Below are 275,632 nucleotides of genomic sequence, written 5' to 3'. Positions count from 1 at the left end.
AAGTCCTGCCTCTGCCGGTGACTTGCTATGTAGCTTTTCAAGTTTCCCCATTCTGTAAAAGAGGAATTGCAATGGATTGGATATGGATATGCAATTCCTGCCTCATGGAAGAAAATTTCTGCAAATGATTTCAGGGTTTTTTTTTCATAATTATAGATATATTCATGTTTCCTGCTGTTGTGGTAATTTATACTTTTCCCAAAATCATTCATATCTTGTAATTTATTTTTTAAAGTAATAATAAGTATTCTCCTACTTGTTGATTTCATCTGTACATCTGGTTATAGCCCATTCCTAATTTGTATATATGTGTGTTTTCCTGCCTTTCTCTTTTCCTCTTTCTAAAGAGAAATATGTCAAAATATTAATAATGGTTTTCTGTGAGTGATAAGATTATAGATTACTTTTACTTTAATGTTTGTCTGTATTTTCCAAATATTCAGAAATCAGTCTATATTACTTATGTGTTCACAAAACGATACTTTATGCTTAATTTTCAAATAAGGAAACTGAAGCCAGGAACATTTCATAGGTGGATCATGGCCTTACATTAGAACCAGAAAACCTGCCCTGACCCAGCCACTCTTTAGCCAACAGGGTAAGAGTCAACCACCACGACTCTTCCAGTTCTCACTGATCTGCAGAAACTGAGCCATTAAACCACTTCACCGTCTCTTGTTCTCGTCTTACATAAAGGGTTGTTAGTGGAAGGTAAACGATCACTGTGAATTGATTGTCGGGGTTTCATCCACCTTATGTGGTAAGTTGAATTTTTTGGCATGTCAGCATATAGTTGGTAATAAAAGACAATTATAATAGTGATAAAAGATAACAGTTAATATGTGATAACACATATGGCAATGAGTGAAAACATCTGAATGTGTAATTGGAAGGTAGATGCTATATATTTGATATTTTAAAATTTCCTGTGATTCTGTAGTAGGATTGTTAAAGGAAAACTATTTTTTATTTTATCTTACTTTACTTTTTTTTTTTTGAGACAGAGTTTGTCTCTGTTGCCCAGGCTGGAGTGCAGTGGTACAGTCTCAGTTCAATGCAACCTCCAACTCCTGGGCTCAAGCGATCCTCCCACCTCAGCCTCCAGAGTAGCTGAGACTACAGACATACACCACCACGCCCAGCTGATTTTTGTATTTTTTTTAGAGACAAGTCTCACCATGTTGTCCAGACTGGTCTCAAACTCCTAAGTTCAAGTGATCCACCTGCCTCGGCGTCCCAACGTGCTGGGATTACAGCCATGAACCACTGCGCCCAGCACAAAACTTTTTTAAAATAGCTGTTTGGAAAAGGCTTCTTGTGGTTCCTAACTCATAGCAAATTAGAAAGGAAAGGCATGCAGTACAATTTGATTCAACAAATCATTTTGGATTACCTACTTTAAATCTTTTTCTAGACCACATATAGAAATGCTTTATCTTATAAAAATGTAAGCTACTTTCAAAGAGATTTTCTTTAATAAGATTTTAACCATTAGATAAGGCATCTTATTTGTCTTCAAACTCTTAAGTGACTTGCCTGGTGATCACCACATGAACACAATAAAAATTGTGTCTTTTTCTATGAGGATATAAGTTTATGAGGGCAAAATTATATCCTTATTTCATTGCTCTAAGGTCGTTAACAAACCTTAGAACACTGTAACAAAATGGGGATATTTAACAGGTTTTTAAATAACGATACTAATAGATGGCATTTTTAATATGCCAAACAGGTATTATCCCTTAAATGAATTATTGCATTAAATCATCACAATAAACCTATATAAGACAGTGAGCATTTTCATTTTGTTGAGGTTTAGAGAGATTACAGATTTTCTTCAAGGTTGCATAGCTTGAAAATGGTGTGGCCAGGATTCCACCCAGGTCTGTCTGACTCTTCAGAGTTGAGACTCTACTACTTTGATCTCCAAACTCAAAAAATATTTGGTGGCCAAATAAATGAGTGAACTTCCATTTGCAGAAATTTGTAATTAATTCATCACTTTTCCTAGAAAAGAAAAGGGTTTCTGAGTTCACAAACATTTCCCTAAGAGAAAGAACAAGTACAAGTGCCTATGAGATTTATTTTACTCTGTTTCAAAGATGCACCATTGTTTTATATACCAATTGTGTGTTGATTATAATAATTGATATCATGTCTGTATAAACATATGTATCAACTAAAATTATAGACACCATTGATTACTAGTAATATCCTAAATTTTTAGAATGCGTAATAAATGTAATGTGTAAATATATAGGTTTTCTGTATTGCAATGTGAATTATTTTTCTGTAAGTTATGAGGCAGTACCATGCAGTGGTTAAGCACACAGACTATGGACCCAATCAGTGTGTCTGGTTTCAAATCCCAGTTGGCTACTTATTAGCTTGTAGTCTAGGGAAAATCAGTCAGTTTCTTTGATTTTAGATACTTCATCTGTTAAATGGGGATGACAATAATATCTTCCTCTGGATCATTCAAGATATACTTCATTAGACCTAGTGAAACGTTTCTGGTTTAATTTCTAGAGCCTTTTGCAAAATACAGATCAGATCCATTGCTTAAAATACCTATCTGCTGTCAGAGGACATATTTCTGCTTGTATTTTGTTTTCAAAATTGTCTTCTGGTTCAAAGATTTTTAACTGTTGTCAGGAAGTCATCTTCAGTCCTATGATGCCCTAAAAACAGCCATCCTGTCAGGTTATTGACCCTCACTGAGCTTATGGTAAGTTCGAACATGATGTTAATGAGACACGTTTCCATCCACTCACTTCCCACTATAAGCTAGTTAATTTTGCATAAAGAAAACCTCCCATCCATAACTATAGCCTATAGTTCTCATTCCTTCCATCTAGGCAGGTACTTGCTCCATATCTCTTTGCAATTGGAAGATATATATTCACTAATATTTTCTTGCTGTCTTGCTCTCTCTTCTTCCACCTCATCAGTTAGTCTTTGCACAAATAAGCCTCTTAGCTCTATTCACAGAGCAAATGAACGGAATTCATCTTTGTTAGATGAGGTCCATGGCCCAGTGGATCTATTTGGAATATGCCAGACTATTTGTTAACTAGGGTGAGCTATAAAGCATTTTTGGAGATTGAAAAAATGATGTCTTTTGCTCTCCTAGGAAATGTTTTCTAAAGTTAAGTTTAGGAACTATATGGTGTGGGTTTTGTATGATTTTGTTGTTTGCAATTCTGATGGCTAAGGAAGAATAAAGATGTTAACAAAGTTTAACTTTGGACAGAGGATGTAAGAATGACCATTGTCTTTTTTGTGCTTTTCTACATTTGAAACATTCTCCCTGGGAAAAGAATTCTAAATTCCTCCACCTGCTTGAAAAGGTCAGAAACCTCTTTCCAAAAATACTTTTTTATCCTCTTAATGCAAGTCTCAACCCTGGCCACTCATTAGAATCACCTGAAAACATGCTTTTAAAATCTCATGCCTGGAAGGATATGGAAAAGACACTTCTCAAAAGAAGACGTTTATGCAGCCAACAGACATATGAAAAAATGCTCATCATCACTGGCCATCAGAGAAATGCAAATCAAAACCACAATGAGATACCATCTCACACCAGTCAGAATGGCGATCATTAAAAAGTCAGGAAACAACAGGTGCTGGAGAGGATGTGGAGAAATAGGAACACTTTTTTTTTTTTTTTTTTTTTTTTTTTTTGAGACGGAGTCTCGCTCTGTCGCCCAGGCTGGAGTGCAGTGGCCGGATCTCGGCTCACTGCAAGCTCCGCCTCCCGGGTTTACGCCATTCTCCTGCCTCAGCCTCCCGAGTAGCTGGGACTACAGGCGCCCGCCATCTCGCCCGGCTAGTTTTTTGTATTTTTTAGTAGAGACGGGGTTTCACCGTGTAGACCAGGATGGTCTCGATCTCCTGACCTCGTGATCCACCCGTCTCGGCCTCCCAAAGTGCTGGGATTACAGGCTTGAGCCACCGCGCCCGGCCCCAATAGGAACACTTTTACACTGTTGGTGGGAGTGTAAACTAGTTCAACCACTGTGGAAGACAGTGTGGTGATTCCTCAAGGATATAGAACTAGAAATACGATTTGACCCAGCGATCCCATTACTGGATATATATATCCAAAGGATTATAAATCATGCTGCTATAAAGACACATGCACACATATGTTCATTACAGCACTATTCACAATGTCAAAGACTTGGAACCAACCCAAATGTCCATCAATGACAGACTGGATTAAGAAAATGTGGCACATATACACCATGGAATACTATGCAGCCATAAAAAAGGATGAGTTCATGTCCTTTGTAGGGACATGGATGAAGCTGGAAACCATCATTCTGAGCAAACTGTCACAAGGACAGAAAACCAAACACCGCATGTTCTCACTCATAGATGGGAATTGAACAATGAGATCACTTGGACACAGGAAAGGGAACATCACACACCGGAGTCTGTTGGGAGGTGGGGGATTGGGGGAGGGATAGCATTAGGAGAAATACCTAATGTAAATGATGAGTTAATGGGTGCAACAAACCAACATGGCACATGTATACATGTACCCTAGAACTTAAAGTATAATTTAAAAAAAGTAGTCTCATGCCTGGAACCAAACACAAAGATTCAAATTTAACGTTCTTGGGTGAGTTTTGAGCATTATTATTATTTAAAAGTGCCCCCCAGTGATTCTGATTTGCAGTCAATGAAATTCAATGAATTAATGTGTTGCCTTATCTAATTATCTCTCTGATCTCTTAGTAAGTTCCTTGAGAAATGAACTAATGGTAATAGTTCATCTTATTCCTTATGGAGCACTCAGCTGATATTTGTTGTTTGATTGAGGCTAAGAGGAAAAATAGAAGACATGATCTAGACTTTACAATACAATGTATGCCATTGTAATCCGTCAGAGACATGATTAGATTTTTTTGTATTATATCTCAGTGCCAATAATTTATTTTATTATCAGCCTTGAGCTAAATTTTAATGCCTGTCTCTGTTACAGAAACTAGAAATTTTATATCCCTGACTGGAATAATAATATAACATGCTCCAGGTCCCTCATCAATCTGTTCAATGAATAGATGATTGGCCATATGCCAAGGGAATCTGCTGCCCTCTGGAGGGTATTGTGCTGTTACAGATGAAAACACCATTTCCCAGGGGATGTTCCAAGGCACATGGGAAATTATGAAACAAAACCAATGCAACAAAATAAAAAGGTGTCATGGTCATTTGAAAAATTCATAGCATTTGAAAAATGCCACACACTGTATCTCTCTGTAGGAAAGTCACACTACAAATTAGCAAAATAGAGACTGAGAAGTTCTATAATAAAGATATTAGTTTCCCAAACTAATTGGCCCACCTCCCATCCCACATACATACCTTATTTCTGTTAATATTTGGGAAACTAATATTCCACAAATAATATTTTATATTCATAATCTACAAATTAATTAAATTAGGTATTTGGAGAAATTGAAGGAGAATAACGTAATGAAGGATTTCTTAAATAAACTACCAAAAAGGAAATATTGATGAAATGAATACATTAAAATGCAAAGATTCCACATCGCATGTCATGACCTGTTAACTGGAGGGATGCAATCTGATGTGGCAGTGTGATGTGCCGTACTACTATATCCATGCTTATCTTTCTTCTTAGTGCTTATCCTACTGAAACATTGGAGATATTTATACCATTGCATAACAAATGGCTTGTCATTTGTGCTTTACAATAGAAGATGCTGACTTCAAGTACTATCGTATTAGGTTAAAGATGTGTGAAGGATAGGCTGGGTGTGGTGGCTCACACCTATAATCTCAGCACTTTGGGAGGCTGAGGGGTGGATCACTTGAGCCTAGGAGTTTGAGACCAGCCTGGGCAATATGGCAAAACACCATCTCTACAAAAAACACAAAAATTAGCTAGACATTGTGGCTTATGCCTATGGTTCCAGCAACTTGGGATGTTGAGGCGGGAGGATAGCTTGAGCCTCGTAGATAGAGGGGTACAGAGGTTGCAGTGAGCTGAGATTGTGCCGTTGCACTCCAGCCTGAGCGATAGATAGAACCAGACCTTGTCTCAAAAAAAAAATAAAAAATAAAAAAAGATATATGAAGGACAGCAAGAGGCTAGGCAAGGCATAATGGAGTTCACCCAGAAGTTCAGTTAGTACAGAGTGGAGGCTCCAAGTATGCAACTCAGGCCAGGAAGATGACAAGTTTGGTGGAAATAAAAAAATGTGTAGTCAGGAAGCTTGGGTTTCATTCTTTTTTTTTTTTTTCTTTTTCTTTTGAGACTGAGTCTTGCTCTGTCACCCAGGCTAGAGTGCAGTGGCACCATCTTGGTTCACTGCAAGCTCCCCCTCTCGGGTTCACGCTATTCTCCTGCCTCAGCCTCCCGAGTAGCTGGGAATACAGGCACCTGCCACCATGCCCAGCTAATTTTTTGTATTTTTAGTAGAGACGGGGTTTCACTGTGTTAGCCGGGATGGTCTCGATCTCCTGACCTCGTGATCCACCCACCTCGGTCTCCCAAAGTGCTGGGATTATAGGCATGAGCCACTGTGCTTGGCCGGGTTTCATTCTTTTGTGTCACTAATTTTGTGATCCTGGCCAACTACATGAAAACCTCCTCATCTGTAAAAGGAAATCATGCAGAGCTGTCTAACTGTTGAATGAGATATGACATGAAAATGCTTCATACAGCCTCTGACATCATAGGCATTCAATGAATACAAGTTCAAGGTAAATATGATTTGTGAGCACAGAGATAGCACTAAACTGGACAGTCAAGAGGTCAACATGGGAGGAAGTGAAAACCGCGGGATACATCTAAAGTGACCAACCATCCAGGCCAAGTTTGCCAGGGACAGTCACAGTTTTAGCACATAAAGTCTTGCATTTGGGGAAACCAGGTAGTTCAGAGCTAGGATGGTTGGCCATCCTAGCTCAGAACCTAGAATAGGAGTGCAAACAACAACGATTGGACCCCAAGAAAAAACAAATGGCCAGAAAGCAGGAATAGAGTCTGGAAACACTAGGAAGAATGGTCCTGATGTTGACCAATATTTCTCAGGCACCAGACAGCAAAACAGGCTCAGCATGTGGGTAGGAATAAACCCATAGGTGGAAGTCAGTATACACACCTGACTTAACTGAGAACCTCAGGAGCCGGGTAGTGCTATGCAAGACAAATTTTACAAAATTATTATTTTTTTCTTTTTAAAAGATCTGTCACTCAGGCTTGAGTGCAGGGTGCCATCAAAGCTAACTGTGGCCTAAAATCCTGGGCTCAAGCGATCCTTCTGCCCCAGCCTCCCAAATAACTGAATGGCAGACACACCACTGTGCTGGGCTAATTTTAGAAATTTTTTTGTAGAGATGTGGTCTCACTTTGTTTTCAAGGCTAGTCTCAAACTCCTGGCCTCAAGCAATCCTCCTCCTCGGCCTCGAAAAGTATTGGAATTACAGGTGTGAGCCACTGTGCCTGGCCCAAAATTAATTTTGTAAGTGACTTTGGTGATGAGCTAAAATGAACAATTAGGAAAGGATGGTTTTTTCATTAAATAATGCTAGGACAATAATTATCCACTATACAAAAGGAATCGGATTTTCTACCTCACACAATACAGAAAAGTTTATAATTTAGAAACCTAAATAAGCGGGAAGAAAACTTTAAACATTTTAATAGAAAATAAAAGAGAAAAGCTTAATAAAGTTTTCAAGGCCAGCTGTAGTATCTCACACCTGTAATCCCAGCACTTTGGGTGGCCTAAATAGGCAGATCACTTGAGGTCAGGAGTTCGAGACCAACCTGGCCAACATTGTGAAACACCATATCTACTAAAAATACAAAAATTAGCTGGGCGTCGTGATAGATGCCTATAATTTCAGCTACTCGGGAGGTTGAGGTAGGAGAATCGCTTGAACCCTGGAGGCAGAGGTTGCAGTGAGCCAAGATTGCACCACTGCACTCTAGCCTGGGCAACAGAGTGAATGAGACTCTGTCTCAAAAAAAAAGAAAAAAAAAAAGATTTTAAAACAAGCAATAAAAATGGAAAGATTCATAAAGTTGATTATTTATTTTTTATTTTTATTTATTTATTTTTTTGAGACAAAGTCTTGCTCTGTCGCCCAGGCTAGAGTGCAGTGGCGCAATCTTGGCTCACTGCAGCTTCTGCCTCCCGGGTTCCAGCAATCCTCCTGCCTGAGCCTCCTGGGTAGCTGGGATTACAGGCACACACCACCACACCCGGTAATTTTTGTATTTTTAGTAGGGACGGGGTTTCACCACTTTGGCCAGTCTGGTCTCAAACTCCTGACCTCAGGTGATCCACCCGCCTTGGCTTTCCAAATTGCTGGGATTACAGGCATGAGCCACCGCACCCGGCCAAAGTTGATTGCTTTGGAATGAAAAGATTCCATGAACACAGTGAACAGCCAAGCCATAAACTGAGAAACAATATTTACAATATATCAAGCCCATAAAGTACTTATATCAGCAAGTACTTTAAGGAAAATGCCAGCAATCTAGTAGGCATAGGACAGGAATAGGCAATTCATGGAAGAAACTTCAGTAGCAAAAACACATTTTTTTAAAAACCTCAGTTTTACTACTTGTCAGAGAAATGCAAATTGAAACCACAATGAGATAACATTTTATATCAAGCAGATTGTCAGAAATTAAAAAGCCTGCCAATACCAAGCACTGGCGAGAATGTGAAGCCACAGAAATTTTCTCACACTTCTACTGAGGGTGTAAAATACAACCATCTTGGAGAGCAAATGCTCAATAGCTATGGATGTTTTGAAAGTATACACTTGTGCAATACCTCCTCGTGCAGCCTGGAGAAACTCGCAAATGTGTGCACAATGGGTCAGGTATAAGAGTGTTCACTGTAGCGTGGTTTATAAGAGCAAAAGACTGAAAACACTCTGAATGTCCATCAGCTGTAAATTAAATAAATTGTTGTATAATTCATTTGATGGAATGCTAACATACAGCAGTTACAGTAAATGACTAGATGACCAGTATCATGACATCTCAAAAGCATAATAGTAAACTAGAAAAAGTAAGTTGCACAAATATTTATACCATATGGTATCCCTTATATCAGCTGTAAAATATGTGCAATATTATACATTTTATGTGTACACAAATATGTAATAAAAATTCAAAAACAGTCACAGAGATAATAAACCAAATATTGACTACTTCTAAAGAGAAAAAGATGGACATGAAATCAGAAATAGTTAATAAGGCATCAAACGTGTCTACTACATTTTATGTTTAAAATATCTGATGTAAGTAAAGCAAAACGTTAAGATTTGACAGAGTTGGGTGGTAGATACACAACTTATTTCATTCTCTAGACTTTTCTGTATGCGTTAAGTATTTTATTTTGACAAAATAAAAACAATGTTATTAACATTTAAATTCAGATTATTTCAGAACTACTCTAAAATATTTTTAAAAGCAAAACGATGCTTTCTGGAGTTGGTAACTTGACAAAGCCAAGTTTAACAGTCTGTTCAAATAAAGTTAAAGTATACCTTGTCCTGACACAGATTTCACTGTCACTTAACCAACACTAGATGTCACTTTACTTCATGCATTTAATTTGAGAGTTTCTGGTTGAAATTAAGTAAACTTGGGTATGTTTTATCATTTTCTTTCTCCAGTAGATACAGAGAATTAGGAAAAATGAAAATGTTCTCTGCTATATATCCATCCAGGAAGACAAAGGACATGTATATTTGGGTTTATCCTTTTATCCTTGGCACCTACGGCATATAACAGGGTTGCAAAAGTATTGTTAATCAAATAGACAAAGGATACAAGAGAGTTTCAGAGAAGAAATGTTTAATATCCCCAACATGTATATAATTACATTTGGAACAGTTTTGCCTTCAAACAGCAGCGAGCGGTTGAAAGCAGACCTCACAGGGATTTGCAAGGGAAAGGTTATAACTCTAATTTCAAAGCCCAGCTTGTGGTCAGTGGAGAGAAGACACCATTTCAGATCTTCCAACCCAAAGTTGTATCACAGTTCATTGGATCATTGCATCTCCAATAAGGACTGACAAATAAGAACTCCTTAAATCAATAATTGAACCTTTTTAGAAGGAGAGGCACCTTTGATAATCATGAAAATCATGAACTCTCTGGAAATTTTCATCTAAACATATAAAAATCAGCCAGGCGCAGTGGCTCACACCTGTAATCCCAGCCCTTTGGGGGCCACAGTTGGTGGATCACTTGAGGACACGAGTTTGAGACCAGACAGGCCAACACAGTGATACCTTGTCATTACCAAAAAAGTACAAAAATCAGCTGGGCTTGGTGGCACATGCTTGTAGTCCCATCTACTCAGGAGGCTGAGGCAGGAGAATTGCTTGAACCTGGGAGGTAGAGGTTGCAGTGAGCCGAGATCACACCACTGCACCCCAGCCTGGGTGACAGAGTGAGACCCTGTCTCAAAAAAAAGATTTTTGTTAAACATATAAAAACATATAAAATTGTTATGTGCAATTTTTGCAGATTTGCAGACCTCCTAAAAGCTCATGCATGAACTCCAGGTCAGGACCCCTTGACCAGAATGGATAAAAGCACTTGCCTAGGTGCCTTTCCCAAGCTTTCTTAAACTCTGCCAATAATCAGAATTTCAGCTAAGGCTGGCACATATCACGTGAACTATATGACATGACCATACAAATGAATGGAATGGAAACTAACCCTGTAAATTCAGGTAATTAACCAAATGTGGGCAATGTCTACTTTGGAAATATTTGGCTTATGGATAATAATCAAAGTGCTTTTATATACATTTTTTTCTAAGAATAATTAAGAAGGCCGGGCACGGTGGCTCAAGCCTGTAATCTTAGCACTTTGGGAGGCCGAGACGGGCGGATCACGAGGTCAGGAGATCGAGACCATCCTGGCTAACACGGTGAAATCCCGTCTCTACTAAAAAATACAAAAAACTAGCCAGGCGAGGTGGCGGGCACCTGTAGTCCCAGCTACTTGGGAGGCTGAGGCAGGAGAATGGCGTGAACCCGGGAGGCGGAGCTTGCAGTGAGCTGAGATCTGGCCACTGCACTCCAGCCCGGGAGACAGAGCGAGACTCTGTCTCAAAAAAAAAAAAAAAAAAAAAAAAAAAAAAAAAATAATAATAATAATAATAATAATAATTAAGAAAAAAAGTAATAGATTTGTTTGCTAAAATATTTATTTGGAAGCTTGTTTTTCCTTGGGGAGCAAACCAAATCCTAGGAGTTGCTCCACATAATAATATTTTCTAGTGCCTGAATGATTGTTCAACTGTTTTCATTTTACACCTTCTAACTGGAAAGAACTAGTTTATAATTTTGTTACTGATTTTCTTGCATCATAAATATTACAGAATAGCCCAAACTAGGTGAGGTTAGTTCATTGTATGAATACAAATTAATGAAATTTCACTACATTGTGTAAAGATACTCTAAATAAAATAAGCTTGAAACTCCTTTACCTTCTTTGCTCCAGAGCCTTTCCCTCTAAATCAAATAAGCTTGAAACTCCTTTATCTTCTTTGTTCCAGAGTCTTTCCTTATTAAAAAGACTTCTTAGGCTGGGCACGATGGCTCACACCTATAATCCCAGCACTTTGGGAGGCCAAGGCAGGAGGATCTGTTGAGCCCAGGAGTTTGAGACCAGCCTGGGCAACATAGTGAGACCCTGCCTCTACAAAAACGTTTTAGAAAATTAGCCAGGCATGGTGGCACTGCCTATGGTCCCAGCTACTTGGGAGGCTGAGGTGGGAGGATTGCTTGAGCCTGGGAGGTTGAGGCTGCAGTGAGCTATGATTGCACCACTGCACTCCAGCCTGGGCAACAGAGTCAGACTGTCTCAAAAGAAAAAAGAGACCTCTTTTCAGGGACCCCCCTCTTTCCAGGGACACTCAGGTCTGTTAACCACATATCAAGATTTCAAAAACAGGTGTTGAATGACAAAGAGAGTTCTTCTTTATTTTTTATTTTTTTAATGAAACTCCGTTTCATTACAGAGGGTAGTGGTGTGATCATGGCTACTGCAACCTTGACCTCCTGGGCTCAGTGATCCTCTTACTTCAGGCTCTGAAGTAGGAAGGACTATAGGAATGTGTCGGCCGGGCGCGGTGGCTCAAGCCTGTAATCCCAGCACTTTGGGAGGCCGAGACGGGCGGATCACGAGGTCAGGAGATCGAAACCATCCTGGCTAACATGGTGAAACCCCGTCTCTACTAAAAATACAAAAAAAAAAAACTAGCCGGGCGAGGTGGCGGCGCCTGTAGTCCCAGCTACTCGGGAGGCTGAGGCAGGAGAATGGCGTAAACCCGGGAGGCGGAGCTTGCAGTGAGCTGAGATCTGGCCACTGCGCTCCAGTCTGGGTGACAGAGCGAGACTCCGTCTCAAAAAAAAAAAAAAAAAAAAAAAAAAAAAAAGGAATGTGTCACCATGCTCAGCTATTTTTTTCTTTCTTTTTGAGACAGAGTCTCACTCTGTTGCCCAAGCTGGAGTACAGTGGCATGATCTCAGCTCACTGCAACTTCCGCCTCCTGGGTTCAAGCAATTCTCCTGCCTCAGCCTCCCGAATAGCTGGGACTAGAGATGCTGCCACCACACCCAGCTAATTTTTGTATTTTTAGTAGAGACAGGGTTTCACCATGTTGGCCAGGCTGGTCTCGAACTCCTGACCTCAGGTGATCTGCCTGCCTTGGCCTCCAAAAGTGCTGGGATTACAGGTGTGAGCCACCACGCCCAGCCGCTCAACTAATTTTTGAAATTTTTTGTATTGATGGTGTCTTGCTATGTTGCCAAGGCTGTTCTCAAACTCCTGGGTTTAAGCAATCCTCCTGCCTCAGTCCCCCAAAGTGTTGGGATTACAGGTGTGAGCCACCACACCTGGCCAGCATTCTTCTTTATCATGATCACCCTGTTACTGAAAGTATGTTATAGGCTATAGTTACAGTAGATAAATTGTGCCAATTTTTAAGAAGTATCATTTTACTCACTGGAGATTATGTTAATGCCATGAGAATGGTAAAACCAGGGTTTGTTTTTCTTCTATTATGCAACTTTGCTATATGTACTAGGCCGTGGTAAAGTAAAGCAGTAGTATAGCAGAGTCCTGATTTGGTGCAGTGATCATTTATAGGCTTAGCTGGTCATAGCACCCATTGTGAAATTACATGCAGAAAATGGATCCTGCTTTAAGAGAACAGAATCTAACTTGGATTCTAATTCTTCAACCAACCACAAAAAACTTCCACACCTCTTTCTAGGAGATGCAGAAAAACACCCTTTATCAGAGTCATAAAGAATTTTACATTCAGAGTTGTTTCCTTAAGGCGAAGAGCCTGAGTGCTAACCCTTCTTTGTAACTGACAAAAACCCTAGCATGTTTTCTTAAAGAAAATTATTATTATATATACATTTTTCTCCAGAGTTAAAATGTTGATACTAATAATTTTCTCAAGAAAACATCCTAGGGATATTGTCAATTACAAACAAAGGAGGGTCAGTACTCGGGCGTTTTAACTCTCTGGAGAAAAATTTATATTTTCACAACTAAATACTTTACCATTTATTCAATAAAATCTGTAAATTTTCAGTTATTGATTTAACAATTTCTCTCTGACTTTAGAACTTGATATCATTTGACTATTATAACAAGTACTTGATTTAATGACCATCTTTTTCTCTGGAAGATATCATCCTACATGAGTAGGCTTAGTCAATAGACTTCATTTTTTTGTTTGTTTTTTTGTTTTTGTTTTTGTTTTTTGAGACGGAGTCTCACTCTGTCACCAGGCTGGAGTGCAGTGGCGCGATCTCAGCTCACTGCAAGCTCCGCCTCCCAGGTTCAAGCGATTCTCCTGCCTCAACCTCCCGAGTAGCTGGGACTACAGGCGCGTGCCACCACGCCCAGCTAATTTTTGTATTTTTAGTACAGATGGTGTTTCACCATGTTGGCCAGGATGGTCTTGATCTCTTGAACTCGTGATTTGCCCACCATGGCCTCCCAAAGTGCTGCGATTACAGACATGAGCCACTGCTCCTGACTTTGTATTTCTATTTCTGCAGTCATGATTCTATAATCTCATTTGATCATTCCATCAATTTATGGTTCTATAGTAAAATACTTTGTTTGTATATGTTCATGTCATATACCAAATGTAAGTGTTCATTTTACCATCATTTCTTGACACTTTAAAAATTGTTAGCATTTTCTAAACTTTAGAATTACTCAGCTTGGGGGTAAGTTCAGTGAGGACTGCTGGTGGTAGATAGCATGAGACCTGGGTAATACTGAATACAGCTCTGTATCTAAGCTGCTCTTTGGATCAATAGACTTTCTTTCTGGGCCAAATTATATCTCCTTTTCATTGACAGGTGAACATCTCAACATCTTGTAGCCTTTTCTCCTTCTTAGAAAACACAATAGAAATAAATGGGTGAATCCAAAGCAGTATAATTTTAGCAAACAGAAAAGATATTACACTCCTTCTGGAGTGTAATGGCATGATCATAGTTCATTGTAGCCTCAGTCTCCTGGGCTCGTGATCCTCCCACCTCAGCCTCCTGAGTAGCTGGAACTATAGGTTTGTGCCACCATGCCTGGCTAATTTTTGTTATCTTTAGTAGAGACGAGGTCTCAGTATGTCACCCAGGTGAGTCTCCAACTCCTGAGCTTAAGCGATCCTCCCTCTCTGTCTCCCAAAGTGCTGAGATTACAGGTGTGAGCCATCATGCCCAGCTCCTTATTCATTTTAAACCTTAATGTATGCCTTTAGAGAATGTCTTTCTTGCCCCTTTTTAGCATATCCAAACCTTATCATAGTCGCCATCCAGCCTTTTTTTCTTTTTCTGGGTCTCCCAGTCTCTAGCATGTTTTATCGCCTTGTAGTAGTCTCTCATTGCTTTATGTGCAAATTATTACATCCCAGATCAGATTGTATATCTCTTGAGAACAATCTTGTGCTTTGTTTACCAAGCTTGGTAAACACTGGATATATAATCTACTTTCCTTGCATTTAATTATTGCTAAAGAGTTGATTCCCAATTTACTTTTTCCCCTACCATTTTTACATTTTGTTGGAGAACTTTTACTTATGTGCTGGGAAACATAAATAAAGCCCAAGATTGTTCTCAAGAGGCTTACAATCGGATACAAATTCATAAACTTTCTTAAAACATTATGAGATTTTTTTTTTTTAGCTCATCAGCTTTCGTTAGTGTTGGTGTATCCCCAAGACAACTCTTCTTCCAATGTGGCCCAGGAAAGCCAAAAGATTGGACACCCCTGGTTTAGACTATTAATAAGCAGTTCTTATTTCTAAAGAAGTTTTGCGTCATATTCTTCCCCCCTTTTTTTGTCTTGATCTACTGTAGGTGAAACATTTGTAGATTAGCTGGTTCCCCTTCATTCCTTCTCTTCTGAAATGTGTGGTAAAGTAAAAATGCCTAAAGCAATAATTTGTGGATAAAAACAGCTGCACATGAAAAATAATTGATGTGGTTTAAAAATTACTCCGAGATGGAAAATAAGATGCCTTTTCAACCTATACTCTAAAAAGAGTACTAAAGCTAATTCTTTATAAATCATGGAATGGAAGCAAAGAAAGACACGTTTTTGGGTAGTCAATCAATTTTAAATAAGGAGAGTTTTAAAATTTTGTATAAAAAATTAGAAAATGTTCAGTTCCCTAAAAGGACATAGCTGAAGATGAAGAAAGTCTTAACTACACCCTTAGCAATGTGGGTTTAATGTTTTCTATAATTACAAATATGAAAGCTGATTGCTTTGGTTCCTTTATAAGTTAATCATTTTAAACATCACACACCAGGGCCTATCGGGCAAGGGGAGGGAGAGCATTAGGATAAATACCCAATGCATGCAGGGCTTAAAACCTAGATGACAGGTTGATGGGTGCAGCAAACCACAATGGCACATACATACCTATGTAACAAACCTGCACATTCCACACATGTATCGCAGAACTTAAAGTAAAATTTAAAAATAATAATAGTAAGCTAACCTTTTTAAAAAAAATGCCTTTGTAGTTTTAGCTTTTTTCTATTATGTCTCTGCAACTTTCCTGGGAGTGACCCAAGCACAAACATTCTGTGCTTATGGTACTTGCCAAGGTGCTGTTGTCACTGCAGTGCTGCCCTAATGCCACCTACACCTGGCCTGCATGTGTGTTTATGATGCTAAACACTGGGATGGGACTAGAAGATTCAACAAGATACAGCAACGTGACACAGATACTATTTGATTGATTTTTTTTCTTCTTGTGTAGATCTATATAGAGCCATCCTTTCTAAACTTATAACAGTGCTTTCGTTTTAGTCATTTATTTCTTCATCTGAAATTCTTTGTTCTAGACAGGAGTCCCCAACTCCTGGTCCATGGCCTGTTAGGAACCAGCCTGCATAGCAGGAGGTGAGTGGCAGGCCAGCATTACCACAAGAGCTCCGCCTCCTGTCAGATCAGCGGCAGCAATAGATTCTCATAGGAGTTCGAACCTTGTCGTGAACTGCACATGCAAGGGAGCTAGGCTGCAGGCTCTTTATGAGAATCTAATGCCTGATGATCTGAGGTGAAACAGTTTTATCCCAAAACCATCCCCACACCGACCTCGTCCATGGAAAAATTGTCTTCCATGAAACCAGTCCCTGCTGCTAAAAAGATTGGGGACTGCTGCTCTAGAAGATGCACTTGTTAAGAGAATTCTAATTCCCTGGTTTTCTTCATTTAAAGAAAGTCTGAGTAATAATTTTTTTAAGTCCAATACTTTTCTTTAAAAGGAAATTAAGCAGGAAATAGGAAAGAGTTGAGTCATTATCCTTTAAATTGCTGTATCTCGCAGCTAATTCACACCAGAAGCCTAAAAATTAAGCAGCAATAAAATGTGATGATTCACTAGCAGTTTTCACTGCTTGATTTGAGGCTGTTGTTAATTTCAGTACTTCATAGTGGTAGCTAAGCATAAAAATTAAAAATATATCCATGTATTCAAAAAAATCTTTAAGCTCTATGATTTATGATGTTTAGCAGTGTCTGTATATAAAGATAAAAATAGTCTAAGTATGTATCATATTTGTTATAGCCTAATAGTTTACTTTGGTAGTGAAGGAATTTACGAGTAAATTATATAAACATTATCATTTAAGCCTATGTATGGATTTTGAGAAAAGAAGTCGGCTGGGACAATGAAAGGCAGTGACCTTAACTAAACATCTAAAGATTAAAATAAAATTAAAGCAATAACTACAGTATATTACAATTAGCAATAACTACAATATATTACAATTACAACATACTACAATATATTACAATTAAAGCAATAACTACAATATATTAAAATTAGGCTGACATAAAGCCTTTAATTTCAACCATGTTAAATATTATATGTTAAATAATATTAGACCATGTTAAATAAAGTTAAATAAGTATTAAACATATTTTGGACATTTAGAGTAAGGAAATGTGAATGTTTCTCTATGAACATTTTACTAATAAACTTGTAAAAATCAACTGGCAAAATATATTTTCTTAACTATATGAAAAAATGTAAAAGAAACAACTCATATAAGTACATATTATGTGTAAGACACTATTCCTAGAACTTTATGTGCAATGATGACTCATTTAGTCCTTGATATGGTTTGACTCTGTGTCCCCACCCAAATCTCATCTCAAATGGTGATCCCCATGTGTCTAGGGAGGGACCTGGTGTGGGAGGTGAATGGATCATGGGGGCGGACTCTCCCATGCTGTTCTTATGATAGTGGGTGAGTTCTCATGAGATCTGATGGTTTAAAAGTGTGTGGTGGTTCTCCCCACTCTCTCTCTCCCCTGCCGCCCTGAGAAGAAGGTTGGTGTTCCCATTTGCCTTCCACCATGATTGTGAGATTTCTGAGGCCCCCCAGTCATGCTTCCTGTTATGTCCATGGAACTCTGAGTCAATTAAACCTCTTTTCTTCATAAATTACCTAGTCTCAGGTAGTTCTTTATAGCAGTGTGAGAACAGACTAATATAGTCCTCTTAACAAATCTCTAAGAGAAATACTCGTAGTATCCCAATTTACAGATGAGGAAACTGAGACATAAAGAAGGTAGATAATTTGCCCAAAGTCACTCTGCTAGTGAGTGGGATTCTAACCTAGAGTTAGAACATGAGCATCTAGGCTCCTAATCATTTCACCATTCTGCTTTTACAGCATGATCAGTAATCTTTTAATTCACTTTGGTTAGAGCAATTAAAAATGTCTGGTTAAGATAACAAGTTATGGTGGGTTAGTATTATTACCTTATTAATCTCACAACATGGAATTACCCAAATAAGTTGTATAGAATTTTTAAAAATATGAGTACATTGCTGGACATCACGTCCTTAGGCTTCAGGAACTAAAGACACATTGCAATTTACTATAGGCTAATTAGCAAAAAAGAAAAAAAGCTCCACTGCACCTGGTAGGAAAAAGATAAATAATAATTAACTTTTATTAAATGCTTATGATATGTCAAGCATTATTCTGAGTGCTTTCATTAATGTATTTAATCCTACCACAATCTTCTAAGATATGTGTCATTATTACTCCCATTTTATGAATGAGGCTAAGTGGGAGTAACATGTTCACCCTGCCCTCTCCCTCCTCTATTCTTCATTGCTGGAGATTTCGGAATCTTGGTTGTTTTCTTGTTTTTTATTTGTGGCTGATTTAAAAACTTTTAGGTGGCTTTTTCTGGTAAGGAAAGTTGCAACCTTTGGTTTAAGACTGAGTTGAGGCTGGGCGCGGTGGCTCATGCCTGTAATCCCAGCACTTTGGGAGGCCAAGGCAGGAGGATCACGAGGTCAGGAGTTCAAGACCAGCCTGGTCAATGCGGTGAAACCCCATCTCTACTAAAAATACGAAAATTAGCCAGGTGTGGTGGCCTGTGCCTGTAGTCCCAGCTACTCAGGAGGCTGAGGCAGAAGAATCGCTTGAACCCAGGAGGCAGAGTTTGCAGTAAGCCGAGATTGTGCCACTGCACTCCAGCTTGAGCAAGACTCTGTCTCAAAAAGAAAAAAAAAAGAAAGAAAAAACTGAGTTGAAGGATACTTGCTGCTTCATGACATAATTTTAAGAAAATGGCTTTGAAGGCATTTTGCTCTCTGCCTGCAATGTTTCTACTGCATGATCTGGTTTAGTATAATAATAATGACCAGGAGCTCTGTCATCTAACTTTTCAAATCCTGGCTCTGCCTCTGTCTTAGAAGCAGAGGTTCCTGTTCCTGCTGCTGTACTAAAATACCTTAGACTAGGTAATTTATAAACAACAGAAATTTATTCCTCATAGTTCTGGAGACTGGAAAGTCCACCATCAAGGCAGCAGCAGATTAGAGGTCTGGTGAGTGTCCCCTCTCTGCTTCAAAAATCGCACCTTCTCAAGGAATCCTCCCATGGCAGAAGGCTGTGAACAGGGCAAACAGGCTTTCTTCAGCACTAAGGGCACTAATCCCATTCATGAGGTGACTTAATCACCTTCCACCTCCTAATGTCATCACCTTGGGGGTTAGGTTTCAACACATGAATTTTGGAGGAACACAAGCATTCAGACTATAGCAGCTTCTTCTTAGGTGATCTTGTGCAGTTTCTTGAATGGGTTACACAGAAACATCCCTGCTTTGTTAGTGTTCCTGGGGTAAGGGAAGGAGAGGGTCATGGGGTGGGATAGGAAGAGAGCTGATTGAGAAAGGGAATGAAAGAGGCAGGAGGCTATAAAAGTATTTAAAATGTTTCCTCCTAACCTCATTCGACATTTTCCCTTACTTGCTTGATGTTTTCTGTTTGCTTAATGATGAAATCTGTCTGATTCCTGTCAACTTTTTCTTAGTCATATGAGAACTTTCTAGAACTAATGGGCTTGCATGAGAACTGACTCCCAGGCCCACCCATGCTGTTACAGTGAGATCACTTTTTGTAGCACTAGTTCTCATTCTGCTTGCCATCTTTCCTGATGTGTCACCAAAGTTGTCTGTGAACCACACCCACAAAAACAACTCAGAAACAGATTTTCTTGAACCACATGTGAGGTTGGCGAAGTGTGGTATTTTTAAGTAGGCCACATAGTATCTAACTGATCGCTCTTCCTCCATTGTGGACAAATATTTATTGAAAACTTACCCTGTGCCTGGCACCAGTGATAGAAAGACAAATGTCCCTGGATACTTTGTATTAGCAGCAAGCCTAGTATGCCTTATATACTGCCAGGGTAGATGGTTTTTATTTTTTTTTAAGTTAAGTTGCTTTCCAACTCTTGACTGTGCATAACTTTTTTCTTATAGCCTGTGGTCTCTATTTTTGCCTTCTGTGTAGCTCTTTCACTAGCATCATTACTTGCAAATATGGCAGAGCATCTCAACTTTATTCTACCAGGATCACGATTGATTTATATTCCTCTTTTGGCTCCATGCAGTGCTTTTTTCTGCTAGTGCAAGCTATTTACATGCACTTACTCTGCACTTTGCACACATTATTCCCCTTGTGGTATTACCCGCTGTGAGGTCTGGACCTGTGTTATCCAATACTGAATGAATAAGATATTCCAAAAATACATACACTATATATAGGTATATGTCTGTCTATCTATCTATCTATCTATCTATCTATCTATCTATCTATCTATCTATCTATCGTCTCTCCATATTTCCTACAATGTATATTATATATATGTAACTTAAAACTCTAGATATGCAGCTAAAAAATGAACTGGCTATAGCCTTTGCCCTTTTTAGTATATAACTAAAGACCTGCCTTTCTAAAGAAAGCTTCTGGTTTCAATCATATAAAATTAATTTTTGATCTTGCTTGTACATGGGATGAAAGCTTAAAAAGTTATAATTGATAATCTCGTGTCACTGTAAGTTCAGCATGTATCATTTCTTAGTGAGAAAGCAGAAGCTATGTTATGAAATCCTCTCCCTCTCTGCTTTGAAGAAATTTTTATGGCAGAAACTAAACTATAAATGCAACTTAAACTTGTAACTAAGCCAAACAACTAGGATTCATGGGCATATCAGCATCATTATGATGGTGATGATCATGATGATCATTACTACCTTGCCATTATCGTCTCACCACAAGTATTATTATTACTACTAATGAGAGTTGTAATTATATTACTTTTAAGTTGATTCTTTCTCCAAAATGAATTCCTCCCCTCTTTTCCCATTTTTTTAACCTCATCTTAACTGTGTTTATAGCAAGAGAAGTGACAATTTACTTAATTACATAATACTAAACAAACAAATATTGTATCAACACTGATTTGGCATAGAATGAGGTTGCCTATTAAAGCTGTATTATCATAACGTATCTCCCTGACATGATATTTTTTCCACTTGCAGTCAAAAGTAGAATTTTTTTTGAAACATATTTAGAGTTGTTTCTGGAGTTAGGCATTAGTAGATTATCATTAATTGCTTGAGAGAGACCCCAGTCCTAATTAGACAGAAAAGTGAAATGCATAGGCAAGGCTACCACAGTCAGCCTTGAAGGTTGCACACTGCAGAATCCCAGGGCATGCTACTCACACAGTGATATGAATGGCATTCCTAACGTTGTGCAGCAGAGCAGCCTGCATATTTGGAAGTACTGAGAATATTGTAGGAAAAAATAAAGAACATTTCATGGAAGCATTTGGTAGATCCATGGTCGTCTCATTGTCTTTGAAGGTAAATTTTATTTTTAAATTTAATTCTTTCTGGAAGCCATAAATATTAAGAAGTATAATAATTTGAATGGAAAGAGAAAAATATTTTCAGTAGGAGATTCTACAATCAATATTCAGTTTCACAAAAGTACACCATTAGAAATGAGAACAAATGTAAAACTTGGACTTAGAGTGTGTAAAGGGCAAATCAACTAGTAGAGAAGGTAAACATAGGAGAAAATATTTAAGAAAATAAATGACTCTAGCAATAGTGCAGATTACATAGCTTGAATTCTCTCGGTGCAAAACATCTAGTGCCAGCTGAAAAACAAACATTTTTAAGCACATTGTTTGCCTCACAAAGATAATAAAGGAAATCACCAGTCCTCCAATATTGTGACTATTCAAAATGTACTACATATTCTAGCCAGTGTAATTAGAAAAGAAAAACAAATAAAAATTATAAAGATTGGAAAGAAGAAATAATTGGTCCATAAATGTACACGATATGGTTGTTTATATGGAAACATGGAGTTAGGCATAAGAGACTACAGATTATTAGAATTAGGAATTTAGTAAGGTTGCTGGATATAAGATCAATATACAAAAAGCAATTACATACCCATACAGCAAAGATTAAGAAATATTACATTTAAAAATATATCATCTATAAAAATAATCAAAAATATGTATAGGAATAAATCTAATAAATGATTGGCAAGATTTTTATGAAGAAAATTAGGCAACTTTGTTGAAATGTCTTAAAGAGGACCTAAATACATGGAGAATATAACATGTTCATAAAAATGTAAACTGAACTCCCTAAAGATGTAAATACTCCTTAAATTAACTATAAGTGTAATACAATTCTGATTCAACCCAACCCAACAGATCTGAATAGTGGAATAGAATTGAGTTGCTGGTATTTGAGGTGATTCTGGAATTCTTTGGAGAGCCTAGTATAATTAATGGTGCCTTTGATAGAAAAAATATTCCCTGTAAATTTTGTTTTCAAAAGGATGAATACTCAGATATTTGTTGCAAATAGAAAATCTATCTTAATTATCAAGAACTTGAATATTTACATCAACATACGAAACTAAGGATGTGATGATTTCTTGGCAAAGGAATTGCTGTGTCAGTTGCAAGATGGCATTTTTCATCCATGACTCAGAAGAGAAGTCTGGAATACCTGCCCAGTGCCTAATACGGATATAGACTCTAGGCTTCCAGACCCAGAGAGGAGAATGTTTTAGCAAGTGCATACTGCCACACATGAGAGCATCCAAAGCATCCAAAGGTATCTGAACTACTATACCTCACCCAGAGGCTACCTGTTAAACTATAACAGGCATGCCACCTGTTCCTTCAGAGGCCAATAAGTGATCTTTGAACAGGGTTGGAGTTAAAAAGTAAACCTATCCTTCACGTTTTTGCATTGTTAAAACTAAAGCACTTATAACAACAGACTTGATATGACTCTGTGGTCAATGTTTGCTTCTAAGATTGGCTCATTGTTTACATTTTAAAGGAAGAACACATTTGTTATGAAAAAGTTTTTCCGAATAGTCTGATTGCTTTGGAAGCAGCTCTTAAAACTGTAACACTATGTAATTGGCCAAACTTTCTGTACTACAGTTACCCTTCCAACTCTATAACCATGAGTTTTTGGTATTTTTCAGTGAAAAGAGAGCCAGTTCAAAACATAAGATTATTTAGATGCCTTTTAAAAGAGTTATACTATAACTTTTGTGTTAAAAACCAAGAATTCCAAAGAACGCTGATAAAGATTAAGATCTTCATCAACAAGCATTTATTTTCTCAATAGGCGTGAAAGCATTATATAAAATATGGAAAAAATCTCAGACTAGTGATGTGTTTGGTGTGTCCTTTAAACAATTTCTTTTGTGTTTCTGGCCCACCCTCTTACCTTGCTTTTCCTCTCTTACATCCTCTTCATTGTGGAAAGAGGTAATAGATACAAACCAAAAACTTCATGGAAAGCATGCATGGCACTCTGTTTCCTAAAATATACACTAAAACTGTGATTAGTTTTCTATTTACTTTTCTCTTCTGTTGTTTACTAGTTGCTAACAGTGGCTATCATTTGAAAAGTGGGAAAATAGTAAAGCTATAGATGATCTGAACAGATCAGTCAATTTGACCTAGTGGACATTTATCAAATACTTCAATAACAGCTGAATTACACATTCTTTTCAAATTCACATGAAATATACACCACAATAGGCCATATGCTAGGCCATTAAACATACTTTAATAAATTTAAAAGAATAGAAATTATACAAAATATGATCTCAGAAAAGATAACTGGAGAATCCCCAAATATCTGCAAATAAACAACATATTTCTAAATAACCCATGAGCCAAAGAAGAAATCTCAGGAGAAAATTTTAAATATTTTGAATTAAATGTAAATAAAAGTACAACTTATCAAAATTCATAGGACACAGCAAAAGCAGTGCTTAGAGGGAAATTTGTAGCATTAAACACATATATTAGAAATGGAGAAAGGTCTAACTTCCTTAGGAAAGTGGAAATTCCATCTTAGAAAATTAGTAAAAAGGGTGAAATAAAACTTATTGGCAAGCATATAAAAAATTCAATTTTACATATAATCCAATAAAAGAAATACTAATACAAATATTATTTTTCACATTGAATTGAGAAATTTATACTTTTAAAGTATAATATTCAATGCTGGTATGGGTGAGGTGAAATAGGCACTATACGTTAGTGATAGTTGTACAGATGGATGCAGCCTTTTTGGAGAGAAATTTGACAATGTGGCCTAAATGTAACTTTTCTTTGACCTGGTATTTCTATTTTAATGATTCTAAGAAAATAAAAATTAAAAAAAGAAAAAATCTCAAATTAACAAAATGTTTAATTAAAAGACAGCTATAAAAGTATTATGAATAATAGCAAAAATCTGAAAATAATACAAGTGTCCAAATAAATGTGGCATTAAGTGTAATGAGGTAGATCCACTCACTGCACCAGTATATGGCCATGAAAACTGATGTTTGTGCAGAATTTCTAATAACTTAATAGGAAGTGAAGAAAGGCCAGGTGCAGTGGCTTACATCTGTAATCCTAGCACTTTGGCAGGCCAAGGCAGGTGAATCACCTGAGGTCAGGAGTTTGAGACCAACCTGACCAACATGGTGAAACCCCATCTCTACTAAAAATACAAAAAATTAGTGGGGTGTGATGGCGAGGAGTCTGAGGTAGGAGAATCACTTGAACCCAGGAGGCAGAGGTTGCAGCGAGCCAAGATCATGTCACTGCACTCCAGCCTGGGCAATAAGAGTGAAACTCCGTCTAAAAAAATTAAAAAGTGAAGAAAACATGGAACAAAAATTGTATGGATAGATAGGCTAGATACAAGACTAGAAGGAGACATACCAAAATGAAAGCTGGTTTTGTTAACGGTGGAGGGTGTCTAGGTTCTTGGCGTCTTGAACAAAGAATTGGACAAAATGCACAAACAAAGCAAGGAAGGAATGAAGGGTTTTATTGAAAAATGAAAGTACACTCCACAGTGTGAGAGCGACCCTGAGCATAGAGGCTCAAAGGCCCAGTTACAGAATTTTTGGGAGTTTAAATACCTAGAGGATTTCATTGGTTACTTCAGGTACACCCTATGGAAATGGAGAGGATGAAGTAAAGTTACAAAGTCATTTACAGTCTAGGCCCTATGGAGACGATATTTCCTGTTATAGCTGAAGTCTGAATTTGCCTTATATTCCCTGCCTCCAGACCCTATTTTCCTGCCTTAGTTTCTTTGGAAGATGGGTTTGCCCTACTAACTGCTTTTCTATTATTTCCCAAAGACCCATGATGAACACAGTGGTTTCACTCATGGGCTTTGGAGTCCAGTGGTTGGGTTATAGTCTCAGCTCTATTATTAACTAGTTGGGTGAGTCTCAGTTCTCATTTGTAAAGCAAGGATGACAATTGATGGTCTCTCCCTAGGGTGACTGAGAGGTCTGAAGATGATCTTGTATGTAGAGTGTTTAGCACAGGGCCTGCTCTACATTAAGTCCCTAATAAATGCTAGCTATTTGTTATTGGTTATAATGAGGAAAAAAATTCTATCAAAAGTAGGCATATTAGGGCCAGGCGTGGTAGCATAGCTGGTATTCCCAACATTTTGGGAGGCCAAGACGGGCAGATCGCCTGAGGTCAGGAGTTCAAGACCAGCCTGGTCAACATGGTGAAACCCCGTGTCTACTAAAAATACAAAAAAAAATTAGCCAGGTATGGTGGTGCATGCCTGTAATCCCAGCTACTTGGGAGGCTGAGGCAGGAGAATCACTTGAACCTGGAAGGCAGAGGCTGCAGTGAGCCAAGATGGCACCACCACACTACAGCCTGGGTGACAGAGCAAGACTCCATCTCAAAAGAAAAAAGAAAAGATAAGTAAGCACCTTAGGACAGGCTCACCCAGATTTGCACAGGGAAGTTTTCCTTTCTCTGTTGGACTCTACTGATGTATTTCTTTGAATGATATGCATTTTCAAGATATTTATTTACTGATTGCAGGATATCTGGAGTTCACAAATGGGGCACTTAAATGTCCTTTTATATACCAAAAAACAGTACACACTGAGAAGCAATAAGTATATTTGATTCCCTTTGTCTATTTAAAAGTGCTATATCCAAGACCATACCAGTGAGACTGAGAAAGGAATTCAAAGCTACTGATTTTAGCTACTTATTACCTCAAGTCTTCAGGCTGTGATTTTTTAAATTTCAGAGTAAGTGATAGTAATCTGTACTTCCTTCACCCTTCCTATAGGGTCATTAATAGACTGGGAACACCCTTGCCACTTCAGAATTCTTTTCAATGTAAAATTTAATATTATTTTGAAAGTGTTACTATAGCTTTAAAGGATTTCATTACCAAAGAAAGAATTCTGTTCATGATAGAAATATCATACATTCTAATAAGAATTCATCTTTTTTTTTTAAAAAAAAGACTCCTTTTTCTCTGTTTGCAATAAATATTGTATTCATTCAAACATTTCTGAAGGAGGACAGATAGTGGGGAAATGATGTACTTTTTCTTTATGATGAAGGACTTTTTAATAGTTATGTTAGAGAGACTTACTATATGCATGAAAAAGCGCTTGGGCTTCAGTGCAATTAATATTTTTGTATTAATTTGGCTTTAAAATTTTAATTACTCAAATTTAATGAGGAATATGTCTGTGAGTAAATAGCATTTATAAGTAGAGAAAGTCTAAGGTAGAACATTTGAGGTGTTATTTTGTAGAGTGCAGAAATCTAAATGGACTTACTTTTATTGTAACCTTGAGTGGCTATTGATAATTGGCTTAAAATTTTTCTTCTTCTTCGGTTTTTTTGTGTGTGTGTGTTTGAGATGGAGTTTCACTCTTGTTGCCCAGGCTGGAGTACGATGGCATGATCTTGGCTAACTGCAATCTCTGCCTCCTGGGTTCAAGCAATTCTCCTGCCTCAGCCTCCAGAGTAGCTGGGACTACAGGCACCCACCACCATGCCCGGCTAATTTTTTGTAGTTTTGGTAGAGACGGGATTTCACCATGTTGGCCAGGCAGGTCTCAAACTCCTGACATCATGTAATCCACCCACCTTGGCCTCCCAAACCAATTTGCTTAAAATTCATTTACAGGTTTTCAAAATGTATTAACACCCTAAAACCATTAATTTGAGCTCTGAGGTAGTACAGTTTTAATATTGCTTAATGAAGTTTTTCTAATGTTTCTGATGACTGAATGCCTCTTCTGTGATGAGGTCGATTATACTGAATTTAGGGTTGAAGCAAATTGTGTCATAGATTTACCCTCTAAATTGCATTGTAATCTTGTAAGGTTTGTGGTAAAAATATTCTGAAAGGCACTTGTGTTTGAAATTGCAGCACAGTTTAGGATTGGAAAGTGTCCAGGGTAATTAGGACCTATAGGTAAAACCAAACCAGAAGCATATCTAGCTTAATTAACAGCTTGAACATATTCTACTATATTATATGTCTTGAAATCCCACCTATGGACAAATGATTTTTTAATCAAATTGCTGCTTCAGTAGATTGTGAGATTTTTTTAAGCTTGATTTTCTAATACTTGGACAATAGTACTTTCTTTGAGCTAGACAAATTAAGTAGAATCTTTGTACTCTCAATTGTTTACATAAGAGTGCTAGGCAAAGAAAAGGCTGAATTTGCAAACCAACTTAGTCACCAAACCTAACTAGCTGTATAACCTTGACTAGACTGGGGCCTGTGAAATAAAAAGTTTTAAATGGACCTCAGTTTTCTTGTGTCAGAAAAGGTTAGACTAATAACCTCCAAGGTCTTTTCCTAGGCTAATGTTTTATCAGGATAATTATGTCTTAGGCAAAATTATAAATTTTATTGTCTGACTGCTCTGCTAAGCTTCAAAGCCAGTTTAACCATCTGCTGGACGTGACTGGTCTGCCATCCTCACTAAGTCAACCTGTTCCAAATAGAAATCAGTCACCTCTCAAACCAACTACATTTCCTGATTTTCCTATTTCTGCAAAAGAGATTATTTTTTCAACTAACCAGATTCAGAATCCCCAATCCAAGTCACTTTTTTTGTCCCCACCTCCCGGCCCCCCGCGCCTCCTCCCTGCCATGGGGTTCAAGTGATTCTCCTGCCTTAGCCTCCCAAGTAGCTGGAATTACAGGCATGCACCACCAGGCCTGCCTAATTCTTGTACTTTTAGTAGAAATGGGGTTTTGCCATGTTGGCCAAGCTGGTTTCGAACTCCTGTCCTCAAGTGATCTACCTGCCTCAGCTTCCCAAAGTGCAGGAATTACAAGCATGAGCCACTGCACTGGTCCCCCAAGTCATTTTTAATTTCTTCCCAGTCTTCTGCCAATCCCATGGTCAGTTACGATGTTCAACCAATTTCTTTTTGGTTCTTCTTCAATTCCCCCCAACCCCTGTCCATTATCCTTATCTTCATTTTGGTGTAGACCTAGGTATTCTCATAAAGTAGCCATTAGCTCACCTTCCAAGTCTTCTTTTCCTAATCTATTATATGTCATTTCTAGATTTTTCTCATGAAGTAGCCGTTAGCTCACCTTCCAAGTCTTCTTTTTCTAATCTATTATATGTCATTTCTAGATTTTCTCATAAAGTAGCCCTTAGCTCACCTTCCAAGTCTTCTTTTTCTAATCTATGATGTGTCATTTCTAAATTGTAACTCGGAGAACCTCCCAACACAAAGCAGCTCGACTTGCCAAAGCCTTTATCTGTTTGTCCCTCCTCTACTTTTTCTTCCACGTTCCACAGATCCCTATGAATCCCTTTCTCCTAATAGACTTCACTCATTCTCTCAGAGGCACTCTGTTTATTCACACTGGAGCACTTAGGTGACCACCACCGGCATGGCTGGCCCTCACGCACCACCGTATTAATCCACACTTACACAATTGTTAGGGCCCAGGTTCAGTCCACATCCTCCATGTGGTTCTTTTAACTTCCTGAGCCCACAAAGTTTCACCTGTATCAATTAGCCTACTTTATATGCCACTCTTGAGGCACTGCCAGACACCACTTTATCATATCCTGCCTTAAGTTGTTATATTTTATAGAATAAAAATGTAATTATTAACAATCCTATGGTATTGCTGAAAGTTTAGAGGCCAGAGAAACAGTCATCTCCAATATTTTGATGTATTTCTTTCCAGGCCTTTTTCATATGTATGTTTCCTGTTGTTATAATGAAAGTGGCCAGACACTGTGACTCATGCCTGTAATCCCAGCACTTTAGGAGGCCAAGGCGGGTGGATTGCTTGAGCCCAGGAGTTCAAGACCAGCCTGTGCAACATGGCAAAACCCCATCTCTAAAAAAAAAAAAAAAAAAAAAAAAATTAGCTGGGCATGGTGGTGTGCACCCATAGACCTGCCACTTGGAAGGCTGAGGCAGGAGGATCATCTGAGCCCAGAGGTCAAGGTTGCGGTGAGCTGAGATTGCACCACTGCATTCCAGCCTGGGCAATAGAGTGAGACCCTGTTTGAAAACAAAACAAAAACCAAAAACAATAATGAAAGTGTATCTACAATTTTGCTTCTTCGTTTTCTTTCACCCAATATATGAGAAAAAAAGTATAACTGAGAGTAATAAAAGTGATACAGGGGGTACCATGAGAGGACAGAGGGGAAACTAACACTGTTGGAAGAGGAGCCTAAGAAAGAAAGGTGTCACAGCAGTTATTGTCAGAACTGAATTTCCAAGGACCTGCCAGAGGTAGCCAGAAGGAGGAGAGGGTGTGCAGAAGAGAGAAGCATGAAGCAGTGTTGTCCATCTTGAAGACTGAGATTATTCACTGTGGGTGACAAGGAACTGGGACATTATAGGTTTGGGTGCCAAGCCAAGCAACATGCATTCTATGTGCCAATGATGAGAAGCCACTGAATATGTTAATAGGTGCTTGGGCCAAACACACCAGTGAAATTGCTAACTTTTGATGACGTATATATACTGCTCCTGTAGTTGTCTACTTGATATCCAACCTCCCCTTCTTTCCAGTAGAATCCTGATTTTGTTAAGGGTGTCAGTGTGCCCAGTTAAAATGCTTAGCTCTCCAGACTTCCTCGTGGTCTAGAGAGGCCATGTAACCCAGTTCTGGACAATTAGATATAAGCAGATGGGTGAGGTTACTGGGAAAGTGTTTTAAGGCTCAGGTGGCATGTATCTTTTACTCTTCTCTCTTTTCTAGAATAAAACCACATCCTGGAGGCAGAATAACCATCTTGTGCCCATGAGGGAGAACACCAAACAAATCTGTATGACTTCCTTGAGTAGCTGCATTTATATTGGACTGTCTACCTCCTGACTTCTTGTCCTGTAAGAAAAATCAATCTCAATTTGATTAAGCTACTGAGTTGGATTTCTGTTCATGCAACTGAATGTCATATCTAATATAATATTGGATCCATTTCTTAGAGATTGACAATGAACATTGCATATTAAAGATTTTAAGAAGCCCTATTTATATTTGTTTAACCTAATATTAAAATTATTTGACTACCTAATTCTTTTCCCTCAGAACACTCAGTATATTTCACTGAACACGAGTGTTTGGCAGATGTTTAGAAAATGATATTCTCTTTGTGTTGATCCGGCAGGAAACAGTTGTGACATTCTACCAAGATATAGAATACAGGAGGAGTAACATGTTAAGGAAGAAAGATAATGAGTTTAGTTTTGGATGTGTTCAGAATCCTTCCTCTTAACTGCTTTGCTATATATACCACCTCTCTCAAAAAAGGAAATGGAAAGTTTATTGTGCTTACAATCAGACACACAGAAGTTCAAATTCTGGCTTGTCCGTGTACTCAGCTTTGGGACTTTGGTTCAGTTTTTCAACCTTTCTGAGCTTTAGTTTCCTCACCATAGGTGTGACAACCCAACCTTAGAGAGCTGTTGTGAGGATTGTATTCAACATTGTACCTGGTAAACTCTAGGTGCTCATTCAAAGGTAATTCCTTTCTCCTTCCAGCTAGAGAAGATTTCCTGCTTCACACTTTCATTTTCTGTGGATTACCTTTGTAGATATTAAGCTGCATTTAAAATTAAGCCAAGGCAACAGAATAGGAGAAAATATTTGCAAATTACCTACCTGACAAGAGATTAATAACGAGGATATATAAGGTCCTCAAACAACTCTATAGGGGAAAAAATCTAATAATTTAATTTAAAAAATGGGCAAAAGATTTGGATAGACATTTCTCAAAAGAAGACATACAAAATGGCAAACAGGTATATGAAAAGGTGCTCAACATCATTGATCACCAGAGAAATGCAAATCAAGACTACAGTGAGACATAATCTCACCCCAGCTAAAATGGCCTCTATCCAAAAGACAGGCAATAACGAATGCTGGTGAGGATGTGGAGAAAAGGGAACCCTCGCACACTGTTCATGGAAATGTAAATTAGTACAACCACTATGGAGAATGGTTTGGAGGTTCCTCAAAACACTAAAATTAGAGCTACCGTACAATCCAGCCATCCCACTGCTGTGTATATACCCAAAAGAAAGGAAATCAGTATATTGAAAAGATGTCTGCGCTCATATGTTTGTTTCAGCGTTTGTTTCAGCGCTGTTCACAATAGCCAAGATTTGAAAGCAACCTAAGTGTCCATCAACAGGCAGAGGGATGAAGAAAATGAAGCATATACACACAATGGAGTACTAGTCAGCCATAAAAAGAATGAGATTCGGCCGGGCGCGGTGGCTCAAGCCTGTAATCCCAGCACTTTGGGAGGCCGAGACGGGCGGATCACGAGGTCAGGAGATCGAGACCATCCTGGCTAACACGGCGAAACCCCGTCTCTACTAAAAATACAAAAAATTAGCCAGGCGAGGTGGCGGGCGCCTGTGGTCCCAGCTACTCAGGAGGCTGAGGCGGGAGAATGGCGTGAACCCGGGAGGCGGAGGTTGCAGTGAGCTGAGATCCGGCCACTGCACTCCAGCCTGGGTGACAGAGCAAGACTCCATCTCAAAAAAAAAAAAAAAAAAAATGAGATTCAGTCATTTGCAACAGCATGGGTGGAACTGGAGGTCATTATGCTAAGTAAAACAAGCCAGGCACAGGTCTCACTTATTCGTAGGATTTCATGTTCTCATTTAGGATCTAAAGATCAAAAACAATTGCATCCATGGAGAGAGTAGAAGGATGGTGACCAGAGGCTGGGAAGGGTTGGCAAGGGGGTAGGGAGGGACAGGTGGTGAGGGGAGGTGGGGGTGGTTAATGGGTACAAAAAAAAAAAAAATAGTTAAAATGAATAAGACTGACCGGGCACGGTGGCTCAAGCCTGTAATCCCAGCACTTTGGGAGGCCGAGACGGGCGGATCACGAGGTCAGGAGATCGAGACCATCCTGGCTAACACGGTGAAACCCCATCTCTACTAAAAATACAAAAAACTAGCCGGGCGAGGTGGCGGGCGCCTGTAGTCCCAGCTACTCCGGAGGCTGAGGCAGGAGAATGGCGTGAACCCGGGAGGCGGAGCTTGCAGTGAGCTGAGATTGGCCACTGCACTCCAGCCTGGGCAACAGAGCGAGACTCTGTCTCAAAAAAAAAAAAAAAAAAAAAGAATAAGACCTAGTATTTGATAGCACAACAGGGTGACTATAGTCAATAAAAATTTAATTGTACATTTAAAAATAGTGAAAAGAGTATAATTGGATTGTTTGTAACACAAAGGATAAATGCTTGAGGGCACAGATACTCCATTTTCCAGGATGCGATGTTCATACACTGCATGCCTGTATCAAATCATCTCATGTACCCCATACATATCTACACCTAGTATGTACCCATAAAAATTAAAAATTAAAAATTATTTTAAAAAATTAAGCCAGGGCAATTATTTAGCTTCTACCTATTTAAAATCTATGTATAGGCCGGACGCGGTGGCTCACGCCTGTAATCCCAGCACTTTGGGAGGCCGAGGCGGGCGGATCACAAGGTCAGGAGATCGAGACCGCGGTGAAACCCCGTCTCTACTAAAAATACAAAAAATTAGCCGGGCGCGGTGGCGGGCGTCTGTAGTCCCAGCTACTCAGGAGGCTGAGGCAGGAGAATGGCGTGAACCCGGGAGGCGGAGCTTGCAGTGAGCCGAGGTGGCGCCACTGCACTCCAGTCTGGGCGACAGAGCGAGACTCCATCTCAAAAAAAAAAAAAAAAAAAAAAAAAAAAAAAAAAAAAAACTATATATAATTTAAAGATGGAATTTCAGGGCAGGCCGGAAGAGATTGTATCTAGATTGTATCTACATGATGAATTTACATTTTACTATTTCATATATTTAACAAAATAATACTGCTTCTTGTGTGTTTTGCACTTTTCTAAGCACTTCATAAGTATGAACTCATTTAATATTCAAAATAATCTTATGAATTAGACATTATTATTCTCATATGGCAGATGTATAAACAATGCATAGAGAGGTTAAGTAACTTGCCCACAGTCACACAACTAGTAAGCTGTGGAGCCAGGATTCAAACCTGGGGAGTCAGACCCCACAGTTCATGCTCTTAACCATTACACTGCTATGTAAAAGGAAAAAGTAAGAGGAAAAAACCCATAGTGTTTACTGTTCTTTCCTCCTCATGAGGACTTTGCTAATTGTTTCTTCTCCCCTCCTTATCCCCCTCCCCCTCATCCCCCTCCCCCTCATCCTCCTTCTCCTCTTCCTCTTTCTTCCTCCTCCTCCTCTTTCCTCCTCCTCCTCTCTCCTCCTCCTCTCTCCTCCTCCTCCTCCTCTTCTCCTCCTCCTTCTTCTTCTTCCTCTTCTTCTTCCTCCTCCTCCTCCTCCTCCTCCTCCTCCTCCTCCTCCTCCTCCTCCTCCTCCTCCTCCTCTTCTTCTTCTTCTTCTTCTTCTTCTTCTTCTTCTTCTTCTTCTTCTTCTTCTTCTTCTTCTTCTTCTTCTTCTTCCTTCTCCTTCTTCTTATTTCCATAGGTTTTTGGGGAACAGGTGGTATTTGGTTACATGAGTAAGTTCTTTCATGGTTATTTGTGAGATTTTGATGCACCCATCTCCTGACTAGTAAACACTAATCCCAATTTGTAGTCTTTTAATCTATTTCTCTAGTTTTTAAAAAAAGTAGGCCAGGCACAGTGGCTCACACCTGTAATCTCAGTACTTTGGGAGGCCGAGGTGGGCAGATCCCTTGAGTTTAGGAGTTCAAGGCCTGGGCAATATGGCAAATCTCCATCACTACAATAATAATAATAATAATAATAATAAGCTGGGCATGGTAATGCACACCTGTAATCCCAGCTATTCCGGAGACTGAGGCAGGAGGATCACCTGAGGCCAGGTAGGTTGAGGCTGCAGTGAGCCATGATGGCATCACTGCACTATAGCCTGCGTGACAGAGTGAGACCCTGTGTTTTTTTTTTTTACGTAGTAATTTGTCTCAGAGCATCTTTTCATCAATTTCAGAAATAGCAATAGGTACAGAAAGTTTTAGCTAAGAGTCATTTAAAGGGAAAAATATTTAAAATCTGTGTCAATATAATGCTGTCAATGGTAGGTATATCTGTAATAACAACAGAACTGTTCTTGGTTTTTTTTTTGTTTTTTTTTTTTTTTTTTTTTTTTTTTTTTTTTTTTTTAATTTCTTGGCCTCACATAATTAATTTCAATGTGAGAGAGCATGCCTGCTTTTTTTTTTTTTTTTTTTTTTTTTTTTTTTTTTTTTTTAAGAAAAGTATGGTTACCTTTCTGGAAGAGCACGTGTATTTTCAAATGCTCTCACTCCCTTCCTAGGAATGAGCAACTGAAGCCAGGAAGCACATGAAATAAGACAGAGTGCCCGTGGCAGGAGGCTTAGGTTAAAGCTTAAGGAAATTCCCAAGATGATGTTTTTAAAGGGCATTCAAAGGGCAGAGTCCAGGTAGAAAACAATATCTAGGATTAGTTTAATGAAAACAATTCTCCATTTTATCTTCTCCCAATAGTCTTCCAGTTCAAAGAGAGATAAGATTGTACTCATGGAAAATTGGTGGATAAGCAATGATTTTTTAAATTGGAAACCCAGGTCCTATCTTCAGTGTGTATTTATTGTATGATCTAAGTTTGGCACTTACATCTTTCATCTCACTTTCTGTTTGTATAAATGGGTACAACTATTCCTGTTCCCTCCCACACATTGATGCTGTGAGGATAAATGAGATCATGTTTATACTTCCATGGAGAAAAAATACTAGGTATACTAAAAATATCACTATTTTCAGAGTCTTTCTTTTTCTTGGAAATGTATAATAATGCCAGTTGTATATAGTATTGTTGAAGAGTCAAATTTTCCATAAAAGTGATCACCTTTTCAGAAAATAGGTAGTTAGTCCATTGAAAACTAGAAGTTTCTTTTAAAATTTGTGATGATTTTTCAATTTAGCAGCTTAAATTTGTTGATTTATCCTTCAAATTCATGTTTTATTGAATGCTTACTACATGCAATGTATTTTAGTGAAAATATTTCCCTCTGGTTAAACAAAATATATTTTACCTTTTATTGATGACTCGGTAAGATACCAATATATGAAAAAAGGATTTTAGTTGACTTCAAATATACCAGCCAACATCACGTTAGGTTTCAGAACTATAAGCCATAGAGCTAAGTTAAGGAAACTGTTAGTTCTATTCTATGTTGATCAGACAAACCTGGAGTTGAGTTCTAGGAGTACAGTGTAAGACAAGCTGGAGTATATCTGAAAAGAGGTGATTAAGATGGTGAAAAGTATGGGAATCCTGTCACATGGGTGTTTAAATTAAAAGGATAGTTAAGGTGAAAATTATTAAAACTTGACTTTAAATCATTGAATACCTACCAGAAGGGAAATTGGACTTATTCTGTATGGTTGCAGATGATTAAACTATAAACACAGAATTTTAAGAAGAGAAACATCCCACTTAAATAGAACAGTGCCAAAAATGAGCAGAATTGCCTTTGAGGCTTTTGTTTATGGAGATTTTTAGAACAGAAACTGGATGACCTTTGGACACAGGCTTTGTGGAAAGGGGTTTTGATGGAGTGAGAAGTTGGGCTCAAGGGTCCCTCCTGATTCTGAAGGTCCTACACTCCACTAGGAACCTCACTTACTCTACTAAGTTACAGGAGAGTGATGCCTTTATAGCTTTTTGGTGTTTTGTTTCTGCACTAGAAGGCCTCAGTTGCTGTGGGTGTTTTGTCTTTGTTTTTGCACTTCTGGCTACTTTTTAGAGTTTTCCCTTCCTTCTCATTACTAGATCGCCTCAGCTTATCCCCTGTCTTTAACAGCATCCTGCTCCATTCTAATCTGTTACTTCTAATAGGCTGTGATCTAGAAAGATGTCATAACCAACTTCATAAAAATGCATGAATAATTTAAGTGAGGTGCACAGAGTTTTGCCATTTATTTTATTTTATTTTATTTATTTTGAGACAGGGTCTCACTCTGTTGCCCAGGCTGGAGTACAGTGGTGCCAACACAGCTCACTGCAGCTCAACCTCCCAGGCTCAAGCTATCCTCCCACCTCAGCTTCCCAAGTAACTAGGACCAGAGGCGTATGCCACCACGCCTGGCTATCCCATTTATTTTACTTTTTAAAGACCCTTTTAACTTCCTTTCAAGTTCTCAGGAATATTCTAGATTTATGAATTTTGTGGTTTCTGGGAACTTGTTGTTGAAATTCTGTAAGTTTGCTAAGCTTCCTACTAATTCATAAAATTACAAAATATTCTGAATCCATTACTGATGTTTTCAAAAACAAAATCATAGGCAATAATATACTTATCCAAGATGTTTCTTATGTAGGTAACCTTTCCTTGGATAGTTTCTTCAAAATGAAAATATCCTTTGTAACTAAACTGGACTACATAAGCAAATGATGTTTATTGGAATGCTGACTACTTTTCTCTCCTGAGCTTTTCATATAGATAGTATTGGTGTCGAATGTGCAGTTTCCTTTTGAATATGGGAAATCATTCTGATACAACTGGTTTTCTCCTTAGTCCTTAGTCTCCTTAGCCCCTTAGTATATAACAATAGTTTTAACATAACTCAGTCAAAATCAGGTAATGAATACTTATTGTAGGTGTTCTTGGCTGAGAATAAGGAAGAATATCAGAAAAACATAGTAATGTTTTTTATAAACTGAATATTAAAGACTGTTCTACCATTAGAGAGCTTTCTGTCTTGTTAAAGGAAATAAGAGCCAGTTATTCAGCAATCAAGGAAATATATTATCAATGCAGGATTCGTGCAGACAGTAAATAGCTTTGAAATTTGTAATGAGATATGGAGTAGTTCTGTGATTGCTTTGGCAGCACATATGCTAAAATTGGAACAATACAGAGAAGATTAGCATGGCCTCTGTATGAGAATGGCATACAAATTTGTGAAGCATTCTATGTTTTTAGCAATATATTGTATTCTTGAAAAATGCTAAGACAGTGGATGTAAAGTGTTCTTGAATGCATATGTTAATTGGCTAGATTTAGTCATTCCACACCATATACATATTTCAGAACATCATGTTGTACATGATAAATACATACAATTTTGTTAATTAAAAAACAGAAATGGATTAGTTCTGCCTAAATATACTAGCCTCAGAAGTTAATAATAAATGTGCATCCACCCCTTTGTTTAATTTGCCTTGGCTATTAAATTAATATTTATGCTAAGAACCTTCGGCTGTTATAGTTTCCTATCATTTATTTGGTAAAAAGATTAATTGGAGAGGTATTTCAATGGCTCCATTAAGAGATATGAAGAAAGCCCCAACATTGACAGTATTTGAAAACTCAAAGAGTTTATTTTCTAAAGCAGGTGATGCTACATGAATTGCTGTCCACACCTTCTGCTACTTTCCTATGTTGGCCGGAAGAATAATGTTAATGTCTCCCAAATGGATTATGCTGACCTCAACCCAGATCCCCCTGGGAGATATAAACTTCTTATATGTTCCTGGCCGGATCATTGTAAATAATATCTACATGTATCCCAAAGCTCTGAATTATCCTCATCTGTAACAGACACAACAACTAAATGGTATCTGGAACATAGTTAATTTTCTGGAAAATATTCAAAGGAACAAAATGAACAGTGCAATACAAAATTGCTGTCGACTTAACTTTTGCCAGTTTCCCTGGATGTGAAAGTAGAATTATATTTTCACAGAACTTGCAAAAATCTCAGATTCGGCTGCTATTTTATCTCTTTCCAGAAGCACCAGCCCTGAGCAATCCTGTCTGCAATTAGCTGCGTGTGGTTGCTACTAAATTGCTCCCCATAAGTTAGTTCCTAACACTGTTTCACAGCACAGCATACTCTATAAAGGGAGAACGCTTGGAAGGACCAAAGAGTTCCCTTTGTCATGCCCCTGCCCTGCCTCTGGACAAGGACGTTCTTACACTGCCCACTAACTAATCATGTGACCCTTTTCTTTCAGCACCTTGAGTTTGAGTTAGGCAACACCTCTTACACCAAAGTGGGCACACCTTTGGATCATGTAGGCAGCGATTGTTTAGACGAGACATCCCCCTACCCCCGCAAAAGGCAGCACAGAAGCGGCGAACGCCGCTTAGCAGTTGGCGCGCTCTCAGTGCGGGTGACCCGGGGCTGGGTTGGGGTGTCCGTCCCCGGGTCATGGGACTCCCCGAAAGGGGGTGGCTGGAGGAAGAGGGAGGGCTTGTTTCGCCGGGGGATGTGGGAAGTAGGCGCTAGCCTGTTTCGCGGTTTTTTAAGCCCCTTGGCATGCCCTGACCTGATCTAGAGGGAGTCAACTGCTCTTAGGAATGTTCCGGGAGAAGGTGGGAGACTGCTTCCCAGGGGAGGCCTGTGGGTGCTGCAGGGCACCAGGGGGGTCACCAGGGAGATGCAGGGCGCGCGCCAGGAGGGGGGCCAGGGCAGCCGAGGGCCGGGCTGAGGGGACCCGGACGAGCGGTCAGCGGGGCAGCGGGGGCGCAGGTCGGAGCGCGGGGAACCCCTCCTCGGGCGGCAGCGGCGGCGGCGATCTGGCCTCGCGGGCTGCACCGCCAGGGCTGTCAAGCGTGGGGGGCGGGCGGGAGGAAGGGGTGGAGGTGCGAGGGGAGGAGGGCTGGCACCGGAGCGCCGCGGCGTCGGTGCAATAAAAATGCATCGCATGGAACTGCCGGTGGAGAAGGACGGGACAGAGCCGGGGCAGCCAGAGGAGGTGGGAAAAGCGGAGGAGGACGCCCAGGAGGAGGCGGCAGCGGCGGCGGCCGGGAAGTGAAAGGTCTCGCAAAGTTCAGCGGCAGCTGCGGGCGCCGAGCCCCGGGCTAGCGGCGGACGAGCCCGCAGGGCCGCTCCGCGGGGCAGCGCGGCCAGGCCGGCTATGGTCTGGGGGCTCCCGCCGCCCCCCAGGTGCCCGGGACCCGCCAGGCCGGTGCGCGAGGGTCACCCCACCTCCCCGCGCGGTCCCGGCCCCTGGCTTCCCGCTGCCGGCGCCCTCTGACTGAGCCCGGCGCCCCAGGAGGAGGAAGAAACCAGGGCCCCGGTCCTTCCCGAGGACGGCGGCGCTTCATCCCGCAGCGCAGAGGTCTCGGCTCCCTCCCGCACCCGCCCGGCCCGGCTGCTCCCGGCTCCTCCCGGCCATGGGGAGCTGCGCGCGGCTGCTGCTGCTCTGGGGCTGCACGGTGGTGGCCGCAGGTGGGTGGTGACGCGGCGGGGCCCCCACCCCTTTCCTCGCTGCTTCTCTAACCCATCTCGGGACTCGGGGGTGCAGGGGAGCCGGGGCTGCGAGCGCAGAGCGCGGCTCCCGAGGGTGAAATGAGTGGCCATGTTCCACCTCCTTTCCCCTGGGCTCCGCACTTTCAAATACTATTGATTTATTTTTACAACTGGGATACACACGCGCTTGGATAACCAGATATCCTGAGTGCGCCGTGCCGGGGATACTGCGACCGGGGTTTCTTTCTCAGTTTGGCTTGTTAAAAAACTGCTTTTCCACTTGGTGAGGGAACAAAGGACCCAGCTCGCCATCCCCCGGCACTTCATGGCCTAAGGAATGATGAGGAGGGGTGGCCCAGCGACCCTGGGCGCGCGTGGGCCGGGGCCAGTCTCTGGTGGAGGCCGGTCGCTGGCGTCCCTGACCTGGTGCTGGGTACTAGAGAACCAGGTAAGGACACCTGGGGCAGAGCTGAGCGCCCTCTCCCCGGAGCAGTGACTGGAACGCAGTGAGACTCCTGGCTTGGACGATAGGTAGTGATCACCCTGGACTTGCACTGAGCTGGCTGGCCGCCCCTGGGGAATTGGTACCCTGGCCGAAACTCTGCGGGAGGTCGAAGGCGGGTCTGCTCCCTGGCTCGGTAACTGGACAACCGGCGGAGGCGTCGGCAGATGCCCTCTCCCTCCCACTCCCATCCTGGCTTTCTTGGGCTGCCCTAGGCCACCGGCTCCTGGCTCGTCGTTTCTGTATTCGGGAGCCCCTTCTGCTCCTCTCCCTCCCTCTTGCGGGTCACCTGGTTTCCAGTCAGGCGTAAGCGCAGCCCTGTAGGTGAGGAGGAGAGATGTGAGGGAGTCTGCAGACATCCAGTCTCTCGTGCGAATCTCACCTGCTTCAGAAAGGGTAGCCTGGGCTAGAGAGACGCGCAGGTGGCTAAAGAACATTGTCGCACGCATCTCCTCCCTTGGGCTTCCACTCTTCCCTGAGGGCCGCTGGCACCCAGCAAAATCCAGGCTTTCCAGTCTGCATTCCAAACCAGTCCAAGTCACAGGAGCATCCTTAGTGTCATTGAATAGTCACTCGAGAGACTCCAAGTATTTTGCCCCACGGATTCTTTATCTGGCTCAAATCTTTTCTGGACTTAGGAGTTTAGGGGCATTTAAAATTATTGGATATTTTTCCCAGGGACATATTAAAGGCCTAAGATTTTACTTTAATTCTTGCACTCTTAAAAGATGAGCTTTAAAAAATCTTTTCCGTCTCAAACCATATTATGGCAAAAACATGCAAGCCATTGAAAGGTTGTAAATAAACATCACAAGGCAAGTGTTTCAAGTCAAAAATACTTGTACAGGCAGTATATGATTTTCCCCGAAATTTTTTACAGGTGAGTCATAGCACACTGTGTGTTTGTGTGATTCTGGCCACAAGCAACTGTTGCCCCAGCTAATGAGAAAAGTGGCAAACAGAACCCAAGCATAATGCTCACTTTAATTTGACATTTAAAAAATAACGCCTAAGGAAGCCCTTTAGTTGCAAGGCTATGTGGGGTTGGCCATTGTCAGTGTGTGAAATGTCTCTGTTGCAGCCTAAGCTGTCATTTGGCCTCCTCCAATCCTTACTGTGATAACAGTTCAGAGATACTGCTTCTTAAGAAGCAGAAACATTCAATTAGCTGGAATTTAGGGCTTGATTTCCTTTTCCCTCTTTTCCCCTCTGTTTTAACCTTTAAAATAGATGATTTTTGCTTAAGGTATTCATAATTAAAACGCCAAACCCAAATCAAAGATTATAGTATGTAGTCAGAATGTTAATAAGTGGATAATGTTTATCATTTTAAGTCATTTTAAAACATTGAAGTCTGTTGGACCTTTGTTTGGGAGGAAGAGTGTGTTTTTTAAAGAAGGTGTTTTAGTTCACAGATAATATTTAAAGGTGCTGTTAGTGGCTGCCAGACTGTAGACACTCTCCTGTTAAGCAAACAGTTGACTACTATATAACCTGTCACAGGTAGAAACCCTGAAGAGACAGCATGTAAAATAAGCTTTTCTGCCTTTTGGCAGTTCAGAGTTTTTTTCTTAGTTATGTTTACGTAATGTTAGAAATTGATAGTGCACATCTGAACTCCAAAGGTCTCTAGCTTTGCCTCCCCCTAAATGAGGACCCATCGTATATTTATTAAATATCTCATATTGCTTTTCCTAGGGAATTTATCCCTTCACTGGCTTAAAAATGTAAAGAAAATAGAGTTCCACATTTCCTTCTAAATGCATTCTCATAATAAACATGTTAAATCATGTGAAGGACTCACATTAAATTTGAAAGACTAACTTACGTGGTCTTAAAAACATTATAGTTTTTCTATAGTCATGACTTCAAAAACACATCAATGTATTTGAAATACAGAAAACATTTATAAGACAAAGTACTTGAAAAGTTTTAGGCCAATAATCTTCACCCTGGTGGTTCTATTTTCCCTCCTCTTGTCCTCTGCCTAAAGTATTTGTTTCTCTGATGTGAATTTTACATCTGAACATAAAAAGCAAACACACACACACGCATACACACACTCATACATGAATGCATTGTGAATGCAGAACAGTGTTCCTACTCAGACATGAACATGGTAGAGCACGGTAGAATTTTCCATTTATTGAAAGTCTCAAGCGTTTTTGGGGAGATCCTTGATTGTTGTCGATGGACTAGGTGGACAAAAGAGCTTTCCAGATGGGTTTGTCTTGCATCACGCATGCTTTTCCTTTCTTAGGACTGAGTGGAGTAGCTGGAGCGAGTTCCCGCTGTGAAAAAGCCTGCAACCCTCGGATGGGAAATTTGGCTTTGGGGCGAAAACTCTGGGCAGACACCACCTGCGGTCAGAATGCTACCGAACTGTACTGCTTCTACAGTGAGAACACGGATCTGACTTGTCGGCAGCCCAAATGTGACAAGTGCAATGCTGCCCATCCTCACCTGGCTCACCTGCCATCTGCCATGGCAGACTCGTCCTTCCGGTTTCCTCGCACGTGGTGGCAGTCTGCGGAGGATGTGCACAGAGAAAAGATCCAGTTAGACCTGGAAGCTGAATTCTACTTCACTCACCTAATTATGGTGTTCAAGTCCCCCAGGCCGGCTGCCATGGTGCTGGACCGCTCCCAGGACTTTGGGAAAACATGGAAGCCTTATAAGTACTTTGCAACTAACTGCTCTGCTACATTTGGCCTGGAAGATGACGTTGTCAAGAAGGGAGCTATTTGTACTTCTAAATACTCCAGTCCTTTTCCATGCACTGGAGGAGAGGTAAGGGCACCTGTTTAACTCTACACTGTAAGTAAGATAGAAAAATGTTACCAGCCCACATTTTTTTTAAAGCATGAAGCTATACTTGTAGCAACATGAATGAAATTAGAATTTTTCATGAGCTTTATTTGTCATAAATTATTTCTCACCCTTACGTATGAATGTGTAGTCATTTTCAAGCAGATCACCCACTGGCTGGGTTTAAGTCAGTATTCTAAGATTCAAATTTTTCACATTATAAAAAAAGAGCAGACTCAAATCATCACTCTAGAGGCTCCTCATTGCTTTAGTTCTCGGGACTACTTACCGTGCTTCTGAAGGGGGAAGAGTTACTGAGACAGTCTGTTCCTGGAGCCCACAGGGGTATCTTCCTGATACTGTTAATATAAATAGGAAGTCAATAAAAACAAAGCCAAGAAAGAAAAAAAAATCTGTTTGTCAGAAGGATACTTTTGTATGACAGTAGCAAACAAATGAAAGTAGTTTCTTTTAACATACAAAGGTTCTTCTGGCCTCACAGACACATGAATTTCAGCTTAGGCCATCTTAAACTCATTCTGCAAAACAGTCTCCTTAGCTACTGATCCAATTTCTATGTGGAATGTTTTCTCTTTAATATTCCCTTCTCCTAAGGGAGAAACGGGTCTTTCTTTTAGCTCTTCTTAACTTACGTGGCAATACCTTGAAAGGCTCCTCCCAGCTCTCAGGTGTTTGAGAACAGAGAAAACTGAATAAAAGCAGATTAAGAGAATATAATACTTCAATAAGTAGATGAAGAAACACTGATTCAGGAAAAAGAGAAGAGAGTATAATCATTCTAATTCTGGTCCATGTCATGAATATACAGACTAGATAAGTGGCTTTCAACTGGGGTGATTTTTGGTCCCTCTTCCCTGGGGACATTGGGACATTTGGCAATATCGGGAGACATTTTTGCTAGGGGGAGGAACACCACTGGCATCTAGTGGGGGGATGCCAGGGATGATGCTAAACCTCAGACGATGCACAAAATAGCATTTCCCACCCCATCCCCAACCAAAAATTATCTAGCTCAAAATGTCAATGTACCAAGGTTGAGACAGCCTGGGCTAGGCATACATCCACTACATGGATCACAATGGCTACAGAAACTAGGATAAGCACTCTTCTAGCATCCTTTATATAACTATTCTCAGACTTCTCAGGTAGTTGTGTATAATCAGCATGTATTGACCCCCTCAGGCACTATATTCAATGCTACTAATACTGCTTTTGGTGTGGTATGGGGAGGTGCTTGCCAGGGGCCTGATGAAAAATTTGGTTTGGGACCTTCTTTCCCCACTTCCATAGATACATGAAGACTTTTGCCATTTTATTCAGCTGCTTCTTCTGTGTGCACCTTGAGGAGACCAGCAAGAATAGTGCTGCTGGCACCAGAACCAGTGCAAGCAGCATACCAACTGTTTTCCATTCTTCTTCATGGTCCTCAAAGTTGGCTGAATATTGTAAGCCCATTTGCAACCTGTCATGATGGACATTTTTAAAGATAACAGGACAGGAAAGAGACAGATAAGTTAGACTCATTGTTTTGTTATGTGGAGAACACTTTGTGCTGAAAACAAATGAATGGCTTGAACTCTCAAATTGCTTTGGAATTGATCCTCAGGCTCATATCGGCTCCTTACGTCTCAGTGCTACTGGGCCTTGTGTACCTATGAAGTTGCAAAAATACAGTTTTAGTAACCAGATGGCAGGCATGTTCATTTAGCAAATATCACACTGAATTTATTGCAAATTTATTGCCACAGTCCAGCAATTATTTAAAGATGACTACAGTAATCTCTACTGGGCCCTGTGTATCTATGAAGTTGCAAAAATACAGTTTGAGTAACCAGATGGCAGGCATGTTCACTTAGCAAATATCACATTGAATTTATTGCAAATTTATTGCAACAGTCCAGCAATTATTTAGAGATGACTACAGTAACTTTGAACTGACCTATATGGAAATACAATCTTGCCTTTTTTAAAACCAAACTATTTATTGTCATCAATGTTTATATCAAATTCCAAGCAGATAGAGACTAACATTTATGTAAGTTATTCCAATGTATAGATACCTTCTAAACTTAGTTCTTAAGTGTTTTTAATTGTAGTTGTTATTTTAGCAGACTTTTTTTTTCTTTTTTGAGACTGAGTCTTGCTCTGTCACCCAGGCTGGAGTGCAGTGGCATAATCTCGGCTCACTGCAGCCTCCGCCTCCCGTGTTCAAGCGATTCTCCTGCCTCAACCTCCTGAGTAGCTGGGATTACAGGTGCAGACTGCCACGCTCAGCTAATTTTTGTATTTTTAGTAGACATGGGGTTTCACCATATTGGCCAGGCTGGTCTTGAACTCCTGACCTAGTGATCCGCCCTTCTCAGCCTGCCAAAGTGCTGGGATTACAGATGTGAGCCACTGCGCCCGGCCTCAGCAGACATATTTTAATGGTAAGAAAAGCATCAAATGTGACCTAGTTCCCTCTAGAACATTATTTGCAAGTGTAAAGTGTAAAGAAGTCGTTATAGAATTTCTTCTTTACAGAGGATGGGTTTGGAAACTAATCTTTCTCTCCTGAGTTAAAGAATGGAAGAGTCTTTCTCTAACTCAAGGACCACAGGAAGCCTCCCCAGAAATGATTATTGCCTTCCTCTCCTCTGTCATGTTAGAATATAAATCAGTGCAACGCTACAAATTTATTTTGCAGTTTCAATTCCATGTCACCAATTTCCATCTTTGAAAATTGTGTGCTCAGAAAAAGAAGCTAGTCAATCTAGTTTGAAAATAAGAAGTCTCAGATTTCATTTATGGCTTATTTGTAATATTATAGGCCTATATTTTCCTCCATTCTATGTAAGACTTAAGACTTCTCTAGGTATTATCGTATTAATTAGGCTAGCATAAATATATGCCAGACTTAATTTGTTTCCAATGTTCATTCAGAAATACTGCTTTGGGTTTTGAGAGCCTGGAGCTTCAAGTCTAAAGAGTCAGAGTGGAAGGCACCAGTCATCCGAAAGAGGAATTCAAAAACATAGGCCCAAAAATTCACCCAGAAGAACACTTTTTAAATAGACATTAAACCTGCTATATAGGAACTTCCTGAACTGCCCAGCTCTTTCAAAGAATGGGGTATGGCTATCCTAAAATTTATCTCCCTCCCGGGAGATGAGATTGAGGCTTGAGTTTAAATGATTTGCCGTTAGTTATGTGACAGAGCTAGGACCAAGTCACAAGTCTTCTGACCTTAGGTCTAGTATTTGTTCCATAAAATCAAGTTCTCTCCCTCTATTAGTGACCCCCAAGAACTACTGGCGGGGAATATCTTCTATCTCCCTCCTCCCTCACTCCCTTAAAGCCATTTGCTGCTATTCATCTGGATATGAAATGAAGGTAAAATAGAATTTGCCAAACAGTTTTCTCCTGAGTAGTAATGTCCTCTGAGACGGTAGTGGTATACTGAGAATAAAATACCCCATTGTTAACTTAGGCTGGGAAACACTGACTGGGTTTAACAAATTGAAACATTTATAAATACATTAATATTCTCATTATGTACCCTGTGTCCCCAAATGGGAGATTTAGGATGTGACATTCCTGGACTTATTTGGTTATGAAACCTTGTAATGCAGAATTCGTTACTATCTTTCAGGACCCTAATGATCCACAGAGCACAGCATGGGAAATGCTAGGGTGGAGGTTTAAGTGCTCCCAAAACACTGGTGAAAGGCACAGACAGGCCTGGGGCCAGGCATCCACGCATATCAAGACTCTGTCCATTGAGAGCTTAATCTCCTACGTAGTTGGAGCAGTCAATAATAATAACCTTGAGGCTAAAAATGATGGGTTAATTAGGCTTTTTCAGGGTGGAAGAGAAGCACTCTCAGATTACCTCTGTATATAGAAAACACAAGGAAGTGGGGAGATGTAGCAAACAGTCTTAGATGCCACACAGTCAGGCCTCATGAGACTGGAATTGCGATGATCACTGTTAGGAAACAGCATCTGTTCCAGTGTGACCCAAAAGCAACTCTAAAAGGATGTAGTTATTGTCTCTTTAGAAGTGAGCATGACTTGCTCCCTGCTTTATTAACTCTCTATTAAAAGAACTCTATTCAAAATTGGATAGCAACCAATTAAAGCCCACAGATTTTTAAAATTTTTCTCCAGGGCATTATGAAAATGTACCATTCAAAGGCAGGACTGTAAAGTCAGAGACAGCAGTACAGAGAACCCAAGAACAGAGGGAGTAGCTGGGTCTCAAAGTAATCGTTGAGTAGAAAAGGATTATTGGGCTGGGCACGGTGGCTCACGCCTGTAATCCCAGTACTTTGGGAGGCAGGCAGATCACCTAAGGTCAGGAGTTCAAGACCAGCCTGGCCAACATGGTGAAACCCTGTCTCTACTAAAAATACAAAAAAAATTAGCCAGGTGTGGTGGCACACACCTGTAATCCCAGCTATTCGGGAAGCTGAGGCACGAGAATTGCTTGAACCTGGGAGGCGGAGGTTGCAGTGAGCTGAGATCACGCCCCTGCACCCCAGCCTGGGTGACAGAGTGAGACTCTGTCTCAAAAAAAAAACCAAAAAAAAAAAAAAAAAAAAAAAGTAAAGGATTAGTAAAGAGGGTAAGGCTTGTATCCATTTTATTTACCTGTATGTCCCTAGCATTTAGCACATTGCTTGGATCACAGTAGGCAGTCAATACATCTGTAACTGAATGAATAAATGAGTGATATGACAAGCAGGGAGAAATGAATAAGCCCTGGGCCAGGGATGAGGATCAGAAACCTTGGTTAACTTGGAGAAGATGAGTTGGTAGTCACATGATATTAGTTATGGTGTGGGAAGGGCAACCAATAGAGGATCTTAAATAATGTTTATTCACCCATTTCTTCAAATAATTTTCAAGCTACTATGTGTCAGATCCCATTCCAGGTGGCATAGACATGGCAGTGAACCAAACACATAAAAATCCCAGTACCCATGAACCTCAGATTCTAATGTGGGGATGGGGAGATAGAGAACAAATAGGTGAAATCTATGTTATGTTGGAGTGTGGTAAATACTAAGGAGACAAAACAAAACAGGGCAGGGGATGGGGAATGCTGGCAGGGGAAGGTCTGCTATTTTTCTATTTTTTAAAATTGATTATTACTTTTGTTCAGTTAAAGCAGAAAAAAGAGAAATGGGGAACATAAACAAATGGAGAAATAGAAGTGACATGGTAAGATGAGAGAGTCAAGCTTAACAATTTTATTTCCAACTTTTAAGTGCAGGGGTACATGTGCAGGATCTGCAGGTTTGTTATACAGGTAAACGTGTGCCATAGCGGTTTGCTGCACAGATCATCCTATTGCACAGGATTGGTACTAAGCCCAGCACCATTAGTTATTCTTCCTGATGCTCGCCCTCCTCCCACCCAGGTTTTCTATCTTTAAAACAGATGGAAGGATTTGTGTCTGATAGAAAGGACAGTGACAAGGACCATGAGTTCCTGGCAAGTTTTCATGAGTGATTAAAACCTATAATTAAGGGTCACATTTCTTTCACCTGGTAGGTATGGGAAAATGATGTTGGATATTAATTAACCCAACATTCATTGATAAAAACCCCTTTTGCTAGTGTTCCTTAGAATGAGAGCATTTGAAAAGGAATCTAAATGTTGTTAATGGAAAAGACTATTACTCATGAGTAATCTGCAGCCTAAAGATAGTTGAAGTGACTTGTCTTCAATTACTCAGCTGAAATCTGTGTTTCCTGACTTCTAGCCCAGTGCTATTTCCACTATAGTAAGTTGAAATGCCTTTGTGCCAAGTCAAGTAGCATAAAAGATAAAAAAAAAAAAAAAAAAACTATATACATTCCTTTCCTTCACACTCCTTACAACCTACTGGGTGAGAGAGTAAACATGATAATTTATCGACTGATTCATTAAATTATATGAGATAGTGCATGCTTAATCCCCCATATACGTTGTGTAGATAATATGCCTTTCAAGATCCAAGTATTCATTTGTCTCCACGCCATGGAAAGGGCTGTGTTTCAATATCTTGTGATAAAGTCAGTATGGCATAAGTGTGCAGAAAATGATAAATTACTTAATCGTGGTTTTGTGGGCATTTACATTTATGCTATGTTAAGCAATATTCGGAATTTCTTTCTTTTTTTTTTTTTTTTTTTTTTTTTGAGACGGAGTCTCCCTCTGTGGCTCAGGCTGGAGTGCAGTGGCGCGATCTCGGCTCACTGCAAGCTCCGCCTCCCAGGTTCACGCCATTCTCCTCCATTCTCCTGCCTCAGCCTTCCCAGTAGCTGGGACTACAGGTGCCCGCCACCACGCTCGGCTAATTTTTTGTATTTTTGGTAGAGACGGGGTTTCACCGTGTTAGCCAGGATGGTCTTGATCTCCTGACCTTGTGATCCGCCCGTCCCGGCCTCTCAAAGTGCTGGGATTACAGGCATGAGCCACCGCGCCCGGCCAATATTTGGAATTTCATAAAAGATAAAACAAAGTCGTATACGAGTAGGGATGCTTTCTAAGCACAACTGTTCGGTTAACTACTTGTTGTCTTCAATTGGTGAAATCTGTTCATGCCTATTTCCGCAGTAGCAGTAGTCACAAGTCATGATGGCTGCTAATAGCTATTGAAGCCTTTCCACCTGCCAGGTACTCCCAGTGCACTGCGTCCCTTATTCTCACAAGAAGCTCCTTAGTTAAGCACCAATATTAACTCTCTTTTACAGACAAAGAAACTGAAACCCAGTGAGTTCAAGTAACGCAGTCAGAGTCAAATAATAGCTATAATTATTGAGCTAACCTATGCCAGAGCTGGGATGATTAGTTTGCCTTGAAGTTATTTATATGATTAGGCTTTATAATAACTCCAAATGTTTTTTAAAAAAAGAGAAAAACTAAAACTAAATTTCTCTGGTAATCAGTAGGTATTGTATACAACATATAGTTTAACTGATAATTTGTAATATGGTGGTATGCACTTTGCATAATAAAGTTACTGCTTTTACGTTAGATAGAAGAAGTATCTATAACAAATGAAGACTCTGCACTTAGTGTTATCCAAGATCATTTAAAATAAGCTGTATGGGAATGAATATCACAGTTCTCAGTACCACTCGGCATACGTTGTTGTTTGATTGGTTTGGTTTTTGCAGGGAGGGGAAGTACTTTTTCTCTAGTTAGTACCTACTTTAAGTAGTATTTCTAATGAAGTCATCTAATGTATTAATGTTGCACCTTGCATCATATTTTAAATGTAAGGTGCTAAATAAAGTGAATAAGTAAAATATGTAGAATGTTATATAGTGATAAGTGCAAAGGAAAAAAAAAATAAAGCAGAGATGGGTGCTGGTGGGGAGAGGGGGCTTATGTTGAGATGGGGCTCCCAGAGAAAGTCTCATTGAGACTTTCGAATAAGGACCCAAAGGAAAGTAGAGGTGAGTTGTGGACATACATAGAGAAGAGCAAAGGCCTTGAGGAAGTCCGCCTGGCACCTTCCAGTCTGCGAGGAGGTTGGTACCAAAGCTCAGGGGTCCAAGTGCAGCATAGTAGATGAGATCAGAGTGATGGGGAAGTGTGGGCATGTGGGCCCTCAAAAAGAGGTGCCCAGGATGACCCAAACTTATGCCTAGATCAATTCAATCCTGTTCATTATTTTTAGCATTCCCTCAACGGAGCCTCAATTTGAACCATATGTTATTCTGGGCTTACTTATGAAGTCATTTGTTTTTAGTCTGGGTGATATTAGAAGCCACTGGAGGCCAGGCGCAGTGGCTCATGCCTATGATCCTAGCACTTTGGGAGGCCAAGGCTGGTGAATCACCTGAGGTCTGGAGTTCGAGACCAGCCTGACAAACATGGTGAAACACTGTCTCTACTACAAATACAAAAATTAGCCGGGCATGGTGGCGGGTGCCTGAAATTCCAGCCACTAGGGAGGCAGAGGCATGAGAATCACATGAACCCCAGAAAGCAGAGGTTGCAGTGAGCCGAGATCATGCCACTTCACTCCAGCCTGGGCAAACGAGTGAAACTCCATCTCAAAAAAAAAAAAAAAAAAACAATAATTAAAAAAAAAAAAAGCCACTGGTGATTTTGAGATTTTAAGTGGTGGGGTGATATTATCTATTTTTAATAGGATTACTCTGGCTTGTGTGTTAAGAAAAGACCAAAGAGGGAAGGAGGGTGAGGGAAGAGGCAGGGGGACCATTTAGAATCCTATTGCAATAATTCAGTCTAGACTCAATGGTGCATGGGACAGAGGGCAGAGGTAGAAATGGTGAAAAGTGGTTGAATTCTGGATCTATTTTGTTGATAGACCCAACAGCATTTGCTGACAGGTTGGATGTAGAGTGTAAGAGAAAGAAGTAAGTATGTTTTTAGTTTGAGCACCTGGAAGAATGCAGTGGTCATTTACTGAGATGGAGAAGACTTGCCGGGGATCAGATCTGGAGAGGAAGACCAGGAAATCATTTTCAGACATGTTAAGTATCAGTTGCCTTTTAGACATCCAAATGGAGATACTTAGGAGGCCACTGGAGTTTAGAGTTCAGAAAAGCGGGCTGGACCAAATATACGTGTGAGATTTAAAGCTATGAAGCTGGATGAGATTGCCAAGGGAGTGAGTATGGATTGAAAAAAGAGAAAGTTCTTGTATTTTTAGTAGAGACAGGGTTTCACTATGTTGGCCAGGCTGGTCTTGAACTCCTGACCTCAGGTGATCCGCCCACCTCAGCCTCCCAAAGTGCAAAGAAATTAGCTGGGCAAGGTGGTGGGCGCCTGTAATCCCAGCTACTCAGGAGGCTGAGGCAGAAGAATCACTTGAACCCAGGAGGCAGAAGTTGCAGTGAGCCAAGATCATGCCATTGCACTCAAGCCTGAGCTGCAGAGTGAGACTTCATCTCAAAAAAAAAAAAAAAAAAAAAAAGAGAAAGTTCTAAGAACTGAGCCAAAGGGAGAATTAAACTTAGTCCATTAGTGCTGCCATTATTGAAAACACTTTTGCAACTAATCTTGGGTGGGCACGGTGGCTCATGCCTATAATCCCACCAGTTTGGGAGGCTTAAGTGGGTGGATTGCTTGAGTCCAGGAGTTCGAGACAAGCCTGTGTAACATGGTGAAACCCCCTCTCCACAAAAATTAGCTGGATGTGGTGGCACACACCTGTAGTCCCAGCTACTTGGGAGGCTGAGGTGGGAGGATCACTGAGCCTAGAGAGGCTGAAGCTGCAGTGAACCATGATCACACCACTGCACTCCAGTCTGGGCAACAGAGTGAAACTCTGTCTCAAAAAAAAGAAAGAAAACAGATCTCACTAATTTATGGGTCCAACTTTTGTTCAATTAAGCAACAACATGAATTGATTTATGTTGGGTTACCATAGTCAGAATGGTGGGTGCAAACTCTAAAATGACAGGTGAGAGAGAAGTTGGGAACAGCAATTTCACATTTTCAAAACATGACCTAAAACAAGCAAGGAGAAGGCAAAGTACTAACCGGATAACAAATGATGATGGAAAAGGGAGAGGGAGCAATAGTTGGAATGCTATATTGAAGGAGGAAGAGAACTTTGAAAATACTGTGCTGAAAGAGAAATGTTGATTTTAGAGACCTTCAGATTTTGAGGGCCTCATATTCCGTTCATGTTGAAATTATCTAACTTTTCACCCTTTTTTGACTCTCAAAAATTCAGCAATTGGAGCAATTTTTTGGAATGCCCCTGGACTATCACAGTATTGGAAACAAAGTTAAAATATAGTACTGTACACATTTTTCTGCTTAATGTTATGAAGTTTGATTTACAGAATTTGATAGAGAGCGTCTACCTTGACAATCCCATTTAAGTAAAAGGGTTTATACTTTCACAATTTCAATTTGTGTGCAGAATTAAAAAAAATTAATCTTCTAATTAGTATTGAATATATTAATATTTAATTATTCTGTTAAGGAGGACAAGGGAAAACCAACGTTCAGAGATCATCGTAGAATACAACAGTTTCAGTGCTGGGCAGTTTGCATACACTCAGTTTATCTCTAAGAAACAAATTCTCTTCCTGGATGCTTCATCTTGCTAATGAGCAAACAAAAACAGAACAACACCCTTCTTTCTATGTCATATTTCTCTTCTCTTCCTCCCCTTCCTGCCACTGGCAGAGGAGCAGAAGTCTTCCCAGGCCTCCGCTATGTTTGCTGATGTTACTTTACACTTCATAATCCCAGTTCCTAAAACAAAAATAATTATGAAAAATATTCACATGCTTTCTACATGACATCATGTTCATTTGTGCTGACACTGTCTTCTGGCTGCTACTGAAAAAGGCTTCTCTGTTTTAAAGTTGAAGAGAGAAGATGTGATCACCCTCTTACACTGTTTAATCTATGTCAAGAACTTTTGTTTCTTTTTGTTTCAGCCAATCTGGCCCTTCTGAGGCCCTTGAGGTTTTCCACCAGTTTCTTTTGTAACAGATGCCTACACTTCTCCCATACTCTGTGTCCCAATAAATAGCCCCTGATCCCACCACCACCTCCACATAAAAAGTAAAGGTAAGGCCGGGCGCGGTGGCTCAAGCCTGTAATCCCAGCACTTTGGGAGGCTGAGACGGGAGGATCACGAGGTCAGGAGATCGAGACCATCCTGGCTAACACGGTGAAACCCCATCTCTACTAAAAAATACAAAAAACTAGCTGGGCGACGTGGCGGGCGCCTGTAGTCCCAGCTACTTGGGAGGCTGAGGCAGGAGAAAGGCATAAACCCAGGAGGCGGGGCTTGCAATGAGCTGAGATCCGGCCATTGCACTCCAGCCTGGGCGGCAGAGCGAGACTCCGTCTCAAAAAAAAAAAAAAAAAAAAAAGTAAAGGTAAATGGAGGTTACATCAAACTGGTGCTGCATCAGGAGAGCCTGGCACCTCACTCTCCAGGAACCCTCATCCTTGCCCTCCATCCTAACACATCCAAATGGGTGCAAAACTCTTCCTTTTGTAACCATAGCTCCCTCTCTGATGATCAGGAAAGCTCAGAAGAATGTAAGCCCACTGGAACACCCTCTCTGAGGAGGGGAGTATGCTGAGAAAGTGTAGTTTGCAGAAACCAAAACCAGGTGATTGGCAGCCCCTACATCCCACCTTTCTTACTCATTCCCGTTTGTCGCTTCTGGCCATTTTTCTTTCTGATTTTCACTTCTGTTAAAGCAAATTAAATATGGCCTGAGAAGGATTCTGTACTTCTATATCCGAGCCGTTGTGGACAAACTGTAACCTAATTTAATAGGTAAACAAGATTGAAAACTGGCTGAGAGTGGTGACTCATGCCTGTAATCCCAGCACTTTGGGAGGCTGACACAGGTGGATCACCTGAGATCAGGAGTTCAAGACCAGCCTGGCCAACGTGGTGAAACCCCGTCTCTACTAAAAAGACAAAAATTAGCCGAGTGTGGTGGTGCATGCTTATAATCCCAGCTACTCGGGAGGCTGAGGTAGGAGAATCGCTTGAACCCAGGAGACGGAGGTTGCAGTGAGTGGAGATTGCACCATTGCACTCCAGCCTGGGTGACAAGAGTGAAACTCCATCTCAAAAAAAAAAAAAAAAGATTGAAAACCTAATTTAGGAGTATGCACCTGTAACAACGGCTGAGTCTTAGCCAATCCCAGCGTCCATACTTCAACCATTCATACACTGCCGAATGTTCAAATTGTGTTCAAATAAGGCAAATGCCAACCTGTACCAATCCAGTTCTTCTGTACCTCACTTCCAATTTCTGAACATCATTTCTTTCTTTTTGTTTTGTTTTGTTTTGTTTTTGTTGTTGTTGTTGTTTGTTTGTTTTGTCTGTAAGTCTTCTTCCACCACTGGCTGTGGTGGCATCTCTTTGAATCTGCTGTGATTCTGGGGACTGCCCAATTCGCAAGTCATTCATTGCTCAATTAAACTCCTTTAAATCGAATTCAGCTGAAGTTTTTCTTTTAAGACTCCAAGTTATGTCCCAGTAGACCACTTATTTTATCTCTGCTCTGGCTCCTATTTGTCTGTAAAAATGGACGTGATACTTAGCTTGCCCCCACGATTTTCTCTCTGGAATCTTCTATCAGTTCTCTCAATTCCACTGCCCCCTCATCCTTCCATCCCATCCCAATCCTAGCTCAATCTCACCGTTCATCTTCTTGCTCCTTTGGCTAGAGAACTGAACTCTACTGGAGAAAATAACAACACAATCATACTGAGAGATGCCTTTATGTTTTCCAGTCTTAAGTTTGCCCTAAAACTTCCCTGGAAGTCCTTCTTCCCTTCTGCTCTCTTTCTTCCCTGCAGAGACTCTTTCAAAGCTTCTCTCTTCTCCCTGACCCCTCTGCAAACCCCCTGTTCACTCTCAGCTAAAGAGCTTGCCTCCTGCTTTACAGAGAAAATAGATGTATACATGGCATTGCTGTCTAACCCAGAGAAGGCTGTCAAAGCAAAAAGCTAAGATCTCAATTCCTTTCTCTCCTTCAGCCAGCTTCGATCATCCACCAGGTCCTATCCCATTCTGCCACTTGGGTCTCTCTTTAGTGGGTATGCCTCTTTCCATCCCTGTAGCTACTATCTTAGAGCAAACCACCCTTATTTTTCTTCTGCGTAATTGCAGCATTCTCCTCAACGTTCTGTTCTGTCTCACTTGCTCCCCAATTTATTCTCTATACTGCATTCTCAAGGATATTTTAAAAATACAAAATGTTACTTCCTTGCTTAAAGCTCTTCAGTGACTCCCCAGTTGCATGATCATGAAGTCCACATTCTTGAATGCAGCTGGCTAGGCCTGGTCTGAGTGCCCCCCGGCCTCCTGTCTCATCCCTGCCTCCTGAGCTGTAGCCTCTAGCTGGATCCGTTGAACTGCTTGGATCACTCTCAGGTGCCACGTTCTTTCTCCCTCCCTGACCCTCCTTGGCTTGGTTGGGGAGGGCTCTCCTTTGCTGATCCCCTCCCCCAGTCCTGCCTCTCATTTATTTAAGTTAATTAAGTCACTCAAATATTTTAGGGTAGATGGAGAAATACTAGATCATTCCCACTCATCCTTAAGGAATTTGCTTAAACTTCACCTTGCACCAAGAATCTGGGTTAGGTTCAGTGTACACATGCATCACATGTATGCACCCACAGCATCCTACATTCACCTCTGTCATAGCACTTACCACATTCTTTAGCGAGCTCCCTAAGGTAGCCCAGACCACACTTGGAGAAACACTGCCTTAGCATCTCACGTGCTGCCTGACATATTCAATAGATATTGGTCAAGTAAACCAACTCTTGCACTATTGTTGTTATTGTTACTGACAACGACTTTGTATTGCTTCATATGGTTTAAAGCACATTCATGGCAGAATAAGGGATATGCAGATACACTAAACAGTGTGTTGGAGAGATAACTTGCTAAGTGTCTCATAAGTTAGCCATTTAGGATGACAGACTCTCAGGCAGGCAGTTGGTCAGTGTGATTTTTCAACAAGGATGATGTCATAGGTTCCATCCCTCTGCAAATCCAAACCACAGGTTCTATTCCCAGTCTGCAAAGGCCTAGCACAAAGGGCTCCTGTTTAGATGGAAAGGTACAGATCTATCACCACCTCTTGGAAAACAGTGCAAGGTGCATCTGAAGGTTCACTTGGGGGGGTTGTTTAGTTTTTTCATCAATATGGGAAATGACTGGGAAGGGTGCCTCATGCTCCCAGCTGGGCTTTTTGTCACAATGCTGAGTTGGTTGCAAGGGGAGTTGTTTTGTGATTCTGAAAAACAACCGCCTTGTGACACTGTGTACAAACTTGTGCAGCTATTTGGCTCACTGGGATAAATGGCCAAGCTTGTTACTTTCTCTCCATAAGCACTGCTAAGCTACATTCAATTCACCTGCATTTTTGGAGCTGGGAGGAGAAACTAGTTGGGGGAGAAAACTTTCTTCAGTGAGAGAGGTCTAAATATTATTTTCCTTGCCAAAACAAACAAAAATAAACTTTTTTTTGTGAGAAATTTCTTAGTTGTGCCTCTTCCCTATTACCTGCACCTCATTATAGTATATTCCTGTCTTTAAGGAGTTCACAGTCTGATTGGGACTTTTAAATTGCTATCTCTTAAAGGATGGGTAATAATTGAAAGGTAGAGCAGGGAGTTCCATGGAAAAGTGCACCTGTGTAAGGAAAGCCAATCCTGAGAGTGGTTGGAGAGAGTGGTGTGGTGGGGGGTGGGGAAGAAAGGGAGATGGAGGAAGATGAGGTCTGCCCTGGGTGCTCCATGGGGAGCAGTTTGGACTCAATCATGTGGGTAGTGGAGATCCATCAACAGTTCTTCTGAGTAGAGATAACATAATCAGAACTGTTTAAGAAAGAAAACTCAGGGGACAGTGTGAAAGATTTTTGAGTAAAATGTATGAGATTAAACTTAACGGTGATAAATATAAATTCCTTTGTACAAAAATCAGCTGTACTATACCAGAGAGGTGTGACTTATCAGCCATTCATGTGAAAAAGAACTGAAGGTTTTAGTTGGCTGTGATCACCGTGAGTCAATAGTATATCATGACTGCCAAAAAAGTGAATGCAATCTTAGGCTACATTCGTGGAAGAATAATGCTCCAAACGAAAGAAGAGAAGAATCCTTCTGTCTTCCCATCTAGGCAAGCACAGCTAGAATATTACGCTTAGGTCAAGATATTCCTATTTAGAGAAAGCTGAGCAGAACTGGTGAGATCAATGAGAAACCTCGTTATATAATGAACAATTAACTTGGAATATTTCGCCTATGAGAGAGGATTTATGGATGTTCAGGAATTGCTAGCATTCTTTAAATGTTTGAAGAGGGATTAAATGGGCTCTGATGCTTTCAAAAGGCAAGAGTATGACCAAGTAACTTTCTAAAAAACTTGATGTACCCAAAGACCAAATGAATTCCCTTCAGTTTCTCATCCCATGAAATGTTTCTGCAAAGGCAGAATGATCTACAGTGAGAAACGGTAAAGAGAGGATTTATGTCCAGATTCAGAGGCTTAGGTCAAGACCTTTGAATGTCCCATTTAACTCTGAATATAGATTATGACTTAAGAAAATATTTTACATCCAACAACTCCAATAGAAGAGGGCTTGTGCTGGACACTGCTTAGCAAGATCACTGAGTCTTCCAGCTAGCTACGCAGGAACCCATAACTTTGGTGAAACTCTTTTAGGGAAATCTTATTTCTTGCTACCGTAAGAGGAGCACCCTTTTTAGCCACTGAACATAAGGATGTCACTTAACTACCACAGAAAAGTAAGGCAGAGGAAAAAGGAAAGGAGTCCCTAAGTCTTTCTGAGTCTCTGCTTTGTATTAATGGATGACATTTATCTATATTTATAATGATACTAGTCACGATATGGCAGTCTGCGTGTAGGAGTTGGGCTCTAGTTTGTCACCAGGCTCTGGTGGTGCCAGGTTTTAAGTTGGTTCTCCACTTCCACTATTATCTGTCTAGTTCCATCTCTCTCATTGCGCACTCAAATCTCAAAAGTGCCCTGAAGGGCTGTCTCTGTATTTTAGGGGCCTTGGATTCTTCCTTTGTAAGTTGGATCAATGTGAGAAAGAATAAGATAAGGCATATATAAACATGTTTTATAAATGGCTAAGTACTATATAAGTGCTATTATTAATAATCATAATTATATTACATTATTAGTGAAGTAGACTTTTGGGACCAGTTCATCCTGTCACTCGGCAAATATGTGGGTGCCTCTATGTGTCTAGCACCTTCCCAGGCTCTAAGGATATGGTAGTAAACAAAATAGACACAAAATGCCTTCTAAAGCCCAGACAACTGACCTACAAATACATCTTTAGAGTACAACCCAGTTATAAGTTAGGGACTTCCTGTACTAACTTTGGTCAACTGTCAAAGTCTCCAAGAGCATTGAGGGTCTATGTATTTACTTAGCACTTTTGGACAGACATTGAGTTAGAGGACAACATCAGTCTTGGCATTTAATAGTAGATAAAGTGAACATAAGAATTGTATCTTTTCATTAAAGCAGTAGCCCAGTCATCTACCTAGACAAGCAATAATAGAGTGGGAGTTAGGTTTAGATAAAAGTGAACAAATTAGAGGTACAAAGAACAATTCATGTCTCTTCATTCCATATTTAGTTTGACATATTTATTGAGACTTTACAAATTCTTTTTAAACTGTGTTATGAATGTCGAGTACAAGATAAGGAACTATGTTTTTAAAGATATTTTTAGACAGCAATGTTATGGTAAGATACAAGTATGAGCTTAAAGTAAAATGTCTTATCAAAACTGAAAGAAATGTATCCACCTACATCTGGTTGGTATTTCAGACTCATGAAGGAATTTCCAAGTGATTCTGTTAAGAGGTTGCTCTACAGTGAGTGAGTGAACGAGTTAGATTTCTAGCCCTCCTCTGGTTTCCCTTTCAGGACTTGCCTTTATTCTTTTATTAGGGATAGACACTCCTCATGATTTATATGACAGGTTAATATGCTTTAAAAAACCTCTCTTAAGGTCCTGTTCAAGTTAGGGAGTTATAACATGTGTAAAAGATTCTCAATTTGAAGTACTGCAATCAGAACTCACACACTGGTTTTCCAAGAACTTTATAAAACATGCACCAGGCACAGGTAGAAAGTGACAGCCAGGAGTTCGGTGATGTATTATTTCTGCTGCTCTGTCACCCAGGCTGGAGTGCAGTGGTGCAATCTCAGCTCACTGCAACCTCTGCCTCCTGGGTTCAAGTGATTCTCCTGCCTCAGCCTCCTGAGTAGCTGGGATTACAGGCACCTGATGCCACACACAGCTAATTTTTGTATTTTTAGTAGAGACGGGTTTTCGCCATGTTGGCCAGGCTGGTCTCAAACCCCTGACCTCAGGTGATCCACTGGCCTCAGCCTCCCAAAGTGCTGGCATCACAGGCATGAGCCACCATGCCCAGCCAGCTCTCCTTCTTTAAAAACCCACTTAATAAAGCAGTTAGCTACTTCTAGATGCTCTGGCAGGTGCTGTGAGTGTAGCCAAGAGTGTCTGTTACCTATAGAGCTGATTCCAATTGCTGTCATCCTCAAAGATCATTTTAATCTCCTGCTCAGTTTCCAGCCAGCCTCCGGTGTCACTTCAGCTGCTTAAGGGACAGTTACATGTTTTACTGCTGTGGCTCTCCACAACCCCACCCCTCTGTGACCTCAGCTTTGACTACTATTCGGTCTGTCAGTTTCACTGGCATGTAACCAGAAATATTATTTTCTTATGAACTAACTGATGCAATGACAGATGTTATAGAAATGTGCAGGTCACATCAAAATACTCTGATTCAGATGTGGAAGTGACTCTTTCCTCCCCTTTCTCACCTCCCAAAATAATGACATTGGAACTTCAGTCTTGCATTCTGGTTTTACCACGATTAGAAGTGGGTGCTCAAGAGGCTATGTAAATAATAAGTCTCATAAAAACATATTTTTCTCTCTCATGCTACTGTCTCCACTCAGTCAGCTTCATTTCATCCCCAAAAGCTGTGTTGCAAGTACTCTAGGTCTTTTAAAATCTGAATATTACATTATGGAAAAATCTTTGAAATTTATTTGGATCAAAAAAATTAAATTGGAAAAAGAAAGGTTCAGAAATAGAGGCTAGAATTCACCTGAGATCATGGAGGGGAAAATGTCTAGAAAACACCGTCATTAGTAACATGTGCTTAGAAGTTACAGAGAGGTCATTTGCTACTTAGCAAGAGTGGTAAACGGTGTAGAAACTATGTGATATGAGACATTATAGATAATTTACCTGGAGAATAGAAGTTAGGTCATTGACTGCCCTTAAACCTTTGAAGGACCTCCATATTGAAGATAAAATAGACTTGTTTTTTTGTTTGTTTGTTTGTTTGTTTTGTTTTGAGATGGAGTTTCACCCTTGTTGCCCAGGCTAGAGTGCAATGGCATGATCTCGGCTCACTGCAACCTCCGCCTCCTGGGTTCAAAGGATTCCTGCCTCAGCCTCCCGAGTAGCTGGGATTACAGGCGTGCACCATCATGGCCGGCTAACTTTTTTTTTTTTCTTTGTATTTTTAGTAGAGACAGGATTTCGCCATGGCCAGGCTGGTCTTGAACTCCTGACCTCAGCTGATCTGCCCAACTTGGCCTTCCAGAGTGCTGGGATTATAGGCTTAAGCCACCGCGCCTGGCCAAAATAGACATTTTGTATAGCTCCAAGGCCAGTATTAGGAGTTACAGGGAACAGACTCTAGCTTAACACAGAAGAACTTTTTGATGATTAGACTTTTCTAAAACTGAAACATGCTGCCTGATGAGGCTGTAGGAGCTAGTAGAGAATGAATGGGTATCAGCCATTATAGAGGAACTTCTTGCATTGAGAAATTTCAGTTAAATGACCTCATGTTCTCTTCTGATTATTAAAAATATTTTGAGCTGTTTCTAATACCACTTTTGATAGAGATCAGTTTTCAAGAATTAGGGGACAATTGGAATCTTATGCATTATTAATTTATCCATTTTTGTATCCAGAGTCTGAGTGCCTGATACAAAGCATTTCCTCGATAAGTAAAGTTTGAACCAATAAACAAGTATTTCTTTATGAAAAGGCGTAAGGTCACAGAAACTTAGGATTTTTATCTTATTTAATTATGGCTTTGTTATTATTTAAAAATAAAAATGACACTGATGATGAGAGACACAGTCAGAATTTATATGAGCCACATTTGCAATTGATTCATGTTAGAAATGCCTTTTCTTATCTAAATGTATAGGAAAGAAACAGTTTTAGAAGCCAAAATGAGCGTTAGATTGTTTGCCAATTTCTCTTTTGAGCCCAGAGTTTCTACTGTGAGCTTTCTTGCTCTGTAAACCCAGTGCTTATATATCCTGAAAAATTCTGTACTTTCGGCTCTCCTATATAAATCTCTACTCCATGAGCAGAATGAAACAGACAATTTCACAGCATTTACTGTTTTCTGTCTCTATATGAATCATATGAATTAGACTCACCTGTCTTTCAGTTAAACTGATCATACTTCAGTACATATAGGACAAATTAGAGAGAAAAATACCTGCTTTTTACTTTTAAAGCCAATTGCTGGTCTTTATTTCTGCAAGTCTTTTCTTCTAACTCAGCCTTTAGTTCTCTTTCTTAAATCAACTCTTGCAACTAATCCTCATACTTCAAACTGAAACTTAATGGGAAAAGATACATGAGATTCATCTAGACTGAGAAAACCTTTCATGATGGTGATCAATACTTATCCTCAAGATCTCCTACAAATGAAGGACAAAGTGGCCCTATGCTGTGTAGTACTAGAGTAACAGCAAATATTTGTCTGTGGCTAAGGGCAAGTTGGAGGTCCCTTTGAAGTCTGTTTGGTAGCCAGGATCTCTCCACCAGGGTAACAGGGTTCAAAACTTGAAATTTTTTTAAACCTTAATCAGCACATTGGGGTTGCTCCTGATAAAGGCTCTTGAATGAAAAAAATGGAAAGTACATTCTAGTCTAAGTTTGCATTTTGGAAATCCCCAGTAGGCACACACATGTTCAACAAGAAACTCAATTAGTTTTAACATCAAGTTAATTGCCAACTGTGGTGGTTTTCTGTGGCACCCAGTCAGGGAACGTGTTTAACATATATAATATGAATAATGGATATGTATATATATGCATTTTTATAAGGAAGATTAATTAAGGGGATAAACAGGAGGTAATAAAATAACTTTAATGACTTAAACGTGAAAAAATGGCTAAAAGGTTTTGCCAACATGGATAAGTTCACTAGCGTTTGGTCTCATTACAGTTGAAGAGTTGTCTTACTCTTTTTTTTTTTTTGAGAGGAGTCTCGCTCTGTCCCCCAGGTTGGAGTGCAGTGGCGCGATCTCGGCTCACTGCAAGCTCCGCCTCCCGGGTTCACGCCATTCTGCCTCAGCCTCCCGAGTAGCTGGGACTTACAGGCGCCCGCCACCGCGCCCGGCTAATTTTTTGTAGTTTTAGTAGAGATGGGGTTTCACCGTGGTCTCGATCTCCTGACCTTGTGATCCACCCGCCTCGGCCTCCCAAAGTGCTGGGATTACAGGCGTGAGCCACTGCGCCCAGCTGAAGAGTTGTCTCACTCTTGAAAAGGGGGATAAAAGAAAAAAAGCTATGTGTTAATAGAAATGTAGATGTAATTAGGTAGACTTAAAGAATTATTCTGGATGCTCACAACTAAGTGTTCATGGTTTATCGTTTTTCTAGTGTGACTACGTTTTATAGGTAAATTAGACAACATAGGTGACTCTTCCAATGTCTTTTAATGCACTTAACTTATAAGAATATCTCTTTTGGGCCGGGCGCAGTGGTTCACGCCTGTAATCCCAGCACTTTGGGAGGCCGAGGTGAGTAGATCACTTCAGATCAGGAGTTTGAGACCAGCCTGGCCAACATGGTAAAACCCCATCTCTACTAAAAATACAAAAAATTAGCCGGGCGTGGTGACAAGTGCCTATAATCCCAGCTACTCTGGAGGCTGAAGTGGGAGAATCGCTGGAACCCTGGAGGTGGAGGTTGCAGGGAGCCGAGATCGCACCACTGTACTCCATCCAGCCTGAGAGACAGAGTGAGACTCCATCTCAAAAAAAAAAAAAATATTATCTCATTTGTCCTGCCTCGGGAAAATTCACTTTTACTATGCACAGAATTTTACATTCTGCATTAAAATACCTCGATATTACAGTTAATTGACTGAAGCATGGAAGAGTATGCATAGCTTTGTTCTGATCCTATTGAATGACAACAGGACCAAAATGAAAGTCTAGGAACTTTTAACCCAAGAAGTGAAATGTCTACCCAGAGCTGTTGTAATTTTCATTTACTTCAGGGGGAAAAAAGGGATATCTGCAACACTATAGTTTCCGCTATTTAGATGCTGTGCATACCTCCTAAGACAACAAATTATATAGGAAGCAATTCTTGCAACTTTCATTTGCTTAAAGGAAAATCAATCTGAAGTAGAATCCTCTCCCCTTTAAGAAAGAAAGGGAGATGGAGTAAAGAAGGAATAAGAAAGATAGAATAACTACATTTTAGTGTTCAAACTAATCTCCATCAGATTGATTTTCCCTTTTGTCTCACTCCTGACACTCCAAAAGTCCCAACCTCTTAAAACTTATCAGTTTGAAATGAGATTTCTGCTTCTGCTCATGAGGGATTAACTGCTACAGGAATGACTGCCTGCCTCTTCTTTCCTCACTACAAACACACAGCTTAAAGGAGAAAACAAACAAACAAACAAACAAACAAAGATGATACACTTGTTTTCAGACATTGGCAACAGGCAGCACAAGACTGTGCTCTGAGAAAGAAGAAACAAACATAACAATCCCTACAATTGCCCCAATTTGCTGATGGGACATTTCCAAGCCACCACATAAGAAGGAGAACCAGAGTCCAGTGGGCCCACTAAGTTGAGGAGAGATGAGTCCTCAAGGAGGCCAGGGCAGCTGGAATTTGTTGGGTAGAATACTGGGGAGGAGCAAGTTACATAAGAGAAGTCCAGAGGTCTGTACACAAAGGTCTCCTTAAGTTTTTGGCTAAATACTAAGCTGCATATATGTGAGGTAAACTCTAAAAGAGTGAATAAAGAACTGTCAGAAAGTAGTAGTTGAACCATTCCTAGTATTCCTCTGAGGCTGCGAATAGTTCACTTTCTCACTATCTGGACTGGAAAGACCTCATAATTCACAGGCATCTGGTAGAGCCCTCAGAAAACCTTTGTAATTGGGTTAAATTAGCACTAAAATAAAGGCAAAACTGGATTCACCCTAAAAAAAATTTACAGCAATCTTCAAAAAGCTGAACGTGATCTCAAATAAATTAACTGCATGTTAAAACAAAGTCTAACCCTTTTTAGAGAAATATCAAAATCCATCCAGCAACAATATAAAATTCACAATGTCTAATGTTTAATAAAAAATTACAAGGCATGAAAGTATGACTCCTAACCAAAAGAAAAATTGATGAATAAAAACATCCAGAAATGACACAGCTGGTAGAATTAGCAAACCAGGACATTAGATCATCTACTACAAATATACTCCATGTGTTCAAGAACGTGAACATGTGGAAGAGAGAAATGCAAGATATTTTTAAAAGATGTAAGTGAAACTTCTAAAGATGAAAAATGCAATATGTGAAATAAAAAAATATACTATAAGGGGCTGGATGCAGTGACTCACATGTGTAATCCCAGAACTTTGGGAGGCTGAGGCAGGTGGGTCACTTGAGGTCAGGAGTTCTAGACCAGCCTGGCCAACATGGTGAAACCCCGTCTCTACTAAAATACACAAAAATTAGCCAGGTGTGGTGGCAGGTGCCTGTAATCCCGGCTACTCAGGAGGCTGAGGCAGGAGAATCTCTTGAACCCAGGAGGCAGAGGTTGCAGTGAGCTGAGACAGAGCAAGACCCCATCTCAAAAAAAAAAAAAAAAAAAAAAAAAAAAATTTTTTTTTACCAGGGACTGACAGTAGATTAGATAGTGCAAAGGAAAAGTTTGGTGAACTTGAAGGCATAACAATAGAAACTATAAATTAATGAATCACAGAGAGAAAAGAGGATTAAGTAAAAAGAGCATCAGTTAACTGTGGGACAATATTAAGTGGTCTAACATTCGAGTAATTGGAGTTTAAAAGAAGAAGCTAAGGACAAAAAACATCTTTGTAGGAGTAACAGGAAAAAAATTTCCAAACTTGGTGAAAGTTATAAATCCACAGATCTAGGAAGCTCAATAAACCCCAAGTAAAAAATAAAACAAACTGTAAAGAAAAGCACATCAAACAAAGTTACCACGCTGATTCAATGAAGAAAGGTTTATCTTTCTAATAAACAGTGCTGGATTAATTAGACATTCATATGTGAAGGGACAGAAAAAAGAATCTCAACGCTTAGTTCAACTGTAGCGAAAAAATAACTCAAAATGGACTACAGACCTAAATGTTTAAGAGCTGAAATCTATACAACTTCCAGGAGAAAATATTTATGACCTTGAGTTTAGGCAAAAATTTCTTAGATGGGACACAAAAAACACAAACCATAAAAGAGAAATACTGGTAAACTGAACATCACAGAAATTAAAAACTGGATAGGCACAATGGCTCACGGCTGTAATCTCAGCATTTCGGGAGACCAAGGTGGGCAGACCACGTGAGCCCAGGAGTTTGAGACCAGCCTGGGCAACATAGTGAGTTCCCATCTCTACAAAAAATTAAAAAGTTAGCCAGGTGTGGTGGTGCTTGCCTGTAGTCCCAGTTATTTGGGAGCCTGAGGTGGGAGGTACACCTGGGCCCAGGAGGTTGAGGCTGCAGTGAGCCGTGATCGTGCCACTGTTCTCCAGCCAGCCCAAGTGACAGGGCAAAACCCTGTCTCAAAAAATAAAATCAAATAAAAACCTATTGCTGTTAAGACACTGTTAAGGGGCCGGGCGCGGTGGCTCAAGCCCGTAATCCCAGCACTTTGGGAGGCCGAGACGGGCGGATCACGAGGTCAGGAGATCGAGACCATCCTGGCTAACACGGTGAAACCCCGTCTCTACTAAAAAATACAAAAAACTAGCCGGGCGAGGTGGCGGGCGCCTGTAGTTCCAGCTACTCGGGAGGCTGAGGCAGGAGAGTGGCGTAAACCCGGGGGCGGAGCTTGCAGTGAGCTGAGATCCGGCCACTGCACTCCAGCCCGGGCGACAGAGCGAGACTCCGTCTCAAAAAAAAAAAAAAAAAAAAAGACACTGTTAAGGAAAGTGTTAAAAGGAAGTCACAGATAGAAAATATTTGCAAATCATTACAAACTGAATATATATTTACATATCATAATTCATAAGGAACTCATAACTCAATAAGGAGAAAACAAGAATTAAAACTGAGCAAAAGATTTGAACAGACACTTCAGCAAAGAAGAGGATGCATGTCAAACACATGAAATGACGATCATCATCATTACTCAACAGGGAAATACAAATTAAAGCCACAGGGAGATACTGCTCACATTCACCATAAAGGCTAAAACTCAGAAGACTGATAACACTAAATGTTGGAGAGGAGGTATAGCAACTAAAATTTTCATCATACATTGCTGCTAGAAATGCAAAATAGTACAACAACTTTAGAAAAGACTTTGTCAGTTCCTTATAAATATACACTTACCATACCACCTAGCAATTCCTCTCCTAAGTACCCGTGAAAAATAACTTACATGCTCATAATGACTTCTGTGTGAATGTTCATCGCACTTTTATTCATTATAGCCAGAATGTGTAAACAACCCAAATATCCATCAACTGATGAATGAATCAACTGCCAAAATTCTTCAATCAGTTCTTTCTTGCTTCCATTTACTTGTCTCATGCTCTTTCCTGAATCCTTTATAGCTGTCCCTTATTCTATCTAAACCCTCAATAGTCTTCTGTTATCCAGCCAAACCCAGAAAGGTTTGTGTGATATCCTTTTTTCTAATGAATTGCATTTGCCATTGTTAATTACATTTTTTTTACTTCGCATTCTCACTTTCTTGGGCTTCTATGATAATGAATTTTCACTGCTTTCCCATATTGCTCACGGATCCTTTTTTTTTTTTTTTTTTGTATTATTTTTGGTTTTTCTCCTTTCTGACCTCTAACCATAGATGGCCCCCAAAGCTCAGCCTTTAGTTCTGTTTTTGTTCCAACATTCATTTCTTTGTCTCTCACATGTGACTGTTCTTCCCCTGCCTCCCACTACATCTCTTAGTCCCCAAACTGCCTTTACTGTGGTTCAGAGTCTTTTCTTTGCCTGAAGGGAAGGTCTGGTCATTTCACTCCCTGATCACTTGCTATGTATTCTATAACCAAACAAAGTCAGCTGTGATGTAATGGTAATAGCACTGAACTTGGACTCCAACAACCTGGGTTCAAGTACTGGCTCTGCCACTTACTAGCTAGGTGACCTTGGATAGGTTAATTAACATCTTCTCAGAGTTTCTGTATCTGAAAGATGGGAATGGATAATACCACATCATGGATTTACTATAAGGATGAAATGAGATAAAAATAACAGTTTATAAAACATAAGTCATTATTAAGCATGAATATGAGTTTTCAACAAATATATGTTAACTCATATATGCCAAGCATTGCCTACACACTGATGGGCAAGCAGACAAGGTCCCCTGCACTCATGTCTCACTCACAGTCTAGAGAGAAACACAAGCAATTAAGCAAATTTAAAAACAGACATGGTATATTCTAAGTCTGGAAGAAATAACAGGTGCTTGAAGTAGCACATAAAAGGAACAGGGATGATTAAGAGAGCTTCCTGAATAAAGTTACATCAAAGATGACATCTAAAAGATTGGCATGAGTTGGCCAAGTAGAGGGTGGGAGCGGAATGGGTGGCAATGACAGAGGGTGTGGCAAGTGATCCGGCTGGGGAATAGCATGGGCAACAGCTGGGAAGGCAGCAAGTTCATGGAGCTTTCTAGGAACAGAAAGGGGATCTTGGTATGGCTGGAGTGTAAAGTTGGGTACAAAGAGAGGGAGAAAGAGTGGGGAAGAATGGGCAGGGAAAAAAACAAAGAGATCATACATGTGATTTCCAGCATGGGTCAAGCAAGCAAGAGATTGATGATCCAAGATGAAGTAGCGGGGTATTCCTAACTGTGAGCCAAGCATGGTGATAGGAAATTGAGGTGATCAGTATTGAGAAGTTACCCATGTAGACAGACAGCATCCAACAGGCCTGGCCATGAATCCTAGTCACCGAGCTGTATTCCCCAGGATGACTCAGTCCCAAAGAAGGGAGACTGACAAAAACAAGGCAGATTCCCAGCAAAAAACGACACACCAATCAATTTTATTTATAAAGGGCAGTGATTTTTCAAGGCATTTCCACATCTCAGACTTTTGAAGAAAATGTTCACTACATCTTTGCGAGCCAGGTAGAAGCAGGTATCACTGCTTTTATCCAGTGTTCAGTTAATCACATCCATTAACAGAATAAATGTGGCACAGTTAGTCCTATCCATTATTTGGTTGACAAGTGCTGATGGTATCAATCATATATAATATTTTTTTAATCCTATGTTTTAAATTTAATTTTAATCCAGGAATGGCTAGCTCCAAAACAAATATAAAATGGGATATAGTGAAAAAATCATTAGATTGGAGGTTAGGATTTGGTTTCCAGTCTTAACTCTGTCACCAACCTATTGATTGACACTTGGCAAATCACATCAAGTCCTCAGAGCCTCAGTTTCCTCTAATTGGACTAGCCCATTCATTGCTAAGGACGTTTCTGACACTTAGATCCTTTGACTTCAAGTCCTGAGGGCAAAAATAAAAAAAGGCTAGAATTCCACATGTATTGAAGAATGTTTAAAATTTATTTTTACCCCCGTCTTTATTTCTAATTTGTTTTCTATCTTGTTTCTCATTCCTCACAGTTCTGTCATTTCCCTTTTCCCTGAAGATATTTACGAAGCTGCCTTTGCATCATTTTAAAACTGTAAATATGCCCTTGAAACATGCAAAGAGGCTTTTGTGTACTTACAAATCGAGGTTATTATCGTACAAGTAAGTCACTTGAGTGCACTGCATTCCTCAGCTTGTTCCATTGAGAGCTTTATTAGGTTATATTGTCCTATCTCGGAAGATAAGACTTTCCCACTTTAAAGGGTGGGCTATCTGATGAAACAGTGCCGAATGCTCCAGAGTATAAGCAAAAGGATTTTGGTGCTGCCCAAAAGACAGACACACTTCCCTAAGACAAGTAGGTGCTTCACTTAAAGGGGCACAGTCAAGAACAAATGTTCTAAAATTAAACGAGCCAGCTGCAGATGCCCACATGTCAATTATGCTATCTTCTTGTCCAGGCTTCTCTTTCCATGAAGCCAGAATTCCCACCCACTGCAACCCTGGAAACTTCACATACTTTCCAAGCAGCCACCTATCCATGGAAGCAGAAAGCCTGTTTCAGAACATACTAGGATACATGTACTCACCTGACAGAATGTTGCAGTGAGCTGAGATCACGCCTCTGCATTCCAGCCTGGGCGACAGAGCGAGACTCTGTCTCAAAAAAAAAAAAAAAAAAAAAAAAAGAAAGAAAGAAAGAAAGAAATAGGTTTTACTATGGAGGTGATTTGTCTTTTCATTAGATTATATTAGGCAAAAGTTCCAGGGATTTCTCCCTAAATGTTTGTAGACATTCCTGCAGTTGGCATAAATTTATTACTGAAAATATTCAAATATTCTATACTTTTTAAATGCTATCTTTGAATAATGTAATGAATAAATAATAAGCTGATTAATATTAAATCTATGGGTTTTTTTCTTTTCTTTTTTTGAGACAGAGTCTTGCTCCATTGCCCAGGCTGGATTGCAGTGGTGCAATCTCGGCTCACTGCAACCTCCGCCTCCCGGGTTCAAGTGATTCTCCTGCCTCAGCCTCCTCAGTGGCTGGGACTACAGGCGCAGTACCACCACACCTAGCTAATTTTTTGTATTTTTAGTAGAGATGGGATTTCACCATATTGGCCAGCCCGGTCTTGAACTCCTGACCTCGTGATCCACTCGCCTCGGCCTCTCAAAGTGCTGGGATTACAGGCATGAGCCACCATGCCCGGCATATTAAATATATTTTTTCTATAAAGTAAAATTGTGCTAGTTATGTTGGAGGGAGTATAAGATTATCATAAAAATTAAGATATTTTTAAAATGATAAAGTTTATTGTGAGGCAATATGTACCTAGAATTTTTGCTTGTTAATGAAATGTACATTATAAAAATAAATTTTTATTATAGTTATTCCATTATTTTTATATTGGAAAATCAAAATAAACCTGTATTGACATGATTCAGATTCACTCATTCAGTAACATTATTGAGAATTCATAAGATATTGTATTAGATGTTGGGGATATATAAGGATGCATCAAAACATAGCATAAACACACACACAAAAATATAAATAGTGCAAGCACAGTGGCTCATGCCTGTAATCCCAGGACTTTGAGAGACCAAGGCAGGAAGATTTCTTGAGGCCGGGAGTTTGAGACCAACCTGGGCAACATAGTGAGACTTAGTATCTACAAAAAATAAAAAAATTAGCTGGGCATGGTGGCAATCACCTGTAGTCCCAGCTACGCAGGAGGATTACTTAAACCCAGTAGTTCAAGGCTGTGGTGAGCTATGATCATGCCACTAGACTCAAGCAAGACATTGTTTCTGAAAAAAAAAGAAAAGAAAACAATACTTACATATATAGGTGATCATAATAATAGGTATCATAAATTATTTGAAAAGTTATAATGGGAGTTTACTGGTATACTCAGACACAAATTACTAAAACAGAATTATTGAATAAACATACAAAGTTTAGATGCTTATATTTTCTTTTTCAAACTTTGCAGGAACATATTTTATTGGTTTTTCAGGCCTTTCTATCTACTAAATATAACTATACTTCTAACTTTATTATAAAACATCCAATATGCCATTTCTATATATTTGAGTACAAAAATAAAGGCTTTGTTTATGTACAGTTTTAGAAACTGTTTTATAAAAGTTAAGTGGCCTTGAGTTTTTACATGTCACTTCTCATCGAGGATGGGTAATAAGGACCAGATTTACCCTCCCACCTGAAACAACTAAAAAACTGGACAAAATATGTGAAGCAATTGTTTTAAAGTATTGAACATCAAGCAGAAGAGGAAAATGATCCCTGGGAGAAGGGAAACAAATGAGGTGAGCCCTACAATTACCCCAGCTTACTGCCTAGAGAGGGTGTCCAGTCTGCAGTGCAGGGAAGAGGAACCTACATAGAGCTTGATGAATTTCCTGACTTAAGGACTCGAGAATCTGGGAAAGACCAAGAGAGCTAGAGTTTGCAAGGTAGAGTTCCAGAGAGGAGAGTACTATATTGGAAGAGACTTTCAGAGATTTGCAGATGGTCCTTCTCAAGTCTCCAGCTGAGAACTGTTCTACACATGTGCAAGAAAACTACCTGAAGCCAGAGAGAAACACCCTGAAGGATGGAGGGAACAATCCCCAGAGGTAACATGGGGCCAGCAATAGACAGACAGTGTGGGAAACCTTGTAATTGTTAGAGTAATTAGAAGAGTATCACCTCAGTAGAGGGGCAGAATTAGCCCTACGCTAGAAAATGCATTGATCCCACATAACAAAATGTAAAAACAAACCTCAAAATGATCCAGCTATTTCCAAGGAACTGAATTGCATCCCGAGAAAAAGCTCAAGAATACAAAAATATTCATCACCCAACAAGGTAAAATTCACGATACCTAGCAGCCAATCAAGACCTGCAAAAAAACAGGGAAATGGAACTCATAATAAAAAGAAAAATCAATAGAAACAGACACAGAAATGACACAAATGATAGAGTTAGTAGCTGAGGGGTTAAAAAGAGTTATTATCACTGTATTTCTTATGTTCAAATGGTGGAAGAAAGATGGAGCACATTAAGCAGAGGCATGGAAAAGATAGCAAAAAAAAAAAAAAAAAAAGAAAATTGAATGACCATTTTCGAAGATTCTGATGCCTGAGATGAAAAATACACAACAAACAGGATTAGTAGACTAGACACTGTAGAAGAAAAGATTAGTGATGTTTAATACATAGCAATAAAAATGACCCAATATGAAACACAGGGAGAAAAAAAGCCAGAAAAAGAAGTGAATATAGCATTAGTGAGCTCTGGGAGAGCTTCAGGTAATTTGGTACATGTAGTTGGAACCAACAAAGGAAAGAAGGGAGAGGAGGGGAACAGAAATTTTTAACAAATAATGTTGAAATGTTTCTAATTTTTATAATAACTGTAAATCCATGGATCCAAGAAGTGCAACAAACCTTAAACACAAGAAACAAGGAGAAATCTACTCCAAAACACATAATAATCAAATTGTTTAAAAAGCAATGGTAAAAAGAAAACCAGAAAAGCAGCCAGAGAAAAAAATAGCACGTTACATACAGAGGAACAAATCTAAGAATGACCGAAGTTTTTTGTTGGAAACAATGTAAGCCTGAAGACAGTGGGGGCAGAAACTTTTAAGTGCCGAAAAAAAAAAGAAGTCAACTTAGAATTCTATACCCAGCAAAAAATATTTTACAAAAATGAAGATGAAGTCAAGACTTTTTCAGACATAAAGAAGCCAAAAAATAAATAAATAAATAAGTTTTTCACCAGCAGACTTGCATTGAAGGAAATCCTTCAGACAGAAGAAAAACGATACCAGATGGATATCTGGACCTACACAAAGGAATGAAGATCATCAAAAAGGAAAAATAGGTGAATACATGTGAAATGCCTTTTTTAATTTCTAAAATCTCTTTAAAGGTAATTAGTTGGCTTTTTAAAGCCAAGGTATTAACAGTGTGTTGTGGAACTTATAACATACATAGAAGTAATATGCATGACAACAGTGCAAAGGTTGAAGGGAGGACTATTCCTAGTTTCTTATACTATATGTGAAGTGGTAAATATCATCAATGACATTAAATGTAAAAGATGTAAACACCCCCATTAAAGGCATAGATTATAATATTGGACAAATTTTTTAAAAAAGATTAGGTATGCTGCCTGTAAGAAGCCCCCTTTAAATATAAAGACATAGCTAAGTTAAAAGGATAAAAAAAGATATACCCTACTAACACTTTAAAAGAAAGTTTGAGTGGCTATATTACTATCAAAGGAGATTTTAGATCAAAGACTATTGCCAAGGATAAAAAGGGACATACACTGAAAAAACAGTCACTTCCTCAAGAGGATATAACAGTCCTCCATGTTGACAGGGCACGGTGGCTCACGCCTGTAATCCCAACACTTTGGGAGGCCGAGGCAGGTGGATCACCTGAGGTCAGGAGTTCAAAACCAGCCTGGCCAAGATAGTGAAACCTGCCTCTACTAAAAATACAAAAATTAGCCAGGTGTGGTGGCAGGTGCCTGTAATCCCAACTACTCAGGAGGATGAGGCATGAGAATCACTTGAACCTGGGAGGTGGAGGTTGCAGTGAGCCGAGATCGCGCCATTGCACTGCAGTCTGGGGGACAAGAGCGAGACTTCACCTAAAAAAAAAAAACCAACAATCCTCCATGTTTATGCACCCAACAACAGGACTTCAAAATACATGAAGCAAGACCTGCAGGGAGAAATAAGTTGATAATTATAGCTGGATATTTCAATACTTTTTCAAGGATACAAGGTGCATTATCAAGACAGACCATATACTGAGTCATAAAACAAGTATTGATAAATGTAAAAGGATTCATATCATACAAAATATGTTCTTTGACCACAATGAAATTAAGTTAGAAATCAATAACAGGAAGGTATCTGGGAAATCCCCAAATAACTGGAATAAACACACTTTTTATTCCAATTATTCAAAGAAGAAATCAGAAGGAAATCAACAGTATTTTGAAATTGAATGAAAATGATAATGCAGCATATCAAACTCTGGGAGGATGCAACTAAAGAAGTACTTAGGGGAAAAGAAACATCTCAAATCAATGATCTTCAAGTCCAACAGAGCTTAAAGGTAAAATAAGCAGTGAATTATTTTTAAAAAGTCAAACCAATGATCTAAGTTTTCCCTTTAAGAAACTTGTAAAAGAAGAGCACATTAAACCCAAAGTAAGCAGAAGAAAGTAAATAATAAAGATAAAAGTAGAAATCAATGAAAAAGAAAAACAGAAAAACAATGGAGAAAATCATGAAAACAAAAAGCTGTTTCTTTAAGAACGTGAAGATGTCTAGTATTTCAAGAACTATTAAAGAACAAATGCAGTTATGTTCCTGAAGTTGCTGTTTTTAGTAAATAAGAAAACTAGATCAGAAACTATGGGAAAAATTTGTATTTCTTGGAGTGTTTGCTATGCCTGCCTGATCCTTTTTCTTAAGAATATGAAAGATCTTGTGTGCTACTATACAGAAGAAACCCATAAAGCATTTTGAAATGTATTACATATTTTTATATAGTGTTTATACATAGATGTGTGTGTTCACATTGTTCTCATCGAGTGCGGAACTTGTGGTAAGAGCATCTTGCTATCTGTGTTCTTCTAAACTCTAGACCCTGTTTGGCTTCTCCTCTTAGAATGATACTTGGAGAAATAGTTCATTCATTTATTCATTCAGCAGTCGTTATGAAATGCTACAATGTCACCGCATGTTCTCACTCATAGGTGGGAACTGAACAATGACATCACTTGGACTCGGGAAGGGGAACATCACACATCCCGGCCTATCATGGGGCGGGGGGGGAGAGGGATTGCATTGGGAGTTATACCTGATATAAATGACGAATTGATGGGTGCTGACGAGTTGATGGGTGCAGCACACGAACATGGCACAAGTATACATATGTAACAAACCTGCATGTTATGCACATGTACCCTAGAACTTAAAGTATAATAAAAAAAAATTAAAAAAAAAAAAAAAAAAAAAAAAAAAAAAAGAAATGCTACAATGTGCCAGAGACTGTGGGACGTGCTGGGGAGCACAGTTGTGAACCAGACCAACAGGATCCCTGCCCTCTGAGCACTGAGTCTGACGTGAGATACAGACAAGTAAATAGGCAACAACAATAGACCAGTGTAAGCATGCCATCATGGAAGGAACGAGTTCCAAGGGAGTCCACAGGACGGCCTTGGAATATTCCTCAAGCTAGCAGCTAAAAAGGCTTTTTAAAAATATGATCACATTTATTATTACAAATTTTTATAATTCAACATAGGCAATATAATGTTAGGCATGGAGCAATATGTTAAGGTATGAGTTCGATTTTCAAAGAATTCCTTGACTATTACGTACCTAATATTTACTCCTTATTCTGTTCACACTGTATTGATGCTCTGTTTAAATTTTCATCTCAAAGTGTAATCAAGATATATAGAATGCTTTTTTTTCCCGCTACCCCACCTGGCTAATTTTTGTATTTTTAGTAGAGATGGGGTTTCACCATGTTGACCAGGCTGGTCTCAAACTCCTGACGTTGTGATCCACCCACCTTGGCCTCCCAGAGTGCTGGATGACAGGCGTGAGCCACCGCACCTAACCTAATTTTCCATCTTCTTATTGAGAATTTTTTATGAGTGTTCTAGAATAGAAAGATCGTATAGGTCATTTTCACTTGTTCAGGACTTTGTAAGGATTTCTGTGTTACACTGGGGCACAGAGAAATGGCAGAACCTGAGCCAAGAATCCCCATCCTCAGGCAAAGTTCAAGGGATTTGAGGCTTAGAGAAATAAGGCAAGACCAGGAAAATGTGAAGATTCCAAAGGTTAAGTAGGAAGGGGTCCATGATTCATTCAGAGGGTCAGATATTTTTTAAATTATGCATTTCCTTTACCCATTGATTTCAGCTTTGGAAATGTATCTTCAGGAAATTATTACAGTAGTCCTCCCTTATGTGCAGTTTCACTTACCACGGTTTCAGTAACCATCAACCATGTCCAAAAATAGGTGAGTACAATAAATATTTTGAGAGAGAGAGACAGAGAGACCACATTTACATAACTTTTATTACAGTATATTATTATAATTGTTCTATTATTTGTTATTGTTGTTAATCTCTTACTGTGCCTAATTTATAAATTAAACTTTATCATAGGTATGTATGTATAGGAGAAACATAGTCTCTATGGGTTCACTACTATCTGCAGTTTCAGGCATCCCCTGGGGTCTTGGAAGTCATTCTCCTAGGATAAGGGCTGACTACTGTCTATACATCCACATTGTAGCTACAAGGTTGTTCCCTGCAGTGGGTTACACTGAAGTTGGAAGCAATCTAGTTGCCTAACAATAGCAGCCTGGCTAAATAAATTATGTCATATCCACACACTGTAATTCTAAGCAGGTTTTTAAATTATGTAATGGTGTTTCTCAAATTTTGTTATGTATCAGAATCACCTGGAAGGCTTGTTGGAACACAGATTGCTGGGCCCCACCTGCAGAGTTTCTGATTCCGTTGATCTTGGATAGGGTCCAAGAATTTGCATCTCTAACAAGTTCCCTAGGGGTGCTGTTGGTCTGGGGAACCACTCTCTGAGAACCTCTGATGTAGAGATACATTTATTGACTTGGAAGAATACTCACAAGATATATAAAGATGTTTATGTTGTATTTTATATATATGCGTACATACGGAAGTTTAGGTAGAAAGATATCAAGTTGGCCTCCCTGGTTCTCTTTGGAGGTAGATCACATTGTAGGTACTTATTATCTTTAGTGTTTTGCATGACAGATTTTTCTGTAATGAGCATAATATTAACCACCAAAACATAATAAAATTTCTTAATTAAAAAATGAGATCATGAAGTCCGGGCAAATAGCACTAACAAGCCAGAAATACTGAAGTATGCTTGAACCTGGTCAAAAAGCTTGATCCCTGGCTTTCTAAATATTAATATATCTTGTTGGGAGCGTGTATTAAGAGGCAGTTGCAGACAGAGGATCCGTGGTGGGCCTATAGATACATTCCCTTCCTTATGGGAACAAAAAATAGAAGAGACTGATACTGTCCCGAGAGCTTCTACATGTTTTCTTACTTCATTTCAGTCATGCCATACAGACTTCTTCTGGGGAAGTTTGAAGAAAAACTGGGTGGGACCCAAAGGGCGACCTGCCAGAAGTTGGAAGCATCTGGATTGGCGCACTCTTTGTTTCCTGACGCAGGGTAGATCCATTCCCAGGGTATCAGATTAAGGCGTCTCCTTTCTGGAAAAAAGATTTCATGGTTTAAATTCCCGTTCACTTTTGTGTCTGTGGCACTCTGCTGTCTCCTTTCCAGCACACAGCCTCAGGGGTCATGATGTCCCTTCCCTGCTGATATCTGCGTGCCAACTGTGGTGTCATGCACACCAAGCACAGAGCCACCATTCAGCTCCCACTGTCTGGGCTCAGGAAGCAGAAGAGCTTCAAAGTTCCTATGGACCTTGACAGAGCTTCCTCTGGCTTTGCCTATGCAGAACAATTCTCAGGGTGAGGGGGAGATGGAATGGGGTGAGAGAGGGAACTAGGGTAAATGTCAAGGGTAAATACGTGGCAGAGATAGAGAGACCAAACAGTTGCCATCAAGGTTCAGGAAAAGGAAGAGTGGGGAGATAATGAGGAGAAGGACACCACAGACTTTTCAATGGAGCACCTACTTGGTTAGCACTGGTGTGTCCTTTTCCATGTCCTTGCATTACTGTGGTTGATAAAATAGGAGGTAGTACATTATTGATATCATTTAGAGCAAGGGTTCTTCCTGAGTGTCTAACAGAAATGCCAGTGTTTGGAGGTCATATTGAGAATAAGTACCTTATGAAAGCCCATAATGGATTCAATTTTTAAAAAATGTTTCAAAACAGAAAATCAGGTTCTAGTTCAGGCTGTTGTTAAAAGAAAAATATGTTACTTCTGTACTGACTTTTGAATATATGACATATTGTTTGTTGGACAATTTTATTTTCTGATAAGCTTCCTTCCACCACTTTGCATATGGATAAATGGGACAGAATGTGATTTGAGTTTAAGATATAACATTTTCTAAGCTTTAAATGTTCAAAAATAGCTAGAAATACAAATACCGGTTAATTATTCCGTTATTTCTTACTATTGTCATGATACTGGTGCTATAACATGACATTCAGTATGCGAATGAATTTAGGACCCGACGTAAGGAAGTCATCTGGAATTCTCACCTATTACACAAATGCCAAGAACAATGTTAAATTAATTAATTTGTTTACCAAAAATTTATCGAATGCTTACTATGTAAGCAGCCACTGTCCTAGGATACATCCGTGACCACCTACCTGAAGTTTATGGTCTGGACTGGGAAGACAGTAAATCACTAAACCACTACAAATATAATGTCAGATGGTGATAAGTACTAAGAACAAAAACCAGGCAGAGCCATTATAAGGACTTTGTATCTTGTTCTGAGGAAAATGGGAGGTCTTCGGGTCGGGGTGGTTTAAGTAAGGGAGTGACACGATCCAATCTCTGTTTATAGAGAACCACGCTGGCTACCGGCTGGACAATGGGCTGCAGAGTCCCAGTGTCTGCTGAATTATTACCCTTACCCTCTCCTCCAAAGTTATATTTCATTGAGGATAGGTCTGTACCAGTAGACCTTGGAGATGTGATCTGCACTGTCGATTCTTTCCTTTTCATACTTTTGGTGTGAAATTGATCTCTAAGGTGATACTTTTATATCCAAAAAGAGAGAGTTATATTTCTAGACAAGATAAATCAGATATCAACTCTCTGCCTACAGTGTCCCCGTGGCTTCCGCTGTAGTCAGCATAGCTCTACTGTGACTTCCACAGGGCTCCATTCATGTTGATCTCACACCTGCTCTCTGTCCACCTCTCCAGCCACTGTTCTTTGTTCACTGGTCTCCAGTCAGACTGACTTTGTTGTTCTTCCTTGAACAAGCCAAGCTTGACTCCACCTCACAGCCTTTAAGCTTGCTCTTCACTCTGCCCAGAATGCTCTTCCCAGCAAGATCTTTGTATGGCTGCCTTTATCTCAAGAATCAGGTCTCTGCTGGTCACTCAATGTATACTTCTGTATACAAACAGGCAGCACATCTGCTCCTTAGAATAACAGGGCAGCTCTTTCCCAGGTGTGCTCAAGGTCTAAAAACTTCTTGTTATCTTATCGTTCACAGGTGACATAAGGCATAAATCAAATGGGCTATATTAGGCAAACAATTCAGGGTTTGCACACAGTCCTATAAATGCATGGTATTTTCTTTCTCCTTACAGGTTATTTTCAAAGCTTTGTCACCACCATACGATACAGAGAACCCTTACAGTGCCAAAGTTCAGGAGCAGCTGAAGATCACCAACCTTCGCGTGCAGTTGCTAAAACAACAGTCTTGTCCCTGTCAGAGAAATGACCTGAACGAAGAGCCTCAACATTTTACACACTATGCAATCTATGATTTCATTGTCAAGGGCAGCTGCTTCTGCAATGGTCACGCTGATCAATGCATACCTGTTCATAGCTTCAGACCTGTCAAGGCCCCAGGAACATTCCACATGGTAGGTGAAACAAGTCCTACCCTAAGAAAAACAAATCATAAGTTACCATCAGCTTTGGGCATTGGTCGGTATATGCTTAACACAGTGCTGCTAATTTTTTCTTCTGCCCATCACAGCTCTGACTCCATACCCATCCTATAAAGTGCCCATTAACTTGTCTTTTAATCTTCGGTTTTAGTGTTAAGTCAAGCATGATAACCAGATTCCTTGGAAAACACCCATGCCAGGTTTTAGTACTGTGACCTTCAGATATAAAGTATAAAGTGAGTAGGAGCGAGAGGATGGCATAATCATATTAGTAGTGTTATCACACTGAAACCAGCTTTGACAATAAATGGGGAACATTGTGGAATAGATTTTAAAGTGGGAAAAATAAGAACCTCTATTTCATGCCTGGTATCTTTGCTGTCCAGCCAGCAGAATGAATAAAAATTCTCCTCCGTGAAGAGAACTGACCCCCCCCCCCACCCTAAGGCAGAGTTAAACTCTCTTTCCTCTAGGTTCATACATCTCCTGGACTTTCCTCTGAACTTTTACTTCTCTGCATCTCCCAGGAGACTGCGAACTCTCTGAGGAACTGTATGATCTTTGCATTCTCAGGACCAAGTGCATTACCTGGGCCAGAAGTAGGTGCTCAGTAGGTGTTTCGTTGAACGATAGAAACACAGGAATAGGGAGATGATGAAAAATTAGTGTCATTGTTTATCTGTCCTTACCTCCCCGACTTCCAGAAAAGATACAGAGTGGCTCATCTGTAAGCACCTTGTTGGGACACATCCAGAGACTATGGATGGGGATTGGGCAAGGAGAACATAAGGATGAGCACTCCAATTCTTCGATTTTATATCTTGCTCTGATAATTCTGAGCAAACCAAAGCAAAATGAATAAAATGGAAAAGGCTGCAGAATATTCTACTGCATTTCCTAAAGGGTAGACGTCCCTATTCTTTCTTCTTTCTCTCAGCCCTAGTATAAGATAGGCCACCAGCAGCCATGATCCAGTTAGCCAGCAGGACAGTGCTGGCCGGGCTGAGTCGCTGGGGCAGCATCAGGGTAACCAAAATGACTAGGACAGTGGACAGGAAGTAACCAAAACAGAAACAGTGCTATTACTTGTAGAAGTTAATCCGGGCTCCCAGAGTTGAAGAAAATGCAGCATTCATACAACAGATACCTGTTTGTTTCTAGACACTGACAGATCTTTGAAATCCTACAGTATTGCTTCAGATAAAGGGTGCTATGATTTAGTGTATCTCAGTTAACGGGGTTCAGGTAGGATTCAATCAGAAAATAACAAATATTTAGAGACATGTCAACTTACCAGACTGTGAACTAGAAAGCTTATGTAAGGTAGAGTGCTCAAAATATTTTGCCACGATATTTTAGCGAATTCATGAAAGGAGAGCATGCAGATCTTTTGTTTCCTCAACTGTCTCTTATAATCCATGTCATACAGGACCACCTCAGAGTAGAGTCCTGAGCAAAATGGCAGAGGCCCCTATAACATGGCACAGGGTGGACCCTCAATATTTGTGGACTGAAGGACCTATGAGACTACCTGAATGGCTCTGATCAACCACAACAAAGTGCCAGAGTTCTCAAGGGCCTTATAAAAACTTCAGGTGGCCAGGCACAGTGGCTCACACCTGTAGTCCCAGCACTTTGGGAGGCCAAGGCGGGTGGATCACCTGAGGTCAGGAGTTCCAGACCAGCCTGGCCAGCATGACAAAACCCTGTCTCTACTAATAATACAAAAATGAGCTGGGTGTAGTGGTGGGCGCCTGTAATCCCAGCTACTTGAGAGGCTGAGGCACAAGAATCACCTGAACCTGGGAGGCGGAGGTTGCAGTGAGCCGAGATGGTCCCACTGCACTCTAGTCTGAGTGACAAAGCAAGACTCTGTAAAAAAAAAAAAAAAAGAAAAAGAAAAAAAAAAAATTCATGTGCATGCATTTAAAAGTATTACTTTCTTTTTTTAAAGTAAGTCCTCTAAATATAAACTTTCAGAGTTAACAACACTTTCTAAGGCTGAAAATAAAAATTCTAGAAGTTTCTCTTTGTTCTGCCAAATTCAACAAGGGATAATTACTCATAGTTAACAGGCACTTTTGAAGAAGTCTTAAAATACAACTATTCTATACAATATACTGCCAGCAAGAAAATTATCAGTCTGTAAAGAGGCTCAGGAAAATCAATTAAAGGAGATTATACATTAAGTGTTTTTCCATTTCAAAAGGATGTTAGAATGAGACATCTCCATCCTAGAAGACCCTATGGAATGGAAACCTCATTTTCTTATTAATCTCAGGCTGCTTTTGAAATTGGAAGTAATTTCCTTTTAAAATAATACGAATTTCCTGACATCTTTCTATCCCATTTTCATACTGATTTCAATTTCTGCAGCAGTGTAGCAGCCCCTAGTGCCATTACTAAGCATGTGTTTGAATTGAGCTAAGCCAAGCCAAAACTGTGGATAAGGCCAGGTAGTGGATAAAAAACAGCCTAAGTGGCCAAGACTATGTTGGCTTCCAGGGATCTAGTTCCGTGACAATTCTTGCTGTCCCTACTCTCTTTAGAAAAAGAAAAAAGAAGAAAAAAGAGCCCATAAGCAGTTGGACCAATAGCGACCATGGTTGGAAATGTGAATGGTTCTGGTTTTCGATTTTTCCACCCCAAGCTTGGGTGCATTTGACTTTTATCTGTACTTTTTTCTGAATTAGAAAAGAGCTTGTATTGAATTTGTAAATGGTTGTCTCTTTTGAATGTGTTTTTTTGTTTTTGTTTTTGTTTTTTGTTTTGAGATGGAGTTTCGCTCTTGTTGTCCAGGCTGGAGTGCAATGGCATGATCTCGGCTCACCACAACCTCCCCCTCCCTGGTTCAAATGATCCTTCTGCCTCGGCCTCCGGAGTAGCTGGGCCTATAGGCATGTGCCACTACGCCCGGCCAATTTTGTATTTTTAGTAGAGACGGGGTTTCTCCATGTTGGTCAGCCTGGTCTCGAACTCCTGACCTCAGGTGATCCGCCCGCCTCAGCCTCCCAAAGTGCTGGGATTACAGGCACGAGCCACCACACCTGGACTGAATGTGATGTTTTAATTCCTATGATTGCTTCACTGAGTGTATTGCACATTGAAAGCATAGTCTTTTGCCTTATTAAGAACATAGGCATAGATTCATTGTCCCACATTTGTGTGTCTCTGGACACCATTCATTTTATGTAGACAGCTATAGAATAACTGAAATCTGATTGTGCCTGCAGAATGGAAGGTAGCTTCTTAAGAAATACTGTTCGTTTGCAGGTCAGCTTATCTGTAAATGTGTGTACAAATCTAAATTTTTAGCACAGTTTTTATTTGCAGCAGTGGAGTGTGGTCCCTGAACCAGCACCATCAGCCTTACCTGGCAACTTGTGAGAAATACACATTCTCAAACCTTACCCCAGACCTACTGAATCAGAAATTCTAGAGATGAGGCCTAAGAATCTATGTTTAACAAGTCCCTCCAGGTGTTCTAATGCTTGCTAAAGTTTGAAAACCATTGCTTTACAGACTATGCCAATTCATCTGTGGCTAATATTGTTGCTAAAATGAGTAATTAATGAAATCTGATTTTATGGGCTAGAATTTTTTATGGCTGATGATAGCAAATTAGGGAAGTTAATGGAAATGGCACCCTATTTCTTAAACTATATAAGATTTTAGGGTCATTTCCTTTCTTTGGGAGAAAAGAATAGGAAAAGAGATACAAACTAGGAGCCTCATTTACCTTAATACATTCCTCCTGTGTCTTTTTTTTTTTTTTGAAACAGAGTCTCTCGCTCTGTCACCCAGGCTAGAGTGCAGTGGCGTGATCTTGGCTCACTGCAACCCCCCTCCTGGGTTCAAACAATCCTCATGCCTCAGCCTCCCGAGTAGCTGGGACGACAGGCACGCACCACCATGCTAATTTTTGTATTTTTAGTAGAGATGGGGTTTTGCCCTGTTGGCCAGGCTGGTCTCGAACTCCTGACCTCAAGTGATCTGCCTGCCTCAGCCTCCCAAAGTGGTGGGATTACAGGCGTGAGTGCCTGGTCCCCTCCTGTGTCTTTTAACACATTATCACCTTCCCCTTGTTTCCCCTTCTCTCCGATCCATTCCACTTATTCTCACCAGTTCAGTTTTCTTTCATCTGTCCATTTTGCTGGAAGGCAGACAGTGTGATGATTAAGACCCTGGTATTGGAGCCAAACACAGCTAAATCTGACTTACCACAGCATTTACTAAGTTACCTGTTCTCACTGAACCTCAGTTCTCTAATAAAATGAGGATAATATCTACCTTTTGTAGTTATGGTGAGGATTTAAAATCTGATGCTGTGTGCCCTGGATATGGTAGACACTACTTACATTGCTGTCATGATTCTATTGTATTATCTCAGCCACCTCTACTCTTCTCCTTCATACACTTCTTTGCCAATAATGACAAAAATAAATCACAGCTTATGTGCTGTTTGACATGTTTACGAGGCTGAGGGTTTTGTGGCAAGGAAAACTGTACTTTGACTCCAGCCTGCTGGAATCCCAGAAATTATGTGAAGAGATCTTAAGCTTTTTTCTCTTTGCAGCTGTAGAAGACTGATTTAGTTCTTTTTCCTAGCAGCTGGTGATTTTACAGCTGTTGGGTGATGAATGGTAATAAGAGGGAATATGGAATGTTTCGTTATTTTATTGAAATATCATCCACTGGATAACATGGAGGCCTTAGAATACTGTGAGAAATATTTAAATGCCCTGAGCTGCACTTGTTAAGGCAGATTTTTCTCCTGTAATTTGGAACTTATTTTAAAAGATGGTCAATATTTTGACCGATGGGTCTGAGTCTGAGGGTAAGCACTGAGACCTGTGGAACCATATAATGGGGTTTGAGGAAAATGTTCCTTAGCTACCTAGCTGTGTAAGGCAGGTTTTAGAATCATTCATATAGTCTCATTATGAAAGTGTTTCCCGAGGAATCTGGATACATTCATTAATGTATTTATGTTTTCATATATCATATGCCATGTTTTATAAGTTAAGAACAGATTTAAAACTATAGTTTTCATCTTCTTTTTAAAATGTATTTACTGTTCTATGAATAAACCAAAAGTATAATTAGAAAGCTCTTCAGGCTGGGTATGGTGGCTCATGCTTGTAATCCCAGCACTTTGGGCAGCTGAGGCAGGTGGATCACCTGAAGTCAGGAGTAATCTGCCTGGCCAACAAGGTAAAACCCCATCTCTACTAAAATACAAAAATTAGCTGGGCGTGGTGGCACGCACCTGTAGTCCCATCTGCTCCAGAGACTGGGGCGGAAGAATTACTTGGACCCAGGAGGCAGAGGTTGCGGTGAGCCGAGATTGCGCCATTGCACTCCAGCCTAGGTAACAAGAGCGAAACTCTGTCTGAAAAACAAAAAAAAAGAGAGAAAAGAGAAAGGAAGAAAGAGAGAGAGAGAGAAAAGAAAGCTCTTCAATCTTTAAGGTGTTAAGGAAATGAACAGGAGATTTTTAAAACAATAAAGTTATTAAATTTGACTATAAAATCAGGATTTTAAGAGAGAGAGAAAAGAAAGAAAAGAAAGAAAGAAAGAAAAGAAAGAGAAAGAAAGAAAGAAAAGAAAAAAAGAAAGAAAGAAGAAAGGGAAAGGGAGAGAAAAAAACTCTTCAATCTTTAATGTGTTAAGGAAACAAACAAAGATTTAAAAAACAATAAAGTTATTAAATTAGACTATAAAATCAGGATTTTAAAAATACCTTTATATGGTAAAACATGCATGTATGTTTGGAAATGTATATCTGTAAATTAGTTTTCGGTTTTAGCACAGAAAAAACTATCATGGATTATAAATACTGATGACAACAGTTACCCCTTACTGAATGCCTACTATGTGCCAGGTCTTGTGCTGTCATGCTACAAGTATTATTGAATTTAATCTCCATAATAACTACAAGGAGTATCATCATCATTTTCTTTCAGAGAGGCAAAACCGAGGCTTGAAAATGTTGACTTCCCCAAAACGAATGAACAGCAGAGCTATAATTTACATTCACCTGTCAGACACTAAAGCCTATTCTCTTTTTGTTGGCGTTGCACTATAAAAGACTTGGATCTAACCAGGTTTGACATCGTGCCAAGAACAGAGAAAAGAGAGGAGAAAAGGGATTGGAAGAGGGCAGGGGGCGATGAGGATGGGTTCACGGGATTGATCATCATGATAACCACAGAATCTAAACTAAGGAGGGAAGTGAGAGAGTAAAGACAATTCTCACCCCCAAAGGTTAGCTGATTTATTTATTTATTTATTTATTTATTTATTTACTTACTTACTTACTTACTTATTATTTTTCGAGACAGAGTCTCGCTCTGTTGCCCATGCTGGAGTGCAGTGGTGCAATCTCAACTCACTGCAACCTCTGCCTCCCAGATTCAAGCAATTTTCCTGCCTCAGCCTCCTGAGTAGCTGGGATTACAGGCACCCACTACCATACCCAGCTAATTTTTATTTTTAGTAGAGATGGGTGGGGTATCACCATATTGGCCAGGCTGGTCTCGAACTCCTGACCTCAGGTGATCTGCCCACCTCGCCCTCCCAAAGTGCTGGGATTACAGGTGTGAGCCACCGTGCCTGGCCTAGGTGTTTTCTATTTTATAAAGTCCTTTCCTATGCATTATTTCACTCCATCTTTACTATAACCCTAGAAGGTATGACTGCTCTTACAGGGATAGTAAACTATCCAAGTCCTCTACATTTTAATATGTAACCAGAAATTAGCATTGATTCTCTTCCATTAACAGCTAGTGAAATGGCTCCAAAGGGAAGAAAAAGAGAAAGAATAAAAGCAAAAACTTTGGATATTCTACAAAGTAAATAATTTAGAAGTGACTATCTTTGGAGGGGTATGGATATCTATGGTTTTATTAGGAAGAGAGATTCCTGGATCTACCATCTTTTACTTCCCTCTCTAGCCCTAAATCATTTTTGCTGCTGATGAAAAGCACCAGCAAACTCTATCATTTAATTTGTCACATTAGGATCTGGAGGAATAGGTAATCCTGTCACCAAAGGAGGTGCAACATATTCCTAATAGTAACAAAATGTAAAGCCTGCCAAATTGATACAATTAGTGTGAGCCTATCCTCAATCCTTATTTCAGTGCTCCTGTGTTAGCATGGCATAGTTCTGCTGGTAGTCCCTTAGCACTGAGTAACCCACAGGTGCTATAGAAGGTGTACAGAATGTTGATTTTACTTTATGTACTACCTCATATTTCCTAATAGAAGGGCAAGCCAAATTCACATTCATGGCTGGGAATTACTAGTGTTTTGACTGTGTTTTCTCTCCACACAGTAAGATATGCTTTCTTTTAATGACAAAAATTGCCCAGGATTACTGTTTTTGATGATTAGGAAACAAGAAAGAAACCAGGAAACTGGTCCCTGTTTCTTTGGGACCAGAGGCATTCTAAAATAATCTTGGCACCCATGTAAGGATTTCCTGTGGGGTTCCTTTCAAGAGTTCCCCCAGAACAATCAGATATTTATTTATAGGCCTTTATTTCACAGACAGGTGAAAGGATAAAAATACCTGAAAGGTAAAATGTTGGTATCAGAGCTGACATCTCAAAAAGTGAAATAGAAGCCAATGGGAAAGTAAGGTTGATTCTCCAAAATATAATATTTGTTCATTTAACTTTTCATGAACATGCTTTCCAGAAAGTGAATGTTTTTTCCAGAAAACATATATATTTAGGTCAAAATTGGGGCATTGTAAAAGTGCAAAAATGAATCTAATAGGTTTGAAATATTCTTTAAATTTGGGAAGGAACAACTCATATTTGACCTTTTTCTTACTATAAAATACTCCCCAAATATTCAAGGCATATCTCACTTTGCAAATTTTCTCATGAATACTTCCTTTTCAGTATAACGTTTTTGGGTCCATCTGTGAATACCTGGGAGCCCGGAGTCAGATCTCTGTGTCTGGAAGAACTGGTCTTCCAATTTCACTGCTAATATCATGGGTTCATGGGGAGAAGGAAGCTACATGGAAAGAGAAAAGCTGAGGTTACTGATAAATATCTGACTTCTGGTGCACAAATCGTGTCTCCACGGAATTTCATTTGTGTCTTGCCAATTTTGTAATAGCTGGAAGCATAGTTTGATTTGTCCTAAAGCAGTTATATTCAGTAGAAGATAAACTGTGATTTAAGTCCTTATTCCCCCTTGCAAGGGAGATTTTTAGTGACAAGACATGTAAGGTTAAAATACACACACACACACACACACACACACACATACACACACACACTCTTTATAATAATTCCAGAAGATGGAAAAAACCCACAGCCATTTCAAATGGTAAGGAAAACAAGATCTGTTAATGTTGACATTCAAAACCTTAATAATATAATTGGGACTACAATTGTATTACATCTTAGCAATGTAAATATTTTAATGGAATAAAATAGTAAATTAGTACACATATAGGGATATAGAAGGGCTATAATATTTGTTAACTCATAGAATTTTTTTTTTGTAATATGGGATTCTAATTTGGCATCCTTTTAGCTCTTTTCCTAGTCTTTAGGTAGAAAATAATAGAGAAAATTATGGTTTCAAAAACCAAGACAAAATATATTTTAGCTTTAAGATAGCTCACATATTAGAATGGAAAAAGTATTATATTTGTTCTACTATTAAGTATTTTATATATAATATAAACATTATACAATTCATACAAGTAAACACCAATCAAGGGTCTTGCCTTTTAATTTTGCATCTCTAAGGGCATGTATTAGTCTGTTCTTGCACTGCTGTAAAGAAATACTTGACACTGGGTAATTTATAAGAAAAGAGGTTTAATTGGCTTACAGTTCTGCAGGCTGTACAGGAAACATGGCAGATTTGCTTCTAGGGAGGCCTCAGGAAGCTTCCAATCATGGTGGAAGGCAAAGTGGGAGCAAGACCTCTGACATGGCAGGAGCAGGTGCAAGGGTGGGGGAGGTTCCACACACTTTTAAACAACCAGATCACTTGAGAACTCACTATCCTGAGGACAGTGCCAAGGGGAATGGTGCTAAACCATTCATGAGAAACAGCCCCCATAATCTAATCACCTCCCACCAGGCCCCGCCTCCAACATTGGGGATTACAGTTCGACATGAGATTTGGGTAGGGACACAGATCCAAACCCTATCGGGGCAACACTATCAGGCATGTAACTTAGCTGGCTCAGTGAGCTCTCAGAATTTCTGCAAGGCAGTGATTTCATTGCTTCCCAGATAAGAACCTAGTAGCCATTAAAATTAAAGAGAACACAGGATCATAGTGTTTCCTTAGGCTGAACAGAGGCAAAAAATCCTGTAGCCTATTTGTCTTTTAGTTCAAATTTATAACTTAATTCAATTCAACTTAACATACCAGGAATAGAAAGGAACTTCCTCAATGTAATAAAGGTTAGAAAGGAACTTCTCAATGTAATAAAGGTCATCTATGAAAAGTCCCCTGTTAACACCATACTTAATGGTGAAAAACCAAATACTTTCTCCCATGATCAGGAACAAGGCAAGGATGTCTGCTGTCACCCCTTCTATTCAATATGGTACTGGAAGTTCTAGCCAGGGCAATTAGGTTAGAAAAATAAGTAAAGAGCATTCAGATTAGAAAGGAAGATGTAAGCCTATATTTATTCATAGATGACATAATCTTAGATTATAGAAAACTCTTAAGAATTCACCAAAAAACTATTACAGCTGATAAACAAGTTGTAAGATACAAGATCAACATTTTAAAAATCAATTATATTTTTATACACTGGCAATGAACAATCCAAAAATGAAATTAAGAAAACAATCTCATTTACAATAGCATCAAAAAAGAATAAAATAGAGAGAAATAAACTTAACTAAATGCAGGGCCTATACACTGAAAACCCTGAAACATTGTTAAAAAAAAAAATTAAAGAATACCTAAGTAAAGGGAAAGACATTTTGACTTCATGCATTAATTAGAAGGCTTAATATTATTAAAATGACAATAGTCTCCAAACTGACCTATAGATTCACTGTGATATCTATCAAAATTCTAGCTGCCCTTTTTGCAGAAATGGAGCAGCCGAACCTAAAATTCATGTGGAAAAGCAAAGGACTTCAAATAGCCAAAACAATCTTGAAGAACAACAAAGTTGGAGAACTCACACTTTCTAATTTCAAAGCTTACCTCAAATCTATGGTAATCAAAACAGTGTGGTACTGGCAAAAGGATAGACATATAAATCAATGGGAGAGAGAGCTCAGAAATAAACTCTGAATAAATTCAGAAATACATTTGTGATCAAAATTAACAAAAATTAACTCAAAATGGATCAAAGACCTAAATATAGAGCTAAAATTATAAAACTCTTATAAAGTAACATAGGTGTAGATCTTCATGACTTTGGATTAAGCAATGGTTTCTTAGATATGACGCCAAAAGCACAAGCAACAAATAAAGAAAACAAATAAATTGTACATCATCAAAATGAAAAACTTTTGTGCATCAAAGGATACTATCAAGAAACTGAAAAGACAATGCACAGAATGGGAGTAAATACTTTCAAATAATATATTTGAAAAAGTTCTACTATCCAGAATATGTAAAGAACTCTTACAACTCAACAACAAAAAGACAAATAACCCAGTTTAATAATCGGTAAAAGATTTGAATGACTGGTCTTGAGCCACCCAAAGAAGATATACAAATGGCCAATAAGCACATAAAAAGATGTTCAACGTCGTTAGTCATTAGGCAGATGCAAATCAAAACGACATTGTGATACCACTTTACATCCATGGCTATGAACGAAAAGACAAATAACAAGTGTTGCAGAGTATATGGAAAAGTTGGAACCTTCATACATTGCTGGTAGAAATGTAAAATGCTACTGCTGCTATGGAAAACAGTCCGGAATTTTCTCAAATTTTGTTTTTGTTTTTGTTTTTGAGACCAAGTTTTGCTCTTGTTGCCCAGGCTGGAGTCCAGTGGTACAGTCTTGGCTCACTGCAACCTCTGCCTCCCAGGTTCAAGCAATTCTCTTGTCTCAGCCTCCAGAGTAGCTCAGAGTATAGGTTCCCACCACCATGCCCAGCTAATTTTTGTATTTTTAGTAGAGATAGGGTTTCACCATGTTGAAGGCTGGTCTTGAACTCCTGACCTCAGCTGATCTGCCCATCTCAGCCTCCCAAAATGCTGGGATTACAGGCGTCAGCCCAGCCCTCTCGAAAATTTTAATATGGAGTTGCCATATGACCCAGCAATTCTACCCCTCAGTATATACCCAAGTGAATTAAAAACATGTCTACACAAAATCTTGTACATGAATGTTCATAGAAGCATTTATCATAGTGGCCAAAAAGTGGAAACAACTCAAATGTCCATCAGTTGATGAATGGATAAACAAACTATGGTATATCTATACAATGGACTATTATCCAGCCATAAAAAGGAATTAAATACTGATACACATTATAATTCAGATAAACCTTGAAAATGCTGTGCTAAGTGAAACCCAGACACAAAAGCATATTGTATTATTCCTTTTATATGAAATGCCCAGAATAGACAAATCCATAAAGACAAAATAGGTTGGCAATTGGCAGGTACTGGCAATTAAGGGGGAATGAGAAGTGACTGCCTAGTGAGATTTCTTTTTGGGGTGGTGAAAATGCTCTGGAATTAGATGGTGGTAATGATTGTAAAACATTTTGAATATACTGAAAACCACTGAAATGTACACTAGAATGGTTAAAAATAATGAATTTTATGTCACATGAATGTTATCCAGGAAGAAAAAAAATCAATAGCTTAAAAAAAAAAGAACCCAAACAAAAACAGAAAAACAAACATGGTGGGTTATATAGGAATTTTACAGAATAAATATATTTTTTTTCAAGACCAGTCATTAAACTGACTGATTTCAAAAGCAATAGCTTTTGGATGGATGAGTATTGAAGAAAACCAATTATTTCAATAGCTGTGTCTATTGTTTCTGGCCGTATACAGATAGTCACAGATTTCTGAATGACTCTGTATTCTGATAGAGTTTCTAAACAAGCGTAACTTTTTAATAAACCAGTATTCCACCTTCATTTTTCATGTGCACACACTCAATGGTGAAGACTGTGTTTTACAAGATTCACCTAGAAACAATTTCCCGATATGAAAAGAAGCATCTGAATGAATTAACAACACAACACAATGGAAGACAATGTGCTCTAGTAACCGGCTTCTTGTACTACAATCAGGGACTCATTTATCTTAAACAAGTCAACTTTTGTAATACTCTGTGCCCTGTATCGAATACTGAGTGACAGTCAGACAGTGCTGTCAGGAAAGAAGGAAAACAGTAGGACACGTGAAATAGACTGGATTTTTTTAAAAAAAATCTTTGTAAGAGAATGCATAGTAGCCTGTGACAAGAATTTTTTTCCTTTAAAACAACCAGAAACTATGCAAATACATTGAGCAAATGAATCTCAATGGGTGAAAAGTACTTAATAATCCTCACAGCATTTCTAATAGAATTTACCTGGCCCCCAACTAATTATAACAACTCTTGGAAATCCTAGAAGACAGTGAATAAAACCCTACAACACCTTCCTTCATTCTCAAACGCTGCTTGACAGATACGTTGCTTACAAAATGAGTTCTACTCGTTTTTTGCTTTCACGCAGTTTCCCAGGTTCTTGCCTAATAGTTGTGTTAAGAATTTAAACGGCTTACTAGAAGTTGTATATTGTTAATTCCACTTTTGCTGCCTCTTTCTAAAATTATTAAAATTAAATAGGTATTAAGAGATTGAAACTGATGCCAAGGGATTCTATTATAAGAAGTTATTTTAGGTGTTTGTGGAAAACAAACAAAAAAATTCCTCCTGATGACATCACTGTTCTAAGATGGAACTTCTAATATTTTAGGAATCTCTTGGGAGTTCTGTTCCCTATTCTGTCATTGATTTGCTTTCTGACCTTGGGAAAGTTTAAGTATAAAAAGACAAGTGCAAAGGAAAATTATGAAAACAAGACTTTGAGATCAAATGAAGAACAAAGATGGAGTAGGTAGAATGACTATGTAGCTACAGTCTTAGTAACTGAGCATAGTGACCTAGTAGCAATTTGGCTTGAAAGAAATTTCAAATTACTTGGCTGTGTTTTGAGATAGTTTCTCATATAGTATTATAGAAAAGTCTGTGTATAGACAGGAATTACAATAAAAATCTAGTAATACTTGTTGATCATTTTTTGCTCTACATTTGCAGCTGAACAAACTGTAGCTGTTATAGAGGAGAAAAGGAGCCAATTTGATATTCTAATGCAATGAAGTCTTAGATATATTGAAATAAATGTCTCAAAATCAGAGTGCCTTACTTTATTGCCATTGCATACATGCAAATCTGCAGCCAAGTTATGCACATACACCAGCTCAGTTCACTTGTAGGATCTAGTGAAATAAATATCCCTGTTGAACAGAAATCATTTGTAAAAGGCCAGTAGTCAGAAATAATTTTTAAAACCTATTGGAAACAAAGAATAAGAAACAGTTCTACAGAGTGGAGTAATGATGGAAAAAAATCTCATAAATTGGTAACAGTATGATCTTATCTAAATGTAATCTTCTTAGGCCTCCTGGGCATTACAATTCTTAGTCTAATGCTATTTGCATTTTTATGGCAGAAATATTTATTACAGTCCCCAGAGGGAAGATAAAGTATGTGATGATACTGAAAAGAGGAAGCTAGTAGAATTAATCTTGTGAAAATATAAGACATTCCAAACCCACTTTACAAAACATGCTAAAATTCCATTTTTAGAAGTAAATCCTCAAGTATTCTTGATTTAAAAAAAAAAAAAAAACTTTAGGTAACATGTAAAGGGTAAGAAATGGTAGTGTTAAAAAATAACTTTATAAAAAGAAAGGTCATGACTCTCATATAAAACGAACATGAGTCAAAGATGTATTTGACTCATTAATGAATGACAGGCCAGTAAGACATTACAAACAGTTCAAAGGAAAATTCAAAGAATCACATATATATAGGCAAATAAAGAATGCTGAAATAGGCCAGGCGCAGTGTCTCATGCCTGTAATCCCAGCACTTTGAGAGACCGAGGTGTGCGGATCACCTGAGGTCAGGAGTTCGAGACCAGCCTGGCAGCATGGCGAAACCCCATCTCTATTAAAAATACAAAAACTAGCCAGGTGTGGTGGCACCTGTAATCCCAGTTACTCAGGAGGCTGAGGCAGGAGAATCACTTGAACCTGGGAGGCAGAGGGTGCAGTGAACCAAGATAGTGCCACTGCACTCCAGCTTGGGCAACAGAGTAAGACTGTCTCAAAAAAAAAAAAAAAAAAATGCTGAAATGTATTTACAAATGGATGCAAAACAAGTCAATATGAAGGGCAATGATCAATTGCATTCGACTGGACACAACTGATTTGCATTTCTATGGACAAAAATTGTTTGCATTATTAATCATTTCCTACAACTTACAGAGTTGTAAAATAGCTGAATGATGATAAAAGGCCAAGAAAACCTATCAAGGGTGTGTTGCAGTAGCACACTTAGTAATCTCTTGGTGGGTGGGGGGCACGGGGAGTGGATTTCAGAGTCTTTCACTTTTTTTCCCCGACAGCAGGAAAGGTAATTTTGGTAGTGAGGTTTCCCAAAAGATGCTACATTTGAACCTAAAGTCCACAGTTATAAATAAGTCTCTATCCCTGGTCTCACAAAAGAGAGATTTGTTTTGTTCTAGGAAGTCATTATTCTGAAGAGTAAGAGAGACTCCTACCTAAAATTACTCAAAAAGCCCAAATTTAAACTGTACTGCTCGCTTGCAAAAAATACTCTTGAGCCAATTATATAGTTTTAAAACAATGGATTTTTTTTTTTTTTTTTTTTTTGAGACAAAGTCTCGTTCTGTCACCCAGGCTGGAGTGCAGTGGCACGATCTTGGCTCACTGCAACCTCTGCCTTCCAGGTTCAAGCGATTCTCCTGCCTCAGCCTCCCAAGTAACTGGGATTACAGCACACACCACCATGCCCAGCTAATTTTATTATTTTTGGTACAGACAGGGTTTCACTGTGCTGACCAGGCTGGTCTCGAAATCCTGACCTCAAGTTATCTGCCTGCCTTGGCCTCCCAAAGTGCTGGGATTACAGGCATGAGCCACAGCGCCCAGCCTAAAACAGTGGAAATATTTTAAAACCTTCTTTCACTTGGCTTTTGAAGTGAGGTTTTTGTTTTGTTTTTTGAGACAAGGTCTGGCTCTATGGCCCAGGCTGGAGTGCAGTGGCACAATCTCGGCTCACTACAACCTCTGCCTCCCAGGCTCAAGGGATCCCCCGCCTCAGCCTCTCGAGTAGCTGGGACTATAGGTATTCAGCAGCACACCCAGGTAATTTTTGTATTTTTTGTAGAGATGAGGTCTCACCATGTTGCCCAGGCTGGTCTCCAATTTGTGAGTGGAAGCCATCCACCCTCCATGGCCTCCCAAAGTCTGAGATTACAGGTGTGAGCCACCACGCCAAGCCTAAGTGAGGTTATGTTATCAACACTATTTTTAAACTCAAACATGTTTTGTGATTTATTTGAAAAGCCCAAGTTATGCTTTTGTCTGCCCTTGAGCCGTTTCTGCCTTCCTTCCTGTAGATGGGTGGGGTTTGGGGGTTTGTTTTTGCTTTATTTCATTTTTGTTTAATCATCTAATTTTTACAAAAGTAGCCACGCTCTATATAGAAAGATAAACCACAAAGCTTGGCTTTAGGTCTTAGTTCTAGCTGTAATACTACAAAAAAAAAAAAAAAAAAAAAAAAAAAAGATCTACTGAATCACAACTTTAAGCAGTCTCAGAATCAGTGCCCACCATATATATATATATAGATAGATAGATGTATACAGATGTGGCCAATCAATGTACACAGATGTGGTCGCATTTGGAAATTTGTGTGTGTGTGCACGTGCTTGTGTGCATGCACATACACGCTTGCAGTTCTGAATACTCTTCTACTCCTGATTTCTTATGGTAAGTAGCATGTGCCATGGCACAGACGAACTTGGACTTAGATAAATAATTCAAAGCTTTGGGGCATATAAAATTTGGACATAAAAAATGGAAATAAGCCAGCAACCTCAATTTAAAAATTTACCTAAATCATTTGGTTATGCACAGTGTACTTATTCTTCGTAACTAAATTTAAACTGACTAAAAGTCATCACACTACCTATTACCATTCTTACCAGATCGTATCTAATAGGGATGGTAAATAACATAAAGGAGGTGCTATCCACAAAGAGCAAATCTTTAATTAGAGTTTATTTACATTCCCGCTGTCATCTCTGTTTGTAAATTTATCCAAAGGAGGTCCTAATAGGGACTTGTTGAGGCTTGCAGTGGCCTGGAAATTCCCCTAGAAGGCATCAGAATCTCCAGTGTGCAGATAGAAAGGTTTTATATAGAACCAATGAAGATCAAAATCTATTCTTTACCCCTACGTGCCCTGAACTTTATGCCAGGTGTGGGAAATTGGGGCCAGTCTCCCTGTATTCACCTATCTTCAGAGCTGCTCGACTTCTTCCAGAGGAATAAACCAATAATCCATTCAAGCACAGAACACCCATGAAGTGGCTCACCCTGAGTCCAAACTAGACTCCATCCTGGAGAGCTCTCACTTACAGGACACGTTTTGGGAGGACACACCAATTTTATTTAAGCGTCATCCTGAAGAGACCTGGCCAAAGTGGACCACTCAAAATCCTTCTGCCGAGGGTCTTATAATAGCATAGTTTAAGGGTTAAGATGAGGATGCTAGAGTAAGACTGCTAGAGTTCAGGTAGCTTTACCACTTACTGGCTTTGTGACCTTGGGCCAATTACTTAAACTCTTTGGGCCTTTGTTTTCTCCTTTGTGAAACTGAGCAATAATAATTACACCTACTGTATGGGATTTTCGTGCTAAGGAATTGAGTTAATATTTACACAGTGCCTAGAACAGTGCCTGGGTATATAGTAAGAGCTACTCAGTGTTAGTTACTATTACTGTTGTTGTTATTATTTATCATCAGGTCCATAACTGACCCACATTCCTTGAACTTTACAGTAGATCTCCCAGACATGACCACTACACATGAGGACATATTTATCAACATGCCTTGCCCAGTTATAAGCCTGTATACCCCTTATAGGAAACAATCTGGACAAAGCTAAATGTGACAAATGAAATTATCTCATTCCCACTTCAAATGCATAATTATCACCCTCCCTTCTTGGCAGTTTTAAAAATGAGACTAAGCTCAATAACTTAAGTTCTCAAGGCTTCATAATATATATATATATTCCCTGAATGAAAAAAAAATGCACATTTATTGGAAACCCATTGTATGTCAGTTACTGGGGATTCAAAGACATTTAAGCCACTGTTTCTTCTGCAAGGTCTTACAATGTAGTAGAGAGAGGCGGATAATGTAAGATTCCCATGCCGTACACTAAATGCCGTTTTCTTAGGGAATTTGCATTGGCTCCATTCATGGTTTTTTCAGGTCTGTCCATCAGAGCAAGGTCTTGGCAAATTAGTGAAGTAGGCACAGTTTGTTTTTGGCTCCTCTCTCCCCTTCAGACATTCCCTTTCCCTCCTCCAGAAAGTCCCAGTTCTAGGATTGAAAACGTGATTATAATCCCTGCCGAAATGTTTTTGCTAATAATATAAGGATTTGCCCCTCCTGAGGGTAAGTGCATTTTTGTAAGGAGGTCTTGAACCTAAAACATCATTCTAGAGCTAAAGGAATGAATTTCTACAGAAAGAATTTCAGGTTACAGCTTAGCTGGGGGAAATGAAGCCTTAAGTACTGGCTAATTTTTATTCTTTAATCATAATTATTTTTACCCTATGCCTATCTTTATTTTATTGCCCATGCTTTTTTATGAGTGGGTTTCCTCTAGTGTTCAAGTATAGACCAAAGAATAAGCAGTAAAGCTTTTCATTTCTGCTTGCATTTTTACGATTTATATTATTGGGCAAGGGTTTGAAACACTCAGCCTTCAACCTATTTTGCCCCATTCTGACAGTAGGTTTCAGGCCTCCTTTTCACCAAACTCAATTATTATGCTTGATATTCACCATAGAACTTCTACTTCTTCTGTTAAATTAAAACATGCAAACCTTTAATGGGAAAGGGCATATTTTATTCGTTAATGAAAAAACATGTTTTTATCACAATGCTTTCTATTCAAAGGTTGTGTTGTAGCATTTGTTGTGCATGTTTTTGTCCTGAATCAGAGCAGCAGGTTCTAACAGGCTAGCCCATTATTAGAATGTATTTCTTCTCATGAATAACAAGTGCATTATTTTAGAAGTTTAATCCTTTTCTCTAAAAGGGGCATACTATCTCTTTAGAAATTAATCAGTTTTTGCCTTCACATTTGGTCTTCAATTGCTGTATAGCATTGTTTCACTCTCTAAATTATATGTCATAGCTATAGAGGTCCATGAATTGCTGCAGCTGCCATTAAGGAGGCATTTTTCTCTAGTCCATAGAATAAGCACTATTTGTATCCTCTTTTCACAAACATTTTTTAAAGTTCCCATGATGGTCTAAGAGAATATTCATTTTCAATTGGAATTAAAAGTTGCATGGTAATGAATTGAAATAAAATCATGTATATAAATAATGGCACAGTATCACAAGGAAATTACTCAACTGATGAAATTCAAAGATTTCTGTGTACTTTGCTATAAAACAAATCTTTTTTTCATTAACTTTCATTATATTTTTAGTAGGACATGATCAACAAGAGACTCAAACAATAGTTGTTACTCTCTTTCTTGGAAAGCAACTGGGAAGCAGATTTTATCAGACATTCCTAGAATAATTTAGTTAATGTAAGTCCTTCAAAGCATTAGCCAGGTGGATTTTCTGCTTTTGTAATTCCATTACGGTCAGTGTCTGTGGTAAACATCACTGGATGATAAAGTACATCTTTATTTGAGAGGAGGAACTAGAATAACATTTCATCCAAGAGTACTGTAGTTACAAGCAATAGGAAACATGCAGTAGAGAGAGAAGAAAGCTGAATGAGAGAAATAAAAAAGGATCATATTTATTTTCATTTAAGTATAGTCAATATAGATGAATGAAAGTCTGTCTTCAGAGACTATTAATGTTTATTTACTTTTCCATTTGTGTCACATTGGGTAGTTCCTGCAGGAAAAAGGAAATACTCTCCTGGCTCATCCTCGTTTGATTTTCAGATGATTCCAGGAATGTTCTGCATTGGTGAAGTGGCAACAGGACCCAGCTATATGTCATTTAAGTCTAATCTGGGGGCTCAAAAAGGATTTTGGGTAGTTTCTGCCACCAAATAGTGTTTACAATACAGAGAAACAGGCCTTGAAATCATAGAACCTTAAGACTAGAAGCAACCTAAAAGTTGTTTAAGCCAATCTTCCATTCAGTGTTTAAATATTCTACAACAATCTTGGTAAGCATCCATCCCATATGCTTGATGCTGTCAATGACCAGCTTCCTACAACCTCCTGGCTGGTCAGTTTCAAACTCAACCACATGATTGCTGACTACTGAAAGCCTTCTGCTGCAAAAGGAAGCTCAATGAAAAAGCAGCTTTTCTAGGCAAGTCCCATGTATCTTCCAGTTATGGATCTAGAAGATAATAATTTCCCCATTTCACCTCCCCCCCCACCTAAATTCTTATGTCTCTTGCCTCAAATATGAGGAAATAATATTTTCTCTTCCATGCCTATTTGGCTTTAATATATGCTATTATCACCAAAGTGAATAGCTCCTAATGAGCATGCTGTTCCAGTAATTCCTTGACTTACTGGTTCAATGTGTGTATGAGTCCTTTCCTGTAAGATAAATGTGCTAAAAATGACTGACAAGTGTATCAATATTAGTAGCAAATAAACTCAATTAAATATGAGTGTGAAAACTTTTGACATTGGCAGAGAAGCGTATTCTTAGCATAACAGGGAAGTTTATGGAAATCACAGAATATCCAAAATTCTATTCACCTCCTGGGTCATTAGGAGTTGTAGCTTTAGCTGTTAAGGTAAATTACTCATTTTTTAATTAGATAACTAGACACCGCTTTTCTTCAACTAAACCTTAAATATCCTGCTCCTTATCTGGTTCATGTTTGTATACCACACAAGAACTATGTTTAACCTATTACTAAAGTTTCCTTTTTCTGGTTTTTTTTTTTTTTTTTTTTTTTTTTTTTTTTTTTTTTTTTTAAATGAAGACCTAGTTTTACTTGCACATTTTTCACGAGCATCAAATAGTGGATGATCTTTCAAGCTTGAACAGCAACAGTTGTATCGCTGAGGAAGGATTTCTTGTTTCAAATTGTCTAGGTAATGATTTACAGCTATTTTTGGTAATTCTCAAAATGACAGCTCCTTGAATTTTTCTGCATGCAGAAAAATTTGCTGGCTAGCATCTTTCAGACCCTGGGAGGTTCATCCCAGTCCTTGGCATGTGGGATCAAGGTAACGCTCTGAAATCCTCACTGCAGAGGGAATTGACCTGTCCAACATTATCTTGTGATACATGTGAATGTTTGATGGGGTAACTCTAAATGTCTGCGGACTCCTGAGGCCTGGGATTTGTGGCAGGATGAAGCCATGTGTTGGGTGATATTACATATAAACCTTCGGCCTTCCAAGACCAAACCTGACAAATTGAACCTATGACGATGGTTGAGCTCCTTTGAAGAGGACTCACAGTATGTTGCACCATCTATCTTCATACAGTATTCAATAAACGGTTGCTAAAAAATGGAAAAGAGAGCCAGGCATAGGGGCTCATGCCTGTAATCCCAACCCTTTAGGAGGCTGAGGTGGGAGGATCACTTGAGCCCAGGAGTTGGAGACCTGCCTGGGCAATGTAGTGAAACCTCATCTTTACAAAGAATACAAAAATTAGTCGGGCATGGTGACATATGCCTGTTGTCCAAGCTATTCAGGAAACTCAGATGGGAGGATCACTTCAGCCAAGGAATTCAAGGTGTCAGTGACCTATGATCACACTATTACACTTCAGCCTGGGCAACAAAGCAAGACCCTGTCTCTAAAAATAATTAAAGATAAATAAGTAAAATAAAAAAATGGAGAGGATGCAAAAAAACAGTACATAAGATTAACATGCTGATATAACTGGAAAATCAGGAAAAAGAAATTAACAACCTTTTCAACTTCTGAATATTTTCAGAAAATACATGTGGGTACCACTGGTTATTTTAAGGCATGAGCTGGGGGTAAAGCTGGAGAAGAAACCTTAAAAGGAGAAAGGGAAGAAAGAACATAACAGGCAAGATAGGAGAGAGGTAAAAAGAATTTTTTTTTTAAAGAGAAGAAAAGAAAGTGTATTTAATATACCTTTCACATCATTTCCTTACTCAAAAATCTTCAATGGATCTGCATTGCTTACGGGATAAATTTCAGTCTCTTTAAGCTAATGTTTAGTGTGTTCCGTGATCTGGATTGAACCTACCTCTTGAACACATACCTCTGGTTTATTTATTGACTGTCCCTGACTATTCCTTTAGGGTTTTTATATTCTTGCCTTTGCTCCCTAAGGAAAATCTCATGTACACGTCAGGACACAGACTCAGGGACTACACTTAGAAGTTTTCTATAGACAGCACTAATTGACCTTGTTTTCTATCATATTTACTTTACACCCCTTAACATTTTCCCTAATGCCCTCAGATAGAACTCCCTTAACAGCAGGAACTCTGACTCTAATTCTATCAGGTTATTTATGTGGTATTTATGTATGTTTTGCTTTTGTGTGTGGGTTTTGTTTTGTTTTGTTTTGTTTTGATGTGTAGGATTTAGACAATTACAAAACTGTTTTTCCTACTAGTCTCCATTGTGCTACTTCTGCCTGCTACATAAGGATGCCTTCATCTTACTAAGTTCCTCAGCCTTGGAAGATTTTTCCAGCACAGTCATTTTTTTCAAAGACTCCCTTTTCTTTGAACCCAGCATTTAGTACTACAAGTAAAACAAAGAATCATCAACTTTTCCTGAGAGTCTCTACAGAAATTTGCCACATAGAAGTTATTTGATTGGCAAGAGTTTGTATTTTTTTCATGATGAGACAGAACACTGATTTTAAAAAGGTTCAATAAAAGTAATATGACTGAGGCACCTCTATTTCATATACTTTATTATAAAAAATGGATAGGAAAAAAATAGATACCCAGGAGCTAGGATGAAAAAAAATCTCACTTTTTTAGAGCAGCAGAATTTGAATTCCTGCAGCTCTCAAAATTTAAGTGCAGATTTGTCTTTAGAGCTTGCCTGGATGCGTGAATGGAGATTTGTAGTGAACCCTTATAACTCCATGGAATTTCAATATATAAACATTTCATATCACAGCCATGAAGAGAAGCCCAAGAAGGTAGACTATTATAACTCAATTTATACTTGGGCATTCCAAGACCAAAACCAGTGAATGAATCTATAGTATTAGTTGCATTTCTATAAAGAAAATTAACAAAAATTTTTGCAACATCATCTTTTTTCAAAGAGCCAATTTACCCTTTTAAAAAAATCTATATACTCACTAAGCCCTGAGAATTAAAAGAAATTTTATAATTTTCATGAAGCATGAGAACCTTACATGACAATACACTGAAATGAAATTTAGCAAGATGGCCGCCAACACATTGCTTATGAAATTTTCCAGCTAATTCTTAGGCGTCATGTTCACTCACACGCAGCCTTCAGTCCAATAAGCCCTGTGTATAATTCCTGAACTTGGACATTATGTGAGCATAAGGCCCATAGCAGTCATATAGCACACTTGGATAATTGTACAGGCCATTTGCAGAGTGCCTCCACCAGTGGTAGGGAAGTATTAAAAGAAAGAAGGTCCTGGATGAGATGACACAAGTTACTTGATTGTTATCTTAGGTCAAGCAGTAGTACATCAGTGTATTGGTGTGGCTGTTTTCAGGTTTGTTGAACTTTACCTTAGGGACTCATATTCGTTTGACCATGCTGAGTACATGTCATTTTTAGTAATTCATTTTTTGTCACAATTGAAATATTTTAGATGCATTGAAATAAACTTTGCTAACAGATTCTCCTTATACCTTGGTTCATTTTGTTTCCTTTTCCTGAAAAGTTTCTTCCCTTCTGTCTGTTAAAAATGCCACCCATGTGCCAAGGGCCAGCTCCAATCTCCACCTTTCTCTTATGCCCTTCACAGCTGTCAACCTATGGTGATTTCTACATCTTTTGAATGCCAGCATTATTTTGCTGCTTAAGTATTTATTGTCTTGTTTATGTGTTATTTTTTTCTATGTAACTCTTTTTTCTCCAGATATTATACATTTCATCTTTCTTAAAGACAGAAGAGTTTTCTAATGCTTTGTGTACCAAACATGGCCTAGCATAGTGACTCTCCCTTGTAGTTACCCATTAAATATCTGTTGACTAGTTGACATAATTTGTTACCTTTATGTTACCTTTAACACATTTCTCAAGGAAAAAATATAAAACCTCACAGATCCACACTTATGGACTCCGTTCTGAGCTACTTTGCAAACCTTTCCTTCATATAGTCATGACATCATGTAAATAAATAATCTTGGTACTGGAATGCATCTTGGTATTGAAATTCATTGCAAGTCTTAGTTATTAGGAGATAGTTCAGATGATTCCAAATATTAATTTTTAGAAGTTATCAGTGAAATAACACAAAAAAATATTAAAATTCCCATGTTTCTAAGAATTCCACTGAAGTATTTCTCTCTGGGAGAAATGCTATTTTGATAAATCCTATACTACTGTGAACTATGGGGAAGAAAAATGCCCAGTATATTAGGACAAAATGTATTCAAAGCCCTAACAATATACATATTTTGACCTTTCAATATTACTTCTAGAAAATACATTCAAAGAAAATAATTAAAGATGCACACAAATACTTAGCTACAATGATATTCATTATAGCTTTGAATATAATATATACATATATTTAAAAACCTAAATTACAAGAAAATAGGTGGTCAGATAAATTAATTATACATCATACAGGGGCACCAGTAGAGTGTGTATTCTATGAGAATATTTAACAAAATGAAAAGATATTCACAATATATTATGTGAAAAATGTTGTAAATATAATTTTTTTGAGTACTGGAAATATATGCTCCAAATGTGGATATTAATGTCATTTTTGCAATGAGATTATGGATTTCTAAACTTTCTAAAATGAAGGTATGTTACTTTTGCATAAAGAATTTTTAAAAAGTAAAGATATTAAAAACTTAGCCGGTACTTTAGAATTCAAGTGCTTGCTCAGCCAGTAAGTACATTAGAATTGCTCTCTAGGGTCATATACCCTTCGGCCAAGAAACCATATTACTTAATCTTTTGAATTTTTCAAGAGATTATAAGACAAACTAAAGAAAGCATCTCTCCTCTTGATTGTTAACTTCTTCAGAAAAGTGAATGAACATGTTATGACTAAAGCCATTCCATGACATGTGATTGTGGGAACATGTTCTTCTTTGGTGACATTTGTGCTCATAGCTCTCACTTGATGCTGCTTTTAGGTCCATGGGAAGTGTATGTGTAAGCACAACACAGCAGGCAGCCACTGCCAGCACTGTGCTCCGTTATACAACGACCGGCCATGGGAGGCAGCTGATGGCAAAACGGGGGCTCCCAATGAGTGCAGAAGTAAGTAACAAGCCCACGATATTCAAAAGCTTTCTTTGTAAAGTCAGTTTATCTGCGGAGTCCTTGTTGTCTCTAGAAACACAACACAAAGTGGTGGGTGACAAACACTAGACCCTACACAAACATAGCCATATCACTGTCCACTGAGGCTTCAGCCACTGAAAACAGTTGCTGTTCCTTACTTTGCTAATGTGACTGTTTCGCCAAGAATATGTTCCCTATTTTCTTGGATACTTTGTGGGAGCTAAGAACCCTTTAATAATTTGACATAATAAAAATAGGAGGATGGCTCACACCTGTAATTTCAGCACTTTGGGAGGCCGAGGCGGGTGGATCACTTGAGACCAGGAGTTCAAGACCAGTCTGGCCAACATGGTGAAAGCCTGTCTCTAGTAAAAATACAAAAAAAAAAAAAAAAAAGAAAAAGAAAAAGAAAAATAAAAAATTAGCCAGGCATGGTGGCGTGCACCTGTAATCCCAGCTACTTGGGAGGCTGAGGCACAAGAATCACTTGAAACCGGGAGGTGGAGGTTGCAGTGAGCCGAGATCACACCACTGAACTCCAGCCTGGGTGACAGAGGGAGACTCTGTCTCTAAATAAATAAATAAATAAATACATGAGTAGACACAAGAACATCTGATTCTATTGTACTCTCATTGCTGAGATGGTGAATTATAAACATGAAAATAGCTATTTTGAATTCAGTTCTCAAAACTACCCAGTAAAGCAGGTGGTGTTAATCCCATTATAGAGATCAGCTAACTGAGGCTCCGCAAGATTAAGTGATTTGCCAAAGTTAGTAAATGATAGTGGGCACTTGATCCCAAGTCTCAAGACTCCAAATTAGGTACTTTTTCACATAATACCACATTGCCTTTTTTTTCACTTTATGATGCTTGAAATGAAAGATTAGATTTGAAAATAAGCCAGTAAGTTAAGAATGAGATTTCCCTACAAGGACTAACTAGCTTGAGGTTTGAGGCTGGAGATTAAATAGGAAGGTAAAAATATGGGAACATGAGCCATTTTTTCTTTGCAATTTAAAATATTCAGAGAAATGTGCATGCCCATCACAATGTTAACACTCACAAACCTCTCTTTTACAAGGATTTAAAAGCAGGTTCCGTGGGTAACATTGTGAGAAGTCTCTTCCCATACATAATTCGGAGTCATAACTGATTTGTTTTTGTTTCTAGGAAATGTAAAGGATTTCCTGTAAGAATAAATCTTAAATTATCTTGTAATATACTTTAAAAAGATATGAATCTGGTCAGAATTTCATAACACATCAAGGAAACAATGAAAAACAATAGCACAAACATTTTCAAATACATTTGACCTCCAAAAATCGGGATTCTTATTCTAAATCACCAATGAAGAGAATCTAAAGAATTTATCCTGAATTCCTAGAGTGCCTTTCTGACTCTTTCCACATAAATCAGCTGCCTATCTAAATACATATAGAACACAGAGACATGTCACTTGATGCTATTGACTTTAATCTTAGAAATGCCTTTGAGGAATTGTTATATAATAAATACTGCAGGCCTCTTCTGTAAGAAAATTGAGGCTTCAATAGGAGTCCACCTTCTACTCACCAGCTCAACAGCTGAATAGTACTTCATGAAATCAAACTACTTGCCAAGTTCCTAAGCTCTGTCCACCAGAAGCTCATGACTAATGACCCTTCCAGGCTCATTAGTAAGCATGAATTCATGCCTGCATCTGCAATATGAATGCTCATTTCCACTTAAGGCCTGACAATCTCAGCTTTTCTTAGCAAGGACAGGAGACCCACAGGATGACCCTTGAGAAGTAATAGGAATGGGAATCATGAAGTGTTACCAAAAGAGAGGGTAAAAACTGATGGTCACTCCTATAATCTTTCCACAATGAATGTCAACCCCCGTTGGTAAGTTCATCATCATATCTCTGCCCAGCTAGACAAATCTACACTTTGTTGATTTTCATGCATCTCCTGAAACTTTTTTTTTTAATTAATAGCCTATAATGAAAAACTGGAAGGCTACACAAGACACTCTTTAAAAAAAAGTAGTAACCTATTGAAGTCAGGGAAAACAGGGTAAATGGGGATGCAGAGGCTAGATTTCTCAATGGATACCTTTCTATATTCCTTTGATTTTTATATTATTAACTACTCAAAAACTAAAACTGAACATTAACAATCAGTTTATCCTGTTTTTATTTATTTATTTTGAGACAGAGTCTCCCTCTTTCACCCAGGCTGGAATACAATGGCGTGATCTCGGCTCACTGCAACCTCCACCTCTCAGGTTCAAGCAATTCTCCTGCCTCAGCCTCCCAAGTAGCTGGGACTACAGGCGTGTGCCACCACACCTGGATAATTTTTTTGTATTTAGTAGAGATGCAGTTTCACCATGTTAGCCAGGCTGGTCTCAAACTCCTGGCCTCAGGTGATCCACCCACCTTGGCCTCCCACAAGTGCTGGGATTACAGGCATGAGCCACCACGCCTGGCCAACTCATCCTATTTTTGACTACCTGAATATGAGATAAGCCATCACTTTATTTTTACTTATTAGTGTTTCTCTCCACGCTTATTTCCAGCCTGCAAGTGTAATGGGCATGCCGATACCTGTCACTTCGACGTTAATGTGTGGGAGGCATCAGGGAATCGTAGCGGTGGCGTCTGTAATGACTGTCAGCACAACACAGAAGGACAGCATTGCCAGAGGTGCAAGCCAGGCTTCTATCGTGACCTGCGGAGACCCTTCTCAGCTCCAGATGCTTGCAAACGTAAGTAACCTGTGATTTCCAGAAAATAGGCTGATTTGTACAAGAGATGAATCTCTTTATCCTTCATTCTGCTAACCCAAGAGAAGGAGGTCATTGAAGTTCTCAGATAATAGACTCACAGATATCAGTTAATTTCTTCATTAATAAGAGGCAAGAATTTTCAACCTGTTGGGTGAAAACAGTACAATATTCATAAAAATAATTTCCTTTCTCACTCTCCATAAAGTAAAATTATTTCCTGTAGTACCACATTTTGGAAAACAAGATGAGTAATAAAAGAGAAAAAAGAGTGATGAAGAGGGAGAGCTATTTAAGATCTTAAGACTTTACTTGTGAGGAGAAGGTAGACAATAAATAGACTCAAGCTGATGAAATAAAGGGTGGTTACTGCACTTGGGTTATTATTTTACCTTAACAGTGAACTTAAACATAAAAAAAGACTAGTTTTGGTTTCCTTATAAATCCATTTTGATTGACACTGCTCTAATGTATCCTCTGTATCATAACTAATTTAGGAAATCATAATAATTTTATGCTCTCCCCAAAATACTAAACTCTTATAGCATGGGTTCTGCTTTTTTGTTGACATAACTCTGAGAGGAGGTTTATCTGGAGGCCAGGCACGGTGCCTTATGCCTGTAATCCCAGCACTTTTGGAGGCCAAGGCAGGCGGATCACTTGAGCTTATAAGTTCGAGACCAGCCTGGGCAACATGGTGAAACTCCGTCCCAGAAAAACTACAAAAATTAGCCAGGCATGGTGCTGTGTGCCTGTAGTTTCAGCTATTTGGGAGCCTGCAGTGGGAGGATGACTTGAATACAGGAGGCGGAGGTTGCAGTGAGGTGAGATGGTGCCACTGCACTCCAGCCTGAGCAATAGAGCCAAACCTTTCTAAAAAATTAAAAATTAAAAAAAAAAAAAAAAAAAAAAAAACACAGAGAAAGAGAGAAAAGGAAAGGAAAGGAAAGAAAAAGAGGTTTATTTGGAGAAAGAATAGAATTTGAAAAGATCTACCCAATTCATAGGACACTATCTGAAATATGTGAATATAAAGGGTGAATGCAGGGCTTATGTAAATGTCAAATGTGGATGAATAGCTCATCTAACCACATCAGTATTTACCCTCTATCAGCTCAGAAATCATCAGATAACAGAAGCTACTCAAGGCTATTAATGGAGATTGATGATCATGCCCTTCCTTTCCCTAGCAAGGACTCCATGTTCTAGCTCAAAAACAGTGACAGGAAGAAAGCACTACAATGGGAAATAAGCATTTAAAACCTTGGGGTTATTTGTGAGTTTTTTAAAGGAAAAACTACATTGCTCTTTAAAAATATTTTTTAACATCAGGGAGAAGATATCAATGTGCAATTTGAATGGGCTTGCTTGTTAAAAGTTTTTTCTCTTAAATAGTGGCAGATAAAATATAGTACTGCTCACTTTCCACACCAAGCACCAAATGTGGATTTGTGACATAATATTTCTTCCAGCATCCTGTTTTACTCCTGCTCCTTGTTTGTACTCAGACTTTGTAATATTTAATAGGTTTCAAACAGATGTAGATTCAATGCCTTCACTGCCAATTGCCAGCTGTGTGACTTTATGCCAGCTGTTGAAGCTCTTTGGACTTCAGTTTCTTCATATGTAAAATTCCTGCCTGTAGTGTAACAAGAACTATGTAAGACAAAGTGTTTATATAAGATAAAAGGGTTAGCACATTGCCTGTCATAGAGTAAGCCCTCAAGAAATGAAAACTAGGCCAGGTGGGGTGGCTCACATCTGTAGTTCCAGCACTCTGGGAGGCTGAGGTGGGAGGATCACTTGAGCCGAGGAGTTTGAGACCAGCCTGGGCAACAGAAGAAGATCCTGTCTCTATTTTTAATATTATATTTTAAAATAACAATAAAGAGGCTGGACGCAGTGGCTTACGCCTGTAATCCCAGCACTTTGGGAGGCCAAGACGGGCGTATCACGAGGTCAGGAGATCGAGACCACCCTGGCTAACATGGTGAAACCCCGTCTCTACTAAAAATACAAAAAATTAGCCAGGCGTCGTGGCAGGCGCCTTCTAGTAGTCCCAGCTACTCGGGAGGCTAAGTCAGGAGAATGGCGTGAACCCGGGAGGTGGAGCTTGCAGTGAGCTGAGATTGCGCCACTGCACTCCAGCCTGGGTGACAGAGCGAGACTCCATCTCAACAATAAAAAATAAATAAATAAAATAGCAATAAATAAATAAAAATGAAAACTAGTATTACAATAACTGTCATGTCCTATAAGCCAGAAGGTAGAAAATAATACTATAGAGTATCTACTCTTTATTGATCAAAAATACCTTATGTTAAAGATAATTACCTCCTTAAAATCTGCAGCTCCTTGGGGCCTAAAATATAGGATCCTAATCTCTATGTGCTAACAAAATGGTCTGCTTATAATATTGCTTCAACCTAGAACATATTTAGTCCTGACACCATTTTGTACAGAATATGTTTAAATGAATAGATATATGTGTGTATCCCATAGCCTCAGACCACTAGTAGAAATGTCTAAAAATGAGAATGTATGAACTACTAAGCGGATTATCGGGGGAACCCCACCTCTGATATTCACGTGGGTTCTTTTCTATTTCCCTAAGTGTCTCAGCTGGTCTGAGAAATAAAGGGAAAGAGTACAAGAGAGAGAAATTTTAAAGCTTGGTGTCAGGGGGAGACATCACATGTCAGCAGGTTCCGTGATGTTCCCTGGGCCATAAAACCAGCAAGTTTTTATTAGTGATTTTCAAAAGGGGAGGGACTGCACGAATAGGGTGTGGGTCACAGAGATCACATACTTCACAAGGTAATAAAATATCACGAAGCAAATGGAGGCAGGGCGAGATCACAGGACCACAGGATGGGACAAAATTAAAATTGTTAATGAAGTTTCAGGCACACATTGTCATTGATAACATCTTATCAGGAGACAGGGTTTGAGAGCAGACAACCTGTCTGACCAAAGTTTATTAGGCGGGAATTTCCTCATCCTAATAAGCCTGGGAGCACTACAGGAGACCTGGGGCTTATTTCATCCCTTTGGCTTCGACTGTAAAAGATGCCTGCCCCCAGGGGGCTGTGTATAGACCTACCCTCAGGGCGCATTCTCTTTCTCAGGGTTGTTCCTTGCTGAGAAAAAGAATTCAGCAAATTTCTCCTATTTGCCTTTGAAATAAGAGAAATATGGCTCTGTTCATCCAGCTCACCGGCAGTCAGAGTCCAAAGTCTTATCTCCCTTGTTCCCTGAAGATTGCTGTTATCCTGTTCTTTTTTCAAGGTGCCCAGATTTCACATTGTTCAAACACACATGCTCTACAATAATTTGTGCAGTTAACACAATCATCACAGGGTCCTGAGGCAACATACATCCTCCTCAGCTTATGAAGATGACAGGATTAAGAGATTAAAGACAGGCATAGGAAATCACAAGGGTATTGATTGGGGAAGTGACAAGTGTCCATGAAATCTTCACAATTTATGCTCAGAGATTTCAGTAAAGACAGGCGTAAGAAATTATAAAAGTATTAATTTGGGGAATTAATAAATGTCCATGAAATCTTCACAATTTATGTTCTTCTGCTGCAGCTTCAGCTGGTCCCTCTGTTCAGGGTCTCTGACTTCCCGCAAAACAGATAAAAGAGGAAAGAAAAATAATTTGTCATTAACTTGGATAAGTTAACTGTCTTGTAGGGCAACAGGTAACAGTTTCAAAAAGATACTGTTATATAGCATTTCCTTGAAACAGTACACTGTATAGTATACCTAATGTGTTCATGTATTCATTCAGCCAGTTACTGTTTATTGAGAACCTACTATATGCCAGGTGCTTAAGATACATCAGAGAACAACACAAAGATCCCTGCCCTCAAGGAGCTTATATTCTGATAGAGGAGACAGACAAGAAATACAATAAGTGAAATATACAGTATGTGAGAAGTTCATAAGGGCTACTATCATCAAAGAAGAAAAAAATAAAACGAGAGAGAAGAGATCCAGGGAGCCAAGGGCTTGGGGTGGGAAGAGGAGTGGCAGACTACAGTACGGGACAGGATGATGAGGGTAGGCCCCAGCACTGGGAAGGTGAGATTTCAGTAAAGATTTGAAGACAGTGAAGAAGTTTGCCAAAGAGTTAACTGGGGAAAGAACATTCTAAGGAAAGGGAATACCTAAAGTGAACATCTTAAGGCAGGAAGGTGCCTGATGTGACAAAGGAAATAACATAGCAGTGTGGCTGCAAATAAAGCTCAGTGTGGCTGCATCAGAATGAGAGTTGGGGGGTGTCAGGAGATGAGACTAGAGAGTAATATGTACAATGGGCCACTGTAAGCCAGTGCAAGGGTTTTCAGCAGAGAAGTGGCATGATCTGACTTAGTTTTCAAAAGATCGCTCTTGTGTTACACAAAGGCAGCTCAATTCATATTGAACTTGCACTTTCGGCACTCGGCTTTAGTTGAAGTGAGCGAGCAAACTAGTGATTCTCAAAGTGTGGTTCTTCAACCGGCACCATCAGTATCACCTAGGAAATGTGTTAGACTTGCAAATTCTCGGGCCCTGAGACAGATCAACTGAATCAGAAATTCTGCAGATGGAACCCAGCAATCCGAGTTTTCACAAGTCCTCCAGGTGATTCTGATGCACAGTGAAGTTTGAGAAACACTAATCTAAATAAAGCATACCCCCCACCCCTGCCAAATTTTACATTGCTTAACAAAGCCAATTTCTAACATTTTGCTAACATTTGAGCCTCTTCTATGTGCTGGTGTAGCAAACAGCTAGTCACTTCCATTAGAATAAAGAGTAGAGGCCGGGTGCGGTGGCTCAAGCCTGTAATCCCAGCACTTAGGGAGGCCAAGACGGGCGGATCACAAGGTCAGGAGATTGAGACCATCCTGGCTAACACGGTGAAACCCCGTCTCTACTAAAAAATACAAACAAAAAACTAGCCAGGCGAGGTGGCGGGCGCCTGTAGTCCCAGCTACTCGGGAGGCTGAGGCAGGAGAATGGCGTAAACCCGGGAGGTGGAGCTTGCATTGAGCTGAAATCCGGCCACTGCACTCCAGCCTGGGCGACAGAGCGAGACTCCATCTCAAAAAAAATAAAAATAAAAATAAAGAGTGGAATACCAGGGGGAATAGTGCAAGAAAATGTTGAAGGTTTGATTGGGGCTAGATTTTAGAGGGCCTTAACTGCCAACCTAAAAATGTTGGTATTTATTTTCTAGGGTACTGGGAGCCATCACAATAATTCCATTGTTATACTGTGATATATTTGCAATGTATTTTAATTATGTATAGCTCAGATTAATTTCAAAACATTGCATATTATTCATTGTATTTTACCTTATTGATTTTGAAATTGTTTGGCTTTATAAAGTCATAAGATAGGTAAATGTACAAAGAATTAAAACAGATAAAGCCCTCTCATAATGCCTAAGTCTGACCAATTAAAAAGAGAAAAAAGAAAAGGTTTACTGGCAAAGTTGGAGCCAAAATAAATACCTTTTTGTTTATTTTTAGTTTTGTTTTTTGTTACTGTTCTATGTTCAAACTATGGCTCATATTCTTACTAAATGTAAAAAGGTCACCATCCCTAGCTTTTGAAATCCTAGAACACTCATAGCTTCAGAGTTTTATAAAAAGAGTATTAAAGAAGAGTTAGGAAAAAAGTGACCTCTTGTTAGTAGTGACTATTACTTATACAGCTCATCTAGAGACTTGCGCAAAACAAGCTTTATAGGTATTGGTTCCCAAACTACCCAGTCTGTGAAAAACATAAGCAAATTGTGAGAATGCTGCTAAAATTAACAACACACATAACTTTTTATTATTGTTTCAGTCCACAAAAATGTCTGAGCATTCATCAATGGACTTGATCAGTTAGAATATTTTTTAAAGCTTATTCTTTCACACGATACATTCTTATTCAGTGCTACTATGTGCTAGGTGTGCTAGTTCCTGGGAATTGTAACTATAAGCAAAAGAGACACAGTCTTTTGACATAGTTAACAAAGTCTAGTGAGTTATCTATAATGTATATATACACATATGTGTATATAGGCAACTAGCGGTATACACACACACGCTCATACACAGATGTATGATAAGTATTGTGTTACAGAGTGTGGAGGGGAGCACATCAGAGGGGCAGTTAGCAAGAGTGGTGTGTTCTGAGTTTTGTGAACCTGAGACCTGAAGTTTAATGGAAATTAACAAAGCATGAGTAGAGATATTCCCAGCAGAGAGAAAAATCAACAGGATTTGCCAAAAAGGAACAGAAGGGAGAAAGAATAGAGCATATTCTGACGACTGAAAAAAGGTCAGAATGTTTCTGGGGTACAGCATTTTCCAGGAAAGAGTGAGGAGGTGGCTAAAGCAGTGTGAGGATGAGGGAAGTAGAGCAGGTAAGTGGCTGGCTGAAAGTGCCTGCATCTTAGACATCTCAGTCAGGGAGCAAGAGTAACTCTGGAGTTGAACTACCAGCAAGTAGTTGATAATCAGTCCATGTGCGTCATCTACTATAATTGCCTGGTTGATATTTATAGATATAGCCAAGTATATTTATAGATAATACCCAAGTACCAGAAGACCAAAGGCTCCAAAGTCATTTCAAGGAAAACTCCATCAAGACCACATTAAGATACTCTTAAAAAAAAAAAAATGCCTTGAAACATAATAAGGTAATTGTCACATATTTGTCTGTAATTCTAACATAATTGTAACAAGTTTCTGATTCCCTTATGTTGTTATGGATTCACCTACATCTGTCTACTGAAAAACTTGAAGCTAAAAACTACTACTAAGTCATATTAGTAATCATTCCTAGTTAACAAATACTTGGATGGTACTTAATGCACCAAGTAGGAAAATTATGAAAATAACCAATACCGTCTGGGCGCGGTGGCTCAGGCCTGTAATCCCAGCACTTTGGGAGGCCAAGGCGGTCGGATAATGAGGTCGGGAGATCAAGACCATCCTGGCTAACACGTTGAAACCCTGTCTCTACTAAAAATACAAAAATTAGCCGGGCGAGGTGGCGGGCGCCTATAGTCCCAGCTACTCGGGAGGCTGAGGCAGGAGAATGGCGTGAACCCGGGAGGCGAAGCTTGCAGTGAGCCGAGATCGCGCCACTGCACTCCAGCCTGGGCAACAGAGAGAGACCTCTGTCTCAAAAAAAAAATAATAATAATAATAATAATAAAAGCAAATAACCAATACCAATTTAGTTCTTTTAGTATAATGTATAGGAGATCTTAGTATAATGTATAATATCTTAGTATTAATGTATAATAATGATAATAATAATCTTAGTATTAATGTATAATAAGATCTTAGGGAAGATCTTATTTCTTTCTTTCCCTCTCCAGACAGCTCCCTGATCCCTGGGTAGGCTTCCCTAGGAAAGCCTATCTCCATTCACTTTATGACTATTCCAGGATACATTTGAGGCAGAGATGCCTGTGTCTGCTTCCCTAGTTTAGGTTTCCTTACTGGCATCTGCTTCCAGAATATTACTCTGGTTCTTCTCTTCTCTTTTTCTGAGCCTGCAGTAGATCCCAACATTTATTAGCACATCCACTTCTTCTCTCTACCTACATACTCTCCGTAATTTGTTGTTTGATTGGCAATATGTTTGAGAGCATTTTCATTACCCTTTAGTAATATTTTCATATCATTAATTCCCTCCTTAGTAGATGTATCCCTATGTCACCTCTTTGTCACTGCTTCAGTTATCACTGATAATAAAGCTTATGACAAGTAAGTTAACATACTTAACATTTATGAAGTACCTATAATTACCAGATTTCATGTGAGGTCTGATAGCAATATTCTTATAGCTAGATGTTTTCCTCCCATTATTTCCCACTTTGCTTTTATGAAGAAGGTAGTATCAAGAAAACAAGGTGATATTTAAAAAATTTAAACTATTGGCCGGGCGCGGTGACTCAAGCCTGTACTCCCAGCACTTTGGGAGGCCGAGACGGGCGGATCACAAGGTCAGGAGATCGAGACCACCCTGGCTAATACGGTGAAACCCCGTCTCTACTAAAGAATACAAAAAACTAGCCGGGCGACGAGGCGGGCGCCTGTAGTCCCAGCTACTCGGGAGGCTGAGGCAGGAGAATGGCGTAAACCCGGGAGGCGGAGCTTGCAGTGAGCTGAGATCCGGCCACCGCACTCCAGCCTGGGCGACAGAGCCAGACTCCGTCTCAAAAAAAAAAAAAATTTAAACTATTTCAGTATGTGGTTCCATCAACAACATGTACAATGTTATTCAAAATAACAATTGTATTATGTTGATTTTACTGTGCTTACCAAGGCAGAAAAGCAACCTGCTACTCAGTGTGTGGTCTGCAGACCAGCCGCATTGGCATCATCTGGTTGCTGATTAGCAATGCAGAACCTCTGATCCCACCTCAGAGCTTTGAATCGTATTAAAGGTTCAGAGTAGCCAGTCACGATGACGCACAGCTGACATCCCAGCTACTCAGGAGACTGAGGAGGGAGAATCGCTTGAGCCTCAAAAATTCGAGGCTGCAGTGAGTTAGGATCACACCACTGCACTCCAGCCTGGGCAGCAGAGAAATTTCCCATCTCTTAAAAAAAAATTTTGTTTTAAGGTTGAGAGTGCTATTGAACACTTTTCAACAAAGGTTCTATGCACTTAATCTACAGTTAAACTTTTCAGAATTAGCCAGAACAGCCTAGTTAACCAAACATCCAAATTAATGAAGGTTTACATCTCTATTTGTGTGCATATAGACTTAGAATATTTTAGAATAAATTATATAGAGGTTTACTGAGAAAAAATTGAAATCTGAATAAATATGTTTCTGTGGTACAGCATTTTCCAGAGTTTGATCTGCAGAGCTCTAATTCCATGAAACGTTAATAGAAATTATGTGAGGGGAAATTTTGCTATGGCCCTCAAATTTAGGAAATAAATTAATCAAAGTTTCTTCACTGCAGGATGTCTCAGAGCCTAATATGCTAATGTTTATTATAAACCTGTTTTGGAGTTTTGAGTTCTCTTCAATTTAACCAGAGAATGCTTTTCTTTCAAAGCATCTTTTGGGACCCGTGTTCTATGGCACACACTGGAAAGTGTTGTTATTTTATACCGACCATATCTGTATGAAGACTTTACTTGGGAAGACACATGCTAGATTTTTTTTCTATATATTTGTTCCCCATTTCCAAGTGTTAGAGGCTACAAATGCATATCAAGGAAATAATGAACCTTACATTTCTATCAGTGAAATAATCATAAACATAGTGTTAACTAGGCTTGGGCAATCTAGTCTATCGGACTGCCAGTAATGAACATAAGACAGCCCTTTTCTCCTTCTCTCTCTTCTTTCCTAGTTTTCATCTTCTCAAAAGTTAGAACTGGGTCAGGTGTGGTGGCTCACACCTATAATTCCAGCACTTTGGGAGGCCAAAGCAGGTGGATCACCTGAGGTCAGGAGTTCGAGACCAGCCTGGCCAACATGGTGAAACCCTGTCTCTACTAAAAATACAAAATTAGCTAGGCATGGTGGCAGGCACCTGTAATTTCAGCTGCCCAGGAGACTGAGGCAGGAGAATCGCTTGAACCTGGAAGGTGGAGGTTGCAGTGAGCCGAGACTGCGCCATTGCACTCCAGCCCGGGAGCCTCCAGAGCAAGACTTTCTTAAAAAAAAAAGAAAAGAAAAGAAAAAAAAAAGACAAGAAAAGAACCATTGAAAACCCGAAGCAACAGTTGAGATAAATTTACTAGAAGCACATAAGTTGTAGCTCAGTTTAGTTCAGAAAACATGTATTGAGTGTTTCCCCTGTGCCAAGCACTGTGGTAAACACTAAGTCTGTGAAAATGAAAAGATCTTCCCTAAGAGATGTTACATTCTAGATGGAGAGAAATGTATAATAACAATCATTTCAGTACTCGGTGGTGATGATGATGACAATATCATAGTAATAGCTGAGGTATATTGAGTGCATACTATTTTCTGGTCACTATTCAAAGGGCTGTGTATGTTTTCACTTTTTTAACTTTCACAAAATCACTTCGATGTAGGTAACATTATTACCATCCATTTTACAAGAGGAAAGTACAATGAAAAAGATACAGCAAGTGCCTTAGGGAGAGTGTGGGGGTGAGTGAGGACAATTTAGGGAAGACTTCTTTGAAAAGATCCCTCCCTTGGGAGGCCGAGACGGGCGGATCACGAGGTCAGGAGATCGAGACCATCCTGGCTAACACGGTGAAACCCTGTCTCTACTAAAAAAATACAAAAATCTAGCCGGGCGAGGTGGCGGGCGCCTGTAGTCCCAGCTACTCAGGAGGCTGAGGCAGGAGAATGGCGGAACCCGGGAGGCGGAGCTTGCAGTGAGCTGAGATCCGGCCACTGCACTCCAGCCCCGGTGATAGAGCGAGACTCCGTCTCAAAAAAAAAAAAAAGAAAAGATCCCTCCCTACTTCTTAGATGGCTATTTCTGTTTTTTCCTGTAAAATTGCTGAAACACAGTTTGTCCTGCTTTCTTTTCTTTTCTTTTCTTTTTTTTCTTTTGAGACAGAGTCTCTCCCTGTCACCCAGGCTGGAGTGCAATGGCGCAATCTCAGCTCACTACAACCTCCGCCTCCCAGGTTCAAATGATTCTCCTGCCTCAATCTCACAAGTAACTGGGATTACAGGCACTCATCACCATGCCCAGCTAATTTTTGTATTTTTAGTAGAGATGGGGTTTTCCTATGTTGGCCAGGCTGGTCTTGAACTCCTGACCTCAAGTGATTCACCTGCCTCGGCCTCCCAAAGTGCTGGGATTTCATGCGTGAGCCACCGTGCCCAGCCAGTTTTCCAGCTTTCTAATCTCAGTCGTTTTTAATGAGTTGATCTAGAAAATGAAACAAATTGATGATGTTTTTCCTCACAGCATCTACCTCACATGTAATAAAAGACTTACCTGGGCGTGTTGATTCATTGAACAAATATTGATAGCATTAATCTTGGGGTTTTGTTTGCAGTTAGGTAGCTAGCTTCCTGCCAGGTAAGCCAGGGACTTACTGGTTCCATGAATGTTCTAGGAGACTTTTTCCTCCCACTCTCCTGAGAGGCACCATGCTAAATGCTATAGTTCTTAAGTGCACATTTTTATTTAATGGTTATAAATTCATCAACCCTGAAGAAACAAGGCCCTGAACCAAATCTTCTAGCCAATAGATTTATTTCTTGTGAGCAATTAAATCATCCCTGTTCTCACTTCCTCTTTTTTTCAACCTTAATCAGAGTCTACTGTTGGACCCAGCACAATTAACTACACATTTCCATGCCAAGAAATCACTTCTGAGGATTCCAGGGATGTTGTTTGTTTTTTTTAAGACTAGTGGAGATCATTGAAACTGAATTTATTTCTACAGCTTAGGAAAAAAAAATTTTTTAAAGGATAGTGCATTTAAGGTCTGTAAACACAAGGGAAAACGTGAATCTCTCCAGCTGAACCTAGGGCTGAGAACAGAAATGGAGGCTCAAACCGACTTGTTGCTGAAAGAAAGAAAAAGGGGAATGTAATTCTCACTGTGTACTGAGGTACTCTGAGGAATCTCATCTCTCTGTTCTAAAAGAGGACAGTCTCTTTTAGAGTAACTCACTTGAATCCTCTAAAATCACCTATGTGCCTTTGGTAACCTATAACACAGGTAGACTTTTCTATGGCAGGCATATTTTAAAAATGTGAGAGCAGGCGTGGTGGCTCACGACTGTAATCCCAGCACTTTGGGAGGCTGAGGCGGGCGGATCACCTGAGGTCAGGAGTTCAAAACCAGCCTGGCCAACACGGTGAAACACCATCTGTACTAAAAATACAAAAATTAGCTGAGCTTGGTGGAGGGTGTCTGTAGTCCCATCTATTTGGTAGGCTGAGGCAGGAGAATGACTTGAACCTGGGAGGCAGAAGTTGCAGTAAACCAAGATTGCACCACTACACTCCAACCTGGGCAACAGAGAGAGACTTGAAAGAAAAAAGAAAAGAAGAGAAAAGAAAAGGAAAGGAAAGGAAAGAAAGAGAGAAAGAGAAAGAAAGAAAGAAAGAAAAGAAAGAAAGAAAGAAAGAAAGAAAGAAAGAAAAGAAAGAAAGAAAGAAAGAAAGAAAGAAAGAAAGAAAGAAAAAAGAAAAGAAAGGAAAGAAAGGAAGGAAGGAGGAGGGAGGGAAGGAAGGAAGGGAGGGAGGGAGAGAGGAAGGAAGGAAGGAAGGAAGGAAGGAAGGAAGGAAGGAAGGAAGGAAGGAAGGAAGGAAAAGAAAGAAAACCTTCCTAGACAGTGGTCTGGCTTTTGCGGCAGGGCTCATGGTGGGAGGGAACCCTGACCTGATTCACACCATTAGGCAATTTCTGTGGTTGAAACATTCTCACCATGGCCAGTTTCAAACTCTCAGGTCATTTTTCATCAGGAAGTCAGACTCAGACTCTGAGTCAAAAGTAGAATGGTTTGGACAAGGCCTTGCCTCCACTTTCACAGCCCCACTTCTCTCACCTCAAGCTGCTCTTTCCAGTCATTGGTTCCCAAACCTGGCTGTGGGTCATAATCACTAGTGAGCACTTACTGAAAATATGCAATCTTAGAGTTCTGCCCAGAATACACTGAATCAGAATCTCCAACAGGGCATCCGGACAGAAATCTGCATTCCTTTAAAAAGCATCGTTGGTGATTCTGATTCAGCCTTTTGGTCTCCTGGTCAGCATTTGAAAACCACTGCTTATAGCAGTCTTGTCTCTAGCATAAGCTCTCTTAAAAAAAAAATTAATTAGCTGGGCATGATGGTATGCACTTGTAGTCCCAGCAACTCAGGAGGCTGAGGCAAGAGGATCGCTTGTGCCCAGGAGTTTGGGGCTGCAGTGAGCCATGATCATGCCGCTGCACTACACAGCCTGGGCAACAGAGTGAGACCCTAAGTAAAAAAAAAAAAAAAAAAAAAAAAAGCCTCACTTTAGAAGAACACACCGTTTGAAACAGGTGTTTAAAGAAATGCCTGTAGAACAGAATTATTTTTAGGAAACAAACAGGTAATTCCTTTACAATAAATTTATTAACTTTTATGCCAAGACACATATTTTTAACTATTACAGTCTTTCTCCATATTAAAAGAAAAATCAGAAAATGGAAAAGAAAGCAGAATTCATTCTCTGTCAAAGTAAACAACCTCTTGAAAGATTGACATGCCCTTCCTTCCTCCCTGATGGGCCAAAATAAATGTAGTCAATTGCCTTTTAGCACAGAATGAATAAAAATAAACTTGGTCTCTCTGCCCTAAAACCCAAACCAAGCATTTACCAAGATAGCATCTGGTTACATGGCTACCTACCCAAATGAACCAGCTATCTTTGTAAAAAAAAAAAAGGGTTATATCATCCAGATCTTTTTTTTTTTTTTCCTTCTTTCTAACTTAGGTGAAAACTCCTTAACTGATGGAAATGCAGGTGCTTTGGGTGGGTGACTCTCTTGCCTCCGTCTCTATTGCCATTCTTCACACTCTTCTCAAATAGTTCCTTCTCGTGATGCTCTCAGGAAGAGTCTCTGCATTTCTGTTTGCAATGATCTCTGTTGAACAGTTATTTCATTTTACCTCTTGTATGGTGATGCTTTCATTTCAGTCTATCTTTCAAGTACAATTTTTACAGTAATTAAATCCAGAATACCTTACTACAATTACACATGTAAGACCACATAAGCACCTTTCATTTGTTTATTCTCATGCCTGTAAACCAGTCCATTCCTTCCCAAAGGTCACTGAGATCTCTTCAAATAGTAACTTGTGGGCTTTTTCTTTTTCTTTTTTTTTTTTTTTTTTTTTTTTTTGAGATGGAGTCTCGCTCTGTCACCCTGGCTGGAGTGCAGTGGCCGGATCTCAGCTCACTGCAAGCTCCGCCCCCCGGGTTTACGCCATTCTCCTGCCTCAGCCTCCCAAGTAGCTGGGACTACAGGCGCCCGCCACTTCGCCCGGCTAGTTTTCGTATTTTTAGTAGAGACGGGGTTTCATCGTGTTAGCCAGGATGGTCTCGATCTCCTGACCTCGTGATCCGCCCGTCTCGGCCTCCCAAAGTGCTGGGATTACAGGCTTGAGCCACAGCGCCCGGCCAAGGGCTTTTTCTTTCAAATTGTGGGTTTGGCAAAGTCCCACGAGTTCATTTTATACCATATAAACAACATAGACATCCTTGTTTTATATTGAAACAACTGTGAATGATTCCAGCATAGAATGAATATGAAGTAACTGTTTGTGGAAACCACACTTTAAATAGAACAGTAACTTGGCAGTAATAGTTGGGAAACTTTAATCTCAGCTCTTTTTTTTTTTTTTTTTTTTAAATCCAGGAAGTAAAAGCAGAGGGTTGAGAAGTAAGAGAAATAGAGAAAATAGATATGTCATAACATAATAATCATACTAAGACAATCCTTTAAAAAGATTAAATAACACATATTAAAATTCGCCAAAAAAGGAGAAGCTACGATTTTTTTTATTTTTTATTTTTTGAGGTAGAGTCTCACTCTATTGCCCAGGCTGGAGTGCAGTGGCATGAACATGGTTCATTGCAGCCTCAAACTCCTGGGCTCAAGCAATTCTCCCGCCTCAGCCTTCTGAGTAGCTGGGACTACAGGCATGTGCCATTATGCCCAACTCATCTTTTAATTTTTTGTTTTTAGTATAGACGTGGTCTTACTATGTTGCCCAGGCTGGTCTTGAACTCCTGAGCTCAAGTGATCCTCCCACCTTGGCCTCCTAAAGTGCTGGGATCACAGGCTGGAGCCACTACACCCAGCCAAAACTTTACAAATTTATGAATCATAAAAATCAGTCATGTTTGGGAAGAGAAGTGGACGAGGTCATGAAATTCCCTAAAATGTCTTCCAAGCAGAAAGTGGAATTCAGTAATTCACTGAATAAATAAATAGTATACCGTTCTCTTTTGATGAGGATATGTAATAATCAAGCAAACAATTAGAAAATATGTAAATCTTCAGAAAGTCTGGACAAAATTAGAAGGAGCATAAAGAAGAGAAGGAGCATTTGGTGAATGGCTGTCACAGATCAGAGAGCGTGCTAGGTAATTTAGCAATCTTTATGTGCTAAGTAGCATATTTTCTATTTTACAAATGAAGACACCGAGACTTAAATTGATTACAGTTGTCCCTATTCCTCCACCTTCAGTATCCTCGAGGGATTTGTTCCAGGATCCCCGAGGGTACCAAATTCATGGAGGCTCAAGTCCCTTATACGAAATGGCTTAGTATTTTCATATAACGTATGCACACCCCCCTATATACTATAAATCATCTCTAGGTTATACTCAATACAATGTAAATGCTATGTACATAGTTGTTATACTGTAGTGTTTAGTTGTATTGTTGTATTGCTGTTTTTATTGGGTTTCTTCTTAAATATTTTTGATCCACAGTGGGTTGATTCTATGGATGCTGAATCCACAGATGTGGAGGGATGATTGTACATAATTTGCCCATGTTCATATAGCTGGTCAGTGCCAAGGCTGGGATTTGAACCCAGATTGGTCTGACTACAAAGATCCAATGACCTACAAAGATCCAAAGAATTCTATTACACACTGTGACCCGGTTAATGAAAATAGAATCAAAACCCAAAGGAAGAAATAATAAGATATGTATTTTAAAGGCAAAAATACTTTTTAAAGAACCTAGTTTTTTTTTTTTTTTAAAGTAAACGTCTTTAGTTTTGTAAGGCTCTGCTTACTGATAAATAGCCATCTAGCATTTGAATCTAAAGAAGTGAATTCATCCTAAAGAATCTTAGCACAGGAAAGATGGAAATGACTGGAGAATATTCCAGATAGGCCAAAAAAACCATCGAGAAAAGAGATACTAATGAATAAGTGTGAAAGATGATAAATATTGTCAGATTAACCAGGAAATTTCTCAAGGATACTACAGCAACTTTCTACGAATACTCAAAAGGTGTAAGGGGAAGTAGAGGTGCGGCAACAAATAATTTACTTTCCTAGAACAAAGAGTTCCAATCAGATTTAATTGAGTGAAAGGAATTTCAGATTGATTCATATGAAAGAAATTTTGCTGCCAGTGAAAAGTACTTACGGGTGGAGAATGTCCCCTATCAAGTTAGAAGAAATAACTTTTTTTTTTTTTTTTTTTTGGAGACAGGGTTTTTACTCTGTCACCCAGGCTGAATGGAGTGCAATGGCATGATCACAGCTCACTGCAGCCTTGACCTCTGGGGTTTAAATAATCCTCCCATCTCAGCCTCTCGAGTAGTTGGGACTACACGCCTATGCCACCACACTCAGCTAATTTTATTTTTTTTATTTTTTGTAGAGACGGGCTCTTGCTGTGTTGCCCAGGGTGGTCTTGAACTCCTGGGCTCAAGTGATCCTCCGGCCTCAACCTCCCAAAGTACTGAGATTACAGGTGTGAGCCACCGTGCCTGGAAAGAACTTTTCTTACAAAACATAAATAATAAAGCCGGACGAACTGAAGCATTAAATGTAGGATATAGTCTTGCTCTGGGAAGGTGCAGAATAATCTGCTTTGTTTTGACTAGTTGAGTTTACCATAGATTTGTAGGGGTGGTTTTCTGTTTCTAGTATTCAGTATCCAGTATTGCAATCCTGTGGTGTTAAGATACTATTAATAGAAACCTATAAAGAGTAGTATGGGCCGGGCACGGTGGCTCAAGCCTGTAATCCCAGCACTTTGGGAGGCCGAGACGGGCGGATCACGAGGTCAGGAGATCGAGACCATCCTGGCTAACACGGTGAAACCCCGTCTCTACTAAAAAAAATACAAAAAGCTAGCCGGGCGAGGTGGCGGGCTCCTGTAGTCCCAGCTACTCGGGAGGCTGAGGCAGGAGAATGGCGTAAACCCGGAAGGCGGAGCGTGCAGTGAGCTGAGATTCGGCCACTGCACTCCAGCCCGGGCGACAGAGTGAGACTCCGTCTCAAAAAAAAAAAAAAAAAAAAAAAAAGAGTAGTATGGACCTTCTAGGAGGTTCATCAAAACATAAAATCATTTCATGGTTGTTGCTTATTAAGAGGCACATTGATTTATTGATGCAACAAAGATGAGTGAGTTGCTAAAATGGGTCAGGCATTATCCTAGGTTTGCGGGATACAGCAATAAAAAGATGTGGTTCCCATCCTCTGGCCCTTCACAATGTACTATAGTGACAGCAATGAAGTGAGAAATCAGAACAAGATTATTGGAGGCCAAAAGATCATCAATTATTAAGAAAGATTTTTTAAATGACACAAATCATTCAATTTAAAAAACTCAACCTAGATTTATTCAGTGCCTCTCATGTGGCAGGCCTATTCTAGTCACTGTCTATGCAACACAATAGTCTCTCTCCCCATGGAAATAGACTCTAAATAAATTTACCCAAGTAAATATGTAATTAAAAGCTATAATAAGTATTATGAAGAAAAAGGGGAGCATGACAGATTATGGCAGGATGAATCGCATCAGTTCAAAGGTGAGATCGAAGATAGACACAGCCAATAGGGTTTGTTTCTCCAAAGGAAAAAGGAGCTAGGGATAACTCCAATTCCTGGCTAGGTGGCTGAATAGACTGGAAATACAGGAGGCTGAACAGGTGGAAAAAGAAGGAAGGAAGGAAGGAAGGAAGGAAGGAAGGAAGGAAGGAAGGAAGGAAGGAAGGAAGGAAGGAAGGAAGGAAGGAAGGAAGGGAGGGAGGGAGGGAGGGAGGGAGGGTGGGAGGGAGGGAGGGAGGGAGAGGGGAGGAGGAACAGCAGGGAAGAAAAGAGAAAAGAAAAGAAGAAGGGAAGCAGGGAGTGAGAGAATGGTGTACCCAAGTTTTCCCATGATAAAATTTGTCTGTATATGCAAAAGTGTTTTCTTCAGTTTTAATTGAAATAGCAAATCAAGAATATAAAATTGGCTTTTTAGCTGCCTAAGATATCTTAGATGTACCCAGGATTAAATAGTAACTGGCCCAGTACAACTAGTAAACAGGAAAGGAATGATACAGAAATCAAATAGGGACGCTGAGCAGCAGTCACATAGTAAAGCATTAAAAATAAAGGCTATATGGCTGGACGCCTGTAATCCCAGCATTTTGGGAGGCTGAGGCAGGCAGATCACTTGAGGTTAGGAGTTCAAGACCAGCCTGGCCAACATGGTGAAACCTTGTCTCTACTAAAAATCCAAAAATTAGCCAGGCATGGTGGCACACACCTGTAACCCCAGCTACTCAGGAAGCTGAGGCAGGAGAATCGCTTGAACCCAGGAGGCGGAGGTTGCAGTGACCTGAGATCATGCCATTGCACTCCAACATGGGCAACAGAGCAAGACTTTGTCTCAAAATAAAATAAAATAAAATAAGGGCTATGACTTTTGTATTTATTTGCATTATGTATTTAAATGTGTGTAGAAGACAGGAAACATACTTAAATACTGTACATTTATTTTTTTAAAGCTTCTGAGGCAGATCTCATGCATCCTACCCCTGTTTTGGGTAGGATGTACAAAAACTCAGGAGACACTGAACTTCAGTAAATGAAAGGCAAATCATAATTCAGGTTGTTTTCTTATTAGACTGATTCAAGCATTTTTTTTTTTTTTTGAGACAGAATCTCACTCTGTTGCCCAGGTTAGTGTGCAGTGGCGTCATCTCGGCTCACTGCAACCTCCACCTCCCAGATTCAAATGATTCTTGTGTCTCATCCTCCCGAGTGGCTGGGATTACAGGTTTGCACCACCATGCCCAGCTAATTTTTGTATTTTGAGTAGAGATGGGGTTTCGCCATGATGACCAGACTGGTCTTGAACTCCTAGCCTCAAGTGATCTGCCTGCCTTGTCCTCCCAAAGTGCTGGGATTACAGGCGAGCCATCACGCCTGGCCATAATTTTATTTGAAATTAAATATACCTTGAATATTGTGGAACGAGCTACCGTTGAACATAACGTATATAACATTGCACGGACCAATAGAAAAATGTTCCCTAGGATAGTAAAGGGGTACCGTACGGCCTTTCACAGAGTAAAGCATATTTACAACTTTTTCTTATTTTTTTATAGCTTTTCATCCACTAGCAAAAATAGTTGATAGCAGAAGGAAAGAAGAAAACCGTGCCAAAAAGAAAAATAATATAAAAGATCTCATTGTATCTACTATTTAACTTCACGCTTAATTTATATATAACAGTTCAAATTGTGTCCTTTCCTCTTTAAAGCTGTGTCTCGAAATCATCTCCCTTAAGTCCCCCTTGCTCTAAGAATTCAGCAGGCAGCTGGGCAGCTTTTGGAATGACTTTGCTATTAAAAATCCGCCTCAGAAATTCTGTAGGGCCTTGGCCTTTTCAGGAGAAAACAACGTTGGGAGCCTGGAGGCGCTGCCGAGGGAGTGGCCGCCGGGGTCGTGGTGAAAGATCTTGACAAGCAGCTTCTTTCCCAGCTGAGGGCCTTGAACTTTGAGTTCTGTTTTTAGAAAAGCTAAATCAGGAGCAAATACTTTTAGGGTATTTTTCTCCCAGTGTAGCTTTTACTAACAAAATAACAAAAGTTAGAGCCATCAGGTAATATTAAAGGAGGCCAGTTTCAAAGGGGTAAGATGCTGAGTTCCATTGGTGGTTTCAACAGCGAGCTTGAGATCACAGATCACTCCCTCAGTGGAAGGCAGGCAGACTCCTAGAGTTCTAGCAGAAGGTGGGAATAAAGATAAACTGGCAGCAATACCTCCTTTGACTCCACCATCAAAGGCTATAGCAATCCCTTCAGACTAAAGGGAGCCATAATGGTTCCATTATGTTCCTGTTTTGTGCTTGTGTTTGTATACTTTTTATATTCATGCAGGTTGACCGCTGTGACTCTTGTCCTACATGATATTTCTGGGCAGCAGGACCATAGATCACACTCTCCTTTTTTTCAACATACTCTGATCCACAAAATGAGAGTAACAGGTTAACTTTTTTATTTTTTATTTTTTATTTTTTTTTGAGACAGGGTCTCACTCTATCACGCAGGCTGGAGTGCAGTGGCAAGATCTCGGCTCACTGCAGCCTCCGCTTCCCAGATTCAAGCGATTCTCCTGCCTCAGCCTCCTGAGTATTTGGGATTACAGGGGCGCACCACCATACCCAGCTAATTTTTGTATTTTTAGTAGAGACGGACTTTGGCCATGTTGCCCAGGCTGGTCTCGAACTCCTGACCTTAAGTGATCTGCCTGCCTCGCCCTGCTCCCAAAGTGCTGTGATTACAGGCATGAGCTTCTGCACCTGGCCAATAGGTTAAATTTTTTTGTCCAAGGAAAGGAACATATAACAAGAGAGTAACTTAATTCCATAGAACTTAGAGTAGTCAAGAAAGCAGTGTTCCTCTCTGATACAAAGGCACGGAGGCTATTTCGAAAGCCAGTCAGATCATTAGTGTCCTTTTAAAAAAAACATATCTGCAGTGAGGCAGTTCATTGCTCCTGTATTCTCATCACCCTGAACTACCTTGGGTATAATGCTTACTGCCCTGTTATTATCTATACTTCTCTCTTCTCTCACTCAAGAGATACGATTTTTTGTAGTCATCTTTGTATCTTCGGGCCCTAGCATAGTTCATATTAACCTTAAAGTTCAATAATCCTTTGGTAAAGTTGCGAGTGAATGAATGAATGAGTGGTGAGCATTTTTATACAAATATGTTTCATCTAGCTAATAATATCCTTTTTTTTTTTTAGCATTTGGTGCCACTAGATGCCTGATACATTTCTAAGTATTTACATACATGATCTCAATCCTCACAAAACATCCCTGTGGCTTCCTTCATTAATGAGAAAACTGACAGCTGAAGAAGTTAATTTCACAAGGTCTTATAAATAATAAGCCTCATCACTGGAATCTAGTTCTGGTTAGGATCTAGTCATTTAGTCGGATTCTCAAGCTTGTGCTCTTACCAACTTTATTATATTGCCTCTATTTTATTTTCTGTCTTCTAAGAAATCTTACAGCAAATTTCCAAACAACTGTATTTATTGTCAGCCTTTGTGATTAATACAAATATTAGTTTTAGAGCCTTATGCATGCACAAGATATTTGAAAATGTGTCCATCCATTGTTTCATTAACAGGTGTGTTTCCTGCTAGAAAGTCCTACAGAGCAGCATTGCGTCCTCTTCTATAAATGCTCCAGGGGCCCTGTCTCACTTTCAGATGTATTACTGCAAACATGTAACTATAGATAAAATTTCTATCACATTCAGCAATTATCTAAATTCATTACTTGAAGGGAATCTGTTGTGAAATCTTTTGTAAAGTACTCATTTCCTCTACCTCATCTGTTTCAAAACTTTTGCACTGTTACCATAGATTTTCTTCCAGTAGAACACTTGGGTAAAGAAGGTACCAGCCAGGCGCAGTAGCTCACGCCTGTAATCCCAGCACTTTGGGAGGCTGAGGAGAGTGGATCACCGGAGGTCAGGAGTTTGAGACCAGCCTGGCCAGCATGGTAAAACTCCATGTCTACTAAAAATACAAAAATTAGCTGGGTGTGGTGGCAGATGCCTGTAATCCCAGCTACTCGGGAGGCTGAGGCAGGAAAATCACTCGAACCCAGGAGGCAAAGGTTGCAGTGAGCCGAGATCACACCTTTGCACTCCAGCCTGGGCAACAAGAGTGAAACTCTGTCTCAAAAAAAAAAAAAAAGTACTATTCAAAGCAAGTCTCATGCATTATTGATGAACTCTTGTGTAAATATCTGGAAATTAAATTGACATTTTTAATAATTTTGTTTTGCTACCATGGTTGTGAGTGAGAGCAGGTTAGGGCAGATGTTTTAGGGGGAAAATGATGACTCCAATGATGAATGATCTACCACCTAGGCCACACAGCTTCTAAATATACCTAGTTACCACTCAATGTAGTATTTTGTCTCTTAAGGACAGTTCACCACAGCTGTGAACACTAAAAATTATAATGAAAAGAATAATTAATGTCAGCATAATAGTATATGATGATGGTTCAACTGGTCTAACAGGAAGACAGGATGGGCATGGTGGCTCACGCCTGTAATCCCAACACTTTGGGAGGCCGAGGCAGATGGATCACTTGAGGTCAGGAGGTCAAGACCAGCCTGGCCAACTGGCAAAACCCCATCTCTACTAAAAATACCACAATTAGCCAGGCGTGGTGGCACACGCCTGTAATCCCAACTACTCAGGAGGCTGAGTCACGAGAATAGCTTGAACCTGGGAGGCGGAGATTGTAGTGAGCCAAGATTACGCCACTGCACTCTACCCTGAGCAACAGAGCAAGACTCTGTCTCAAAAAACAAACAAACAACAACACTAAAAAAAAAAAAAAAAAAAAAAGACAAAGCTGAAGTTAAGAACTTATGTCACTCTGGGTCGTAACTTTGACATTTATTGTGAAAAAGTAAGTTCTTGGTTTGCATTTTAGAATCAACAATTAGTAAGAAATATACGTTGGGGAATCAGAACTGAACCAGAACATGAAGAGATCCTTTCTCCTTCCAAACAAGAAGAAAATATGTTTGCATTTTGGAAGAAAATAAGAAATGTAGATTGTATATGTCAGATATTGACTGCTATCAAGCTTCAGGAGATAAGTATGCAAGACAGACCTCGGTGTGGGTCTTGAAAAAGTATGCCATGAAAGATGTCAGGGCCTTCTGCCTGGAGCTAGTTCTGCATAGTTTCCAAATGGTATCTTTATCTTGTAATTATGTGAGAAGTCACACTGACAGAAATCTACTAGCACATACGACAGAAACACATTCTTCTCTGGCCATTCCTGAAATGAGTGAAGCTTTAAAAATATATGGTAGAAGGGACAGGTCAACTCCTGAAAACACTTGCATTTTCTATTAGAGGAAAAGATAGGAGTGGTGGACTACCATATATTACCATAGAAGGAGTTCTTATAATATCTTTCTTCTGGCTAAATCTCTCCTATCTGCTTTAAGAACCAAACTGACTTAACTGAGTGATATAGTAACTGTAGTTTTCATCATCTTAAAATTGCATAATTTTCATACTAGAGTATGAGAATTCATTTTAAGTAATGTCTACACTGTTTTGAATATAGCATTTTGATATATTCATATTGCATATTATATAATCCACATGAATTATTTCTTCATTAGAAACAAACCATAAATCAATAGTGCTTTGATACTTTAAGAGAACCCAGTGAAGAAAAAAATTAGGAAATTTAATGTAGAGACAGTGATTACCATAACTGTATGAATATAAAGATGTTCTCCTTAGAACCTCAATGTTTTAGAGGAAAAATCTTTACTTTTCTCGGTATTATGATTTTTTAAAATCTTGGAATAATTCTTCTAAATTTGGGATCTCTTCAAGGACCGAGACTATTTTATTCAAGTTAGATCCCTGGCACTTTGCACAGTACTTAGCACATAGCGGGTGCCCATTAAATGTTTGCTGAGTAAGTGAATAGGTAAATAAATGCTGCCTTAAATACACACATTATTAGCCTTTCAAACAATGTCTCCTATGCTGTTTTCCTCCATTGTCCTTTGTAAGTAGTGCTTACATCATGGTGTTTTAATTCAGTTCAAGGGTCATTTTTGAGCAGCTGTAATCTACCATTTGCTAATGTCTTACTAAGTGCTAGTGACGTACATTATCTCTGGTTTAGTCCTCAAGAAAACCTGGTAAAATAGAAATGTGGGGCTCAGAAAGGTAAAACAAATTTCAGCTAGGAGTTAAACTCAAGTCTGCCTCCACTAAGCACTGCAGGGGATAGGTGAGTAAGGCCCATGCTCAACTTCAAAGAGCTTACAGACTGGTGTGATAGACAAAGAAAGCCCCCAGTTGTCTAATGCAAAGAAGAATGCGATCAGAGCTATAAGAAGAAATATTTCTTTAAAGCACAGGAGGGTTACAAAGAAAGGGTAAATCATACTCAACTGCATTGGAATAAGGAATGACTTGTAGTGACTGCTGTGGCTTCACATTTGGTGAGATGGGAGGGGGTGGCAGAGGGAAGGGTGCTGAACCCCACTTTTCTTTTCTGAATATCATTGTATGTCAAAAGTTCTGTCTTTAACAGGGAAGATACCAACAGAGCTCCTACCTTGAGCACGCTAACCACCCCAAATGATTGAATTGCGGCAACCCTTAGGGGTGACATTTGATATAAGTTTTGAAGGACATGTAGAATTTTGAAATATTGTTATGGGAAGAAATATTTCAATATTGAAATTAATAAAAGAAAAGAAACAAGAAAGATGGAGGGTGTGTCTAGAAATTGTCCCAATTAATTAGAACAAGGGCTATATGCAAGAGAATAATGAGAGAAAGGACTGGAAAAGTAGGCTAGGGCTCTGCTACGAAAGACCTTACATGTTTGGCTAAGGGGTGACCACATTTTGAAAACTACAAATGCTTCATAAACATTAGAATTATTATTATTAACATTTGTTGGTTGAGGGAGTCCATCAATGAATGAGATTCTAATAAATGAATGAATGAGATTCTTCCCAAGAAGATAATTCATACCTTTTGCAGAAGAAGCAATATTTCATGCTCTATTGTAGTGATTCTCAATGAAAGAGAGCTTATAGGGAGGGGTGGTGGGGGGAGGTTGCACAGATATTAGAAATTTTTTTGCAAACCTCACACATTCATACTGGTTTGAGAACTATGGCTCTAATGAGTATTGGTTAAAGAGATGAAAGAGAGATCTAAACAGTAGGACAGTACACCATCGGGGCTTGTATTTCTCCAGCTTCTGTTCTCACAAAAGTCACCAATGACCTCCTGATTGACAGGCCTATTGTCCATCATATGTGACTTGAGTATTCTGCAGTTTGACACTGTTAACTGCTTGAAACTTTCTCATCCTTTGGCCTCTTTTTTTTTTTCTCCTCCTTCTCTACCTTCTCCTTAATAATCTTTTGCAAGTTAATTGCTCCTCCAGCTGCCAGTACCTATGGATGTTTCCACCATGTTCTATCCTTGATCGTCTTCTCACTCTACACACCGTCCCTGGGAAGTTTCATCTAGCCCTCCTAATTTCAACTGCCATTGGGTGACAACTCTTAAAACTTTATTTGTGACCCCAACTTTTCTCCTAAGTGTCAGAATATTTCCGGGATATATTTAAGATAGCATCTCAAGCTTAATGTGTTTGATCCTAAACTCATTCTTTTTCCCTTCATTCCTTATCTCCACCCTCAACATGGATCTATCTGCCCCAACTGTCTCTAGTCCTCTCTTCTAGATCTTTGTGAATAATGTCACTAATCATTCAGTTTCATGAACTAGACACCTGAAAATCTTCCCCAACTTCTATTTGTCCCTCAACAACTCTTTCTTCCTCTTCCAGATGGTCTCCAAACCGTATGTATTCTAACTTTAAAAAATAAGTTTTTTGTATCCAAACTTACCTCCCATTCCCACACCTACTGTCTTAGTCATTTTCTTGCTGTCTTTCTTTTCTTTGATTATCCTGCCACCAGCCTCTCCCCACTCTAGTCTATACAATGCTTCCAAAGTGTCTGTCAAAATTCAATTTTAACCATGTCATAATTCTGCTTTACAAATTCTTATGATTCATTATGCCCATAGGACAAAATTCAACTTCCAAAGCTAGCCTTTTCCACAACCTGGGATCCTATCACCATCCGACCTGACTCTACAGCTTTTCTTCTGCCTCATCTCCTTCAACTGCTTTCCACTCAGTGTCCACTCAGGCACACTAAACTTCTCACATTCCCCACGTGGGCCATGCCCTTTCACATAGGATTCCCACAGCCTAGAATGTCCTCCAGGTCAATTCCACAAACTCTGATTAGGGCATCTATGATGTACTAGACACTGTTCTGGGACCCCAAAAATAAAAATAAGAAGATAAAGATCCTTCTGTCAATGAATTCAGACTCTAGTAGTAAGGAAGACAGGCATATCAACAAATAATTTTTTTAAGAAGCTGTTTTGTGGCTGAGCGTGGTGGCTCATGTCTGTAATTCCAGCACTTTGGGAGGCTGACTCAGGCAGATCACTTGACGTCAGGAGCTCGAGACTAGCCTGGCCAACATGGTGAAACTCCATCTCTACTAAAAATACAAAAAATAGCCAGGTGTGGTGGCGGGCACCTATAATCCCAGCTACTTGGGAGGCTGAGGCAGGAGAATAGATTGAACCCGGGAGACAGAGGTTGCAGTGAGCCGAGATTATACCACTGCACTGCATCCTGGGCAATAAAGCAAGACTCCATCACAAAAAAAAAAGAAAAAAAGGCTGTTCACTAAATTATTTTTACATGGAATGTCTCAAACAGATTTAAGGCTACAAACTTGTTAATTTTTATAATTGTTTGCTTTTCAAAGTGAAGATCAGAAATACTTAAAAATAGCTGTAACATTCACATTAGGAAAGATGATATTTATTCCAGTTTGCATTTTTATGGTGAAATAAAATCCTTTTCCAATGGAAAAAATAATAATAATGATGCACTATGGTAGGCACAAAATAGAAATATATGCAAAGAGGCAGCATAGAGGAGAGAGTACCTAACTGTCTGGAGGGAGTGGGACAAGAAAGCCTGTCAGAATCTAGATGGACAAGGTGGGGAAAGGCCACACAGGCATGGCCAAGGGCCAGGGGCACTGAGGCATCAGAGAGCGTAACATTTCCAGGATGCAGTAAGAGCTCCCACACAATGCAGAAACGTAAAATGCAGTGGGGGTAAACGGTACACCCAAAAATGGCTAAGACAGTCAACTGTATGGAATGTGTTTCTTACCACAATTTATTTATGAAAAATTTATTTTAAAAAGATGCACTGGGGAAAGTGTCTAAAGATTGAGCTGGAATCAGCATTTGCCTTCCTTGCCCTCGTTTTCTTTTCTTTCTTTCTTTTTTCTTTTTTTTGTTTTGTTTTTTTTTTTTTTTTTGAGACAGAGTCTCACTCTGTCACCCAGGCTGGAGGGCAGTGGTGCAATCTCAGCTCACTGCAACCTGGACCTCCCAGGTTCAAGTGATTCTCCTGCCTCAGCCTCCTGAGTAGCTGGGACTACAGGCATGCACCATCACGTCTGGCTAATTTTTGTATTTTAGTAGAAATGAGTTTTCACCATGCTAGCCAGGCCGGTCTCGATCTCATGACCTCAAGTGATCCATCCGCCTCGGCCTCCCAACATGCAGGGATTACAGGTGTGAGCCACCACACCCAGCCCCTTGCCCTCCTTTTCAACTTGCAAACTCCTATTCATCTTTTATGATCTGGCTCAGATCGCTAAATGACCCCTCTGTGGATCCCACCTGATTCCCTCAGCCTGTGTTGCCTTCACCTTTCCTCTGTGTTCCCACGGTGCTTTATGTATACCTCTGTTACAGCACATCACATGGATGCAAATCTTTTATTTACTTCTCTGTTTCCCCCACAAGACTGTAAGTTCCCTGAGGACTGGCACCATTTCTCAGATAGACATAGATCCTATATCTCTATAAGAATTATCTGACGGGCATAGTGGCTCACACCTGTAATCCCAGCACTTTGGGAGGCCAAGGCAAGAGGATCACTTGAGCCCAGGAGTTCAAGACTGCCTGAGCAACATAGTGAGACCCTGTCTCTACAAAAAAAATAAAAATTAAAAACTAGCCAGGTGTGGTGGCATGTGCCCATAGTCCCAGCTACTTGGGAGACTGAGGTGGGAGGATCTCTTGAGCCTGGGAGGTCGAGGCTGCAGTGAGCAGTGATGCGCCATTGCACTTCAGCCTGAGTGACAGAGTGAAAGAAAAAAAAAGAATTATCTATTGGATTAATTAATTTACTATTAATCATGTACCAGACATCACACTAACTGCTTTGCATACATAATCTCTTTTTATCCTTACCACTGCATGAGGATAGGTCCCATTTTTATTTTCATTGCAGATAAGGGAATTGAGGTGAGAGCCTAGGTATCTTGCTCAAAGTCATACAGTTAGTCAGTAGTGGAGATCCGAAGCCAAACTGATATTTTAAAGGAAAAATAATCAATAAAAGAAGTTTCCAAGGGGAAACATGAGAGAACAGGGTTGAGAATATTTGTTGAGAAGGTGCAGCATGAAGAACTGGCCTCTTCAGTGTGTGACTGCATGAACTCTCCGTGAGATGTAGATACCACAATAAGGAAAGCAAGATTCAGGAAAGTTATATTTCTTGCCTGAGGTCACAGAGCCTCTGGGAGGCAGAGCCGTCAGTCGAGGTTTCTCCCAGTGTTTCTCACTTGATTCTCAGAGAAAGCAGTGGGAAGATGAAAAAGATTTTGAAATGGAGAAGAGATTTTCCAGAGGACCCTACCAGCGAATTAGAATCAGACTAAGTGGGTAGGTTGATTGAGAAGCCTAGGGAATTTCTGAGACAGCCACTGTAAGAAATATTATTTTTTTTTTAAATCCAGGTAAAATTGAATAAATAGAGCTGATGGGCCAGGCACAGTGGCTCACGCCCGTAATCAATGCCAGCACTTTGGGAGGTCGAGGTGGGCAGATCGCTTGAGTCCAGGAGTTTGAGACCAACCTGGACATGGTGAAACCCCATCTCTACAAAAAATACAAAAATTAGCTGGGCATAGTGGCGTGTACCTATAGTCCCAGCTCTCTGGGAGGCTGAAGCAGGAGGATTGCTTGAACCCAGGAAGTTGAGGCTACAGTGAGTGGAGATAGCACCACTGCATTCCAGCCTGGAACAAGGAAAGACCCTGTTTCAAAAAAGCAAAAATAGAGTTGGTGAGCATTGGTTTGGAGATAAAACTGAAGTTAGGGCTCATGAATTTGTGATAAGCCCAAAAAGCACATTTCACACATACATATATGTGAAAAAAGTGTGTCTATATGTCTGTATACAAACACACACACACACACACACACACACACATATATATATATATATATATATATATATATACACACACACACATATATATATATATATATATATATATATATGTATATACACTTTGTTCAACTATTTTTGCCATCCCAAGAACAAAGAAATGACTGCAGGTTGTCAAACTGAGCAATAAGCAATTCTGGGAGTAGGGAGAGGGCTAAGGAGAAGGACTTTTGGTTAGTATTGAGGACTTGTGTCCGGGCACAGTGTCTCACACCTGTAGCCCAGTACTTGGGAGGCTAAGGTGAGAGGATTGTTTGAGGCCAGGAGTTTGCAACCAGCCTGGGCAACATAGCAAGACCTTGCCTCTACAAAAAAAAAAAAAAATTTTAATTAGCCAGGCATGATGGTGCCAGCTTGTAGTCCCACCTACTCGGGAGATTAAGGCAGGAGGATCGCTTGAGCTCAAGAGGTTGAGGCTGCAGTGAGCCATGGGGATAACACTGCACTCTGGACTTGGTGATAGAGTGAGACCCTCTCTCAAAAAAAAAGAAAGAAAATCTCCTCAAAAGAGCTACTGTTCACATGCTCGAATTCCTCTACTCCCATTCTCCCCTGAATCCTCTTCCACTGGGTTCCATCTCACTATGTGTTACACTGAAACTCTTCCTGTGAAGAACAGCAGCAGCCTTCATGCCGTTCAATGCAATACTCCATCACATGCCCCATCTTCTTTGACCTTTCAACGTCTGCCACAGCTGATGAAGCCCTCTTTCTTGAAACCTTCTTTGTTTGGCTTCCAGAACACTACACTCTCGCGATGTCTTTTCCTTTCTCACTGAATCCTTCCACTCTGTCTCTTTGCTGGTTCGTCCTCATCACCCCAACCAAAGGGCATTCATATTTCATGCCTTCCATATTAGGATAAATTATGTGTTTATTTTTGCAGCAGACATGCTTTTCTGATTATATCTCGCTTATCTGTCATTTAATTAGCTTTCATTCTCTGTGCATACGTACACTCACTGGCTAAAGGAGGAGTCTCAGAAATATGCTGTGTGGTAAAGGGAAGCCACTTGGGGATGGTCAAGCCTAATGTTCACACAGGTGATCTACAGTCACTCATGGTCCTTGCGTGTCCTCTCTGTCCTCTCTATTGTAGCATGTTCCTGCCATCCAGTAGGATCAGCTGTCCTTCCTGCCAACTCAGTGACCTTCTGCGACCCCAGCAATGGTGACTGCCCTTGCAAGCCTGGGGTGGCAGGGCGACATTGTGACAGGTGCATGGTGGGATACTGGGGCTTCGGAGACTATGGCTGTCGACCATGTGACTGTGCGGGGAGCTGCGACCCTATCACTGGAGACTGCACCAGCAGGTGAATGTGCATGGCTCTTGCTCTCAGCTGCATGTATTTCAGGCTCTTTTGAAAACCTATAGTGATTTGGAAAATCTTGCATTCTGTTAATGAAGCAAAAATATATTTGCACATCCCTTTTACAGAATTTTTGTCAGACCAGGCACAGTGGCTTACACCTATAATCCCAACACTTTGGGAGGCTGAGGCAGGTGGATCACTTGAAGTCAGGAGTTCGAGATCAGCCTGCCCAACATGATGAAACCCCATCTCTACTAAAAAAAAAAAAAAAAAAAAAAAAAAAAAAAAAAAAAAACTTAGCTGGGCATGATGGTAGGTGCCAGTAATCCCAGCTATTCAGGAGGCTGAGGCAGGAGAATCCCTTGAACCCGGGAGGCGGAGTTTGCAATGAGCCAAGATTGCACCATTGCACTACAGCCTGGGCAACAAGAGTAAAACTCTGTTTTAAAACAAAACAAAACAAAACCAAGAATTTTTGTCAAATTAGAAACTCAAGTAATTTGTTCTTGCAAGATTCTAGAGATCATCTAGTTCATTTTGCGGAATAAATTATTTGTCTTCACAATAGTTCCTTAAAACACTATTTCTGGAAAAAGGAAAAACGGGAAGGTAGAAGATAAGGTTTAAATCTCTATAGATTCATTTCTATACAAGTTCTAAAAAATTCCTCAATATGTTCTTTATCATTTTCTATTTTGTTAGCAACACAGACATAGACTGGTATCACGAAGTTCCTGACTTCCGTCCCGTGCACAATAAGAGTGAACCAGCCTGGGAGTGGGAGGATGCACAGGGGTTTTCTGCACTTCTACACTCAGGTGAGATGGATGTAACCAGGCGTCATATTTTCAGGTCTGGTCTTGTGTAACAGTGATATGTGACAAACCGGGGTCCAGCTTTTGGAGCCTATGAGGGGAACTCTTTAGTTCTGGGGTTTAATGGTGTAATAAAATAGTGACCCCCATAAGTATGAAACTGTGAAATATAGCTAAGGGGTATTTTAACACATTTTTGTTTGTTTTCTGATGATAAGAGTGATATATGTAGTTGGTATAGAAAATTTGGAAAATGGAAAACATCATAGTTAAAAAAAAAAAAAGGTCACCGAAAATTTCATTATTCCACTGTTAATACTTTGGTACGTTTTTCTCACTCTAAAACACAGTTAAGAGCCTACTGAGTGGGGTGAGTATAATCCCAGCATTTTGGGAGGCCAAGGCAGAAGGATTGCATAAGCCTGAGAGTTCAAGACCATCCTGGGGAACATAGCAAGAGTTATCTCTACAAAAATAAAAAGCCCAGTGTGGTGGCACACACCTGAAGTCCCAGCTACTTGAGAGGCTAAGGTGGGAGGATCACTTGAGCGGTTAAGGCTGCAGTGAGCTGTGATCATGCCACTGCACTGCAGCCTGGGTGACAGAGCAAGACCTTGTCTCAAAAAAGGAAAAAAAAAGTGCCTACTGAATACATTAGGTTTGGAAATGTACAGATCCATTGAAAGGAAAAATATTCTTATAAACCTAGCTTAACTTAATAGGTACAAAGCAAAAGCCACATGTGAACTCCTTATATTTATAGCTTTTTTACAATTAGAAAGCAAAAGTAATTTTACAAACTAAATATAAGCCAAATAATGAAGCCAAAAAATTCAAATTAATGACATTAGCTGAATATGAAAAATGATGTGTACCAAAGCCAAAACACTGCTCACTACGTAAATAAAGCTCTTTGAGTTTATTTATGGCCTCCTATTTCTTCTGACTCAATTTCCCTATGATATTGTTCTGTTTCTTCTTTTAAAGGGCATGCCATGATAGTGGTATGAATTCTCAGTTTGTGTTCATCTTGCCCCTATTCTTTTCTTGTAGAAAAGCAAGTTATTGTATTTAGTGCTAACTTGTTCTTTAACACGAACTCAAATGTGGGCATGAAATCTTGCTCAACACTTGGATATAAAGTGTTCACCAAATGCTCCAAATTAAACTCACAGCAAGTTAAATATATTTTATTATGAATCATTACAAATAGTAAAAATGTTATGCGATGAGCACCCATACACACACCTTCAAAGGGTTAGCAAATCACACACTTTGCCATAATTGTTTCATATTCTCATTTAAGTTATAAAATGTTACAGATGCTTTTGAAGTCCCTGATGTACCCAGACACAAGCCCAGTTGCCTCCCTTTGTCCACAGAATAACCACAATGGTGAAGTTTGTGTTGATCATCCACTTTCACGTTTTTACTATTTTATTACTTATATATATATTGAGTATTTCAGAATTCCATGCACATTATGGTATCTTATTTACTCTTTTAAAATGGTTTTGGTAGCCAGGCTTGGTGGTGTGCGCCTGTAGTACCAGCTACTCAGGAAGCTAAAGCAGGAGGATCACTTGAGCCCAGAAGTCTGAGGCTCTAATGCACCATAATGGCACCTGTAAATAGCCACAGAACTCCAGGGCAGCATAGCAAGAGCCCATCTCTGAAATGTAAATAAGCAAAACATTTTTTACCTGATTATGTAGTGTTTTGAGGTTTATCCATCTCAAAAAAAAAATTCATCTAAAAGCGGTTATATGAACACACCATTTTTATTCTCTCATTTGTTTGCCATTTAGGATATCTCCAATTTCTAATTTTCCACCATTATAAATAACACTGCCCTGAATGTTCTCTTGTATGTGACTTTGTACGCTTGAGAAGGTGTGTCACCAGGCCAGGGGCTGGCAAACCACAGCCCTCAGGCCAAGTCAGCCACCTGTTTTTCTATAGCTTACAGGCTACTGCCCTAAGAATGGTTTTCACAGTTTTAAATGTTCACAGTTTAAATGGTTATAGAAGTACCTGTCTTCATTCTTGGCCATTCAGGTCTCCTTTTCCGTGAATTTCCTATCATAATTTTCTTACTAATTTGTAGTAGTTCTTTATAAATGTATTCATTCCTCCAACAGATACTTCTTAAGTACCTCTGTCATGTGGCAGCACTGTAAGTAAAGTGAACAAAACATTAAATCCCTGCCTCTGTGTCTCCTACCTTCTAGTAAAGGTAAACAGCTAATAAACAAATAAAATATTTAGTATAATAAATGTTTAGTATAATAGAAAAATAATGCAGGGACAGGGGATAAGATATATTTTAGAGGAACATACTTTTAAATAAGGTGATCAGGGTAAGCCCTATGAAAGTGACATTTGAGGGGGAAAAAAATCTGAAGGAGGTAAGAAGGATAGCTATACAGGTGGCAGAGGAAAGGGAGTTTAGGCAGAAGATATAGCAAGTCTTTAAAGCCCTGAGGAGGAGTTCAGGAAACAGCAAGAAGGCCAGTGTGGCTGGAGTAGAGTAAGCTGGGAAGACACGTGGAAGAGGAAATGTAACGAGGCTGCAGAGAGGCCACTGTGAGGACCTTGGCTTTCACCTGGAGTACGATGGAAGCCATTGGAGCATTTCAAGCAGAGGTGTGGCATTTAGAGTAACACCAGTCAGCATGGTTGTGTGTTTTCCCTAGTCACAATAAGCATTGTGGATGTAGGCGTACACAAAGAGATGACTTTAAGCTGGGTTGAGGTTTTTCCAAGCGAGAATGAAGCAAGAGGGCAATAATTGCTCATAGAATTTAAACTGGGTAAGTAGGGATATGAGGGTGAAATGAGGTAGGATCAAGGATCATAGGGTTTCAAAGGATTGTTGAAGTTGGAAGCAAGCTAGGACAGGATGTAGAGGTCAAAGAATGGGATGCTTGAAATTGAGATTGGAAGAGTAGCAGTTATTGATAATGGCGATGTCTAAGATGTGGTCATGGGAAAGAGCGGCTGAGGCCATTATTTTTAACGCTACCTTATCGTATATCAAGTTTCTATAAATGAATGGATCTGTATCTTGTCTCTCATCATGTTTCATGAGCCAATACCACAATATATTATTACAGTTTTATAATGAGTCCTGATATCTGATATGGCAAGTCCCTTCATTACATTGTTCTTTCTTAAAATTATCTTAGCTATCAGTTCTTTGCCTTTCGTGTGAATTTTAGATTAAGTTTATTAAATCCCACAAAAGGCTCTGTTGGGATTTTTATTGCAATTGCATTGACTTTATAGATCATTTTGAAAAAAGTGATAGCTTTGTAATATTGAGTAGTCCCAGACATGAAGATACCTTTCTATATATTAAGGTTCCCTTTAAGGCCTTTCAATAGCATTTGTCACTTTTCTCCAAAATGGTTTGACCTGTCTTTGATTAAATTTACTCCTAGATACCTTTAGATTTTATTGCTATTGGGAAAGTGTTCTTTACCTGAATTTTTAAAATGATATAAAGGAGTACTCTGTGTGTGTGTGTGTGTGTGTGTGTGTGTGTGTGTGTGTGTGTGTGTGTGTTTTGAGCTTGTATCCAGCGACTTTGCTGAACTTGTTTACTGATTCCAGTATGTATGGATTATCTTGGATTTTCTAATGTAGGCCATCATGTTATTGACAAATAAGGACAGTTTTGTCTTACTTGTGTAGTTCTCATGCCTCATTTTTTTTGACTCCAGTACAATGTTTTCCCAAATTTGATGGAAATAGTTTGAAATTTTCACCACTATGAAACTTGATATTGATTTTTGATAGGTAGTCTTTATCAAGTAAATGTCATTCTCTTCTATTTCTAATTTTATTATTAATGAGTTTTGTGTTTAGCTGAATGCCTTATCTGCATCTTTTGAGAAAATCAAATGGTTTTTCTCCTGTAATCTATCAATGTGGTATTTGAAAATAATTTTTTTCTGCTATCAAACTATTCTTTTTTTTTTAACTTCTGGAATACATGTGCAGAGTGTGCAGGTTTGTTACATAGGTATACATGTGTCAGTGGTTTGCTGCACCTATCAACCCCTCATCTAGGTTTTAAGCCCTGCACGCATTAGGTATTTGTCCTATGCTCTCCCTCCCCTCATCCCCCACACCCCCAATAGGCCCCAATGTGTGTTGTTCCCCTACCTGTGTCCATGTGTTCTCATTGTTCAACTCCCACTTATGAGTGAGAACATATGGTGTTTGGTTTTCTGTTCCTGTGTTAGTTTACTGAGAATGATGGCTTCCAGCTTCATCCATGTCCCTGCAAAGGACATAAACTCATCCTTTTTTATGGCTGCATAGTATTCCATTGTGTATATGTGTCACATTTTCTTTATCCAGTCTATCTTTGATGGGCATTTGGGTTGGCTTCAAGTCTTTGCTATTGTAAATAGTGCTGCAATAAACATACGTGTGCATGTGTCTTTATAGTAGAATGATTTATAATCCTTTGGATATGAACCCAGTAATGGGATTGCAAGGCCAAATGGTATTTCTGGTTCTAGATCCTTGAGGAATCACCACACTGTCTTCCACAATGGCTGAACTAATTTGCACTTCTGCAAACAGTGTAAAAGCATTCCTATTTCTCCACAGCCTTGCCAGCATCTGTTATTTGTCAGAATGGCAATTATTATCAAGCTATTCTTTTAATCCTAGGATAAGTTTTATTTGCTGTGATGTATTTTTATTCATACATTGCTGAATTTGATCTGCTAGGGTTTTTGTCTTTTATTTGTTTATTTGCTTGCTTAGGATTTTCGTATTGATGTTTATAATTGATATTGGCCTATAATTTAATGTATTGCATTCTATATTTGAGTAAGTTAGGAGGTCCCCTTACCCACTATGTTTTTTTTTTCTACTCTCTGCAATTATTTATATAAGAATAGAATCATCTGTTACTTGAATTTTTGTTAGAATTTATCTATAAAACCATCGAGACACAATGTCTATGAGTAGACGAAAGTATTACTGATTCGACATCTGTCATGGTTATTAATTTGTTTTATTTGTGATTTGGTGTTGGTAATCAAAGTTTTCTAGAAAATTGCCAATTCTTTTTTTTTTTTTTTTTTTTTTTTTGAAATGGAGTCTCGCTCTGTCACCCAGGCTGGAGTGCAGTGGTGCAGTCTTGGCTAACTGCAACCTCTACCTCCCGGGTTCAAGCAATTCTCAGCCTCCCAAGTAGCTGGGACTACAGGCACGTGCCACCACGTCCAGCTAATTTTTTTGTACTTTTAGTAGAGATGGGGTTTCACAGTGTTAGCCAAGATGGTCTCAATCTCCTGACCTCGTGATCCACCTGCCTCACTCTCACAAAGTGCTGGGATTACAGGCATGAGCCACCTTGCCCAGCCACCAATTATTTTAATTTAAAAAAATTGTATTGGCATAGAGTTATACATGGTATTCACTCATAATTTATTAAACCTTTACTCAATCTGTCCTTAATCTTCTTTTTGTCCCTAAGCTTATCTGTGTCTTTTTCTTATTGTCTTATACTGATCTTAATTTGCTTTTCTCAAAGATTAACTTTTGGTTAACTTGATCCAATCTATTTAATTTTTCTTTATTTCCCTAATTCTGCTCTTATCTTTATTATTTCTTTTTTTATGTTTTCTTTAAGTTTGCTTTTTTATTCCTTTTCTACTTTTGTGAGTCCAGTGATTATTAACTTGTTTACTTTTAGCCTTTCTTAATTTTAACAAGTTCTCTTAAGGTTATACATTTCCTTTTAAGATCTCTTTATCTGGATCCTATTGGCCTTTATATGTAGTATCTTCATTATCATTCAAGTTCTAATGTTTTTCTAATTACCATTAAGAATTTCTCTTTAGCCGGGCGCGGTGGCTCAAGCCTGTAATCCCAGCACTTTGGGAGGCCGAGACGGGCGGATCACGAGGTCAGGAGATCGAGACCATCCTGGCTAACACGGTGAAACCCCGTCTCTACTAAAAAATACAAAAAAAAAAAAAAAAAATTAGCTGGGCGAGGTGGCGGGCGCCTATAGTCCAGCTACTCGGGAGGCTGAGGCAGGAGAATGGCGTGAACCCGGGAGGCGGAGCTTGCAGTGAGCTGAGATCCGGCCACTGCACTCCAGCCCGGGCGACAGAGCAAGACTCCGTCTCAAAAAAAAAAAAAAAAAAAGAATTTCTCTTTAATCCATTGAGTTGTCTAGGATATTTAATTGTTCAAACATTAGAGTTTTTAGATTTTTTTTTTTTTTACCCGGGGCTGGGCACAGTGGCTCACACCTGCAATCCCAGCACTTTGGGAGGCTGAAGTGGGTGGATTACCTGAGGTCAAGAGTTGAAGACCAGCCTGGCCAACATGACAAAACCCCATCTCTACTAAAAAATACAAAAAAATTATCTCGGTGTGGTGGCACATGCCTGTAATCCCAACTACTTGGGAGGCTAAGGCAGGAGAATCACTTGAACCTGGAAGGCAGAGGTTGCAGTAAACTGAGATCAGGCTATTGCACTCCAGCCTGGGTGACAAGGGAGACTCTATCTCAAAAACAAAAAAAAGCAAAAAACGGTATTTTTTTACTGATGATCTCTAATCTAATTTCATTGTATTATATCTGTTCTTTGAAAACCAGGAGGGCAACTTAGATTCATTTCTAGGTGACTTAAGGAGTAGCTACATAATTTGCAGGACTAGATGCTGGATGAAATGCAGAGCCCTTTTTAAGAATTTCATCAAATGGCCATGAATAATAGTTTGGGGTTTTGTGTATGTGGTTGGTTTCTTGTTTTTTTCCCAGCCTCTTTTCATTAGCAAGGAGAGCCTTACCCAATCTCTGTCTTTAAAAAGTAAGTCTGGCCGGGCGTGGTGGCTCACACCTATAATCCCAGCACTTTGGGAGGCCAAGGCGGGTGGATCATGAGGTCAGGAGATGGAGACCATCCTGGCTAACGCGGTGAAACCCCGTCTCTACTAAAAATACAAAAAATTAGCCGGGCGCGGTGGCCGGAGCCTGTAGTCCCAGCTACTGGGAGGCTGAGGCAGGAGAATGGCGTGAACCCGGGAGGCGGAGCTTGCAGTGAGCGGAGATCCGGCCACTGCACTCCAGCCCGGGCGACAGAGTCAGACTCCGTCAAAAAAAAAAAAAAAAAAAAAAAAAAAAAAAAAAGTGGGTCTGACTGTGATCTCTTTTTTGTCATATTAACTCCTTTGTATCTGAACTCCTGACCACTGCTGCCTGATGCTGAAAGCAGATCCCAAAGACCTATTATTTCAGGCCCCATCCCCTGAATGCATATTCATTTATTTCTTTTCTTTTTAAAAAAATTTTTTAATTCAAGAAGTATCAACAAACTGAAAACATTCATTTCTAGTCCACAGAGATACATATCTAGTTTTTGATGTAGGCTATGTCTTTTTTCCATCCTTTATCTAATATTGCTATATGCTTGGAGCTCAGGAGGTGCTAAAGTATGAATTCACAAAGTTCTGTTGATTGAGAATGTCTGTGATAATTTTCCCGACATTGTATTATGAAAATTTTCAGACATCCAGAGAAGTTTTAGAAGTTGCACACTCACGGCCGGGCGCGGTGGCTCAAGCCTGTAATCCCAGCACTTTGGGAGGCCGAGACGGGCGGATCACGAGGTCAGGAGATCGAGACCATCCTGGCTAACACGGTGAAACCCCGTCTCTACTAAAAAATACAAAAAAAAAAAAAAAAAACTAGCCCGGCGAGGTGGCGGGCACCTGTAGTCCCAGCTACTCGGAGGCTGAGGCAGGAGAATGGCATAAACCCGGGAGGCGGAGGTTGCAGTGAGCTGAGATCCGGCCACTGCACTCCAGCCCGGGCGACAGAGCGAGACTCCGTCTCAAAAAAAAAAAAAAAAAAAAAGAAGTTGCACACTCACATATCCGCCACCTAAATTCTATCCACCCATCAATCCACGTTTTAGATCAGAGAGAAATCACAGTTTTAAAACCTTCTCATAGAGAACATATGGACCCCTCGAGAATCAAGAACCGAAATCTGAGAAACAAGGTTATTTGCCCATCTGTATCATGGTTTTTTCACTTAACATAATCATATGATAATTTTCCTAATGGCTTCACTGTCCAATCACAACAGGAAAGAAGGTGGGAAAGATGAGGCAACATGAAGTTATCATATTTATCTTTTCAGCATTTGAAAAATAAAATAAGTCTTTACTATGAACTTTTTTTGCTTTAATGCTACATAGTCTGGAATTTTATGATTTTAACTTTAGTAGCCACTTTTAAAAGTGCTCTTCTATTTTTCTAACCACACAATGACTTTTTATAATTCTCCAAGTTTGCTAAACCAAATCTGTAATAATCCGGTTTTTAGGACTATAGGACATTCACTAAGCCCATCATGCGTGTTATTAGAGAGTTGGCAGCATTCCAGCCAAGCACATAAAGTGCTGGCACCAGAATGACTCCAGACTCTCATGTCCACAGCAGCTGTTAGGTCTGTAATGTCCCCAGAGAGTCTCTGAAATTCATCTGGATGAGCGCCAGATTGAGGAGGACTTTATTCAGTTTCCTGCATTGAGTATAGAATGGTGCTTCTGGGCACCTTTTTTTAAACAAAAGTGTTCTAAGCATTGAAAAAAAAATCTACCTACCTATATACCTCCCATAAGTTTCCATAAAAACAGTTTTCAACCAGGAGTATAATACACTTTACCAACAACAAAACACCCATAATTTCTACACTTCTTACACCAGATGTAAAATTTCACTTCCTGAATAGCAAAACTGGCCTTAACTAGTACCACAGAAGTGTAAAAAATGCTCATTTTTTTTTAAATGTCCTAATAACCTAGTATAACTAAACAAGCTTTTCTTCCCTTCCAGATTTATTTTAAGAAAACACATCTGGGCTGAAGCCTGATCAACAAATATTGATGTTTGAGCTCTAAGTATATGAAAAAGAAGCGTTGGCAAGCAGCCAAAGAAAGGTCATCAAACAATAGACCTATGTATGCTCTTCTAGGCTGAAGGGTTAAAGAGAAGAGCATTGTGGAGGAACAGTATATGCCATTTGGAGTTCCATTAGGTTTTATTGCACAGTAGTTACTGTACTCTTCTGCTTTGTGGAATTATCAAAGGCCATAGGCTATTCACTTAGGTTACTACAATTTCTTTTCTTTCTTTCTTTCTTTTTTTTTTTTTTTTTTTTGGCAGAGTCTCACTTTATTGCCCAAGCTGGAGTGCAGTGGCGCCATCGTGGCTTACTGAGCCTTGACCTCCTGGGCTCAAGCGATCCTCCCTCCTCAGTGCCACCAATGCTCCCCTCCACGAGTAGCTGGGACTACAGGCGCATACTACCACACCAGGCTAATTTTTTTTAATTGCACATAACTCCTTTATTATACTCATCTGGAGAAAGGATTTAGTACAGTTATGCTCAAATGAACACTGGACCTATGTGGCAGGGCCAAGCAACTTAGAACATGATTCAGAAATCAGTCAGTGAAAGACACACTTGGACAGGACCAAGAGGCATTTCACTGCCATGAAACAAGGCAGCAGAGGGATTCTAAAACACACAGCAGGAAGCACTCCTACTCCTCCGAGGTCAAGGAGCTTATCCCATGTTGGTGTGAGGAATGGCTTATTTTCTGATGACCACATGTGGGACTATTTCAACTGCCATGAGACACCCCAGAAGGGTTACTGTTTTGTATTATTTACATATACTATACTTCTTTTTTTATATATAAAAGTAAATGTAACACCTAAACCAAATTCAGGATTGATCCCAACCTTCTAGAGCCAGCTCCTCTGGGGTCAGGGAGGAAACAGCTGTCACATCACGATGCAGGTTACATTCATCTTCCACTGGAATGACTAGAGCCCCCAGGCAGTGGCCTGACTACAGAAGAGCAGAGGACTGGCTCTTGGGGACAGACAGGCTCTCTTGCTTCTCCTCATTGGTCATGGCTTAGCCTGCTTCCTCTCCACAAGTTCTTAGTAAACAAAGCACTCACAAAAACCCAAGTCACTACTTTTAAACTCTCTTGGACTAGGGGAGCTTTTCCACAGCTTGGACTGAGAATCCGTGCCCTAGAAGTGCTATTCTGACTAGAATGTACAAAGGGAGTGGGTGCAGGAGACAAAAATGGCTAAAAAGAAAATGGGAGACACTGGTCCCCATCTGCCGCTACAGCTCAAGATGCCTACACATGTGATCAGTGCGGTGTGTGCAGGAGGGAGGGGCAGAGGGACACGCCGGGCAAGGAAGGTGCTCCTGGGGACAGTAGTCTGCCCATCGGCCTTCACTTCTTGGCCTTGCCCTGGGCAGCCACAGCTTCTATGGCTTTACGCAGAGTCCCTTCATCCCCCAGGAACTGCATGCTCCTGACGGGCTTTGAGCTCTTGTCCAATTCATAGACAATGGGAATACCAGTCAGTAGGTTCAGCTCCATGATAGCCTCTTCAGAGAGACCCTCCAGATGCTTGATAATGCCCCAGAGGCTGTTGCCATGGGCTGCAATCAGTACCTGTTTCCCTTCCTTGATCTGGGGAACTATTTCTTTATTCCAAAAGGGCAGAGCTCTGGCAATAGTGTCCGTCAGACTCTCACAGGAGGATAACTGATCTTCTGTGAGGTCTGCACACCTGCGATCCTTACTGATGTTGCTGTAGAAAGGATGGTCGGGCTCCAACAGAGGTGGTGGAACATCATAAGAGTGCCTCCAGATCTTCACCTGGACCTCACCATGCTTTGCAGCAGTTTCTGCTCTACTGAGATTGGTCAGATCCCCATAGTGCCGCTCATTGAGGCGCCAAGTCCTCATTACGGGTGGGCCACATCTGATCAATGACATCTAGCACTGTCCAGAGGATCTGCGTCGCTCCCTTCTGCACTGAGGTGAAGCAGATGTCAAACTCAAAACCAGCATCTCTCAGCGCCTGCCCGCCGCACTTCACCTCCTGGTGGCCCGCTGGGCTCAGATCGGAGTTGTACCAGTCTCCAGGTTCCATGCGCTCTCACCATGCTGGATCAGCACCAGTTTGTAGGCGGCCATGGCGGCGGGCTTGGGAAGCAGTGCTGGCTGGGGTTCACAGATTCCAGAGTCACAGCCTGCCCTCCACCGCTCCCCCTACCCGACCACTGTGCCTGCGTGCTCGACAATTTTTAATCTTTATTGTAGAGACAAGGCCTTACTATGTTACCTAGTCTGGTCTTGGACTCCTGGGCTCAAGCAGTCCACCCATTCCGACCTCCCAAAGTGCGGGGATCACAAGAATGAGTCACCACACCTGGCTGCTCACTCTTTTATCTCTATATTCCTACCAAATTTCTACCTATGAGAATCTTAAATGAGTAAATAAATGTAAAATGCTTAAAACAGCCTGGTATACAGCAAGTGCTCCTCAGTAAGCAATAGCTGCTGTCCTGACCACTCAGTGCTTATGAAATATAGTACATGAGGGCAGGAGGGGAGAGGAAAGGGGGAAAAGTATATCTAATTGTTAAATCAGTAAGAGTGAAAATCCTATCCATGCTAGGCTCTGAAAATGTAAAGTCGATAAGATATAACCATTGTCTTGAAGGGACACAGTCTAGAGAGGAAACGAATATATAAATGAGTATGAGAATGCTATACATCTGTGATCCCCAACCTTTTGGGCGCCAGGGAGCGGTTTCGTGGAAGACAGTTTTTCCATGGATGGCAGGGACAGGGGACGGTTTCAGGTTGAAGCTGTTCCACCTTAGACCATCAGGCATTAGATTCTCATAAAGAGAGCACAACCTAGAGCCCTCACACGCACAGTTCACAGTAGGATGGGCACTTTTATGAGCATCTAATGCCGCTGCAGATCTAATAGGAGGCAGAGCTCAGGCGGTAATGTGAGTGATGGGAAGTGGCTGTAAATACAGTTGAAAATCGGCTCACTCGCTGGCTGCTCACCTCCCAGTTCCTAACAGGCCACAAAGCAGTACCAGTCCGCGACCAGGAGTTTGGGGTCCCCTGCTACATATAAACTAGGTACAGGCTGGATGCAAGTGGCTCACACCTGTAATCCCAGAACTTTGGGAGGCCGAGGCAAGTGGATCGCCTGAGGTCAGGAGTTCGAGACCAGCCTGACCAATATGGTGAAACCCTGTCTCTACTAAAAATATACAAATTAGCCAGGCGTGGTGGTGTGTGCCTGTAGTCCCAGCTACTCAGGAGGCTGAGGCAGGAGAATTGCTTGAACCCGGGAGGCAGAGGTTGCAATGAGCTGAGATCAAGCCACTGCACTTCAGCCTGGGCAAGAGAACGAGACTCCCTCTCAGTAGATAAATATATACATACATACATATGTATATAAAATAAACTATGCACAAAGCCATTTTGAAAGTCTTCCACATGGCCTGGCAAGTCTCTCATATGTAATAGTGACAATATATAATTTAGATTATTGGGAGAAAATACTCAACTTATTCTTCAAAGTCCCTTTTAAATCCTTCTTGATCCAAGAAGCTTTTTCCCATCTTCCCAAACATATGTGACTCTTCCACCCAAGTAGATTGTACCTCTCCCAGACCACTTACCACTTTATCACTTTTCATACACTTGGTTTCTTCACCTTACTGAATTGCAAGCCTTAAGGCAAGAATTGTATCTTGCTTATCTTTATGGTGCTGAAGTGCGAAGCACCATGCCTTGCATACCAAAGGTGCTCAATAAATACTTTTAAAATGGGTAACAACAAAAAAATTGGACAATATTACCTTCAAGGGACTGCCCAGTTTATTTAATTTCACTTTTGTTGTAGTGAACATTAACTGCAGAAAGACAACTGTTTTCCATTCAGTTGTTCCTTTCTATTAGCACAGAATATTAATACTAGACTGTATTTATCACCACATCAATTACAAGCATTGAAATATATCATTGTTTCTACCTTCTGTATTTCTCTTGGGTGAATACTTTATTGGAAGATAACTAATTTAATTTAGAAAGAGACTCTACTTCTTTTGAATGACTTTCGGGGCTTCTTGGTACTTACAGATTATGTTGTACACAGCACTCTAGGCTTAAGGGATGTGTTATCTGGATGCACTTGCTGATCTCTTGTTTTTTCTTTCTTTGTTTTTCTAATAACTAACACCATTTTTTGTTTACTTTCTGTAGGTAAATGCGAATGTAAGGAACAGATATTAGGAAACGCCAAGGCGTTCTGTGGAATGAAATATTCATATGGTGAGTCTGAAATCCTTGAATGCTTCTGAGAACCTATTCACACCAAGTTCAGAGAATTTTTTAGAAAATGGGAGGCCTGACTGATGACACTGTGTATAAATGAAAGCACAAAGCATTAGTCTTACATAATTACACTAAACACAGTGTTCTGTCTTGAGCTAGATTTTCCTGATGTAGATGGTGATGGATGTCCCAGGGAGGACAGGATGCTTATAGAGCAAAGGTAGGGTTACTATACCATAAGAAAAAGAGGCAGAGAGCAGAAAGAAGAAATCATGATATGAAATCCTTTCTCGTGGGTCCTTCTTGCCTTATTCGTCTAAAAGGGATGTTTCTAGCCACTTCAATGACTCTTGTGTTCATTTGTCACGCAGTAATACTGAGTAGAAATCAGTTTAAGGCAGCGTTTCACTATGGTTGAGAGCACAGGCTTTGGGCTCAGACCTATGTGAGTTTCATTTCTCGCTTATTGGGTGGGAGACTTAACTTCTCCAAACTTGTTTCCTCATCTGTAAAATAGGGATCATGCCACCTTCCTTGTGGAATAAGACGTTTGAAAAGCATGCAGCACATTACCTAGCACATATTCAATGCTCGGTAAATGGTAGGGGGAGGGAGATGATGTCTATTTGTGAGGCACTGAGACTAGCTGTCCACCTGGGTCTCTTCCCCACCCTTTCTGTATACTCTAGACACCCCTGTCTTTCAAAGAACAGGAAAATACATCCTGTACAAAAAGGGAAATGGCACTGCCTAAGTAAAGACTGTTACTATATTCAAATGGGTTTATATTTACTATTAAATATATTAAGATATCATATCTTGCTAACGCATTCTTGCCTAGTGTCTGAGACTTTTTTTTTTTTAAGACAGAATCTTGCTTTGTTGCCCAGGCTGGAGTGCAGTGGCACAATCTAGACTCATTGTAACCTCCACCTCCTGGGTTCAAGCAATTCTCCTGCCTCAGCCTCCCAAGTAGCTGGGACTACAGGCATGTGCCACCATGCCCAGCTAATTTTTGTATTTTTAGTAGAGACGAGGTTTCACCATGTCAGTCAGGCTGGTCTTGAACTCCTGACCTCGTGATCTGCCCACCTCAGCCTCCCAAAGTGCTGGGATTACAGGCGTGAGCCACCGCACCTGGCCTAATTTTTGTATTTTTAGCAGAGATGAGATTTCACCATGTTGGCCAGGCTGGTTTTGGACTCCTGACATCAAATGATCTGCCTGTCCTTGGACTCCCAAAGTGCTGGAATGACAGGCGTGAGCCACCACACCCAGCCTGAGATTTTTTATTGATCTATAATATATATGGCCTGAAATATACACTACAATGAGGAGAAAATTTTAAGTCATGATTTATGAAACCAAGTGTTTAGGTTCTCGATAACATTGTCTCTAATCTCATACAAGATTTTAAAAAGTAAATAACTGGTAAAAAAAAAAAAAAAAAAAAAACCTCATGAATCTTATCTAAAATTACATGCACACTTCCCTCTCTACTTTCCAACTTGGCTAAATAATAGAAGGAAACTTTTGAAATGTACAGCGCTCAATAAAGGAAAGGCAGTTTAGAGGGAATGGCATTGACTATTAAGAGCAAATATGATAATTTAGTTCAAAGTCAGTTAATTCCGTGAAAATATCAAGTGGCTCTCCTTATCACATCAACTTTGTAGCTCTCTGCATTTGCAAATAACCAATCTTTTAATACAACTGCATTAATTTTCTACTTAAGAATTTGAACATTCTTAATAATGTAATGAAACATCTTGGTCTTATTAAGTGCAATACTGCTACAGTCTTGGAAAAAATTGGTTTCCTCCTCCCCATTCCCTGGCTTAATAGAAAAAAAAAAAAAACACTTGACTTACTTGCTTACTCCTTTAGCAAATACCTATTGAGCAACAGAAGTGACAGACAAGGTCCCTGCTCTCTTTGAGCTTGCAAGTCTAGTAGAATAATAATAGTGAACATTTACTGAGCATTAGCCACACGCTGGGCACTATGCCCCCTGTCCTTCATGTATTTATCTCATCGGGGTTCTAGTCCAAACTCTACCTCTAGCCAACCAGTTATGTGAACTTGAACAGTTCATTTTATTTATTTGTTTTATTTTATTTATTTATTTATTTATTTATTTATTTATTTATTTATTTATTTATTTTTGAGAGATGGAGTTTTGCTCTGTCACCCAGACTGGAGTGCAGTGGCATGATCTGGACTCACTGCAACCTCTGCCTTCCGGTTTCAAGCATTTCTCCTGGCTCAGCTTCCCAAGTAGCTGGGACTACAAGCATGCACAACCATGCCCAGCTAAATTTTTTGTATTTTTTAGTAGAGACGGGATTTCATTGTATGTTGGCCAGGCTGGTCTCAAACTCCTGACCTCAGGTGATCCACCCACCTCAGCCTCCCAAAGTGCTAGGATTACAGGTGTGAGCCACTGCACCTGGCCTTAATTTCTTAAAACTCGCTTCCTCATATATAAAATATGTGAGCTTTTAAGACCCCTTAGAAGTCTAAAATGTGATGACTCCATAAACATAGCTGTCTGACAGCTGTATTCTCAGAGTATGAGACCAGCCAAGATAGGGTGCTCTCATTGCACACACTCTTCCATGGAGATGTGGATAAGCCGATAAGAACTTCCCTGTGGAAGTAAGTCCCTGTGGTGGCCTGTAATCCCACTACTCAGGAAGCTGAGGCAGGAAGAATTGCTTGAACCTTGGAGGCGGAGGTTGCACGGAGCAGAGATAGCGCCATTGTACTCCAGCCTGGATGATAGAGCGAGACTCCATCTCAAAAACATAAAAGAACTTCCCTATGTTTCCTAGTGTTCCTGAGTAGCTCAGTGATCCTTATCTTTACTTTCATTCCAACCCCAACTTACTTCATTACTTAATCCCCAGCCACATCAATTTCATCAATGGGAGGGCATAATAGAATCATGAGTCATACAGAATACTTGAGCTCCACCGTCATGCATGGGTGTCCAGCCCTTTGAATGTGAGGACTTTTTGGCTTATCTGGAGTGGCGGATATCACAAAAATTATGCACAGACATTTTTTTAGTTCATCAGCTATCATTAGTGTTAGTGTACTTTATGTGTGGTCCAGTGTGGTCCAGGGAAGTCAAGAGGTTGGACACCCATGAAGGGATAGCTTCCCTAACTCCAGTCAGCTTGCATTTTATGGCAGGAGAAGAATATTAAGTAGTGAATCATATCATTTAATCTCTTTAGAATATGCAAAATATATTTTAGCAGTAGCATTTTGCTCTCTATCATAACATTAAACACAATCAGCCACAAAAGAATAATATAGTCAGAACCTAAATAAAAGCCAGGATAATTCTACTTCCTATGTTTCTTCTCTCTGTTTAGATGTGGTAGCTGAATGTATTTAAGATTATAATTGCAATAGGCAAATGGTTGATATTCTCTTAGGATAATGATATTGCAGGGAGTCACATTTGAAATTGCCTAACAAATAAGAATATAGTTAATATAGAGAAATGAGATAAAGCCAGTGCAAAACTGAATGAGCCTATGACTTTTTTTAATTTAGTGTTTTTATTTTACTTTATTTCAATAGTTTTGGGGGAACAGGTGGTTTTTGGTTACACGGATAAGTTCTTTAGTGGTGATTTCTGAGATTTTAGTACACCCATCACCCAAGCAGTGTACACTGTACCCAATATGTAGTCTTTTATCCCTCACCTCCTCTCACCCTTCCCCGAGTCCCCATACCAAGTGTTATATCATTCTTAGGACTTAGCTCCCACTTATAAGTGAGAACATAATGAGGTTTAGTTTTCCATTCCTGAGTTACTTTCCTTAGAATAATGGCCTCTAACTCCATCCAAGTTAATGCCTAATGATTTTTAAAGCAAATTTTCACATCTTCATCATCAATTCACCTTTCCATTGTATTCTGAAATGCGTACTTACATGTTGTTCAAACTTCAAATGATAATATGAAATTCTATGTGTTTTGACTTCTGTGTTGTTAACAGTGCTAAAAATAAAGATTTTATCAGCTCATGATAAAGGTACTCATGTTGAGGTCAATGTGAAGATTAAAAAGGTCTTAAAATCTACCAAACTGAAGATTTTCCGAGGAAAGCGAACATTATATCCAGAATCATGGACGGACAGAGGATGCACTTGTCCAATCCTCAATCCTGGTGAGTATTAGACTTTCCTATCTTAGTATCTGCCTTGTCTCTGCTGATTTGCTGCTTGTCTTACATCCTCTGAAGCACAGCATAAATAAATTCAGCAAGAACATCTCTCCTTTTCACCATCTGACTCCCTGCGGAAAATCCAAATGTAATTCTTTGAACTAACATCGAAAAATTATTTCTCTTCCATGTGCTCTATAAAAGCTTAATATTTTAAAATCCAGAAATATAATACTCTCTATCCTAAAAGAGGAGACTCAGATTGGTTCCAGGTGCCAGTTGCATAGAAAGCACTTTCATGAATTTATCTGCCACTTACTCTTTATCTGAAAGCCAGGTCCTATTACAGTAGAACCTGTTCCCAAAGGAAGTTCAAATGCAAAATTCCATCTGTGGAAATAATATTGAATTCATTTTGACTATTGCTTGAAAAGCATCTGTTTCTCCTAGAGAGAAAACAGCTCTCAAGTTCTCATCATCTTGTTTTTCATGAAATGATATTTCTGGTTTCAAATTAGAAACAGCAGAAATAAACAAAACAAGAACTGTAGGATTTTAGAGCAACTTGAAATGGAGAGAAATTTGATTTGCACCTTTAAATGTTATAGCAGAAGTGAAGATGAATAAATAAGCACCAGGGTTCTTGCCCCAAGCACATGCGTTATCCTGGGTCATAAGCTGCTTATTTCTCTGTCTCTCTCGTCAAATTTGAGGATGGGGTTTAGGCTTTTGGTCACAGTGTCTTCAATACCTACCATTAGTACCCAGACAATGGTAACATAATACTTAGCAGGTTCTAATAAAACAAATCATAATTCAAAAAATACTCTGCATCTCCCTGCTTGTGTGATTGTCATCTGTGTCTTAGTCACACTGATGAAACAGGTGCATTATTTATGTTTGTGGTCTAATTCCTTCCCCATATAAACCCGTTGTTAATGTTAATAAGAAGTCTTTTGCACCCAGCCTGGCCAACATAGTGAAACCCCGTCTCTACTAAAAATACAAAACTTAGCCTTGTGTGGTGGCACGCACCTGTAGTCCCAGCTACCCAGGAGCTGAGGCAGGAGAATCACTTGAGACCAAGAGGCAGAGGTTGCAGTGAGCTGAGATCATGCCAATGCAGTCCAGCCTGGGCGACAGAGTAAGACTCCGTCTCAAAAAAAAAAAAAAAGTCGTTTGCAGTCTTTGATTAATAAATTTGAGAGAAACAGATAACTGAAAGAGAAAGAGAGAAAGCATAAACTAACAATAAAATATCCCCTCAGTCTAAACAAACTCAACATTGATACAGAACTTTTGATTTTGGCCAAGTATTGACCAATCTCTCACATCTTTTTCTACCCTTTCAATAATGTATTTAAATCAATTTAGATTTTAATAAGGAAAAGATGAAAAATAACATTTTAAATTACATAAATAAATAAACAAACAAACAAACAGACTGGGCATGGTGGTTCATGCCTGTAATCTCAGCTTTAGGAGCCCAAGGTGGGAGGATAGCTTGAGCCCAGGAGTACAAGACCAGTCTGGGCAACATAGTGAGACCCAGTATCTACAATAATTTTTTAAAAAATTAGTTGGGTGTGGTAGCACATCCCTGTAGTCCCAACTACTTGGAAGGCTGAGGTAGGAGGATCACTTGAGCCCAGGAGGTCAAGGCTGCAGTGAGCCATGATTGAGCCACTGCACTCCAGCCTGGGCAAACAGAGCAAGACCCTATCTCAAAAGAAATTAAAAATACATAAATAAATAAAATTCCAAAGAACAAATTGAAGTAATAAGAATCTTGGGCTTTGAATACAGGAAACTAAAAATAATTCATGTAAGTTATATTTCCCAGTGATTTGTGCTTAGAGGCATCTCTTATAAGAGCTTTCCTACTGTCTTGGCAAAAGAAAAAAAAAAAAAAAGTCTGCCCAGTTTAGTGAGACATTAAAAACAAAAGCTTTGACCATCTGAGCCACCCTCCAGGAAGTGAACCATACTTCCTAATCAGGTTTCTGCCAAGCCAAGTCAAAGAATCAACTGAGTTCATCACAATTGAAAACATAAGCGCAATTATTCAAAGAATTCTTGAAAACATGTTTACTTGCTTTGAAGAAAAGACTGGAACTTGCCAAAGCAAAACCAGACACTCTTTCATTTTACTTTGTTTTTCCATTTTTACAAGTTCAATAGCTAAGGCCAAAGAAAGCTGATAAGAAAACTGAAACCTTACATGCCAACCTGCTTCCTTGGCTACTTTGGAAAAGAAACAATCCTATTGGGTATCCCTGCATATTCATTCATTCTTAATTCATGCATACATGTACTCATTCATCAGTCATATATTTTAGAATACCAAGACTAGCACTAAAGTATTATATTTTCTTTTTCTATGGATACAAAATAAACTTCGTGTTCTCAAACATGTAGCACAGAAGATGTCAAAACCCCAGAGATAGGAAAATAAAATATAAATGCTAATAAGAGGTGGAAAAGAACATTGTTTTGCATGTTTATTTTTGGTGTGATGCTGCTTCATAATTTATGGTTTTATTCAGTATTGTTTTTATCAATTTAACTTATATTTATACTTTAATGGTAAATTCCTGTTTATTCTATTTATAGTTTCAAAGTAAATTCATGTAAAAATACCAGACTTAACCCTGAGATTTCTTTCTTTCTTTTTTTCTTTGTTTAAAGACAGGGTTCTCTGCTCTGTTGCCCAGGCTAGAGTGGTGGTACTATCACTGCTCACTGCAGCCTCGACTTCCCAGGCTCAAGCAATCCTCCCGCCTCAGCCTCCCGAGTAGCTAGGACTACAGACGTGCCACCACACCCAGCTAATTTTTGTTTGTTTGTGTTTTTGTAGACAGGGTCTTCCTATGGTGCCCAGGCTGCTCTCAAACTCCTGGCCTCAAGCAGTCCTCCCACCTCAGCCTCCCAAAGCACTGGGATTACAGGCGAGAGCCATTGCATCCAGCCCTAACCTTGAAGTTTCTTAAAAATTGATTACTATATTTTTAAATGGGGACTTTATTATTTTAGACATTATACAAACAATTTTAAGGCTACTATATTTTTAACTAGTCAGTTAATTAAATACTGAGGTTCTTTTTCATGCAGAAGCTAAGGTTGCCTTTTATAATTTAAATGCCTTTTCATTCATTTTACATTGTACTCTCCAGTGTTTGAAACATCTGTCATTATTTTCCTTTTTCTCTTTTTCTGAAAACACCAAAATAGCTTTTTTTTAAGTTTAGGATTAGTTTCCTTTTATAATCTTTTAGCGGGGTGCAGTGGCTCACACCTGTAATCCCAGCACTTTAGGAGGCTAAGGTGGGCGGATCGCTTGAGCCTAGGAGTTCGAGGCCAGCCTGGGCAACATGGTGAAAGTCCATCTCTACAGAAAATACAAAAATTAGCCAGGTATGGTGACATGAGCCTGTTGTCCTAGCTACTCAGAAGGCTGGGGTGGGAGGATTACCTGAGCCTAGGGAGATCGAGGCTACAGAGTTGAGATGGTGCACTGCATGTCAGCCTGGGTGACAGAGTGAGACTCTGTCAAAAAAAAAAGAAGAAGGGAAGGAAAGGTGAGTGGAGGGGAGGGGAGATGTTTAGGGGAAATTTTTAAATTTCACATTTCTGTCCCCCAGAGATCATCTCTGTTAATAGCTTAGGAAATCATTTCTTATTTTCCTCTGGGTATATGTATTATATTTTTAACCAAAATGATATCATAGTATATGCTCCATTCTGTAACCTGCATTATTCTGTTAATAAGCTTTACCTTCAATTTTAGTTTATTTTTATATTATCTAATACTCAGGTCATATTTCTATTTCCCAACTGATCCCAAAATGTCCTCTAGAGCTGATTTGTCCTTTCCAGTATTCAATCCAGGATCACACATCTAGTTTTTCAGTCCCTCAAGTCTCTTTTATTCTGGCACGGTTCCTTTTTTATGACTTGTTGAGGAAACCAGATCAGATGCCCTGTCCCTTATCTGACCATCAACATTTGTGTGGTTGGTTCATTTATGGTAGTGTTTAGCTTGTTCCTCTATCTCTTCTATCTCCTGTAATCTCTGAAGAAAGGCTTGATTGATTCAAGACAAACATTTTGGCTTGAATCCATTATAGATATCATGGTGTGCTTCATGTTGAATCATGTCGAATGCACATGGTACCTGGATAACCTCCCATCAGTCTCTGTAAGCTTGACCTTTGGACTACAACGAAGGCAGCCTGATCTCTCCATTGCCAAAGTTTTGTTTTACCTTTAGAGATAGAAAAGAATGAGTGTGGTATTACGTAGCATTCTATGAGCATCCAGCTTTCCATTCACCATTCATTTAATGACTTTGTCACCAATTGATAATCCTTTCCTGAATCAATAACTTCATTAGAGTCTGAGAAATGATGTTTTTCTAATTCTTTCGAATTCTCTTCTCTTATTAGCTGGCATTCTTCTGTAAGAGGGCTTTCTCTCCCAAGCTGGGCAACTAGGTTACCATGAAATATAGTTCTTAGTGTAAAGACAGGATAAATGCTACATTCTTTCCCTTTAGTTTCTAATTTTCAAAGTAAGAAATGGTTTTAACAGCTGCCTCTAAAGATGACAAATTAATTTTTCTCTGACTTTCTCATTTTTGGTGTCATTTTGGAATTATGGATTTCTATGGATTTAATGTGTTTTCATACACACAATTATTGTGTTTCTTGGTGCTCAACTTATCACAGCTTTGACACATTATAACTCTGTCCTGCTAGCTGCTGCGTCCTTTTAAAAAGACACACATTCGGCCGGGCGCGGTGGCTCAAGCCTGTAATCCCAGCACTTTGGGAAGCCAAGATGGGCGGATCACGAGGTTAGGAGATCGAGACCATCCTGGCTAACACAGTGAAACCCTGTCTCTACTAAAAAATACAAAAAAACTAGCCGGGCGAGGTGGCGGGCGCCTGTAGTCCTGGCTACTCGGGAGGCTGAGGCAGGAGAATGGCGTAAACCCGGGAGACCGAGCTTGCAGTGAGCTGAGATCCGGCCACTGCACTCCAGCCTGGGTGACAGAGCGAGACTCCGTCTCAAAAAAAATAAAAAATAAAAAAATAAAAAGACACACATTCATCTTTGAAAGCTTTCTTGTTTTTAACACAATAAGATGTCCCATGCTCAACTTCCTGCCCTGAACCTGGAATAAGCCATTTTCCAAGAAGCCTGTATGGTTGTTATAGGTGTTCATACTACTTGGATGACATTTTTTTCTCAGTCATTTCAGTGAAAAATGAGCAATGAAATCAATTTAAATTGTGAAATTAAATTGATATTTTCAGTTGAATTTTAGCATCTAGCTTTCATGTAATTTAGTTTTAAAAAGTATATCTCTATTTTATATTGGAAAATTTTTATTTTATAAACATAATTATTTTATCTAGCCTATAATATTTAAAAGCTTTTCCTAAATACCAAAATCTACATTATTACAAACATTAACTAAGGGCAATTACTGTATTTCTTTTTACTAATCTATAGGTAATGAGACTATTCTTTCATTTCTTGGATATATTAGCTAAAATTTGTTATCTAAAGCTTGAAAGGAATTTTGAATACAGGGTCATCACAAGATCTAGGCAAGTTTTATCATTTATTTAGTTTTGTTTTTTTTTTAATGTATGACAAACAAACATCCTATTCCAAAAACACATAGGCTTTATATAGGGAATATGTGTTATTTTCTATAATTCATAGCTTCTTTCCTATACGTTTTCCTAAATGCTTGTTTCACTTTTATAAAAATCCTCCTTAGGCTGGGCATGGTGGCTTATGCCTATAATCCCAGCACTTTGGGAAGCTGAGGCAGGCGGATCACCTGAGGTCAGGAGTTCAAGAGCAGCCTGGCCAACACGGTAAAACCCTGTCTCTACTAAAAATATAAAAGCCAGGTGTGGGGGTGCACACCTGCAGTCCCAGCTCCTTGGGAGGCCAAGGCACAAGAATTGCTTAAACCCAGGAGGCAGAGGTCGCAGTGAGCCAAGACGGCACCACTGCACTCCAGCCTGGGCAACAGAGCGAGACTCTATCCAAAAACACAACAAAACAAAACAAAACAAAAAAACCTTAATACATACTACCATACACAGTGAGTCTCCAAGATGTACTGATCTAGGGCAGTATGGTGAGTGTCCCTAGAACCCTCAGTTCTTTGCCACAGAGTGTGGTATAGTACAAAGAAAAGGTTCTAGAATCAGCATGATCTGAGTTTGAGTCCAGGTGCTGCTATACTTACAAAAAGATATCAAACAAGTTTCTTAGCCTTGCTGAGCCTCAGTTTCCTCATTTGCAAAACAAGAAGGAAAAAATATCTACCTCACAGGGTTATTTTCAAAGCTAAATGAGATCATACATGTAAAGCATACATGTAAAGCATACATGCGCTAAGCATAGTAAATGCTTACTAAATGGCAGCTATTAATGTTTCTTACTCCTTATTCCAACCCTGAATATATAAAACTGCTGGAGTCAGCCAGGCGTGGTGGCTCACACCTGTAATCCCAGCACTTTGGGAGGCCGAGGTGGGCAGATGGCTTGAGTCCAGGAGCTCAAGACCAGCCTGGGCAACATGATGAAACCCCATCTCAACAAAAAATTTGAAAAAATTAGCTGGGAGTGGTGGCACACACCTGTAGTCCCAACTACTTGGGAGACTGAGGAGGGAGGATTACCTACTCCCAGGATATCAAGCCTGCAGTGAGCCAGGATTATGTCACTACACTCTGGCCCATGACAGAGCAAGACCTTGTCTCAAAATAAATACAAAAGAAAACCTGCTGGAGTCACATCTCTCCCTTCGATAAAGTATGATACTATATAGCCCCTAATTTTGTTCTCTTTTAGGTTTGGAATACCTTGTAGCAGGACATGAGGATGTAAGAACAGGCAAACTAATTGTGAATATGAAAAGCTTTGTCCAGCACTGGAAACCTTCTCTTGGAAGAAAAGTCATGGATATTTTAAAAAGAGAGTGCAAGTAGCATTAAGATGGATAGCACATGATGGCACTTCTCTATGTAAAAAACACAAATTTTAGAGCAAGAAGACCTCAGACAGGAAACTGGAATTTTTTAAAGTGCCAAAACGTATAGAAATGTTTGAATGCATGGGTCTCATCCAACTTATCTCTTCTGGACCCATGTTTAAATGTAGTTTTATTTCATGAAGACAAATGAAAACCCCTACACTGATATCTGTTTTCTATGGGACTGATTCTGAAATTCTTAACTATTAAGGATATTTTAATAGCAGCATGACATTTAGCAGTAATCCATTAAGGGCAGTACCTCTAACAAGGACGCCTTCCAGCTTCAGCTATGTTACTTACATTTGATGCTAAAGTAATGAATGAGGTTTTAAGGAATTCCCAACCCTACTATCAGAAAAGGTGTTTCTTAAAAAAGAGCCTTCTCTTGTGTGTTATGCATGAACTTTGGTCTGTAGGTGTTAAATGGAGCCTCTCCACGTGTATATAGTATTTCCTTGTATAAAGCACTTTACTACGTACCACTTGTGTTGTGAACGTTTGGAGACTGCTGTTGGAAGAAAGAAAAGAGTGTGTGAGAAAGCCTACTGAAGCAAAAGCGCTGCCACTACAGGTGGACAAAAGTGACCATATAAAAGAAGTTGTGCTATTTAACTCTGAATACTTGGAGAAACTAGGTGAAGATGCAACCAGAAAGGAGAATATGTATGCATGAAGACTCAGCTTCGAGCTGGAGGCTAGATTCCAAGATGACAGCCATGATGAAACTTTTTAAAAAACGAAACCAGAAGAGACTTTAAAATAAGAGAAAGAAATCATAAATGTAGACATATGCTTGGCTAAAGTGGAAATGGACTTTAAATTTTAAAAAGCTCATTTGCAATGCACTTGTATACACTTCAAAAATTATTGTAGACACAGAATTTGTTATATTTTTGTGCTTAGTATTTAAACCTGAACATTGAAACAGTTTTCCTCCTTGTCTTTCTTAACAGTAAGTCATTATATTTACCTGTTTTTTAACACAATGTATGTGATAGTAAACAAATCACAGTTTTTCATTATTATTCATCTTCTATACCCATGCATAACCACTATACATAGTTTCTTTTGTACTTGAATATACAAAACATGAACACAGTGCCATATGAATAATTTCACATACAGAACCATTTTTTCCCTGAAGTCCTGTGGACTTGCAAAAATATATATATATTGCTTTGTTAATTTGTTTTTATATTTCATATATGTAATAAAGGAATACGATCTCCTGATTTTTGTCTCATTTCTTGATTAACTCTTTCAGTGATGCTAAAGATTATCTTCTCATAATGAGGGAACTCAAATCTAATTCATTAATTTAAGAAAATGAAAGAAGGCCCAACTTCTACTCTGTTACTCTGGGGTTTTGGAATGGAGTGGAAGCTAACTCAGATGGATTTATTTTCTGTAGCCTTTAGACACAAACTTTTTTCATCAGATACATTGTGATTTTTATATTACATTAATTTTAACTAATTTTAAAAGTAATAAATGTTCATTGTTGAAAACACAGAAAAAGCATAACGGGAAAAAATATTTATATTCCAACCATCCTGGGATAAGAGCCATTAGCACTCTGGTGTCTATAATGTAGACTGTTTTCTGTGCATACATAGATATGTTTTATATAATTGGATTTATACTAAACATAGTCTTAAGAAATCTGCTTTTTCACTGGAATTATACTGAACATAGTCTTAAGAAATCTGCTTTTTCACCTGGAGCATGTCTCTTAGCTTCTTGCCTATCCTATCTTATCCTGGTTGGTGGACCACTATCTAGTATGGTTATCATTTAGAAGCAACTCATAAAACATGTTGGTAAGTATAGCATACCAATAAAAATATTTTAAATACATCAGATACAGAATTTTCCATTTCCCTTTATTCAAAATAACAAATACCCACTTTAAAAAGAGTAGAAATTTTTTAAAAAGAGTTAAAAAAGTCCATAAAACATTAAGTTAAAAAAATTACAGAACATACATAATTAGCCCCACCCCAAAAACACATTTATAATATATATAGTGTTTTTAAAGTTCTGAAAGAGGGCCAGGCACGGTGGCTCACACTTGCAATCAGCACTTTTAGAGGCTGAGATGGGAGGATTCATAAGGCCAGGAGTTTGGGACCAGCCTGGGCAATGAGTGAGACCTCCATCTCTTAAAAAAAAAAAAAAATAGCCAGGCATGATCGTGCACACCTGTAGTTTCAACTACTCAGGAGGGTGAGGCAGGAGGATGTCTTGAGCATAGCAGTTCAAGCTTACAGTGAATTCAAGATTACAGCGAGCTATGATGATGCCACTGTATTCCAGCCTGGGTGACTGAATAAGACCCTGTCTCAAATACACAAATAAAAGTTCTGAAAGAGAGACAGATTGTAACAGTATTGGTCCCTGTCTGGCAAAGAAGGAAGGAGATTTTTCCTTTCTTATTTTACATGCATTCGTATTGCTTGACTTTCTTTCACTAATCATGTACTACTTTTGTAATTCTTTTTTTTTTTGAGACGGAGTCTCACTCCACCTAGGCTGGAGTGCAGTGGTGTGATCTCGGCTCACTGCAACTTTCGCCTCCTGGGTTCAAGCAATTCTCCTGCCTCAGCCTCCCTAGTATCTAGGATTACAGGCACCCGCCACCACGCCTGACTAATTTTTGTATTTTTAGTAGAGACAGAGTTTCACCATGTTGGCCAGGTTGGTCTCAAACTCCTGACCTCAGGAGATCCACCTGCCCCGGCCTCCCAAAATGCTGGGATTACAGGCCTGAGCCACCGCACTTGGCCTGTAATTTATTTTATAAAACAAAATTTAGCCAACCAATTGTTTTTAAAGTATGTTCAAGTAAAATCAGAACTGAAAGTTTAGTTTTGTCTAGTTTACCAAATTGTTGGGTCCCAGTGTCTTCCCAGTCCTCTATGACTAGAGTCTGCTTCCTTCATGGCTCTTTCAAGTACCTTTTCTAGCAACATTCAAAAAGATAGGTTACTATTAGAATCGTTTCTTAAGGTCTTGATTCTCAAATCACTTGCAGCCTTCCAGTGCAGTTTGAAATTCCGTATGAGCATCATTTGGCTTCCAAAGTGGAAAAAAAAGGAAAAGGAAAAGAAAGAAACCTTATGTTCCTCATTTTGTAAATGTAAAGAAGAAGGTGGAGCTGGCCCCCTCATGACCCCATTCCCACTCCCATCATCCTGTCATCCCAACATGCCATCATCCCAACATGCCATCATCCCGACATGCCATCATCCCAACATCCCAACATCCCATCATCCCAGCATCCCATATCCCATCATCCCAACATCACATCATCCCAACATGCCATCATCCCACCATCCCAACATGCCAACATCCCATCATCCCAACATCCCATCATCCCATCATCCCAACATCTCATCATCCCATCATCCCAACATCACATCATCCCAACATGCCATCATCCCATCATCCCAACATCCCATCATCCCAACATCCCATCATCCCATCATCCCAACATGCCATCATGCCAACATCCCATCATCCCAACATGTCATCATCCCATCATCCCAACATCCCATCATCCCAACATCCCATCATCCCATCATCCCATCATCCCAACATCCCATCATCCCATTATCCCAACATCCCATCATCCCATCATCCCATCATCCCAACATCCCATCATCCCATTATCCCAACATCCCATCATCCCATCATCCCAACATCCCATCATCCCATCATCCCATCATCCCAACATCCCAACATCACATCATCCCATCATCCCATCATCTCAACATCCCATCATCCCATTATCCCAACATCCCAACATCCCATCATCCCATCATCTCAACATCCCATCATCCCATCATCCCATCCTGCCATCCTGCTACATGCACTTTCTCCTCCTTAGCCTCTTTCAAAATAACCACCTCGGTACTAAGACTTCCATCTGTGACTTCAGTGGAACCTGAACACTTCCTTCGAGAGCTACTGGGAAAGTCTCTGCCCCTGGACCTTTACTCTGTGTGCCATTGGGCTTTATTAGGCAGTACTGAGTTTCATAATTGCCACATACCTATCCATGTGATTTGCCTGAGGTCAACACAGTCTTGCCCTCTTCTTACATCATTTTCCCTGTAGAGGAATGTTACTAATATTTACTATTTGATGCAATGGAAATTCTCAATAATAGGATAATCTTTTAATAGTGTCCTCTAAATGAGGTCAAATCTGTGGGGATATGACCATGAGCCAAATAGCAGTGTCCATCTGGCTATGTTAAACAGAGAGCAAGGCCTATTATGGGTAAACATAGTTCTTGGGGACACTTTGGGTTCTTGCAAAACAAATCCTTTTCTAAACGATCAGAGACTTACCAATTCTAAAGGGTGGGAAAAAGAACCTTGAAAATGTCTCGTGCTGGCCATCCCCCTGCCACTCCCCTGGAATGCTTGAGAACAAGAGTGAGCACTGCCTGGCCCGCTGAGTTTTGTGAGAAGTCCCAGAACTGAATTGCTTTTGTGCTCATTGTTTCAATGATAAGCAGTCCCTGAACCTAACTTTATCAAAGGGCCAAACTCACATCTTATTTCCCACAGTTTGGAAGGGAAATATTTATGAATAACCTCAATTTTGCAAGAGAGATTGGTATGATAAAAATGGAATAGAAGCAAAAGGGTACACCTCAAATGACTGACAGTTTCTTTTTTTAAGTCTCTCAGAAAATGATTTGTCTGAAAATATTTTTTAAAAAATGATTCCCATGTCCCTGTGTTCCTACACTTTCACCAAAGAAATGTAAACATGTCTCTACTTTTTGAGGATTACTGATTGTGTTTGAAATATGCAGTTTTTAATGACAAATTCCCAGATTTATTATTCGTCAGTTTATGTATGTGAATAACTAAAAAAGCAGAATGTTAGTCACAAGAAAGAAAGAAATATGCCCCGGGGTAACAGATATTTCCAGAATCTGAGATGTATGTTCCATTAAGAGAGGGTTTTGGCCAGGTGCGGTGGCTCACACCTGTAATGCCAGTACTTGTTGAGGCCAAGGTGGGTGGATCACTTAAGCCCAAGCGTTTGAGACCAGCCTTGGCAACATAGGAGGACCTCATCTCTACAAAAACCACAAAAAATTAGCTGGGCATGGTAGTGTGCACCTGCAATCCCAGCTACCCGGGAGGCTGAGGTGGGAGGATTGCTTGAGTCTGGGAGATCAAGGCCGTGATTGTAACACTGCACTCCAGCCTGGGTTACAGCGTGAGACCCTGTCTCAAAAAAAAAAAAAAAAAAAGAGAGAGAGAGAAGAATGTTTTGGTAAATGCCGAATACATTTCTAGTTTCTTGGTATGTTACAGGTAGGGGACCATGTTCCAAAGTGTGATCATTGGTAATGAATTTATTATTAAATCCAAGATTTACTAGGAATGATTTAATCATAGTGTGCCCACTGTGACCAAGAGGGAACAGCAGCCAGACAAGGAACCCTGCTTCCCAGAAAGAAAAACAACCACTGTTAGCAGATTTTCACAGTATCAGTTAAATATTCTGTCCAGAAACTCCCTGGATGCCTCCTCAGCTAGGATACTACCAAAGATTTCAAACTTGGTGAATAAAAAATAATCCCAGCACTTTGGAAGGCCAAGGTGGGAGGACTGCTTGAGCTCAGGAGTTCGAGACCAGCCTGGGCAACATAGTGAGACCATTTCTCTCCAAAAAAATAAAACAATTAGCAGGGCATGGTGGTGTGTGCCTATAGTCAGTCCTAGCTATTCAGGAAACTGAGGTGAGGATCACTCGAGCTCAGGAGGTCAAGGCTTCAGTGACCCATGATCTTGCCACTGTACTCCAGCCTGGGCAACAGAGCAAAATGCTGTCTCAAAAAAAAAAAGATAATATCAATGATAGCAAGCAGTAATTAAGAGTTTACTACACGCAAGGCACGTTTCTTAGTGCTTTACAGGAGTTATCCCCATTTTATGCTCCTAACCACCCCTGAGGTGCGTGCGTGCTATTATTATTCCCATTTCTTAGATGAAATTGTTCAAGGACAGTCAGATAGTAATTGTGAAGTCTGAATTTGAACCCATGCATTCTAACTCACAGTGTTCATATTTTAGCCCCTAAAAGGGCATTCTTGCATTCAAAAGGAGTCCACGTGAGGTGATACCAACTGCACCATTTTCCTTCATGCCTGTTCCTTTAGTTAAGGGAAGAGAATTCAAAATCAGCATTTTCTGCTAGTTTTTTTTCTCTTCACTCTCCAAATTGTAATTGTATTCTATCATGCCACTGTGCGGCTGTGTCATTTTCTACTCTTTCCTGTGGTTACAGCGCCATAGAGTAATGCTGCCTAATGTCATTTATATTAAGAGGAAATGGAAATAGTAAGAGATCCTTCTCTTTTTTTTTTTAATTTTTTCGAGACAAGGTCTCACCCTGTCACACAGGCTGGAGTGTGGTAGCGTGATCACAGCTCACTGCAGCCTCAACCTCCTGGCCTCAAGCAATCCTCTTGCCTCAGCCTCTTGAGTAGCCTGTGGTCCCAGATGGATGTGTGCCACCACACCCAGCTGATTTTTTTTTTTTTAATTATTTGTAGAGACTGGGTTCTGGCTATGTTGCCCAGGCTGGTCTCGAACTCCTGGGCTTAAGTGATCCTCCCTCCTCGGCCTCCCAAAGTGCTAGGATTACAGGCGTCAGCCGATGCCCAGCAAGAGTCTCATCTTTACCTTTGCCCTTTTCCTCTTGGTCTGGTTTTCTGAGGTCAATTTCAGCAGAAGGTCTACTTTTGCATGCATCAGTAATGATCCTGAATGAGCAACTATGAAATTCAACAGCATTTCAAATCAGTCTGACCTTTGTTGTATAGAGAAATTCTGCTTGCAAGATGAATGAGAAGGAATTACACCAGAGAGAGACAAGGAAATAGGAAAAAATAAAGAATGCAGGCACTTTGTCAACCAAGGGGAGAGAGATAGGGGCAGGAAACAAAAGATAACGATATAAGAGAATCAAGGAAAGCAACAGATAGAAAAAGGCAGTTTGCAGGTGGTGGAGGCTGCAGTGAGCCAAGATGACACCACTGCACTCCAGCCTGGGCAACAGAGCAAAACTCTGTCTCAAATTAAAAAATAAAAATAAAGGGCAGTTTGTTCTAGCAAAAATATGCAGAATATTTCAAGGTAGAATATATTCAGTTAATCAATTCTTCCATTGCTAGACACCATGATTTATGTAAGGTATTTCTGAATATTTATTACAAAAATTTTCCATCTAACTCTCTTGCTGTTAGTTGTGTTTGAAGAGCCAGAAAAGCTACAGAAGATGAAATAATACAGAAACTGTAAACAATGGTAACCAGGAAACTAGGGAAAACCATTATTTTTACCATATACTAAAATTGATTTTTTATTTTTTTTTTAGACTGGGTCTTACTGTGTTGCCCAGGCTGGAGTACAGTGGTGTGATCTTGGCTTACTGCAAACTCTGCCTCCCAAGCTCAAGTGATTCTCATGCCTTAGTCTCCCAAGTAGCTGGGATTACAGGCAAGTGCCACTGCACCTGGCTAATTTTTGTATTTTTAGTAGAGGTGGGGTTTCACCATGTTGGCCAGCCTGGTCTCAAACTCCTGGCCTCAAGTGATCCACCAGCCTTGGCCTCCCAAAGTGCTGGGATTACAGGCATGATCAACCACACCCAACCTGAAACGGAATATTTAATTTACCCTTTAGAGAGTAACTGGTCAACAAAATATTGAATATCAGTAAGCATTGCTAAAAGTTGTTTTCAACATACATGCTCATGACAGTAATGGTTATCACTTTTGCTCTTGTTATGTGCCAGGTACCATGCCAAATCTCACATGTATTTTCTCCTTGGACCTCACGTAATAGCCCTATAAATATTATCAGGCCAAACCTGAGGGCCAGAGTGGTCAGATAACTCATCCAAGGTCACAAAGCTAGTAAGAGGCAAAGCTAGGATTTGAACCCTGGTTTACTTGCCTTTAGAAGCAATATTTTTAACTTCTGTACTCTACTGAAGCCTTCAAATCAATGAATCTCAAATCATATGCAAAAAACTGGCAGACAGCTGTTTTTAATGCAGAGATCCAGGCCTCTACCTCAGAGAGTCTGTTTCCAAAGGTCTAGATGGGGCCGGGGGAGGGACATTTTCATAAGCACCAGTGGTAACTCAGATAGAGGTGGTTTATAGACAAGACTTGGAGAGCTCTGCTCTGGACACTTTCACAGAATAGTCTTGACAAATCCACATGCATATAAATCTACTTGATCTTTGTCACAAATATTATTTTATGAATAACAGAATCATTAGTCCTGTTATGGTTACCAAAAAACAAAGACGGTGGAAAAGGAAAATTGAAAGAACCTCACATAACAGCCCTGTAAAACTGGTGAGAGAGAATTCCTTAAAGTCAGTCAGAAAGGGGATTCCTCCAGCAATTATGTACCCTTACTTCCTAACCTGGCCTTAAATAGACCTGTGAAATATATAAATTTGTCTTTGCTATCTCTACCCCTCAATCCACTTTGGATAATCTCTCCCCGGCTACCTGTCGACTTCATCCTGCACGGGGTCCACACCAAGATGCTGGACAAAACTCTCAACTCCCAACTTTCCCTCCAGCCTCAAACAGTCTACTTACTTACCAAGATGTTACTCTTGACCAAGAGATTGACAGGTTCATAAGATAAAATAAATCATTCTAATGCAATTCTTTCCCATTTTCCCACTTCCCAATTTTCTCCTAACACAATGTGTTCATGACCCAAAGAAGCCAGGCATGTCTGCAAACTTTTTCTTTTTCCTTTTTTTTTTTTTTTTCAAGACAATCTCACTCTGTCACCTGGGCTGGAGTACAGTGGAGCGACCTCAGCTCACTGTAACCTCCACTCCCCAGGGTTTAAGCAATTCTCATACCTCAGTCTCCCAAGTAGCTGGTATTACAGGCACCCACCACCATGCCCTGTTCATTTTTGTATTTTTAGTAGAGATGGAGTTGCATCATGTGGGCCAGGCTGGTCTCCAACTCCCGACCTCAGGTGATCCGCCTGCCTCAGCTTCCCAAAGTGCTGGGATTACAGGCGTGAGCCACCATGCCCAGCCTGCAGAAAACATTTTAATGGGTGATTCTAATCATAGGTATTTCAGGCACTGGTGGCAGGCCAGTGGGGGAGATATTTTTGGTCATATGTGCCTTTCAATGCCTCATAAATCAGGCTGCCTAGGCAGCTTCCTAATTTTCCCTTAGGCAGTGGCAGCCCTGCACACACACCCCATTGTAGCCCTCAGAGGCTTAAGAAGTAAGGAGAAAGGTGAACAAGAAGTGACATTGAGAAAGGAAAACATGGAGGGTGGCTTCACCTACCCTCTCTCAGAAATGTAGATTCAAGCCACAAATAAAATAAGAGAAATCCACATGGACTCCACACTTTTCCTTCCCATTCCTGTGAACGAGAAATAAAATAAAATCCAGGATAGCATTTTTTTGGTTACATATGGGGAGAAAAATCAAGGAGATGTACACAACCCGTATCACAGCAAACAGAATTCCTTAACATCAGAAACACTCTTACATACCAACACTCTCTTACACACGGAGACTTGCTGGGCAGTGACCTTCAGTGACCTAGATTTTGATACCAACTGAGAATACACAACTGGATATTTTTATCCACATGTTCTCTGCCTCTCTGATAAATGTTATACTAAACAGTGGGAAGCAAAAAATACAGTGAATGCAGTTTTTCAAACCATATTTACAAGTACACTTAATTTGCATGCCCCCAAATTTTATAGTTTTCACCAAATGCTTCAGCAGAGAAGATTAAGATTAGGAACAACCTGCCTCTCCAAGTTTTCACTTGCCCCAGGATATTATCCTACCAGAACTGGCTAAGGCTCTTTGAGAAGTAGTGTTTAAAGCCTCATATTGGTCAGGCTCACATCTATAATCCCAGCACTTTGGGAGGCTGAGGCAGGAGGATCCCTTGACCCTAGGACTTCAAAACTGGCCTGGGTAACATAGGGAGATCCCACTTAATTAATCCAAAAAATTTAAAAGTTAGCCGGGCATGGTGCCACGCACCTATGGTCCCAGCTTCTTGGGAGGTTGAGGTAAGAGGATTGCTTGAGCCTGGGAGGTCGTGACTGCAGTGAACCATGATTACGCCACCTAATTCTAGCCTGGGCAACAGAGTGAGCCCCTGCCTCAAAAAATAAAAATAAAATAAAAGTTGACTTTTCAGGATTCAAAAGCTTTATGAAATGTCTTTTCCTTTGTAAACACAAAATAAAATACACATGTAAAAACAAAACAATAAAGACCTTAAAACATGAAGAGTAATTTGTAATCTACAAATCTATAAATGAATAAATAAATTTATAAACTATCACCCTCTTTTTGAGACAGGGTGCTGCTCTGTCATCCTGGTTGGAATGCTGTGGCGAGATCATGGCTCATTGCAGCCTGGACCTCCGGTGACTCAAGTGATCCTGCCACCTCAGCCTCCCGAGTAGCTGGGACTACAGGCATTTGTCACCATGCCTGGATTTTTTTTTTTTTTTTTTTTTTAGAAGATACAGGTTCTTCCTCTGTTGCCCAAACTTAATTTATACTTTTTTTGGCAATAAATAGATGCTTCTGCTTTCTAACTCTCCCACTGAATAGATAGTTCATTATGTAAATTCCTTACTGAACTGATATGACTTAAGGAAAAATAGTGTTGGATCAGCATTTTCAGAGTGTCAAACACCATCACAATCATCATCTCAAGGAATCCTTGGAACAACTTTGAAGTTGGGATTATTATCTCATTTTACAGATGAGGACCATGAGATTAAGGGGAATAAAGTAACTTGCCCTAGGCCAGATGGCTAGCAAACTAGCAGAGCCAAACCCATAGGTGCTAAGTTAACAAATGAACCTATAGGTGCTAAATTAACGAATGAAGATCTACAATCCAACAACACTGTGTCTGCCTGATTCCACACCCTGTGCTCCTGCAGCTACATCATACTGCTTTAAAGCTCTGAGCTCCCAAACGGCATCATTTGTTGGATTGTAGATCTTCATTCATTACTTTAGCACCTATTTCTTGTCAGCCTCCTGTGCAATAGGTCCAGTTCTAGGTTCTGGAGATACGACAGCGCACGACACAAAATCCCTACTCTGCATTCAACACTCTCCATTCTAGTCTGGGAGGTCCTTCGGAAGATTACTCTAATAATCCCTGCTCTTTCTCTCCATTGTAGGACTTCTTTAGGGAGTGCTCAATGCCTTAAATGGATTCAGAGAAGTATTTTGTTTCCATCACTAAAGGGAAAATTGAAAACAAGAGACCCCATCCTCTTGATTGTACTGAATACTGTTTTCCCCCAGGTGACCTGAAAGCAGTCAATGACTAAATTCTCCAGAGTAGAAAGCTGTTGTAATTGGACAATGGCCACAGAACAGGAGTTTTTGAGTTATGCTTAATGCCCATGAGAAAGCGGCAGAATTCTTCCTCTCACCACCCATTACCGAGCTGATAAGGTCCTGCTCTGTGCTGTGTTCATTAATTTTCCTGTTGGCTTTAAATATTTACAACAGCTCCTGTCTGTCCCCCACATGAGAGAAAGTCAGGGATCCCTGCCCGCCCAAGCCATGGAGCACTGGCTGGCTTTGTTCCCCACAAGCCTGCTGGGGGCTCCTCGACTCCCGTCATGGTAGCTTGGGAAGATTCACTTGCCTCTGTGAGAAATAACAGTGACCATAAAAGAAAAAATAAATTCTAGGCATTCTTTCAAGTCTTTGGGAAGTTCTGGCACATTCCAGCTGCGAAAGAATTCAAGTCTCTCCACTCATGTCAAAGCTCCAGCCTCATGTATGTGTGCTTTGCACATTTAATAGACCCAAGCCTAGTAATTAACTCTATAAATTCTCTCCCTGCCTTATTTGTCATGAACTGCAAGCTGATTCTATAGGGAGGTCAACCTGGGACTTAGTGAGTTATTCTCAGGCTTTGGGCAATGACAGATTTCAAAGGATTGAAGCTTCTCAACATTAAGCATTGTTATTCCAGAGCAAGGAGTCAATTATCTGTGACCCAGAGATTTTGCTGAATATTTTATTCCTTAAACTTCAGAAATTCACATCCATAACTATTTATGATTGTTGTAAAGAGAAGTCTTCACTCCTTTCGCAGTCCAGACAGCCAAATGTTCTTGTGTCTTTTTCTAGACCCAAGTGCGTCCTCCAGATCACCCGTTTGAGCCTCTCCTGTAAATCTCAAACTCACCTATGATTCCATTTAAGAAGACTCACTTCAGGCCGGGCGCGGTGGCTCAAGCCTGTAATCCCAGCACTTTGGGAGGCCGAGACGGGCGGATCACGAGGTCAGGAGATCGAGACCATCCTGGCTAATATGGTGAAACCCCGTCTCTACTAAAAAATACAAAAAACTAGCTGGGCGAGGTGGTGGGCGCCTGTAGTCCCAGCTACTCGGGAGGCTGAGACGGGAGAATGGCGTAAACCCAGGAGGTGGAGCTTGCAGTGAGCTGAGATCCGGCCACTGCACTCCAGCCTGGGCGACAGAGCCAGACTCCGTCTCAAAAAAAAAAAAAAAAAAAAAGAAGACTCACTTCTTGCTTACCTCCTAGCTTTTCTTTGCCTATTTCTTCCTCCATAAAGGAGGGGGCTCATACCTATAATCCCAGCACTTTGGGAGGCTGAGGCAGGAGGCTTGTTTAAGCCCAGGAGTTTGCCTAGGCAACAAAGCAAGATCCAATCTCTAAAAAAAATTTTAAGGCCAGGCATGCTGGCTCACGCCTGTAATACCAGCACTTTGGGAGGCCGAGGTGGGCAGATCACCTGAGATCAGGAGTTCGAGACCAGCCTGGCCAACATCGTGAAACCCTGTCTTTACTAAAAATACAAAAATTAGCCAGGCATTGTGGTGGGCGCCTGTAATCCCAGCTACTCAAGAAGTTGAAACAGGAGAATTGCTTGAACCTGGGAGGTGGAGATTGCAGTGAGCTGAGATCGTGCCATTGCACTCCAGCCTGGGCAACACAACAAGACTCTGTCTCAAAAAAAAGAAAATAAAATTTAATTAGCCAGGTGTGGTGGTGCATGTCTACAGTCCCAGCTACTCCGGAGGCTGAGGTAGGAGCATCCCTTGAGCCCAGGAGTCTTTGACGTTGCAGTGAGCTATGATCATGCCACTGCACTCCAGTCTGGATGACAGAGTGAGACCCTGACTCTAAAATAATAACAATAGTGAAGGAAGGGAGAAGAATAAAAAGACAAACAAAAGAAGTTGCTTCAAGTTTTCTTAAGACAAGAAAAAAAAAAAAAAAAAACATCATTAAGAAGTATTCCTGAGGCCAGGCACAGTGGTTCACGCCTGTAATCCCAACACTTTGGGAGGCCGAGGTGGGCGGATCACCTGAGGTCAGGAGTTCAAGACCAGCCTGGCCAACATGGTATCACCCCATCTCTACTAAAAATACAAAGATTAGCTGGGCATAGTGGTGAGCACCTGTAATTCCAGCTACTCAGAAGGCAGGGGAATCACTTGAACCTGGGAGCCGGAGGCTGCAGTGAGCTGAGATCACGCCACTGCATTCCAGCCTAGGTGACAGAGCGAGACTCTGTCAAAAAAAAAAAAGTGTCCCTGAGGCCAGGCATGGTGGCTCACACCTATAATCCCAGTACCTTGGGAGGCTGAGGCAGGAGGATCACTTAAAGCCAGGAGTTTGAGACTAGCCTGGGCAATATGTGAGACTGTCTTTATTTTATTTCATTTTTTATTTTTATTTTTTGAGACGGAGTCTCGCTCTGTTGCCCAAGTTGGAGTGCAGTGGCACCATCTCGGCTCACTGTGACCTCAGCCTTCCAGGTTCAAGTGATTCTCCTGCATCAGCCTCCCAAGTAGCTGGGATTACAGGCACCCACCACCACACCCAGCTAATATTTTTGTATTTTTAGTAAAGACAGGGTTTCCCCGTGTTGGCCAGGCTGGCCTTGAACTCCTGACCTCAAGTGATCTACCTGCCTTGGCCTCCCAAAGTGCTGGCATTATAGGCGTGAGCCACTAAGCCCAGCCAAGACTCTGTCTAAAAAAAAAAAAAAACACTTAAATTAGCTGGGCATTGTGATGTGCACCTGTAGTCCTCCTACTGGGAAGGCTGACATGGGAGGATGGCTTGAGCCCTGGAGCTCAAAGCTGCAGTGAGCAGCGATAGCATCACTGCACTCCAGCCTGGGCAACAGAGTGAGACTCCAGAAGGAGGAGGAGGAGCAGGAGGAAGAGGGGAAGGGAGAAAGGAAGGGGAACGTAGAAGAAGGGGGAAGGAAGGAGAAGAAGAAGGGGGAAGGAAGGAGAGGAAGGAGGAGGAGGAAGAAGGGAAGGAGGAAGAAAAAGAAGGGGAGGAGGAGAAGGAAAGGAAGAAGAAAGGACGAGGGGAAGGAAGAAAAGAGGAGGGGAGGAGGAGGAGAAGGAGGAGGGGAGGAGGAGGAGAAGGAGGAGGAGAGGGGAGAACAGAAGAGAAGAAGAGAGAAGAAAGAATAAGAAGCAGTGTTTCTGAGCATCTAAAACTGGTGCAAATTTAGGCTACTAGTCCTAGGAATCCAAAGCGCTGACCTCGCTAACATGGCAGAGATCATTACTACACCCTACAAAGAGAAACCATTTCTTTATGGCACCACAGATTTAGCATTTAATTCCTTCCATGCAGAATGCAAGTGTCCTCACGCCACCAGTTGGGAATGAAGAATGAAGGGGTGGAAGAGGAGAAAAGACTAATATAATTCAAACACTAGCTAAGAGAGGCCTGACTCGGCAAATAATGGAAACAAGCAATAATGTGGTGCCCTGGGAGAAATGCTATCGATGAGTTACAAGTCAGCGCTGCGAGAGCCCCGAATGAGACTGTGGAAGACATTCCAGAAAAGGCGATCTGAACTAGGTCTAGCATCAACTTCCCGGCTTTTGAATCTCACTAGGCAAGGGGGACAGAGCTCCCTGTTGTGATTTATAACAACTGTGTTAACAGACACCCAGACTCCCCTGCAATCCAAATACTGTTGTCGCTGAGGGCTGCTTTATATGAGTTATCTTCAAATCTGATGGTGACCTCTGAGGCGGGTGCTATTATTATTACACCCATTCTACACATGAGGACGGGAAGCTCAAGTAAGTAGGCTGCTGTATCACTGTTAGTAAGTGACGCATCCAAAGTGCAAGCCCAGGTCTGCGCCCCAGAGTCCGTGCTCTGTCATCACACTGAAACACCTCCTCCTGAGCGCACGCTTCCTTGGTCTGCAGGCAGCTAACGACCCTGGCTCCCCTTGGATCTCTCTCTTCCCTCAGGATCATTTGCTGGAATCATTCAAGAATTGAGGCCTGAGACAATGAATTGGGTTAGGAGCTGTAGGTGACTCCCTAGAGCAGCAGTTCCCAACCTTTTTAGCACCAGGGACTGGTTTCATGGAAGACAATTTTTCCACAGACACAGGGCAGGGGTGTGTGGGGGTGGGGTGGGCAGTGGGTTGGTGATGATTTGGGATGATTTGAGTGCATTATATTTCTTGTGTACTTTATTTCTATTATTACTGCATTGTAATATATAATGGAATAATTATACAACTCACCATAATGTAGAATCAGTGGGAGCCCTGAGCTTGTTTTCCTGCAACTAGATGGTCCCATCTGGAGGTGATGGGAGACAGCAACAGATCATCAGGCATTAGATTCTCATAAGGAATGCACAACCTGGATCCCTTGCATGCGCAGTTCACAGTAGGGTTCACGCTCCTGTGAGAATTTAATGCCACCACTAATCTAACAAGAGGTGGAGCTTGGGGGTTAATGCAAGTGATGGGGAGTGGCTGTAAATACAGACGAAGCTTAGCTTGCTTGCTGCCACTCACCTGCTGGTGTGTGGTCTGGTTCCTAATGGGGATTGGGAACCCCTGCTCTACAGCTAGTCACCATCAGCAATAGAAGCTTCATTGTTCCCATTTTCTTCTTCCTGCTAAGGCTGAGAAAGGTGAGTGCCCTTCGATTTTTTTTTTTTTAAATCACTGACTGTAGGAAATGCTGTCACCATGGTCCTGTTACCTGATAGAATACTCTATAGAAGAGGTCTGGGTAAATGAGTGGTACTCCAATTGCCTAAAAAGGAAACCATGCATTAGGATAACGGCCAGTAGGTAGCAATGTGCAATAATATAATCGTTGTCATATATAGTCTATTCTCCTCCTTCATACTGTGCAAGCTCTTTGAGGGAGAGGTCCCATTTCCTTGTTCACCTTGCGTCCGCAGGCAGATCACAGTGTCTGGCATATTGTAGGTGCTCAAACAATATTTGTTAAATGAATAATTAGATGATGTCTTCAGATTACAAAAGCATGCCCAACTATTTTTTATTTATTCAACCATTTAACAAACATCTACTGAACAGCTGAAAAAAAAAAAAAAAAAAAAAAAACCAGCATAATGGCAGCAGTTATATACATGTAATCTAGAGCCAGATTGCTTGGGTTCAAACACTGGCCCTGTCACTTACCAGTTGTGTGACCCTGGGCCAGCTAACTAAGCTTTGTGAATTTTAGCATCCCAGTCTCCAAGTGGAGAAGATACTAGCACCTACCTCACAAGGTTGTTGTGAAGATAAAGTGGATGAATATAGGTAAAGTATTTAGAACAGTGTCTGGCATATAATCAATATTGGATGTTTGCTACAGTGATGATGACATACCAGGCTGTTCAGGGCACTAGCGACACAGGAGAAAAGAAGTCAGATAAGTCCCTACATGCATATAACTTAGATTCTAGTAAGAGAAAAACAACCAACCTATAAACAAAATTTCAAAGATTTGTAAACACCGAGGAGGAAATGATGCTTCACTGCTGTCGAGAAACCCACACTGAAATGGAGTTTAGCATGCAGAGTGTTTATTAAGGAGTGTCAGTGTCAGTGGAGACGGGGAAGAGGAACTAGAAGTAAGCAGAGAGAGAAGGTGAACTGCAAAGCATGCCTCGTGATATCCTCAGCCAACCCCAGGAGGAATGCAGAAGTGAAATGACCCTTCAGGGTCATCCCAACTTGACCTGAGGCAGACAGGCCTTCAAATATCCCACTGGATGCTGGGCACCCTAGGATGGGGCATGGCATTGGGGAAAGCTCTCTGTGGCTGAAGCAATTCCTACAGGGGCTAACAGCTGGAGACTGTCTGCCACCGGCCCTCCCAGCAGCTGGAACAGCCAGGCCTCCATTGCAGGAGTATCGGCCACACACACAGTTTGCAGATAGTGGGGGTGGGAGCTACCTCATATAAAATAGTCATACCTTAAATATTGCCTCTTTGATGTCATATTTAAGCTGATAACCATATGGTGAGAAGGTGGTAGACTTCCAGATAGATAGATAATAGATAGATAGATAGATAGATAGATAGATAGATAGATAGATAGATAGATAGATAGATAGATAGATAATAGATAGATAGATAGATGACAGAATAAATAGATGGGAGAAAACACTCTTATTAAAGGGAATAACAAGTGTGATATCCCCAGGTTAGAACAAGCTGGCAGCACAAGTGCAGACAGCAAGAAGACCCATGAGGCCAGAGCATGGCATAAAATGAGGTCTGAAGAGGCCAGCAAGGGTTAGAACACGAGAACCTTGCAGGAGTTCAGATTTATTCTAGAAAATGATGAGTAGCAATGGGAGGGATTTATTCTTTTCAAAGGTCACACTAGCTGAACGGATTGAAGAAAGAACCAAAGTGAAAGCAGAAAGAACAATTAAAAGGTTACCGAAGTTTTCCAAACACGAGGTGGCATGTGGGTGAAGATAGAGAAAAGTGGCTATGTTTATATGCAGTGCTCTGTAGGAAAACCCACAGGGCTTGCTAATGGATTACGTGTGGGAAGTGAAGGAAAAGGGAATCAAGACTGACTCCTAGTTTTCTGGCTTGGTAACTGGAAGGATGATGGTATAAGAGCAGATTTAGGGATGAAAATAAAGAGTTCCATCATGGATTCTTTCGGTTTGAGATGCATGTTAGCCAGGGAGTGGAGTTGCCAAGTAGCCAGATATATAAGTCCAGAGCACCAAAGAAGCAAGGTCAAAGGCTGAACATCTGTACTTGGGAGGCATAAGTAAACTGATGCTATGTTGATTTGCTATCGCTACATGACCATTCCTAGCACTCAGTGGTGTAAAACCATTGATTTTTCCTGCCATTTGCAGATTGCCTGGGGTTCAAGTGAGGCATCTCTGCTTCTGTCTGCAGGTCTGTGGGTCAGGTGGGCAGCTCTACTCTGTCTCTCATCCTCCTGGGACCAACAGGCCAGCCAGGCAATGGCAATGGCTCAAGAGGAAGTACTTGAGACCTTAAGAAAGACATGGGGGCCAGGCATGGTGGCTCATGCCTGCAATCCCAGCACTTTGGGAGCCAAGAGGAGGAGGATCTTTTGAGCCCATGAATTTGAGACCAGCCTGGCCAACATGGCGAAACCCCATCTCTACCCAAAAATACAAAAATTAGCCAGACCTGGTGGCACACGCCTGTATTCCCAGCTACTCGGGAGCCTGAGGCAGGAGCCCGAGAGGTTGAGGCTGTAGGGAGCCATGATTGTGCCACTCCAGTCTGGGTGATAGAGTGAGACCCTGTCTCAAAAAAAAAAAAAAAAAAAAAAAAAAATTAAAAATTACGATAAATAAAAGGTGGGGCCTCATGATACACCTGTACTTCTGTTGCTATATTATTACCCAAAGCAAGTTACACATCCAAGTCCCACATCAGCGGCAGGAGAAGTATATTCTGCCTAAGATGACACGCTGGATGAAGGAAGTGGGAGAGAGGACAAAATTGGGATCCATGATGTAGTCCACTATAGACGAGATAACCAGGATAAGAATGTAGGCAAGGCTGGACTCGGTGGCTCATGCCTGTAATTCTAGCACTTTGGGAGGCTGAGGCAGGCAGATCACAAGGTCAGGAGTTCGAGACCAGCCTGGTGAAACCCCGTCTCTACTAAAAATATAAAATATTAACCGAGTGTGATGGCACATACCTGTAGTCTCAGCTACTCAGGAGGCTGAGGCAGGAGAATCGCTTGACCCCGGGAAAGGGAGGTTGCAGTGAGCCAAGATCACACCACTGCACTCCAGCCTGGGCGACAGAGAGAGAGTCTGTCTCCAAAAAAAAAAAAAAAAAAAAAAAAAAAAAAAAAAAAAAAAAATTGTAGGCAAAAACAAGGCCTTGGACAAATCCCTAAGGTATCTCTGCATTTGCTGCTCAACTACAAGAAGAGAAACAAACAAGGATTTAGAAAGAGAAGCAAGTGCCATTGGAAAATAATTAAGAGAAGCTTACAGAAATAAGAGAGAGTGAGATTTCAGGAAGGAGACTGTCAAATGTTGCTGAGAAGTGAAATCACACGTGAGCAGAGAAATGGCTACCATAACTGGCAGCCTGATCGACCAACCCAGATTTCCTACGGCAAGACAAGAAAACAGGGTTTTCATGTCATCCTGGGTTCTCAGACAGCAAGAAAGCAAATTCTGTGTGGACAATGAAAAAAGACCACTCTGTTCAGAATAGGAGGATTAGGAAAGTGGACAAGGTTGGAAAGGTTGTTGAAGGCAGATTGTCAAAGCTCTTGAACACCTGGCTAAAGAGTTGGAACTTGGTCTATTGGGCAAAAGGGAGTCATCCAAACCTCTCTGAACACAGAGTGATTTTCTCGAGTTTTGTTTTAGGAAGAAAAATGCAAATGCAATACAAGATGGCTTTGAGAGAAAAGAAAGTTGTGGCAAAAAAAAGCCAGTTATCCCGTTCTGTTGGTCTGGCCTCTTGCCCAGACCTTAACCTCTCCAGACGGCCTGGGGTCCTTTGACACTAAGTTGCTGGTGCTTGTAGTTGTTTGTTTGTTTATTTATTTATTTATTTGACAGAGTCTCACTCTGTTGCCCAGGCTGGAGTGCAGTGGTGTGATCTTGGCTCACTGCAACCTCCGCCTCCCGGTTTCAAGCTATTCTCCTGCCTCTGCCCCCCAAGTAGCTGGGATTAGAGGCATGTGTCACCACATCCGGTAAATTTTTGTATTTTTAGTAGAGACGGAGTTTCACCATGTTGACCAGGCTGGTCTCGAACTCCTGGCCACAAGAGATCCAGCCCCCTCAGCCTCCCAAAGTTCTGGGATTATAGGCGTGAGCCACCGTGCCCGGTCAGTTGTTGGTATCTCTCTTGCCTGCTTCCCCCTTGCCTGATTGACCTTAGTTGCTTTATGATAACTTTCTAATTGCAATCTGGGTCCTGACCCTCTGCTCCACTTTCCATCCCAGCACTCGCTCATTTAGGAAAAGCAGAGGCATCTCCTTCCCTCTTGTGTTCATGTAGGAAACATCTCCACCCATGAGTTGCACGTGGTCATAAGGGAACTAGAGCCTGGCCTGTTGGACCAGGCTCACAATTTCAGACTGCTACTCAGACCTGTCCCCCCAATTTCCTGCTGTTCTCCTTCCCCAGGTCCTGTTCCGGTCCACCCTCCCAGACTCCTTACAGCCTGCTAAACGTCCGTGGAGTTCAAAGCATGGTGACAGCACCTGACTTGCTGGCGTAGGCTCTATTCTTCCTCCTGCCTCACCTCAGGTGCGGTATTGGAGAGATCTTCCACCTTGTGCAAATGCTGGTCCTATCTAAAGTCTCACTTGGCTTCTCCAGTGACTCTTAGCAGAAAGTTGAGGTAGGGAAAGCATGTAAGCAAGCCCTGATTCCGAGAAGCAGTCACTACCTCCACTATGTGACACCATCTGCACCATTTTGCAAGAAGCCTAAAAGAAAAATACACCAACAAGTGTCTCACATAATGAAATATCACTATTAGTATTACATAGTAATTTGGCTTGGAAAATTTTTCCTGCATTCTCACGCCTGGGCTTCCAACAGATCTACAGCACGATGAACAGATGTTGTTTCTAGAACATAAGGATTACGTGAAATGAATTATAGTTAACACTAAGAAGTCATTATTGCATCTGTGCTAGGAATTTTCCTTGTTGATTTTATAGGGCCACGAGATTTTTCCATAGCACATACATCTTCAGTTGCTATGCATGGTATTTTCCTGTTGTCCACCAGCCAAATATTCTTTAGCTGACTGGTTCCAGTGGGAAATACAGAAAAGCATAAAACTAGAAATGAGGAAGTAATGACATCAGTGTTCAAATCACAAAAAACAACGTGAAAACAAATATTCCACTTTAACCTGGTTTATGCTGTTAACAAAGGATTGGATTTGGCAAAATCAGAAACTGCTAACTCTTCTGTGTCACTGCCATTAAGTAACAATTTGTTTTCCTCAATTTGGCATCTCTTTTGCCAAGAGGGCTCACTGGGAAGTCTTTTCCCATGTAAAGGGACACGTACACGCTCTCGGATTCCACCACTGGGTTCTAGCTGCACTCCTTGCTCCTGAATCCTCTTGTGATCTCTGCCTCTGAGAGCAGCCATGCTACCTGCCTGGTGACAGAGCCACTCTGAGCTGCCTGTTCTCACATTACGTTATGTTACGTTACGTTACATTACATTAGGCAGGTACAGAAACAGCTTGAACTCCAGACTCTGCTCTCTGATTATTCTATTATTGGATTTATTTCAGTTTGTGATAACCAGACTGCATTACTGTGCCCAACAGGGACCAGTCTCTTTAGTCTTAGGCTCCATGCTGTTCCCTCCCGCCATGGCCTCCCCTACTGGCAAAGCTTCATGTGCTCTGATGTCCCTTGTTGCCTTGGCAGTTAGTCACTAACATCTCATAGTCACTTCTTTGCCATTGCGAATAGTGCTGCAATGAATATTCGCGTGCATGTGTCTTTATGATAGAATGATTTATAGTCCTCTGGATATATACCCATAATGGGATTGCTGGATTGAATGGTAGTTCTGTTTTTAGCTTTTTGAGGAATCGCCACACTGCTTTCCATTGCAGCACTATTCGTAACAGCAAAGACATGGAATCATCCTAAATGCCCATCAATGACAGATTGGATAAAGGAACTGTGGTGTATATGTATACCACAGAATACTATGCAGCTATAAAAAAGAAACAGATCATGTCTTTTGCAGGAACATGGATGGAGCTGGAGGCCATTATCCTTAGCAAACTAACACAAGAACAGAAAACCAAATACCACATGTTCTTACTTATAAGTGGGAGCTAAATAATGAGAAATCGTAAACACAAAGAAGGGAACAGCAGACACTGGGGTGTCTTTGAGGGTGGAGGATGGGAGGAGGGAGAGGAGCAGAAAATAACTACTGGGTGCTAGGCTTAGTACCTGGGTGATGAAATAATCTGCACAACAAACCCTGTGACACAAGTTTATCTATATAACAAACCTGCACAGGTACCCCTGAACCTAAAACAGAAGTTTTTTTCTAAAAAAAAGAGTTATTTCTTAGAGGTGCTCTGCAATACCTTTGTCAAAGGGTAGCTCCTAGCCGTTTCTCCAGTGAGTCTCCATACTGCTGGCATAGATTATACTTCATCGCTCTTTCCAAAAAGCCTTTTTGAACTAAACTTGTGTAAGTCCCTAAAACATTAGTAGGGGAGGCTGGGCGTGGTAACTCAGGCCTGTAATCCCAGCACTTTGGGAGGCTGAGGCAGGCGGATCACCTGAGGTTGGGAGTTTGAGACCAGACTGACCAACGTGGAGAAACCCCAGGTGTGGTGGCGGGCACCTGCAATCCCAACTACTCGGGAGACTGAAGCAGGAGAATCGCTTGAATCCAGGAGGTAGAGACTGCAGTGAGCCGAGATCACGCCACTGCACTCCAGCTTGGGCAACAAGAGCAAAACTCCATCTCAAATTGTCACACTCGAAGCTGCCACTTAGACTGTGTCCTTTGGGTCCCTGAGGTGGGCTATGGGCCCACTGACTCTCTTGTAGCCTCATGTCCTTGATGTGTTATTGACCTTTCCTAAATGAATCCTATCCCTACTGTCACCTCCAGATGAAACAAGGATGCATCAGTAACACTAGCCCCCAGTCTCTCAGTTCCCCAGGTGTAGCCCTACCATAGCCTGGGTTATATTTTTAAAGGAATGGAGTCCATGACTATAGGCTGTGTGAGAGGCAAGTCACTCAAGTATTTATTAAGCGCCTTTTTATGCCCAGTACCAAGGAGTTCCTGGCACCCAACTATCGTGACTAGTCTCAACAGGAATCCCTGGAAGGGTGATTACATCACATGCTTTTCACAGCCCCCTTGACCTCCAATAGCTGTGGTGTAATACTGGGTGATCATGGACACAGAATAGAACAAGTCTAGGCTGCAGATGACCCCAAGGCAGACGCAGTACAGCTGACTCTCCCATCCTCCTCCATCCTTCAAAAGGTTCAGAGTAAACAGTGCCTTTACGTTAAGCTCATTATTCTGTGATTCCCTTCTCTGGTTCATTACTTCATGTCTGTTGCTTTGACTATAAACACAGACCAAATGCCAAGACAGAGAGTAAAGTCACCAGGAAACCCAGCTCCAGTGCCAAACCCACCTTTGCGCCCTTGGACTGCAGCTATGTTTGTTTAAGGATGGCAGGAAAAAGGTGCACACATGGCTCAGTGCTCATTTGCTTCCTGCTCTGTTAGCTATTAAACCTCAGAAACTAGGGCAAGTCTCAGTCTCCCTCGCTATAGCCAACTGACTAGAACATTAACCTCCAGTTTAACATCTGATATGGTTTGGCTGGGTCCCAACCCAAATCTCGTCTTGAATTGTAGCTCCCATAATTCCCACATGTTGTGAGAGGGACCTGGGGGGAGATAATTGAATCATGGGGGCAGTTTCCCCCATACTGTTCTCTTGGTAGTGTAAGTCTCATAAGATCTGATGGTTTTGTAAGGGGTCACCCCTCTTGCTTGGTTCCTATTCTCTACTTGCCTGCTGCCATGTAAGACATGCCTTTCACCTTCCGCCATGATTGTGAGGTCTCCCCAGCCATGTGGAACTGTGAGTCCATTAAACCTCTTTTATAAATTACCCAGTCTTGGTATGTCTTTATCAGCAGCATGAAAACAGACAAATACAACGCCCAATGAGTGTTTGCCTCCTCTCCTCTTCTCTTCTTTCTTCTTATCTCCTCCCAAGTTCCCGTGAGCTAAACACCACAATGTAATAAACAAGAAGTATACGCTGCAGAGATTTCTCTTGTTTATGGTTCTCATAGAAAAAATATTGTTGATTATCTTAACCTGCCTGTAACTTGTAATAACAAAAAGATTTCTGTCAAATAATTCTCCCTTAATAAATTCTCTTTGCCATCATAAACTAAGACATGACCTTAAAGAATTAATACCCAGACAATACAACATTTGTGTGTTATTTAATTAGCTTACTGCTTTTGTTAATGTACATTCCTGTGGTCACACACCACTTTCCACTCAAACCTGAAAAAAATACTACATGGGATGAAAACATTTTTTACCAGTGTGTCCATATTTGTGCTCCCTTAGAAAAATTGTTTCTAACCTCCTAGCCAGGAGTTTTGAGGTTATTTCAGGACAATAGCTAATTTATTAAGTCCTACACAATTATAACAACAATAAGTCTTTGTGCAAACTTTTGGCATACTAGAGATTTGGGGTTAAAAAAAAGAGAGAGAGAATTTGTCAGATCCAGCAGAGACCACTGTCATTTTGGTACCATCTAATCCCCATTATGAAGTGATTTTTATCAAACTGGGAAGTGATCACCTGGCAGCATAAACGACGCTGGAGAAACGAATTCAATACATCAGAGAGGTTATTCCATGTCATCTACATGCTCAGACAAGAGAGACAGAGAACCCCGGCTCTCATAAATCCTTAGTTTCCGGCCAAAGGCCTCTCAGAGCTCTTGGCTGCCTCATCAGATGTCTGGGATTGTGAAAGCAAAGAAAGGTTATGGAGCTGAGGGGGAACTTCTGATTTACCATAAAAAGGAGGTTTGAACTGGATAACTTCTTCAGTATTCTACATAATTATCTGATAATTATGTAATTATCTAGTAATTATTATCTCCATTTTACATATGACACAACGAAGACTATAGAGAGTTGAGAAACTTGCTCACAGTCTGACAGCAAGGAAATGATGGATTCAAAATGCAAATCTTCCCACCACACCCACATCACAGAGGGGGCTGCAGACTTTTACTGGTGATTCCATTTCAGCCCCACCAGGTTGGGCATGATGTAGTAATCCGGTGACTCACAGCACGGCACTCATGAGGTTGAGAGTCATTCAGTGATTCAGCAAGTATTACTGAGCAGCTACTATGTGCCAGGCACTGGTCTAGGTGCTAGGGATACAGCAGTGAATGGAAAAAACTTCTGTCCTCACTGAGTTTACATTCTACTCAGGGGTAATAGATAAATAAATAAGTACCTAATAATGTCAGGTAGTGATGAGTGCTATGAACACAGATAAGGAAGGGCAGGGGGCAGTGGCTCATGCCTGTAATTCCAGCACTTTGAGAGGCCAAGGAGGGAGGATCATTTGAGGCCAGAAGTTCGAGACCAACCTGGGTAACATAGCAAGACTCTGTCTCTACAAAAAATAGAAATAAAAAATAACTGGATAGGATGGTGTATGTCCATGGTCCTAGTTACTTGGAAGGCTAAAGACAGAGCAGCAGGAGGATCATTTGGGCCTGGGAGGCAGAGGCTGCAGTGAGCCAAGATTGTGCCACTGCACTCCGGCCTGGGCTACAGAGTGAGACCCTGTCTCAAAAAATAAATAAATAAATTTTAAAAATATATATATATTTGAAAAGAAGAATACATTCTCGCAAAGACTGAAGGAAATGAGGGAAGGGGGAAAAAGGTGACCCATGTGATATCTGGGAAAAAGCACTTCAGGCAGAGGGAACATCAAGGGAAGGGCCTAAGCAGGAAGCTCAGACAGTTAAGGAAAAGTTCTTAGAACGCTGCGCCAGGCTGCAGCAGAGCGAGCAAAGTGGTAGTTGAAAGAGATGAGGGGCATGGGGTGGCAGGGATGGAGGGGATCAGGAAGGGCCCTATGGCTTCTGAAAAATAATTCAGATTTTACTCAGTCTGGAAGTCATTGGCAGGTTTTCTGTAGAGAAGTGACATAGTCTGATTTACATTTTAAGAGACTCACTCTTAGTCGCCAGCTGACTTGGCTGTCACTAGTTAGCAAGGCCCCAAACCACGAACAGAATGAGAGGTAAGATGATAGTGCAAAAACCTCAGGTTTGGGAACTAGATCTGTTTCCAAATCTCAGGCTTTACCATCTGCTGGCTCTATTAAACTTGCACTTGTTACTGTAGCCTCTCTGAGCCTCAGTTTCCTCAACTGCAAAAGGAAAATAAAATAACCTCCTCTATAGTTATTAATTAAATATAAAGCACATGAAATATAGTAGTTAGCACTAAAAAAAGAAAAAAGAAAAAAACCAGCCATTGTAGTTATTTGATTTAGTGACCAACTATTGAGTTACTTTATCATTATTAAAAATAATGCAGGCAAAAATTAGCCAGGCATGGTAGTACACACCTGTAGTCTTAGCTACTTGGGAGGCTGAGACACAGAATTGCTTGACCTGGGAGGTGGAGGCTGCAGTGAGCCGAGATCACACCACCGCACTCCAGCCTGGGTGACTGAGGGAGACTCTGTCTACATAAATAAATAAATAAATAAATAAATAAATAAATAAATAAATAATACAGGCAAGACCTGGATTGAATAATATTTCTTCTCTGCCAGTAGAATAATCACAATAAAAAATTAACAGTGGGGAAAAAACAAAAGAAAGATGTGCTCTTTCTTGCTCTTAAAAAACAACCTGGAAAATTGTATCCTGGGAAATTTTTACATATATACAAATAATTGTAAGGCAAGTAATGAATCTCAGTTCATTGTACATAGTTTCAGGAATTAGCATTTATCCAATCTTATTTTATCTTGTTTTTCTGGAATATTTTAAAGCAAATACCAGATATATTATCATTTCAACTATAAATCCTTCAGTTTGTATCCCTAACAGAAAAGTTTTTGTTAACATAACTCCAATACAATGATTGTGTCAAACAAAACTAGCAATCATTTCTTAGTATCATCTAGTTAGTACCTAGTCCATGTGAAATTTCTCAACTGTCTCTAAAGTATCCTTTTACAATTATTTTGCTCAAATCAAAATCTAAACTAGGCCCATCAATTGCAGTTAGTTGATAAGGCTCTCAAGTCTCTATGTATTTATTTATTCATTATTTATTATTTTGAGACAGAGTTTTTTTGCTCTTGTCGCCCAGGCTGGAGTATAGTGGCGCAATCTCAGCTCCCTGCAACCTCCGCCTCCTGAGTTCAAGCAATTCTCCTGCCTCAGCCTCTGGAGTAGCTGGGATTACAGGCGCACACCACCACTCCTGGCTAATTTTTGTACTTCTAGCAGAGACAGGGTTATACCATATTGGCCAGGCTGGTCTTCAACTCCTGACCTCAGGTGATTCACCCACCTCGGCCTCCCAAAGTGCTGGGATTACAGGCATTAGCCACCACGCCTGGCCTCAAGTCTCTTTTTATCTGCAACAGTCTCTTCGTCTTCTGCCCCTTCCCCTGCCTCTCCCCCACCCCCACTCCCTCTCTTCTCTCCTCCTTCCCCATCACCTCTCCCCTGGCTTTTGCTTTGAAAAAACTGTCCCTCTCTATGCAAAGACAGCAAATACTATACTGGGAACACTCTCCAGTGCTTCAGAGAGGAGTAAGAGGAATGCTTTTTTTGTTTCCAAGAGAGGAGATGAATACTATCAACTCCTGTAAAGAAAATACCATGTAATATGGTGAGGAGATGACTTAGAACCGACTTAGACTTTTTAATATGGGTATGAAGGGCTGTCATGGAAACAGCCCATATGATCTGAGGTTTCTCTTCCAGTCCTTGAATTATCTGGGATCTATCAAGACATAGGTATTTAGATGATTACCATGGGAAAATGACCAACAGAATTTCCTGTTTTCTGTTAAGGAGCAACCAGAAAATGTTTCCTTGTTGGTAAGAAATAACAAGAGTGTTTCCTTCCTGACTGGCAGAAAGGGGACAGGCCAGTTGTCACTCTGGAAGGCCGATGCTGCCCTTAGCACTGATGGCCTAATTGGGCTGGGTTAGCTAATCCAACTCTGGAGTCATAGCTAAAGCTAGTCTGCCTTCATTAATTCTGTCAGGTAATTCTTAGAACAAGACTCAAAAGAATTACAGGAATACTGACAAATTCTGAATGAGCAGAAGTGGTTTTTTGAGATGAGAGAAAAGAAAACCAGCTGAAGATAGCTCCTTTTGATTCCATACCATGGTATAAGTAAGCTTTGCCAAAGGATCACTTGTGGAAATAACTACCAAGGTGCTAAACTTTCAAGATCTTGTCCAAGAAGTGACTTCTGAAAGCAAGTCCAAAAGTCACATTTAGATATTGGTTCCCACACAGTTTTAAATAAAGTGTATTTATTTAATTACTTAATTTAACTATCAAGTACAAAATCCTTTTGCAAACCTTAATAAAACCCGGGATCACGCCACTTCACTCCAGCCTGGGCAAAAGAGCGAAACTCCGTCTCAAAAAATATACACATATATGGTGATAAAGTTTCTCATTTTCCAATGCAGCTTCACATTTGAACAGCGCTAATTGATACAGTATTATGGCAGGGTTTTAGTGTGTGAGTGGGATCCAAAACAATTCTGTAAAAGGGTACAGTCCTGTTGTATGGTAACACACTGATCACGTGAGCCTATGAGATGAGCCAATCACCAATTATGTTATATTTGAATCTGCTTTGTGTTGGGATGCTTTAATGTAGGGTTTCACTAAATAAATGAATTTTCACATACTGAACTAAAAAAAAAAAAAAGACCAAATTAGAAATGAAGTATTTGTATTCATTGCAAATTATTTTCGACTTGGGGATCTTTTTGAAATGCCCACGTGAATCAACAAGCAGTGGGAGGTGGAAAAAAGAGCGTGGTCTCCCACTCAGAGCTAATTCTGGCTCTGGTAATCAGAGAAACACAAGAGGCAGCCAAGTAAGGACTGGCAGCTCCAACCAGCTGGTTTTGTTATTTTGTCTTTGACTCAGTAGTCAACCTTCCTTTGGCATTCATTGAAGTGTGACCTAGCACTAGGCCCACTGTGTTCTGAGTAGTATAATATATATATTATACTATATACTGAGGAGTATAATAATTCCTCATCAAAATGTAAAGCCAGGAGTCTAGTTGAGAGGGAGGGCCTATCACATGGCTGAAAATGATGCAGGACAGGCAAGCCCCAAAATTGGGGTTTAGCCTGGGAGGGTTCTTGGCTTCACCCAGGACAGAATTGTGAAAGCAAAATAAATCTTGGAGTCCCACAATCATTAAGCTAAAGGGAAAAGTCAAGCTGGGAACTACTTAGGGCAAACCTGCCTCCCATTCTATTCCAAGTCACCCCTCTGTTCACTGAGATAAATGCCTGATTGCCTCCTTTGGAGAGGCTAATCAGAAACTCAAAATAATATAACCATTTGTCTCTTATCTACCTATGACCTGGAAGCCCCTCTCCACTTAGAGTTGTCCTGCTTTTCTGGACCAAACCAATGTTCATTTTACACATGTTGATTGATGTCTCATGTCTCCCTAAAATGTATAAAACCAAACTGTGCTCTGACCATCTTGGCCACATGTCATCAGGCCCTCCTGAGGCTGTGTCACCTATTTATAGGCAAAATTAACTTTTCAAATTAACTAAGATCTGTCTCAGATATTTGGGGTTCACAGAATTCAAGGGTGAGTGGTGGCGTTAGAAAGCAGGGCTGCTCCATGGGCTGTGTGCCCAGATGAGCAGCTCAGAGGCAGTTCTGTACTCCTATCTATACCTACTTTTAATTATATGCAAATTAAAGTGCCATTTATGCAGCCATTTCTAGGATGAGGGTGGTAACTTCTGAGTTGTCAGAGTTGTTGCCACAGAAAGGGGTAGTAGCTTCAACATGAATGTTGCCATGGCAATGGTAATCTGACATAGCACACTAGTGGATGTGTCTTATGGAAAGCTGCTTCCACCAGGACCTGTTTTTTGTTTTGTGTTTTTTGTTTTCTGAGAAGGAGTTTCCCTCTTGTTGCCCAGGCTGGAGTGCAATGGCGTGATCTCCGCTCGCCTCAACCTCCACCTCCCGAGTTCAAGCAATTCTCCTGCCTCAGCCTCCCGAGTAGCTGGGATTATAGGTATGGGTCACCACGCCCGGCTAATTTTGTATTTTTAGTAGAAATGGGGTTTCTCCATGTTGGTCAGGCTGGTCTCGAACTCCCGACCTCAGATGATCCAACCGTCTTGGTCTCTCAAAGTGCTGGGATTACAGGCCTGAGTCACAGTGCCTGGCAGGACCTATTTTAGCTAATCCTTGGTTTGGTCCAGTGTCTAAGCCCCGCCTCCAGAGTCGAGTCCTCCTCCTGCCTCACTCCGGGCTCAGAAATTAGATACTTTTTATTTATTTATTTATTTAGAGACGGAGTCTCGCTCTGTCGCCCAGGCTGGAGTGCAGTGGTGCACTCTGGGCTCACTGCAAGCTCCGCCCCCCAGATTCATGCCTTTCTCCTGCCGCAGCCTCCCGAGTAGCTGGGACTACAGGCCACGCCACCACGTCCGGCTAATCTTTTTTTTTTTTTTTTTTTTTTTTTTTTTTTTGTATTTTTAGTACAGACGAGGTTTCATCATGTTAGCCAGGATGTTCTCGATGTCCTGACCTCGTGATCCGCCCCCCTCGGCCTCCCAAAGTGCTAGGATTACAGGCTTGAGCCACCGCGCCCGCCTAGATACTCCTTTTTAATCTCAAGGGGGCTGCAGAAGGGCGGAGGTCCATCTTCTGTAACTGCTTCCTACTGAGTTTATGGGCAGTCGGCCCCACCTAGCACCGGAGGAGTAAAAATCTCTGGATCCCTACAAAAAAATTAGCTGGGCGAGGTGGCGGTCGCCTGTAGTCCCAGCTACTCGGGAGGCTGAGGCAGGAGAATGGCGTGAACCCCGGGGGCGGAGCTTGCAGTGAGCTGAGATCCGGCCACAGCACTCCAGCCTGGGCAGCAGAGCAAGACTCCATCTAAAAAAAAAAAAAAAAAAAATCTCTGGATCCCTGATCTAAGGGGCCCAAAGGCAGGACTCGTTCACTCTCCAGATCAGTGGACCAGGTGGTTTGGAACTAGCTGGTCCTCAATTTGGTCCAGTGTCCAAGCCTTGCCTCTGGAGTTGAGTCCCGCTCCCTACCTCAAAAAGAAGGCACAAATCTCACTAGGTAGGAAGGAAGCAAGAAGTGTCTGCAGATAAAGGGAATAGGAGTGGACCACAGCTCTCCACTCAAAAATACATCTCTCCATCTCCTGTGTTTGTCTTACCGCTGGGAATTAAGTTTCTGACAATAAAGCACATGCTAGAGGTAGCACATGCTGTGCGAGGGTTGCCACTTTGGTTTCAGTGCCCCCGAATTAAAAAATATATATATTTTAATAGCCGTATCTTTTAAGGTCCAAAATTGATAGAGCAAAATTTTTAATTTTTCCATTTTAAATTACAATAGGAGGAATTTTGGTTAGATTTGACCAAGACTCTAGTTTATAATAAGTTGCTTTTAAAGAAAAAAAAAAAAAAAAAGAAAAGCCAGCCACTGATAAAGGCTGTTCTTTGGAAAAAGACATAATGTACTAATCCCATTTCCTCAAACTCAAATCAATAAGACCAATGGGAAAATACAGGGAGACAGGTTTCAATTCAATACAAGGAAGAACATTGTAACACTTTTATCTGCATAAAACATATCACTCCCTGAAGACACACATGGAAATAGTCACCCTTCAATGACTTCTTTTTGTTTTTGTTTGTTTGAGACAGAGGCTCACTCAGCCACCCAGGCTGGAGTGCAGCGGCATGATCACAGTTTGTTGCAGCCTCGACCTCCCTGGGCTCAGATGATCATCCCACCTCAGCCTCCCGAGTAGCTGGGGCCAAAGCATGCACCACCCTGCCAGCTCATTTTTGTAATTTCTGTAGAGACAAGGTTTCACCATGTTGTCCAGGCTGGTCTCAAACTCCTGCAAGATTGGATGACTTCTTATTAGGAAATAGACTACCAATGATTTCCAACCATAGTAGGTCTGAAGATCCTTAGCATAAAGAATTTTGAGACCCCCACCCTCCAGAGTAGTATTTGCACCAGTATGACACAATAACTGTACACTTAAAAATGATTAAAATAGTTTTATGTTATATTTTACTACAATAAAAAATATGATGACAGCTGGGTGCAGTGGCTCATGCCTGTAATCCCAGCACTTTGGGAGGCTGAGGCAGAGGGATCATCTGAGGTCAGGAGTTCGAGACCACCTGGCCAACATGGTGAAACCCCCAGTCTCTACTAAAAATACAAAAATTAGCTGGGCATGGTAGCAAGCCAGCTACTTGGGAGGCTGAGGCAGCAGAATCACTTGAACCCGGGAGGTGGAGGTTGCAGTGAGCCAAGATAGCACCACTGCACTCCAGCCTGGGGAACAAGAGCAAGACATCGTCTCAAAAAACAAAAACAAAAACAAAAACAAAACAAAACAAAAAATGCACCGCACTGTGGCGTGCCTATAATCCCAGCTACTCAGGAGACTGAGGCAGAAGAATCACTTGAACCTGGGAGGCTGAGGTTGCAGTGAGCCGAGATGGCACCACTGCACTCCAGCCTGGGTGACAGAGGAAGGCCCTGTCTCAAAAAAATTAAAAACAAGGCCAGGCACGGTGGCTCACACCTATAATCCCAGCACTTTAGGAGGCCAAGGCAGGCGGATCAACTGAGGTCAGGAGTTCGAGAGCAGCCTAATCAATATGATGAAACCCCATCTCTACTAAAAATACAAAAAGCAGCCGGGCATGGTGGCATGCGCCTGTAATCCCAGCTGCCCGGGAGGCTGAGACAGGAGGTTGAGACAGGAGAATCGCTTTAACCCAGGAGGTGAAGGTTGCAGTGAGCCGAGATCACGCCATTGCACTCCAGCCTGGGCAATAAGAGTGAAACTCCATCTTAAAATAAATAAATTAATTAATTAAATTTGTATTTTATTTATTACAATAGCATTTGTGGATAGGAAACTCATGTTTATTATTCCTTTTATGAATTTACTGACTTATGGAATGCTTAATATGTAGCAGGCACTGAGGCAGGCACTGAAGACACAAAGGTAAAACCAGTATGGTGCCTGACCTCATCGAGCACAGATATATGCAAGATGTGCTGTTTATTGAGTCTACAGACAATGCTCACAGGTGGATTGGAGCACCCTGTCTCTGACTCCTCAGAATTAGCCATCACTTCCTTCTTTAACCAGCAAACTTCTGCTGTATACATTATAAACAAAACCACAGTCAGGAATAATAATTGGTTACCTGTAATGTGATGAAGTGTGAACACCCAAAATGCCCTTGACAATGAAAGTAATTGATACATGTTGATTTGTCAATCTAGGTCTGGACTTTTATGTCTATTGTTCAAAAAGAAAAAAGAAAAGCCTGCTTTTCAAAGTTCTTAGCATGGAATTTTTAGGGTTCTCTAAAGCAAGACTATGAACTCATAATTTAAAATAAAGAGGCTTTGCTTTAATATCACACTCAATTTTGCTTTTGTAAAAGAATAGTTGGATAGTTAACAATTTACCTGATATGCTGGGTGCTTGCCAAGGTACTTGCTGGTTTTATTCTAAAATATGTCCTGCCAGAGGGACAAATGAGAGGGATTCCTCCATTTTGCATCTGTGTTTCATACCTGTATTCTTAGCCAAGGAGTAGGGTGCAGGGTAGAAGGAGGGTCTTTTATATTCAGTTGTACTGTACTATTTGACATCAGAGACCCCATGAATAATCACTCTTTTTTCCATTTGGATACCAACTAGCAGGTTGCAATTCTTTCCTACCTGGAGCACTGCAGGGGTTGGGGCAAGTGGAGACATTACTGGACATTTGCATTTAAAGAATTAATAAAAATTCCTCATTTGCCTGAAAGCCCCATGACGTTTATAACCTTGACGCTTTATAGCCCCCTGCACTGGTTTCTCTGCTGGTATGGCCCAATGAAGCAGCATAAATCTGTATTTTAAAGTAGGCAATTAGTAATGTGCTACTGGACCGCATACTGGAACTATGCAGTTCCCTTGGCCACAGAATTTCACAAAAGGGAAACAAACAATACAGAACAATGAAAGGCATTCCCTGGGCGATACTAACCTTGAGGTCACCCATATTATGGCAGCTATTCCATGCGAACATTTCTTACTTCAAGCAAACAATGTGTTGAGGACAAAAAGGTCAAAACTGCCTTTCTTTGGGTTAACATAAAAGAACTTTTAAATTATTCTTGCCTAGAAACGGACATTACTGGGACTTCCCGGGAGTGATTTCCAGGGTTTAGTTTGCAGACCTACCTTAGGATGCTCTGAGATCCACCCTTACAGCAGTATCTAGCCCAGGCAACCTCTAGGGTCCTACACCCTTCTAGGGGCAACACAGAAAGACGAGATTAGGGTTGTTACCAAGACCTAGACGCCTGAGAATGGGTCCTGCCAGAAGAAGGTGGGATTCTCCACTGCCAACACCCTGCAGGTGCAGGGAGGAGGTGGGAGCACTGGAAAGGGAGTACCTGTGGAAAATTCAAGAATATTTCCTAGGTTGGGTACAGTGGCTCACGTCTGTAATCCCAGCACTTTGGGAGGCTGAGGCGGGTGGATCACTTGAGCTCAGGAGTTCGAGACCAGCCTGACCAACATGGTGAAACCCCGTCTCTACTAAAAACACAAAAATTAGCCAGGCGTGGTGGCAGACGCCTGTAATCCCAGGTACTCGGGAGACTGAGGCAGGAGAATCGCTTGAACCTGGGAGGCAGAGGTTGCAGTGAGCCAAGATCAGGCCATTGCACCCCAGCCTGGGTGAAAGAGCGAGACTCTGACTCAAAAAAAAAAAAAAGATTTCTTGACCTCAAGGAGAGAGAAGGAACCCAGCCCTGGGCTTGGCAACTGAAGAACACTAATTAGAGCTCCACAGGCCTGCCTGTCTTGCGTAACCTTTAAAAAGGAATTTCTTGGAATGTAAATGAAATCCCAAACTAGTGAGGCCACTCAGGGATTTGGTAGAGACTCAAGTGCCCTCTAGAGGCGACGTTGTGGTGTCTGGTCATTGGGCTGCTTGAGGAGGTTTGAGGAGGCGTAGGCGGTAGAGGGTAGGGGTTGGGGTGGGGTAGTTACCAAACACACAAACAGGAGAAGGTCGTCAAGACACAGCACCACTGGGAGCTGCCAAGGCAGCCCTAGTTAATAAGAGCGGTTCCCAAAAGCAGCAGTGTCTTCTCTTCCTGGTTGTCACCCTTAAGGGAAACTGAAATTAGTCTTTATTGGCTACTTAACATCTGGGAATAGAGTAGGGGAGGAAGAGCAGTCTTGCTTTGTTTTTTGAGACAGGGTCTTGCTCTGTCGCCCAGGCTAGAGTCCAGTGGCGTGATGACAGCCTACTGCAGCCTCGGCCTCCCGGGCTCAAGCAATCCTCCCACCTCAGCCTCCCAAGCAGCTGGGACTGCAGGTGTGCACCGCCACGCCTGGCTAATTGGCAGTTTTTCCATCTTTTGGAGACCACTTTGTGCTCTTCAGCCCTTTCATGCTATACTCTCTGGATCCTTGACTCTAAAATTAATTCTTCTTATTTCCTCCTCTGAAAAACCTTTGCGGACTTCAACTTTCCCACCTCCCCGGGAACCTGACTCAGGCCGCTGCCTCTCACAATGTCCTTAGTGAGATAGCCATCCTACAGAACATAGCCTGCCTCACCTTGGGATGAGGCATCATCCTCCCTGTCGCCACACCTATGTAACCCCACGACAGGCCCCTCTAGTGACTCATCACGGCAGAACACCACCTAAGGCTTCCACAAATGTTCAAAAGCAACCAACTAGAGACAATGTAAGATCATCTATTTTCTAAAATGTGAACCAAATGAATTAGAATTATCTAGGGTGTTTGTTATAAATAAGGTTAAGGACCACATTCAGAATTTTATTTATTATTATCATTATTATTGTTATTGAGACGGGGTCTCACTCTGTTGCCTAGGCTGGAGCGCACTGGCACAATTTTGGCTCACTGCAACCTCAACCTCCCAGACTCAATCTATCCTTCTACCTCAGCCTCTCAAGTAGCTGGGACTTACAGGTGCACACCACCATACCTGGCTAATTTGTGTATTATAGAGACAGGGCTTCACCATGTTGCCCAGGCTGGTCTGAAACCCTTGACCTCAAGTAATCCTCCCACCTCGGCCTCCCAAAGTGCTGGGATTACAGGTGTGAGCCACCACACCCATTCAATACTTCAAATTTTAATTAGAATTTCTGGAAGTGGATCAGATATCTGCATAGATGGCAAACTTCCCAGGTGGTATTTATGCACATTAATATTTGAATCATGACATGAAGAGTAATTTTTAACTGTTATAAGATGTGGCTCTTCTTAGACCCTAGAGAACCAGATCCCAACATGGGAGCACTTCCATGCATAGATTTCAACCCGTATTATTCTATCAAACATTGTCCCACCCCCACCACTGGAAGTATACTGGTATGTCTGTTCAGTAAAGCCCTCCCAGGCAAAATGCCAAAAGACCCAGAGAAAGAGTTCTCCTTTTGTCCTTAGGCTGAGGCTTGCCCAAGTCCTTATTTCCAGTCCCAGGAATTGTTTCTTCCAAGATGACTGACCTGGGAATTACCACTGCCATGATGGAGACCACCTCTGAAATCCACAAAGGTATGATCTTGCTCTGAGAGACTCAGGACAATCACTTTAATATGCTTCCAAAAGTCGGGATTATTCGTTTCCTAAATAACACCTCAGGTCAGGCCTTGACAGTACAAGCTGAGCTTGCTCAAGTCTAACCCAGTTTTTTTATAGTCTCTCCTCTATTATAAGATAAAGATGATGCCTAAGGCCAGGTGTGGTGGGTTATACCTGTAATCCCAGCACTTTGGGAGGCCAGGGCAGGAGAATCACTTGAGTCCAGGATTTCAAGACCAATGTGGGCAATGTAGTGAGACACTGTCTCTACAAAAAGTTTTTAAAAATAAAAATTACCCAGGAATGGTGGTGTGCCCCTGTGGTCACAGTTACTTAGCCTCTTAGTGTTGTAGGAAGTCAGGGACCCCCAAACGGAGGGACCGGCTGAAGCCGTGGCAGAAGAACATAAATTGTGAAGATTTCATGGACATTTATTAGTTCCCCAAATTAATACTTTCATAATTTCTTACGCCTGTGTTTACTGCAATCTCTGAACATAAACTGTGAAGATTTCATGGACATTTATCACTTCCACAATCAATACTTTTATAATTTCCTATTCCTGTCTTTAATCTCTTAATCCCATCATCTTCATAAACTGAAGATATGTGTCACCTTAGGACCCCGTGATGATTGCGTTATCTGTACAAATTGTTTGTAAAACGTATGTGTTTGAACAATATGAAATCTGGGCACACTGAAAAAGAACAGGATAACAGTGATTTTCAGGAAACAAGGGAGACAACCATAAGGTCTGACTGCCTGTGGGGCCAGGCAGAACAGTCATATTTTTCTTCTTGCAGAAAACAAATAGGAGAAATATCACTGAATTCTTTTCCCAGCAAGGAGTAACCCTGGGGAAGGAATGCATTCCCAGGGATAGGCCTATCAACAACTGCTCTGGGAGTGTCTGTCTTATGCAGTTGAAGATAAAGGATGAAATATGCCCTGGTCTCCTGCAGTGCCCTCAGGCTTACCAGGATTGGGAAATTCCAGCCTGGTAAATTCTAGTCAGACCAGTTGTCTGCTCTGGAACCCTGTTTCCTATTAAGATGTTTATCAAGACAATGCATGCCCAGCGGGACATGGAACCTCATCAGTAATTCTAATTTCGCCCTCTGCCATGTGATCTTTTATTGCCCTCTGAAGCATGTGATCCCTGTGACCTACTCCCTAGCATGTGATCCCTGTGACCTACTCCCTATTTGTACACCCCTCCCCTTTTGAAATCCCTAATAAAAACCATCATTTCTGTTTAATGCTAAAGCTTAAAATTGAGGACAACTAATATAAGAAAACCTCATTTTAGTTTTTCTTTAGAAATGGTTATCTCATTTTGAAAACACTAGTTCTTTCATACCTCTGAGGATTTCGGAGAGATAATTTTCTAAGTGATATTTTAATGACTTGAAAGAAACAGCGTTCCAAAAGGTGAACATGCTGTCTTTTTTCAGTGCCAGATGGTTATTAGCATGGTGGAGGCAGTATTTTGTATTAGGAAGAACACAAACCCAGAAATCAAGAAACTGAATTCTGGCCAGGTGCAGTGGCTCATGCCTGTAATCCCAGTACTTTCAGAGGCCAACATGGGTGGATCACTTGAGCTCAGGAGTCTGAGCCCAGCCGAGGCAACATGGCGAGACACCTGTCTCTATAAAAAATACAAAACTGGCCGGGAGCGGTGGCTCAAGCCTGTAATCCCAGCACTTTGGGAGGCCGAGACGGTCGGATCACGAGGTCAGGAGATCGAGACCATCCTGGCTAATACGGTGAAACCCCGTCTCTACTAAAAAATACAAAAAAATTAGCCGGGCGAGGTGGCGGGCGCCTGTAGCCCCAGCTACTCGGGAGGCTGAGGCAGGAGAAGGGCGTGAACCTGGGAGGCGGAGCTTGCAGTGAGCTGAGATCCGGCCACAGCACTCCAGCCTGGGCGGCAGAGCCAGACTCCGTCTCAAAAAAAAAAAAAAAAAAAAAAAATACAAAACTTAGCCAGGCATTGGTGGCTCACGCCTGTTGACCCAGTTACTCGGGAGGCTGAAGTGAGAGGATCACTTGAGCCCAGGAGGCGAAGGTTGCAGTCATCTGAGATAGCACCACTGGACTCCAGCCTGGGTGACAGAGTGAGACTCTGTCTCAAAAAAGAAAGAAAGAAACTGAATTTTAATCTTGGCTTTGGTGCTAACTAAACAGAGGGAAGAGTATTGCCTCTTTCTCTTTTTTAAATAAATTATTAGATAGTTTTAATAGAGACAGGGTCTCACTATGTTGCCCAGGCTGGTCTCGAAATCCTGGGCTCAAGCGATCCTCCTGCCTCAGCCTCCCAAAGTGCTGGGATTCTAGGCATGAGCCACCATACCTGGCCCTAGCCTTGTTCTTAAAATCAGTAAAATACGGATATTGGACCAGTTACTCTAAATTCCCTTCCAGTTCTGACTATGAATATGTCCATTTGTCTTGAACAGTAAGGTATGTGAGATGGTAGTAAGCAAAATCAAAAAGCAAAATGTAACCCCCAAATGAAAGAAAAGCATTTTAAAACTTCCATCCAGTGGCCTAATCATCTGAATTAAGAATACAGCCTACTCAAGTACAAGTAATAGCCAGATGGTCATTTGAATCCTGGAGGTACTTGTAATGTAACACTATCTTATTGAGCTTCTTGGGGCTTGGGAAAAGTTGGAAGTAATTGAGGAGAACTAAAGTTGTGGAGAGGAGGACACTATAATCAGTGGTTCTCATCTTTGTTATGTATAAGAATCACTCATTTGTCTCATGGAAAACACAGCTGCCTGAGCTCCACCCTAAAAATTTGGATTCAGGAAATAGACTCAGCTGCCTTCTTCAGAAGCCCCACAGATGATTTTAGTGCACACAAAAGTATAGGAACTGATGCCATCAGGAAGCCATACCAGCAGATTTCCCCGTCATTTTACTTGTTGATTAGTAACAGAATTGTAACCCATGTCTACAATTATTTATTTGTCATTGACCACCTCATATTATCTTTTTTCTTTTTTTTCTTTTTTCAGCAGGTCCAGGATTATTCAGTCTGATACTGCCTTACATTGAAATTAAAACACCGAACCCGGGAGTTTGAGACCAGACTGGGCAACAGCAAGACCTCATCTCTACAAAAAAAAAAAAAAAATTAGCCCGGCATGGTGATATGTGCCTGTGGTCCCAACTACTCGGGGGGCTGAGATGAAAGGATTACTTGAGCCAGGAATGGAGGTCGAGACTACAGTAAGCCATGATTGCACCACTGCACCCCAGCCTGGGAAACAGGAGTGAGATCACATCACCAAAAAAAAAAAAAAAAAAAAAAAAAGAAAGAAAGAAAGAAAGAAAGAAAGAAAGAAAAACCAAAAACTGGTGTAATAATGATGATAATGATAACAGTGATGATGATGTTGATAGCAACTAGTATTTATTAAGTATATACTGGGTGAGTGTGGTGGGTGGTACACTTTGGGAGGTCAAGGCGGGCGGATCACCTGAGCTCAGGAGTTCAAAACCAGCCTGGCCAACATGGCAAAACCCCATCTCTACTAAAAATACAAAGTATTAGCCAGGGTGGTGGCACAGGCCTGTAATCCCAGCTACTTGGGAGGCTGCAGCACGAGAATCACTTGAACCCAGGAGGCGGAGTCTGCAGTGAGCCAGGATGGCGCCACTGCACTGCAGCCTGAGCAACAGAGTGAGACTCTGTCTCAAACAAAAAAACAAGCATATATTATGAGCCAGACATCATACTACTATTATATTATTATACCATCAATTGGCCCAATTTAATACAGTTAATGAGTGACCATGCCAGAATTCCAACTCAGACATTCAGAACCCATACTATCGACCACTACCTTATACTGCTTCTCTACATATAGTACCATCAATAATAGCTGTTGGTAACAAGAGCTACCATCATATAGTGCACCAGCTATGTGCCGACCTCTGTTAATTACATACATTATCTCACTTAATTCTCAAGGTGTTCCTGCAACTTAAGTATTTCTATTCCTGTTTTACAGATTGGAAAACTGGGACTGAAATTAGAGAACCCCAGCTATGAAGTGGTGGAACTCCAAGTTGAGGTCAGATGTGCTGACTCCTAAGCCTGTTCTGTTTTGGCTACGTTAAACTGCCTCTCTAGCTATCAGTGACTACAGCCACTATTCTGTCCAGGAATTTTATCCTGGTCTATCTATCTATCTGCGCTGGTCATGTGACTCTAAAAGTATATTGTTCATTATATTTGCTTCTGAAGGTCAAACATCACTTTTGGATACCTGCCTCTTAAGGATAAGTTTTCATTTTTCAAGCCCTCCAAGGTAGTGGTTCCCAGACTTTTTCATTTTTTAATTTGACTGCTCAACTCTATCAATAAGACATTTGATGTCTTATTGAGGCCAGGAGTTCGAGACCAGCCTGGCCAACATGGTGAAACCCTGTCTCTACTAAAAATACAAAAATTAGCCAAGTGTGGTGGTGGGCGCCTGTAATCCCGGCTACTCGGGGAGGCTGAGGCAGGAGAATCACTTGAACCCGGGAGAAGGAAGTTGCAGTGAGCCAAGATCACGCCATTACATTCCAGCCTGGGCAACAAGAGCAAAACTCCATCTCAAAAAAGACAAAGAAAAAAAAAGTTTCCAGAGGATTTTTACCACCAGGAAGACTATCCTAGGTAACAACAGACAACTTTCTCAGTGGACTGGTCCTTTATCCCTTTTAAAGAAAACTCCCAATCCCAGCACTCTGGGAGGCCGAGATGGGCAGATCACCTGAGGTCAGGAGTTTGAGACCAGCCTGACCAACATGGAGAAACCCCATCTCTACTAAAAACACAAAATTAGCTGGGCATGGTGGTGCACGCCTGTAATCCCAGCTACTCGGGAGGCTGAGGTAGGAGAATCACTTGAACCCAGGAGGTGGAGGTTGCAGTGAGCCAAGATCATGCCATTGCACTCCAGCCTGGGCAACAAGAGCAAAACTCCATCTCAAAAAAAAGAAAGATTAATTAATTAATTAATTAAAACTCCGCCTTTCCCCACATTATAGCACAAGCACAAAATAGCCTTTGGAGCTTTTGGCTAGGCTCAATGCGGAACAGCTTTTAATTATTTCTTGTCCACTACCTATGGATTACCCTCAAGATACTACCACTTCTAAAATAAGAATTGTTGGTAATTAATTATATTCACACAGCTGTATTTATGGACCTGTATGTGTACTGTAAATGACTAAGGAGGACTGTAGCTGTACAATCTGTTCCCAGGGTCATGACTTAATGACTAACACACCTGAGAATGCTTTATCAAATGTTTGCATAAGCCATTGTGTTTTGGCATATCAGGAGGAGATTTTCACTAGGCCAGCTGATTAGCATTCATTAAAATGAGAAAAGTATCTACTCTGCTTCTCAGACCTACTCTAACCAGCCTCAATTCTCGTCATTTACTTAATTGCTTCTTTCCTGATTTGGTATTAATTCCCAATGTATCTCTCATCACCCTACCACTTTTCTAAGGTCTATGTCCCTACTTCCACCCTCCAGACACCTGCCCAAATGGCAGGAGTGATAACATCAAGCCTACAGCTGTAGGTGGATTGTTATGATGGCAACAATGGGGCATTCATTTAAGGGGGACTCCAAGCCATTTCATTCCACAAATACATTTGCAATATTCACAAAATCAGCTTGGTGCAGTGGCTCACACCTGTAATCCCAGCACTTTAGCGGGCTGAGGCGGGTGGATCGCTTGAGGTCAGGAGTTCGACACCAGCCTGACCAACATGGTGAAACCCCGTCTCTACTAAAAATACAAAATTAGGTGGACATGGTGGTGCACGCCTGTAATCCCAGCTACTCGAAGGCTGAGTCAGGAGAATCGCTTGAACCCAGGAGGCAGAGGTTGCAGTGAACCATTGCACCCCGGCCTGGGCAACAAGAGCGAAACTCTGTCTCAAAAAAAAAAAAAATTTTTCACAAAATCACATACACACAACCACTGATAAAGTGTCATCTATTGGACAAACTAAAACTATCTTTCACATTTTTTAAAAAAGAAGACTCTTTTGAAGCTGAAAGAAATTTTAGACTTGAAAATAACAATTTTGGGAATCAGGCATGGTGGTTCACTCCTATAATCCCAGCACTTTGGGAGGCCGAGATGGGCAGATCACTTGAGCTCAGGAGCTGGAGACCAGCCTGACCAATATGGTGAAACCCTGTTTCTACATAAAATGCAAAAATTAGCTGGGGCATTGTGGCACATGCTTGTAGTCCCAGCTACCTGGGGGACTGAAGCGAGAGAATCGGTTGAGCCCAGTAGGCGGAGGTTGCAGTGAGCCAAGATAGCACCTGGGCAACAGAGGAAGATCCCATCTCAAAAAAGAAAAAAAAAAAAAAAGAAAGAAAGGAAGGAAGGAAGAAAGAAAGAAGAAGAAAATAACAATTTTTAAATTATTTCACCAGTTAAAATTGAAGTAACTCTGGGTCCCGTAATCTAGAGTTTATCCTAAGGAAAGAATCAAGATGAATTCAAAGATTTATGTTCAATGGTGCTCTGCTGAATGTTACTATAAAAAGAAAAAGTTGAACCCAATCTGAATGTTCAACAATAGAAATTTTGCTTAACAAATTGTGGTATGTTCATTTGATTAAGCTTCAAAATCATGTAAGCAAATAATATTTAAAGAAATAACAAAATGTACAAAATATCAACATATGGTAGGAGGAAAAGCAGACAGTAAAACACATGAGTTTATGCTGATTTTGATATCAAAATGTTTTAATTATCAGAAGTAATTATCTGATGCAATTTCAGGTTTTTTTTTCCAAATTTTCTATAATAAGCATTATTTTATTTAAATACATACATATGCACACATATATTTTGATTTTAAAAGAAAAGGGTGAAAAAATGGTAGGTGTAGTTGTTGAAACACTATAAAATAATTTCATCATGAAAGTATACTTTGATTCCTAAATCAATTTAATTTGAAATCAGTATAAATTAAGTTTCCACATTTTAAAATTTTGACTACTCAGTGCAGACTAATTATTATTCAGAGCACTAACTTAGCTATCACAAAATGTTTAAGCCATGTTATTTGCATAAACACATGGATAATATTCTTCTGTTGTTTCCATCCCATCTGCTTTTCTTATTGCTTTAGGAACATGAGAATAATAAAAAGAAAGACACCATGACATTCAGTACTAAATAAATGATAACATGCATGCTAAGCAGCCTACTATCGTAATATTGTTTCTTTTGTAGAAAAAGATACATTTTGAGACAATTACTCATAACTAATAAATGACCTGATTGTTCCTAAGTACTGATACAACTCATATTTTCCAAGATCGTATATTATCTGTGTTTATATTAAATGATGTCACCTTATATATTCTTTTATTTTGAGACAGAGTTTCACTCTTGTTGCCCGGACTAGAGTGCAATAGTGCGATCTTTGCTCACTGCAACCTCTGCCTCCCTCCTGTCTCAGCCTCCCAAGTAGCTGGAACTACAGGCGTGTACCACCACATCCAGCTAATTTTGTACCTTTTTTTAGTAGAAATGGGGTTTCACCATGTTGGTCAGGCTGTTCTTGAACTGCTGACCTCAAGTGATCTGTCTGCCTCGGCCTCCCAAAGTGCTGGGATTACAGGCGTGAGCCACTGCACCCAGCCTTACACAAATCTTTAGGCTATAAATTACTAACTCTAAAAATGATCAAAAGGAGAGTGAGAGCTTTTTATACATAACTCCTCAAGATTCTTAGTCTTTTAGAAACAGCAAAAGAGGAATAAAAATTTTCAAACAGATAGTTGAAAGTGTTGACCATGGGAATACTTTTTTGGTTTGTCTGTTTGAGACAGTATTGCTCGATCGCCCAGGCTAGAGTGCAGTGGCAAAATCTTGGCTCACTGCAACCTCTGCCTCCCAGGTTCAAGCGATCCTCCTGCCTCAGCCTCCTGAGTAGCTGGGATAAAGGCGTCTTCCACGAAGCCTGGCTATTTTTTGTATTTTTAGTAGAGACGGGGGTTTCACCATGTTGGCCAGGCTGGTCTCGAACTCCTGACCTCGTGATCCGCCCGTCTTGGCCTCCCAAAGTGCTGGGATTACAGGCATGAGCCACTACGCCCAGCTGACTGTGAGAATTCTTAATAGCCCATCTCTTCATGGGAATTTTGCCTTTAAAAACACAGATAAATCACAGAAGAAAAGCACCATTCATCTAATTATTCCAAAGGGGATGGAGCAGAGGGAGGAAAGGGAAAGCTTTTACGCAGCAGCTTGGCTTTGAGCCTTCATGTGTTTTTCGTCTGAAAAGGATCCCACTGTTGTTGGGACACAACAACATGACTAGTTTAAACACACCCAGGAAACAGTATTCCTCTGACAAGATATTTAAAAGATTAGTGCCAGATATTGAAAGGTGGGTGTGAATGTGAAGGCTGAGCTCAGTTGGTTTAGCGTGGGTCTTTAAATTGAGCCATCAGATAATAATATTTTTCTCCAGTCATCTAAGCAACATAGAACAAAAAGGGCAGGGAAGCTTAAAAGAGCTACCCACAAGAACAAAATTAGAGCTGTGAGTCAATGATTTACACATTGCAAATGTATTTCATCCACATGAATGCAACATGACGCCTGGCGGTAAAGCTTGCCAACCTTGAGCCCGTGAGCCTGTTTTAAGTAGTGGTTAAAGGAGCCGGCCAGATGCGGTGGCTCACGTCTGTAATCCCAGCACTTTGGGAGGCCGAGGTGGGTAGATCAAGAGGTCAGGAGCTCGAGGCCAGCCTGACCAACATGGAGCAACCCCGTCTCTACTAAAAATACAAAAATTAGGCGAGCATGGCGGCAGGCACCTGTAATCCCAGCTACTCAGGAGGTAGAGGCAGGAGAATCGCTTGAACCCAGGAGGCAGAGGTTGTAGTGAGCCAAGATCACGCCACTGCACTCCAGCCTACACGACAGAGGGAAGACTCCAACTCAAAAAAAAAAAAAAAAAAAAAAAAAAAAAAAAAAAAAAAAAAAAAAGAGCCAAAGAAGCTGACTGTGTGCTTTAAAATGTCCCAAAATGCACTGTTCTTCCCAGCGAAGAGGGAGCACCTGAATTTTGGATTACCCATCTCATAAACCTACTGTATAAACTCCTAACTTGGAATCTCTTAGTATATCAATGCTATCGTAACTGGAAAGGGTTTCCCAGATAAAAAGCAAACACGGTTCAAGGTTGAGACCTTATTAGCATTTCCAAAGAGCTGTGAAAAGCCTCTATTCTCTCTCCCCTGCCAAGTAAATTTTGTTTTGCTGAGCTTTGGCACGGTTCCTCTGCTGTCATGGGGTGGGGGGGTGGAGGGCGGCATTATTGTCACAGCTGTCTCAGGAGGCGCTGCCTTGAATACATTTCGAAAATAACACACGAATAAGGAACATGACATTGGCTATACCAAACGAGTTTTATAAGACAAACACACCTGCTACTGTAAAACTCCAAATTGGCAGTATAAACATCACTTTGCACGTATTTAAAATTATAGGACCAAAGGATGACATTAGGTAAATGAATAATTAGGTAAATAAATGTTCTTAGAGATAAGAACTTAATAAGTTAGAGAAGTTAGAGATAAGAACTTAGAGAATAATTACTTATTAGGTAAATAAATAAAGTAAACACAGATGCCTTCGCTAAAAGGACTAAGGAAAGCAGAGAAGATACTTGGAAGATATATTTTTAATATGAACAATTGATGTAAACTTTCTCAAAAACAACTGTAATCCATTCTTTCCAACTGCTTCATTTAGTAAATTTCTTCTTCAAAATGACCAATTATTTTGTTTTGATTATCCTGCTCTTTAGAAAATAGTGGACTGCCATCAATATGAAAAGAATTTCACTATTCTTCTTAATTTTATATTGATGATAAATTTAAAAGGTGGTTAGGGAAACTGACAATAGCACATGCAATGCCTTGAATGATGGGCAAAGTGTGAATATGTTATGCAATATATGGAAATTTTCTTTACAAGTATACTGCCTTTAGGATATTTATGTTTAACCATAATTGCAGATTAAAACCTGCAACTAATGCAAGTTATTGATTATATCCTTACTAGTAAAAAACTGGTTCTGAGGTCATTTAACATCTCCTAAATGTCAAGAGGTCATTCAACCTCTTTACAATAACTTCAGGTTAACAACAAAAGCAAAGAAACGTTATCTTTAGTTGTTACTTCCAACCGGCATCTTCAGAATCAAGGGATACAGCACTACGTCAGATTTGCTACAGGATTTTGAAAAGATGAGTTTCCCAATCATGACTCTTTTTTCTATAACTAGATTAGTGACTAAAATAAAGTAATAACACTCCCAGGGGACTGCAATCATCTATATTTAGATACTTCTCACCGGAAGATACAGTTGCATTAACATATTGGTTTAAACACCTTAACAGAATCCAAAATAACAGTGACTTAAACAAGAGTTAAAAACTTATTTCTCGGCCGGGCGCGGTGGCTCAAGCCTGTAATCCCAGCACTTTGGGAGGCCGAGACGGGTGGATCACGAGGTCAGGAGATCGAGACCATCCTGGCTAATACGGTGAAACCCCGTCTCTACTAAAAAAAAAAAAATACAAAAAACCAGCCGGGCGACGAGGCGGGCGCCTGTAGTCCTAGCTACTCGGGAGGCTGAGACAGGAGAATGGCGTCAACCCGGGAGGCGGAGCTTGCAGTGAGCTGAGAGCCGGCCACTGCACTCCAGCCTGGGAGGCAGAGCAAGACTCCGTCTCAAAAAAAAAAAAAAAAAAAAAAAAAAAAACTTATTTCTCAGGCTGGGCACAGTGGCTCATGCCTGTAATCCCAGCAGTTGAGGAGGCCAAGAAAGGAAGACTGCTTGAGCCCAGGAGTTCAAGACCAGCCTGGGCAACATGGTGAGACACCGTCTCTACAAAAAATTTTAGGCTGGGCGCGGTGGCTCAAGCCTGTAATCCCAGCACTTTGGGAGGCCGAGACAGGCGGATCATGAGGTCAGGAGATGGAGACCATCCTGGCTAACACGGTGAAACCCCGTCTCTACTAAAAAATACAAAAAACTAGCCGGGCGAGGTGGCGGGCGCCTGTGGTCCCAGCTACTCGGAGGCTGAGGCAGGAGAATGGCATAAACCCGGGAGGCGGAGCTTGCAGTGAGCTGAGAACCGGCCACTGCACTCCAGCCCCGGCGACAGAGCGAGACTCCGTCTCAAAAAAAAAAAAAAAAAAAAAAAAAAAAATTTAAAAATAAAAAATCAGCCAGGCATAGTGGCAAATGTCTGTAGTCTCAGCTACTTGGGAGGCTGAGGTGAGAGGATCACCTGAGCCAAGGGAGGTCGAGGCTACAGTGAGCTGTGATCCTGCCACTGCACTCCAGCCTGGGCAACAGCGTGACATCCTGTCAAAAAAAAAAAAAAAAAAACCTTATTTTTCCTTCACATAAACGTCTGAGCTAGTAGGTGATCTGGAATGTAGGGTGGCTGTCTTTCCAGGGCATCCAGGGAACCAGAGTTCATAGATGTTATTGTTCCACCATAGCAGAAATACAGAGATAAACACACTATAGTTAGCAGGCACTGGTTTTGGTAAATAAAATTTTATTGGAATACAGCCACATCCATTATAGAAGTCTTGTCAATGGCTGCTTTGGAGCTACAAGGTCAGAACTGAGTCACTGGGACAGAGACCCTATGACTTGCATGGCAAAATATTTCCTATCTGGCTCTAAGAAAAGGTTTGCTTGGCTGGGTGTGGTGGCTCACACTGTAATCCCAGCACTCTAGGAGACCGAGGTGGGTGGATTGCTTGAGAAGTTCTAGATCAGCCTGGGTAACATGGCAAAAATCCACCTCTACAAATTAAAAAATTAGCTGGGGCCAGGTGCAGTGGCTCACACCTGTAATCCCAGCACTTTGGGAGGCCAAGGCCAGCAGATCACTTGAGGCCAGGAGTTCAAGATCAGCCTGGCCAACATGGTGAAACCCCCTGTCTACTAAAAATACAAAAATTAGGCAGGCATGGTGGCACATACTTGTAGTCCCAGCTAGTTGGGAGGCTGAGACATGAGAATCCCTTGAACCCGGGAGGCAGAAGTTGCAGTGAGCCATGATCGCACAGCTGCAGTCCAGCCTAGGCAACACAGCAAGACTGTTTAAAAAAAAAAAAAAAGAGAGAGAGAGAGAGAGAGAGACTGAGAGAATGGATATCAGAGGCCAATTAGCAGGTTCTGTAGACCACATTTCTGGCCACCCAAGAATCAGTGCATACCCTTCTGAGACATAAGAACACATTCATCTCCTTCCCAAGGAAACCAATCCAAAGTCCTACCCAGTTACCCCTCAGAGTCCAAGACCTCTCCATCGAGTTTGGATGTGGCTCCTTTTGGAGAAGTGACTCATCTACTAAACATCCACTATCCACTTCTGTGACAAAAACAGGATAACCACAAATAAAACTCCAACTCAGACAAGGGAAGAATGGGAAATATACAGTTATCACTCATCCTTAGCAACTGTGAAATCCTAATGAGCAGAAGCTGCAAAGATTCCCTGCCCTGTCAGAAAGTAAGTTCCTTGGTTGATCCACCTGATCGCCCCCAATTCTATTGTCTGGGAGGATCTTTTGTGTCTATTACTCTCTATAGCAGCATCTGGGTCAGTATTGGAAACTACATCCTTCTTGCTTTATTTATTTTTATTTTTTATTTTTTTGAGACAGAGTCTTGTTCTGTCACCCAGGCTGGAGTGCAGTGGTACCATCTCGGCTCACTGTAACATCTACCTCCCGGGTTCAAGCGATTCTCCTGCTTCAGCCTCCTGAGTAGCTGGGATTACAGGTGCCTGCCACCATGACCAGCTAATTTTTTCATTTTTAGTAGAGACAGGGGTTTCACCATGTTGGTCAGGCTGGTCTCGATCTCCTGACCTCGTGATCCACCCGCCTTGGCCTCCCAAAGTGCTGGGATTACAGGCATGAGCCACTGCGCCCGGCAGACTTCCTCATTTTTAAAGTCAGTTTGAGTTGCACATTACATTAATTGCATCAACATCAAGCTTTTATTAAGTAGCTACCGCTGGGCACAGTGGCTCATGCCTGTAATCCCAGTCCGTTAGGAAGCTGAGGCGAGTGGATTGCTTGAGCTCAGGCGTCTAAGACTAGCTTGGGCAATATGACAAAACACTGTCTCTATAAAAAATTAAAAAAACTAGCCAGGTGTGGTGGCACAAGCCTGTGGTCCCAGCTATTCAGGAGGCTGAAGTGGGAGGATTTCTTGAGCCAAGGAGGTCAAGGCTGCAGTGAGCCAAGATGACACCACTGCACTTCAGCCTGCGCAACAGAATGAGAGCCTGTCACAAAAAAAATAAAAAATAAAAAAAACAACTACTGTGTCAGGGACAATATTAGGTACAGAGAATATAAAAATGAAGAAGACAGCCAATTGGCTCAAATATAAAAATGAAGAAGACAGCCAATTGGCTCAAATATAAAAATGAAGAAGACAGCCAATTATCTCAACATAGAGTTTTTATTCTAAAGGAAGACATGAATACCTAAAGAAATAATTACGATATATGCTATAAGCAAGACAGGTGTAATGTGAGCCTAATAGAAGAAGCATTCCTTTTGCCTGTCTGGGACACTGAATCTGTCTCCCATTGTAGATTCCTCAAGGGCAGAGAATCAAATCATTTTCTCCTTCTCATTCTGAATATTTGGCATAATTCCTTGCACACAGCTGTTCCATAATATTTAATTAATAAAGTATACTTATCAAAAGGATCAATTTTACTAAGTTCTCTAATGTGCTTGTTGATTTTTAGAGGGTAAAGTTGAGTCCAAACGCAATGCACAAATTCATTAATATTTCTACCTAGTTTGCCAGAAGTCTCCAGCTGTATCCAGCATGTATGTATTTGGTGTATCTCCAAAATATGTTTAACATACCTTAAAATATAAAATACAGATAGGATTTAAACTGAAAATCACTAATCAAAGTGAAAAGACAAAATTAAAGTAAAAAGGAGGAAAGTGAAGAAATAGGAAAAAGGAGACATTCCGAAACGTCTTGGAAAATCTGAAAGCGGATGATGCCAGTTTGTTCTGTAAAGATAAAAATGCTTAATTACAAAGCTTAGAGTGAGAGACAAACTGAAAACAAAATTACTAATTGTCTGTGCTTAAAGCGTCCTTTTCACTGCTCCCAACACACCCAATAGAAAATAGCTTACGCCCAGTGGATTCATCCATCATACTGTCAATACATCTTGAAATCAATCAACAGGCATTCCTAAGGAGATACATGGGCCACAGCTCCTTTATTCCGATTATTTCCTTGGGTCCTATATTCCCAATATTTTGGGACAGAGTGAAGCAACAACTCTTCCCTGAGCTAAAACCTCCCAGTAGGTCATAATACATTTTTTTTGAAAGATTTGGATGGAGAATCTTGTCAGACAAGGCTCCACCTGCCTGGATTAAGGCAACCACTCTCGCCTCTAAAAAATTCTCACCTTCCAAAAAATTACCAAATTGTATGAAAACCTGTTCTAAAGTTTCAACAACTGTGATTTACATTTCTAAGAAAGAAGCTATTTTTAAGGTTGCATACATTTTTTTTAAAGACTAGATTGCTGTTAATTATGACTCTTGGATTGCAAATGAGACAAACACAACTTAAATGAGCTAAAGTAAAAAAGTAAATGAATGTCTTAGAAGTTCAAATATAGCTGTATCCAGGGGCCAAACCAATACTGGCACTTCTCATCTTCTGTGTTTCCACTCTGCTCCCATGTGTTAGTTTTCTATTTATTTATTTACTTTTATTTTTATTTATTTATTTATTTATTTATTTTGAGGCAGAGTCTAGCTCTATCATCCAGGCTGGAGTGCAGTGGCGCAATCTTGGTTCACGTCTACCTCCGCCTCTCAGGTTCCCGCAATTCTCCTGCCTCTACCTCCTGAGTAGCTGGGATTACAGGTGGCCGCCACCACACCTGGCTAATTTTTGTATTTTTAGTAGAGACAGGGTTTGACCATGTTGGTCAGGCTGGTCTCAAACTCCCGACCTCATGATCCACCCGCCTCGGCCTCCCAAAGTGCCGGGATTACAGGCGTGAGCCACCACGCCCTGCCTATTTTTATTTATTTATTTTTTTCGAGACGGCATCTCGCTGTGTAGCCCAGGCTGGAGTGCAGTGGCGTGATCACGGCTCATTGCAAGCCCCGCCTCCCAGGTTCACACCATTCTCCTGTCTCAGCCTCCCGAGTAGCTGGGACTACAGGCGTCCACCACCTCGCCTGGCTAATTTTTTTTATCTTTAGTAGAGACAGGGTTTCACTGTGTTAGCCAGATGGTCTCAATCTCCTGACCTCGTGCTCCGCCCACCTCGGCGTCCCAAAGTGCTGGAATTACAGACATGAGCCACTGCGCCCGGCCTAGTTTTCTCTTAATGTAAGGCAGACTCCGGCCGGGCGCGGTGGCTCAAGCCTGTAATCCTAGCACTTTGGGAGGCCGAGGCGGGCGGATCACGAGGTCAGGAGATCGAGACCATCCTGGCTAACACGGTGAAACCCCGTCTCTACTAAAAAAATACAAAAAACTAGCCGGGCGAGGTGGCGGGCACCTGTAGTCCCAGCTACTCGGGAGGCTGAGGCAGGAGAATGGCGTAAACCCGGGAGGCGGAGTTTGCAGTGAGCTGAGATCTGGCCACTGCACTCCAGCCTGGGTGACAGAGCGAGACTCTGTCTCAACAAAAAAAAAAAAAAAAAAAAAAAAAAAAAAAAAAATATATATATATATATATATATATGGCAGACTGCATGTGGCTTAGGACGATTACTATGTGTGGTTGCATGCTGCATTCTAATGTAACAACTTCTGCAGAGGAATTTTCCACCATTATCCATCTATCATTTCAGCCAAGTATCTGATTGGCCCTGCTTGGCTCAATTGCCAACACCTGAACCAATCCCAGTATTGAGACAAAGAAGTTACCATGACTGGTCAAGCCTGGATCATGTGCTGTTATTAATAGCGAAATAAGTGAAGCCTGGAAATTGTAGCCCATCAAAATCACAGGATGTAGAGGAAAGAAACTTCCTGAAAAGAAAGGATGCTGAACAAAAACAACAACAAAAAAGACAAAAAAGACCCACTACATAGGAAAGCACAGAGTCATGATCTCTGGGGTAAATCATATTACCCCCAGAAAGTGTTTAGGCAAATGTTTAAGGGGCCTGTGACAATGAGTGCTCTTCCAATTGGAGTGGGTTGAGGAGTGAGTTGGAGAAACAGTGGCCTTCTGCCCTAGAACTAGTAACCCTGCACCATGGGAAGTTGTGTCATCTGAACCTTACAGTCTGCCTGCCCCATAGATCAACGCTTCTATTTTGTTGTTGCCTCAGGTAACATGTTTAGCTCCTAGTCTATCATCTGTAAGAAAGGATAGGTGGGCCCTAAAAGGCATGCAGCTCTTTTCAACAGCACTTTTTGAAATCCTGGGAAGATGGGAGTTATGGCATATGCTTCAGTGAGCCTGTTAAGATTACTCATGATGACTCTAGGCTATGTTTGGAACTCCTTCTAAACTGAATAAACAGATGGCCAGCAGTGGCTAAACCTGAAAGTAGTTTGAAAAATGCTGAGAATCAATTACTTTAATGCTCTCTGAGCTTAAAGGTCCTTCAAAAATGACTGGACAATATTTATTAGGAAACATGTTCCTTCTGGAATAAATTCAGCTCAAGAAGAACAGATGTGCTATAATATTCTGAGACATGAATTCAACGTGATGTGAAAAAGAATCACATCCCTATCACAGAAGTCTTGAGGCATAGTTAATTGATGATGATTACTTGAGGAATATTCTGAGTCAAGACTTCACCAAAAAACAGAAGTATTTTTCTCATTAACTTCCTAATAGCACATGTTATTCACAATAAATTCACAGGAATGGGCATGCTATATCTTGGAAAAAAGACCAATCTGGGAATATGCTTGAGCCAGAAACAGCAAAATGGATGGGAAAGGCAATTTTCAGGGTATTGAATCCTAGAAACTCTGCCAATAAGATTTTCTGAGGGCCAAAAAGGACAGCGAATCTGCCAGTCCAGCTGTGAGAACGCAGCTGTGAGATTTCTGAAGGAAATGATGAAGGAGAAGGCAAGCTCATGAAGTAGACACATCACCAAGCTGGGAGCAGTATTAACACACCACAGGATGGAAACCAGCGCCTAAAATACCGCTTTAAAATGATTCTGGCAAGTTAGAGACTTGAATCTAAGGGGGAAGAAAAAATAAATTTCAACAAGCCTAGTCACAAATTGATGTCAAATAAGAATATACAGGACCAATATCAGGTTGTAGGCAGAAGTTGAGCAGCAATGGAAGAACACAGACTACACTCTAAATAATAGGTTGTAAGAAGTAGAGATTACCTTGTCCAACTAATTCAGTTTACAGGTGAAAAAAAGAAAGCCTTGCCCAGAGAGAGTGTTTCAAGTGTTTCAATTATTTCTCACTATTTCACAAATTACTCCAAAAAATACTGTCTTATATAAATGATTTGTTCACAATTCTTCAATTTGTGCAGGGCTTGGCAAGGAGAGCTTGTCACCGCTCCACATGGCGGCAGCTGGGATGGCGCAGCTATGACCAGACAATCTACTTCCAAGATGGCCTCATTCACAGCCAGGCCAGTGGGTGCTAGCTGTCCACTGGAAGATCGGCTGAGGCTGTTGGCCAGGGACTTTGTTCTCCACCACATGGCTTCTCCATGTGGCTAGGTTGGGCTCGTGGAGAGGCCATGTGGAGGACAACTGCTCACAGCATGGCAGTCTTAGGATGGACATATTACATGGCAGCTGGCTTCCCCCAGAAAGCTGCTAGGTCTTCTGAAGGCTTAAGCCTTCCTCTGTGTTCTATTGGTTAAAGCAGGCCTCACGGCCAGTCCAGATTCAAGAGAAGACCACAGAGGGGTATGAGTATCAGGAGACATGGTTCAATCTGCTGCAGAGGAGATATGACTTGTGCAAAGTTAATTACATGCTACTGTCAATTACAGGAAAATTTTATAACAAAAACTTTTTTCTTTGAAAAAAAGAAGAAATAGGAGAGTGGGCAGAAACAGTAAAAATAATCCTATTATAAGAAACATGGTCAAATCTCAGCTTCACAATGTAAAAGAAACCTGGAAATCCTGGAGATAAGGTAGAAGAGAGCAATGATTATAACTGAAAGACAGGAAAAGAAAACAGAATGAATTCTTATTTTTATTTTTATTTTTTTGACGACAGAGCAAGACTCTGTTGTCCAGGCTAGAGTACAGTGGCACAATCCTGGCTCACTGCAAACTTTGCCTCCCTGGTTCAAGTGATCCTCCCGCCTCGGCCTCCGGAGTAGCTAGAACTACAGGACTGCGCTACCTCGCCCAGCTAATTTTTTGTATTTTTAGTAGAGATGGGGTCTCACTATGTTGCCCAGGCTGGTCTCAAACTCCTGAGCTCATGCAATCTGCCCACCTCAGCCTCCCAAAGTGCTAGGATTATAGGCATGAGCCACTGCACCCGGCTGAAAATTTTTTTAAAAATAAAATTGTATAGCCTGGCATGGTAGTGCATGCCTGTAGTCCCATCTACTTAGGAGGCTGAGGGGGGAGGAGATCACTTGAGTCTGGGAGTTGAAGGCTGCAGTGAGCCGAGATCACACTACTGCACTGCAGCCTGGGCAACAGAGCAAAACCCTGTCCCCATCTTCAAAAAAATAAAAAAATAATAATAATAAAATAAAATTGTATAGCCTGGAGAGTGACTTAATAATTAAGCAAATTAATAATTAAGTCACTGGAAAGTAACTTAATAATGATCCTCAAAGCCTGTAGATGAACAGTCACTATCAATTCCTATTCTCTAAGAAGAACAGAAAAGGAGGGTGTCTACTGAAATTGATTTAGGTTGAAAGAATTTCCTGGAAAAAAGGATGTATCAGAAAAAGGAGAATATAAAACTTTCTTTCCAAAAATCTTTAAGAGGCTGGGCGCAGTGACTCACATCTGTAATCCCAGCACTTTGGGAGGCCAAGGCAGGTAGATCACTTGAGGCCAGGAGTTTGAGACCAGCCTGGCCAACATGGTGAAACTCTGTCTCTACTAAAAATACAAAAATTAGCCTGGTGTGGTGGTGTGCGCCTGTAATCCCAGCTACTTGGGTAGTTGAGGTGGGAGAATCGCTTGAATCTGTGAGATGGAGGTTGCAGTGAGCCGAGATTACACCACCACACTCCAGCGTGGGCAGGCAGAGTGAGACCCTGTCTCAAAAAATAAATAAGTAAATAAAAATATAAAAGTAAAAATGCTTAAGAGAGGTTACAGTTAAATATATAGGAAAGAGGCTGGGCGCGGTGGCTCACGCCTATAATCCCAGCACTTTGGGAGCTCGAGGCAGGCGGATCACGAGGTCAAGAGATCGAGACCATCCTGGCCAACATGGTGAAACCCCCTCTCTACCAAAAATACAAAAATTAGCTGGGCGTGGTGATGGGTGCCTATAGTCCCAGCTACTCGGGAGGCTGAGGCAAGAGAATGGCTCGAATCCAGGAGGCGGAGGTTCCAGTGAGCCGAGATCGTGCCACTGCACTCCAGCCTGGCAACAGAGCGAGATTCTCTCTCTCAAAAAAAAAAAAAAAAAAAAAAAAAAAAAAAAAAAATATATATATATATATATATATATATATGAAAGCATTCTCCGCCCTTCAAAGAATGGAAGTCTCCATGATGACTCTTTTATGAAGCTGTGAAGTTCCTAGAAAGTGGTGACACTATCTATAGTCAGTTGTCTACACCTACCCACCTGCATTATTATTCATCCTTTTATGCCCTCGACCTTGTCCCTGCCCTAAACCCCATCGAGGATTGGAGGTTCCTTGAAGGCAAAGATCATGTCTTGATCTTCTAATCTCAGAGCCTACAACTTGCTATCAACAGAGTATGTACTCAACAAAGCATTTCGATACCTTTGCCCATGCTAACTGATTAGATGCTAAGCATAGTGATTAAATAATTATCCAAGTATTTAGTTCAATTGATATTTACTGTGCATTGACTCTGTGCCAGGTACTATGCTATATGCAATGAGATACTGTGGCCAGCAAAACAAACATAGTGTCCTTATAGTATAGTTTAAAAAAAAAAAAACAAAGCCTGTAATCCCAGTTACTTGCGTGCAGCAGCTCATGCCTATAATCCCAGCACTTTGGGAGGCCAAGGAGGGCAGATCACCTGAGGTCAGGAGTTCGAGACCAGCCTGTCAACATGGTGAAACTCCGTGTCTACTAAAACTATAAAAATTACCTGGGCGTGGTGGCAGGAGCCTGTAATCCCAGCTACATATATATACATATATATATATAACACACATGTATATATATCACTCTATAGTTTTTTAAGTAAAACTATAGGATAACATGAGTGATTAAAATAGGAGGACTGGCTGGGTGTGGTGGCTCACGCTTGTAATCCCAGCATGTTGGGAGGCTGAGGCAGGTGGATCACCTGAGGCCAGGAGTTCGAGACCAACCTGGCCAACATGGTGAAACTCCGTCTCTGCTAAAAATACAAAAATTAGCCAGGCGTGGTGGTGGGCACCTGTAATCCCAGCTACTCAGGAGACTGAGGCAGGAGAATTGCTGGAACCCAGGAGGCACAGGTTGTAGTGAGCCAAGATCATGCCACTGCACTCCAGCCCAGCCAACAACAGGAAAATCCATGTCAAAAAAAAAAAAAAATAGGAGGACTAATTTATCTCGGGAGATTGAATAGTAAGTAATTACGAGCATAGGCTCTGGGGTTGGACTGGCTGCAAGGGTTTTTTTTGTTTTTGTGTGTGTGTGTTTTTTTGAGATGGAGTCTCGCTCTGTCATCCAGGCTGGAGTGCAGTGGCATGATCTTGGCTCACTGCAATCTCTGCCTCCCCGGTTCAAGCATTTCTCCTGCCTCAGCCTCCTGAGTAGCTGGAATTGCAGGCGTGTGCCACCACACCTGGGTAATTTTTGAATTTTTAGTAGAGAAGAGGTTTCACCATGTTGGTAATGCTGGTCTCGAACTCCTGACCTCACGATCAGCCTGCCTCGGCCTCCCAGAGTACTGGGATTACAGGCATTAGCCACCGCACCCAGACCGACTGCAAGTTTCTTAACCCTGAACACTGAGATTTTTTAATCTGTAAAATGGGGATAAAAATAATATCTAGTAAAATTGTTACAAAATTAAGCCCATGGTATGTCTATTAAATTCATTTTGATTTTTTATTTTATTTTATTTTTTTGAGTCTGGGCGTGGTGGCTCACGTCTGTAATCCCAGCACTTTGGGAAGCCAAGGTGGGCAGATCACTTGAGGTCAGAAGTTCAAGACCAGCCTGGCCAACACGGTGAAACCCCGTCTCCACTAAAAATACAAAAACTAGCCGGGCGTGGTGCCACGTGTCTACAGTCCCAGCGACTCAGGAGTCTGAGGCAGGAGAATCGCTCAAATCCGGGAGGCAGACGTTGCCATGAACTGAGATGGCACCACTGCACCCCAGCGTGGGTGACATAGCAATACCCTGTCTCAAAAAATAAAAAATAACATAAATTTCTTTTTTGAGCTGTTCTATTTGTAAGGATTGACTTTTTCATAAAGATCTTCCTCTAGGGGCCGGGCGCGGTGGCTCAAGCCTGTAATCCCAGCACTTTGGGAGGCCGAGACGGGCGGATCACGAGGTCAGGAGATCGAGACCATCCTGGCTAACACGATGAAACCCCGTCTCTACTAAAAAAAATACAAAAAACTAGCCGGGCGAGGTGGCAGGCGCCTGTAGTCCCAGCTACTCAGGAGGCTGAGGCAGGAGAATGGCGTAAACCCGGGAGGCGGAGCTTGCAGTGAGCTGAGATCCGGCCACTGCACTCCAGCCCAGGCGACAGAGCAAGACTCCGTCTCAAAAAAAAAAAAAAAAAAAAAAAAAAAGAATACAAAAAACTAGCTGGGCGACGAGGCGGGCGCCTGTAGTCCCAGCTACTTGGGAGGCGGAGGCAGGAGAATGGCGTGAACCTGGGAGGCGGAGCTTGCAGTGAGCTGAGATCTGGCCACCGCACTCCAGCCTGGGCAACAGAGCCAGACTCCGTCTCAAAAAAAAAGATCTTCCTCTAGGAAGACTGACTTTGGTTTTACTTAGAGCTCTTCAAAAAAAAAAGAGAGAAATTTTGCTCTTTGTTTTTGAATGTAATTTTCTCTTATTATTTTATTTTTAATGTTTGTGGGTACATAGTAGATGTAAATACTTATGGGGTATGTGAGTTATTTTGATACAGACATGCAAAGCATAACAATGACATCAGGGTAAATGGGGTATTCATCACCAAGCATTTATGCTTTGTGTTACAAACAATCCAATGATACTCTTTTTGTTATTTTTAAATGTGCAATTAAACTATTTCTTTGTTTTTAATAGGCTAAAACGTATTCTATTTCACAACTGCCATATAGGTCAACTGGACCCTTATAAAAGCTAAGATAAATTATGAGATGTTAGTGATCTTGTTTTTCTCACATTTTGAAATATTTTGCTGTTTCATTATCCTAGGAATTCGTTCACCATTTCTGATCAGTTTTTCTCAACTATGATTTTTTTAAAAACTAAAATAATAAGAAAATGGAAGAATTGTGGAATTGCTTAGAAGGATGATACAATAGTGAAATAAATTACCACTAATACATTAATTTCTAATTGTACTAACCAAAGTATTAAGTCGTCTTTCAAGGAGGTATAAAAGATAAATGAAAAACTATCTGCATTTTTTTTCAGCTTTTGCTAAACACAGTTGAGAGATCTGAGTGTACAAGTGAAGTTTACGAGATGAGAGAATTCAGAAAGGGGGAAGTAACACTTCATGTGATACACAAATATAACAACGACAGAAAAATGGTGAATAAATAACTAAGGTTTCGGAAACATTCCTCTTAATAATCTTGTGATCTCTCAGCTAGATTAAATGCACAGAAAACGCTTATAATTTTTTTATTCCCCCAACCCTGGCTGTGCTGGGCTCACAGTATGTTTTTAATAAAGACTTCATTGACCATTTGAAAGGAATGTATTCAAATCAGTCCTTAATGTCAATAAAATGGAACGGATAGAGGCATGAATCTTGCAGTCCAATTAACCTGGGTTCTCATTCCTGCTCTGCACTCACTAGATGTTTGACCTTAAGCAACTTCCCCCTCTGAGCCGCAGTTTCATCATCTCTAATAGAGGGTCAATAATATTATTAGCCTTGCCTGGGTGCAGTGGTTCGTGCCTATAATCCCAGCATTTTGGGAGGCTGAGGAGGGCAAATCACCTGAGGTCAGGAGTTTGAGACCAGCCTGGCCAACATGGTGAAACCTCGTCTCTACTAAAAATACAAAAATTACCCGGGCATGGTGGCAGGAGCCTGTAATCCCAGCTACTCAGGAGGCTGAGGCAGGAGAAGTGCTTGAACTCGGGAGATAGAGGTTGCAGTGAGCCAAGATTATGCCACTGCACTCCAGCCTGGGTGACAGAGTGAGACTCTATCTCAAAAAAAAAAAAAAAAAAAAAAAAAAATTTAATCAGCCTCTTAAGACTGAGAAAATACTTAAATGACATAATGCAGGTAAAATACTTAGTACAGAACTCAATAAGTGCTAACCTCTATTATTCATATTAGTATCTTTTTTTTCTAGTTAACAGATATTTTTCATCAGCATAGCAGTCAAATACAAAACCAAATGTCAACAGCAATAACAAAATAGTCTCACATGATTATTCTTCCTAGAGCAGGAGCCAAGTCTTTATTTAATATTATGACTTCTGATGGTGTTACATTCGTTAGGGATTGAATTAAAAGCCTCGGCCTGGCTTTTCCCTTAAGCTGGGAAAGAGAGTTCCTTAGGAATCATTGAATGACACTGAATTCAATCTCATAAAAGCAAAAGGGAAGATTAAAATTTTCATTATCATGTGTAAAGGGCTTAGCATTCATACTACAGGAAAACAACACCAAATTTGAAACTTTTTCAGGGCCAACTCGACATAATGTATGTACGACAGAAATGTAATAATATTCAACTAGTATCAGATCTGTTTCCCAAGCTTTGTTTTTATTAAGCATCTTGCCCATGCTTAATAAAAACAAAGCTTGGGAAACAATACCAGGTCTTTTCAAGACATCTGCTAAGTGAGAATAACAATATTAATACTTATAGTAGTGACAGCTAACATTGAATAAACCATAAGTATTTCACATTTTCTCATCGAATTATCATACTGATACACACTACATCAATTTTTAAGAGAAATAAAAGACACATAATGGTTTTAAACTCTGAGAAGCTGATCCCAAAAATAAGAACAGTGCGTGAGATAGGCATTGTGATAACCACTCAGAGGCGTCTTCAATGAAGTACGTGTTACCCAGCTGCTAGTTCTGTTGGCAGATAGCCTTACCCTGTGTTAGCAACTCGATTAGCCTTCAGCTGTCACATATTCACTTCCCAGCTTGCCTCAGAAGCAGAGAGCGACCTTGCCCAAAGTCACACCCTTTCCAGGGTGGCCCATATCCAACGACTGGATGATGAGAGAATAGAAAGACTTGACCATCTAAGGCCAATTTAGGACAACCCCAAAGGGCTCTTCTAGCTTCAGAGCTTCTTGTGGGATTGGCCGAGACTGTGCCTGGTGTGCATCACAGCTGGATTTATCCCTCTGCTCCCTCCCCGTTGTTCCACAAGTCGTGATCCCAAGGGCACTCCTTAATAAACATCCTGCATGCTAAACTCTGAGTCTGTGGCTGGGGAGCCCAATTTGCAAAAATGCAAGTATACTACCAACAAAAGGTCATCTGGAGTCACACAAAATACATCCCATTGTTAATAATTTACATTACTAAATTTAGTCATCATGAAATACTGAATCTCAAAAAAGCTACATTATTCTTAGTCTTATTCTCCACACTTCTACAGCCTGCAGATTGGAGGAAAGATGGCCATGGAATATCTGTGCTTTTGATGCATAGAATACAGTGCTAGTTCCAGCATAGAGTTGTAGGTGAATATTGAGAAACAAAATTTGTCAGGCTAAAGGTGATAACTGATATTCTTAATCAAGATACAATCAAAATATAGAAAAGTAGTATCTTCCCCGGGAATAAAGAACAAATGCAAGAATATGCTGCAAGGGGGGAAATTTTAATTAGAGAAATTGTAGAAATAAAAAGAGAGGCCAGGTGCAGTGGCTCATGCCTATAATTCCAGCAGTTTGGGAGGCTGAGGCAGGCAGATCACTTGAACCCAGGAGTTCGAGACCAGCCTGGCCAACATGGTGAAACCCTATCTCTACAAAGAATTAAAAAAACTAGCCTCATATGGTGGCACGTGTCTGCAATCCTAGCTACTCAGGAGGCTGAGCTGGGGGGATCACTTGAACCCAGGAGGTTGAGGCTACAGTGAGCCAAGCTGAGATCGCACCACTGCACTCCAACCCAGATGACAGAGTGAGACCCTGTTTCAATATAAAAAAAAAAAAGGAAAGATATGACCCTTTCCTTACCTCAACTCCCATTTAATTCCCCAAAGGAAATAACTGTTGTACATTGTTTCCAGACCTTTCTCCATGAGTATTCGTGTATATGCTTCAACATAAATTTTTTATAAAAATGAAATTTACTATATGCATTGCTCGGCAACCCACATTATGAAAGGCAATCTGCTTTACTCAAAGCCTACTGATTTAAATGTTAATCATATCTAAAATACACCTTTACAGCAACATCTAGACTGGTAACCAAATATCTGGACACCCTAACCAACTTGACACATAAAATTAACCATCACAGGTCTACCCCTGGTCAATTTGGCACCCATAGACAGCTATTTAAATCCTACTTAATCTCCAAATAAAGATAGTAACAAGATTTTACTTCTTCCTAACATGATACAACTATCTTGTATACAACTGAAATTGTACTAACCCTCTCCCTAGAGAAGAGGATACAAAGCTTTTAGGTGATATGCACTCATCTTGATACAATGTAACTTAAATTCTACAATGCAAAGTCAATACATCCTATGCTGTATAATAAGCGGATAAGAGGGGAAGAAAACAAAGATAGTTGTGTATATACACACACACATGCATAAACATATACATAATAAAGTAAGGAAGAAATATTCATGACACAGTTCTCATTTCTGTAACTGGTCACATGGTCAGAGCTGATTTTTGTAACTACCTTCTTCCAAGACTTGTTCTGTGTTTCCTTTGCCTTCCGCAAGCACCTCAGCTGGCTGTGGCTCTTCAGCTAGTGGAGTGACTCAAACGTTCATTTCTGAAGGGTCTAGGGCATTAGTAGTCCTGCTGGATTGAACTGTTGTAGTTTCCCATTGACCTTAATCACAGGACATGGTGATACTAAGGGACACCCTAAGAGATCTCCTATATTCCAGACATACTCCTCCTCACCTCTATTGTGATCCATTTTCCCCTTGGTAGTGAGGATCAATTACTCCAGCCAGCGTAGTTAACTCCTTTGCCTTTTGATTCAGAGGTCTGAGGACTCCGCAGTGGCCAGGTAGCAGTCTTAACTTCCAGTTCAATGAAATCATTATTGTGTCTCCTAGTGGAAGCATTTATCCCTTTGGAACTAGGATTTCTAGGCCAGCAGAGAAGGTCATGGAAACAGGAATAAAAAATTTTGCCAGTGGATCATTAGAGGTAATGGTAAGTGGTAGCACTCCCATTTTCACCCCTTGATACCTGGCCTCATGAATCCAGGCTATGGGAGAACAGCATCATATATTGGACACTGATTCAGAGCATGCACAGCCTCCTGGAGAACCTTGTCCCAGCCCAGCAAAGTACTGCCACCTGGCTGGTGCTGTAACCGAGTCTTCAAAAGGCCATTCTACTGTTCTACCAAGCTGAGTGCTTCAGAATGATGGAGAACATGGTAATAATTCCTTGAGCATGGGCCCATTGTGACACTTTGTTTGCTATGAAGTGAGTTCTTCGGGCAGAAGCAATGCTTCTGTGTTGTATAAAGTACTATGATGGTGGGGTGAAGAGGGATCCTGTAAGTCCACAGATGGTAGTTTTGGCTGAAGCATTGCATGCAGGGAAGGCAAAGCCATATCCCAAGTAAGTGTCTATTCCAGTAAGAGCAAAATGCTGCCTCTTCCATGATGGAAGCAGTCCAAGGTAATCAACCTACCACCAGGTGGCTGGCTGATCACCCCAGGAAATGGTGCCATATCAGGGACTCAGTGTTGGTCTCTACTGCTGGCAGATTGAGCACTCAGCAGTGGCCATAACTGTCAGCCTTGAAAAGTGGAAGTCTATGCTGCTGAACCCATGCTTACCTCCAGCCTTGCCATGAAGGCCACTATTTTCATGCACCCACCTGCCTCAACCTCCCAAGTAGCTGGGACTACAAGGACATGCCATCATGCCCAGCTAAGATTTTCTGTTTTGTTTTAATCTTTGGTAGAGATGGGGTCTCACAGAGACTGATCTCAAGCAATCCTCCTGCCTCAGACTCCCAAAGCACTAGGATTAGAGACATGAGCCACAGTGCCCAGCCTCTAGTTTCTTCTATGAAGGACTTCTAAGTTTCATATTTTAGTGGTTGGTTATATTTCACTTGACTGAGCTGAGACTAGCTGTTTCACACACGGGCAGCTAAAATGTCTACCACTATTTACAGTTCATTGAGTTAGTAGAGATTTCATCTCTAACACAGCAAAACTCCACGCAAAGTGCCCTAAATCTTTGTCAGTTTCAAAAGAAACCAATCCCTAGCCAGAAGGAATCTCTTCTTTTGTAGGTCTTCTATAAGCAGTGGTTGCTTGTTACTTATAGTAACTTGCAAGTAAGCCATCTTGTGAAAAATGGCCTATTTCTCAAAAACAACTTAAATTCCATCATCTGAGATTTTATTTGGGGTCTATAAAGCCTTTAAGTTTACTTCAGAAAAATTTCTTAAAATGCAAATTCCTGGAAGAATTAACCCCTTAAGAGAGTAGTTATCATCTTCGTTAAACAACTTAGAAATGAGATGGGGGATTTGGGCAAGAAGATAAAACCAGGAGGGAAGAGGGCATATGGCCAAAAACTTTGTCAATTTTATAATTTTACCTATAATCTACCGTGGTAGGATTTCAGGTAAATATAAACCCCTACTACAAGTTAGGCTTGGATATTAATTTTTCCTCTAAATACTTCAAAATATTGACCCGATAACTCCAGATAATATCTTTTATTTTTTCTCTCTTTTTTTTTTTTTTTTTTTTTTGAGATGGAGTCTCACCCTATCGCCCTGGCTGGAGTGCAATGGCACGATCTCGGCTCACTGCAACCTCTGCCTCCCGGGTTCAAGTGATTCTCCTGTCTCAGTCTCTTGAGTAGCTGAGACTGCAGGCACCTGCCACCACGCCTGACTAATTTTCATATTTTTAGTAGAGACAAAGTTTCACCATGTTGGCCAGGGTGGTCTCAAACTCCTGACCTCAAGCGATACACCTGCCTTGGCCTCCCAAAGTGCTGGGATTACCGGCATGAGTCACTGCCCCCGGCACTACCTTTCATCCTTATCATGTTCTTGCTTTTCTTCAGTTTTACTCCCTATAACTATATCCTTAAATAATATAGTTTAGTTTTGCCTACTTTTGACCTTTCTTTAATGGAATCATACTGTATGTATGCTCTTATTTCTTTTGCTTCATGTTGTTGCTTGCAACTGTAGTTTGTTTTCATTTCTGTATAATTTTCCATTTCATTTTTATTAATTTTTTTTGAGATAAGGTCTCGCCCTGTCACCCAGGCTAGAGAGTAGTGGCGTGATCATAGATCACTGCAGCTTCAAACTCCTGGGCTCAAGTAACCCTCCCACCTCAGCCTCCCAAAGTGCTAGCATTACATGCATGAGCCATCATGCCCAGCCTCCCCATTTTATAAATACATCACAATTTATTCCTGCCTCGTACAGCTAATGGATATTTATGATGCTTCCATTTTGGAGCTACAATGAACAATGCTGTTATGAACACTGTAAAACGCAAACTGTAATAAACATAAGCACACAGTATATACTTAGGAGTGGAATTATTGTGTCATAGGATATGCTTATCTGCAACCTCATTTGTTAATGCAAACTAATTTCCAAAGTGTTATGCCAATGTCCACTGCCACTAGAAGTGTATGAGAGCTCCTACTGCTTCCTATCTTGGCCAAACTTTGATACTGTCAGACTTTCCAATTTTTACAAATCTAGTGGGTGCATAAAAGTATCTGAAGGTTTGTGATTTGTTTTGTGTGTGTGTGTGTGTGTGTGTGTGTGTGTGTGTGTGTGTGTGTGTGTGTGTTGAGACAAAGTTTCACTCTTGTCGCCCAGGCTGGAGTGCAGTGGCACAATCTCAGCTCATTGTAACCTCTGTCTCCTGGGTTCAAGTGATTCTCCTGCCTCAGCCTCCCAAGTAGCTGGGAGTGGCGCTCACCACCACACCTGGCTAATTATTGTATTTTTTAGTAGACACAGGGTTTCAGCATGTTGGCCAGACTGGTCTTGAACTCCTGACCTCAAGTGATCCATCCGCCTCAGCCTCCCAAAGTGCTGGAATCACAGGCGTGAACTACTATGCCCAGTCCTTTGATTTGTTGTTTGTTCATGTGTTTTGGAAACAGGGTCTCATTCTGTCATCTAGGCTGGAGTGCAGTGGCATGAACACAGTTTACTGTAGCCTCAACCTCCCAGGCTCGACTGATCCGCCCACCTCAGCCTCTTGAGTAGCTGGGACTACAGGTGTGTGCACCACCATGCCTGGCTTTTTGTTTTGTTTTGTTTTGTAGCGATGAGGTCTCACTATGTTGCCCAGGCTGGAATTGAATCCTGAGCTCAAGTGATCCTTTGACCCCAGCCTCCCAAAGTGCTGGGCTTACAGGACTGAGCCACTATGCCCAGCTGTGACTTGTTTAATAAATCATTTCTTACCCTTGAAGTACTTTCCTATATTATCTCCTGAAATCTTTATAGGCCAGGCAGGGTGGCTCACGCCTGTAATCCCAACACTTTGGGAGGCCGAGGTGGGCAGTTCACTTGAGGTCAGCCTGGCCAACATAGTGAAACCTTGTGATATGGTTTGACTGTGTCCCCACCCAAATCTCATCTTAAATTCCCACATGTTGTGGGAGGGACTCAGTGGGAGGTAACTGAATCACAGGGGCAAGTCTTTCCCATACTATTCTCAAGACAGTGAGTAAGTCTCACAAGATCTGACGGTTATATAATGGGAGGGAGTTTTCCTTGCACAAGCTCTCTCTTTGCCTGCTGCCATCCATGTAAGATGTGACTTGCTCCTCCCTGCCTTCCACCATGATTGTGAGGCTTCCCTCACTACATGGAACTGTAAGTCCATTAAACCTCTTTCTTTTGTAAATTGGCCAGTCTTGGGCATGTCTTTATCAACAGCATGAAAATAAACTACGTTGTCTCTACCAAAAAATACAAAAATTAGCCAGGCATGCTGGTGCATGGCCAACAGCTAACCATAATAATGATATAAAATAAAATATTTGTTAACACTGCCAAATAGCATTTTGTTCCCATTTTAAAGTGGTTGCAGTCCCAGCTACTCAGGAGACAGGTGCATGAGAACTGCTTGAATTCAGGAGACAGAGGTTGCAGAGAGCCGAGATTGTACCACTGCACTCCAGCCTAGGCAACAGAGTGAGACTCTGTCTCAAAAAAAAAAAAAAGCTTTGTAGTTTTGACTTTCACATACCTGGAATTAATTTTTGTCTACGGTGTAAGGTTGAAGTCAGTTCAGTGTTTCCCCGTATAGATACCCAATTGTTCCTACACCACTTATTGTGAAAAAAACAAGAAGAAATTCTTCAAGGTTGTTTTTTCTTTTCTTTCAGACACAGGAAATCTCTGGCCCTTGATTCAATTATTTGCAGCTCATAGAGAGGGTAATGAGAAGGAGTTCCATTTATTCCAATAGCTGCTAAAACCCAGAAGGGTTATTTTTGACATTGTCACTCATAATAATCTAAAAAGAGGCTAATGTAGAAATAGACTTTTCTATAAAAAATTGAGATCCACACGAGCTCAAGAGTTCAAGACCAAGCTGGGCAACATAATGAGACCCTTGCTCACGAGATGGAGTTTTGCTCATGTTGCCCAGGCTGGGGTGCAAAGGCGCAATCTCAGCTCACTGCAACTTCCACCTCCCAAGTTCAAGCGATTCTCCTGCCTCAGCCTCCCAAGTAGCTGGGATTACAGGCATGGGGCATATGCCTGGCTAATTGTGTATTTTTAGTGAAGACAGGGTTTCTCCATGTTGGTCAGTCTCGTCTCGAACTCTCAACCTCAGGTGATCCGCCCATCTCAGCCTCCCAAAGTGCTGGGATTACAGGCGTGAGCCACCACGCCCAGCTCAAAAGGTTTTTAAAACAGCCAGGTGTGATGGCATGTGCCTGTAGTCCCCACTACTCAACAGGCTAAGGTGAGAGAATCGCTTGAGCCCAGAAGTTTGAGGCTGCAGTGAGCCACAATCATGCCACTACACTCTAGCCTGGGTGACAGAGAAAGACTCCAACTCAAAAACAACAATAACAACAACAACGACAACCAAAAAAAAAAAACCCTCAAGTCCAGCATTCCTTATTTTTTGAGACGGAGTCTCACTCTGTCACCCAGGCTGGAGATGGGGTTTCACCATGTTGCCCAGGCTGGTCTCAAACTCCCGGGGCTCAAGCGATCTACCCACCTAGGCCTCCCAAAGTGCTGGCTGGGTAAGATGGCTCACACCTGTAATCCCAGCACTTTGGGAGGCAGAGGTAGACAGATCACTTGAGGCCAGGAGTTGGAGATCAGCCTGGCCATCATGGCGAAACCCCATCTCTATTAAAAATACAAAAATTAGGGCTGGGTACGGTGGCTCACACCTGTAATCCCAGCACTTTGGGAGGCTAAAGCAGGCAGATCATAAGATCAGGAGTTTGAGACCAGCCTAGCCAATATGGTGAAACCCTGTCTCTACTAAAAATACAAAAACTAGCCAGACGTGTTGGTGCACACCTGTAGTCCCAGCTACTTGGGAGGCTGAGGCAGGGGAATTGCTTGAACCTGGGAGGCAGAGGTTGCAGTAAGCTAAGATCTCACACTGTACTCCAGCCTGGGCAACAGAGCAAGACTCCATCTCAAAAAAAAAAAAATTAGTCAGGCGTGGTTACCGGTACCTATAATCCCAGCTACTTGGGAAGCTGAGGCAGGAGAATCACTTAAACCTGGGAGGCAAAGTTTACAGTGGGCTGAAATCACGCCACTGCACTCCAACTTGGGCAACAGACCTCTCAAAAAAAAAAAAAAAAAAAAAAAAAAGAGAAAAAGAAAAAGAAAATCAATGGGCTTAATTATACTGAAAATGGGAAAATGGATAAAAATATTTCTGGGCTTATCACTTTAAGCCTACTCAAATTCAACAAACACTTAAGAAGTAAAATATTTTATAACACTCATTTTATGCTTAAGGTTGTATTAATACTTGTTTGATTCTGTACTTATTTATTTTTACATTCTTGGCAAATAAATTTTGACTCTCAGGGTTTTGGCAGATTGAGGGTCTATCTTTGTCTCATAGACTTCAGCCTATCGTCATGGTATCTTCCTATTTGAATCTCCTCTACACATGTCCCATGGCTTTACAATCGAAGAGCTCAATATTTAGCCAAAATTTGCCTGATCCCTATTACCTCCACTCACTGAACATTGTCTACTCGGAAGGCCCATCCTAAAGAAGCCTGATCTTTCTTTCTTTTCTTCACTCCTCTAGTCTTGCCTTTTTTAGAATCAACAATTCCAAGATCATTTAGTTCTTCCTTGATGTCCTAACGTCATGGCCCCTTATTATTCTTGCTCTTCTGAAGGAATAGGTTGATGTTATGAGTCATAACATTGACCAGCAGAAAGCAGAATAAACTATCAACTTCCTTATTACTGTTGTAATACCTTCATTAACATACTTGCCCTGGTGAAAGCCACTTTCCATTGCTGTTTCTGTGTGCAATCAACAGCTAGCCATAATAATAATATAAAATAAAATTTTTGTTAACACTGCCAAAGAGCATTTTGTCCTCATGTTTAAAGTGGTTGAGTCTAATATTGTATATATCTCTCTCAAAAAATAACCTCAATTATGTTGCTTATGTACTTAGAGATAATTCCAAATATATTAAAACACACGCACACACACATGCACACATATACATATTTGAAAGAAACAAGAGCCACCTCTAATAAAGTATGTATCTAAGAGAGGTCTTATTATTATTATTATTATTATTCTTTGAGACAGAATTTCACTCTTGTCATCCAGGTTGGAGTGCAATGGCACGATCTCAGCTCACTACAACCTCCACCTCCTGAGTTCAAGTGATTCTCCTGCCTCAGCCTCCCAAGTAGCTGGAATTACAGGTGCTTGCCACCACGCCCGGCTAATTTTTGTATTTTTTAGTAGAGACGGGGTTCACCATGTTGGCCAGGCTGGTCTTGAACTCCTGACCTCAGGTGATCCACCCATCTCGGCCTCCCAAAGTGCTGAGATTACAGGCATGTGCCACCACGCCCAACCCTAAGAGTTTTATATCTTACCCTTTAACACTCAGAGGTAGAGATACTTTGGTCACTTTATTTTCTTCATTATTCTTTTCTCATAAGTAGAATGAGGAAAATTTCATGTCTCTGCTTATTCACAGTTCTCAGCATGTGATGGGACAACACCTTTGCCCCTGGATTTTTTCCTAGTGTAGCCAGTCATTATTTTGAAGTCATTTCTTTATTTAAACCATAGGGTTTTATTTGCTTTGTTTTTTTCCTTTTTGAAGATTTACGACTAACAATCCAAAAACTCAACGATGCCTAGCGAAATCTCATTATCTCATTTCCCAACGGATACTTGTGAGCCCTGCCCCACCAGCAGCCAGGCTCCACAAGAACTCTGTTTTAAAGCAGTTCCACATGGATGCCTATTTCTCCCCTGTGTTGTGTATGGCTGGGAATCACCTCTTTAAAAACCACAACACCATGATGAATGTGCATTTTTCATTAAAACGTGACCTGTTTCCAGCCTGGTATCTCTGCTCCACATTCAACTAACCCTTTGGCCAAATGCACACCCACATATTTTGGTGATTCTTTTGCCCTAAAACTGCACCCAGAGCCTCTGCTCTGCACAAATGATTAATGGGGGGGGGGGGGGGGGATGTGTGTGCAGGTAAGAAGCCAATCTAGCCACCGCACATCCTCGTCTGACGCTTGTTCAGCCCACAAAATGTATGGGACAACTATCAGCCAAGTGGGGTATATGGTTTACTTTAAATCTTAAAGCTTTTGACTGGGTGTGGTGGCTCATGCCTGTAATCCTAGCACTTTGGTAGGCTGAGGAGAGTGGATCACTTGGGCTCAGGAGTTTGAGACCAGCCTGGCCAACATGGTGAAACTCCATCTCTACTAAAAATACAAAATAGAAAAATTAGCCAGGTGTGGTGGTGCACGCCTGTAATCCCAGTTACTCAGGAGGCTGAGGCAAGAGAATCGCTTGAACCCAGGAGGCAGAGGTTGCAGTGAGCTGAGATTGTGCCACCACACTCCAGCCTAGGCAACAACAAAGCAAGACTCCATTTCAAAAAAAAAATGTAGGTATTGGTATGAATATATCTTGAATTTTTAAAAACTACTGATACAACGAGGATACTAAAGATCAATGACTAGACATTATCCTCTCATAAAATCTCCCAAGTTAAAAATCCTCAGCCAAATTGTCATTTTGTGTATGGAGTTAAATGTTCATGAAGATGACTAAAGAAGCCTCATCTGCTTTTGCCTAATGAGATGAGTTCAGAGAACATAGAGAGAGAGAACTGCTCTCTATAAGCAAAGGTGTAACATTCCTCCCAATCCTGTACTGTACACCAGGGCTATTTGTCACCCAGACTGGAAGGAACCAGCACCTTCAAACATGCTGCCATAGAACCCAGGGAATTCCTTTGACCAAACATTGAGGAGTCCCTATTCCTGCCTCCATATTGTGGCCATTTCTCCAAATGTCCTGTTGGTGACCTTGATGAGTTTCTTGTCCTTCACAAAATCATGTGCTTAGAATAGCTGATTGCTACTGATTGCCTCTCCCAAGTACTTGAAAACAGAATTGAGTTTTCTCTCCACCTCCTCACCCCACACAATTAGACAGGAATAAAACCTAAAAATTGGCCGAGCATGGTGGCTCATGCCTGTAATCCCAGCACTTTGGGAGGCTGAGGTGGGCGAATCACCTGAGGTCAGGAATTCGAGACCAGCCTGACCAACATGGAGATACGCCATCTCTACTCAAAATACAAAATCAGCAGGACATGGTGGTGCATGCCTGTAATCCCAGCTACTTGGGAGACTGAGGCAGGAGATTCACTTAAACCCGGGAGGCGGAGGTTGCGGTGAGCCAAGATCATGCCATTGCACTCTAGCCTGGGCAACAGGAACAAAACTCCATCTCAAAAAAAAACAAAACAAGACAAAACAAAAACCTAAAAATTGATTCATAAATGTGACAGAGGTGAGAATGAAATTACTTTGTAATTCTTGATTCCTATGCTTTTCCCCAAGGATGGGTTAACACTGACCGAACTTTGTAAGAAAGCAATCTCAACCATAATGAATCCCTACAACATTGGCAAAAAGATATAGTTAAAATAATGCTGCCAAAAAAATAACTAAAGTAAAGGACAAATGCAATTCCTTTACGGCTTTCTTCTCCTAACTCAGAAGAAATCCAGTGCAGCTTCAGTTCACTGTGACTCTCTCTCTCTCTCTTTCTTTTTTTTTTTTTTTTTTGAGGTGGAGTTTCACGCTTGCTGCCCAGGCTGGAGTGCAGTGGCACTGTTTTGGCTCACTGCAACCTCCACCTCCTGGGTTCAAGTGATTATCCTGCCTTCGTCTCCTAGTAGCTGGGATTGCAGGGATGTGCCACCATGCCTGGCTAATATTTTGTATTTTTAGTAGAGATGGGGTTTCACCGTGTTGGCCAGGCTGGTCTCGAACTCGTGACCTCAAACTCCTGATCTCAGGTGATCCACCTGTCTCGGCCTCCCAGAGTGCTGGGACTACAGGCGTGAGCCACTGCACCCAGCTCTAGTCTCTTATTAGATATTGAGTTCCCCCATTTCTTTGAGAAAAGCATCCTAATTATTAATCTACAATCGCCTTATACTAAAGGCACAGTATCAATCCCACCATAGCAGGGTTCCTAAAAGGTCAGCCCTAGCTGAGGAAGTCTGAGCCCTACAAAAGAGTTTTCAATATTCGTCTTTTCCTTAGCAGTCAGACACTGGTTGTTTACATTTTAAATAGTTTTCACTAATGTTTTTCATATTTTTAATGTAAATGGACATGTTTTGAAGATTAGTGAATATGGATGGGATGCAGAATTAATAAATGCTTGCCTTTTTTCAGTTAACAGAGCAGAAGAGACCACTGCTTTGCTGAAAAGTATTATCCCAGAGCACCCCCTTATGGTAAAATGCACTAAGGAAGTAAATCCACGGGAAAAAAAAATCAGAAAGTGTTTTGATCTCAGGAGACAGATGCTGCTTTTCTACTCTTAAGAACTTTTCCGCTGGGCGCGGTGGCTCAAGCCTGTAATCCCAGCACTTTGGGAGGCCGAGACGGGCGGATCACGAGGTCAGGAGATCTAGACCATCCTGGCTAACACGGTGAAACCCCGTCTCTACTAAAAATACAAAAACTAGCCGGGCGAGGTGGCGGGCGCCTGTAGTCCCAGCTACTCAGGAGGCTGAGGCAGGAGCATGGCGTAAACCCGGGAGGCGGAGCTTGCAGTGAGCTGAGATCTGGCCACTGCACTCCAGTCCGGGCGACAGAGCGAGACTCCGCCTCAAAAAAAAAAAAAAAAAAAAAAGAACTTTTCACCATTTTTTTTTTTTTTTTTTTTTTTTTTTTTTTAGAAACAGGGTCTCACTCTGTCACCCAAACTGGAGTGAAGTGGTGTGATCACAGCTCACTGCAGCCTCGAATTCCTGGACTCAAGGGATCCTCCTGCCTCAGCCTCCTAAGTAGCTGGAACTACTAGGTGCAAGTCCTCCTAAGTAGCTGGAACTTTTCTGGGGGTCGTGGGGGTAGAGATGGGGTATTGTTGTCCAGGCTAGTCTTGAACTCCTGCCCTCAACCAATCCTCCCACCTAGGCCTCCCAAATCACTGGGATTATAGGCATGAGCCACTGTGCCTGGGCTGAACCATATACTCTAGATCCACTCAATCATGGCAAACCTAAACTAGCCTAGTTGTTAAATGCCTGATGAGCTTAATTCCCAGATGAATTTCTTCTACCACCGGCTGTACTTGAAGTATTTTGTAAAGTGTAATTTTTTATTAAACCATTCATACCCACTAACCCTTAACTCCTCTTAGATGCCACTTCATAGCCAGCTCATGTTATGAACACTGTATGAACTGTTATTCACTAGGAACAGTAAGCTGCTATTCACTAAATAGGATCACTGATTTCTATTGATTTCTATTGTTAAAATCATGCATGGCCATAGCTGTAAACATGGTTCTCTGGAGGATTTTTGCTGCAGCTGGAAAGACAAAAAAAGAGATAATTCTGACCCAAGCAGCAAACGTCTATAATAATTTAGCACATCAAGAAATTAACACATAGCTTCTTTTTTCCTGTTACATTTTAACTCATTGTTTAGACTTTTCAAGTGTTCTGTATGGCTTGAGAATAAATCTCTATATTCTTGTCTTAGATATGCAAAAAAGGCATCAAATGTAAGTGTGCTTGGACAGCAACTAGTATGATAGAACTTGGTTTACTAGCATATTTAAGTGCTAATAAAGATAATAATATTATATATTGAGTTCCCCTATTTCTTTGAGAAAAGCATCCTAATTATTAGTCTACATTCACCTTATAGTGAAGGCACAGTATCAATCCCAACATAGCAGGGTTCCTGAAAGGTCAGCCCTAGCTGAGGAAGTCTGAACCCTACAGAGTTAAATGTGGTCTACATGTTAAGTAGGGGATCAACACCAGCAGTGGTGACTTGAAAAACAGGCTCACAGGTACAAGACTAAATACCAGGACACAGGGGACCAGGGCAGGAGGGACTGTTATTAGACAAAAGGCCCAAACCAAATGTCCAAACCAGGCCAGGCACGGTGGCTCACGTCTGCAACCCCAGCACTCTGGAAGGCCAAAGCGGGTGGATCACCTGAGGTCAGGAGTTCGAGACCAGTCTGGCCGACATGGCAAAACCCCCAACTCTACTAAAAATACAAAAAGTAGCCAGGCATGGTGGTACATGCCTGTAATCCCAGCTACTTGGGAGGCTGAGGTGGGAGAATTGCCTGAACCCGGGAGGCGGAGGTTGCAGTGAGCCAAGATCGTGTCACTGCACTCCAGCCTGGGCAACAGAGCGAGACTCCATCAAAAAAAAAAAGTCCAAATCAGCTTTTCCCCACTGTAAGAGTGAGCCACTTGCTGCCAGGGCTTGGGTCCTCATGACCAGAGCTGGAGCAGGGTATCTTCCTCAAAGCATCTAGGAGTAAGAACATTCTGAAAGGTAAAAGTCCAAGTTCTTAAAGAGTTCTAAGAATTCATTTGGGGTAATCAAGATCAGTGCAAGTTCAAATGGTAGGAAACATTATCTAGAGCAAGAAAAGGAACCAGGGTGGACACAGCCTGGGCAATATATGTGAATGGATCTTGTCTTTTTTTCTGGTTGTTGAGTTGGGTTGGATAAAAGGTACAGAGTTAGGGTGGGAGAGAAAAACAAAGACAGAGACTAAAAGATTAAGAAGCTTTCATTTCCTTATAATCTCCTTTCCCCACCTACATACACATAGACACGCTACGAAGCGCAGTGCCTTGCACATAGAAGATACTCAGTAAAGAGTTGGTGACTGGGTGCGGTGGCTCACGCCTGTAATCCCAGCACTTTGGGAAGCTGAGGTGGACAGATCACCTGAGGTCAGGAGATCGAGACCATTCTGGCTAACACGGTGAAACCCCATCTCTACTAAAAATACAAAAACTTAGCCAGGCATGGTGGCGGGCACCTGTAGTCCCAGCTGCTCTGGAGGCTGAGGCAGGGGAATGGCGTGAACCCGGGAGGCAGAGCTTGCAGTGAACTGAGATCGCGCCACTTGCACTCCAGCCTGGGTGACAGAGCGAGACTCCATCTAAAAACAAACAAACAAACAAATGAAAATACAAAAATTAGCCAGGAGTGGTGGTGCACACTTATAATCCTTGAGCCCAGGAGATGGAGGTTGCAGTGAGCTGAGACAGCACCACTGCACTCCAGCCTAGGCAACAGAGCGACACTCGGTCTCAAAAAAAAAAAAAAAAAATAGTCAGTATCCCCTAAATTTCCATCATTGACTTTCTTATCTTGTCACTGAGTGATCTCTCACCTTCACTAGTATTTTTCAAGTACCTCTCTTACACTAATGACAAAATCTCTATCTTCAATTCTAACCTCTTGCCTATTAGGTTCACCTGGATAACCTAGCAGTAACCAGATTTACCATCTTCCAAACAGAATCCATTAACTTCAGTTGTGACTTCCTCCTCCAGACCCTCTCAAGTATTTGTGAATCACTCATTCATCCAGTTAGAAATCTGGAAGTCAGGCCAGGTGCAGTAGCTCACGCCTATAATCCCAGCACTTTGGGAGGCCGAGGTGAGCGGATCATCTGAGGTCAGGAGCTCTAGACCAGTCTGGCCAATATAACAAAACCCTGTCTCCAAAAAATACAAAAATTAGCCAGCGTGGTGGTATTCTCTAAAAAATACAAAAATTAGCCGGCGTGGTGGTACTCTCTAAAAAATACAAAAATTAGCCAGCGTGGTGGTACTCTCCAAAAAATACAAAAATTAGCCGGGCATGCTGACACGTGCCTGTAATCCCAGCTACTCTGGAGGCTGAGGCAAGAGAATCGCTTGAACCTGGGAGTTGGAGTTTGCAGTGAGCTGAGATCACGCCACTGCACTCCAGCTTGGGCAACCGAGCGAGACTCCATCTCCAAAAAAAAGAAAAGATATCAGATCTCCCAGATGTACACAGTTTGACCATTCACTTACGGCAGTACTTGTTTTCTACATGATTCATGATGTATTCTGTACAAGTGCCAGTGTCATCACTACATCATTGCTGGTTAGCTTTTATTTGAGACAGGGTCTTTCTCTGTCACCTAGGCTGGAGTGCAGTGGCATGATCATAGCTTACTATAGCCTCAACCTCTGGAGGTCAAGCAATCCTCCCACCTCAGCCTCTGAGTGGCTGGGACTACAGGTGCAAGCCACCATATTCAGATAATTTTTAAATTTATTGTAGAGATGGAGTCTTGCTATGTTTCTCTGACTGGTCTCCAACTCCTGGCCTCAAGGGATCCTCCCTTCTCAGCTTCCAGCCCTCATCCCCATCCCCGTCACAATCTGCATCACTTGGGGACTTTTCCAAAAGGCAAATGTTTATGTTGCTTTCCCACTTAAAATCCTTCATTAGCTCCTATCAGTTATAAGAAAAAAAACCCTAGATGCTGTAGCATGGCATAAAATCCCAGTCTGGCCTTTTTTTTCATTCATACATCTATTCAACAAATATTTCTTTTTGCATAAACATTATATTACATAAATATTTATACGAGAGCATCTTTTGTGCTCCAAATACTGTGCTGATCACTGGGGATACAATGCTAAACCAAGACCAGGCGCGGTGACTCATGCCTGTAATCCCAGCACTTTGGCAGGCCAAGGCAGGTAGAACACCTGAGGTCAGGAGTTCAAGACCAGCCTGATCAATATGGTGAAACCCCATCTCTACTAAAATACAAAAATTAGCCGGGCATGGTGGTGTCCACCTGTAATCCCAGAGACTCAGGAGGTTGAGGCAGGAGAATCACTTGAATCCTGGAGGTGGAGGTTGTAGTGAGCTGAGATCGTGCCACTCCAGCCTGGGCAACAGAGCGAGATTCTGGCTCAAAAAGAAAAAAAAAATTGCTGAACTAAACAGACCTGGTTTTTGTCCTTGTAGTTCTCATAGCCTACTCTATCCTGGAAAGGAATGGAAAGCTGTCTTAGGGGGCTTTACAGCTCGGTTCAGAGCTGAAGGATGAGTGGCGCATCAGCCAAAGAAAGGAGGGGGATGTTCCAAGCAGAGGGAACAGCATATGCAAAGGCTCAGAAAAGAGGTGATCTTGATGTGAGAAGAGGAGAAAGAATTAGGACTGGAAAAGTAGGCAAGGATAGAATCATATAGGCCTGGAACTCAGCTAAAGGTGTCTGGAGTTAGTCCTAAAGGTCATTCAGTAGGTTTAAGTGAGAGAATAACTTAATCAGATTTGTGTTTTAGAAAGTCACTCTAGCTGTTCAATGGAGAATGGCTTGTGGATGAGAGGCAAGACTGAAAGCCTGCAGAACAGATATTTAAAGATAGAACCAACAAGACCTGGTGATAAGAGTGGACGGAGGAGGGAGGAGTGAGGAAGAGAGAGAGGGCAGCTTGAATGGCCTCCAGGTTTCTGACTTCAACAACTCAGGATGCGGTGCTACCATTCTTCAAGATGGGAACAGAGGAGGAAGAAATTATTTTGGGCATGGTGGAGAGATGATGAATCCAATTTTGGACATATTAGTTTTAGGTTTGAGGCACCTATGAAGTCATCCAAATGAAGATGTCAAGTGTTTTATACAAAGGTCTAAAGTTCAAAAAAACAAATCTAGACTAGAGATAATAAATTTGAAAGTCATAGTCTCAACTACTCGAGAGGCTGAGGTGGAAGGATCATTTGAGCCCAGGAGTTGAGGCCAGCCTGGGCGACAGAGCAAAATTCTGTTTCTTTGGGGGTGGGGGGAGAGAGAGAGAATCAGCTATTTTTTATTTATTTTTATTTATTTTTTATTTTTTGAGACAGGGTCTCACTCTGTTGCCCAGGCTGGAGTACAGCAGCATGATCTCAACTCACTATAACCTTCACCTCCTGGGTTCCAGAGACTCTCATGCCTCAGCCCATAGCTGGGACCACAGGTGTGCGCCACCATCCTGCTAATGTTTGTATTTTTAGTAGAGACGGGGTTTCACCGTGTTGGCCAGGCTGGTCTCAAACTCCTATACTCAAGCAATCTGCCCATTTTGGCCTCCCACAGTGCTGGGATTACAGACGTGAGCCACTGTGCCCAGCCTAAGAGTCAGTTACTATTGATTTGAATAAGAATGCCAAAAAGAGTACAAAGAATGAAATAAAGACAAAGATCAACACAAGGTTAAAGCAGGGCAGAGAAAAGAGAAACAAAGAAAATTGATTCAGACTGGAGATAGGGATTTGGAAATCAGCATAGAAATGGTAATGGAAGCAGTCAGGTAAGCATATGAGTGACAGCCCTCAGAAAGAGTGTACAGAAAGCAGAGAGAGGAGCTAGCACACAGCCCTAAGCTACAGGAAGAACTCATAAGCAGGTAGAAGAGAAGCCCTCAAAAGAAACTGAAGTAGCCGGGCGCGGTGGCTCAAGCCTGTAATCCCAGCACTTTGGGAGGCCGAGACGGGCGGATCACGAGGTCAGGAGATCGACACCATCCTGGCTAACACGGTGAAACCCCCGTCTCTACTAAAAATACAAAAAAACTAGCCGGGCGAGGTGGCGGGCGCCTGTAGTCCCAGCTACTCGGGAGGCTGAGGCAGGAGAATGGCGTAAACCCGGGAGGCGGAGCTTGCAGTGAGCTGAGATCCGGCCACTGCACTCCAGCCCGGGCGAAAGAGCAAGACTCCGTCTCAAAAAAAAAAAAAGAAACTGAAGTAGGCTGGGCGTGGTGGCTCACGCCTGTAATCCCAGCACTTTGGGAGGCCGAGATGGGCCAATCACAAGGTCAAGAGATCAAGACCATCCTGGCCAACATGGTGAAACCCAGTCTCTACTGAAAATACAAATATAGCTGGGCATGGTGATGCGAGCCTGTAGTGCCAGCTACTCGGGAGGTTGAGACAGGAGAATCACTTGAACCTGGGAGGCAGAGGTTGCAGTGAGCCAAGATGGCACCACTACACTCCAGCCTGGTGACAGAGAGAGAGTCTGTCTAAAATTTAAAAAAAAAAAAAAAAAAAAGAAAAGAAAAAAGAAATTGAAGTCATTGCAGTGGCTCATGCTTGTGCTCCCAGCCCTTCAGGAGGCCAAGGCAGGAGGATCCCTTGAGCTCAGGAGGCCAACACCAGCCTGGGTAACATAGGGAGACCCTGTCTCAAAAAAAAAAAAAACATTTAAGTAGCAGGCATGGTGGTGTGTGCCTATAGTCCCAGTTACTTGGGAGGCTGAGGCAGGAGGATCACTTAAGCTGGGAGGTTGAGGCTGCAGTGAGCCGTAATTATGCCACTGCACTCTAACCTGAGTGACAGAGTGAGATCCTGTCTCAAAGAAGAAAAAAAAGAGAGAAAGACTGAGAAGTAAATGGAAATATAGAAAGAAACCAAGGAACTTTATCTCTGAACACGCCTACATTGTACTGATTCTAGCCATACAGAGCTGCTTGTGGTTCCTTGGCTGTTCCATTCCTCCACTAGGCTTTTGACAGGGTACTCCCTCAATCTAATAAATACAAACACCTAGTCTTTCCCACAGCACGTTTTTCTTTTTTTCTCTTTTTCTTTTTTGAAACAGAGTCTCACCCTGTTGCCCAGGCTGGAGTGCAGTGGTGTGATCTCGGCTCACTACAACCTCCAACCCCGGGGTTCAAGCAATTCTCCTGCCTCAGCCTCCCAAACAGCGTGGGATGACAGGCATGCGCCACGATGCCCAGCTAACTTTTGTATTTTTAGTAGAGACAGGGTCTCACCATGTTGGCCAGGCTGGTCTCAAACTCCTGACCTCAAGTGATCCACCCACCTCAGCCTCCCAAAGTACTAGGATTATAGGTGTGAGCCACCACACCCAGCCTCCCTCCAGTACCTTTTTAAAGACATTTCCACAATGACCTGTGTTGTCCATTAAAGTAGCCACTAGCTGCACGTGGCTACTGCGTACTTCAAATGTGGCTGTACAACTGAGGAACTGAATTTTTAATTTATTTGAATGAATTTAAATTTAAATAGCCACATATGGCTAGTGGTTACTCTACTGGACAACACAATAGCCTACACAAATGTTCATTCCTTTCTGATGCTGCCTCTCCCCCTTATCTCTCCCCAGATAATCACAGCATTCCCCTGTCCCTATAGCACTTGATTGAAGAGCCTGTCAGAATTCATCAAATCGTATGCAATAATTTATTTGCTGGAGATGATACTAAAAATAAAACTACCTCTCAGACTTTTTATGAAGAGTAAAATAAATGTTTAGCCCTCAGCTGGAACTTTAATAATATTAGCTTCCTTCTCTTCCTCTCACCTAAAGTCCCATCACTCAGAACATAAAATGTGGAATAATACTCCATTGCTTTTACCTAAAATGTACATCATGACTTCAAATTATTCTTACTACTTATTATTCCAAAGAGACCGCTTTTTGTCCCCCAAAATCAATCCAGTAGGTTGGTGTATTCATAAACTAATTCTTGGTCTTTCTTTAGAGAAATGTTAGTTCCAGGGTACTCAAAGTTTCTTGAAGCCACTTTGAAACAATGATGAATCTTGCTTCATTCAAATATACCCCCCTCAACTGCCACAGACTTTGCATTGAAGCTGACCTTTTGCATCCAAATAAACTTCAGGGTCTGGGATAACTGAACAGCAGATCTAATTTCAATAATCTGTCCCTCCACCCACCTCGACAGCTCCTTATTCCAGAATTTTCTATAAACTACCAGGAAAGTCCACTAGAGGTCACTTTACTGCCACATGCAATGAATGGAAATTTTGGAGCGCCACTTCCTTTAGAAAGGCTACGGATTAACAGTGTTGGTGTTGATGTTCTAGGAAAGTATGAGAGCCAGTTGGAGAGTAATTACATATTCCCATACCATGGCACACAGTGCTCCCAGATTTTCTGACATATGAGGCTGAAAGTGCTCATGAAAATTATGGAAAACTGAGAGGAAATCAGATTATTCCATCTCAAAAGCTACATTCACTATTGATGCCTTCACACTAGATCAGATCCCAGAACTCCAGAAGTATGCTAGCGCAGGCAGGAATCCTAATGTGCAGACAGTACATTCGTGGGTATCAGAAGGTCTGTGAGCCTCTAAAATTGCGTGCATTTTGCTGAGGATAGAAAGATCCTCAAAAAGGTTTAAAAGATGAGAAGGTCTGTGAACCTCTAAAATTGTGTGCGTTTTGCTGAGGACAGAAAGATCCTCAAAAAGGTTTAAAAGAAAAGGGAGAAATCTGATTCAGGGCCATCTGACTCAGAGCCACCATTGGAAGAGAACTTTTTTTTTTTAATCTGACACCGAAGAAAATTCAAGGAAAAATCTGGACTGAGAAATCCCTCCAACTCTAAAACATCTTGTTAGTCAGAGACAGATCAAGGTACTGGTAAGCCCCAGTTTGTTTTTTGTGTTTTTTTAGAAAGAGGCTGAATGGCAGAACTGAAATGCTAGCAAAGCCTCAGCATTCACCACCAAGCTAAAAGGAACAGAATAAATGATAATTGTCAGTAGTTAAGACAGAAAACAAAAGGAAGATAAATGAGAATGGCTCACCAGGACCTGAAACCCTAGGCACTTGGGACAAATGGGGATCATTGACATAGAAAAAGGGGTGGGACCCCCCAGTGTGATGCAGATTTGTTTGAGGCTGGGTGACCAGCCCCAGAGACTGGAGTCCTCACTGGCCAGCCCTCCCCTCCCCCACAGCCCGGCGCAAGCTCACAATTTCTCATCCTTCCGATGGCAGTCGGCTCCTAGGGACTTAAACTGATCAAAATGGAAAGCTTGGGGTGAGCAGAGCCTGCCACCACCCCGAAGCCTGATAGTTCAGAACAGTCTAAACTGAGTGGACAGGCAATGTTGAAGGAAAAGAGAATTCGGGGAACTGCGATATATTTCTGTTCCTTTAGAAATGGAAGGTTTGGGCTTTAACGTGAACTTAAGCTATTTGGGGGAAGTTTGGAGTTTAGGATGATTTGAAGAATAAAGGCCTTTGTTTTTGACTGACTGTTATTTCAGATCTTACCCATCTATCAATTAAATCTGACTTATTAACAATATCTGACAAAAAATTCTATCCATTTGAGGATGGTGTAAGGTATCCTTGTACCTAACTATTCTCCCTAACCTTTTGGGAAAATGACCATATCCTTTTGCCTTAGCACTGGACCCCCTCAGGACTTGTAAGGCTGTCTTTTTTTTTTTTTTTTTTTTTTTTTTGAGCTGGAGTCTTCTCTCACTCTGTCACCCAGGCTTGAGAGCAACGAAGTGATCTTGGCTCACTGCAACCTACGGGTTCAAGCGAGTCTCCGGCCTCAGCCTCCTGAGTAGCTGGGATTACAGGCGCACACCACCATGCCAGGCTAATTTTTGTATTTTTAGTAGAGACGAGATTTCACCATGTTGGTCAGGCTGGTCTTGAACTCCTGACCTTGTTATCCATCCACCTCAGCCTCCCAAAGTGCTAGGATTACAGGTGTGAGCCTCTGAGCCCAGCCAAGGACTTGCAGGGCTTAAGGAGATAATTGTGTTTTCTATTATGTCTTAAAAGCCAGCAAACTGTAAATCCTAGAGAGGAATCATTTTCGGGAAACTAGAGACATAGTCCAGCCTCGGAGTAGCTTGCCATCCATACAGTCTTAAAGGTTCTATCAATTTCTTTTTAAATCAAAGGATCAAACAGGCACCACTGTAAGGACTTGGGGAAAAATGAGCCCAATTGATAACTTCTTTTCAAGCAAGTAACATCTAGCAAACTATACAAGCAAATAGGAACAAAATCAAGAGACTATAAAACTTATTCCAGCTCCAAAACTAGTTCTGTGACCTTCTGAAGTTTCTTACCTTTACCACATATACTCCATGTGATCTGACATGCAGCACATTACAGTGCAAAGAGCAAGGACTTAAAGCCAAGGCATTCATCATGGGAATTTTTACTTTGTAGCTGAGTGATTTTAAAGAGTTATCTAACCACAGATTCCTCACCTGTAAAATGGGGATAATAAAATCTAAGTTGTAAGGAGTAGGGACATTGTAAATGTCCAACAAATGGGGTGTGTGCATATCTATATGTGTAAATTACCTCAGCCTCCCTCTGAGCTGAGAGAGTGAGATAAAATACAATGTATTAGCCCAGGCACAGTGGCTCATATATGTAATCACAACAATTTGGGAGGTTGAGGCTGGAGGATCGCTTGAGCCCAGGAGCTCCAGACCAGCCTGAGCAACATGGCGCAATTCTGTTCCTACAAAAAATTCAAAAATTAGCTGGGCATGGTGATAGGCCACTGTGGTCCCAGCTATTCAGGAGGCTAAGGTGGGAGAGGATCTCTTGAGCCCAGGAGGTCAAGGCTGCAGCTGCAGTGACCCATAATCGCACCACTGAGCTCCAGCCTGAGCAGCAGACAGAGCAAGACCCTGTCTAAAAAAAAAAAGGGCTGGGTGCGTGGGTGCGGTGGCTCAAGCCTGTAATCCCAGCACTTTGGGAGGCCGAGGTGGAGGGATCACGAGGTCAGGAGATGGAGACCATCCTGGCTAACACAGTGAAACCCCATCTCTACTAAAAATACAAAAAAAAAAAAAAAAATTAGCCAGGCGTGGTGGCAGGCGCCTGTAGTCCCAGCTACTCGGGAGGCTGAGGCAGGAGAATGGCGTGAACTTGCAGTGAGCAGAGATCGCACCACTGCACTCCAGCCTGGGCGACAGAGCAAGACTCTGTCTCAAAAAAAAAAAAAAAAAAAGGTATTATTAAAAATAAGTACTATAGGCCGGGCGCGGTGGCTCAAGCCTGTAATCCCAGCACTTTGGGAGGCCGAGACGGGCGGATCATGAGGTCAGGAGATCGAGACCATCCTGGCTAACATGGTGAAATCCCGTCTCTACTAAAAAAAATAAATACAAAAAACTAGCCGGGCGAGGTGGTGGGCGCCTGTAGTCCCAGCTACTCAGGAGGCTGAGGCAGGAGAATGGTGTAAACCCGGGAAGCGGAGCTTGCAGTGAGCTGAGATCCGGCCACTGCACTCCAGCCCGGGCAACAGAGCAAGACTCCGTCTCAAAAAAAAAAAAAAAAAAAAAAGTACTATATTAAGAATGTAATTAATAAATTCATCATAATAATAGAAAGCATACAGATTCACTTTGGCTATCACACACAACAAAAATTGGCTAAGTCTTATTTCAGATCTATTGAAATTGTTCTTTTAACCACTTGCAGGGTCAATAAGAAGTGGCTGGAAGATTGATTTCCACTGAACAATAGGAAAAGTTACCAACAGTGGTTCTAAAACAGAAGGGCTGCTTCAGGAAACGGTGAGTTTCTTGTTACAAGGGTAGGACAGTATAATGGGAAAGAAATGAGAGGGGCTCAAAATGTCCGGATCAACTACAGACCTGTACTTTATCAGGCCTCTTCCAGTCCTAGAAACACTGTGCTAGAGAATTTCAGAAGGAAATTCTACTTCAAAATGTTTCACCACTTTTGGCTGGGCATGGTGGCTCACACTTGTAATCCTAACACTTTGGGAGTCCGAGGCAGGAGGATCATTTGAGCCCAGGAGTTCAAGACCAGCCTGGACAATATAGTGAGATCCAAAATGGGTGTGGCAGCTCACACCTGTAATTCCAGCACTTTGGGAGGTTGAGCCAGGTGGATTGCAAGGTCAAAAGCTCGAGACCATCCTGGCCAACACGGTGAAACCCCAACTCCACTCTTATTTATTTATTTATTTATTTAGAGACAGAGTTTCACTCTTGTTGCCCAGGCCAGAGTGCAATAGCGCAATCTCGGCTCACCGCAACCTTCGCCTCCCAGGTTCAAGCAATTCTCCTGCCTCAGCCTTTCAAGTAGCTGGGATTACAGGCATGCACCACCTCGCCTGGCTAATTTTGTATTTTTAATAGAGATGAGATTTCTCCATGTTGGTCAGGCTGGTCTCAAATTCCCGACCTCAGGTGATCCGCCTGCCTCGGCCTCCCAAAGTGCTGGGATTACAGGCCTGAGCCACCGCACCTGGCCCCATCTCTATTAAAAATACAAAAATAAATTAGCTGGGCATGGTGGTGCATGCCTGTAGTCCCAGCATGAGAGGCTGAGGCAGGAGAATCACTTGAACCCAGGAGGGCGGAGGTTGCAGTGAGCCAAGATCGTACCACTGCACTCCAGCCTGGCGACAGAGCTAGACTCTGTCTCAAAAAAAAAAGCAAAAAAACAAACAAACAAAAACACACACACACACACATTTTTTCCAAAGCTGGGTGAGGTGGTGCATGCCTGTGGTCCCCAGCTACTGGGGAGGCTGAAGCAGGAGGATCACTTGAGCCCAGGAGGTCAAGGCTGCAGTGAGTCATGATTGCGCCACTGCACTCCAGCCTGGGTGACAGAGACCCTGTCTCAAAAAAAAAAAAGTAAGAGCTTATGAAATAATAGCTACCATTAACACAGTTGCTCCTTATGCCTCCTTATGTACAAGTGATAGGTTTTGAATACAGCCCTTTTGAAATATTTAAAAGTAAAATTTTAGGATCATAAAGTGTGAAAATGACTAAAAGAGAATTTTTAAAGAACATTAATCCTCTCTAAACTGACTAAAGAAAATATTTGGTGTATTTCCTTTTTTTTTTTTTTTTGAGACAGAGTCTCGCTCTGTCGCCCGGGCTGGAGTGCAGTGGCTGGATCTCAGCTCACTGCAAGCTCCGCCTCCCGGATTTACGCCATTCTCCTGCCTCATTGAAATATTTAAAAGTAAAATTTTAGGATCATAAAGTGTGGAAATGATTAAAGAGAATTTTTAAAGAACATTAATCCTCTCTAAACTGATTAAAGAAAATATTTGGTGTATTTGTTTGGACGAACAGAGGCAAGATGGCGCAGTTCCGGGTTCTTCACCGTCAACTTTCCTGCGCCCGGGAAAGACACGGGTCGACTTCGCAGGCGCAACCCGACTTCCGACGGAGAGAAACCGGAACCCGCCTAGCCACGCCTACCGACCCGCCCCCGACCCGCCTATGTCCCGCCCACTGCCCGCCCACTCCCGGGCCCAGGACATAAAAGCCAGTCCCGGCTGGCGTAGGGTGCGAACTTCCTGGGCACCTCCTCGTGCGGGGGACCCAGGAACCTCACCTGAGAACGCCGGAGCGACTTCGTCGGCCTCCACAGCCGGAGCCCGGTGAACCTCACCCCTCCCTCACATTGGTTTGTAAATAAAGTTTGTTTTGTTTTGTTTTGTTTTGTTTTTGAGACGGAGTCTCGCCCTGTCGCCCAGGCTGGAGTGCAGTGGCGCGATCTCGGCTCACTGCAAGCTCCGCCTCCCGGGTTTACGCCATTCTCCTGCCTCAGCCTCCCGAGTAACTGGGACTACAGGGGCCCGCCACATCGCTCGGCTAGTTTTTTTGTATTTTTTTTAGTAGAGACGGAGTTTCACCGTGTTAGCCAGGATGGTCTCGATTTCCTGACCTCGTGATCCGCCCGTCTCGGCCTCCCAAAGTGCTGGGATTACAGGCTTGAGCCACCGCGCCCGGCCATAAAGATTTTTTTTGCCTTGCCTACTTGCCTTTTCTCTGGCATTTGCTCTGGGGGTCGCATTGAAGCAAATCAGTATTTCCTTTTTTTTTTTTTTTTTTTTGAGGCAGAGTCTCGCTCTGTCGCCCAGGCTGGAGTGCAGTGGCCGGATCTCAGCTCACTGCAAGCTCCGCCTCCCGGGTTTATGCCGTTCTCCTGCCTCAGCCTCCCGAGTAGCTGGGACTACCGGCACCCGCCACCTCGCTGGGCTAGTTTTTTTGTATTTTTTTAGTAGAGACGGGGTTTCACCGTGTTAGCCAGGATGGTCTCGATCTGACCTCGTGATCCGCCCGTCTTGGCCTTCCAAAGTGCTGGGATTACAGGCTTGAGCCACCGCGCCCGGCCGGTGTATTTCCTGTAAGTATTTTTTTTCACATACTTTCACCTAGCTGGGGATCACATGTTTACAGTTTGGTAGGATGAAAACCGGAGTTTACATTTGTGAGATTATTTGACATTTCTTCCAGTATCATAAGGGGAGCTGTTCCCACAGATACCATCTTGACAACCACGGCTTTTTCTCTCCACTATTTTTATCCTTTGTTTTCGGGAATTTATTATCTATCGAGTAAGGACATGCCCTGTGATCCCTAGCTTCTTAAATGTGAATTTTCTCACTTTCACTGTATATCACCTTCCCTATGAGCCTCAAGAAGTACCCTCTCCTTATACAGTTCACAACTTCTCTTTCTCCTTTCTCTCCAATATCCAAGGTACTGGACTCAGTTCAACTCCACAACCTAGCCCTACAGAATCTCTCCCCTGGATGCAGAGAGTGATATTTAGAGATGGAGCTTCTTCCTACAAGCATTTCTTTTCTTTTTTTTTTTGAGATAGTCTTACTGTGTCACCTAGGCTGGAGTGCAGTGACAACGATGTCAGCTCACTGTAACCCCCACCTCCCCAGTTCAAGCAATTCTCCTGCCTCAGCCTCCTAAGTAGCTGGAACCACAGGCATGCACCTCCATGCCCAGCTAATTTTTGTATTTTTAGTAGAGGTGGGGTTTCACCATGTTTGCCAGACTCATCTCAAACTCCTGACCTCAAGTGATCCATCCGCCTTGGCTTTCCAAAGTGTTGGAATTACAGATGTAAGCCACTGCACCCAGCACTCAACATTTTTTAACTATACAGATTATATGCAGCTTCACAAATATAATTTCCCATTTGTCCACATACTAGGTATATGACAAATGGAACTTTAATCTGAAGAGTCAAGAAATTGGCCAGGCACATTGCAAAGTCAGCATTTTGGAAGGCCAAAGAGGGAGGATCACTTAAGGTCAGGAGTCTGAGACCAGCTTGGGCAATACAGGGAGAACCTCTCTCCACAAAAATGTAAATATTAGTGAGGCACAATGATGTGTGCCTGTAGTCCCAGCTACTTGGGAGGCTGAGGCAGGAGGATCACTTAAGCCCAGGAGTCAGAGGCTGTGGTGAGCTGTGATTGTGCCACTGCACTCCAGCCTGGGTGATAGAACAAGACTCTGTCTCTAAAAAAAAAAAAAAAAAAAAAAAAAAAAAAAGGGAGGCCAGGAGTGGTCGCCCATGTAATTCCAGCACTTTGGAGGCTGAGGCTGATGGCTCATAAGGTCAGGAGTTTGAGGCCAGCCTGGCCAACATAGTGAAACCCAGTCTCTACTAAAAATTAAAAAATTAACCAGGCATGGTGGTGCACACCTGTAGTCTCAGCTATTTGGGAGGCTGAGGCAGGAGAATTGCATGAACCCAGGAGGTGCCACTACACTCCAGCTTGGGCGACAGAGCGAGACTTCATCTCCAACTATACAAATTCCGCTTGATCAATCCAACACACTATTCTGTCTGATTTAGTCAGTCATGTTTAAATACTTTATTTTCACAAGTAGAGAAATTGGGGGGTGAGAAGTTGTAATAACTATTCCTCAAAAAAGTCACTTCCATGTCATCTATAAGGTAAACTGTAAAAGAACAATGGCTGGTAATGAGAACACTTGCTTTCTAATTCCAGATCTGATGCTTGCTGTGTAGCTTCAGACAAGTCACTTAATACCTTAATTTCCTCAGCTATGTAATGCTCAGTATGAAGAAAGAGGATCTATATGAAAATCCTTTGAGAGGTAGAAATTGCTCTGCAATGAAAAACATCATTACTAATGCATAATTCTTCCTTTCCTCATTCTATTTATATTGGAATAATGCCATTAATATGTCTTTGAGATAACTCATAATTCTCTCTTCCCTCCATTGATTCATTCATGGAATGACTGAAGGCATTTTGGTAGATAAATAAAAGACAAGTGACAATCATCTGTTACAGGATTAAAGCCAAATGGCTGTGAAAAAACGGGTACATTAAATGATCAAATCAAAGACTATACATTTGCTATTTGTAAGACAAATACTGCGTCTTTATGGGTTTTCAGATCCATTGGTTAAAAAACAAAGTAGTGGTATAACATACTCAAGAAGTTTAATATAACATTAATGAAGGCTAACAACCATGAAAACCATTTATCTTTGTATTTGAATCACCAATTTCAGATGAAATTTAAAACACTCAATTCCTAATTGTTAGCACTGACTTGCCAACAAAAATCTTAAGGAAATATTTTGTAGCTAGATCACACCATTGTTACACATTTGCTTGAGAAAACAAAGTATGTATGTAACTAAAGTATGTAACTAAATCCTACCTTATCATTACCATGCCTTCAATAAGATCCACTCAGCCAAAAATTGAACAATTTAAAATATATAGTTTAATTTGAAATCTGTATTATCATCTGTCAAATTCTGATGACTATACTTCTTGATGCAGTGTATGTGGTTAGAGCATTCTCTGAATAAATCCAAGGATGCATTGCCATTCTTACAGGAGTCTGTTAACTTGAAAAGGAAAAAAAAAAAAAATCAGTGGCGTATCACAACTTGCTATCTAGCCACCTTCTCTGATTTTGGTGAAAGTGATTCAAAGGTGACCAGATAATTGTAAATGGAGAGCCTGGGTAGAAAAATTACTTGAAATGACTTTCCAAATGTACAGCACTTCCCGAAACTACAGATAAATGGAATAAAACAAACTCTACTTAATCTAAACATAAACAACATAGCATGCTGTGATCCAATGAGAAAAAAGCTTTTTCTTCTTTTCCGTTTCTGCTCTAACATTTCCCAGAGCAGATTCTGTTCTGGTGTGTGAATTTGAACCAGTTGATTAAATTTTGAGCATGTTTCCTCAACTAAAATAATACCGATCTCCTTAGGGTTGCTGTGGAAATTCCAGTAAGCAGTCAAGGAAAGCTAACTGCTAAGTAAAAGCAGTAATAATTATAGCAGGAGCAGCAGCAGCCACAGTTCTCATCCTGTCCTGATGCATCGAGGATGACGTATGGTCTGACGGTGAAAATGAAGAGAATGTTTCAAGAAGAAAAGCATGATCAATGTTGGCAAATACTGAAGTAAAATCAGTGGCTTTTGAATTTGACAAGAAAGGAATTGTTGGTAGCATTGTTTCAAGAGAACATTTCCAAAGCAGTAAGAGGGGAAGCTTCAATGTAGATAGCTAAGGAAGAAACAAACGTAAAGAAAATTGAGGCAGCAGGTATAAACCGGAGGTTTTCAACATTTTGTATTCACCAATAACGATTATAGAGTCATGATTTTAAAATATCAGAGAAAGGCTGGGTGCAGTGGCTCACGCCTGTAATCCCAGCACTTTGGGAAGCCAAGGCGGGCAGGTCACTTGAGGTCAGGAGTTGGAGACCAGCCTGGCCAACATGATGAAACACCGTCTCTACTAAAAATACAAAAAATGAGCCGGACGTGGTGGCGCACTGCTGCAGTCCCAGCTACTTGGGAAGCTGAGGCAGGAGAATCAGTTGAACCCGGGAGATGGAGGCTGCGGTGGGCTGAGATTGCACCACTGCACTCTAGCCTGGGTGACAGAGTGAGATTCCGTCTCGAAAAAAATAAAAAATAAAAAAAAGAGAGAGAAATGTATGTTTCTAGGCTTTTTATTAAAGTTCTCGTTTACAGAAAGTTACAGGATTGAGAAAAACACGACTGAGACAGTCTTATTGCCATGGCTGTAAGTCATAAACAAGAAAAATGTTCCATTAGTGGTTGACAATATATATAACTATTGAGGATATATTTTACTATCATGATTTCTACAGAGCCCATTGATAATACAAACTGGTAAGTCAAGTGGGCAGGGGGAGGCAAGCCATATCTCTAAGTAGATTGGAGATCGAAAGAGAATGCATTTGTAGCGACTGATGAAACACAGTATGCCCACTACATTACTGCTATACCACTGAAATCCGCTGATACAGTTTTCTCATTGATGACGTAAGGAAGAAGAGAAATAATGTGGTTGAGACAGGAAGGGATCAGCCAAGCAATTTCTTTCAACGTATGGATAAATATGCATGCTTGAAAGCCAAAGGTAAGGGTCCAGCCAACAGGAAGAGAACACAGAGAAAAGGAAGGGGATCTACTTGAGGTGATGTCTGCGGGTGGGGCAGGGGAGAAGAGGAAGGGGGAAAGCTTAGTGACAAAGTATCTCATGTATTAAGACAGCATAAGTCTTTATTCAGTAACAGTAGCAACTCCGTGTATTGAGTACCATTGCCATATTAAAACGGTGTCAAATATCTGTCTTATACATAGTAACAGGTAGTGCTTAAAAGGTAATTCACATTTTTAAAAAGTCTGTTTTATCAGAACATATGTAATTCACATTTGATTTTTACTGGTGTCAGTATAAGTCGTAAATTAAGTAGTGACATCATTTATTCACCTTTTGGACTTAAAAATATACCTCAAATTCATGGGGCATTCATAGTTTGCAAAACCTTTCACAGAATCCGCACAACTTTGTGAATCTGCAGAGTGAGTTGAGTCTCCCAGGCTGGAGTGCAGTGGCACATCTCAGCTCACTGCAACCTCCACACCCGGGTTCAAGCAGTTCTCCCACACCAGCCTCCCAAGTAACTGGGATTACAGACGTATGCCACCAAGCCCAGCTAATTTTTGCATTTTTAGTCGAGATGGGGTTTCGCTATATTGGTCAGGCTGGTCTTAAAATCCTGACCTCAAGTATAATCTGCCTGCCTCGGCCTCCCAAAGTGCTGGGATTACAGGCGTGAGCCACCGCGACTGGTCTATAATTTTCATATTAAGATAAATTGAGAGTCACAAATGTTAAATGACATGTGTGAGGTTACACAGCTAGTAAATAAGAGAGCCAATATGCAAATCCACTGCTTTGAAATATCCCCTCATTCTTCCTCTCTCCATTCCTCCAGCAATAAACTCTGATTTTCCCCACTTCAGCTAGCACTCCTGATAGAGAAGATGAAAACAGTAAGATATAAGCAAGACATAAAAATCAGGTTATTCCCACTAGTCAGAAAATAGACTTAGATTTTAACCTGTAAAACAAGCTTCATTGATTCAAGACTAAAATGTAAATTATCTCTGACTGCACTATATCCACAGGGTTAGCAAGGGAATCAACCAGAATCAAATAGAGTGAATCTGCATTCATGTATTAAGTCTCTACCCTGTGTAATATATCTAGCAACATGTCAAGTTATCTTTGAAAGTTTTAAATATATATTTTTAACATATATATTAAATTGGCCGGGCACAGTGGCTCACGCCTGTAATCCCAGCACTTTGGGAGGCCGAGGCAGGCGGATCACCTGAGGTCAGGAGTTCGAGATCAGCCTGGGCAGTACGGTGAAACACTGTCTCTACTAAAAATACAAAATTAGCCGAGCGTGGTGACACTTGCCTGTAATCCCAGCTACTCGGGAGGCTGAGGCAGGAGAATCTCTTGAACCTGGGAGGCAGAAAATGTGGTGAGCCAAGATCACGCCATTGCACTCCAGCCTTTGCAACAAGAATAAATCTCCATCTCACCAATATATATATATATATATATATATATATATATATATATATATATATATATAAAATTATATATATGTTTAATTTGCCAATACTTTATTTTGAATTTTTGTATCATTATTGTCGAATAAATTGGTATATAATTTACTTTTCTGGAAGCTGTATTTGGCCTTTTAAATTAGGCCAGACATGGTGGTTCATGCCTATAATCCCAGTTACTCAGGAGGCTGAGGCAGGGAGAATTGCTTGAACGCAGGAGACGGAGGTTGCAGTGAGCTGAGATCGTACCACTGCACTCTAGCCTGGGTGACATAGCAAGACTCCATCTCAAAAAATAAAATTAATTTGTTAATTAATTAAATGTACACAAGTTTCTTCATGTGAATTAGGAAGCTCTTTTACCTCATTCTTTTATTTGTATGTGTGTAGCTTAGAAATGTCCATGCTTTGGCCTGCAGAAGATCTTTTTTGGCATTCTTTGATTCTTCTTCTGTTTATGATTTATATATTGATGTCCTCCTACATTCATGGCTCTAAGCTTTTCACTTATGATTTCCATTAATAGGTTTTCTTTGTCTTTGCTATTTTTTTTTTTTCTTTTTCAACTTTTATTTTAGATTCAGTGGGTACATATACAGGTTTGTTACATATATTGCGTGATGCTGAGGTTTGGGGTACAAATGATCCCATCACCCAGGTACTGAGCACAGTAACCAACAATTGAGTTTTCAGTCCTTTTCCCCCTCACACCCTCCCCATCTAGTAGTCCCCGTATCTACTGTTGCCATTTTTTTTTTCTTTTTCTTTTTTGAGACAGGGTCTCCCTCTGTCACCCATGCTGGAATGCCGTGGCATGATCTCAGCTCACTGCAACCTCCATCTCCTGTGTTCAAGCGATTCTCCCACCTCAGCCTCCTGGGTAGCTGGGATTACAGATGCGCACTACCACAGCTCAGCTAATTTTTGTATTTTTAGTAGAGACAGGGTTTCAGCATATTGGTCAGGCTGGTCTTGAACTCCTGACCTCAGGTGATCTGCCTGCCTCGACCTCCCAAATTGCTGGGCTTACAGATGTGAGCCACCGCACCCAGCCTTACTGTTGCCATCTTTATGTGAATGAGAACCTGACATTTAGCCCCCGCTTATAAGTGAGAATATGCAGTATTTGATTTTGTTCCTGAATTAATTCACTTAGGATAAAAATAATGTGAAGAAAGAAAAATACGCACATTCAAATTTAACCATGGCTCTGTAACATGTTTAATAAGCGAATTTTCACATAAATGATCATTTACAGAGGATTGTAATCCTAAATGCATCTGTTGAATCTTAAAAAGCAGTTAGATGACATAGAGTCTCGAACTCCTTATCTCAGGTGATCTGCCCACCTCGGCCTCCCAAAGTGCTGGTATTACAGGCGTGAGCCAGCATGCCTGGCCTTAAAATTTTTTTTAGAGATTGGATCTTGCTTTGTTGCCTAGGCAAACTCCTGGGCTTAAACAAGCCTCCTGCCTCAGCCTCCCAAAGTGCTGGGATTATAGGTATGAGCCCCCTCCTTTATGGAGGAAGAAATAGGCAAAGAAAAGCTAGGAGGTAAGCAAGAAGTGAGTCTTCTTTTTTTTTTTTTTTTTTTTGAGACGGAGTCTGGCTCTGTCGCCCAGGCTGGAGTGCAGTGGCCGGATCTCAGCTCACTGCAAGCTCCACCTCCTGGGTTTACGCCATTCTCCCGTCTCAGCCTCCCGAGTAGCTGGGACTACAGGCGCCCGCCACCTCGCCCGGCTAGTTTTTTTTTGTATTTTTAGTAGAGATGGGGTTTCACCGTGTTAGCCAGGATGGTCTCGATCTCCTGACCTCGTGATCCGCCCGTCTCGGCCTCCCAAAGTGCTGGGATTACAGGCTTGAGCCACCGCGCCCGGCCTCAGCTCATAATATTAAGTGGGTTATGTGAATCAGTCTGAGGTACTCGTTAAGATACCCAAATGGAATTGTAGAGTAAGCTTTTGAATCAATGAATCTGGAGTTCCTGGGAGATGTCTAGGCTGAAAATATAAGTGTTCGAGTGATGGATGTATAGATGGTATACATCCCTAAGACCCTAAACCTGGATAAGACCCTAAACCTGGAAGAGGTCATCAGTGATCTCATTGATCACTGTGAGCGGAGATAGTGAAGAGAAAAAAATTTAATAACTAAATACTGTAAGAATGTCTAAATGTCATAACATCTAATAAACAGCAAACTTTGTTATGACATTTAGACCTTCTTATAACCAGGAGCAATTTTGCAGTGGCTAGTATTTGAGGAACCTAGCCAAGGATACCCCAGAAGAAGAGGAAGGAGGAAAATCAGAGGAGGGTGGTATGCTGGAAACCAAGGGAAGAAAGTATTTCCAAGAGGGGGTAATTATGTGTCAAAACATTTGTCACACTGAGGATTTAGAATGTGGAGTTCATTACTGACCTCCACAAAGTAGTTTTGATAGCATTTTGATGATGAGAGAGGGTTCAAGAGAGAATGGGAGGAGAGGGAAGCAGAGAATGTAGAAATTTATTGAAAGGGGGCCGGGCACGCTGGCTCACACCTGTAATCCTAGCACTTTGGGTGGCCGAGGAGGGCAGATCATGAGGTCAGGAGTTCGAGACCAGCCTGTCCAATATAGTAAAACCCCATCTCTACTAAAAAATACAAAAATTAGCTGGGCATGGTTGAACACACCTGTAATCCCAGCTACTTGGGAGGCTGAGGCAGAAGAATGCTTGAACCTGGGAGAAAGAGGTTGCAGTGAGCTGAGATTACACAACTGCACTCCAGTGTGGGCAACAGAGTGAGACTACATCTCAAAAAAAAAATTAATTAATTAATTAATTAATTAATTGGAAAGGATAGTGAGAGGGGGGTGTGTGTGTGTTTAAACATTTGTTTGCTGTTGGTAATGAGTCAGTAGAGAGGGAATATTTGATAATACAGAAGAAAAAAGGAAATTGCTCAAATAACATCTTTGAATAAGTAAAAAATGTGGGATCTAGCACAAAATGGGAGAACTGGCCTTAAAAAGAAGCATAACTGGAAGTGGTGGCCTATAATCCTAGCACTTTGGGAGGCTGAGGCGGGCAGATCATCTGAGGTCAGGAGTTCAAGACCAGCCTAGTCAACATGGTAAAACTCTGTCTCTACTAAAACTACAAAAATTAGCTGGGCATGCTGGTGGGCGCCTGTAATCCCAGCTACTCGTGAGGCTGAGGCAGGAGAATTGCTGGAACTGGGAGGCAGAAGTTCCAGTAAGCCAAGATTGAGCCACTGCACTCTGGCCTGGGCGACAGAGCAAGACTCTGTCTCAAAAAATAAAAATAAAAATAAAAATAATTAGCCAGGTATGGTGACATGTGCCTGTGATCCCAGCTACTTGGGGTGCTGAGATGGGAGGATCACTTGAGCCCTGGAGATGGAGGTTGCAGTGAGCTAAGATTGCACCACTGTACTCCAGCCTGGATGTCTCAAACCAAAAAAAAAAAAAAAAAAAAAAAAAAAAAAAAAAGCAACATGGACAGTTAATGCATAGTAACAGCAGGATGGAAGGCTGAGTAGAAGACCAGAGAAGCAAGTAGTGAATATATGCGGGGATAGATGTCCTCTTGCTTCAATTTTCAAAATGAAGAGAGCCTATCACCTGAGCGTGAGGCTGAGAGAAGAACTGTGAAAATGTTGGTGAACGACTTGAAAGTATGAAATAGTCATCTAAGAAAACAGAAGAATACATAAACTAGAGGTATACAGGAAGATTTCCAGGCAGCATGATGGGGTCACTTAAAGTGGGGTCAGTCATCAGATCATGGTCGTTTTTCTCTAGCTTCATCAGCCTGCTTGGATGGCGCTGTAGAGCAGGTGGGAGAGTTGAATTTAAAGAGGATACACGTTTGTCAAGAGAAAGGCACAAGGGAGTTGATGTATGTGTGAGAGTCATTGTAATAATGGATCATAGAATTTAAACACGCATATCACTCTCATAACATTTTCCACACTGTGCTAAAATTATTGTGCCTTTCCCACTGTTCCCAAAGCAAAAGGTGTGGCTCTTTGATCCCTTAATCCACAGTTCACAAGCCAGGGATGAATGCACAAAATCCACCCCACAGTTGTGTTTTGTTTAACACCTAGAGTGATGGGGGAAAAAAATTGAGCAAATATTTGAAAAATAGTAAGTTTGATATCAGTGAATTCATTTACATGAGCTTTTTCAGGGCATTAATACTTACACAATGTATACACAGTCACACCCAGAAAGGAAAAGGTTCACTCATTTAAATCACCTGCCAGATTCACTCATTTAAATCACCTGCCTGTAGCAGAGTGTGGTGTCACATGCCTGTAGTCCCAGCTGCTCAGGAGGCTGAGGAGGGAGGATCACTTGAGCCTGGGAGTTCAAGGCTGCAGTGAGCTATGATCATGCCACAGCACTCTAGCCTGGGTGACAGAGTAAGACCTTGTCTCTAAAAAAATAAAATCAATCATCTGCTTGGCACAGAACGAAAATTCAACTGGTTGGTTTTGCCAAAGAGAGGGGGTTAAAAAAAAGAAAAAAAAGTCTGGAGAACAAGGTGATTGACAGGTTTGTATAAGTTTTCCTAGGGTGGGCTCTATGAAGGAACATATATTTTGACATGTGTAAATGCATAAAACTCCACCTCAGATAACTTTCAAAGGAGGCTGCTCTTTTCCCTAAGCACAGAATTGATCATAGAGTCATTTCTCCCAGAGAACTGTTAGGTTGTTAGGTTTTCAGTAGATATTTAAAATGTTTAACTTCAAGACGGGTGGATCAGTTGAGGCCAGGAGTTTGAGAGCAGCCTGGCCAACGTGGCAAAACCTCATCTCTACTAAAAATGCAAAAATTACTCTAATCTCAGCCCTTTGGGAGGCCAAGGTGATTGGATCACCTGAGGTCAGGAGTTCCAGATCAGCCTGGCCAACATGGTAGAACCCTGTCTCTACTAAAAATACAGAAATTAGCTGGGTGTGGTGGCGGGAACCTGCAATCCCAGGTACTCAGGAGGCTGAGGCGCAAGAATCGCTTGAACCTGGGAGGTGGAGGTTGCAGTGAGCTGAGATCACGCCACTGCACTCCAGCTTAGGTGACAGAGCAAGACTCTGTCTCAAAACAAACAAACAAACAAAATACAAAGATTAGCTGGGCGTGGTGGGGTGCACCTGTAGTCCCAGCTACTCGGGAAGCTGAGGCAGAAGAATCGCTTGAACCCAGGAGGTGGAGGTTGCAGTGAGCCAAGATCACACCATTGCACTCCAGCCTGGGCAACAGAGTGAGACTGTCTCAAAATAAAAATAAAATAAAATGTTTAACTTCTTGAGCATAGGTAGCCCTAGATTAAAAGTTTTGCATCTCACTCAGATCCCTCTTTCTATTTCTCCAAAGACACAGTGAGTGCCCCACTCTTGATCTGGTCTCCCACAGGCAGCCTACTACCCACACACCTTTCTTACCCTTCCTTTTCCCTCTCAATCACAATTTAACAACATGCTTCCAACTTTCTTCAGGACATGATAAACTTACCTAACTCATTAATTTGTACTCAGGTATTAGCACTAATAAGAGCTTACTAAATTATCTCCTCCCAGATTTTCATTTTACCCTGAGACCTTAAGTTGTTTAGTAATATGGGCATTTTTGACCCCCAAAACCGGACCAAGGACATTTGGTCTCTCCTGGCATCCCATCACACTAACACAACAAAGGGCTACTATGTAGGTTCTCTTGCAGGAATAAGTCTAATCTTAATTACATGTAGACTGATATTTAACAAAATAATAAGGGGAAAATTATTCATTATGAGGCTAGGCAGAATTATAATTGTCTTGCACAGTTTAATTTTGTGACTAATGATAAGACCACATTTACGTCTTAATTTTTTTTTTTTTTTTTTTGAGACGGAATTTTGCTCTTGTCACCCAGGCTGGAGTGCAGTGGCATGATCTCAGCTCACTGCAACCTCTGCCTCCCGGGTTCAAGTGATTTTCCTGCCTTAGCCTTCCGGGTAACTGGGATTACAAGCGCCCACCACCACGCCCGGCAAATTTTTGTATTTTTAGTAGAGACGGGGTTTCGCCGTGTTGGCCAGGCTGGTCTCAAACTCCTGACCTCAGGTGATCCACCAACGTCAGCCTCCCCAAGTGCTGGGATTACAGGCATGAGCCACCGCACCCGGCCCTTTTATCTTAAATTGATTAATTAATTTATTTATTTTGAGACAGAGTCTCGCTCTGTCACCCAGGCTGGAGTGCAATGGCATAATCTCAGCTCACTGCAACATCTGCCTCCCAGGTTCAAGTGATTCTCCTGTCTCAGCCTCCCTAGTAGCTGGGATTACAGGCATGTGCCATCACGCCCAGCTAGTTTTTTGTATTTTAGTAGAGACGGGGTTTCACCATGTTGCCCAGGCTGGTCTCGAACTCCTGAATTCAAGCAATTCACCCACCCCGGCCTCCCAAAGTGCTAGGATTACAGGTGTGAGCCATCGCACCCGGCCCTTATCTTAAATTTAATACGATGTTATGGGCATAAGCAAATAAATGTTTAAGTCATCCCTGATTACTACCATTGATTTTTAAGAAAAGATTATTTCATAGGCATTTAATGGTGAATTTATAGAAATTTCCTTCTATGATCATTCCTGTGGCATTTTGGAGTTTTCATCCAAATAAACAAAATAAAACTTTATACTTGTGAAAAACATTCCATTACATGTCATATTTCGAGCTTTTTTTTTTCCTATAATGTTTGATTCATCCTTCATTATTTTTCTAAAGATTAGGAACCACATATTTAGGACATTTAAAAAATCCAAGGACCAAACAGAGTGGCTCACGCCTGTAATTCCAGCACTTTGGGAGGCCAAGGTGGGTGAATCACCTGAGGTCAGGAGTTTGAGACCAGCCTGGCCAGCATGGTGAAACCCTGTCTCTACTAAAAATAAAAAAATTAGCTGGGTGTGGTGGCAGGTGCCTGTAATATCAGGTACTCAGGAGGCTGAGGCAGGAGAATCACTTGAACCCGGGACGCGGAGGTTGCAGTGAGCCGAGATCGTGTCATTGCACTCCAGCCTGGGCAACAAGAGTGAGACTCCATCTCAAAAACCATCCAAGAAATTCATATCAAGTATTCATTATGCTTAATTCTTTAAACACTAATTTCAAAACCAAAAATAAAATGAAATAGATAGGGACTATTTACCTTACACACAACCTCCCTTCCCCCAGAGAGTTTCCCTCAGAAATGTGGCTTTCAAGGCTGGGTGCAGTGGCTCATGCCTGTAATCCCAGCACTTTGGAAAGCCCACATGGGTGGATCACTTGAGCTCAAGAGTCCAAGACTAGCCTTGGCAACATAGTGAAACCCCATCTGTACAAAAAATACAAAAATTAGCTGGGTGTAGTGGCATGTACCTGTAGTCCCAGCTACTTGGGAGGTGTGAGGATTGCTTGAGCCTGGGAGGTCAAGGCTGCAGTGAGCCGAGATCACGCCACTGCACTCTTGGGTGGCAGGAAAAAAAATGTGGTTTTTCTAGGAGTTAATCACTGGTTAGCTAAGGAAAAGGGGCTTACAGACACTATTTACAGATTACTAAATCAATGATTGCTACCACGGGTACTTTGGCGTAAGAAGAAGCAACCTTAAGATGGCAGAGAAAAACAGGTTGGTCATCCTTAGCTCGCACACATGAAGAATTGTTAGCTCTTTTCATTGTGCGCATACATCCTGAATAGACAGTTTGTGGTTTCCTTTAAATGACGCAATATCACACTGCATTGAGGTGGTTTTCTGTTTACTTTTCTTATCTTTTACAACCCAGGAGCGACACTGCAGGATTTCAATTTCCAAATGGTTTGGCAAGATGTAAGTAATTATACAAACAACTACAATTATCCATCGACACTTTCCTCATTCTACTATTTTTTTTAAAAAAAAGAAATGGGGTTAAAAACATGTATAGAGTATAAAAATAAAACTTTAGTACCCCAATAATCTCTCCCCCATGAAAAGTTACTAGTGTCTTTTTGGCATGGTTTACTAAAACTTTAAGAGTTGAAATTTCTACCTCTAGTGCCATTCCTTTTCTCCCTCTGCCTTTCCAGATCCTTTCCCTCCCTACTATGAGACAGGGAGGCTAAAATATTATCACCATGTTTCTCAGAGTAATAGACTTAATTTTAACCTTTATAGCACTTTTACTTTAGTACAGAAGTAAAACTTGATTTAAAGGAACACCGCTTATCTATTCTGAGTGAGGTTCTGTATCAATTGCTATAGGGGTTATAAATATGAACAAAAGTCTGTTCCTGACTTCAAAAAACTTTACAGGGTAATAGTAACCCTAAGAGAGAAATAATGATAAACACACTGACTTTTCTCCTTACAGTTTAGGCAGTTTCCATGGGCAAAATTGCCTCATTTAATCCTTAAAACATTATTGTGAAGAAGATAGAATGGATACTATTTTCCAAACTCTACAAATGAGATAGAAATTTTAAAAATCCTGAAAGGATTGCAAATAACTAGACAAATTGTTATTACAGCGAAATGAATTGTAATTATATATGTGCGTATGTGTATATATGGGTGTGCGTATGTGTATATATATGTATGTGCGTGTGTGTATAGTGTGTGTGCGTGTGTATTCTGCTCTCATCACCTCCCATAGCTTATCCTTGGAAAGAAAGTACCTTGGCTTAGGAAAATATCTATCCCACTGATCTGTCACAACGTTTAAAATGTCATTTTAGAAATTCCATACTCTGGATGTCTACAGGAGGTTCCATTAGAACAGTCTTAGAGAGAAATGAAAACAAAAATACTAAACACTAACAATACAAAGTAGATAACTTAACTTCATAACTGAGCTCCTTAGATAATGACAGGTTGGGGCCAGGCATGGTGGCTCATGCTTGTAAACCCAGCACTTTGGGGGGCCGAGGTACTAGGATTGCTTGAGGCCAGGAGTATGAGACCAGCCTGGGTAACATAGGGAGAACCGCTGCCCAGCCCCCACATCTCTACAAAAAATCAATTAGCCAAAAGTTGTGTCGCATGCCTGTGGTCCCAGTTACACAGGAAGCTGAGGTGGGAGGATTGCTTGAGCCTGAGAGGTCAAGGCTGCAGTGAGCCATGATCACGCTACTGCACTCCAGCCTGGTGACAAAACCCTGTCTCTATTTTAAAAACAAATAAAAAGAGAGAGATAATGAAAGGATGAGAGAGATAATGAAAGGATGGGGTAACTGTCCTGAACAAAATGGGAAAAGTTTTAATGGGAAGGAAGAGAGACAGACTGCAGTAAAGCCCTGGACACACCAGCCTGAGGATCCCTGTAAAAGTGAGCCTAGAGTAGGCCAGGCATGGTGGCTCACGCCTGTAATCCCAGCACTTGGGGAGGCCGAGGTGGGCGGATCACGAGGTCAGGAATGGGAAACCAGCCTAACCAACATGGTGAAACCTCATCTTTACTAAAAATACAAAAATTAGCCCGGCGCGGTGGTGCATACCTGTAATCCCAGGTACTCAGGAGGCTGAGGCAGGGGAATTGCTTGAACCCAGTAGGTGGAGGTTGCAGTGAGCCGAGATCGCGCCACGGCACTCCAGCCTGGGTGACAGAGTGAAACTCTGTCTCAAAAAAGAAAAGAAAAGAAGAAAGAAAAACAGTATAGGGTGGAGGTGGAGTGAACGTTTAAAAGGGGGAGAAATGGATTCACTTCACAATTTTGCTTCCATTAATACCTAAACCCTGGAGCTCAGGGTTTCAGTCTCCAGTAGGCCTATGTTGGAAATTCACCTCCAAGGTACAAGTTTCCCTGACAGACCACCAAATAAACAATGGTCTTTTAAAAACAAATCAACTTTGGTACCATCTACTCAGCTGGCATTTACCTTCCTTACCTGCTACCACCCTCATTCTTAAAGAAAAAAGGTGAATTCTAAAGCCCCTGCTACTCACTTTCCTCCACTAAGACCATAGCTTACATCTGGTGTTCTTTTTTCCATACTACTCTCTCAACTCCTTTCTGTCATATTTGCCAGAAGTTTAAGGTCATTTGGGTTCCTCTCATTTAAAAAGTTCAACTGAAGTGTGTTGCTACACCTTAATCAAAAGTTTATGGCTGAGTTCTTTAGCGTTTCTTTACCCACTTCCTCTGCTCAATCCTTCATCTCCTCATAACCATTGAAATGAATGCTATGAATATCTCAATCTCTTAGCATGGTGCCAGGCATGTAGGTGTTCAAAAAAATGTTAAATGAATCTTAGTTATTAGGTAAGAGCATTGTCTGTAAAACTCTGAAAAGTCTTAAAAGCAGATTCCTAAAATTTAATAAGCTCATAAATTCTTCAGTCTGCAATTAGGATTCCTGAAATATTCTTTGATTCATGAAAGACTGGACTAGGAAATTCTAAAAATCGACATAAAGCATAAAAAGTCACTCTGAGGTTAATGAAATGTACAATGTTTTGTCTTCTTTTAATTCATTCATACTTTTCTCTCAGAATACAAAGGGCAGAACTAGTCTGTGTAGTACCTCAGAATTGAGTAGTTACACACTCATTGGGTTTCAGAATCGTTAAAATTTTATCTTGTTTAGGAAACTGCTTACCTTGGAAGGGCAAATTGCCATTTCTCTCCATCTGGGCATCAGGGAAACAAAGGAAATCCCCCTAAACATCACTTCCACGCCCCTATATTATGCTAAGGAACTTCTAGTTGATTCATTAGGCATTTCAGCAGTGTTTTTGGCCAGTACTAGGAACTGTGGAGAGGTATAGAAAGGGAGCAAGTGCACAGTCCCGGCCCCCAGAGGTTAGATGCAAATAGAAGCAGGCTCAGAACTCGGAACAAAAGCAGTGACTGCATAATAATGCACTGCTGGGGGTGGGGGATGGGGATCTGCACGCCCGGTTGTGACTTCAGGAAAGCAGTTTCCAGGAGGTGAGAGTTTAAGCCAGACCTGAAAGAAGTTGATTTGTAATGATTTGCAGGGGGCCACTGGAGGCAGCGGCCAGGACTTTTCACTTAGGAGATCACCATCTGCCCTGATGGAAAGTGGGCAATCCTACAGGGACTGACCTCTGAGTTGTCCAAAGGCCGACCTGGAGAAAGACTGATTTTGAGGTTTTAACAGGTAAGTGTGGGGACATCACTGATGAAGGTGGGCAGGGAAGGAGGATTTTTTCTTTTTCTTTTTTTTATGTGACAGTAAAAGCTTAGATTCGATGACACGGGTAAAAAACAAATAGGAAAATTTAAGGAGAAGAATGATTATGATTGCTGTGTAAAAATGAAATTGCAATAGAGAGGATCTGGAGCTCAGGAAAGGAGCTAGAGCATGGTATAATTTAGGCCTAGGTAGTGAAGATCATGAATAAAATGGTAGCTGAGGAAATTTCAAAGTTGAATTAAGTAGCAATAAGTATGAAGAAAAAGCTAAACTACAAACATCTGCTCTTTAATTACTAACTCTAGTAATGAGAATTTCTTGTCTCCAGCCTCTTCCCTTCCCACTCCTCACCTCTTCCTAGCTTACATCATTGTATTAAGGCATTTTATTGAAGATACTATTCAGCACTCTCCACCTATGCCTTACACAGCTTGCCTCTGCTTTTCTTCCCATTCCACTCTTTCTCTTCATTTATTCACATCATTTTAGTCCTTAAAAGACCCCGCCCAATTACTAGACCAGAGGGAGGCAACTAAGACTCTTCGTATCTCCCAAACGACCTTCCAGAATGGTTTTATGGCATTATAATAGGAACGCAAGAGTTTTGATTTTTCTATTATTCATATTTTGCTTTCAAGGAATTACAGGAAAAACCATATTGCATGCCAGAAATACTTAAATTTTAAATATTTCATCTTAAGAGATGCCCTTATGCAATGCTTTTAATGCATTTGAGAAATTCAGGTAGTGGGCAAAAGTACAAGATAGAGGTTAGATGTTTTGACTGGGAGAAGTGTACTGGGGTCATTATTGAACCAGAATTATTATGCACTTAAATATATAGAAAAAAGAAGGAAATGAGTATTAAACTATGCAAATCCATCCCTTTAATCTTTATTTGCGTGACTACATTTTATGCAGTTGTAACTTCATGTACATATTTGGTATTTTTCAAACATGAATTGATTAGACATTGTTGCTATTTTGTTATCTATACTGTTAACATAAGAACTTCCTGTGTTACTATATCAGATTTTTTTTTTTTTTTTTTTTTTTTTTTTTTTTTTTTTTTTTTTTGAGACGGAGTTTCGCTCTTGTCGCCCAGGCTTGAGTGCAATGGCGGCTCACCACAAACTCCGCCTCCTGGGTTCAAGCGATTCTCCTGCCTCGGCCTACCGAGTAGCTGGGATTACATGCGCCTGCCACCACGCCCAGATAATTTTTGTAGTTTTAGTAGAGACAGGGTTTCACTATGTTGGCCAGGCTGCTCTCGAACTCCAGACCTCAGGTGATCCACCCACCTCAGCCTCCCAAAGTGCTGGGATTACAGGCGTTAGCCACTGCGCCCGGCCTCTATGTCGGATCTTAATTAGCCATTTCCTGTTAGAATCCTGCCCCGCTCCTTCTCGCCTTTTCCAGTGTTTGGATAATACGCTGTGAAGGCCTCTGTGCACTCATTTCTTTATTTAGGTCATACCACTGAAACATACTCCCCAGAATAAAATTGACGATGAAAAGATAGGAACAGTTTTATAGCTTGCAAGATATTGCAAGATTTTGCATTGCACTGATGTATTGTTAACTCTGCATGTTTGTCTTCTTTTTAAGCTCTCCTTGAAGAGTTTTAAAATTTTCAGTATACTCCACAGGGTGGCCAAAGTAGAACTGGCTCGTCATTGAGTATAGGTTCAGTTAAAAACAAAAATCTGGCTCAGAGTTGAACACAAATAATCCAATAAATATAAATGGGTTAATTTTCAGGTACCTTAGCCTTGACTAGTTCCTGTTTTCCAAATGTCCCCTCCTTTTCCTTTTCGATATCTACTTCATTATTTAAATGGGCAATTTCAGCTTAGGCAGTTCTGGATAGCGGTGCCCCTCCTGTATCCATTCTGGAACCTCTCTCGCCCTTCTGCTATGCGAGGAAACCCAATTCACAGCCGTCATCGCCACTTAAGTTACACCCAGGGGTCGCTTCAAGAGGGAAACGTTTTCTGTAAGAATTTCTATGCCAGTAAATTGGGGAAGGTTTTAAAGATAACGGAATTTGCCACGCGTTTCTGCTAAACAATTTGACGTTGTGTAAATCGCAGAAATTCCGGGAAAGACCAACGACGTCCGTGGATGATTCTGCGGCTCACAGGCACACAGGACACTCAGGGTTTACCCTCCGGGGTTCCGACGGCACGACAGGTGCGAAGCCCGCCGGGGAGGCAGTGCTTGTAGTCGGCGCAGACCCACGTGCGGCGCTGGGGACCGTCTGTGGTCCCGACTCCCCCGCCACGAGGCGCGGAAGGCGGCCGCCAGCAGGTTCTCGGTGACCGCGCAGAGCCGGCGCACGGGCGGGGCTGTGGGAGGGGCGGGGCCTGCCGCGCGTCACTGCTGTCGTAGCCGCCGGACCGGGTCGCCGAGGCCGCGGAACCGGGGGGCGGGGGGGCCGGGGTGAGCGCTAAGATGGCCGCCCCGGCTCGGGCTGGTGAGTGTGAGCGAGGGCGCGGGGCCGCGGCGACTGGCGGAGTGAGGACCCCTGCGGGAGCGGACGTGCGACGGCAGCCCCCGGGCCGGGAGGCACCTGGGGGAGTATTCCCGCCGCGCAAGGCGCTGGGGGTCCTGAGAGAGGGAGAGACGGGGGCTGCGGGCGCGCGGAGGGGAGTGAGCCGAGGGGCGCGCGGCAGCGACGGGTCCGGCGAATTTTGAAGTGGCCCCCTGGGAAGTTTCGGTGGGTTCTGCAGTGCTCGGCCCCGTCCCGGCGGCCGCCTCACGAGTGCCCGGAGATGCGGCGGCCAGGGGCAGCGGGCTGGAGGGGGCGAGGGCTTCGGGGACGCGGAGGGGCTTCGCGCTGACCCCGGCACAAGCGTCGCGGAGAGGCTGGCGCAGGCTGGGTGCTGTGTGGAGCACGCACCGCCCGGGTCCAGCCGCATCCTTCCCGCTGCTGGGATTACCGCGAGGTGATGCTCGAAGTCCCGGGGCGCTTCGGGATGGCGGTTGTGGCGCTCGGTTTACCGGCGTCTTGCCCGTCTCCTCTCCATCGATCGGTCCCGCGCTGCCGGCACCTGCTGCCGCTTAAAGATCCCAGTGCTTGAAAATCAGTTTCCTAAAGCCATTCCCGATGGCCTTCGATGGGAAAGAATGCCATATGGCTGAATTCATTATGGGGGATAAGAAATATGTCAGTGTGGGCGGAGGGGAACTTGTTAATACGTTCAAATTTAAGAGTAGGTAAGACACTATCCCCCGCCCCCATGAAAAAAGAAAGTGAAATATAGTAATTGTTTCAAATGCAAGTTTGAGCTGTTAAATTCTACTGATAGCTGGATAATTTCTCGCAGTTTTTATACTGGAAGCAAAACCATTTAGGAACCTTGGGAGGTTCACTTTCTCCTCAGACCAGTCCCCAAGTCCCCCACTCCTGCCACCTTTTAAGCCTTAATTGTATCTGGGCAAGTAACGGGGACTGTGAAATTTGCATGGAAATAAGACCTTCAGGTCCTGCACTTGAATTCCTTATTATCTGTTAAGTAGCTGCCTGTGGGGGTGAAGTAGGGCTGGTGACTTTTGGGGCCTGGGATTCCATTTTGAGTTGTGTTCACAACGAGCATTTGGTGTAAATAAGGAAAAAGAATGGGTTGTTCACTGTGGTGAAATTCGGAAAGCCAAATAGGAGTTAAGCACATGCTTATAGAATATTTCATAATCTCAATGAGATTCAATATTCAGTTGCCTTGAAAGAAATGAAAGTTTGTATTCTTGGAACTCTAATCGTTTTGTCCTTAATTTAGCATCTTGGGATATTTTAAAGAGCCTTTAAATGTTTTGGCACATTCAAGTTTTCTCTCCCCATTCTAGCTTTTTTCACACTAGCCATTAGTTTTGCATATGTTCGATGTCAGATTTTTCAGTCCGGTAGTTATCACTGTGGACTATCCAAATTCAAATGTAGAGATATTCTAATATTGAACAGTTAGTCCAGTGCATACGGTTTAGAAAGTTGAAATATTTTGACCACTTTGTGTATCAGTCCGTACTGTTTTCTTCCCAAATGTTAATTGTTTGAGTTTTTTTAGCTTGAAAATTTTTAAGTGATAAATGAGCCCGCATTTAGTATACTATACAATGGTACAACCTTTTGGAATATTTAAAATGGAAAATCTGTTGAAGATTTGGGTTAGATATTTGAAATAAATTTTCTACCCAGTTGTCTTTCTCCGTTTTCTACAGATTTATCTTTCTGTACTACAAAAAAGAAAGTGTCATATACACTCTACCAAACTTCTCCTCTACACACTTGAATCTTACTATTACAAGCGTTTTCGTTGTGCATAAGAGAATTTTTCTGCTCATTGGGTTGTTTGAGGGCAGAGTCTGTGTTTTATATGTGTATCTCTAGTACCCGACTAACTGCTTAACGTGGAGGAAAAACCCCTGTGTAAATTTGCTGAATTGGGGTTTTGAATGGTAGAGGATACAGAAATTTGGCTTCTTGGTAGCCAAAAAAACAAAAAAAAACAAAACACGTGCTTTGAAGTCTCTGTCCTTCCTGCAGTGTTAGGCAGAACAAACGTGGGTGCCAGATTCTAATGGAGTTGTCTGGTCCAGGGAGATTAGCAGAGAGGCTGGGGCGGGGGGCTCAGGAGTCTAATCAAGATAGGCAATAAATCGTGTGCCCGAATAATTCTCTGAAGTCAGTAACGGGGGACAGTTTTGCTATTAGGCCCAGCCTAAATAGGTGACAAATAACTGAAATATAGAAGGAATTCTACAAATAATGGCCTTATGGCTAAAAGATCATTGTAAAAATTGTAACTGATATTCGCAGCAATTTTAGACACCATAAAAAACTTTATTAGGAAGAATTCATTTTTGATGGAGTTTTACACGTCATACGAAAAAGGTAATTTGTAGTCTAACGATATACTTGCTAGGTCAGCTCATAGATGTGCTAGAATGGCAGAGTCTAGGCATTTTACGCACAGAGTATTTGAATTCAATTTTTCAGACCCATGGCAGGATGCTCAGTATTACTCTGAATGTTTCTCTCATTGTTACAAAGTTAGCTGCAGTAGGCTGACGTGTAAATATGTTGATGTGACACTGATGATAAATGTTTTGGAACAAATTACTTGTTAAGTAGGGATGGGGGTGAGAAATTCAAATAAACGTGGGGGCAGAAACTGCTTTCAGTAGCTTTATCTTACAACGTGTTCAACTAGATTCAATCTTGCTTCAGGAGAGGTTATGTTAGAGACGTGAGGAAGGCCCAAGGGAAAGGGTGTCCTTTATTGTTTAATGAGGAGTTTCAAGCGAGATCAGGGTAATTATAGATTCTAGATCTCTAAAGGAAGAAAGAATAACCAGGGCATTTCTAGGGATAAAGGAAAGGAAATACATCATGATTGACATGGAGAGGTGCCAAAGCACACAATGGACATAATAGCATACCTAAGAGGGAGTAGGGAGGGTTTGAGAGCCCATTGTGTTCATTCGCTTAGTAATTTGTTCATTCAAAATATTGAACCCCTTTCTGTGTACCAAGCACTGTGCTTGACCCTTGGCGTTTTACAAACTTTTTCTTAAGAGGACAGAATACTATGGTGGTTCCGTGAAAGTAAATGGAAATGGAAAACTGCTTATACCAGTGGGTAAGATTTACTCTAATTACTACAAACTATGGATAAAGTTTGTTTTCATTCTTATCCAAATGCATTGTGGTGGTTGGTAATTCCTAGACCTACTTCCTACTGAAATTACCACTTTCCTCCTATCTTTTATTATGGAAAATAACAATCATACAACTTTTAATAGCCTGTAGAGGATCTGTTTAGTTGTTACTGTTTAAAGAAAATGTTTTGTTACAAAAATTATCTTCATTAAAATGGACGACATATTTTTCCTCTGGGAGATTTCATTTTTTTTTTTTTTAATGAGATGGTTACTGTGACCACTTTTATTTTTAAATGTATTCTATTTTATGCCCAGTGGTACTTATATTTCTTCTTCAATAGAGTTAGAATGTATATGTGTTCGTGTAAATATGAATGCCCATTTCTTATAAAATAGTTTATATCCCAATTATGAAATTTTAAAAATTAAACATTCACAGTAAAATTTGTTAAAAACATCTTTTTTTTTTTTTAAAAGACAGTCTCGCTCTGTTGCCCAGGCTGAAGCAGTGGCACAACCATTCTCCTGCCTCAGCCTCCGAGTAGCTGGGACTACAGGCGCCCGCCACCACGCCCAGCTAATTTTTTTCTATTTTAGTAGAGACGGTGGTTTCACACCGTGTTAGCTAGGATTGTCTCGATCTCCTTACCTTGTGATCCACCCGCCTCAGCCTCCCAGAGTGCTGGGATTACAGGCCTGAGCCACGGTGCCTGGCCAAAAACATCTTTTTTTTTTTTTTTTTGAGATGGAGTCTCGCTTTGTTGCCCAGGCTGGAGTGCAGTGGCCGGATCTCAGCTCACTGCAAGCTCCACCTCCCGGGTTTACGCCATTCTCCTGCCTCAGCCTCTCGAGTAGCTGAGACTACAGGGGCCCGCCACCTCGCCCGGCTAGTTTTTTGTGTTTTTTAGTAGAGACGGGGTTTCACCCTGTTAGCCAGGATAGTCTTGATCTCCTGACCTCGTGAACCACCCGTCTCAGCCTCCCAAAGTGCTGGATTACAGGCTTGAGCGACCGCGCCTGGCCCAAAAACAGCTTAACAAAAGATGTTTGGGAAGTGGTTAGTCATATATGAGAGTTGAAAAGTATTATTGTGGCCGGGCGTGGTGGCTCACGCCTGTAATCCCAGCACTTTGGGAGGTCGAGGTCGGTGGATCACGAGGTAAGGAGATCGAGACCATCTTAGCTAGCACAGTGTGAAATCCAGTCTCTGCTAAAAATGCAAAAAATAGCTGGGCGGAGGCGGGCGCCTGTAGTCCCAGCTACTCGGGAGGCTGAGACAGGAGAATGGTGTAAACCCGGGAGGCGGAGCTTGCAGTGAGCTGAGAGCCGGCCACTGCACTCCAGCCTGGGCAGCAGAGCAAGACTCCGTCTCAAAAAAAAAAAAAGAAATCTTTTTTTTCCTTTTCAAAAACATTTCATATTTTAGTTTAAAAATGGAAGATTTGGGAGTGACTGCAAATGGTTAAATAAATAAGTAAGTAAATAAATAAATAAATAAATAAATAAATAAATAAATAAAAAGAGGCAGGAGGATCACTTAAGCCTGGGAGGTCGAGGCTGCAGTGAGCTGTGATCTCACCACTGCCTTCCAACCTGGGTGACAGAGCTAGACCCTGTCTTGAAAAAAAAAGAGGGGCCGGGCCTAGTGGCTCACACCTGTAATCCCAGCACTTTGGGAGGCCGAGGCAGGCGGATCAAGAGGTCAAGAGATCAAGACCAGCCTGGCCAACATAGTGAAACTCCGTCTCTGTTAAAAATACAAAAAAAATTAGCCGGGCGTGGTGGCTCACGCCTGTAATCCCAGCTACT

At 41.0% G+C, this 275,632-nt stretch overlaps 1 protein-coding gene, 1 long non-coding RNA gene, 1 other non-coding gene and 1 pseudogene across 5 annotated transcripts; 2 read left to right on the top strand and 2 right to left on the bottom strand.

The window, feature by feature from the left end:
- Window positions 1–1,781: 1,781 nt before the first annotated feature.
- LOC104678577 lies at window positions 1,782–22,982 on the bottom strand. The gene is made up of 2 exons (XR_750206.1): window positions 22,804–22,982; window positions 1,782–2,007 (listed from the first exon to the last, which is right to left on the bottom strand). It is a non-coding gene; the product is annotated as an uncharacterized LOC104678577 (long non-coding RNA).
- Window positions 22,983–37,555: 14,573 nt separating this feature from the next.
- On the top strand, window positions 37,556–37,662 carry LOC115900099. The gene has a single exon (XR_004059779.1). It is a non-coding gene; the product is annotated as a U6 spliceosomal RNA (small nuclear RNA).
- A 1,684-nt stretch (window positions 37,663–39,346) lies between these two features.
- Window positions 39,347–164,603, top strand: NTN4 (netrin 4). 3 transcript variants are annotated; one of them, XM_010383899.2, is made up of 10 exons: window positions 39,347–39,918; window positions 42,702–43,231; window positions 80,037–80,315; window positions 104,953–105,079; window positions 107,669–107,857; window positions 137,876–138,089; window positions 138,792–138,907; window positions 152,059–152,127; window positions 156,146–156,316; window positions 163,193–164,603. In XM_010383899.2, the coding sequence occupies exons 1-10, from the start codon at window positions 39,864–39,866 to the stop codon at window positions 163,327–163,329; spliced, it is 1,887 nt and encodes a 628-aa protein (XP_010382201.2). In that variant the 5' UTR covers window positions 39,347–39,863; the 3' UTR covers window positions 163,330–164,603. The 3 variants fall into 3 exon arrangements, with proteins under 3 accessions (XP_010382201.2, XP_010382202.1, XP_030795493.1); XM_030939633.1 differs by lacking the exon at window positions 39,347–39,918 and adding an exon at window positions 39,978–40,387; XM_010383900.2 differs by lacking the exon at window positions 80,037–80,315.
- Window positions 149,209–149,961, bottom strand: LOC115900029 (annotated as a pseudogene).
- Window positions 164,604–275,632: the final 111,029 nt, after the last annotated feature.

This window comes from Rhinopithecus roxellana, chromosome 10 (assembly GCF_007565055.1).
Source record: "Rhinopithecus roxellana isolate Shanxi Qingling chromosome 10, ASM756505v1, whole genome shotgun sequence".
NCBI classification, from domain to species: domain Eukaryota; kingdom Metazoa; phylum Chordata; class Mammalia; order Primates; family Cercopithecidae; genus Rhinopithecus; species Rhinopithecus roxellana.
The sequence above is the reverse complement of the archived record's forward strand: the minus strand, read 5'-3'. Positions and strand labels throughout refer to the sequence as shown.

What these genes read in the sequence shown, in the direction of transcription:
- NTN4 (XM_010383899.2), top strand. Translation starts at nt 39,864, where the DNA reads ATGGGGAGCTGCGCGCGGCTGCTGCTGCTCTGGGGCTGCACGGTGGTG. An exon ending in TTCTGCACTTCTACACTCAG is followed by an intron (nt 138,908 to 152,058) that starts GTGAGATGGATG and finishes TACTTTCTGTAG; the next exon opens with GTAAATGCGAATGTAAGGAA. An exon ending in TGGAATGAAATATTCATATG is followed by an intron (nt 152,128 to 156,145) that starts GTGAGTCTGAAA and finishes TGTTGTTAACAG; the next exon opens with TGCTAAAAATAAAGATTTTA.